This window comes from Neolamprologus multifasciatus, chromosome 10 (assembly GCF_963576455.1).
Source record: "Neolamprologus multifasciatus chromosome 10, fNeoMul1.2, whole genome shotgun sequence".
Lineage (NCBI taxonomy): Eukaryota > Metazoa > Chordata > Actinopteri > Cichliformes > Cichlidae > Neolamprologus > Neolamprologus multifasciatus.
The window spans coordinates 17,253,347-17,486,099 of NC_140448.1; the positions used below are offsets into that span (position 1 = coordinate 17,253,347).

A 232,753-nucleotide genomic window follows, 5' to 3' on the forward strand; every position below is an offset into this window, starting at 1 on the left:
GCAGAGGATCATTGACATGCAGGGGATGTTACTGCATGCCCTACTTTCCTGATAAAACCACTGACATGTTAAATGAGGTAGAAGTTAAAGTAGTGTTTCTGTGTTGTCACAAGGATAACAGACAGGGGAGCTGAGGGAAGCAGCAGTCTGTGTTCAAACACCTTCGCTGCCCTCTGCGAGAGTCCCCATCTAACATGGCTAAGTAGGTAAATGTGATGGAGTATTGATCTGAGCATCGGAGTTTTAGTTCCCATCCATTAGTTGAAAGGACTCAAGGAGAGAAGAGTGAAAAAGTCCTCAGGGATGCCCCCCCCTCCGATGCTGTGATGACTCTTCATTAACTCAGTTATCTAAAAATACTTTCCATGGCATACTTTCCAGATTCATTCAGACTCCTCAGGGGCAACAGCACCCCTCAGTGGACATGAGGATATATAACACCTGATATTCTTGAATTTACTGAATAATTTACACAAATCAGAGACAGAAAAACTGAAGACGACATTTCATTTTTGTTGACATTTGATATTTTTATTCTCATGTTCAGTAACCACGGTTCTGTTTTCTGTCACTTTATCAGAAATAGTCAAGCATAAATCAACCAGGCCTACCCAGCTAGGTTTGGAGCCTCATCACACACGGCTGAGGGTTCACGTCAAAGACTCTCACTCATTGTCTGTCTTATTATCGCTCACATACACACATCTAGACACACACGCGCGTCACACTGTTCCCCAGCGAAAGGCATCCGCGCGGGATTATGCCAGCACTGTAAAAATATTATAGCCTATCATAGTAACACCGTAGCAGCGCCGCCTACAGCTGAAACAACAAGAGCCACAAAGCTTTAGTCTGCTATTGCTTTAGTAGGATAATATATGGAAGGTTCACATTTCAGCATATATCAATATGATAGGAAGACCCTGAAAAACTATGGTGTTTGATCTGCTGGCACAGAAAGCATTGCAGATATTTACAGTACAGCCTGTACATATATTCAGAATGCAGATACACAGGCATCACCGTGCACACTCGCAAACATTTCAAACATGCTTCCCAGAAGCAGAGCAATGGTCACATGTCTTAGACATTGTATAATATGAGAGCAAAAAAAAACAACAAAACAAGCAACAGTGACACAATATACAGAAAGATAATAACAACAATAACTTTAAAATGGCATTTCATTTAGATAACACTGTAAATAGTGACAATAGAGAACAAAATAAACAGTAATCTCCACAAAATGTATGCTGAGCACGTTCACGGACCCGATGAGTGTTTTCCCTTTATGTGATTCAGATCCTTTTGAAAGTCATTTCACCTGAAACTAGTGCAGCTTTCACAACACAGTGCTGACACGTAACTATGTGCTGGTCCTGGTATTTTTAGAGGACAGATGTTTTCTTTGCATTTTTACAGTATGTGTAGTTTTTCATTTAATAACTACATGTGTATTAATTAATAAAGGAGCAAACCTGCATGTCATGGAGGTTTGCACGAGTGTATTATTAGTTTAGATAATAAGATCATCACATACTACCAATGCTGTGTGATTGTTTTTTTTATATAAATACTCTACAATGGAATCAGAACAGAAGTAACATTATCTATTTTCTATTAATAGAAAACATTGTGAAATGTTTTGATCAAATTTGTCATGTATATTCGTCAGGCAGGTAATGTAAAATTAGTTAAGATAATTAATATCTGTTGTATTTATATTCATATAATTTATATTATATGTTCTAATATAACTTATATTTAACTTCGGTGTACAATTCTGTTAGGTACTCTATTACAGTAACCATGAAAGTGATCAGGTGAAGGTTTGCATATTAAACACTAACCCAACCACTGCAGCAGCATCGTCATGATCATACTTGCTGGTGCTGGCTTCCTTACCTCGTCACTGGAAGATTTGGAAGATTAAATCAGAGAAATATAATAATATAATAATGTAGTTCCAATAATCTACATGGATACATGAGACCTGGTGTCAAATCACTAAATTACTTTACTGGAAACAAACACTGAATCTGTGTTTTTTAAAGGCTTGGAAAATAATGATTTATGATAAAAAAAAAAATAAGTAGTGATATGTTGTTTAAAGACACCTGATAAAATGACACAAATACTCTTTCCTTCAGTGTGTGTGTCTGTGTGTGGTACAGTAAAGCTTCCTATGCCTCAGCACCGTGAAAAGGCTGAAGTCCACTGCCTGGGTGATTATCCTCCTGGGTCACTGGTTCTCAGGCTCAGCTGCTTTGGCAGTGTGACCCAAGACAAAGCTTAATTTCTGGGGTTCAGAGCTTGGCCTCTGGGCTTGTCTGGTCAAAGGGGAGAAAAGAAGAGCGGATCCTCTGGGCTTCGTTAACACATAGGTGACCAAATGCCTTGTTGTACCATTCTGGAGATCTTCCCCTGTAACAAGAAACACACTCATTAACGACTGCAGACGCGGTTGAAACATAAGACTTTAAAAACCCTGGAGGTGCATCCACACCTGAGGTCCACTCTGGAGATATGGGTGAGTCTGGTCCTCCCCGTCCCACAGGGCTCTAAGAGGTACTGTGACTCCAGCACAACCCCCCTCACTGATCCTATCGGTGGGCTGTCTTCATGATCGACAGACACACTAACAAGCGCAGAGGAGCCTTTACAGATGTCTGTACGCCATGATCTAAAGGACACAAGCAAGGAGTCAATTTGAGGTATTCTTTCTTATTAGGGCTTCAACTATCAGTGGTTTATTTTCAGGAACAATTTCATATACTTTATTGATCAATTGTCGGGCGATTACATTTTTGAAACAGGCAATCAAAACGTTCATATTATTAAATAATAAATGTCTTGTCTTGCCAAGAATAAAAGCTGCAAACTGTCACATATGAAAAACCTGCCCCATTACATTTGTAGGAGTTGGAGAACATATCAATTTTCTTTCCAACAACTAATCAGCCGCTTGTCACAGCTCTACTTTTTACCCAGTGTGGTATTTTAAAAAGGCTCCTGTATGTAAAGCCCTGTTTAAACAGACATACTGTTGCTATTTCTGCTTAATCTTTTCATTCAACACGTCAGTCTTTATGTGAGTGAAAAGACTGAAATTTAGTTTCCCTGACCTTAGTACCACATATTCACAGGTGGGTTGAGGTGGCATGTTGCAGCAGGAGTACAGGTACACGTCCGTCTGTTTGTCCAGCGTCTCCAGAATCTTCTCCTGCTGTAATTCAGTCTCCCACAGCGGGCGTTCTCTCAGCAGCCGATGCAGCACCTCAGCGGGAGCTGCCGACACCTCGACACACACTCTCCACCTCCTTAGAGGGTTACCGTCTCCTACCTTAGAGAGAAACACATTGGAAGAGTGAAATATTATGTAAAGGTGTATCTCAAGGGCAATACTAGAAACGTTATAGATTTGATTTTCCTAGACCAGACTAAGTGGTTAGATGGAGATGTAGTCAGTATATGTTTCTGATAATCTGCTTGCGCAGACATGAATAAGAACAATATTTTTTTGATTTCCACTTCAAGCCTAAGTCACAGAGGTCAAGAGACTAGTCAAAAGCCCCCGGGCAACGTTCTGTTGCTAAAGAAAAATATGCATTTTCTAATTAGTTGGCAAGTGGCTGCTGGCTGTAGCTAGGTTTAAATCACATGCAAATAAAGAGATGGTCAAAAAAAACCAAAAACCTTTTGTTACTAGCAAACTACAGTGATCAGTATTTGTATGGAAGATGCTGACTCTGCAAACAGTTTACCATCTCTTCAAGTTGTAGTAAAACTGAAAAAGTGCATCTTAAACTGGAAATGGCCTTCAAAGTAAAACTAGAGCCTTTCTGATACAACCAACACATTCCAAAAGATTCAGATAATCATCATCGAGCAAGTAGTTTGCAAGTGTTTGCAGAAATTTCACTGTTGCAATTGCCAGGATCCTCTCAGTCACAACCACTAGCCAACTGGTTGTGCAACATACACTTTCCCCCAGCAATCGAGTGTTACTGGGCGTTACTGACAGCTTCTATGCCTGTATGACTGTGGTCCTTGCTCTGCATCCAGTTTCTTCCAAACCCTCCCAATATCCATCCATTATTCTAGAGATTCAGTAGCCACACATACCTTTTTAAATGACAGTTCTGTATGGTCAGTAGTTGAGCGAGACACCCAGCCTTTGCTCTTATCTTTGGCCTCTTTCAGCAGGTTCTGGATCAGCCTTTCTAGGTGTGCATGATAGGATCCTTCCTCATCTTCTTCTTCCTCGTCCACATCCACTTCCTCCTCGTGAGCTTTGCAAAGCTCGTCCAGCGGGGGCACCATCAGCTCAGCTTCCATGTAGGAGTTGTGGGACTGGGTCACCATTTCCTCTGGGATCTGTGGAACAGCCAGAGAAAGTGAATCAGATCACACAGCACCACTTCAGCTAAATACAAACACTTTTACAGGAAAATGAACTGTAGTTATAAGTTTAATAGTGTATTAGAGCAGCTCCTGTCAGTGCCAACACTTCAGTCAGTACATTTTGATAAAACGTTTTAATTATCTTCTAAACATAACCTCACTGGTCATTTCCCTGTGTTGGAGGAATTCTGCAGTCCTCTGTGGGTTAAGAAGAGCTAATCATTCAGTCCTGTATGAAAACCCTTCAAACCGCATGCATAGTAATCAAATCTGTTTGTCTTTCTCCCTGAAAGCAGCAGTATACTGTACACGCTGACAGCCTCAAAGTAATGATGAGCTACAGTTTTGAAAATGAGCTCATTAAATGCAATTATAACGTGGCCTTGACTACTAACCACGCAGCAGGGCAAACATCAGTCAGCTTCATGTTTGTTTGTCAGTGTCTTACATAAAGATAAGAGTCATGTATTATTTCTTTGTGAACAGAAACAAATAGTGGCGTATTTGATCCTGACCTGAAACAGACGTTGGCACTCGGTGATCATGTGTGCCAGGCCCTGAGTGGCAGCCAGGTTCTCGCTGAGGTCTTTCTGATCGGGTTGGCCTGTAGTGTACTTCCTCTGAATTGACCTTGAGGAACACAAATTATTATTGAATATACAGAACTGTACAACAGGTGATATATACGGAGTCATTAATGGACGGAATTATGTGCAGATCCCTAACATACAAATGATCTTCATGCAAATTATAGCAAACATTACAACAAGGACGGAGAATCAGAGTGGTAGCACTACAAACAGTCTTTATAGGGGTGGTTACACCATTTGATCAGCAGAACCTTGCTGCTACTTACCCCATTATTTTCTATGGAGGAAGAAATAAATGTGTACTTCTCATTTCACAGCGTGTCTGCGCTTTTGCTTTGATTTTAATAAATAAATAATGACACATCTGAGGTTTTAAACATCTAATTTTAACACCTGGTAAGGACCAAGTACTATTGAATTTTATCCTCAAACATAAAACCTAAAACTGAAATGGGATGTATCTTCTTTTTTACCATGATTGTTGATTTTCTAAATGTACTGACACATAATTACAATCTTTGTTTATACTGACATTTTTACACTGCTCAGAATAATCCATAACTGTGAACAAAACTGTGAACCAACTAAATCCTTCTTTTGTTAACTAAGTAATAGTCAAATGTTTAGTAGTATTTAGATTTGCTCAATTAACAAAGCATAAACTCAGTTGCCAATATCAGTAAAAATCAGTTTTCCAGTATCCAAAAGTTGTTAAAAAGAGAAATTTGAGAGATATTTTTATATGCAAAGAAATATTTGTAAAGACTAGTGTTGTGTGGCATCAGATTTTAGCAAAAGGAGTAAATTTGTGGAATTAATGGAGAACTAAAAACAATTAAAACAGTGTAATCAAATGTTTAAGGCAAATACGAGTTTTGAGTCTTATTAATTTCACTTTCATCAGCTTCTATGTTTTTTATGCAAGAATCAGCATGTTCATCATCCCATACGCGCACCTTGGTGATAAGGCTTCGCTCTTCAGTATGCTGAGGTGGAAGAGTGACGGCCCCAGACAAACAGCCAGGTTCATGGGTGTCATCTGGTTCTCCTCCACCATTGATGTAACGTCACGCAGGAAGTAGAGCAGCGTCTGCAGAACCTCCCTGTTTTCGTCTGGCATTAACAAGATGGCCGCTCGGACGGCCTGCAGTCTCTGCTCCTTTGGGACATCTGAAGAAAAATATGGACGTGAGGAGGAGTGAGGAGTCAAATAAACAATGTGGTTAAGGTTTTAAACAATAGAAATTCTTCATTATATAGCAAATACTGTTTTTAATATTTGACTGAAACGTTTGCCACATTTTATGATTTTGGATACAATTAACAATGTTGTTTTATAGAATATTGTTGATTAAAGATTGAAGCTGTTTTTTACTGGTTCAGAAAATAAAATGTGATGATCTGATCAGAAGAACAAACAGATCACATATACTGTGTTTGCCTGTTTACTAAGGCGAACTAAACCATTAAAGCTATTTACAGTCACATGCAAATGACTGCAGGTGTGCCTCTTAGGTGGCTTACACTGGTAAATATGCAGGAAGGTTTCTCCTAGCTTGCTTGTGAGGAGAGGTTCAGGCAGGTCTCTGAAGAACTGTTTGACCATGTCGGCAACATCGTAAGCTGATTGGTCTTCATAGTTCACGCAGTCAGGAGACAACTCGCACTGCTGCCTCAACGCCTGAATACGAGACTTCACGCCGGACTTCCTGAACAATCCAACCTAAGAGAAGAAGACCAGAAGGGAAGGGAAAGTCACGGGAAAGAGACAGGCAGGGCATTAACTGTTTATCGGCTTATTCACGCCTTCAGTAGCGCTTTGAGAAGGACAAAGTTTTATTGATTCTAACCTGGTCCAGACAATGTGTTCTGAGGTGGCTGAGGGCTTGCTGTAAACAAAGGGGGAGTGGAAAACCACAGCGCTGGACATGGACAATGAGGGGAACCCCGAACACACTCTTCTCTTTGTAGTCTGGCACCTTCATGCGCTTCATAAACTTTGGCACAGACCTGAAAGCAATAGAGAGAATTAGGTGTGTGGCAGAAAAAGTGGCACATACTTTGATTATCTTCTCTTTATTTAAATGCCGGTTGACAGGAGTAAACAAAGGTCACCGTAAACAAGTCAAAGCTTGCGTTTGGAGAGCATAATCAACTGATGAAGGTGTGTGGGGGTGACAACCTAAAGCCAGTTTGTTCAAACACTGTGGCATGCATGAGCCCAACTGCATGCATGTTTTGAAACCAAATGAAGTTGATGGTTGGCCATATGGTCCTGCTGTTTCAGTTCTTCTGCAGAGTTAATGGAAGCAGTAAAAATAACCACTGCAAAAAGTGTCACACATATAGAACATACTGTACCTTGCTAACCTGGACCACATAAGGAAAAACCAAAAAGATTGTTTATATTTTTGATATTTGAAGAAAAAAAGACGGGGAGATGAAGAAAGAGGTTTGATAAAGAAATGTATAAAATAGTTTGAGATACTTTGCGTGTAGGTTTGACAGGTTGTGAATTTCTAGTTTTATAATAAATGAATGACTAAAAGACAAACATAGACTTGAATTTGTGCAGTGATTGTAATGCACGCCCACCACGTCCAGCCGTGTTTGTTGGACATCGAGTATTTCTCCATGATGGCGGTGAGGCGGAGCAGGGAAAACTTTTGCAGCAGGCTGAGCTGGCCCGCTGATTGGCTGCTGATCTGCAGAGAAGATGCCGGCTGGTTGAGATGATCTGAAGTTCTGAAACTGGGCCATCGTAGACTGGGATGGGAAGAAAATACCAGCAAACAATCAGATACTGTGATTCAGTCACTGTAAATATGAGTCTAGTTTATTATGAGTCTTGTTATTATAGTTTTGTGGAACTAGCATTTAGGGAAGAATATAATTGTACTGATTTAAAACAAAACTTCAGGTTAGACAGATTTGATTTGCTGAAGGCAGCCAGTAGAAACATTACCCAACCTGTGCAATGTTAAAGAGGGGGTCCTTGATTAAAAATCAACCATTCAACCATCAGGGGCTCTTATGATTCTCCAGCAGATAGTAGGAGAAGCATATATTACTTTTCTTAATGAACTTAGTAAGAACTGTTCAAAGGTGAAGGACAAAGTGCTGATGTGGAGTGAGAAGACTTCAGCTTTGAAAGGCACCCACTTGATTCATCGAGCACAGGCTGCTGGAGCCCGATTTTAACTTCAGAGGAACCATGCATAATATATTTGGACTCCCAACATTTATAGTACATGTCCAGAGAGGCATATATGGACAACACAAAGGGCATCACATCAATTTTCCAGTACTGGATACTTGACAGAGGTGTTGCTAGGCAGCAGTTAAGCCTGATGTTTATCTATTAGCTATTTACTCTTACGCAGGCAAGAGAAAATGAAACATACAAGCAGTAACTGGTTATTTTTATGGTTTATCATTTAGAATCTATACCACCAATGAAAGTGAACAACGAGCTGTAAATATAAACACAATTTAACCCAGGATCACCACCCCTTTTACACTGCTTCATTAACACTTTGGTTGTGCTCTTTTGTTTTTTCCACAAAAATAAACTGTTGCTTATATACATCATGAGTACTTTGGCGTGCTTCAAGATCTCAGCCATGATTGTAGTGATTATCACTAGAATTACTGAGCCTTTTTTTCCCTGGTGCAGTCCCTACTACTAGATTTACTAGCCTGCGCAAATTTGCGTAAATTCCCCCCGACCCTAACACCTCTTGGCACCCCGCTGAGATTTTCACAGGTCTTCAGCTCCATTGTTCTCCTGCTTTTGTTGTGCAAAGACACCCTCCCCCAACCCCCAACCATGAGAGATTCAGGTCTTTCCTTCCCTGCAAGGCTACTTTCCTTCCTTACCTGCAGCGTACAATACACCATGTTAGTTCTTGTCAATCCTTGTCACTACATTGTATGCCTGCCCATAAACACATATACATAGAGTTGTACATATACTTATATAGCCACACCTTACATTATATGCATAAAGTCTAATTATACACACACACACACATCTATATCTATATATGTGTGTGTGTGTATATATATATATATATACATATATATATATGACCAGCAATCCACAATGGCACCAACAGGACACATGATTGCTCTTACAAACAGGATTGAAATGAATGCCATCAGTTCATGAACTGACAAATTCCAGTCCGGCTCTGTTCTGCGGGCTTGATGTACCGTGCACTCTCTGATGGTCTGCAGCATTCCCAGGTCTAACAGGCAAAGGAAGCTTTGGAGCACACTTGTAATCTTACGTTGTCAGAAGATAAACAAATAGAGAATGGTAAATTTACATGAACCTCACTCTAAATGGGTTTATATAAATATCATATGTAATATGGCAATGAGGTGTGAATGTGTGTCTTTTATATTTGCAGGTCAGTCAATGTGTGGGATATTTTGTATAGATACGGCAGGCATTTCTGAAAGTTTGGCCTGACTTGGATCTGAGCAACTCTGAGTAAACAAATGCAAATATGCCAGGCCTCAAGGATAATGGGTGGTTTGCACAACAAAAGCTGGAGGAGAAACGAGCTGACGACCTGTGAAAATCTCAGCAGGGGTGATTAACACCTCGGGACTTGCACCAGAAAATAAAAAAGCCAGTAATTCTAGGGGGGTTTGGGTTTAGGGAAGTTACGCAAATTTGCGCAGGTTAGTAAACCTAGTGTTATACTGTTAATATAATCAATAGAATTTAGGTCCAAAACTATAAAAACACAACTCAAGTAGTAATAAAACCATAATTATCCTTTAAAAAGCTGAAGGCCTGCTCACCGTGGTCTTGTGAGGGAGGCCCCAACTCCAGAGTCTCTCCTCTCCCGGCCGGTCCCTGTTGAATCTGTGTCATTTAAGGAGACCCCGTCTCTCTCACCTTCGCTGGGAGTGGTCCGGCCCTCCCCTTCCTCCTCCCCCGTCTCCCCTTCGGGCAGCACGCTACGGCTCCAGTGGTTCACAATTTGCTGCAGACCACTGACATGCTGGATAATGTCATCCAGGTGAGGGAACAGATTGTCCTCTTTCTCCAAGTCCAGCAGGTCTCCTGTGCTGGCATATAAATGGGAGCCTGGCACGTTGTCATAAACACTCACTCTGCTGCCCCGTGGAGCTCCAGGACAGGGTTTAGACAAAGGTTTACCAGACCAGGGTTTACCCAGGCCATTGTCACGGGGAGACGTTTGGGCATGCACGTGAGGGTCATTGTTTCTGTCACCAGGGGAAGGCGCCAGGCTTTCTATGGAGAGGGCTTTTGGAAAGGTGCCTGGTTTATGGTCTTTGGGGATGTGAATGAGAAGGTTTTCATATGAGTGAAACTGGTTTCTGCCAAACTGGCTCTGACCTTCGGTCCTTTTACCCTGAGAAGGCAACACCATATCCTCCAGATACATGCTGCTTCTCTTGCTGGCAGTACGGGGCTTTATGCACACAGGCTCCTTCACAGGGAGCTCCACAGTCTCGTTGCTGGGGCTCACACTCACTGTGACCTGGTCTTTACAATCCTTGCTAAGAGAGTCAGGGGAAATGTCACCATCAGTTTGGTGGTTGTGTTTAGGGCTCTGCTCTAATTGGCTGATAGGCGTACACTGGAGCATCTGCAGCGCCTGAGGTTCCTCCCCCTGTAACACCGGCCCGCTGATGACCAGCGGCGGCCTGCGGTTTGAGCCCTTGCGCCTCGTCGATGGCCCCCAAGTACGCATTATTTCCATTCGCCGCAAAAACTCTTTGGCTTTATTCCGCCTCCCTTGCCCATGGCGGCCACTTTTGATCGGCAGGGAGTTGTAGTGTGGGAGCTCCCGTGGCGGTTGATAGGAAGCAGAGAGGGAGGCCATCGATATGGAGTCGGGCATGGCAGAGGCGGAGTCCTCGCTGTGTAGCGAGGAGATTTCCGTGATCTCCTGCTCACTCAGGTCTGTCAGCACGCTCTCGCTGCTCACTGTGCTGTGCAGACCCTCCCCCTGACCTGTCGGGCTGCTTTCATTGGTGCTGTCAGACAGGAAGTCTTGTAGGCGAGACCAGCGTCGGCTGCTCCACTCGAACGTCCACCTTTTACTGATAGCCAATGGATCATCTTCATCGGAGTCATCACCCTGTGGAAGGAAAAAGGAAGTATGAGCTTCTAAGTTTAGGATACTAGAAAATAAAAATAGCTTAAATTTATTGAAAGATTCGGGATCCATTGTTGAACAAGCAAACAATTTTACAGTATGAATCAAAATGCATTTCATCACGGTGACTGACAGTACACCACATCATAATTTTCAGGCAAGCAAGTACTGTAGCTGTGTATAGTAATTGAGGAACAACAATCAAGCTGCAAAAAGCTCTGTTCTTGTAATTCATTGGCAAAATGTTTGACTTACTTTCTTCTTGGGTTGACTGACATCCAGTTTCATGGAGGCGCACTTGTTCAGAGTATTCAGACGCCTGCAACAGACAAGCGCACAGTCAAATGCTGCATCTAAAGCTGCTGCTCTGGATGCGATTTGTCTGTTGTGTGTCTCTATCCATCTGCACTCTGACGCCGCTCCCTTTCAGTCTCTTTTCTCGCTTTTCACTACCACCTTCTCACATCCCTGCTGGGTCTATTAGTCACTTTCAGATATGCTTCTTCACTGCCTGCTTTAAACTTCTTCTCAGACACTATCTTCATTGTAGTCTGTCTACACACATGTTCCACGCTGATTTTGTCCTTCTCTTCTTCTACTTTTCTCTGCTGGCATCACTCCCCTGAAATTGATACTCAGTCCCGAACACGGCCAGCTCCTCCCCTTCACTTTTCTCCCTTCACCCTGAGGAAAGCTTCCACTGTCTCCACCTTCATTTAGGATGTGATGAGTGGCTCTTTAGCGGGGTGGTGTCTGTGTCCGTGCCTTTAAGACGGGATTGTTAAAAACACGTTTCAGGGCTCATGACCTCTGTCATTTGAAAGGATTTCAGCCCTCTAACAACACAGTAGGAAATCCTCCTTCGTTCACTGTGAACCTCTCTGTCCTCTCATACAAATGGCCAGACAAGAATTGCTCTGCACAACTTGTGTCATAGCGAAAATGACTATATAATTTAACATTTAAACAAGACATTATGAGCATGTTTTATAGCTCTTGAGACACTTTCAGGGGATTTGATGTGTGTTCTCTCACGGTATAGCTGTCAGGAGTCACTAACGTTATAATTACCACACCCTCCTCTCCCATAGACACTGGGGAGATGGGGGGTAAGCAGGAGAGAGAAAAGAAGCAGATAAGGAGCAGGATAAGCTGTTGCAACCATGTAAAGCTTTAATAAAATGAAAACAGAAGATCTGAAGAAGAAAGTTCAAATACATGTGGAAAGAAACACCATAAAGTTGGGAAGTGTTGGGAAGTACCAGCATCCCCTCACTCTTTCCCCACTACTCTCACCCATTCCTCGCCCCCTGCGTTTCCCCCCGAGGGTCTCTCCTCTTTGAATGGGAGATCAGAGTTTGACAGAGGGGAGGGGAGGTGACCAGATCAAAGCTTCAAAGTATATGGGTGGGAGACGAGGAAGGGGAGTTCATTAAGGAGAGGGGGGTCAGACATCTAATGAGTAGCAGTTAGCATGAGGCCGCAGGACAAGCCAGAGAAACTGAGCAGGAAAAGGAAGCTAGAATTTTTCTGGTCTTAAGTGTGCACGGGTGGGGGCATAAGTGTAAACACTGATATGCGTCGACGTGTCGGCGTCCTTACCGACAAAGAGGCTCCACCAGATCCCGGTCCAAAAAGTCGTGGTCCCTTTTAACAGACGAAATGTCAAGCGGAAACTGGGAATCTGGATGAAAGAGACAGAGAAAATGAGTTTTTTAGTTAATGACTAACAGATAACATGAGTCTGCATATTCCTCTTTGAGTTAACTGTTAAAGAAGTCTGCTGCCACCACTGTTAACACTCCTCATCTGCATCTCAAGTTTTCTGAATGCACACACACACGCACACGCTTTCAAATCCCAAAATAGCTCAAAGCCCACAGAGCACCAATGCTAAAATGACTCAAGCTTTTTTTTATTTTGGTGATACTCAGTGTGTGGTTGCAGACTGCAGGCTTCATGTGTGCCTGGGGAGCAGCCACAGAGTCCCAGAGCCCGGCATCCACAACCCAACATTACTGAAGCTCTCAAGATTTCTCAGAGAAGCTGTGTGTGTGTGTATGTGTGTGTGTGTGTGTGTGTGTGTGTGTGTGTGTGTGTGTGTGTGCATATGTGTGCGTGTGTGTGTGTGTGTGTGTGTGTGTGTGTGTGTGCTGCTAAAGATGGACTGTTGTGCTTTAAGAGCAACTTCTTAGATTAGGCCATTTCCTGTTTATGCTTGAAACATATAAAAGATCCAATGATCATCACATGAATAATTGCTATTGGGAAGAGAGGAAGGGGAAAGAAAGAAAGAAAGAAAGAAAGAAAGAAAGAAAGAAAGAAAGAAAGAAAGAAAGAAAGAAAGAAAGAATTCCTTTGATGGGTAGATGACTGTAAGAAAAGTGGTGGGTGAGGAAGGGCACAAGGAGAAAGGTGGGAGAAAGAAGACAGAAGTAGAAGCTATGAGAGTCCCAGCAGTGATAACAAGGCCTTTCCCATGACCCCTCCCTCCAGACAGGAACTGAAGCCTGGAAATAGAACGCAGTGGCCCAGAAGACGAGGATACAAGGATGGAGAAATGGCAAAAAGAGAGAGAAGCACAGATGGTGGAAAAATAAAACAGAGAAAGAACACAGAACGCAGAGAATAAACAAAAGGAGAGATTTGAAAGAGGAGGTCCTTGTGTGAAACACGTCAGTTGGGTAAAAGCTGGACTTTGGCTCCTCTGTGTGCGTGATACCTTCATACAGCTGAGCGTACTGTGGAAATCCCGCTGCTCGAAGCCAGTCACAAGCCTCCTTAGCCTCAATCTCTGAAAAGCAAAGAAAGCAGTAGAGGCCTGTTGAGAGCAAACATCAACATATGTATGTTTTTTATCATGTAGGATCTCTACTGTTCAACTATATTTTTAGTACGATGTATTTTTACAAATTTACAGCTTCTAGTTTGCATTATATATCACCACAACCAAATTTTATGAAGGAAAGTCCCTAAATGATTTCCCTTCTGAGAATTGCAGCCGAACAAGGTCAACATTTTGAAAGTCTTAATTAATAAATTGAACAACAATTAAAACATGATAAATCAAATTAAAGACAGACTCGCAGTGACTCATTTTCCATGATCCATCTCTGAGCGTGTTACGGAAACAGAGGAGGAACATCTCAGAAAATGAGACTTCCCTCTGGGAATTAAGAGGAATGATGAGACTGGAAAAGCTGGAAATTTGCCAGAGAAGGATGCACATTATCTTGAGTGGATAAAGGAAGCAGCGTACATTGTCTAACGTTACATCTGTACTACAGAGATAGATACACCAGCCTTCAGAATTGAAAGTATAAATGTATAAAGAATAAAACAGGTCAGCACGGTGCCGCCAACACCTTGAGACATTTTACAGGCATTTGTTTTACTACTTTTTTCCACAAGCCTATGTACTGCACACACCTCTAAACTGGCAGCCCTGAAATGCACAAGTGTGTGGGTATGTGTGTGTACAGTACGCTCACTTTATGAGTAGACACTTATTAAACCGCTCTGCAGCGCCTCTTTGTGCTGACAAAGACATCTTAATAATCTGGTGACAGCAATCATGTGTTTTAAGTGCAATATGACTTAAAATACACACTGAGACAAGCTAGAAAAATACAAAAATCATAAATAATAAGGAAGTGAAAGAATGGGAAGGCATTTGCATGTGAAAAAAATGAAAGGTTAAATGATAAGTATTAAAGGTCAAATAAGAGCAACTGTAACTTCATCATTTTACTTTCATGGCTCTTATCTGATCTCTCTGTCAAAGCCACACTCATTCACTCTCACGTGTCTCATTCACACTCACAGAGGTGCTGGCACTGCCTGAGAAAGTCACCGCAGAAACACAGAGGACAAAGTTCAGCAGGGAAATAAAACAAATCTCAGACTTCACCCTCAGAGATGAGAACGGCCAGAGGAAATGATCCCATTACCACAATCCAGCAATTACAACCCTCTTCCAACATTCTCAGCATAACTCCTCTCTCTAAGTCACATATGAAGCAGCGCTCGGGGTAAAAATATTTCCAGTTCTCTGAAAATAGACTGCAGAGACTGAGAGATCCCAGAGAGAAGCATTTCACGGGCGAGAGGCTTTCAGGAGAAACGTGAAAACTTACTGGAAGCTCTCATGGTGTAGGTGATGACATGCTTCTATGCCTTTGTCCTTTGCTCAGACTGACGTTTCCTCTCCATCCTGTGGCATGTCCATTTCGCTGCTATGCAGCTTTCCGTCAAGTGGCATTGATTCTGCGCTTTCTTCCCCGTTGCCTTTCCAGCCCGTGTGTTTAGAACTCTGCCTCCCTCTTCCAGCCTGCCCCATGCAGGTTTTCTCTTCCCTCTAATTTTCTCCTCAACCTCCTCTCTCGCACTTTCATATTATTTAGGATCTACATACAACATCTCTCTACTTTTACAGACTTTCTGCTTCAGGCTGAATTGAACTCTGCTCTTCTTGTCATGCTTTAATTTCTTACTAATTCCTCAGATTTTTATGTGCTCATTTAAACTTATTTACTTACTTTTGCCCTCACTGCACTCTTTCTACATCCTTCTTCTTATCAACCTTTCCTACCATATCCTCCTCTGAATCCTTCTCTCAACAAAAACACCTCCCCCGCATGCTTTCCATTATCCAGCCGCCCCATTTGCTTCTTCCATTAAATTTACTCATCCTTGTTCCTGTCAATTGCACATCTTCGCGTCACACCATGATTGTCATTACCAGCAGTGATGTTGCCCTATAAATTCCATGAAGAAATAATTTCAGTTGACGTTTGCATCAGCCAGACCCCGAGGTCGCAGCCTGACAAGTGGTGGATGCCAACTTCACATGTCAGCTGGACCTACTGGCTGGCTAGCAAGGACGCTCGAACCTTCCGTCTCTGGGTTTATAGCACAAGCCTACGCATCCGAGCAACAAATGTGTACGAACACACATGCATTAGACACACTTGACATTTAGAAGAGTCCAGATGTTGCCTCCAGTGAGTCAGAGAATGCAACAAGGGTGAGACAGACAGCTGGGGTGGGGAGTGGCAGATGAGATGGACGGACCCTGTGGGAACACCACAAGGAGGAAGCCATACCACACCAGCTGTCTGCTTAGTGTATGTTGAGATTTTAAACACTAAAATGCGTGCATGCACAGGTTAAAAAATATGCACCACAAAGAGATTGCACCAGTTTTTGAATGTGAGGATGGTGATCTAGCTTGACGATCTTCTTTAAGTATGGTTTCTTGACAGCCACCCTTCCACTGAGATGATTTCTGATGAGGTTTCAGTAACAGTAGATGGATCAAATGAAGGGTCAGATGCATCTCACAGGTCCTGTATCCGGTCTTTGCTTTAACTAAAGAAGTGAGAACAACTTTTCTGACAGGATGCTAGTAACAAGGTGCTTAAGCATAACATTTAAAATGGGTTCTTTGCTAAGCTTTCTGTTATGTTTAGACACAACGCTGGCTTGTTCCTTGAGTTAGGTGTGTTTTTATGCTTGAATGATTCACAAGTTATTAAAAAAAATGTACCTCTGAAAATGGTCAAGTACAAGCACTGGACTGAAAATGAGTGAGAAAGCAGCCAATGTCAAAAGAAAAAAGTTGAAAGGCCTAAAATACAAACACACACACAATGGCATACTTCATTGCTATGTTTGTGCATGTATAATTGGCAACAGCAAAGCTGCTCTCAGCACAGGAACAAAGCACTGCCATTCATCTGTGCAGAATTTAATCAAGAGATTAATTAGTACACAAACATATTATTAGCAGGCCACAAAACACCCCAGTGCACGCAGTCAGACGGAGCTAATCCGAGCTGCCCGCCATGCTGTCTTTCAGCATATCTCAGTGCACTGGTGCTGAGGAGAATATACGACAACAGGCAGAAAGCCAACAACAGCCAGACAGATGGTATGTGTACGAGTGCGCTCGACTGTGGGTTGGTCTGTGAGTTATGGCGTTCATGTGTGGGACAAAGAGGCTGTAATTTAATTTCTTACATAACAAGGGTGCCAGCAATCTGACGTAACGCATATGATTCAAACACCCGAATCTCCTCACAGCTTTTTTTAATGAAACTTTGTCTTTCTTTTCTCTACCTTTCATTTCCTGCTTTTCATCCCACACCAGTAACCCTGACTTTTCTGGCAGCCTTTTATCTGTGTTATGTCTGCCTCGTACTGGGTCCCAAGGACCCCAAAGTCCCCTGGATTACATCATTTCCTGTTCTAAATTTCCCATGTGTTCAAAGTGGCATGTGAGCTAAGAACAGCAGCAGGAAGTTCCTTTTTTTTTTTTTTTTTAGTTTAATTGAATAGATTTTTTTTTTTATAAGATCTGTCCCTTTAGTCTAAATAACACTGAGCAGTCACAGACTACATGCACACACACACACACACAGGATGCCTGGAAAGCTGCCATATTCCTACATACGCTAAAGCACTTAGTCCTTTACTCTTAAAGGGTTTTTTTAAGGCAGTGAAGAAAATGAAGAAAGAAGCAAAGGACATTAAAGAGGAATATGTCTGTTCTATCTCATGAAGTGCATCTGTGACAAATACCGAGCTTTAGAAATATACTGTGACACAGAATTAGTGGAAGCATGCACACATGAAGGACTGCAGAGTTTACACAGCCCTGCATATATGCAATATGGCACAAATGTGAGGACTGCTGTAATTAAGCAGTTGACCATAATTAATAAAGGCACAGGGCAATACTGAGTGTTACCAGATTAGATTAATAGGATGAGTGAAGAAAAGTGAAGGTCAAGCTCTATGTTTGGTTATGTCATTTTTTTCTCCAACAGAGGGTGCTAAAGCATTTTGTTAGAGAAATCAAACATAAACCATTATGGTGTTGGGCTCTGTGTCACATATTAGCCCCTTTGCCATTTAGTGATTAGGCTGTTAATTTAAACAGGAAGGATAACATCAGAGCAGAAATGCAGGAGTTGCACTGATTTTATGAATAAAAAATCATGTTAGCATTACATACATGCGTCTCACAATTACCATATTTCAAGCCTTAAACTAAAGAGATGGACTCAATCAACAGTTGGGAGCAATGACTCAAATAGTTAAGTGGCTGTCGATGAAATCAGATTCAGATTCACAGATTTAGGTAATAATGTCATGTGAACGCTGTGTAGCATTTGAATCAATTCAATGAAATTCAGTTTTAATTATATAGTGCCAAATCACAACAACAGGAGCTTTTTATTGTAAAGTATAATACAGAGAAAACCCAGTGATCAAAGGACCACTTTTGAACAAGCACTTAGCAAAAGTGAGAAGGAAAAGCCTACTTTTAACAGGAAGAAACCACCAGCAGAACCAGGCTCAGAGAGGGGCAATCTGCCGTAAGACAGTGATTAGATCCACTATGAAAGCCTTTAACACATCTGTATGTCACCCTTACACATTTATAAATCAGTGCAGCAGTTTGCACATTTGTCTACTGCATGAAAAGCCAATGGTTTGAGAACAGGAGGAGACACAAATCCCTTTGAGGTTGTGTCAGGAAGGGCATCCAATATATAAGTAATCAAATATAGGGGGTTACCTGCTGTGGTAACAACTTGTGAGCAAGGAAGAAGCTCAAAGTAGCTTTATTGTACCTGGAGACATGAATTAAGCACTACTGCTGTTAAAAAGCCTCTGATTTTGGTGACCAGCTGTTTAGGTCACCGAGTTGTGTTGTTTTAAAGGCTGCCTCACACTCGACCAGTTGCTGAGGAGTGGAATGCAACAGAAGTGGGTGAAGGAGACAGTGTGTTTGTGTGGGGGCTGAGAAGGGCGAAGTGCATGTAAGAGTGCAAAAATAGGAGGGAGTGAAAGTGAAAAAGTCATACCATCACCCAGCACAGGCATAAACTTGCTTCCCCATCTACATTCCTGTTCATCTCTCTGCTCCGGCATATCACTGTTTCTTTTAGTTACTTCATACATCATCTGGATTATTTGAGACCCATTCATCATCAAGCAGGGATAACACGTAGCACAAGACTTAACACGCTTCTGCTCCTAATTATGTGGCATGGCATTTTGAGGGAGAAAAAAAATTGACCACTAACTGCCTGATGTGTTTCAAGAGCACCAACAATGCAGCCTTACAGAGAAAGAGCATGCTGTCGTTTTCAATGAACACAGCCGGCCTTTGCGGTGACAGTGTTGTTCTGTTAAATTTACTCCTTGGGAAGCTTGAGTCACGTGACAGGAAGTGCAGGAAGTAACCAGTTGGGTAGGGGGAAGAGACAAAAACAAGAACACTACAGCCCTCAAGCATTTGTTATGGCTTCTTTCAGATTTATGAAAGACATCTTTGGAGTGGACGTGGCTCCACATGTCTGACTAGATGATGTTTCTTGGAATTTAGAAGTGGAAGAACTACTTCAAGTGGTTACTCTTTCATAGATTTCCCACTGAAGCATAATTAAGGCATCAGGTGGGAACCACTGTGGAATAGGCCCAATTCCAAACAGGGGAGACGCAATCTAACATTAAAGCCCTGCAATCAGAATCTTCCTTCCCCTGTTTAACAGCTGGAACACTTATCAAAGCACTTTGTGTAAATGTGCACCCAGCACTTCCCTCTCTCTTTCAATGGACAGAACAAGTGATGAGTGATATTTACACTTGGTAGGCTTCAAAGATCTAATGAGAGGTTTTTCAGTTTACTTATCAACCTATTGTCACCCCCTTTTTTAAGAAAAACACACATGTGAGAAAAACTAGACAAGTTGAAAACTGCATTGACATACTTTCTTATGTTTTACTGAGGCATGAGATTGAATTTAAATCAAAGGCATTAAAACATCTTCTCCATAGCTACCTTGTGCCAGCCTCCGCAGAAGCTGCTTGCGAGCAATGATGCGCGAGAGGCGCAGGGCAGAGCGCCGTTGAGGGGTGTCGCCCAGCCTCAGGTAGTAGTCCTGCCCATCGGGCGTCATGGCCTCCAGGCAGGTACTCTCACTGCTGCTCTCACAGTCACTCTCACTGTCATTACTGGCGCCCTTGGAACTGTGATCCCCGCAGTCTGTACTGTCACCGATTTCCATGTTCCTACTGTTTGTGACATCAGCACAGTCTGCACTGTCCTCTGTGCACATGCTGTCAGCGCTCTCATCCCTCGTATTGTCCACACTGTCAGCAGCGGTTAAACTCCTCGTGTCCTCATTCACATGTTTGGCAGTTTCTGTTACGTTTGCTGTCTCTTCATTCCTTGCAGAATCTGCTCTGTCTGCATCTTCACAGTGCACTAAGCCAGCCCCGTGGACTGTACTCACTGCAGCTTCCATGTCATCCATAAGGGCCATAGTGATGTCTCCAGTCTCCATAACATAACGTTTAATCTACACTCCAAGTCTCAGGGTGGTGGATTGTAGAGTGAGCACTCCTTGTAAATTCCTGCTTTTAACATGTCCTTACTGGAAGCCAGATCAGCTCCTCTCCCTCCTGCCTCCTCCTTCCGAATCACCACAGTCTAACAAACACACAGGTTTCATCACACCACCAGACTCAGATGGTAAACACAGGCTGACTGCTCAGCTGAGTTTGAGATGGGAGGAAGACCGACTTTCACAAGGTCCTTAGTTTGGTCACATGACCAGCAACCAATGCCCTGAGCGCTCAGGGAACGCTGCACCGCTTCCTGAGGATCTGCCAAAGAATCAATAAACAGAACAATAGAGCATGTGGATTTGTGAGACGGTGCAGAGGAATGTAAGTAGGAGTAAGATGTTTGCTGCGTATGCTGAGTAGGACTGCAATGCCATTGAAGAATAAACCCACACCATCACATTTAGACCACATGACAGATATACATCACCCACTTTCCCTGCTATCCCTCCTTTCACATACCAATACATCTAAATAAATCTACCATGCCGCAGATATAGTAAGCTGAAGTCTTTAATATGTGACTGAAAGTTGCCACAGAGTAACGAAACTAGGGAATAAATGTGTGGAAAGAAGTGAGTGGAAGTAGAGAAGCCATAGTTTGACCCAGATTTGCAGAATAATGGTTTACCAAGACCTGAGGACCCAAGCTGTCACCTGAATTTATTTTAGGGAGGTAATAATAGGCAGGTGAGGTAAGAGAGGGTGTGAAAAAAGCACCACAGCAAAGTCACTTACAGGTCAGCAGTTACAGGACAGCTTTTTTTTAGCCTGCAGGCCATAGACTGTGAGAAAGCTGGAAGCTACGAGTCCAAAATCCCAGAAATGCCAAATTACTCCCAGTCAAACAAGTGAAACTGTGAAACATAAAATCTGTGATTGGGTTTGATTACACCGCCCTCTTGAGGAAATCAAAATCATGATCTGCACAATTTCTCTGCAAAAGTGGAAGTTTGGACTATCTCTGTTTTTACTCGAGATAAACGGACAAAAGAAAATAAATCTGAAACACTAAGCAGGGCACTGAGTAAACGTCCCATGTGATCTTTGGCACAGATGGCTGGCATAATAATGTAATGGAGAGCTAAGTAATGGAGATGTGTGCAACCAAAGCGGCAAAGGGCAGGGCTGTAGTAAGCAGTGAGTAATATAATATTCATCGCTTTCAGTTACAGCAGGCCATGACAAGACAGAAGCTACATCAACTAGAGATGAGCCTGAAAAATCAGCTACAGCTAAAGTTTAATTAAATACGCAGCTGGAGGACACAAGAAGACATAAAAGGACAGTACGAGAAATGTGAAGAACCTGCTTGTTGTGAGACCTGGAATTATTGTTGAAATTATGTCAGCATGACAGCTGATTTATGCATTATTTAAAACCTGTCCTTCTCATTTACAATATAAAGCATTATTGATATAAGAGATCCTACTATGTCTAACCTCTGAAAATGTTGTTTCGGTCTGTTAGTTTCATTGATTTTGAGCAAGCTGTGTTTATGACATTACTTCCATTTCTTTGTTAAGTCATCTGATGTCTCATTATCCCATTTACAGTCACACATGGGCAAATCCTAGAGGATGTATTTAGGTCTTAAAGCAAATGAGATATTGATCAAAAAGTAGTAGCAGCACTTATTACAGTTGACATTATGAAGCCTTTAAGTGCAAAATATCTTTGTGACAAAATAAATGGGATCACCAGATGCTCATAAATCATCTATGTGTGTGAGCATTAAGAAAGAAAAATAGTTAATATTAGGAAATAAAGCTGGAGTTCTTATTTTTGACCTTTGATAAGGTTTTAAAGTCATTTTTAAGGACAGTACTAAAGTAAACACTCTGACCTTCACAGCCAGGGCAGACTTCACGATTCTGAACATCAAAGCAAGGTCACCTTTAACCTACAGACCAAAAACTAAGGAGCTTCATGCCCAAATATTCAAGGCTCTATTAGCTCTTTGAGATGATCTAAAAAGCAGTCAGGACCATTACAGAGAAATGGACTTTAAACAGCAGGAAGCCCTGAGCCATCCAGCGGCAGATAAAATGCAGCTGGGTTTTACTTAAAGCTGGCTGAGTATTTTCAGCGCAGAAGTCAAAGGTCATCCTGAGTACGAGGCAAAGTGAGCGCCACGTCCAGTTTACAGAGCAGTGAAAATAAATCCTAGTAGGAAAGAGATGATTCAAGGTAATTTCACACCGAGCCGTGCAGAAGTTTTGAGCTACTCCTCATTTTATTGTATTTTCCAAGGAAAATGGCAAATGGGTGCAAACGTGTGCAAATGGACATACCGTATATACGTTTTTTTAATGAAATGTGGAAATACAAACACAGCAGCGTGAACGCCTGCCATCTCATATACTCACAGCAGTGAGCGTTTTCATTTAGTTCACTTAATTGTTGCCAAGTTGCCAAATTTGCTGCATGATTAAGCAATAGTATTCTCAAAAAATACTTTCTAGGGAAATACAGTATTGTGCAAAGTGTCTCATGCCACTGCGTATTTCTTTCTATTTTCCTGGGAAAATAAGAAATAGGCACAGTGATTTATGCGCAAACATAAATGCAAATACAGTATATAAGACAAAAACAGAGTCTTTACAGCTCTGATGAGTGATTTGGCACGACCGCCTTTGTTCTTCAACATAGTCTGAACTCTGTTAGACAAGCTTTCTTGTAATATCTTTAAGTAGATTTTTTTTTAAAGATCCCACACTGCTTCAGTTGGGATCATTTTCATGATGAAAGTGAAGCTGTTGCTGACCAGCTACATCTTAGATGGTATTGCATGGTGAATCGAACTCTGATGGTGGTTTTCTGTATTTGTAATTCCATCAGTTTTGACCATATCTCCAAAACACCGCTCCAAATCACAACAGAGCCTCAACTGTACTTTACATATCACTGTAGATACTCCTCCTGACATCCAGAAACAGTTCAAACTTATGGAAATTTAGATTCCATATGACCTGTTGCCACCGATTTTCAGTCCAGTTCTTGTGTAATTTGGCATACCTCACCCTTTATTCTGTTTGCCTCCTTTAAAATGGCTTCTTGACAACCACCCCTCCAATGAGATCATATCTGATGAGGCTTGAACAGTAGATGGATCAACTGACAGGTCAGGCCCATCTCTGAGGTCATGTGTCAGGATTTTTTTTTCAGATACTGGTCATCTCCTGTAATCTTTAGGATTACAGCAAATGAACCAAAAAGATCTTCACGAAGATGTTTGGGATCATTTAGAATCACACTGGTTGAAAGTATAACTACTATCAAACTATGTTATGTTTGGTATTTTTCATAGATTAACTAAAGAAATGGGAACAAATTATGTATTTTTCCAACAGGCAGCTAGTATGACAGTGAATCAGTTCTTTGCTAAATTGTTATCTATGGACACAAACACAAGTAATGTGCCTTTTTTATGTTTAATAGTCAGGTACAAGGATTGGACTGAAAATTAGTGAAAAAGCAACCAATGTCCAAAGAAAACCTATGAAAGACCTTCAGAAAATCTGGAGAACTATCACTCGACCACTTTAAAATGACAACAACATTTGGCACCTGGAAACAAAATATGAAAAAATGCAGGATGGTTCAAGACTTTTGCACGTTCCTGTGTGTTTGTGTAAATTCTTTCTTCTGCATCGGTGTTTTCTAACAAACCGACACGCACACGAATACACAAACTCCCACACCAAAGAAACTCAGGCTCGCAAAAGCCACATTCAAAGGGAGACCCACAGTTACTACTAACTCAAAAATCTGTGGAATTACAACTAAATCCAGGTGTTATGCTGTACTCTCAGTTCTCTCTCACACACACAAAGATACACACACTCTCTGCTTTTTTGCATCTGCCTCTTGACTTTTGCTTAATATGCACAATCTTTGAATTACATCTGGTAACATTGTAGGGTTTCTTTCTTTTTTTTTTTAAAGATGCTCACATTATTTGCCATGACTACATGTCAGTGAATTTAATCCTGTGCTGTTTATCATCATCAAAATAAAATCAGCCTCATCTGGAAAATTACTTACAGTTTTTCTTTTCTGTTGTGAAACAACAACCCCCCCCCAAACAAAAATACAAAACAGGTTGAAATTTATAACATTTGACTAGCATGGATTCTCCAGATATTCCACTGTCCTGACTAATTCATAGGGTGGAAAATGCACTGCTGAATGCCAGCATAACTGTAAGGCCAGATATGCACATTTTTAAGGATTCCCCATCCCCGTATCGGATCCAGACAGATGTGAACTGTGTGCCTTTGAGCTGATGCGTTAAGCAGTAGGATGAAGGAGGGGTGCTGGATGAGGGGCTGTGGGTTTAGGGCTCTGAAAGGAGGATGGAAGGGCTAGAAATAAGGAAAAAGAGGATTACACAGCCAGCAGGTGTTCTCTGATGCTTCCTTAGGCAGATACTCTCTTACTAATTGTGCACAAAGATTCACTAAAGCAACAAACACTGTAGTAGCTGTCCTTCATGCAATGCTGAAAACAATCTTTAGCAGGGCCCCAGCATCATTTTGCTGGCCGTGCATGCAATCTATCACTGCTAAGCACTGTAATACACCATGAATAGGCACACTGACTTTGACCGACATCCTGGTCTGTGGTGGTTTGTGTTGTCGTGAATGTGGGAATGTTCATCGTTTAATTTGCTTAAGAGGCGCACATCTCGGTAATTACATTAAACTGAGGGGACAGCTGCAGCTCTCTGACGCACAGTTTAGAGAGGGGGAGAGAGAGATGGTAAACTCTGCGCATCCAGGCCAAATACAGAGCAAACCCAGCGACCCTTCCAAAAAAAAAAAAAAAAAAGGGGGGGGGGGGGGTACCTGCTGCATTGTGAGAATATTTCACTCCTTCTCCGGACGACATAATCCGAAATATTAAACAGCGAGAATAAAATAAGTGAAAGTAAACCAGAGTCCGGATTAGAACAACAGATAGTGAATGATTGGCATCTGGACCCCCCCCCCCCCCCCCTTCTTTGGACTCCTGTCCACAGCACATGCCTGGGTGCTGTTTTGAGGACTAAATTTGACAATGACCTTCCCAAAATACCAGGGTGCGCGCTGCTGTGACGCTACAGGCAAGCAGCTCTATATGCAGCACATAGGCTGAAGATAAACTTCTGTCTTCTAATAATATTATAAGGTCTAAAGGAATACATACGATGGTGCGTAAAATCATACAACCAAAGAGTGAGGGGAAAATAACGCAAATGTTCAACCACTTAGAAAGAAATCAGAAAAAAAATCTTAATTTTCAGACCAGGATTTAAGAAAAAAAAAAGAAAAGTAAGTGGTGGTTTAATGTAGCCTAGCACGTCATTATTCTTACTGTGGTTACAGTTAGGCTGTTTCATCTGTGAGGACATGCTGCATCCCGCATATTTGTATTTGGCTCTGACCTGCTAACCGTCTCTCCCGGACATTTCTCCACAGTAGATCCCAAGCCTTGGACGTTGAGTCCCGCAGCTGCTCGCTGATCGACCGCCGCAGCTGTAGCTTGGCAGACTTTCGCTGGGTTGTCATTGCTGTGCAGCCGGACTCATATTCCCCCGACTATTAAAAAAACGAAACCACTGCTCTTGTCAACCGCACGCTTATTCCTCAGCTCCTTTATTCCGCTATGCGAACAGCCCGGGATGAGGCAGTGCGCCCCGGCTTCTGCGTCTGGCTGCCGCAATAGTCGTCACTGCTACACCTGGTATACAGCTCCTCTAGCGCTGCGTCACCTTCCTGTACAAGCGGAGGCGGATGAGGTACTACCGGCAGGATCCTGACCCCCTCTAAAAAATGATGTACTGATTTAACAAATTCTGCATTTCTGCCCTACTCGGCCACGTCTGTAGGGCGAAGATGCAGAAATGTTACAACATAACTTCTGCATGTGAGGCGAGAACTCTGACAAGGCGAGCCAGATGTGAGAGGCGGCCCCCCGCCACAAGGGTTGGACTTGCTCTCTCTCAAACACACACAAACACACACACAAGAACCAAACCTAGGCTACACGTTCTCCACGCCACAAACCCACCCACTCACCCAAACAAGGATCTCTTTCAATCCCAGTAGGCTACTGGTAACACAGCCAGGACTGACGAGCCTAAAATAAAAACACACCGGCATGCTGTGCTGAATCTAAGAGTTTAAAATGATTTAACTAGTGTAAAAGTGCAGGATGTGATTTGGAGCTGTGTGTCGACCAATCTTGTCTATGTTTTGGGAATCTTAAATTGCATGAATAATTATTGAAATTGCTTGATCAATTCAGTAAGAATCTCAAACTCAGTGGAAAGACTTGTGCAAATAGCAGCAAGCAGCAACCACAGATTATCTCCAGGTAAAAAGCAGCTTTTCCTTCGTGTTAACCATTAACTTGTGAGTGGAATTTAACGAGGTAGAGAATATGCATAATTAAATATGTCTTTCTGTTGCTGGCTACAGCGTGCCCCTTGATATTTTGGGACTAAATCTGCGCTTTGGTCACAGGTCTGACCTCAGAGAGCAGCTGAGAGGCCTTTGGTACTTGGGAACTTATTTTTTTGTCCTCCGTTTCTGTTTCTTTTAAATTCTGTCAGAAAATATGACAACTAGCTAAGACAATCTTTAAAACTCGAGGTGATGTTTCCAAGACGTTTGCAATTACCAGCGTCAGGAAATAGAAAGCTTCAGCAAATTCTCAAATTTAAAATGCTGAATCATGGTGTGGCTGCTTTAAAAATGTCTGTCTGTGATCTTAACACCATACAAGCTGCCAGTTTTGTACAGGACAAAGAAAAATTGCAATAAAGCACTCACAGATGTGTTTTGTGCTTCAGGGAGTTTCTAACTTTACCTGTAACAGCACTAACTGGTGATTGAGTAACTGACTTTTTCTTGACTGAGATAAAGTCGTGTACTGCTGCTGCCAGCAGCCTAAAGTGAAAGTGCTCGGGCATGTGAGCTGCCTCTCTTTCAGAGCCACATTCACCCCTCTGACAGGTTAAGAGGTGGGAATTTCAGAGATTCCCATGTCATTCCAGGAATGCCAGACCGAGCGATCAGACCGACCAGGACGCTCCTCGGTTGCCGTCTGCCTGACACCATCGGATGTCCTGTTTGTGGTGTTAAATTGCAGGTCAGCAGGGATCCAGTGAGTAGAGACAGTTCATCTTGTCGAAACACACTAGACACCCTGAGCGGTCAGCAGAATCCTGAGGTTATCTGGCTGCCAAATGCTGCTTTACTGGCACAGCTCACCATCTTAGTCGAAGCACTGAGCAAATATTTGGTGACATAATTCCACCCAGAATGTGACTTGTGCAGCTGAAATTGCTCCACATCAAAGATGGTGAAGGTGATGGAGGCTGGTCTAACTTTCCCTGCATTGCCCTGCATGACACAGAGTAAGTTGACAGTTTAGCTGCAGAGTGTCCCATTGATTCATATTCTTTCACTTCTGAGACTGGAGTATGAACCTGTAGTCGAACAGCAGGAAGGATAAAAGAGGGGAAACGTGTGCATGGGAGGAAAAAAAGAAAAGGGGCAGAACTACTTAAAGATGAGAGAATGCAAAGATAACATTAAATCATTTGCTTTATAATTCCCATTTTCATTACTTTAATCAAACAAGCAAGTAATATTTTTGCAAAAAGAGGATAAGACAAATGCCGATCTGTCATTTACATTCAAACATACTCAAAACAGAAAAAGAAAAATGAAAGAGGAGAAGGGGGGAGGATGCCAGGCAGCCCCCATAGAAATGTAGGTGTGTACCAATGATGCCTCAGAATGCTGGGAGGCTATGCGGAGGCAGTGCACCTGTGTGTCATCTGAGGAATTGTGAATTAAATAAAATATATGATGATAATGATGACAGCATGCAAGAAGAATAAGGCTGTGCAGAAGTTAAGCATGTATGTGCTTTTAAAACAAGTAACACATGTCTTGAGGGGAGCCATGAAAAGCACAAACAAGGTTCTTATTTCCAGCTGCAGGCATCTGGAGTAAAGTAAAGCCAGATTCCACAGCACTCTTTGGTTCACAAAAACATAAACATTAACTCTTTCCATTCACACAAAACAAAAAAGTCTAGTGTACATGTTGCAACAAAGCACAGCTGACAAACTAAAGAGAAGCTGGGTGACGCGGAAAAACAGCAAGCGTGTGCCGTGGGTCACTTTACAGAGGGCTGCAGGTAAAACCAAACCTTTGCTGTCATTAGAGCTCACTGGTTGAATATGTAAATAGACGACACTAAACAAACACTAAACGAGGGAATATATTTTGGAAAAGAAAAATTTAATAAGTCTTACACTTTGTTGCTATTGAAGGCAGTCACAGTGTGCAGCGTGTCCTTAAAAATTATGAATAAACTGGACAAGAGAGGACAAAAGATGTGGTGGGCTAAAATAATTTCCAGCAGATGAACAGTGTCTGAAAATGTCCTTAAGAAACAGTAAATAATCCACCAAAGAGCTGCCACGGGACCTGAGAGACGTATCTGGATGCTCTGCTGATCCTGCTGTTCACTGAGGTCATTCTTAAGGAAGGGAAACAGGGAGTAAAAGGTGACGTATGCAAAATTGCAGAAGAACTGGACTAAAAATCACTGGCAACAGGTCTTCATGAAGTGATGAATCCAAATTTGAACCTTTTATCTAAAATAACTGAGATTATATATGTATAATACTATCAAGATCAGGAGGGAGGGACAACAGTGAGTGTCTACACGCATGAATAAAACACGGTGGAGGCTCTGTCATGGCTTGGGGAACTAATAAATTAAATTTAAAACCTTTACCTTCTAGTTTTAGAGTGGCCCACTGTGTTTACAAACGTATGTACATCTATTAATGCATAGCTGAAACTGGGTAACTAATGAATTATTATTTTTTACAAAACAATTAATAAAGAAGAATACTAATAATAATTAACCAAGAAACATGAAATAATTACATACTGTGTTTACAAAAATCCCACATAATAACGCACTTATGAGGTTCTTCTGTGTTGTTTGTATATATCAGTACAATGAGAGTGAAAAACTGGACTCTGACTGCACTACTCTGAAAACTGCATCCCGGGAGTTGGATCCACAGTCCGTCAGTTTTGGGTTTCACCCCTGTGATGTCGAAGGCTGTGATATGTGGATGCTAAGCTGGTCCGTGAGGTCAACCTCTGCTTTGGGCAGAGAGAACGAGCACCACAGGATCACCGTCTCTCACAGCAGCAGGCAATCAAAACACCAAACCCAACACATTCCAGCTCTCAAACAGCCAATCAAAGCAGCACAACTGATATTTTCTGGACAGACCCTGTATCTGAATTTCTGAACAAATACACAGCAGAGCATGGGCGTCTCCACCAGGGGAGCAATCAGATCTTGCAGTGGCTACAGAAAAAAAAAATGTACAGGGATGGTTTGGGAAAGGCTGCTGTCTTCCAGGGGCAGAGGAGGAGGAGGAAGAACAGGAAGAGAAATCAAGTTTCTCCTGCTTTTTTCCTATCAGGTCATTTAAGGTTGCAAAGATCGTGCAGCCAGTGCCCGTGCATGTACTGATCACAAAGACCATTACACGCGCTGTCTTTTTTTCCCCATGCATATGCTTATGTACATAGTCAACTTCTAAGGCCTGCACATTCTTTCCCAGAAAAATTTAACCCTGTCGAAGGCTTCGCTCATTCACCGCAATAAAATTACTGTAAAAAGTCAATAGCTGCACACAGAGACTGGGTTAGCGAGTTCAGTCTAATCAATGATTTAACAGATCACGTGACCAAAGACCGTGACAAAACCATCTCACCAAACTACTCTCTCAACGTTTCTTTAAATGCTCCATGTCCTCTCAGCTAACATGTACCCTCTATCCATTTCTCCTCCTCTTGCTCATTTTTCTTTTCCTCATCCCTGCTACTCTCTCCCTGCTCCCTGTCTTCTATTTTCAGCAACACTCAGTCATTCAGGCCAAGCAGCAAAGCTCGCTGGACCCAACAGTTTGAGCTTGAAGAGCATGCATATAACCTCCTTTTCTTCCCCCAGTGTCACTTACAAAGGCTTACCTCATCTGTGTGTGGCAAAAATACTCATTTCAGTCAGTAAATTTAATTGTCATCGTGTCACCTGCAGTGAGTACCAGCAGCCCACTTGAGTGGAAAACCTTCAGATTAAATGAAACCATTGAACAGATGGCACTGTGTGACCTCGACCTAAATTCCTACCTCATACTATGTGTTTTAGTTATCCATGAGAGCACACACACACACTTACACGCCCACACACAGACACACACACACGTAATCATCTTACACTGAATCACAGTTATTCCATATGCTCACATCCTCAGAAAGTATTATGAAGGCTAACTCTTTAGGATTCAGATCACATCTGTTAATGTGCTCAATCTTGGTTATGTACTTTACCTTTAGCAGCCTAACATGAAATAAAAATACTGCCCTTTACAAGTAACCCAGCCACAGAAAAAGGCGGGTCACAAGCCAGGGCACTCTTAGTACTGGTCACAATGCTGAAAAAATAAGAAGGGTTGCATCAGGAAGGGCATCTTTGATCAAGAATGAGATTCATTCCCAATGGAAACTATGTGACTGCTGGAGGAAGACAAAGAAAGGAGAGACGGAAAGGGAAGAGTGTCAGGGTGAGAGTAGAGACATTAAATTCAGGGACTAAATGTAGGGAGAGGGCTAGCTGATGTGATGGAGAGAAGGAAGCTGGATATACCTGTGCATGCAGGAAACAAGAGGAATGAAAGTCAGTATAAGCAAGACAGAACACATGTGTGTGAATGAGCAAGAGGTGTAGTTAGTAAAGGTGGATGAGTTTAAATACCTGGAGTTAACCACCCACAACAGACACTGCAAGAGAGAGGTGAAGAAAAGAGTGCAGGCTTACAGAATGATAGCAGCAATAGTGAAAGGGCAGGTTTAGATGGTAGTGAGCCCTGATAGGATGTATGGTTTGGAGACGGTGGCACTGATGAAAAGGTGGCAGAGTTTAAGGATGAGATTAGAATTTTTTTTAGATGGTTTAGACATGTGCAGGGAAGAAATAGCTGAAATAGTAGGCAAAGGATGTTGAAGATAGATCTGCCAGGCAGGAGGAAAAGAGGAAGAGCACAGCAAGCATTTTTGGATGTAGTGAAGGAGGACATGCAGAGGGCTGGTGTGACAGAAGAAGAAACTAGGGATAGAGGCAGATGAGCTGCTGTGGAGACTCCTACGGGGAACAGCCAAAAGAATAAGACAACACTACCATGTACACGTCACTGTTGCTTCTATTTAAGGATACAAGTTTCCACAGAGGTAAATATAAAAAAAACATGAAACATCCTCAAAGAAAAGTAGGCCTTTCTCTTGGTGCTAGCTTTTATGACTGACAAAAGCTGCAGTGTTTAGTATTCAGAACTGATATTGCTGTTTTGACCTTTGACTTTGAAACATTAGAGCGATGCTGTGATTGGCAGGTGCTTCCAGCAACAGCAGACAGTGAACCCTCAGCATGAGTGGAAATAAGTAGTGGGGACAGGCAGACAATGGTGGCACTCAGACGAGAACAGAGTTAAACCCAAATGAGACAAAAAAGTCTTTTCTGTTTACCAAAAATCTTGAAGATATTACATTTTCAAGAGAAAAAAAAAAGCCTCAGTGAAAATGATTCTTTGATGTTTCTGCATCAGTCATTGAGGAATGCTGTACTCTTCCCTCAGAAAAAAGAGCCGGAGGAGGGGAAAGTGGGTCAGGAGCTCATTCAGAGTGTCTATCCGCACACTCTCCAGTAACAACAACAACAACTTCCCTTGTCCAGCCTGTGAAGATAAGTCTATTGATACTGTCCACCTCCTATTCTGGGGACTGGATCACCTACAGGATATGGCTATTACTGTGGCCCACCCGAGGCGTGAGACACAAAGTGATGGTCTTGGCATGTGGACCAAAGGGGAGAGATTATGCAGATGGGAAAAAGAGGAAAGCAGGCTCGAAGGAGACAGAGGAGGAGAGAGACGAGGGGGTTTGCAAGCTAAATGGAGAAGACCATGGGGTGCAGACTGTGGCATGGAAGAAGAAGGACCTGGGGCATGACCGGGAGGGGGGTCTATAGGGAAACTCTACAGGTCATTGAAGTGCAGATCATATGCTGATAAGACCTCCTTATTGCCGTCTGTCTCGTTTTAAAGACACTAGCTGTTAAAATAAGCATTTTTTTACCTGGAAAATCCTCAAGGACTAATTTCCTTCCTGGAGCCCTCAATGTTGGGATAGGGTTTCAAGACCACACACAGTAAACACATAAGTTTGCATAAGATAAACATAAAAATATACCACTAACTCACACCAAAATATACACAGAAATACACAAGTAGTACAGTTGAATGTTTGAAGCGTTTGTTACAATTAACTACAAGTTTATGATTACGGTGAAACATTTAGACTAATCAGACTGAAACTCGAGTCGCCGTGTCTTCTTCACGTTCGCTATATTTAGTCAGTCTGTTTGTCTAAGACTGGCTGAATGTTTACATAACAGCAGCTGTTACTAATATTTTCAAATTATTAATAAATCAAATGGTGTTTTGTGTGTTAAAGGATCTGACAAGCTCACAGAGTTATCATCCATCTCAGTTCTGCTCCGCTCTGAGCACTTGTGGAGCATTTTATGCCTTGACCTGCTCGTTGTTTTTTGGTGATTGATTATGACCTGTGGCACAGCTCTGAGGCCTGTGCTATGAAGCAAGTTCAACATACAGAGGGTGTCTGTCAGGATCCTGGGTCTCCTGACCCAGCGTTTTTAGTTCTTTGTGATTCTTGTATTCTGTACTTGGTACGTGGTTTATTCTATGGTTTCTCGTTTTGATCCCTTGCCCTTCATGTTTCTCTGTGCCCCCTCTGTTCTGTGTACGTTTGTGTCTTTGCATGTTTGAGTTTCTTGTTTTCTGTCACTCTGTATTGTGAATTATGTTCTCATGGTTGGTCTTTTGTTACTCCCTCGAGTCTAGTTTCTTGTGTTCCAAGCTTAGTATTTCCCTCTGTGTATTTTGGTTCTTAGAGTCCTCTGCCTTATGGTTTATGTCTGTGTTTCTTAGTTGCTGTCTCCACCATGTCAAGTTCACGTCTCTGTGTTGTACTTCCTGTTTTATTTTGAAGGTCCGTGTCTTATGTGAATGTGTCCTGCTTTGCTGCCTTGTCTCTCAGTTCTGATTTCTCCCAGCTGTGCCCTCCTTCTGTGTCTCATTCCCCTCGTTACTTCCCAGTGTATTTAAACCCTGTGTTTCTCTGAGCCAGTGTTGCGTTGTCCCTCATGCTGTGTGGATCTCCCTGTATGTTTAGTTTGTTATTTCCCAGTTTAAGTTAGTTTGCTTTGTATACTTGTTTTCCTGTGCCAGCAATTAAAGCTGTGGTTTTGAGTTCATCCCTTGTGTCTGAGTCCTGCCTTTTGAGTCCTCATCTCCTGCCTGCCACACAGCGCTTCCTGACAATGTCATTCCGTTATCTCGATTCACGTACCCTAAGTAAACCCAGGCTTTCCCTCTGTGTGTTCACATGAGCAGAGAGTCGTTGGCAGCATCTGACCAATCACAATTACCTAAGTGTAATGTGTAAGAGTAAGTGTACTGGCAACCGAGTGGCTGACTTTCCAAAGGAGGATGAAATGATATGATGGGCCAATGTGAAGAGGTTAATCACACAGAAAGAAAAACACAGAGTATTTGAGAGGAGAATCATTGTAATGTAAAAGTGTGCACTTTATCTTCTTTGGTCATCACATTGGGATAGAGATGATATATTAATAAAGTTTAGCCTATTTGAAGCCAGGAAAGAAAGTTGGTAAAAATGCCTAATGCCAAAAACTGATCACATATCACACATATCACAGCTCTGTTAGTAAGACAGAATAATCTGAGAATCTGAGAGAATTCCTGGGGAATTTTGGTTTTATATCTATACCCTGGGGTATATTATGCTGCTGGTTCTTGTGCCTGAGTTTCAGTTTTGTACTTTCAGTAATTATTCCTGTTTGGGGTCTTGGTTTCTGTCTTTTAATTCGCAGGCCTTAGCTTGATCATAGCTATCTGGATTCTGCTCAGGTTTAGAGTTTTCAGTTTATTTTACATTCCCTGTGTTTCCCGAATCCTAATGTGAAGTATGTGTGGTGGGTGTTTTTAGGTCTTATTTCCTGTTTTATTTTGATAGTTTCTTCTTTCGTTTGTTACATTTTCTGTTGTCATTTCTGGACACATTTTAATTAAATAAGTAAAACTAACTGCAAGACTCTAAAGTCAGTACTGACGTTAATTGTGGAAACAAAAGAATTTATGTCATTATTTTTGTAGCATAGGTAACCATCTTTGTAGCACTGAAAACCCAGGGCTAACCGTGAACTTACCTGGATAAGACAAAATCTTGCTTTGTAGTGCAGAGGTCTGTATTATAAAGAGAGAAAATAAGAGTATGATAGTATTAGAAGAGCACGTCAATTTTAACTTTATTTTATATTTTAATTTTGTGTAATATGGGAATATTTATATATTAGAGCTACTATGCAATATTTGGGAATATATTGTATTATTTAATATTAGTCCTTTAACTTGATTGCTGCTGTTCTTACTGTATTGGGCCAACTGTGATTTCTTCTGGGATTGATAAAGTATTCTGATGCTTAAACAGCAAGAATACCTGTTCACTGAATCAAATTAATTTCTGTCCATGTCTTCTTGATTAATCTGTAGGAAAGCTTTAATGTGGATACACTTGGATACACTATATGGACACTTTAAAATTTTGGCTGTGACCTTAGAAATAAACAGAAGAACTGAGAGCGCAATTAGTGATAAAATAATTAATTGGAATTAAAATCTTTATTTTACCAATCTCTGTGCTTAATTACCAGGTTAACGATTTTCTTCAGCATTCCTCTCTGGTTCTTTTGGCAACAGTAGGAAGCACTCATAGGGATCATTTCATGTACACGGAGAGTCATATGACACGTGTAATACCCTTTTTAGATTGATCAGATGCTGCCAAGACCACCCTTTCATGTGAACGTGCAGAGTAAACCCTGGGTTAACTTAACAAGTTGATAACCAGCTTTGTGTGACTGCTTATCCTGATCACCAATGTTAGGAATTCAGGAATGCGACTGAATCCAGATAATGGAAAGATACCCTGGGTATGTGGAACTCACTTCATAGTACAGGGTTCAGGCCTTTGATCATTAGTAGGCATCTTTCTGAACTTTGCTACTCTAACTGTACACTAACTACTGTGCAGCAAAGAGCCATCAGCAACCAACTACCTGGTGAACATAGCATTGCTGCCAAGTAGCGGCTGTGGACAAAGTGGCAACATGGAAATGCCAAAAACTAAAGTGGCCACTTGAGCGTGGCTCCGAAGGGTGGATTCAATCGCCTTCAAGACAACAGGGAGTATATTTTTATATAAAGGCTGAAAGTCGTGCATTATACGGTTTAAACACAAGTGTCATTAACTGGAAGCTGTCTGCTACGCTTCACCTCAGCTAATTCAAGTCCCTGAACTGGACCTCTCAATGACGGGCGTGGTAGTGGTGCCTTTGGGAGTGTTTTAATGCAATTACCTGGTAAATAATATGGCTTGCTGTGTGGTTAATTGAACTACATCCTGCCCAAGTCTCCAAGTCTGAGCTTTTAGGGTGAGGGAGAGTCTTTTATTTTACATTGGAAAAATTAAAACAAAAAAAGAAATTCACAGTGGGAGTTTAGAAATTCATCAGAGACAGCAGAGGGCAGAAGGACAGCAGAAAAATGAAAAGGGAGGTGAAGGAGGGAACAGCAGGAGAGCGCTGGACTACAGCCAAATCCACTTCCAGACTTGTTAAAGCACTGCTGCATATTGCAGCAATATTTACACACACACAAACACACACTGTAGCACACATGCCAAGCAAAAGCTTTATAAGGGACCTCCTACATCAGACTACAAACCTTTAATGTTTGTTGTCGGGTGGGTCTGCACATCACATTAAGTTATAAAGGTTTATTGCAACTTAATTGCTGAGCAAACTTCTACTCATCCAAAACACACAGCAGCAGAATTTTACAGTCAAACTGAAACATGTTTTATGTTAAATAGGATGATTTTTGTCACTTTAACAATAACTACAATTATGTTTTTTTAAACATTTGGGCTAAATATCAGCAGAAAATGTGAACCAGAAGCCAGCAGGAGCTGCAGGTTAGCCAGGCCTTTTTAAACATATCACAGACTGACAAAAGACACACTTAAAGGGCAGCGGGCCATAGGCTACTCACATCCTCCCTAAGCACCTTTCAATCATGAAAAAATACTGATGGATTATATGTTATGTATAATCCTGGGCTGCAGTGGAAATGGGGAGAATGTGTGTCAGTGTGCATTTTTTAAACCAAGGTCATCTGTAGCTTATCGGCTGCTCTAAAATAGCAGCGCTCTACTTAAATACCTTTGCCAGAGAAGTGACAGTGTGTGGCCTGTCTGAAAAAATGCAAAACCCAAAAAGGGTAATTTCATGAAGTGGACTTTCAACACATAAGAGTTACTGTTATTAATACTAGGTAGAATGAGGTCACTGCTTTGCTTAATAAAGTCCCAGGTCTGCACCTTTCTATCTGTTTTAAGGAGATTAGCTGCTGCAACATTACTTTGTTTGGAATCCATCATCCATTCTCTTCCATTTATCCAATTTACAGTCGTGGGGGAGCCTATCCCAGCTGTCATAGTGCGAGAGGCAGGGTATACCCTGGAGAGGTCACTACTCTGTCGCAGGACTAACGCAGAGAGAAACCATTCACACCTACAATTTAGAATCACCAGTTAATCTAACCTAACCTAATTAGAACATTTTAATAAGGATAACGCGGTAGATTGACAGATTACTCTGGGAAAAGACACTTCGGTTAAACAAAATTATCACAGTTGTCCTCATTTTAAGTTTCTAAGTGGGTTAAGGTGCAGAAAAGTGAGCACTGTGCAACATTCAGCGAGGCTGATGTAAGACGCCACAGGCACTACGAAGGGAACCTTCACATGCAAATTAATTTAAGATCAAAAGTGCTTAAATGCCTGTTACTGCATATTCATGTTAAAAGCATAACCTTTGCAGGGATTAAGGTGTTTTTCTCTACAGGCTTGAAAAACGCATGAGTTGCAAGTGCATACCATTCACTATGATACGCGGCCACAGATATTCAATAAACCTGTCACAATGAATAAATACACACTGAGGAAAATTACAATAATCTGCAAACAAACAAGGAGAGATCCCTCACAGAACGCAGTATGGCTGCCATTAGTTGTGTTTAAAACAAATGCAAAAAATTCCCTGTTTATCTGTCAGAGAGCACAGGGTGAATGTCAGCAATGGGAGCAGAGATATGACTGTAACACGCGTATACTGCCGCTGGCAAATCTAATCTGGACTCCTCCCTCGGCGCGCCACGTCTGTCTAAAATTTTTCTTACTTATAAATACACAAACATCCCCGTCACACGCCACTCACAGCATCGCCTCTGACTGCGTTACCTCTGACCTCCCTGCGGCCTCCAAGGATTCATTGCGCACACCAGACGTCTGACTGGATGTAACACATCTGAGACACTCCGAGCGTTACACACACGTACATACAGGCACACACACACGCAGACAAAACACACAAAAGCAAACAATTCCACAGTGCAGCGAATGTGACCCTGTCACCAAGACATCTCCCTAGGTTGCACTTAACTATAGTAGCTGTGACGCCTGTGCATGTCAATCAAAGGACACACACTGTGAGGATAAGAGATACGGACGGGGGCAGAGCTGTGCTCATTAATCATCTACCCAGACCTTTGTATCACAGTTTGTGGGAATGCGATGACCAGAGAGAAACAAAAGAAAAGATATTTTTGATTAAAGACCTTTTTTTGTGTGTTTTGTTGACTGAGATGTTAAACCTCTGTTTGTTATCACATAAAAAATTCCACCAAACCACAGCTTCAAAGCAGAGATGGCTTGTGTGTTTTACTATCTATGGCTTTGCACCTAAATATACATGTGTATGCGTGCGTGTGTGTGTGTGTGCATTTTCAGCAGAAACAGTATATCTGACTATATAATATAGTCAGATATATATATGATATGATATGATATGATATATGATATATAGTATAATATATCATTACGTCTGAGTGGCTGACCTACTGGCTGGAAATCCTGAGGGAGATATTCCCAGAAGCCAGCTTTATCCCAAAGTGGGAATGCAAACAATCCAACAGAAAGGACAGTGAAAGTACACAGCCGCCAACTCACACACACAAGCATACACACTCTTGTTGTAAAAGGTATCGTACCTGCCGAGTCGCTGGTCATCTTTGCAGTAGCCTGGCGTGGAAAAAGAGAAGAGGAAAAAATAGAAGTTAAGTACAAATGCCGTGTAAAGCAGTGCAGAGTAATCTCATTGTTTCCCTCATACACGCTTTTCGTACAGCAGCAGTAGCTACACTGGAAATATGACTCAAATTCCAAATCTGTCTCAAATAAGAGAAACATATTTCATGCCATACGATCTCATGAAAACCCACAAAGCCCAGACAGCTTATTTACTAGTATTACCAATGATTTATTGGGAATTAAAAGGAAAAAGTGTCACATGTGAAGGATATGTGGTACACTCGCTGACATGCTTTTGGTGATTGAGGCAGAGGGCTGTCCGAGAAAAAGCTACTTAAATCATCGTAAATCATTCCATTAAACTTGAGTACAGTGGATAGATTTTAGTCCCTGTGTGATTTTCTGACGGCACAAGTCAGAACAAAAGGTTAGACTCGGATGAGGAGATGAGCATTACACATGCAGTTAGCATCCTTGTTCACAAAAATTGATAAACTGAAAGATTTGGGATCCCAAGAGTCAAATTTCCTCTGTGTGGGAAACTTCACCCTGACACAGACAGTATGCAACGAATGGAAAACCCCACATCCATGCAAAAAAGCTGAGATTCACTGAACTTTAGTGTGATCATCCTGGGTTTTCCTGAGGTCAACTATACTGTGTATTACTCAAATCGTTATCGCTACTGTCAGTTCACCATTAAAAAGGACACATGCATAGTAAAAGTGAAGTTTCACATGAAAGCAGTTATTTATATTGTCTATTTAAATTGTCAGTTATGCATTCAAAAGAAAAGCACTTCAATGCTCATTTTAACAAAACAGTCTTGTTTGCTGACAATCATATTATAGATGATTGTCAGCAATGTCTGCTATATATGTAATAATGTAAAAAACATTCTAATTGATCCACAAAGTCAGAATGTGAGAGTAGCAGTAGATTTTTGTTTAATGTTTCATGCTCGGTGCTGAAACAGAAGTGTATAGCAGCCCCTCAATCAGCTCCTACAAGCTTTTTATTTGAATGTTAATGTTCACAGCTGAAAAGTGAACAAAGGAAGGGTGGGTCAGCTTATTTTCAGAAAAGCTTTTACAAATAGCTTTGATGCAAATGTGCCTTTGATCTGATCTTGATCTCTCTCGTGCTTGTATGTGTGTGCGTGTGTGTGTGTGTGTGTGTGTGTCTATGTGAGAAAGAAATAGAGAAAGTTTAGACAGCTGTGCTTTATCAGTCATGGTTAGAAGAAAATAAATCCACGCCTCTGCATCAGTCTGATCCCATGGTCCCTAGAGCTCCCTCTAACTCCATCCAAGCACACATACAAACTTTAACCCTAACCATCAAAAGTGAATGCCTAAACGTAACCATAACCTAACTGTAACCCACTAAAACACTAAACACTAAAACCACATTTTGAGCCTCAAAAATGGCTTCGAACTCGTGGGGACGGGCATTTTGTCCCCATAAGGGACTGTTGGTCCCCACAAACATATGTGCAGACAAACATATACACAACTAAAAACTGACCTGCATACAGACCAAAGAGTTGTATCAGGGCTGGATGCATCTCTTAAGTCCTGCATCAGGTATTTGCTAGATTTTTTTCTGTCCAGTTTCACAGTTATATTAAAAATCACATTGCACTCCATGCTAAGATACAGTAGGTTTTCAGCTAATGTCTGTTTGGGATTCACCTTGTTGATAACAAAATACTATTTTACGTCTGTCAGACTGTGCAATCCTTGGTATTTTTTTGTACAGCCAACTAAAGAAACTGGAACAAAAAACGTGTTTTTGCAACAGTCTGCTAGTAACAAAGCACCTAAACATATAATTTCAAATAGATTGTTTGCTGAGTTGTAAGGAGACACAACACTGGCTCATCTCTTGAGTTAGAAGCCTTATTTATATGAACGGTTCATATCATTCCTCTGAACATGCTCAGGCAGAAGGACTGGACTGAAAATGAGTGAAAAACATCCAAAGAAAATCCAAAGTGTCTCCTTGGAAGCAAAATATAAAGAAACATGGAGAGCCTCGAGACTTTTTAAAAGGACTGCAGACATCATTCTTTAAAAAAAACTATATTTCAATAACAAAAATGTATGGGGAGCTTGTGGACTATAACTCCCCCTTTCCTTATTTCTGGCCTCCACTCATTGGTGGATGAGCAGCGGTGTATTTGTGATAGTTTGTGTTGCTGCTGCAGTGCTGACAGAGAAAACAGTGACCTTGCATACTGCCGGATGGAGCGGAGCTGTCTCCTAATTTGACTTTCGCCTTATTTACACAACAGCAGGGGTAATGCAGACTAGACAGAGGCCCAGAAAAAGGCAGGGGATAAATCCTGACTAGTAGTCAAAACACTAAACAAGCAGACGCATTCCTTAAAAGCTCTGCCTAGAAATTCCCAATATTAGACATAAAATACAACAGGAAGTGCAAAGATTGTTCACAATTACACATCGCAGCCTAAAGGTTTTACTCAGTTGGTGTTACAAATTGAAAACATTTCCCAAAATAACTGACCTCAGCTGAATCAGAGAGACTATACATGTGCAGAGTCGGTCTACAGGATCATCTTTTGTGTGTTTATCAAAAAAGTAACTCCGAAAGATTCTAGGTTTGCATTAATTTAATCAAAGTGAGACATCTTATCACCTTGTGTCTGAGGATGTAATGTATTAATCTGTAATCAAACGGAGCAAAATGGGCTTTTTCATGTTGAAGACTGCAGCTTTTTGACTGCAGCTCATATCCTTCCAAACACCTTCCTGTTACCTCGTCTACAGTATTAATGATTATCAGGAACACTGCGCTCATTTTAATCCACTGACTTCACAGCAAAGACTCATTCAGTTAGACAAGCAGATGTGTCACTCTCACCTCACAAACTCACACACATAGAAACACAGCCTAACTCACCCTAGCCCGGCGGGCCTGCAGGTGTATAGGGGATGAGAGGGACGAGCGCGTCAGTGGTCTGCTGCGGGTCAAAGGTCGTAAGCGGCCCCTGGACAGTGGCTCAGATTTGTCTGGAAATCTGGAGGTTCCCTGATCCTGATGTACTCGGCTTACCATCCCGTCTACAGCCACAGAACCCTGGGAGGACCAAAGGGAAGAAAAACAGTGAGATGGAGCAGCATGAGACTTAAAGCCAGCTGAAGGCTCAGTGTCACTTTTAAAAGCAGCAGCTGAAGAAAAATCCAACCACAAATTCAGCTCACTCGTCATCAGAACACAAAATGTTTTCAAAGCTTTTAAAGGACACACATGATTTTATTTAGCATTATATTTAGATTTTATTTTGACAATAAGAGATTAAAAAAATAATAAATGTTGACAATCAAGAATTAAAATTATAAGGAAGAACAGAAGAAATTAAGTCAAAATGTGTTTCATAACCAATGGTAATCCCTGATTTCTGAAATTTTTTTATGGCATGGTGAACAACGAAATCTTAATTCCTCATGACAAATGCCAGTTTAAATAACATAACTCTAATTTTCTTTATAGAAAGTTTCCATGTAGTTGTGTCCCCTTCAATTTCTTACCCCAGTCCCTGTCCTCATGTCACCTGTCTCTTCAGCAGCTCTCTGGTTTCTGTGGAGTATTTCGTGGAGCTGGTGTTGGTGGTGTGTGATGAAAGACATAAGACACTGGTAATGATATATCTGCCCTTCTCTTATTCTGAAAAATCCCCCTTTATGCCATAAGTATCTCCGCTCAGTGACAACACTGGAAAGTCCAGCTTGACCTGATTGCTCAACTACTGTACCCAGCAGCGGGAAGAGCCGCCGTCATGCTTCCCGCTCTTCCCTCCTGTCCATCGCTGAGCTGATAACAGGGATGTGTGTGCAAATGTGAGCGTGTGTAACTGAAGCAGGGATGGCATTCACATCTGTAAACGGCATGCTGTTTTCCCCACCAAGATTTCCATCTACAAGTGCATGGATAGAGAGCCACATTTTCTCTTTATTACAGCACACAAGGCTTGTCTGTGCAGAAAATTCCCCCTCTGACCTTCCAGAGCATTGCCATCATAGAGATGGCATGATGCTGTTGCTAGTTTTATATAACTGTGTGGTCAAAGTTACATAAAAACATCAGGGACACCGTGTCCCCAAAACTAATCTTTAATTTTAATTGTGTTACTCTTACGTAAAAAGGTTTGTTTGATTTGCATATTTTGGTTCTTTCTATGAACTAGCCGGGCACTGAGGATATTACCACAGTGCACACCTCTTCATTACACAAAAGCAGCTCTAGCAGCTCTGTACAGTGCAGCATGAAGCATGAAAATTAGTTCACTGGAAGGTTTCTGTCACAATTCCTCCTGAGGTTCACTTAAATGTGCCCTGAGATTCACTGTAATTCATTCATTTCACTAAAAGGCATAAATATGAACCTCATGGCTGCATTAGATGAAAGTCACTCAGTCATGTTGACTATGTGGGAACCCAACAACATCCCTAACCGCCCTATCAAAATGTCACAGTGATCAATTTAATAGTTGAGATATTGCAGTCGGGATCCAAATGCTTGACTGGGACCATCACCCATATGAGCTGTGATTCTATGACTATCATGACAACAGAAAGGAAGGACACAAATAACAGCTTTTTACACCGACATGGCTAACGCAATTCTGGAAAGTGTAATGAGCATGTAGGGTACTTCATGATTGCAGGATAGTGTTTGAGGAAAGAATGAAAGAGAATATTGTTTGGAGCTACTCACTAGTTTTTCTATATTAAGCACATGTCCTTAAACTTTGGGCCAACTCAAAGGCAAGACTGATGAAGAGTGTTGTTTAGAGGAATAACGTGGCAGTATATACGAGGAACCTTTGATATTTAGCTGGATATTGCATATTTTTAACTCATATAAATACCTCTGTTGTGCTCCAAAACAAGGATGACCTTTTTGCTATAAAAAAAAGAAGAAGAAAGAAATAGATTGCAAGTCATTGGGTTTAGTGACTCTATAAATGAGATTCTGTGCTTCTTCCACCATAAGACGGGTGGCTAAATTCACCACTTGTATTCAAAATGCTGCTGTCACTGAAAATAAAAGTGTGTTTAAGTGCTCCACAGAGAATGTGGCACATAAAGCTAAAAACGGAGAGATACTGTAAACGCGCTTTATTGCTGTTTCCAGACAGTTTGGATGAGATTAGCGCGATTAAATACCACCATTTTATTACATTCCTGAAGTTCTGTGCTGCTGGTTAAAGAGCTTTTGAGGTTACCAGATTTACACTTGGTAAGCGTAATGAGGCAGCTGGAATGCTGTGTGAGAGCAGAGCAGCACAGCGCAGGAGCCATCCGCAGACCGTGTTCCTCTTCCAAGAACTATGTTAAATACACCTGTAAAATAACAGCAAGCCGAAATGACGAGCTCAGCTCCTGTAATCTGCTTTCTGGAGACACGGCGCTTTATCCAGGTGGATGCCAAATGAGTCAAGATCTGTTTGATTTGTGAAATGCCTTAATGATGGAAAAACAACAGGCTTGGAGAACATCCAAACTAATATTCTTAGCTATGCTGCCTTGTTAAATGAAAGGTGGGTAGCTTAACAGGGGGGAGGAGATAGAAAACTGAGGCCTGTCTAACATGTGTGAATGGTACATTCTGTGTTGATGATGAATATACGCAGTCGGTAAAATGTTGCTAAAGCTTTGTTTAAAAAAGCAATCATTTTTGCTATAACCAAAGCAGTGGCCCACACAATACTCCAATTTAATATTTCACTTAGAATTCAAACTTTGTGCAGCAAATCAACCAGTGAAAAAAAATCAGCTTTTCTGATACAATAAATTTGTCTTGAGTGGTCATTACTGAGTTTTATCATTGATTTACCCGCTGACTTTGAGTGAGAGGCAGTTTCCAATCTGGATGATATTGGCAGTCCAACAAAGGGCTGAGAGAGAGATATAACCATTCATGGCCTTCACACTCATCCATTTATAATTAAAAATCAATGGTAAACACATACATGTGTTCAGTCTGTGAGGAGGAAACCAAAACAAGACAAGATGCCTCCGTCACCACGCTGCACAAACTGTGCTACAAACACTAACAACTCATGCCTGTGGTGTTAAAACTTGTCTTTCCTCTTGACTTGGTGACTGCACTGAATACCACAGTATTGTGCAAAAAAGTCTTTAACCACATGTCATTTCTTTATATTTTTCCCTGCAGGACATCTTTATCATCATATCATTTGTCTTGAGCAAAAGTGCTCCAGGTTTTCTGAAGGTCTAGCGTTTCCTTTTTTTTTGCTCATTTTCAGTTCAGTTCTTATACTTGAATGTTTGTTAAGCCACTTAACAATGACCTGTGACTGATTCGAGTGTAAAAAAAACAAACAAAAAACACCAAACTCAGTTGTAATTTTATCTTCTGGCACTCTATTACTAGCAGCCTGTTGCAAAAACACAATATTATGTTATGGTCATATGTAGTGATAAACCCAAATGTGGAATTTTTGACTCAAATTGTTGACTTCATGCATGTTTAATATGTGTTATGTCCAGTATGTATGTATAATGCATATGAAGGTCAGGAGAGATGTACAACAGTGAGTGTCTACAGACATCTGAGGCTCAGGCTGCAATTCAGTCAGTAGTGTTGGAGATAAAAATTGATGGAATTAGGCTCACAGGAACATTCAGACTTTAATGGCTCACCATTAAATACCACAGAAAAAAAGGCAGCCAATATCCAGAAAAAAGCTTTGAATGCCCTTCAGGAATCTTGGAGAACTATTTGTGAAGACACAAGCAATAAATTACAGGAAAGCTGCCTGAGAGACGTCTTCCTATACTGAGGAATAATGGTTCATACAAACACTGACTCTCAAACTTGTTAGAATTGTACAGTTATCCTTATATTTCTGTTTTTCTATGCACACTTTTTAATATATCACCTGTTTCCCATTTTCAAAGCAAAACATATAGAAATGAGGGGTGACTCGTGACTTTTGCATATGCTGTAGTTTTAATATTGATAAATTCCCTCATTTAATACCTCCTGAACAGAGAATCTCTCCAGGTTTAATGTCTTCTCTTCATCAGCAGAATGCATTCAGTTGCAATCTCAACGTGAATGCGTGCATAAAAAAACCTGCGTAAATCAGTGAACTTCTACATTTTACAAGCCTCACTGTCTAAGTTTCTCTAAGTGATGCACAGCATACTTGCTACATGTGAATGTGCATTAAGAACTGTCTCACGTCACCTTTATGTTCCTTCAGCTTTAAGTCTGTGAGTTTCTTTTTAATCACCACGTATAATCTTCATTCATTCAAAGCATTCTGAGATGTTACTTTTTAAAGCCTGGTGTGAGTAAACATAACATTACTTGTACTTGACTCACTGTGGTGCTCTGCTGCTCCTCATCAGCACTGGCCTCATTTGAGTAGGAGGAAATTGCGCCTTGGACTTCTTGGATGCCCTCATTGAGGTGGTCCAACTTTTTCATCAGCAGGGTCATGGAGTCACACGCAGAAGACTGAACATACAGTTAAAAAAAACAAAAAAAACAAATGCAGGAAAAGATTTCTCAAGGGCAAGCTCTGGGGATAATCTTACACTACGCCTTTCGTGTATGCTGAACCTAAAACCATATACTCCTCTTCCTCATTCTTCTACTCCACCTTTCCCTATAGGGCTCCTTAGAGATGAACATTGGGCTTTTTCAGCCTAACTAAGGGTAGACTTTGCAGTCTAATCATGTCTCAGTGTGATTTTTGTAGAGCAGATACATTTTTGTCACGTCAATGTCAAAGACTGTCGCCTGTAAGGAGTAACCTTTGCTTCATATCACAGCAGCACTGCATGTTATGTAAATGTGTAGTATCTCTCCAGGCCAATAGTCATGCACTACACCCTCAATTTCCCTCGCTTTCCTTCTACACCCATTGGTCACGGGCTCTGACTGAGACACTTGTTCACTCGCCTTCCAGATAATGAACAAACTGCTTTGTTTCGGGGCTCTGCTGCCGACCCCAGAGTCCCAGGGGCTGATAGTACCACATAGAGCCCCTTTGAGGAGCTTGAAATCCAAAAACAGCCCCCTCACTCACACACACACATGCATAGCTATACACAAGCATGCGCTCACCCACCCATTTACGGACACAAACACACCCTTCTGTCCACTCCCTTTCCCAAAGCCATCGTGTTGACCAGTTTGAAAAATATCAGCAATAAGGGCTTTGGCAGCAAAGTCATTTCCTGCACGTTACGGCCCCCACATCTCCAGATTCCTACACACGGGAACACAGAAGGGTTTCTATCACCGGAGTGCTATTTTTACCCTCACTGTGGGTGACAGAGTGACGGGAGAACACATCTAGTGCAGGCTTTTCAATGGCATGAGTGACTGCAGACACAAGCATGTGAATGTAAATGTGCCAACACGAACACAAATGCACACCGTAGCATACACAAGCACAGACACAGACAGAGTGATCTCAAAGCTCATGAAATGTTAATATATTTCTATCTGAGGGATCAGAGAAGCTAGAGCTTTTAATGCATCCTGACATATTTGCTAAAAGACCTTTTCATTATATGGAGAGGCTAAGATGCCTGTTATTTTGATATAGTTTTTTTCCTGCAGCTTTATCACTTATAAAGCTGCATAAATACTTTCATATACAGTCTGTTTGCCTGTTGTACTTACATGTTTTAGATCATCAAACAAATTTTTATATCAGACAAAGTAACCCAAGGAAATACAAAATGATGATTTAATTTATCAAGGATTATCACACCCTTGCGCCCTCTTGTCAAATCATAATTTAACTCTAATTAACCACATTTTTTTTTGGCAAGCTGAGTTCAATTTCAGTAGACGCACCCAAGCCCGATTACTTCCAGACCTGCTGAATCAAGGAATCACTTAAATAGACCCCGTCTGACAATGTGAGGTAGACTAACAAATAAAGAAAAATCAACACATCATGTCACAATCTAAAGAAACAGCTGAGAAACAAAGTCGACATCTGTCAGTTTGATAAGGGTTACAAAGACACTTCAAAGGCTTTGGGTATCCACTCAACCACAGTGAGCCATTATCCACAAATGGAGGAAACTTGGAACACCTTCCCAGGAGTGGCCGACCTGCCAAAATTACTCCAACAGGGCACTGACGACTCATCCAGGAAGTCGTGTGAGAACCCAGAAGAAGATTTAAAGAACTGCAGGCCTCACTTGCCTCAGTTAAAGTCAGAGTTCACGATTCAACAATAATGTTGAATGTCAAAGTAGACACAAGTCAAAAGACTGGGACTGGTTAGAAGACTCATTTCACATTTGCCAAAAAACATCTCAATGATCCCCAAGACTTTTGAGAAAATATTCTGTGGACTGATGAGACAAACCTCAAACCTTTGGAGGGTTTGTGTCCTGTGACATCTGCATAAACTAACACAGCATCACACCAGCAGTCAAACATGGTAATGTAGTGTGATGGTCTGGGGCTGCTTTGGACATGGAAGACTTCCTGTAATTGTTGGATCCATGAATTCTCCTCTCTAACATTAGTAGAGAGCATTAGTTTGTGCCTTCAAGCTGAAGCACACTCCAGTTCTGAAGCAGGACAATAATCCAAAACACACCAGCAAGTCCACATCTGAATGGCTCCAAAAAAAATCTAAAATGAATGTTTATGGGGTGGCCTCATACAGGTCTGGAGTCATATTAGTTGAGGTGCTTTGCTATGAGCTTAAACTTGTCACTCACGCTGGAAAACCCTCTAATGTGGATGAAATAAAACAATTCTGCAAAGAAGAGTGGGTCAAAATTCCCCTACAGTGATGTGAAAGACTCATTTCCACTTATGACAAACAGTTTTAACATTTCAGCTCTTGATGCCAAAGATGACACAAACAGTAACTACTTTTTCACAAAATGGCCAGATAGATTTTTTCCCCTTAATAAATGAAATCAAATAGCAAATGCATTTTTTCTCTTTTTACTTCACGCAGCTGAATATTATCTTGTAAGTGAACCTGATAAAAACATGGCTTAAGTCTTGTCCAATACTCTTTAAAGGGTATCTAGACTTGGTCTAAATGTCAGCCCAAACCAAGGGTAAAGTACTAGCTGGCCTAACTGTAATTCCCTTATAGTACTTCATCTTCTTTCATTATCTCAAACACAATTAACCAGACTGTAACTTGAATTAGAGATGGGAAGTCTCCAATAATGCTTTTGCTTTCTTAAGTATTAGGTGTACTTTGACATTTGTAAGCATTGGTAGTAGAGGTGCAAACTAATTCTACAATATTCATCCAAATTCAGAAAACTACAGATATTAAAGGTTATCTCAGGTGAAATAATACTCACACAGACACAAATCTTCAAGAAAGTGAAGTCATATCGTTATCTGTAAAAACACAGATTTATTTTTCTCAAGTGTCGGGGCATGACAGCAGGCTGCCAGAGACTAACGACAAATCTGTGGCAACGATTAATACACCTTCACATCTGAGCTATTAATAAGGCAGAATAATTATCACCAAGCCTGCAAGACACATTTTATTCCAAGCAAAGTTTAATTACTTGCTTTAAAACATTTAATTTGGCAAAAATGTTGTCCACATTCGGGGGATGTGTCCAAACTGCTCAGGCCAAAATATTCCAGGAATGTGTGAAAGAGCAGTGGGGTTCCCTTCAATTAAACAGGTATTCAAATGAGCCCCGGCCTCAGTCTGTCAATAAGTAACTTGAAAAGCTACGTGGTCATAATCCTTTTATTTCAGGCCAAGGCGGGAAAGCTGCGTACAGCAAACCAGAGGACTGTTGTGGAAACGTGCCAGCAGCTGAGGGCTGCTCTGACAGGTGTGAGAACACAGTCAGGGGCACTGTCACACTACGGGAAGCCTGCTGGTGTGTTGCAGGCTGGGAGGATTGGAGATGCTGGGCCAGACCAGGCCAGGCCAGGCCAAGGGAAATATGGGAGGAATTTCTAACAGGGAACCTGCTGAAAGAGTCCTATTTACTTAGACTCTCTTTTTTTAAATTGAATTGAAAAAAATAATGCAAAGATTTAGTAGCACACAAAAATGGAAGCTTTTTTTTTTTTTTTTTTTTAAGTTTTATGCATTTAATAAAAAGAAAGAACAAAACAGGCTACTTTAAAAAATTCAAATACATTGTGCAGACCCCCTGCTGCCCTGCATCTATAGCCTAAATACAGCACTGGATCAGCACATGACAACTTGCTGTGCACGCAGGACACGAATGCAATGAATATTTTCCTCAAAGATGATATGAAAGTATTTAGGAAATTCACTCCTGGCCCTCAAATGAAATCAAGTTCAAAATGTTTTGACGTTGCTGCCCTCTGGTGGCACCTGTAGGGATCACAGTTGCAAAAAAAAGATTTTAGCTGAAGGCATTCTGGCAGGTCTCTTTAGGAAACTAGACGCGGGACATAATAAGATTAATTGTGGCTAAAATTGACGTAGTCCAGGCTGCCTTGGCTCACTTGAATACTTGAATGCAGCAGTTGTTAATTTCATGAGTAAAACTTGTGCTTTTCCTGCTATGACCGGATCCCTCTCTGCTGTGGAAAAAGGATCAGGCTTTCCGCAGTGCAATTTAACACAGGATAAAGGCTTTTCAAGTGCTTTCTCTGGCTGTTCTACTAAGTGAACAAGACTTCTTTGTTTTTTATTATTGCCCAAGCCCCCCTCTTATTTTCCTTACCTGTTTTCCATTCTTCTCCCATGTGTCCTCCTCCTCCTGGCTACCTGTGAACCCAGGCTTGCCCTTGTTGTTGAGTTTTTGCCAGTCAGATGGTGTGCTGTTAGGCTGGGCATCCTGTCTCCTCCTTAAGCACTTCCTGTTCCTGCTCAAGTTTCTACGACGACGGCTGACCAGGAATTCCTTATATTGTAACGTTGCAGGAAAGTCATCATCATCACCGTCCTCGCCCTCCGCCTCTTTAGAAGTGGATGACGAGGACTCTCCGCCATCAGAGCTCTCGTTGATGACCTGATTGTCAGTCCCACAGTCGTAATCACAGAACACAATGGCGCTCGGGTGATGTTTTACTACTCTTAGCACGTCCTCTGGTGTATTCATAGATGCAGGCAGATGTTTATGACAACATTTGTCCAGGACTGTTGGGGTGTCTGCAGGGCTCTCGTCTTTCTGCTGAGGTATTTTAGCTCCACAGTCTTTTACATTCTCTGCCTCCATCTGAGAATCACTGTGAACAGCTGCTCTGCGATCCAGGGATGACACCTCCATGTCCTGACCTGCTCCAGGAGACATGTCTGAACTCTGTCTGCATTCACAATGTCCATTCTGCCTGAAATCAGACACAGGAGCATCATGCAGGGAGCTCTTGTCCATTTTCAGCTCGTTCCATTTTGTGGTATGACTGGTTACACGATCCAGAGCACAAAGCAGCAAAGGAACAGACTCAGACATGCTTCTTAGATGGCCGATGGAGGCTTGAGGCAGGAAAGTAGCTCAACCTTGAAGGTCACCCAACAGAAGATTGACAACCTGGTGGTAAGTATGCCTGTTTGACTATTCCAGCACAGGCAATGCAGCTGATGGACCTTCATACATCTCTACTGAACCATCTGTAAGGAGCTGAACTGGACCAGCTGCAGCTGATAAACTGAAAGTACGCATGGATGATATTTACAGTTTGGACCAAATTTAAATGGCCCAAAGTTCTTTGATGCCTGAGTTACAGAGAAGAGGAAAGAAAAACAGAAATCGGTTAATCAAGAATACATTTAAAAATCCATCCATTCAATAACCCCTTAATACATAAATTGCAAAACATGCAGGATGTAGCACATAATATACAAATTCATACTCATATATGCAAATTAATCAATATTTTTTAACTGTCAGACGGTTCAATAAGCACTCAGTTGTCAAAACATTTGAATTTTCTGCCAATTATTTCATGAGCCAGCAGGGTCAAACCAGGAGCCCTCTTGGTTTAAGGCAACAGTACTAACCACCGCATCGCCATGTGCTCTTTTAAAATAAAACAGATAGATTTTTTTTTTTAAAAAAGCATTAAAAAACACATGATTTGAGTATAAATCATTCTCCTACAAAGATAAAGCTCCTCCAGTGTTCCTCAGGTGAAACAGAGTGTGCATATTTGGGTAAACTGATCGATGTTCACATGTACGCGGGATGAAAAATATATATGAATGTGTAACAGAGAGCTATTTGTTTTGTAAATGGATGTAGAGGACCTTAGGTGAAGCGCTCATGAAACTGCTGCTCGGACAGTTTTCAGAGGCCCATTCGGTGAATTCGTTCGTTTTGTTTTAATGAATAACTCTCGGGGTAACGAGCACAGGTTAGTGCTCCATTAAAATCTGCTGTCGATTCAACACTGCACACAGGACACTTAAAATGAATTAAAATAGCTCAGCGGCAGTGTGCTTTTACAAGATTACTTTAATATGTAGAAAAATATTTTTCCATTTTTAGTGAAATTATGTGACTCATATCAGTCACATCATGAATGTGATTGTTGGCTGATTCCTCTGTAACTCTGACATTTTCATTATTTTTCTTTTCTCGCATTTTTCTCAAACGCATTGTTTTTTCCTGCAACATAGCTATTTTTGTCTGGAGCCAACACACCCTTTCCTACCCTGGTCCTCAATGTTTTCGTTGCCTTTCAGACACACTCATGTTTAACCCTCAAATTACATAGAAATACTTAATACTCTTTCACTGTAGAGCACAGAGAGTATTTACATGCAAAAATCCTTTCCAACATAGAGGATTAATACAGCAATCTCGCAAATGTGACTATTTCCCACATGTTAGCTGAGATGTGAAACATCATCAACATCATTTCAATCCTCTCTAACTGACAAAATATGAGAGAATTTGGGATTTTGACCTACTTCTTAAAAAACACACACACATAAATGAAAGCACACTGCATTGTAAACAAACACAGACTCATATTTGCAACATACCAGACATTTTAGCACAAAGGTTGTGTCACCCAGGAAGTCTTCCCTCAGAGCAGCCTGAAGATCAGGGGGTAGCAGATCTAACAAAGTGACCTGTGCGTTTATACAGCGTGAAACCGACTGAGTTTATGTGGGGAAAGACGTGAAATGCTGAGAGGGGAGGAGAGTGAAAGAAGGGCTGAGGAATGCTTTTCCCTCCTACATTACCTCACCGAGAACACATAGAGAGCTCCACGGGCAGGTGTTTAGATTATTTGTGTAAGCGTACCTGTCTGAAGTGCGGCTGTTATTTATTATTTTTCATGTGAATGAAAGTTTGTGCAAGGCAAAGAAAAAAAGAAAAAAAGAAAAAGGGTAAATGATTCACTCCAGGCAAAGTAAATCAAATCTTTTTGTTGGTCGATCGAGCAGATTAAATATCTGCACGAAGACAAACCAGACTCCCTCCCTCCCCTGTTCACTCATTGCTATACAATATGGCCCAGAGCAAAAGATTTTTCACCTCAGAAGCAGATTCCTCAACAGCACATGAGGTAATGCTTCAAACTCTTCTTATCTTCTGTAAATATCTCGCCTTCCAGACTATTTCTAGCAGCCTGTGCGCTTTCATCAACAACTGAAAGACCTGGGATATTTACAAAGAAGTGGATGGACTGAAAGGTTTTCAGGATTGTTTGAAAACACTGATTTTCCCATTTTGGAGGGAAGCTCCGTGGTCTGGGGTGAAGCTCTGCTATTTGTAGGTTAACCTTGAAAATGATCCCGCCTGTTGAGGCCCGTTTTTTGGGAGAAGAGGTCTGGACAAGGGGGGAGACTGTAGAAGTCTCTTTGCTTACTGTGACATCAACTTCTCAGGGTATTACTTAATTACTTAAGCCGTTACATTAGGCATCAGCAATGTAATAAAATCCTAATCAGAATAACTTCAGAGTTTCACATCCAAATCTTTGGTTCATCAGGAACATCGTGACATATTTAAATGTTGAGATTAACATTTACTTTAAATTGTGATGATCGCGATTAATGTTTTACTGTTTTGAAGAACTTCACATTCATGAGAGCGATCCCGTTTGAAGGATCTTGATAAACCTTCCCCAGATGTTTCACAACTCCACTGTGCTGTGATGATTTATCTCCAGTCTATTAATAAAACATGCACGTATTTCAATACAAGCTACGCTAACCTGCTGAGACACGCTTCGTGTAGCATTCCTGTGAAAAAAAAAGGTATAGTCGCCTGGATCAGGTTGAGCAGAGTAAAAAGAAAAGAATAAAAACATAATGGAGAAAAACAGACATCAAGGTCATGTTTGATGGGTAAAGTTTGAATGTTTAGAGGAAAAAAAAACATGTTTCTGGTATTTTAAGTGTACAAATCAATTCCACAGAGGGGTCACACAAAACATTTATGAGGAGTAGCTGCAGAAATAAATAACTGCTTTATCTTGACAGTGTTGAATGTATATACTGTTTGAAATGCAAGAGAGAATAAGTCCTCATTTTGACAGCAAACATTCAGTCAGATCAGAGAAGAAAAACGACCTTTTGAACTCTGTTGTTGCAGAAAACAAGGTATTAAAATTCTGAACCTGTTCTTCTGATAAAGGAGGGAAATATAATGACTCATAGAGAAACACGCTTCTGTTCTGTGGATGTGAGCCTGAGCGTACACTCAAAGCATGCATTTATTGTTCATTTAAATCGGCCAGTCACATGGTAGCAGCTCACTGAGTAGACATGGTCCAGACGACCTGCTGGAGTTCAAACTGAGCATCAGAATGGGGAAGAGAGGTGATTTTGACAGACAGGCTGCTCTGAGTATTTAAGAAAATGCTGATCTACGGGGATTTTCCCAAACAACCATCTCTAGCATTCATAAAAAGAAATGCCCTGAAAAAGAGAAAACATCTGGTGAGCAGCAGTTCTCAGGGTGAAAATGTCTATAAATATCGAGAGATCAGAAAAGGCTAGACTGCATTGAACTGATAGGAGGGTAACAGTACTCGATAAAATCATTAGAATCAAGTTGTGTGGAGTAGCATTTCTGAATACATAACAAGACAAACCCTGAAGCTACAGCAGCAGCTAAGAACATGAAACTGAGGTTAATTTTAACACAGGTTCATCAAAATTGGACAAAAGTTTGGAAAACCGTCACCTGGTGTCTCATAAGTTTTGATTTTTGCTAGTAGGGTCAGATTTTGGTGTAAATAACATAAAACCATGGATCCACCCTGCCTTGTATAAGCAGCTCAGGCTGCTGTTGGTGGTGTAATGGTGTAAAGGGTATTTTCTTGGCACACTTTAGGTCCCTTAGTACCAGCTGAGCATGGTTTAAATGCTACAGACTACTGATCATGTCCATCCCTTTATGATCATTGCGTATGTATCTTCTGATGGCTGCTTCCAGCTGGATAACACACCATGTCACAAAGCTCAAATCATCTCAAACTGGTTTCTTGAGCATTAAAAAGACTGTATGTACTCAAATGACCTCCAGAGGCATCTCTGATATGTTACCAGTGTTAACATATGGACCCTAACCACAAAGAACAAAGACAGAGACAGTTCTAAAAGCAAAAGGGATCCAAACCCAGTACTGGCAATGCTTGCCTAATAAAGTATATATAGTGTATATTTTCTTCTGCTTGTCTTTCTTTTCTTTTTTTTACTTTTTCATTTTTATAAATGAGGCAAAACCAGAGTCGTGGATTAAAGAAAAAGGTGCTTTGACCAGATAATGATCACAAAGATAGAAAACGCAAATAATTGTACAGTAAGGCCAGCTCCTCCAAAAAAAATCCCCAAAACTAAAAACTACGCACTCATACCTTTTCATTGTGAAATGACAGCTTTGTTTTTGCAGCATGGGATTAACTGTCTCACATTCCTCTGTGATATTAGTCTGTTTTCCATGAACAAATCCTTCATATCGTTTCCTCTCTTTGGCTTTCACCCAGTAAGGCATGTCTCCTCATCTGCTGTATAGACGATGACATGAATGTCTGTTTGCACCTGGACACGAGAGATGTCACGCATGAGTGGCACAAGCAAAAGTCATTTGGTATCGCCTGTTTAGAGGAATTATACACAGTTTTAAAAACAAATGTGCTGACTGCGAATGTGTGGCTCCACAGACCTCTCAACAGTAAGCTAAATAAATCACAGATAAAGTGTATTTTAGAATGTGGGGGAATAAAAAAATCACATTTTAGAGCATTCACAGATTATTGAATTACTGAGGTACGTTATTTTACTGAGTCCTATATAAAAAAAAAAATATATGTTTTGTTTTTGTTTTATTTTTTTGCGCAATGAAAATTCCGGTTTACCTACGCGCCTGTAGCAGATTTGTCCTCTCCGTCTCTCCGTAGCCGAGCAGGAACCAGTCGCGCGGGTTGCTGTGTGAAAAATATTTCGCGGGAGATTAGCAAGCGGAGAGTGTGTCTGCTGTCAACACGGACGACTGTAACGTTTTACTGAATCCATAGCAGAATGAGTTTGTGGGTGGACAAATATCGTCCGTCGTCCCTCGGGAAACTGGACTTTCATAAAGAGCAGGCGGCTCAGCTCAAAAACCTGGTAAGAGAAATAAGCTCCTCCATGATGGCTGTTTATTCAGATTGGCGGTAGCGTCGTAAATAATGCTGCATATGAGCTGGCATGGTCGACAAGTTTAGCTTTGCAAGACAAGAGTGGGGGATTTACTGAGCTGGTTAAGAGGCTTTTTGTGTACAGCTTGTAAAACAACCCCGTTCATGCTATCGTGGACGTTACTAGCTATGTGCAACTTGTTCCACTTTGACACTATAATGGAGCCAGAACCTCACAGTATTGACCAAGAGGGTAAATAGATCTGATGGCATTTTAATAAGGCTTCACATCCACTTAAAGATGATCTCATCCTCTCACACTTTCTGTATACACATCACGCACCATTCTTTCCTAGACAGAGTATTGTGCACGCACAACTTGTGTTTTTGAAGTGCTTGTTCACATATGTTCATCGTTTAGGAGGTAATATTCATACTTTTTGTGTTTCTTATTCCATTTATGTGAATGCTTGAAAATGGTGTTTTTAAACATACAGTTTTGGTGAGAAAATTTAATCCACTGACGTCTTGGTCATGAGTGCAATGGTCATATTGAGCTTTTAATCATTCCATCCATCCAAACTATTGTTCTTCCAAGTTGGAATGATTGCATGGTGCATATCTTTTATGACTTTAAAAATAATTGGTTGCACAAGTTTGAATTTATTTTAGATTTTCTCTCATCTCTGAAGAGTTCATTTAAATTGGTTGATTCCTAGCATGGACCCGGCTTTTAAGCATAGTCCACAAAAGGGTTGAGTTTAGCCAGGAGCTTTTAGTAGTTTAGCCTGCTTTTCCAAACCAGCTTTGGTTTATTTTTAGGATGATTGTCCTGTTACAGCACCCAATGTTGTCCAAGTTTCAACCATCTAGATTTTGGATGTAGTCCCCCTTCTCCATTATTCCATCCACTCTGTGCAGTGTACTGCTACCACTGGCAGATCTTCAATTACTGACTTCTTTGGCGTTTTACATTGTTCTGAGTACTGGTCGTTCCAATGAGTGCTGTCAAACAAATCCTTTCTATGCTGGCAAAGAGAAACTACCATTTGTAGTCGACCGTGATAACTAATGAGAAGTTAATAGGCATGAAGTTAACCTTCAGCACCATCAATAAAATAAATTTAAACTTGTTCACCCAATTCTTGTTTTTTGGGTTGTTGTCTTGTGTTGTGGTCATTTAAGATGTATACTGCACAACTTTTTTACGCTGGAGAAACAAAATCCCAAAATAACCATGACATTCATGACCTTGATAATTCATGAGTTGACGTAAGTGTTGCTCTCATTGGCAACATAACGCAATGTTGGTAATATTTAAAAGCAAAGATATAATGGCTGATTCTTAAAAAAAAAAAAAAAAACTTCAAACACAAGGAAAAAAGAAAGAAAAACTACAAATTTTGTGTTAATGTTTCAGGTTCAGTGTGGTGACTTCCCACACTTGTTGGTGTACGGTCCATCAGGTGCAGGCAAGAAGACCCGCATCATGTGTCTGCTGAGGGAGCTCTACGGTCCTGGGGTGGAAAAGCTTCGCATTGAGCACCAGACCATTGTGGTAAGAGGGAAAATAATTAAACAATCACTCTCCCCAAGCGAATAACTTCCGTAAAATACACCTTTCACATGCTGTATTTAGAGTCACATTTCTGATCAATCTTCAACTTTTTAGACTTACAACTTAAAGATTTAGTTGATTTCCCAGTTTGTGGTTTTTGTCTGCAGGCTCCCTCAAAGAAGAAAATTGAGATTAACACCATAGCCAGCAACTATCACTTGGAAGTAAATCCAAGGTGAGGAGATTTTCTTACTTGATAGTTGCACTCCTGTATCTCAGGGAACTGCTTTACTTTTTCCCTCCAGTACATGTGACAACTATAGTTGCTATAAAAGGCCTTTTTGCTTCAGCTATAATGTTTGTTTATTGTATTTCTGTTCTGTGCTGTACAGTGATGCAGGGAACCAGGACCGCGTGGTGATTCAAGAGCTGATCAAAACTGTGGCACAGTCTCAGCAAATCCAGTCGAGCACTCAGAGAGACTTCAAAGGTAGAAGTGTGCTAATTTAGCCTGTAGTCAAATGTATGAAGACTTAACCGTTAAGACTAAAAATGTAGACTTGCGGGATTATGTTTTATCTGTGAACTCATTTCACCTATTTACCATTTAGCTCTGTGAACTCACAGCATCTACCTGTCACTTATTTAGCAATTGGCACCTTTATTTTTTTCTTTTTCTCAGTGGTGTTGCTAACAGAGGTGGACAGACTGACGAAGGATGCCCAGCACGCTTTGCGTCGGACGATGGAAAAGTACATGGCCACCTGCAGACTCATCCTCTGCTCCACCTCTACTTCCAAAGTCATCGGGCCAATTAGGAGCCGTTGTCTGGCGATTAGAGTTCCTCTGCCGAGCACAGAAGAGGTGAGACGAATTTGGTGTCTTTTGGCGTGCTCTTACTAATTGACATTATTTGGAACTTGTGTTTTTGTTCATTAAGGTAACTTTTTCCCTTTTTCTCTGCTGTCTTCTTGTTTTTTAAGGTTTGTAGTGTTCTTACGTCCGTCTGTAAAAAGGAGGGTCTCGTCCTCCCACCTGAGCTGGCCAAGCAAATCAGCGAAAAATCTGGTCGCAACCTCCGTAAAGCGCTTTTGATGTGCGAGGCCTGCCGAGTGCAGCAGTAAGTTGTGGCAAAACTTACCATTTTCTTTCTTACGTTGGAATTAAAGCTAAACACATACTTATTTAGCATATCTTATTATTCACAGGTATCCATTCTCAGTGGACCAAGACGTCCCGGAGACAGACTGGGAGGTTTATCTTAGAGAAACGGCTAATGCCATCGTCAGCCAGCAGAGTCCTCAAAGGTACGTGTGACAGAGATTTGGTTCTGTTAGAGATCAAACTTGTGGAGATACTTTGATGAAAATTCCCACCCATGTTTGTTCCAGGTTGTTGGAGGTCCGAGCCAGACTGTATGAGCTCCTGACCCACTGCATCCCTCCTGAGATTATCATGAAGGTATCGTTTACTTCACGTTATCTCCTGTGAAAGTGCAGTTTGTGGTTGTCTTTAATGAAGAGGCTGTAAAAATGTCCTTGTTCATTCCTCTAACAGTGTCTCGTGAAAGAGTTGCTTAATAACTGTGATGGGCAGCTGAAGACGGAGGTGGCTCACATTGCAGCCTTCTATGAGCACAGACTACAGCTGGGGAGCAAAGCCATCTACCACCTGGAGGCGTTCACTGCCAAGTTCATGGCCATCTACAAGAAGTTCATGGAAGATGGTCTGGATGCGATGATGTTTTGACTTTAAATGGACTTTAAATAGACCAATATTTTTCTGGTCAGGAGTTTAACAGCTGCGTTTTTTTTTGTTTTTTCAACAATACTTTTCTTTGTTGCCTCCACAACTTTCACTGGACTTGAGACAGGCTTCTGTTCTTTTTAGGCATTGTGGTGACGCTGACACAGTTTACTCCACAATAAGTCTTACAGTTTCTGGCTTTATGTGTAGTTGCCCAAAACCCTCAGTGCTAAACGCTGTTAGTAAACTTTGATCTCTCTGTGTAGTCGTGTAAACTACTAATAGTGGTGGTGTGATGACCACCCCGGGAGGGGGAAAAAAATCACATTGTACTGAACAAAACAATAAATTGCTTTGATTACAGATATTCTGATCTGTATGCTGTATGGATGTGACCAAATCTATAATGATAATCATAAACACTGAGCCTTTTTTTTTAAACCTGAAATCAAGATATTGATGCATGGTACGTATGGGCAAAGGGGAATGTAACGCATCATATTTCAGGATGAGCCAGCCTGTAGTAAATGGATAACAAGATTGCCCAAACTAGGGTGAATAAAATTACAGATGAGTGATACATTCATTCGTGTATGCACAGCTCGCTGAAAGTCCCTCCACACCATTTCCATCCACTGTGGACTTTGGGTCATTGGAGCACCTTTTTTTCTTTTTTCAGCCTCTCTGTTGTAAATTTGTTGTTTTGTTTGGGATCGTTGTCCTATTGCTTGTCCTAATTTCACCAGAATACTTTGGCATACAGAGGAGTTTGTGGCCACTTCACGGTCCTGTGGCTGCAAAACAAGCTCAGATCATCAGCCCTCCACTAGTTGGTATGAGGTGTTTGTGCTGATATGCTAATTGGCTTTTGTTAAAAGTAATGCCGTGCAGTATGACCAACATCTGCATTTTGGTTTTTCCTGTCGAAAGAAAATTGTTCCACAAGTCTTGTGGTTTGTTCAGATGCATCTTTGGAAACATTTCTCCTGGCAATCCTTCCAAAGACGCTGCATGTGTTCAGCCTTTTTTTAATTGTACTGTCATGAACTCTAACATTTAACATGCTAACTGAGGCCTATAGAGTCTGAGCTGTAGGCCACTCTTTGGAAAACTGTATACATGTAAACGCACAGCTGAGTGCTCCAGAGCAGCAAACTCAAAATTTCTGCTTTTATAGAGGAGTTACTCTTGCAACCTACTTTATTCCTGTGGAAGTGTACTTAGAGTGTACTTGGTTTTTCACAGGACTGCATAGACTCCTGTGAAAATTTTTTTCACAGCTGTACGTACTGTATGTAAAGGCAGCTGGAACATGGGCCAACAAGGACGTAATGCAACATGTTTCCAGGGTGAGCCAAACCACGTGTGCTGCAGGTATGTAATTATATAACTGTGGGCTCTAACCACATTACTTCAGGACACACAAACAGAGATTCACTTTCACTAACAAAAATGGCCAAATTAATGCAAATAATACAAAAAAAGCTGAATTATAGAGCTTAATTTACACTTTTTGTTAAGTGTCCAAATAAATAATTACATGTCTTTTAAAAGCTGACTGTCCTGTAATCTTTCTTGTTAAACTCAAAGTAACTTAGAGGTGGAATGAATGTGGTTTGCGTCCTGCAAATCAAAATGAATTTTGTGACTGTCAGACCTTTCATCCCAAATCTGACATGTCTGCGCAGTTTAATTTGTGATTCTCTTTCAGCCACTTCTTAGTTCTTGTAGCATTTGCTTAATTTTGTTTATTTACTACTCGTCTTGGAGAAAGAATGTGTCACCTTGGACAGACGTTTAATTATGGACTTGTTAATCCTCTGCACTCTCTCCATACAATGAAAACAAATAGACGTATTGGAGACGTAAGATTATCTAAAAAAGAGATGTTTTATTAACACCAGCATTACTTAGTGACATATAAAGCCTAAAATGTGAGGCTGATTGCAGCATGTCTTATATCAGACCTCCTTTAGCATCAAATCCAAACTATTACAGACTGCACTGCTGAACAGCGAGCACACTTTGGGTCGAAGCAGCTCCTGCCATCAGTAACATTCCTTGTGTCTCTTGGCTGTATAGTAAATAATGAGGCCCAGGGTGATCAGCACCCCTGAACCTACCAGAATCAAGAAGCCCATTACAGGACTCTTGCCCAGGACGTGGCAGCTACGGCAGGGCGGTGCCAAACTGGGACACAGCTGTGGCTCTGCTCCTTGAATTGGGAAGCCGTTATGCTTGATGATGTTGCGATAGTTGGAAAGAGAGGCTTTGACAACGACTTCCTCGTGGACTTGGCCATACAAGCCGAACCCCGGGTCTCTCTGATCGTTCAGGGCATAGGCAAAGTAACCCTTCAGGTTTACACCATCCAGAGTGTATGCTGTGGAGGACGGAGGAGGAAAGGCAGCGTGTTAGATATTGAGTCTTCTTTTGGTTGCTTCCTTTAGGGGTCACCACAACAGATCATCTGATTCTATCTCAATCTCTTACAAGCCTCCATAAATCTTCTCTGAGGTCTTTGTCTTTTCCTCTTGAGTGACAGGAGAAAAGAATAAACTTAGTTTTTACATCTTATAGAAGCCAAAGATTTTAGCCAGTTCTGCTCCAGTCTTAAGGGTAAAGATAATTAAATACACCATTTTAGTATAGAATTCTTCGAGGTCATAGGTCAAATCAGGGTCACAAAAATTAGGAAAAACCCTTAGTTTCCATGGTCAACTCCAAACTTTAAACCAACATATTAGTGATTGGAGGACATAAGCACTGTTTGAGCTCTTTAAGACATTATTTTTCAGTACAACATTATATGACACATAACTTAATATACTATATTTTCATATTACCAATGCTGACATCAGCATAAAACAAAGTTTAAGTATAGCTCTTTCTCTTCGGGTGGAGCTGCGCTGTCTGAGTGCTCTTGTTATTTCCTGTTCTTTGGCAAAAGTCAAAGTGCATGTGAAAATATCTCTCCCATCGCTTTTCTTAAAAAATTTACTAATAATAAACTTAACGTGGCTCCAGCAACACTACAAGATATCATCCTTTGGTGTAACACAGTAAGCTTTACAAGGGCAGGGACCTGACTCAAAACTTCAGCGTGGACTGTGCGTGCATCTCTGTTGATATTTGTGTTTGCAGTTACGTGGGTCCAAGTCAGCTGACTGACCTGGGATCAGTGACCTAAATAGCTGTCTAATAATTAAACTGCATTGAGGCCACAGAGGGGAGAAGACTTTATCTCTACAGGATTGTACACAAGTTGCATGACATTAATCCACAAAAAAGTCTCACCTTTAAGTGCCTCGTTGATATAGTTGTACAGGTAGTAAACTCTCAGGCTGTCCTTGAAGCGGGCTGGATCTTCCTGGACCCCGTTAGCCATCACATAGACGGGCACGTCGCTGTAGTGCTCTTTCACCTTACAGAGCAAAAAAAAAAAAAAAAAACAGAGCCTCTTATGCTGCTATTACACTGAAACAACATATGACCTGAAAGTTTTAATCCACTCAGTATAAAAACACATAACTGCAAAGGGAAACAGATGGTTGCACACCACAACCATCACAAAAGTCTTACCCAGTTGAGGGCTTTCCTCAGTCCCCAGGGCACGACAGGTCTTGGGGACATGATCCACGTGGTGTCAATCATGTGTTGGACCTCAAGCATTGCTGTGTAGGTGTATCTGCAGATGTAGAAAATAAGAGTGACTAAACAACTTCCTATTAGTTAATAAATAAGTTCTGATGAGCCTGGATGAGTCATATTAACCCTCTCAAGGCAGGCGTTGCCGATTTGCAACAGTTAAAAACTAACAACCTGATTACCCCACATACATATTTTATGAGGTTTTTTTACTCAGAAGTACCACTGCTGGACTTGGTTGTGCATTAGCAACAAAAAGTTTAATTTGAGCCTGAGAGGGTTAAAACAGAGTGGAGTGTCCAGAGAAGTGAGGTCGTACGAGTCTTCCTTGGCGTGAGTCACAAGCTTGGTACTGAAGTGGCTGATGGCAAAGAAGTCATACGTCCCTTTAACCAGCTGTCTGTCGTCCTTCTTGAAAACTGGCAGTCTGTGGAAGCACATAAAATATAACTAAAATTTAACTGTGTACACTACACACAAGGCTTTAAAACTGTACCACACTGTGAATGAAGGATTTGTACTCGAGTGAGTTCAGCTGCCGCAGCCAGCTCCTCATCCCCACAGGATAGTCCCCACTGCCAAAGATTGGCTCTGCGAACCAGCCAATGCAGAAGTCTAAAACCCTTTTAGCCGGCTCCACGTCTTTTCGGCTGAATGAAAATGCCGGCTCCACCCAGTCCATATGCAAAGCCAGAGACACCTGATATTACACAAAGCATGCCAAGTTCAGGTGAGCATCTGAGACTATTTCTTTCTCCTGGTGTCCACACCAGGGGCGGATCTAGAAGGATGGCATGGGGTGGCAAGTGCCACCCTAAAATGACCCCTTGCCACCCCAGTTTTACATATGACATTGTTGTTTATGAAAATAAGATAGCATTAACAGTTCGAGCGTAGTTACAGTCAACAGTGAATATAAATGCTAAAACTGAATATATTGGATAGTGTTCCCCCCTGCACCATTAACAAATGGTTCAGTCCATAGCAGGACAGACTTTTTTCTTGTTTTCAGTAGCAAGCCATGCTTATAATTGTGCCATAGCATATTTTGAACAACACCACGGGAATTTCGGATTTTACACAGGTGGTTGGATGTTACACTCAGGAAATGGAAGGAAGGTGAGTGTTATTAACCCGCTGCACCTCCAAATCACATGACTATTTTAAGCTGACATGGCAACAAGCTGCAGCCACGCTGAGTCTCTATTTCAACCCACATTGAAAGTTCGGACTTCAAAGTTTTTAAATTTTAATTACAGGCCAGTAAATCCAGAGTTATGATAATATATATAAGCCACGCTTTTTTTCTAAATACCGTCTTCACGTTTGTGTGTGTGTGTTTTCTAAGGACAGCACGAAAACAGTAAAGAAAGGGGAAAAAAACACTTCTTTCCTATCAGTGGAAAAATGCACCATGTCAACAAATTAAAAAAAAAAAAGTCAAAATGTGGGATTTGGTTGTTTAGGAAGAGGGAAAAGTTTTGGGAATGACGGTAATGGCAGTGAGTGAGAGACAGAGAGAGTGAGTGAGAGAGAGACAGAGAGAGTTTTTAGATGTGGGAGATTTGTGACGTTTAGTGTGGAGTGTATACTTAGTGTGTTGTGTTGTCTTGTGTAGTTGTTCTGTTGTGTAGTCGTTTCGTTTTGTGTGTCAGTGAGGGCACTAATGAATGTCACTAAGGCACATTTGCAATGTAAACACTGTCACTAAGTAACTAAGTAGAAAACCAGCGGAGTGATACACCTCCGGTTGTCAGGCCTGCAGGTTTATCCCTGTGAAGTTCTTTTCTGTCTTTTGGTGGACAAACCTTTTTTTTTTACTGACACACGTCATTTGCGGGGCATCTTATTGCAACACCTGATTGTTCTCTTACTTTAGTTTTAGTAATATTTTTAAATGGTTGTAGAAAATCAAAAAAAAGACCGGCAGGTGTATTGGCTGCATTTTTAGATAAATAGCTGTATATGTTTACAAAATGTACAATTTATATTTGCAATTCAAGTTATAAAAATTTACTCAACATGTCTGTGGGGGGTTTTTTTTACAGTAAAAAATACTACTAGGATTTTAAGTTCTTTGTGTGATTTCAGATCAGTAATAGTACTATTAATAGTAATAGTAGTACTAATGCGGTAAGTCAGTGAAAAACAACTAAATTCAGTTGAGCTGAAAAGATACCAAACAAGGCAAGGGGGAAAAAATAAAATGAAACAATCTGAGGGTGAAATACAAACGGTTGTATTTCAGACCTCAGTGGGTTAATCCAACAAATTATGAAAAATTAGGTTAATTTTTGTTCATGACAGTGCAGATTTCTGACATTTTGTGTAATTTAAGCTGTAACAATGTGATTGTTTTCTAACAAAAAACAGTGTGAAACTTAGACTTGTTTTTGTAAATGAACCGCCCAATGTTGTGTAGCTTTCTGGATTTTATACTTATTGGGCTACATATTTATTTATTATACAGGCTATACAGTACATAACATTAGAAAATCACATGTTTTATGTAACTAAAGTGTGTAATTATGTGGGCTACAGACAATAATTAAGATATAGACTATATTTATATGAAAAACATGTATGCTTACTGCATTTGAATCATTCTAACCATATGTAACCACCTGCATATGTGTTTGGGGGGGGAAGGCATTGATTTTGCCACCCCATTTGATTTCTTTGCCACCCTCATGACACCCTAAGAAAATTTCTCTAGATCTGCCCCTGGTCCACACAGAACCAGCACTTCACTGACCTTTCCTCCCTGTGCATATCTGAACTCGCGGTCGTAAGCATGCCAGGCCAGCGCGTGAGCCCGCAGCATCTCATGGCCCTCCGGGTAGCTCACCATCTCATCGTTTGGTTCGTTCAGGGTGATCCATATCTTCACATAGGCCCCTAGCTCTCTGTAGCAAAGCCTGGCATAGTCTGCAAAGGCCTCTGGAGTCTTACTGTTACAAGGGAAAACAATATCTACATTAAGAAACTGAAATGGAAGTAATCTTGCTGCTCTGATATATCTAATAAAATAAGTATATACACAGTATAAGTATATACTGTGGCTCAAGACTTTTGCACAGTGACAACATTCAGGCACTTACATGTGATTTCAAAAAATAATAATGGTGGATATCTTTCTACTTTAAAAACAACGTCAGATGTCACTAATGGAGTTAAAAATGCCAGCACATCAGACTTTCAAATATTGGGATTGCTGGTTTTAGTATCTCTTTATTACAGGAAGAGAAAACACAGAGCAGTCAGCGATCACGCAGGTGAAAACATGGACACACTGTTCCTGGAAACATCGCCGCATGTTTGCTTTTATATCACACCACTCTGCCCATTACTGTAAGCTGTAATAAACCATGACTCATAGAAATTAACGTGTATTTGTTCTGTATTTGGAACAAATTTTCAAGCTCAAACGGTGTTTATATAAGCGCTCTATCTGACCTGTTCAGCCACCTGTTGGCAGTATCCAGCGGGGCCGGCAGGCTGCTGCGCTGGCGGGTGTGGTGCCAAAGAGTGACCACAGGTGTGACATTAGCCTGGAGCAGCTGACGTGAGAAACAGCGATAGTACCCCAGCAGGGTGGTGTTAGGATGAGCCACATCCCCTGTAGGCACCAGGGCTGACCAGTTGAGGGAGAAGTGGAAGTGGTTTACGCCAATCTGCCTGATTTCTTCCACCTAGGGAGGAGAATGAGGAGGGATACACACTAAAACTAAGAAACCTCCCTCAAACCTTTACAAGCTGTAACCCAAAAAAGAGCCAAAACAGGTGGCAGGTGGGTAAAATGGCCAACCTGCTGGCGGATGGTGGCGTAATCGGCACAGTGTGGGGTTCGATGTAGAGGCGGCGCGTTGAAGCCCTCCAGCTTCAGCAGCTCTCCGTTGTTGGAGACGTTCCAGAGGTAAATGTTTGGGTCTGCAAACTGGGTGGGCGTGGTCTCCACCTGTGCGAATAACGATGCAAAACGATCAAAGCAGTTTTGCATGATGACTCTGTGGGTTTATGTGGTTTATTATTAAGAGAGGGTTAATTACTGTCCCTGTTGCAAGTTGGACTTTCACCATAAAAAGCGCAGGCTGGAAGTAATGTAATCCACATGATGCAAGTTCGATCAGGGCAAGAGAAATACTTTCAAATAAGATATTATAATCACTGCATAAATCTTCAAAATATCCAACAGAGCCGTCATGTTAAATATGTTAGACATCAGCCCCACAGATGGTAGAATGATAAACAGGTCCTATTCTGAGTCCCTGAATCAAAGCTGAGACAGTTAAGTTAATATTTTCTTGAGTTGACATCTCCAAGGAAGCATGTAACATGGAAGACTAATGTACCTGTATTAATTCAGCTCCATATTATTGTGTGAAGTTGCACTGGGTTGGGAGTGGTTGTGTGTGTGTCACATTTTTGGTGAGCCATTGGCTGTAATGGGGTTGGACTAATTAGAGGCAGGTGTACTTGATTGCACTGATACACTGGTCTACTTATAGCCCACACTACAAACACTGCTGTGTCATTTTGTCTCTCTCTGCGGGTGTGTAATGTAATCAAATCTGACATGTTTGGGATGGATGGGTTTTGCACTGTGAGTTATATAGTGAGCATTTCATTTTGTCTCTCTGTGCAGGCCAGGGCCTATTATATGCCACAACCTAAAGGCAGCGGAGTTGCAGAGGCTGTAGTGACCACTGGCTATCTACTTGCAGGGTGGTGGGTCTCAGAGGACAACTGCTAACCCTGTTGAAGTCAACACGTGGAGTGCAACAGGCATTGTGGCATAGCTGGCTCTGGCCTTGGGACTGTGTGTTTTTACTTGATTTGCAAATGGGACACTGGACTGTTTTATCTTTTGATTATCGTGTCAGTAAATTATCTTTTAGAATTTTATTGACTGTCATCTTTTTGCCCACGGCTGAGACGGTTGGTCAGACCTGGAATCTTTTTTGGGTGTGTTACAAGCATTCTAATCGCCTTTCATTCATTATCCGACCTCTGTCCTTTGGCCCGCCATGACTTCCGCATCCATCTGCAAAACCCCCTGCAGTGCCTACACACTATCTCCTCCCGGGCTCAGTTTACATGCACAAACACCCACACGCACCTGGATTGAGTTGGCTGACACACCCCAGGCGAAATCACAGGGGAAGGCTCCTTGTACTGGTCTGTTCTCAGGAAGTTCTGGGAAACCGTTGCTCTGGATGACGTTTCTGTAGGAATGATGACAGCGGCACAAACTCTCTTCCTTTATTGTGTCTCTTTACTGTGTTTGTAAGACATAATTGTGATTTTTATCAAAAGAGAAGGGTCCTTAACTGAACCAAGATGAAACAGTTACTGTAGATATTTTGTGCTGTCTAACCTTCTCTACATCTTCTCCATCAATGATCTCAAATTAAACATCCCATTTCTTGGTACTGGTGCTTACTGATCATTAAGTCTCTTCTTAATCCAGCTTCAACAATTCTTTTCCACTAAATGAAGGTAGTGGAAAAGAGTTGTTGGTGTGGCTCATCAGCTTTATTGCTCTGCTGTGCTGCTGTACAGCATTTTATTAGCAACTTATTCTGCTGTTGGAGGAATTCAGCAGATACCTGCACAAATTGTGCACCCTAAAATGATAAGAACTGAACACATGCCTGTAAAAGGTGGCAGATGTCTTTGGCTCCCTCTTCATGTCAGGAGTGTTGAAGTCCACATAGTAAAGCCCCCGTCGTATCCCGTATTCCCTGTGCCACTCAAAGCCGTCTATCAGAGACCAGGCAGTGTATCCAATCACGTTCACTCCGTCTATGACGATTGCTGGATTACAAACACAACAGTGCAGATGACCCATATTTAGCTTCAGTGTGAAGTTATCGGGTCGCCATTGTTTTTATGACCACTTATGCTGATATGAGAAATGTTATGATATGAGAATGTCAATACACGACACTGGACTCACACTTAAGCGCCTCGGCGATGAACCTCTTGAGGTAGTACATGTGTTTTGGGTCTTTTGTCTTGGTGTTGCCGAGGACGTACCTGCATGGAAACCAAGACGTTCAACAGAGACATGAGGTGGCATCAAAGAGGTGCTGTGCAATCAGCAGAGCGTCTACACCTACCAACCACTCTGCACCACAAAGATGGGGGGGTTGTCATACTCCGTGTTGACCCAGTAGAGCAGCATCCTCAGGTCCAGATCCTCCTGCTGCCCAAACTTGAGGCTGTCGTTGATCAGATGGAAGCTCAGCGCCGCACCATGAGAGAGGGCAAAAAAGTCAGCTGTTCCTTTCACCTGTTCACTTTCTTCCGGCGTGAAGGAGGGCAGACGTGAGCCCAGCCTTGACTTCATGCAGGGGGGGTAGTCTCCATCTATGAACAGTGGCCGGGCGAACCAACCCAGGACGTGGTCCAGGGAGCACTGACATTCTCTCAGGCTTTCCAGGCGAGTGCGGCTGGGCTTGATCCAGTGAGAGGCCAGAGCCATGGACAGTTTGCCATGGTGTCGTGGACGGTAGTGGCGGTCGTAGAGATGCCAAGCAGCTGCGTGAGCCTGGAGGAGGGAGAAGGACAGAAAAAGAGGGGAGATGGGTGGATGGGATGTAGGCATAAATGCTGGGAAGGATGACACAAAACAAATATAACATTAATAATATTAAATATTATAAGGCCTTGAGATTTATTATTTTCACAGCAGCCCAGAAACAAATACATTATTACTCATGAGAGCAGCTCGATCAAATATTCGTTCCTACACAATCAGGTTATCCACGATGATGGAGTTTATAGATTAACAGTTTAAAAGAAAAAAACTTGTCATTGCTCCACCAGCTTCATCTTCGTGTAAGTCATACATTTCAAGCATCTTGAAACGTTCTACGCTCCAGTAAAAAAGACCATAAAAAAAAGATATACATAATTTTTAAGAAAGTCTAAATCCAAATAAGCATGGCGAGCCAAAGCCACGAGCTTCACTGTCAGCAGGTCGGTAAAGATCCTCAGGCAAAAAATGATAAGGAGTTACTCATGGTGCTGAGAAAAATTAAGAAAACAATCAACATAGTAAGATGTTTGTTTCTGTGAGGTTATTGTCTGCGATAGCTTTGCTTGTTTGTGAACTAACGTGTAGTCAGCAGGATTTACAAAGACGTTATATATAAAATAATGACATGTTTTGCAAGTATCTTTATGACTCTGTGTGATTGTACCTGCAATATAATAAATCAAGTCCTTTTTGACCATTTAAATTTCTTTATAGTACTGTGATGTTATATTGTTGTTGCAATTTCTTGGCTAGATCTTGCTTTAAAAAGACTTTTGTAACCCTTTAAAGACTAAACTGGGAAATAATTGCATACATGAGTTTTAATTTGTATCAAATTTGCTACATCTAGCTTTTTTTCTTTTTTTCTTTAAAATGCATTTCCCATTAACAGAAGTGTTCTTTATGCCCCAAACTGACAGGTTGGGTGGAAACAAGTCATTTACAATAAATACTACAGGCAATCTTAGTTTAAGTGTTATAAATTTTTAGATTTGTTGGCCTGTAAAAAATATCTCCCCTGAATGATATCAAGTGAATTTGAGAAAGAACATCCCCGTCACAAGGCATAAGCGCCAGTCAGTTTTTGGTAAAGTGACTGTTATATCACTTTATATCATCCTAAAATGTCTCATTGACATTAAAAATGTCCTTTTTATGGGAGAGCTGGCCCAGAGAGCAGAAAATGTAACAAATGTAACATCAAAGTTCCATAAAGATACTTTAAGTATTGGATTGGCTACAGAGTCAAAAGGATACTTACAAAACAGGTAATTTCCTTATTTTAGAAATAACCCCTTCAAATCCTCTTCACTAAAGTTGTTTTAATAATGTAAGCACATATTTTAGATATTTTAAAAAACACACATACACACAGGAACAACATAGAATCACCTTCAGCAGGTTGTGTCCAACCCGGAATGGAAGATCAGGGTCGTTCTTTATCCCGGGAGCCACCACTCCGGTGCCATATCCGTGTCTCGCCACCACAAAGGGGTTATCGATGGTGATCCAGTACTTTACGTCATCCCCGAAAGCCTGGAAACAGAAATCGGCGTAGTCTTTGAAAATTCCCACGAGCTCCGGGTTGCTCCATCCGCCGAGGGTCTGCTGCAGGTGGTCTGGCAGGTCCCAGTGGTAGAGCGTGACCACCGGCTCCACGCGGATCTCCTTCAGCTTCTTAATGAGCGTCCGGTAGTAGTTGGTGCCGATTTCGTTGTAACTGCCACGGGTACCGTTGGGAAAAATCCTGGACCAGGACAGAGAAAATCTGTAGTGGCTGACCCCGAGCTGTTTAATGGCTCGGATGTCAGCGTTGATGTTGTGGTAGCTGTCGCTGCCCACGTCTCCGGTGATCATTCGGGTGCCGCCGCGCGTAAAAGTGTCCCAAATGGAGAGCCCCTTCCCGTCCTTTTCGAACGCGCCCTCCACCTGGTACGCGGCCGTGCCCACCGCCCATATGAAGTCCTTGGGGAAGGTGTCATAGAGGAAAGCCTTGTCTGCCGGATAGGGCAGCTTATTGAAGCGACCCCAGGTTTTCAAGCCGGCGTTAGGCTTTGCAGTCACGGGGGTGAAGAAGCCAAGAAATGTCACGAAGGTGAGCAAAGCCTTCATGGTAGCCGTCAATACTGGCTTTGGATGTCCAGTTTTGTCCCTTAAAGGGGCTCTTATTTAATCATGCTTGGAGCTTTTCAGTCACTAAACACGGGACTGTGGAGCGCAGTCAGCCAGCTGTGAACCCACCACACGCCGCCTCTCCAAATCTATCAATTATTAGCCAAAGCACCTGACGCAACGAGCTCTCCAGGCACAACATGATGTTAAGAGCCCCAAATGGCCAATCCGTTGCTTAACCACATTAGTTTTTAACAACAACTGATGGGACATGGATACATTAAATATGCTTGTTTGTCTGTTCAAGCAAGGCCACAGTTTGGCTTTTTTCCCCCTTCTTTTGGTCTAGATGTGATAAAGTATTCACAGCACAGGAAAGGAGAGTGACCCAGGTGCCCCTAATATAATCCCAGTAACGGTCCTATTATTATGCATCCTCAGCTGGCACATAATTTCATAACTGTATTCCGGTGTCACACATCAAGCGCAATAAAAGCTCATCGACATTTCTCACCGGATCCGGTTCACTCAGGACCCCACACAGAAAGAGGACGGTGGAGAGGGGGGTGAAGAGGAGATGTATGCAAACAGAAGACTGAGTGTACCCTGCAGCACATCACTTCCTTATCTTCCTGCTCTCAGCTGGGTTGCTTGGAAACTCAGGCCTCTCTTGCTGTCGGCTATTTTGGTCCATATAGCTGCTGCATAAATATGTGAAGAGACACGAGTCTGTTGGTGCTGCTGGCAGCTTCCAGCCTGACACTCCAAATCTAACCTGACCTCGTTAACCTACACTAGTCTCTGTATACAGTACTAATGCCACAATCACATTTCAATGCAGATAGTTTAAATAATATAAAGACAGCAAACAAATATGTCCAAAAGCATTTCTAATCATACTTGTTTTCTTTAGAAAGCATGTATTATATATTATTCCTGTTTGCACACAATAAGAGCTTTATTTCGTTTTATTGAGCCATGGCACAAACCACCACTGTGCAATGATGTGCTTTATCTTATGTAATCTATGCTATGTAATGAGCTTTTTCCTTCTTTGCTTCCTTCCAACCCTCAATTGTTCATCCAGCTAAGGTCATGTGGAGACTGGGCCAATGAGGTCTTTACAGAATAAAGCAACCATTATCCTCATTACTGGTTAATCTAATGGGAGGTAAGAAATGCGTGCACACCTTTAACAAACTGTTTTCCTCATTCAGCTACGTGCATTTGAACAGGGACGTTGGAGATGAGCGTGTAGTCGCTGCTCGGGGGACAGAAGTGCATGCTCTTGTCATTTATTGAATTTGCCTTGAAAGGCAGGTGGTTTATCTAATGCAGGGAAACAGACTCATCCGACAGTCGAACAGTATGTGATTAAGGCCTGGGACGGACCATAACCCGAAGGTAGATTGTGGTGTGTGGGTGTTTTTCCACTGAGCTGGGCTACGCTGCAAAAGTTCAAAACTCAAGTACATGTGCATAAGCAACGAGGAGCACAGCTTGCCTCATAAACAACACAGGAAAAGGAGCAACACTGGACACTTAGCAGCCTCAGAGTGCACAAACACTGGACTGGACAGCGTGAGTGTGCTTTGACTCTCTGCAAATAAATAATTTAAATACACAGACGATCCACATCTGATGCTGCTTGATGTCCACTCTGACAGCAGATTAAAGTGCAATCTTCATGTTGGGTTACAATTTAGTTAAGAAGGACACTGACTTATCTGTTTGCATCACCATAAAAACCTGAAATCTGCTGACGTCAGTCCATGGATCCTGAAACCAGCCGTGTTACAAATCCTTAGCAGACCCTACCTGCACATGTCTGAGTGTGCAAGGTGTTAATACATAAACTACACAGTTTTTTTTTTAAAGCATCACCTCACAAGGTGTTTACTGTAAGATGCATTAGATTACTGTGCTCAAAGAAATTAAGAGAAGATTTAATACAAACATCAGATCTCAATAAACAAAATCATCAACCCTTTGAGGGCTGGATTCATAATCTACAAAAATCAGAATTACTAACTGAAATTACGGGCTTATCCAGCTTGCATTATACTGTGGCTCAGTTGTGTATGTGGCTGCATTGCAAACCCAATAAGGATTCTGATGAGACAGCAGATGGTGTCCCGGGGGACCCCCCCTCCCCCCCAGACCTGGATCACAGCACCAGTGACTCTTATTTGGTGACGTCAGTCACTGATTCATAACATTCATAAACTCTGGCAACATGGGCTGGACAGTGTCTTTCACCAACAGAAGGTCTGACGCTGGGTCTGAGGGCCTATGAACAGTCACAGCAGTCTGTGTGACCCTCCCAGGAAATCCCTCCCCCTCCCCAGTGCAGACATCCTGGATAATGTTTCAGGGGGTGAAACATTTCATGTGCTCAGTGTGAGCCTGCTCTCCTCTGTGAAGGGGACGGGTCCAGTTCTGGTGTCTTCGAGCGAATGCTAGCTGAGCTTTGAGGAGAGGTCCGACTAAAACATGTGAGGCCCTCTGACTGAGTGTGTTTGTGACAGCATGCTCAGATATATGCACGACTAACCAACTGGAGCTCATGATATAGAGTTTATGAGACTTTCTCCGGCTCTGTCCAGTTCTCCTTGTGTAAGCGCTCATCTTCTAGTATCTCCTCCACACTGTGCTGGGAGGCATAACATATGGATGTGTGATCCTGAAGGATCTGGACTACCTGTGCACCCTGAATGTGCAGCAGGTACTCATAACAAGGACACTAACAAAAAAGCAAGACTGGAGAAAAATCAGTCAGGAAGGATCCAGAGAAAGCAGTGATCTGTGGAACCACCTGTAAAAACCATTTTCTTTTGAGGGTTTTCACCTGCTGTCAATTTCATTTGTAGACTTATGCTCCCTGACTGGACTGATTAAAATCCCTGAAGTTTAACTGACTACTTGTTATACTGTGATAATCGAATGTTCCCTTTTAATTTTTTTTGAGCAGTGGAGTTTTAAGCAGAGAAGTCAAGAATTCCAGTTTATAAAATCAGATTTGCTCACAGCTGCTGATTCACGCTGGAAGACTCATCCGTGACACATATTATTGGCTGAGGTAGGAGGTTGTTGGTGATCTTTGCGTCAGACTCCACATTTCTCCCCCACAGCACTTTCTCCCAAGCCTTCTCTAAACTGTTTAGATGTTCACTGACAAACTTGAGTTGGACCTGTACATACGCCCTCTTAAACAGGGGGACTTTGCAACATTTCAATCCATTACAGCGTAACATGTTACCAGTGGTGTGGTGGTTGTGGTCTCAACTGCCTTCAGATCATTAAGCTTGTAGTTTGGGCTGACCCACCACATTTCCTATAAACATCCTCACGAGGAAAGGCCTTGCATTTGGACCCCCAGACTGAGGGCGGCTGATAGCCATTTCATACTTCTTTCATTTCCAAAGAATCACACCAACAGTCACCAAGCTTTGTGATGATGGTCTTCTAGTCTATCCCAGTCTTGTCCCTGAAGTCCTTTGACAGCTACTTATCCTTCCTCATGATGTAGGAGAGGTTGGAAGATATTGATGCTGTGAACAGGTGTGATTTATACACATACGCTGAGATCAGGAGTATCTGTGGACTGATTGGGACACAGACATATGTGGGAGCCAGAATTTGGGCTCGGTTGCAGAGGATCAAATAGTTATTTCACTATTCTAAATCTAATTATTTCATCGAGTTATTTCACTTGATTTAGAATTTTTGTGTTTTTTCTCAATTTACGGTTGATATGCTGTCGCCCGAACAACTAGAGACTGTTCATTTCTTTGAGCAAACTGACAAATATATCATTTCCCTCACTCTATGCACAACTGGCATTTAGAACACGACGTCCATGAGCACAGGGAACAGCTGGTAAATTTGTCAATACTTCCTAAATTTTAGGATTTTAAAACCCTTCTACAACCACCTGGCTAACACTGAGGATCCCCCCCCCTCCCCTCACTTTGCCATAAAAGCTCCACCCAGTACCTTTGGGGCTGTCTTGTGGTGTCATGCAGTCATTCTTCACCAACGGTTTTAAAGTTATGGTTAAACAGTGCAGTTGTTTGTGAAGTCTACTGACGTTAAATGTGTTTACATAACTGTTTTGATTACAACTGGATATTATACAAGCCCTTTAAAAAAAACGGCTCGACCTTTTCAAACATCCTTAATAGCTAAAATATCTCTATTCACAACACCATCTGGCATCAGAGCTAATCATACCGATAAAGCACAAACCACTTCAAAGTAAAAGAAAGAGAAAATGAACATGTCAGGATTTTATAGAGAATTATATTGATACAATGGAGGGTCTGACTGGGTGGATGTGAAGCCAAGTTAATCAGCAGTGACAAAAAACCCAAAACAAAACCAAGAAACTAGCAACACAGCTGCTCATGACTTCCTTCTATCAGCAAGTACAAACCTAAAAATGAGACGCACACTACAATCGTTTCCAGAAGCAACTCTACAGTCGGACAGGGTTCTGACACTTTCTTTTTCAATATATGGTTTTAAAAAAAGTTTTTAATATACAGAGCTGTAAACAAAAGAACATGTTTTATTTCTTTGTTTAAAGTAAATTCACACAATTAACATTACATAAAAAAAAGGTAATGGTTAATCTCTTTCAGTTTTTAAAAGTTGACACGGAGGGAGGTTTGATAAGCAACGCCGCTTTTTGGGAGCACTTTTAATAACGTGAGTGGGCAAAGGCTTTACAGCATCCTCCCAGTCAGCGTCAAACACAACAACAGAACATGAAACAGACATAAGAGACTATTTACAAGAGTGATCTATTTTTTTCCTTTGTTTTTCCTCAGTAAAATCATTTCTACTTAATGTGGCTTAACGTCATCACAATGCAGCACGAAGCAACAACCCACAGCTGACGATGCGGATGTATTGATGTAGTGTGCACGTGGAATATGCAAGTGTGTAAAGTCGGTGTAACAGTAGGAGCGTCGGCTTATGAAAAGTTTTAAAAAGTTCAATGTCCATTTATTTTGTTTCGTTCTTGCGTCATTCCTCCGTGACTCTCGAGGAGACGTGCCGTCTTCTTTTGTCCTCTGTTTTTGTTTTAAAGTTTTTTTTAGCTCATCTTCTTCGCCCAGCTGCCTTCTTGCGACCCTGAAATGGAACAGGATGAAAACTGAATTAATAACTAAGTATATAAACTCCTTTAAAATACTTGAGTTGTTTTAAAAGACACTAAAATGGATGTGACAACACTTGACCCAGTACCCTCGGTGTTGGCTCATCCTCCTCTTCCTCCACTTCTTCCTCCTCCTCCTCTTCATCTTCTTCCTCAGACTCATCCTTAGTGGCAGCTGCCTTCCATCGGCCACCGCGCCTGTATCCGCAGACAGAACAGGAACAGCAAAATATTACATTTTGTGCCCTTGGAGGAGCAGTCGTAGTCGCTGATGTGCATTTTTGCAAAAGTGAATCTTACGTTGGCTTCTTGGCCGCCGGCTGAGCCGATTTAGGCGGACGTCCTCTCCTTTTCTGCGGCGTGGACTCTGCCGAGTCAGATCTGTTAAAGGAAGACAAAAACAAAACAACTTCCATCAAAAAGAAGCTCGCTGACAGAACTTTGAAGCACATCTCGCGTTTCTGCGTGCGCCGGCTGTTTTCGTACCCCTGTGATCGTCGTGGCGCCCTGGCTTGCCTTCCTCCCCTGGTCTTCACCTCCATGTTTTCACTGCTCCTGTCGTCGTCCTCGTCTTCATCCTCTACTTCCTCCTCACCCCTCTCCTCGTCCTCATCCTCTTCCTCCTCATCCTCCTCGGGTGGAGGAGCTGCCTTCTTCCGCCCCCTCCTCCCTTTGGCAGGTGTGTCCTGACTGGGCGCAGCAGACTTCGGAGGCCGGCCCCTGCGGCCTTTCTTGGGCGGACTGTTCTGTTCGTCCTCCGGCCGGTTGTCTTCGTCCCACGGGTCCTCAGAGTCAGCTGCTGCGGTGGTGTTGGCAGTTGCCTTCTTACGTCCACGCTTCGGCTTGCTCTCCTGGTCATCGCCGGAGGTTACGCCCCGTTTGCGACCCCGGGGCTTTTCGATATCCTGCACACAAACTCATTGTTCACCATTTCTTTGTTTCACAGTAAAAAACAGACTGAAACTCAGTTTTTACAGCAGCACAAAGAAAAGGAAGAAGAAAAATGGTGATGAGAGATAGAGATTCATATTTTTCATATTTTTGCATAAAAAGATACCATTACTTTTTTCTGTTGTTTGTTTTGAAAGGTAGGATTTCTGAGTCAGATGAAATCATGTATGCAAAGCAATAATGATGGTTTACACAATTTGTACACGTTAATCTAGTCTCGACTTCAATCCAGCTGGTGTTTGCACAGTTGTATCATAAAGCAGAGACACGGGGATTTACGACAGGCAGCACTCTGCCGAATCACGGCAACGCTGCCTTCACTAGTTTCCATCAGCTTCAGTGTAATCTTTTATCACGGTTTTGCTTATTTGCTTTTGTTTTACTTAAAAAAACAACAACAAAAGAAACCAACAAAAACCACTTCACACTAGAAAGAATAACTTACAATAGAGTAAGTCTGCACAGCCTCTTTGCGTTTAGATTACAGTCGTTTCAATTTCAATCAAGGTTGTAACAATAACTACTCCAATAGACTTTTTCAACACATATTTTTAAACAATACATCCTGTTAAGATCTCATCAGAAATAAAGACCTGATCGCCACATCGACGTTTATCTTCTAAATAATCAATCTCGCAGCGCCTAAAGGAGATTTACCTTGTCGACACTGTCTGCTCTCTTTAGGCTGATGTCCTCGTTTTCACTGTGATCCATCTCTGTGCTGTCATGCCTGAAAAATAACATCAATCATTACTTGTTACTATTTTAGTTACAAAAAAACAGTGTGCAACAAGTGACACAGTCTCCTGAATTTTCAACATTTGAAAATGATCCATAGACCCGACAATATTAGAATGAAACCCCAACAGTTAGACAAACCCCTATGAGCAAGTGCTTGGCAACAGTGGGAAGGAAAAACTCTTAACAGGAAAAAGCCTACGGCAGAGCGGCTACGTATGGAAACACATCCTACGTGCAAACACGGAGTGCCTGGAGCTAATCTGAGTCTTTTATCAGACCAAAATATTGCTGATACGTTAAGTTTTCTGAGTGTGGGAGTCTTGCTGTTATATCTCCTACCTGCTTTTGCTGCGCTGTGGAGAGCCCGGGTTGGATGAGGAGTCGTTACTGGTGGTCTCCATACGAGAAGCTTTACTCTGGAGTTGTTTGCCCGCTGATGACAAGGGCTTGTTTACCGCCCCCAAAACGTTAGCAGACTTTGGCTTAAATAGGAAGGAGAGGTGGTCAGAGTGGAGCAGTGAGCCGGATGTGTGATCAACAAAACTAGTGAGCCCACATTATCGTTTAAAAAGCTCGAGCTTACCTTTCCTGGTGTGAAGAATGCCTTCATCTCTGCTGGGAGATAATTTTTTGTGTTGCTGAAGTTCTGAAAGAGAGAAGCAGAGAGAACAGCAGCAATTAAAACAAAGCAGAAACACAAGCAGATGATCTCATTAGACAAAACATACCTGCTTTTTTTGTTTTTGATAATTTCTCTTCAAACAAGGACACGTTTATACAAAACTTAAGGCAGCTACTTTCTCATAACTCTTCGGAAGGATCTGCTAACACTAGCAATGCTGTCGTTTACTCATTTTAACAAAGTGAAAAATGTTTTGGATGCTTTAAACTCTTTAGAGTGCAGAGACCGACCTTGTCGGGTTTGGTAAAGAAGCGTGATGGCAGCACGGGGTCCTTTGGAGACTCCAGGCTGTAGGTGGTGCTCTTCGACATGATAATGTGCATGGCAACGTCACACACTGTGTAGAGTTTCTGCACAAGGAAGAAACAACAAACGCACGTCAGGGCAGCACTGATGACGGCGGCTGAAACACTGGCTGGATATCTACTGTCCATATTAGCTACACGTTAAATGAGCACCTCATTCGTTTTGGGATCGGTGGCGGCCTGGGCGTCTTTCGTCTGCTTGATGTTTTCCACCATTTTTCTTATGAAGGCGTGGCTGTTGTTCTCATTCTTGGCCATTATAATCTCAAGGACAAACCACAGAGCCCTATCCAGGACAGCAAGTTTGACATTAAAAGGTACAAGTCATGATTAACCATCATAAAAACAGACTAAAACGTGACTGAAACCACAAACGCCAGGTTGGAATATTAAAAACCCATTTAAGAGATTATACACCGCTTACTCTTTAATTTCCTTTAGCTGCTCGATGTCTTGTACTTTGACATAGTCTGGGTCGTGTGCCAGAAGGTGGATGGTGTAGGGCACCACATACTCCGGCAGCAGAGAGAACAGCTTGTCTGTGGGTACACACACAGTGAATATGACACCACCCTCAAATGTCATCCGAAATCATCAGATATCGTTTGGTTTCTTTACCGCTGAGGGCAGCGTGCTGTTTGAGGTACTCGCGGCGTATGTTGACGTTTTTCACCAGGCACTGGCGAGCGTGAGCCCGCCTCTCCTTAACGGGGTCCTTGGCGCACAGAGCGAACACTGCCATGTATTCCAGCGGTAGCCGCAGACGGCACAGGCCCCGGTGAAGCTTCTGGGCAAAACACTGTCGCACCTGGTAGCACTCATCCTATAGCGCAAAGAAGAGGACACAGAGAACAGGAGACGCGATGATGAGGAGGATGAAATGCGACAAAATATCAGGGAGAAGAGGCAGAGGTGGAATAAAGATGAGCTGCACAGAAAAGGACTTGAACTGAAAATGCAGAGCCGGCAAATTAAATATGGCAGTTCTTACATTAATGACGAGTGCGCACAACTGATATTGCTCCAACGTGATTATTTCGTGATAGCAGGGCTCCTGTGCCAGCTTCAGCAGGGCGCACGCCGCCGCCAGCCGCAGCCTCGACATGTCCGGTTTGCTAGAGAGAAACAAGAGGAAACAGATTTATTCATTTATCTACAAACGTTCTTACCATCAAAACCCCCAAAGGTCCAGAGCACCCATTAAAAGTGAGCGCTTCACTGAAAATTACATGATCTTAATCTGAGGACAAAGCTTTCTTTGAGTTGCTCAAGGACCTGACACACACAGGACCATAGGTTTGTCTGAGAAGCAGAGTTTATTTATTTTAATTACCCCATCTTGCCCTGTTCTGTTAGGTCTCCATCGCTGTGTAAGATAGCAGTCAGCATCCTCAGGGTGGAGTTGCCCGATTTGCTCTGGTTGTTCTTCACGCCTAGTAACCACCTCACCATCAGCTTGATGCCCTGGATCTGAATGAGGAAGATGAAAGAGTGAAAGATTAAGTGTTTTGCATTAATACATCAAGAGTGTGACAAAGTAATTAGGAGAATTCTGGCTCAGAGTAATCTTCAGATTAAACTACTTAAAAAACAAAAACAGCAGCCAGACGGAGCTTTTGAAGAGACACACAAACGTTCACTGCTGACCTTGGCCATGGTCTCTGGGGACACTTCATCATCGGGAACCCAAAGTTTGGTTGTTTTCTTTCCTGGGATCTACAAATAACACAAACAATTGGAATAATTCACATAAACTGAGACTTTAGGTCAACACAGCTGAGAAGATTTATACAGCACATTTAAGCCAAAGTGCAATCAGAACACCCCCCCCCCCCCCCAATAATAATTAAATAAGTAAAATAAGACTAATTACATCAAAATGAAAAGTAATAAAAAAGTTACAAGTAATAATAGTAAAGGAGAAGCACTAATCTTAGGCTCAAAAGGCTAAAGAGAAGAGGCGTGCTTAAACACTGCAGAACAGTAAGAGGTATATGTGGATGTGTGTGTATGCTCATGCGAGCGTATACCCGGTCGTTCATGAGCAGATCCTTCACAATAAAGTTGGCGACTAGAGATTTGAGAGGTGCGGCAAACTGTTCTGGGGCTAGCTGGGCCAGGTGACCCAGGGTGGTCAAAGGAGTGATGAGCTGCTCCAGGTTAGCAGTGTCCAGACTTTTATGAAGAGGCTGAAGAAACACAACACGTCACTGACACAGTTTTAGGAGCACATAAAAAAAATAAAATAAAAAATAATTGTGGTTTCAATCTCGGGATGGATTTGATGTAAAGTTAATGCAGACGTCACATTGGGGTAAATATTCTGAGCACATTCATGAATGCAGACGGATTCTCTTTATAACACAAAAAACAGGAAAATCGGCTGAAATAACACAATTAAAGGGTAAAGCACTGCAAACCACATTGGTTTCCCCTCTTAGATTCAGTTGCTTTGAAAGTTCCAGATAATCAGCAGTCACCCAATACTGGCCCAGAGTTCACTCACCGTCTAAAACAACGTGTTTTATGTCTTTTCCCCTTCCTTTTAAATCGAATTTCATTTTGATTGGCTGCCGCTCACAAACAAGATTTAAGCTAGGGATAGGGATATCCTCTCTCATTGACCACACAGATAAAAACCTGGCACCAAAGTGACTGACCTCAAAGATTTGGGCAAAGTGTGTGTCTCTGTTGCTGAACATGGCGTTGATGCAGTGGATGGCATATTTAGCCTGGCGGGGAGGGCCTCTCTTGGCTTTGGCCTGTAGTACCGGCAGTAGAACACTTGGGGGAGCAGACGGGAGAACACCATGAACAACAAAAATACAGCAGAAAGTTGGGTCACAAGTCATGCACAGAGCAGCGTATCCTTAGTAAGTGTATAAATAATGCATCCCTGCATTCCAGGAGTGTCACTGCACAATACACAGCACTGCAAGGCAAACAAATCAGCCAAATTTGGCTTGTGAAACTCACGATTTGATGTGAGGAAAACTCTCCTCCATCTTGCTGCCTGTATTCTTGAAGATCTGCAGCGCTGCCTCTGCCACCTTCTCGTCATCCATTTTCAAACAGCCCAGCAGAGACTCAAACGTCTCTGCAGAGTGGAATGACACTGGATGTGTGAATGACAGCACCTGCGAGTGATGAAAGACGAGTCAAACAGCTGCACCGAGTACAATCAACACCTTTTCCACCTTACTGACATTTAAAACAAGGAGAAAGAAAAGAAACAAGCGTGATTGATATTTTAAGCACACCGTAAAGGGTCGAAAAGATGTGTGTGTGTTTTACTCATCATTAATTATCTGTTGTGTTTGTGTCACTATAAAAAGGCAGGACTGCAGGAGACATCATCCATTACCGAGTGCTTCTTTTTTTCCTGTCACTCCACAATTTCAACCACAACCAATTTATTTATCACTGATTGCTAGACTGCAGGTAGCAATTGACACGACAGCAGCAGAAGTTACTGAGCGACTGCAGAGCCTATAATTTAGATTCATTCCTGCAGGTATTCTATTTCTGTTAAATGGTGCACTCACACACGATAATGAAACATAGTATCATTATCGTGATAGTATCCATCGTGTCAATCTGCAGATAAACACCACAGGCGTTTGTGTTTATTACCGATCTTTACCTTTAGCAGTTCCAGCCCTGCTCTGATGGCCTCTTCAGTGGGAACACCTTCCTCTTCGTCATCAGCTGTTCCATCTATAGATTTGTTTACCTGTTTTATCAGAGCACTGATAGATGATGGTAGAGGTTAAATTTCTGCACGCTAGACTCAGATATGGCTGTTATTTGCATTCTTTTTATTGATTGGATGAGCTAAAATTTGCATCCGGACGCACAGTACCTGATGGACTCTGTGTCAATGTGCACAGGAGCAATCCTCTCCAACAGGAACTTCACCATTTCCAGGAACGGATTGCTGGGTTGTTTGGGGCTGCCAAGTTTTTTAGTGATGTCTCTCTGAAAGGACGACAATTAAGAACTTCAATTTATTTATGCAGCACCGAACCACAACAATACGAAGACCCTAACAGAGAGAAAACTCCACCAATCAGACGACCCCCTATGAGCAGGCACTTTGTGGCAACACTTACAGCACCAGCTCAGGGTTTTATGACCGTAATATTCTCTGTGCCTTTTCAGTATTGCCAAACCAAAGCCACCTGGAGTGATATTTCACAGCTGGACTAAATCTAATGCTGCTTCCCCCCCCCCCCCCCCCCCCCCCCTTTTTTTTTTTAAAATGTGGAAATACAAACACAGCAGCATGAACGCCCAACATCTCATATACTCACAGCAGTGAGCATCATCATTTAGTTCACTTAATTGTTGCCAACTTAGCAAATCTGCCGCAGGATTAAGCAACAAGAAAAAAATACCAAAAATACTTTCTAGTGAAATACTCTATTGTGCAAGTGTCTCATGCCTCCCCTCATTTCTTTAAATTTTCCAAGAAAAATGGGAAAGAAGCACAGTGATTTATGTGCAAACAAACGTAAATACAGTATATAAAGCAAAAACAGAGTCTGTGCAGTTCTAACAGGCTTGAAAGTCAATATTTGGTATGACCACCTTTATTCATCATTACAGACTGAACTCTCTTAGCTGATTTTTCCTGTAATTTCTTTAAGTAATCTTCAGGAATACTTCTCCAGACGTCTTGAAGGACATGGCTGCCTTTCGTTCTGTTCTCGGTCAACATGAAAGCACACTGCTTCAATGCTATTGAGGTGCGGGCTCTTGGAAGGCCAATCCTTGACAGATAGTGTTTCATTGTGTGCTTTTCTATCCAGGTATGCTTTTACTGAACTGGCAGTGTGTTTGTGATCATTGTCATCCTGAAGCTGCTGCCAATCAGATGCTCTCCAGAAGGTACTGCATGCTGGATCAAAATCTGATGGTACTTTTCTGCATTTGTGCTATTGATTTTCAGTCCAGGTCCTGTATAACTTGGCATACCTGAGCCTTTTCTGTTTCCTTTAAGAATGGCTCTTCCACTGAGGCCATTTCTGATGAGGCTTCAGTGAGTAGCAGATGGATCAACTGATGGTCTCTAGGCATTTCTGAGGTCCTCTGTCAGGGCTTTGATATATTTTCCTCCCCTAATTCTTAAGATGGATCTTTAGGTCTGCCACTTTTTTTGGACTCGACTTGTCTAGTTTCCTCAAATTTTAAAGGACACGCTGCACATCATGCTGAGATACGACGAGTTTTTGGCCAGTAGCTCTTTTCGAATGACCGTTATGTTGCAAAAATACCACGTTGCCAAGGCTGTTACCTTTGGCAACGTTCACAGATTCAACTCACGAAACAGGAAAACGTTTGTTTATGCATCAGGCTGCTACTAACAAAGTGTCTGAGGACGCAACGTAAAATTGTGTCTTTGCTAAGTTGTTTGCGCAGACACAATGCTGGCGCACAGGTGCCTTTTTGTGCTTGAGTGATTCATAGGTCAATGTTTTACAAACAAAAAGAAATCCTCTGTATATGATTAGGTACCATAAATGGATTAAAAAATGAGTGAAATAGCAGCCGATGTCCAAAGAAAAACTTTGAAGGATCTTCAGAAAGCCCGGAGAATTACTGCTCAAGACCGCTACAGTCACACGTCTCAGTCCGTCTTCTGTGTTCGGCGAGACATCAGACAGAGAGACAGAAATTATGGCGGGCAGCCCTAATAAAATCCTCCTTACAGCGGAGCAGGGGTGGATTGTTTCAATACATTTCCCCACCGTGACAACGATCGGTCACTAAAACTGTCATGAAACCAAGCTTAAACATTTTAAAACCACCTTTGAAATGTACTAAAGTCGAGTTCATTTAAAGGTTATTACAGATTATATATAATAAAGACAAGGATACTTTGGACTCAAAATACTGACATATGTGTATAAAAGTGTCGTCTTATGCACAAAAATTGGAAGATGTGAACTCTATGAACAAATAAGTACATTTACAACTACAGTACCTATATGAAGGATCGGGTCAAATAACACAAAGCCAGTGGAGGGATGAAAGTATTTCGCTTAAAGGGAACCACATCTTTATCTCAAAGGAACTCAACACTCACCACACAGACTTCAGCTTGCTTGCAAGAGCACGCGGGGCTGACCAAGGTTTCTAACTGATCTCTGATTCGCTCATCATCATCCAGGACCTGAGCCAGCTTCTTCACAAAGTCCTGAGCCTTGCCAGGGTCTGGCAGGTTCCCTGTTCACAGAGAAATTTCAGCATGTCACAGTGAAATAGATGTGAAATAAGGGTGAGAAGGGCACCCTGCGATCACTTTTGTTCATTTTTCCTGTTTGAAAGGACGTGCTGAATTCAGAGAGATGCCTTACTTGTGATCACCATAACTTTGGCAAACACAGCCTTGTTGGATGCTTCAGACTGAAAACAAACAAACATACAGTTACAGAAAAACCTTTTAGAGACAAGTATAGTGCAGTTATTAAAGTCTGTGGTGTGTGGTAATTACCTTGGGTTTTTTGATCAGGTCCAGCAGGTCTTTGACATGGTGTCTCAACAGATTCTGGCACTTCCACATCTCATTCAAAGCTCTGCAGTGAAAGAAGCAAGCGAACATAATGATGTGCCAGGCCTCCTTTAATACACATGTTGTTGCATAACAATTAAAAACTGACGTACTTAACAGCATTTGTGTCCAGGGTGGCATATAGGTAGTACAGACACTTCATTCTTTCCGTGGTTTCCAGGTTGTGAGGAACCATGTACTGGGCAAAAACCCGCTCCACCAGCAACCTGTACGTACAGAGGGCAAATTTTATGGTGAAAATTTAATTAATAATAATAAAATAATAAAAATGTTTGGGTGCGAGTGGTTAGTAATAGTTAATAGATCCTAGCCGGTACAGAAAGCAGCAGCTGAACCTTTAACTAAAACCAGAAGAGAGATATGACATCACTGAGCATCTCTACACAGGTTACTGATTTGATTTAGTACTCTGACTAATGGCTCCTGGGAGCTTTACTTTACTGCAGACATTACTTCATTACTTATTTAAATTAGCCCATTAGCCTGTGGGCAGCCAGAAACCCTCAACAAACCCCTGCTGGCAGCTCCTGGGTCTAAATTCAAGTCTAGACAGGACTGCGCCTTTAACGTCAGGGCACCTCGGCTCTCGAAGGGCCTGCATTCAGAGCTCAGACTCAAACTGCCATCAGCACATCGACTGATCCTGTAAATATTCTCTTTCACTCTTGCTTCTATCCTTCTGTAACAAATCACCTCTGAATCGCCACCCACTCCACCCTGCCTGGACTAGGGATGGGTATCGAAAACCGGTTCTTGTTGAGAACCGGTTCCGACTGTTTCAATTCCTTGGAATTGTTTGCCATTTTTGCAAACTATTCCCTTATCGATTCCAGTCGCCCCGAATGACGTCACCACGTTGCGGAGCGTCATTTACCTGGCAGGAAACACGGCGCCTAAGCGGCTCAAACGCTCAAAAGTTTGGTTATACTTTACGAGAACGATGACAACAGGGCAACTTGCAATACTTGAAAAGTAGATATTTCATTTAAGGGAGGAAACACTACGAATATACAAAAGCATTTGCTCACAAAACACACAATGACCTTAAATGAATGTCATGTTTTTAATTCTGCTCCGGACTCGTGAATCTCAACGCAGCAGCAGCGGTAACGTTTGCGCGTCCTCTCCCGTTAATGCGGCAGGTAAATGATCAACTAACAGTGCATATTATGTTAGCGCGATCTGCCTTATTACAAAACCTGCTATTACTGTGCATTTAGTAGACCATGATGAGAGAGACAGACAGAGTCTGGCTCAGATGCTGGCAGTTCTCGCTGCAGTCTACCGGTAGCGCCTCCTTTCAGGCCAGGATAGACGAATGTCACCGAGCAGTGACTACGTTTGTGGTAAAAGGCTTGCATCTATTTGCCACAGCAGATGCCCCCGATTTTTGGTAATTGAATGTGTTTAAATTGTAAGCAGGGACATTACTGGATATTCTTGTGTAATTGCTACAGAATAATTTATGTTATACTTTGTTATTGCTACAGAAGAATATTTATTTGATTATTTTACATTTACAATTTTTTCCCCCGGGGACCCTGTGACATCCCATTGAAGAGCCGTAGGCTGTGGATCTCTTAAGATCTCACTGTTGGGTTTGTAAGGCCATGTTACTCCTAAATTTCTATCTCGTTCAAAGAGAAGATACAAAACAAAGTTCTAAGCTAATCGACCTTAGTGTTCTCCTTTTTTTTAAAAAAAAAAAAAAAAAGAATCGATAAAGAATCGAATCGTTAAACAGAATCGAAAATGGAATCGGAATCATGAAAATCTTATCAATACCCATCTCTAGCCTGGACTGTCTTCTTCACCTCTCTCGTGCGCCACCTGCTGCTTTGGATGGCTGACCGCACATATTTAAACTAACTCGCTTAAACACACTTCCTGCCTCCCTCTCATTCACACACGAGTATTCTGACTTCCTTCTATTGACTTTCATTCCTCTTTACTCCACATCATACCTCCACCTCTCCAGGGTGTCTTCCACCTACTCCCACTTAAGATCAGTCATCTGTCACACGTCTTCACTGTCTCTCGGCCCTCATGGTGCTGCACCACCATCACACACCTCACTGATATGTAAATTAATTAATTCAAACATAAGTTCAAATGTCAACACTTGTCACAACAACAACAACAAAAAACCCTTTTCAGCCGTTATGCGCTGAAGTTTTAGAGCTTTTCAAGGGGAAACTGCTGAACCAACACAAGTAAAGCTACCCTGCTGTTCACACAACACACATGCATACACTCCGACAACATCGGGCACTTTCCTGCCAGCAGCTGAGTGACTCCACAGCACCAGAGATCACCTACACCCACAGAAAGTCCACTGAGATTCGAGTCCGACGCCTCGTTCTCTTCCTCTCCCTTTTCTTTTACTCAATTTAGGCTTTAAAAACCCATCTCAGTTTGCCTCGTATCAGCTAATCTACTTCTAATTCAGCTGGTGACATTTTGCAGAATGATGCTGTCCATGTTGAGTAAGTGTAGGTGGAGAGAGGGAGAAACAATCACACACCATCAAAGGAATGCTGCTCAAAGAATAATAAAAAGTCCCACGCACACAACTCGCTTACAAAAATATTTGGGGCTGCTCTACATTATGAGCCTCGGCAGGGTGACAGAACCAGTCTCTCTTCCTCCATACAGCTATGACACCGCACTGATAAATACAGTGCAGAGAAAGGTGGATATTAAAGGCAGATTTTAATGTTTCTGCTGGGAAATAAACTTATTAGAGCTCATTTTCTACATTCAGTTAGTTATGCACAGAGCAGGAATTGTTCGTCACAGTAAATTAAGACTCTGAAATGCACCGCTACCAGCTTTTTCCTCGGCAATCACACAAAAAGTTAAAAAGTTAAACTCCCAGGTACTAAATGAATACATTTTGAACTTGTCATGAATTTACTGTAGCCGACAGAAGAACATGCACACAAACCTGTCATCAATGCTGTTCTGGTAGTAGATGTGCAGCAGCTTGTCTTTGATCCAGGAAATCTGTTTTGAGGCCTCCCTCCCGCCTTCTCCCTGCAGCGAGTACTTCCTGTAGATCGATGCAAGGCCCATCATGGCCTCCTTACGCACGCGCCACTGACGGCAAATTAAAAAGAAAACGTTTCAATGAAACTACTAGTTAGAAAATAAAATATTCAACGGGCAGGTGCAGTGGCTGATGTGACTGTTTACTGCCATTTAAGCCAAACATGTACCAACAAAAATATTAATAATCAAATTAGAAATCTCACTATTAGATCAATAAACCCAAAACAAACAACAACAGTGTAACTATATCTGAAACAATCTGATACATCAATAATAAAATAATACTAATAATAACAACATCATCATCATCATTATTGACCAAGATTTAAAAAACATGACTTACTCTCTTGTCCAAAGTCCTCTCCTTTACATAATTGAGCAGCGCATCGTTGACTAGAGACAAATCCTTCTTGGCAGCCGTTACTATAGAGACAATGACATCATGGCGAATAGCCTCCTCTGGGTCATGTGATCTGACCCTCAAGTATTCTGGGGAAGGAAACAGGAACAAATGAGTGGGACGTGAGAGGACTGGATACCTCGAATGCAAAGAAAGCACCAGGCAGCTGCTTCTCATTTCACGTCGAGCACACACTCGAGCGGCCTTCACGCAGATGCAGTTCTCAGCACACAAAAGCATGAAAGTGTCCGTGTGTTTTTACCTGTGAGGTCTTTGGCCAGGTCTGGGTGGTTCATGAGACAGTGACTGGCGAATTTGACACACTCCAATCTGATAGGCACGTGGATGTCATTAAACCTTTTTTGATAAAAGAAACGGACGTTAATGTCGGCGACTTTAAAAGGTGGCTCGTACATGAACGCAGATCTAAGAAGACGGCGTCTCATGCGGGTACACAACATACATCAACAAGCTCACTTTATATTACACTCTGTCACATGACTTCCGCCAAACCCTCCCACATATTTTGGACAGGCAGTAAAATTCAGGTATATTGGGGCCGAATAAGTCTAACTCTAAGCCAGATAAACTAGCTAAGCTGCACTTGACAGAGTCGAACCCTGTAAAACTAATGAGATACAAATTACAGCCCAGACTCTCTTTGTGGATTAACAGCAGCATGTAATCTGTTTAACAGTCTACAGACAGGCTTCACCAGACTCTCCCAATGGGTTTAAGAGATATATTAAGGTGAAAAAACTCACACTTCTGGTGTGTGACGTGGTCAGTGTCACACACACTGTGATATAAGAGAACCCAGTAGATTCAATTTTATTTCTCATGGTAAGAGCAGGAAACTGTAGATATGCTGCATGTAAGCAGTCTACTGTTAACGTTTGTTTCCATCCTGTGCTCTCATCTACTCTACTTTAATACATAGTATTATCTATGAGCCATTAAAAGGGCCAGTTCACCCACAATTCCACACCTGAAAACTGCTTGATCAGCTGCAGGAAGTATTCTCAACTCGTACGACTGTTCAATGCAACACCATGACACGCGTACATTAATGCGTACATTAATGACAAGCACAGTTCTATTTTTCCTCATTTATTTTAATTATCTACAGCCTCGTGTTCACACCCGATTCTCCATCTGTCTTTGTTTTGATCCTCTCTCCGGCCTATGGCAAACAGTTCGCTGTGTTTTATCACACAGGATTTGTCTGGCATTTATGTAGTAATAATCAGAAAGTGAAGAATCCAGTGTAACCACAAAAAAAGAAAATATATTTAGTTTTAATATGGTTTAAAATATAGTATTAATCCAAAAGCGAACCAACCAATTGATACTAAATGCAAGCTAAAAAAGAAAAGATGATTCTTTTGTCTCTTTGAAAGCAAAGTTATCAATCAAAATGATCCATCGCGATTATAGAGACATTTATCAGATCCACAACACTGAATCCCACCTGCCCAGGTAACACTGCCAGAGTGGTTTGTTCTGCGCAGCCAACTCAGAGTCCTTGGCTCCAAACATCTTAGCCAGCAGCTTCACCACCTGCAGCCTCTCATCATTATCATTACTCTGCAGAGACGAGCGGAGAAAGAGAAAGAGACGGGGAGAGAAATGATGCACCAAAATCGGCTGCGTCGATTGGAACGAGGTGCCAAGTCATTTACATTAACTACACGGGAAACATTACCGTTTTCATAACAGACAATGGCAGTACTTTCTTTGGTATCAATCTTGTTTGCAAATCAGCAGCAAGACAAAGGGAGACGAGGAAGGAAGAGAGAAGGGGTGAGCATGAAAGAAGAAGAGGAAAGAGGAAAGAAAGAGTGAGAGATAAAAAGATGAAACGAGCGCGAGTAAGAGAAAGGCAAAGGGAGAGCAAGCATCAGAAAGAGAGAGAGGGGGGGGTTCTAGTCTAAAGCAGAGAAATTTTATCACAGCTATTATTTTGAGGAGACAGCAGTGATCCTCACTCCCCATGAACAGTTAATGAGCGTTATCCATCAGCGGGATGCCTTTATGAGACACTGCAGAGGCAACATTATGCTGACTGGCTGACTGCTTTATCCCTCTAATATGAATCAACAAACCTGCAGAGAAAGTGAAAATGTGCAGTTCTGTGTGTAATGGCTCCAAGACTTAAGACTTTTGCAGTTTGACTGTAGTTATAATATCAATACTTATTGAAGTATTGCTGCTTAATCTAAAACTACTGCTAACATCACAATGCAACTGCTTTAAAAATACTAATTCTTACTAATTCTTGTAAATATCATAATATTACGCAAACAACTACACAGACAAAGATTAAATAAATAAATAAATGTGGATTTTTTTCCCTATACCTTGAGCTTGAACTCCAGCTGCGGCAGCACTGAGAGCAGCAGGTGGCTGTCTATGTTGTAAAGCTCCAAGATGAGGTCAAAAACGTGCTCAGACAGATCGCTGACTGAGGTCTTTCCCAGCATCAGCACCTGGTTGAAAAACTGATGCAGACGACAGAGCAGGAGGAGTAAAGATTACTGATGAAACTCCTACATGATCGCACGACTCAAACTCGGACTGCGTTAGCGGAGAGAGGAGTAACGTGTGTGCAAGACCATAAATCATCTTACGTCTTACGATTCGGTATTTTAACCAAGGACGTGTAAACCACGTGGATTAGGAGGCATTAGAAGTTTGCCGTAATGTTCACCATATCTCTTAGCTTCATTAGCACAGATATGAAACTCCTACAGCACAGAAACATTTCAAGCATGGCAGGCTGTGCTTTAAGTAGAGTTAATATCACATTCTTCATATCACACTACACGCCACCGACTTCAGAGCCACAGTTACACCTCTGAAAGTATCACTTTTGAGAGTTATGACTGTTAACAGGTTTAAATATGTCTCCTGTGTAAAATGAAGTAAAGGATTAAAACAGCACTATAAATAAGAGTGTCAAAGATTTAATCTTACATTGGTGATGTAGGGTTCAATAGCCTGGGCAGTCCTCTTCAGCAGAGCTTTGGCCAGGTCATATGCTTGTTTATTCAAATTCTGGATAACAACAACAAAAACAAATTGGTGAATAAAACAGCAAATTACAGCAATGTTCAGAGATGTGACTGTGAAAAACGAGGGTGTAGTCCATCATCTCTTGTCTGAATGCCATTTGGATAGTTCGGGAGCAGATGTCCACACATTCTTGTGGACCAGTGCTTAAGCTGCTTTACCTCTTCCCACCTGCAGGGGTCTCACTGAATTAGAGAGGATGGAAAATCATACTGGCCTCAGTCTAGTGAACATTTCAATTTATTTTTTTAAGGCTTTCCTTTACTGAGCCGGATCATCTACTTGGATCATCTTTTGTGGCGGTACTACGAGCGCGTTAGTGAGACAGTTAAACGGATGCGCATCTGCACTTCACCCGACGTACCTTGTGCGCTGGCACTAGATTGACCAACACGGTGTCCAGCAGCTCCTGTGATACCGTGTCTCCCTCACAGATGATGGAGCTCATCAGATCCACCATATGCATGTGCACTTTCTGGTTGTGCCCGTTGCTAGGGAAACAATGCACAAAAGATCAAAGATTAAGGAAGGACTCTTTGTATAACTGATGTGACTTGTTGTTTTTCTGGCAGGACCTCTCATTTCAAAAAGTAACCTTCCTCACAAACAAAACACTATGTGTCTTTGAAAATGCACCGCTCACACAAAGGGTGGGCAAACCTGCTCATAATGATCTGCACTACAGCAGGGCAGCAAAGCTTATTAGCTAAATTTAAATCTGATTGACTGTCTTCCTTAACAGTACCAAGCATTACCAGTCTCATTATGTCGCACTCTCTGGAAACACCACTTCTACATATATTAACACCATCTCACCAACACCTGCTGGATCACTAAGAATATTTTAAATGGAAAGCAGGCTTCTTTAGATTCTTTCAATGCAGTAAAAAGAAAATAAAAAGAATTAAACACCGTGTTGGCACAACCTTGACACAGACAACCACAATCTTTCCAGTGGCAAAGAGCCAGATTCTGTACTGCAGAATTTAGCCCTGGAGGTTGTGTTCAGCACAGTAAAATTGAGAGGTGGGGGTTTAGAAGAAAAAAGAAGAGAGGCGAGAGGGCAGTCACTTAGAAACAACTGTACCGCTACTGTGCATTTTTACGATGCAGCAGCAAAGACAATTTTCAGATGTTTGAATCACAGCAGCTTAGCGCTGTCAGGACTGCAGGAAGGCAAAAAAAAAAAAAAACATAAAGGAAGGAATTAGAAAAAATAAAAATCTGGGCACAGACACACATGCAATACACCATGAAAACCGAGGTGGTTGGTTGTGACTTATAAATAGGGACTCACTTGATGACCTGGAAGAGAGTTCTGTAGAGCTGGGTGAAAATCTCATTGCTGTCTTCAAGCTCAAAGCAAATGTTGTAGGATTTCACCCATGCGATGTTCTGGGGGGGAAAAAAAAGAAAAAGAGGCGACAAGATATATATGAAAATATTCATGCAGCACAGCTGTGTTTTCTTGTCAAGTGGTTAAAACACTTATAGCCTTCAAAGTTGATATGGTGACAAAATTCAGCTCTTATAAACGAGCATCAGCTCAGTGAAGTGTGCATGCGGTCTTCTCAAAATGCTTTAAATTGTATCACAGAGATAAAGCCCAACAATCAAAGAGCACCCTTTGAGCAAGCACTTGGCAGTGGGAAGGGGGAAAAAATCCTGAGAGAACCAGGCTCAAGGAGGAGCAGCAATCTGCTGTAACTGGTTTACCTTCATTTCTGGTCTCTACCAACCTCTGAAGCCCTTTAACAGTTTAACGCTCCAATAAGTGTCTCCCATTAAGTTCACTGCCCATTTTCTGACTGGGTTGAGCTGGAGGTTGGTGCCAAGTGGGTGCTAGGGTTGGGTACTAAAATATTATGCAAGTTCCAAAACCTAATAGGCTGTACAAACAAAAAATATTGTGCCACTTATCATTAATCCATAAATATACACTGTATGGACAAAAGTACTGGGCCACCTGTATATAACATCTACAGGAGCTGCATAGATTAACACTGTAGGGCCCAATCCACCTGTCCTTATCATGTAGCTGGTAGAATCTTCCTCTATGGAAGGCTACTGCTACTGTCAATCCAACACATTTGCAGTTGTTTACTTACAGTCTGTGCTCTCCATCATTGCAGACTTTTCAAAACTCAGATTGCTTTACAACATTTAATGGAAATGCATCTTGATGCAATACATGCAAAATTGTAGTTTAACATAAGCAGGCAAACACCAACAAGTACGAGAGACTTACAAATAAAGCAATCTTGAAACAATAAGTTGCAGCAAGTCTGACTGCTTTAAAAGTGCCTACTGTACCGGGTACAGTAATGCATGCAATCTTATGCTAACTGGACTTGCTAAACAAGAGGGAAAAAAACAACAAACAAAAAAACCAAAAGCTATAAATGTAATCATTTCCAGGTAACATTCACTCTTGTTTTTTAAAATAAGCCTGAGGGTATTCAGCTGTGACACCGTGACCAGCCACCAGCAGCCTCTTAAGAGGACTGAAATTGGACACTAAAATAAAACTCGCACTCAGTCCCAACAGATAAGGAGAAATGACACCAGAGGAAACAGTATTTCAGGCCAGTGACCAAGTTTAATGATAAAGCATATCAATACTGGCCAGTGCAAGGGCTTCAGTGCATTAGGGCTGCATGGCTCTGCATCTGGCTTGCTCTGATACACACAGCAGAAAGTACTGAGATAGCACGACAGTGGAGAAAGCAAATGTTGAGAAAGAGTGAGAAATTGTTCTTCCAAAGCCAACAACTACTCTGTGTGCTGTTAGCACAATTAAAACCTTTGCAGTTGAAAAAGCAATTCAAGTCCTTCATTAAGCCACCCACTTAACATGCTTAAAAGTGACCTTTTCCACTACTCCCACTCTCCACTGATATGTTTTACATATCCACCGCATGCTTTGTAAGGATAACATATATTCTTTAAAGCTAGTTAGTATGAACTTGGCCTGCTTTGAAGTTAGTGTGAGCTGACTCTACTGCAGGAAGACTACTTCTTCATCAGAACTGCTTAATATAAGGCTGAGATGAGCTCACAGTGATCTTGACCATCAAATTTTAATTAGTTCAAAAATTAGGCCTGTGCCATATCAAACCATCCGTTATAGTAAGGTACAGATATTTGAAGTGATATAAAAATGTCAAATCATTGCCATGTGTTTATGTTTCCTAGTGCATTTTACAACACAATAAGCCCAGGCATGTCTGAAAGCGAGAGTTGTGTGTCAGCCTCTGATCCAGTACCTAAAAAGAAAGCTCAACAATGCACAATACTTTGTAAAATATGCAAGAACACTGTTCCCTCTGAAGGTGGAACATTGAAGTTGTTTCACTGCTTGAGGCTAAAACACACCGCCGAGTACCGGCAGTCTACAGAGGAGGAGATGCTAACAGCTGGTGACATGTGACCCAAAGGTAAACAGACAACTCCACTGAGCTTCACTGAAGCACTCGCTAGCTGCGCTCCATATGACAGTAAGAGCAAACAGTGGATGGAGATTACTGATGCAGCTACATGGTGGCAAAGCAGGGCTTTAAACATTTGGTTAAAAAGACTGAGCCAAGTCACAACATCTCAGGAAGATAATATTTTCAGATTTTATCACATGGCAGTATTTATGCAGGTTGTTGAAGTGCTTCAAGGCTAAATTACTTTAATTATTGTTAAACTGAAGTGTTAAGGATAAATTTCCAGCGAAAACATTACCTAGGTAAAAAATATCTCTCACGACCATCATGAACACTTGTGCTTAGTTTAAGCATGTACAACCCTTGCCCCTCCCCCAAAATACAATAGGTGTAGTTCCAGAGTTCTATTAAAACTCTGTATTACACACTCCCACAACAGATCATTTGGACTTCACTGTTGCTGTGTTAACAATAATCATTAAAAAAAAAGAAGAAAAAATTGGCAAGATTTCCCTCATCTTCAAATGGCCCATTTTTGCCACAGTTAGAACTGCAGCTTTAATTACAATCCTAATAATCATTACGTTGCAGACAAAAGACAATGACTTGCAATTAAAAGCAGTTTGTCTCTTTCATTTTGTGGGGAAATTGCTTCTTGGCACAAACTCATAATTTAATGAAAACACACACACACACCGCATTGAACCACACAAGCAGGAAGACCGAAAAACAAAACAAACCATTAACGAGGGCAAAATCAAATCAAATCAGAACGAGATTCTTCAAAGAGCTTCCAAAAATGCTAAAGGCTAATTTAGTTTAAATAAATAATTTTCTGAAGGCGGAGTACATTTCTCCTTTAAACGGAGTTCAGATACAGTTAGCTGCAGTCATTTATTATGCAACCAGGAGTGCACACATGCATTAGGCCTCAGTCACACAAAGTTGGAAGGAAAAGATGTACTCGCCGACCAAACAGAGAGTGGTTGCTAGGAGTTGTTGAGTGAAATCTATTGCAAAGAGGAAGCAATCCTTTCTCAGTGCACGGCTGACCTTTTACCTGCACAATGCAACGCATGCTGAATGCAAGACTTTACGGTGGCACTTTAACATGCCTTTCAGAGACATCAGAAATACTACTTTATTGTAAAAAAGCATCTCTGCTGCCATTTAGAGATAGCATCCACACACAGAGCAAAGCCTTCAGCAAAAGAAGTAACCAATATCCAAGTGGCTGTTCCTGACAGTTCTGTGATGCACAAGCCTCCATTGTAGCAACCAGGTGTACACCTCTTGGTATTTAATGTCACAACAAAGAACTCCACAAACTCCACTGTTGCAATTAAAGAGCCAGGACAGCACAACCACACCGCACATTTTGTAAAAGCTCAAATTAAACTCCTCGCTGTATTTTGATCAAAATACTTGGGATCAAATTCAATTTACTGCGACCAAAGCCCCAGTGCTACACGTTAGCCACAAAAGCTCAGTCACGCACCTCCAGCAGGTAGAAGTATCTGTTGAACTGCGCGCTTTTAGTGTCCTCCAGGCCTTTCAGTTGTCTGGTGATGAACATGAAAATGTCCTAGACAAAACAAAAACACGCATACAGTGAATCCTTCATGTGAGCAGCTCTAAGCAAAATTCAGGCATGATCAAAGAATTACACTAAAGTACATATAAATACATTGAAAATGTTCAAACTGTTAACAAAGGACACACACAGAGGTTTCCATATAACACACACTGAACTTTAAAGAAGTCACATCTCCAGCTGAATGAATTTCAAGTACAACTGTTGACTGAATATATCAATTTGTCCAATTAGCATTAAATTATTCCTCTAGAGCAGGGGTGTCAAACTCAAATACACAGTGGGCCAAAATTCAAAACTGGAACAAAGTCGCGGGCTAACGTTAAGATTTATTGAAATATATTTATTCCTCCAGATATAAGAATGAATCTTTTCTTATGGACTCAAACACGTTTTGCTGAAAAACTGAATATGGAACAAGCAAAGCTTAATACTAAACAATATATATATTAGCTGTATAATACCAGTAGGCCAGCTCTAATAGTAATTTGGTATGGGCCAGAGTTTGACACCTATGCTCTAGAGAAGCAGAAGCAGGGTTGTCTAATTACAACAGTAACTCTAACAAGACAGAGTGAAGAAATGTCGAGAAAATATGAATCACCCTCCTACCTTTAGTTTGTCTGGGGAAGTGTAAGGGGCCTCTGGGGCATAAATCCTGAATATGTCTGCCAGACAGCAGGCCACCAACAGACGCACATCTTTATCTGGGTGTTTGAGAAAGAAGTCTGAGGCCAGGTGGAGGGCCAGGTTCAGGTAGAGCTCCTTCTCTTCCTCAGAGTCCTGGTCCATGTCCATGAAGGTCTTGACAACCATCTAGAAAAGAGATGGGGCATTTTAAATGGGGGAAGGCAAGTCCCCGAGGTTAATGGCCGAGCAAGGGGTAAAACAATCATCACTCCAAGACAATGAGGTTTAAAATAGGTTTATTCAGGTACACCAAGCAAAGTTTTTTTTAAAGATGATTATTCTTTCACTGATATATCAGCAATATTCCTCAATAGAAGACGACTCCAAAAACTACTACTGAAGCAGTAATGACCAATCTGACACTGACCTTGAGCCTTCGAACCATTTCCTCTTTGGAGATTTTGTCAGAGATCTCCTTGACCCCCGGGGGGTAGGTCACCTTCCCGTCTGTGGCTCGAGCTTTAGAGTGAGCCATCCTCTTTAGCTCTTCACTGCCTGCAGAGAGACACAAGAGCATTAATTACAAACACAAGAGCAGCAATACTATTTTGACAGAGAGCAAAGGAAGAGAGTCAAACCCCAGAACCTTGAAAACTTGCTGAATCTTGATTTGAGGTGGGGAAAAAGCATGAAAAGGCACAATGTTAACTTCTTGAGACCCACAGGAAATCTTTTTAATACTTTAAAGCTTCTAAAGCAGCCTGAAAGAGAGCAACCTCTGAAATATTCAGCGAGATATTCACAGCACAGCAATAGCTTCCTACAAGCTGTGTCCAGGATGAAATTGCTGCATTCAGAGAGCATGGCTGATTTTTTTTCCCTTCCTTGTGAGCTTCTGCTACCATTGTGCTCCACATTTCATTACCGCAGCCACAAGCATTTCACAGATTTACACCCAGTTTGCGTTTTAGGGCATTCACATGATACAAAATGTGCTTTGACGTCCAATTTAGCTGCTCTTAACCAGATAATACATGCTGCACCTTTCAAACAACTAAATAAACCATTCCCACTGTGGATTTTTTTCCCCATTAATGACATTAAAAGCAACAGAAATGTGTGCACCCAGTAAGAAGAATTTACTCTTCACCTAAAGCCTGAATTGTCAGACCGTAAAGCCCGGCTTACGGTTTATGACTATACCAAGAGCTTGAATGAGCTGAGGGGTGCACTATAAAATCATTTTGACATAGCTAGGCTTTCTTTGTGTTAGCTGGCTTAACAAAATCCCAGTCAGAGATAACAGGTATCACAGAAGAGGTTATCGGCTTTCTTTGTTAACCCAGGATTTCTGCTTCAGGCTCCATGTGCTCTCGGACAAAAAGAGGCATAATTTAACTCTTCTTCTGCACAAAATGGATTAACTGGGTGCAGCCTACTTCAGTCAGAGACGTTATCAGAGGAACATGTGATAGAGATCTACAAAAAAAATGTTACTGCAGAAGTTAACAGTGGCAAACATGGAAAAAGAGCAAAGCTGCAGAAAACAGTTAATCTTTTAAGCAGATATCTGTATTCCCCCCCCCAACTTGGTGCACTCTGGGTGCTCTCAGGCTTTAAAATGAAAGCATTTAAACATCAGTGCATTCAGTTCTGACACGGTACCACAGTCTAATGACAGAGAAGGTTGAAATCAAATTAGTTTTTAGTCAGATCAAAGTAAAATTAATTTTACAGATTGAATATTCTTGGTGATTCAAATGAACTGATTTGTTTTCTCATTTGTGGGCATTAGAGCAGTTTAAAAACAGACTTGACAGCTCTTTAGGATCACGAGCAATCAACTGAATGCATGGACACCGCTGTGAATAAGAGCTGCATTTTGATCACTTGTGACTTAACCTCTGCAGCATTAGTGCGACATGACCCAACAGTTTGCATATATAAAATGTTGATGGCCCTCGCTGCCCCTTTTCTGCCTCCATCTAATAAAGTCAGAAGCCTGTGACACAATTAATTAAAAATGGTACTCCAGACTATTTCAACTCTTAATGTAACCTGCTTCGGGCCAGGTTTTTCTAGCTAGGCAAAAAGCGAGTCATCTGTAATGTTAAGAACTCAAACTTTAAGCTCGACATACCTCGCTGACTCATTCATTTAGCTTTGCAGTGCTCCCCTGTGGGCACTTCATGACACTCAGTTCTTGTTGTTCTACCCTCCACGACAACACTAATAGCTATAGTGAAAAAAGCGTACATGTGAGAGTACATTGGCATGATTTAGCCAACCCTAATTAGTGGTAATAAGGGTACTAAGTCATAACATCTGCCTTGTTCTTTATGATCTTTGCAGGCTGTTTTTTTAAAAACATGTTGTGGCTTAAAGGGAACAGCAGGCTGACATTAACTAACAAAATGTCTGCAGCTCTTGTAGCTTTTGCACAATGTTTAGACCCAGTGAGCTGCTTGGTTTAAATATATCAAAACCCTGATATTAGAAACTAGAATCCAAGACATGGCAGCTTTCCTCGGTTACAGCTCAGAAATGCTGCTATTAACCAAAACAGTAATTTTCTCCAGACTCACGTCTTGGTCTATTTTCATGTCAGTTTTCTAGCCGTTAACATAAACTCACAAAAACAGCTAACAACGCAGACATGTAAAAATATTTAATAGATGAAGCAGATTAATGTGAATGTAGGTACTTAGCCGAAGATCGTGAGTGCACAGACTCATTTTGCAGTCGTTTACTTTTCCCAATTCAATTCAATTTCCAGAGAACCATCAGAAAATAAAGTCCCCTAAGGATAGCAAGATGGTAAATTGTTGCATCACATGTAATAGGAAGCAATTTATAATTTGCTTTGCTGTCCAAACAAACATTGACTAAAGGACCCAGCATTCAAAGAGTCATATAATGGGTTTCTCAACAACAAACCAAGCAATCTGAAGAAGCTTCCTTTGACTGTAACTCTGGTGGGCCATCTTTTATATACAATTAGAATTAACATACATCTAATTATTTCCTTATAATTTTAGTTATTTAAAATAAAATGAATCAAAATCAAACTTGCACATAGTCAGTCATACATCAGTAATGAAATCAGATCAGATGGCGCTTTAAATAATGCAATCAAGTTTCAGAGCGAGTGATAATGATTACCTTTGTGAGTCATACACAAAAACCACACCGCAAAAGCATCAGTGTTAACACACACAGGTTAGATGTTCTAGCTTGATATTTCTCTGCAACTTTAGTGGCGGCTATGATAATCAGCAGAGGTGTTAGCTGCTCGCTGTTGTGCGTCTCTGTGGAGGAGTTTGTTTGTTAATTTTCTCAGACTCTCCCACATCTCATAATGAAATTTAGCTCCCTACTTGGGGATGTGATTACTTTGTGTCGTGCCCAAGTATCCGCCCCTTTCCGACTCGCCCGCTGGCATGCACTCACACTGTGCTTAATGATCTGGGTATGCTTCAGTTTGTCTCGCACCTAAACTCCTCACACAAAGTCACTGCCGCTTTCGGTCCTAGACAATGACATTCGTGATTTTCTGCATTTTCAGGTTTAATGGGGCCCTTTTGAATGTGATGACAGACCGTCCAATCACGTGGTTTATAGATATGTCAACATGGCAAGGTAGCTGTCCCTGAGGAAGCTTTGGAGTTCCATACTTTAGAGCAGTTAGGGCATCACACCGCACTACTATGCCGATGTACAACCTCTTTAAGCAGCCCCCCCCCCCCCAAAAAAAAATAAAATAAAAATAAAAACGTCACATGGCCATGGAGCAAGCAGCCCTCATGCATATCATGGGGCTTTCAGTTTTTGCAACCTTGCATCTGTGGCATCACCACACACTGTAGGAATGAGTGTATGATAGTCAGTTCTTAAGAACAATGTTAATGATTCATCAGAGCAAAAGATTTCCAGATTATACAAAGGGAGACGTTGGAAAGACAAAAAAACCCCCAAAAGACTTTTGTACTCCAGTAGTAACACTGATGTGGAGGTTTTGTATGAGTGGTGACACCTGTACCGCTTAGGAGAATACTGGAGCCAGCCCAGTGTGCCCTCACTGGTGATATAAATGATGACGTCACTACTTGTGTGCACAATGACCACTGCAGTGATCATAATGAGCCCTTAAGCGGTCACACAAAGGTGGCCATTATCTCAATAAGTCAACCAACAGGTAAGCAGGTTAGATCTCCAGAATAACTTACCATTGCAATGCACCCCACTAAGAATTAGACTCTTAATCACCTGATCACACTGAAAACAGGGTAAAAGCTTGACGGTGCTTGGATCGATCCAAATCTTTCTTCATAGCAAAGGCCTCTGGTGTATTCAGGATATGTTAACGTAGCAAAAAAAAAAAAACATGTGCACTTAGTAGTTGTGAAAATGTTACCTGATTTAATGACACACCAATGATCTCGGCCTTCATTTTGCTCACTGTCACATCCACACTATCATCATCATCATCAACTTTATTTATAAAGCACTTTAAAAACAACCACAGCTGACACAAAGTGCTGTACATTGGAACTGTAAAATAAACTTACATAAGATATAAGTAAAAACCAAATAAAATAAGAGTGAAATCACTAAATAACTACTTCAATTAAAAGAGAAACTAAGTCTCGCTGAGGTTAAAAGCCAAGGAATAAAAGTGGGTTTTAAGACGTGATTTAAAAGTGGACAGTGAAGGGGCCTCTCTAACGTGCACGGGCAAATTATTCCATAATTTTGGAGCCACAATAGAGAAGGCCCTGTCCCCTCTGAGCTTCCTCCTGGATCTCGGTACCTCCAGGAGCAGCTGGTCAGCTGACCTGAGAGACCGACAGGGTATGTGGGGATGAAGAAGCTCAGAGAGGTAAGGCGGGGCAAGACTGTGAAGGCATTTAAAAACAAACATAAGAAGTTTAAAATTAACTCTAAAAGACACAGGCAGCCAGTGCAGAGAGGCTAGCACGGGGGTTATATGCTCTCTTTTTCGAGTTCCTGTTAGGAGTCGTGCAGCCGCATTTTGAACCAGCTGCAGACGTGAGAGCAATGACTGACTGACCCCCACATAAAGTGAGTTACAGTAGTCCAGGCGGGAAGAAATAAAAGCATGGATCACCGTTTCAAGATGCTGCCTCGAAAGAAAAGATTTTACTCTTGCCAGTCGCCCTAAATGATAAAAACTGGACTTCACCACTGCTCTGCCACAGCACCACTATGATGCTATCCTATTGACAAAATCTGACCATAGACAGACAGATATGGACACCAGCTAAAGACACATGAGGCACACTTCAAACCCATTGTGAGTTCACCTTAGGGCAGCAAATTACTGTGCTTTCAATTCAGGATATGCAGTCACATGCTGATAACTTGACTGGCAATTTGGACGTGTAATGTCAGGTCACACAAGCCTAGAGACCAGTCTGCAATCACCTGGCAACCACTGGTCATGAAGGAAAGATAAATGCAGTATCGACAACTGGTGAAAACCACCTCGCTGCTTTGGTTCCTAGCTGATTGCTGCTGTCACTCGTAGTATGCACAGAACACGCCAGCTTGTCTGCAAACACTCGCCAGCTTGTCTGCAAACACTCGCCAGCTTGTCTGCAAACACTCGCCAGCTTGTCTGCAAACACTCGCCAGCTTGTCTGCAAACACTCGCCAGCTTGTCTGCAAACACTCGCCAGCTTGTCTGCAAACACTCGCCAGCTTGTCTGCAAACACTCGCCAGCTTGTCTGCAAACACTCGCCAGCTACTCAGTAGTGATGTGACTACTCAGTGATAATGTGAAAACTGCCAAAGCTGAGTCAGTTTGCCTTCAAAGTAAAAACCAGGCCTTTGCAAAACTTGCTGACTGTCGTGCTGAAACAAGTTTTACTCTGAAGGCATATGCAGTTTTCTTCACACTTTTTCCAAGTTTACTACTGCTCGGCTAGCACGTTTGCAGAGATTTTTGGTGCAGCAAAAATCTCTTCTTTGTAACCAATTTCACCCAATAACCACCAGCAACATCCAGGAATTACTCACCAAGCACCAATATGACAGACAGCTGTCAAGCTATGTGCATGACATGGTGTGGCAAACTGCTATATGACTGCAGAAACCCAGACTACGGTTGGGTATTCTGGAAAAAGGGATCATATCCCAATCTTAGTTTCTGCAATCCTGTGGTTATGTGTGCATATAGAGCTCTATTCAATTCAATTTTATTTATATAGCAACAAATTACAACAACAGGTACTTTATATTGTAAAGTAAAGATCCTACAATAATATCTATTGATACCTCTACAATATCTCTCTGTAAAAAGGCATCACGTCTGCTCAAAAGTAAAAACTCAATTCACAAACCCCAGTATCCTACTTGAAGCTTTCAAAATATAAGCTTTCAATATAATTGGAAGGTTGGTGATTCGATCCCTGGCTGCTCCAGCCTGCATACCAAAGTATCCTTGAGCAAGCTACTGAACCACAAGTTGCTCTCTCATGAGTTCATTGGAGTGTGAATGTGTGAAAGTGTTAGACAGAAAGCATTTAAGCTTAGTAAAAAAAAAAAAAAAAAGCTTATATAAATGAGTGTGAATGGGTGAATGAGGAAAGTTGTACAAAGTACTTTGAGTGCTCAAGTAGAAAAGAAAAGCACTATACAAGAACCAGTCCATTTACCATAACAGATAAGTACCTTTTAGTGGGGAAATCTGTACGATTCCTTTGGAAAGTGCACAAAATGCCAAACCGAGATCATCCTCATCCAACTGCTCACTTCAACTTCCCTGACAGGCATATGTTAGGCTGCCCGATCAACAGTTCAGACCAGGCAGCATGAAATTTAGCCAAATGTTTTTTGTTTTACTTGGCTGTAATATTATCTCCTTTTGCTCGTTAAGAAAAAAAAATGATGTAGTTGTTTTATTCAATACAACTACATAACAAATACAATTAAAAAAACAAAACACCGCACATATGCAGCTATAAGAAGCCCTGAAAAATGAACAAATGATTTTCTTCTCTCACAACTGATCTGTTTGTTCCTTCAATTTCAGCAACTTTTAATCCCGAAAGAAAAACTGATTTATGAAGCGGCCCCGGTCAGTGGGTCTGCCGTCTGACCAAAGCGCTTGATTTAGAGACCAGACTCCAAAACCTAGTTATGAATCACAACCAAACAGTTTTCTGTAGCTGTAGTTGGGCTTTTACAAAAACACGCACAGGACATTGGCAAGCTGCCAAATTGCTTGATTCTGACCTTCTTTTCCACCCACAGCTGCTGCCAAATTTGAGTCCATCCCTCTCTCATTCTGCCACACTGATACACAGTTGAGCTCTGGCAGCCAATCACAGCAGATTATTTCTCAACCTAGGGAGGCTGCGTGGGTACCATCCACCAGGGAACCAGCACTAAATAATCACAAAGGAGCAAGCTGTCCCATACACAACCTCCTGAACATGAGCTACTTTCAGCTTATTACTGGTTTATCACAGTAAAAACACATTTATCCCCCCACCGAAAGCCTTTCCTCCCCCCCATTAGTTGCTTATGCTCTTCCCACTTTTGCCTTTTAAAGGCAGCTGCCAGCAGAAATGTGAGAACTTTCCATTCTTCGAACCTAATTCAAACTCTGACAGAGACATCCTTGATTTTAACCCCCCTCCCATTTGGGTGATCACAGGGATGAGGGTGAATGTCAGCAAACAGAGAGGGAACCGGACACCGGCCAGCTTTAAGGGCGAACTCGTCAACCTCCGCGCGGGCACTCTCACAAAAACAAAGCGATGGAAACTGGCTGAAGAAGGGAAACGCTTTCAAAGAGTTGAGCTTTTCCTCAGATTAAATGAAATGGACAAGTGAAGGCTGAATCACATCTCTACGGGCATTAGGCAGCACACACATCATTACTCCTCGGTATCCATTCACCACAAGGCAACCATCAAAGAGAAACAAACTGAAAATCTTGGTTTTGAAGAGGAAGAGCTTGACTAAACATAATTCAGCTCAGTTTACAATTCAGTTAATGCTTAAAGGAGCACAGACTGCATTTGATTTTTTAAATAGGGCCAAATTATCTCTTGAAGAAGTGCAAAGTGGCTCCTGATAAATGAGTTCTGCCTGTAGCATTATTTTATTTGCAATTCGCACCAAGAATGAATACATTAAAATCCTATTTGGGATTTTAAATTGTGTTATTTTTAAAATTTATTTATTTAGTTTCTGTTTGTGTGTGTGTGTGTGTGTGTACATGGAGAGAAATCCAAATGAAACAAATATCTAACCCAGCGTTACATGGCTATGTAATCAGATATTTTAGACTGCTTACAATCTTTAATCCGCTCATCAAAACGCAATGCTGATGATGAAGCGATTTAAAAACAATAGCAATAATAAAATTAAAAACATATAGAGATATTATATTTTTCATATACATATATAGACTGATAGCTGTCACATCAGATGCCCTACAGCTCTCTGGAAGCGACTTAGCTGCAAAAATAAATATGTCCTATTTGATCACACCTACTTTTTCACCTCCAAAGCTTCTATTTGTGTTCATATTTTCATTGTTGCGCAAACTCGTTAAGTAAAAGTCTTTAAAATCTCGAGAAGCCTTAAATACACAATTACCGCTAGAGGATCAGGTCTCTGCAATTTAAAGAAAGAAAAAAAAAAGTAATGCGCCTTGCACTAAAAGGCGCATAATGAGCGTCACAACGAAAATACTACGAGATCACTACCAGAGTTAGGCTAATAATTTATTCTCAAGGCCGATTTCACGTGGGTGAGTTTATTACACAGTCGGGAAGCTGTCCGTGAATAGAGGGTATTGTTATTGGTACAGCAGCGTGTTCAGGCCAGGCTGCCTTATTGCTGTTATGTTGACTGTGGCTAATCCATCTAGCTGCTGTTAGCTCGCTAGTATCCACGCTAAAAACTAGCGTGCCGAGCTAGCGTTAGCAGCAGAGCAATCTCAGTGACAGAGGGCGGACTGAGAGTAACGCTGCACCGAACAAAACACACCGGCTAACTACCGTTATATCCATATCAATATCCCGAGCCCGCTCACACAACCAAGCCGACCCCCACTGTCTGTTCGTGCTGCGGGGAGCCCAGTCAGCAGACTACTATTTTACTAGCTAACCATTTTATTGTTCCGCCGCAGGACCAGGTCAACCAGCGCTGTGAATCGGACAAGGCTGCCGAGAACACAGGCGAGCGAGGCGGGCTCTGCTCCGCCTTTTTTAGCGCTGGAAACCCGGGAGCTCCGCGGATACATCCCGGATCACATCGACTCTGTGGCAACGATGTCCGAAAATATCGCTGCTTTTCAATCAAAACGATTCGCTTCTTTGTGCATTTTCTTACCTGTTACGGTGAATTGTGATAAATCGTGTCCTCCTCTGCAGCTCTCTTCCCCCTCCTAGCTCCAAAATGGCGCCAATATGTATAGATTCAGTGCCCGTGGGTAAAAACCATCGATGGGTGCGTAGCGCCACCTATAGGGCGAGTTTGGGTACTTCTTCTGAGCCCTTCACGTGACGCGTGGAGCGTCTATTTCAGATTTTGTTTGTAAAAATTTCCAAAAAGATTTCGAGTATTCAAACACATATAAAAGAAAGTTCCTGTAATATATCTAACAGTCTTCGTGAAGCGCACTTTAAAGATAAAAGCAGGTAATTTGCATTAAAAAAAAACCCACACTAAATTAATTTAGAGTGTATTTTTTAGCACAGGCCTATAAAATACACGAACCCTGCCAAATAATTCGTTAGTCTTCTTAAACAGAGTTTACATTTAATCCCACAGTTTAAAAAAATAGAGTTTTAAACATCCAAACGATAATGTTTTGACACTATTCTTTAAGGCATTGTTGTCTATTTTGCATATCAAACGGAAAACCCAGGATTCCGACAGAGCCTGAACTCACCACCAACCCATGATTCAACTAAAGGGGTTTGTGCGTGAAAATGATCGCATAAATATGACAGTAACGGTGCATTTACGTTAATTCTGTGTAAAGTGGAATTAGAAATATAAATAGTTGCTGCTGAATGGCGCTTCTGGCGTTTTAAGTGCGCCCCTACTGTTAGAATATATACCATATAAAGTCATTTATTCACACAGACATTTTAAAAATAAAAATCACATTTATGGGACAATGCCCATGGGTATTTATTTCTCAATTTCCTTTGTCTGCTAACCTACTCATTCACATTTTTAATACTTCTAACACATTTTTGGCTTTCAAATTATATATTTTCTGACTTCAGTGGCTTTACTAAAAAAAGCAATATTACTGAAGTTATACAACCTTCTTGCCAAGCTGGTCCACATAACATCCAACTAAAAATAAATAAATAAATAAAGATGTAACTGCATGCCTCATAAATCTCCTGCTTGCTTTGTCTTTCTCCGATGGGTCTCTGGCCAACATGAGCCAGCCCATAGGGGGAGCTCCAATATAACATTTCGGATTTGGATCGTTCAAATAAAGCAGCGCGCTTGCTGCAGAAGTGAATTGTGCACAGTCTTGTTTCAGTAGAGATTTTCTGCAGTTTTTTGATAAAAACAATTTCAATTTAACTTAAATTTTAAAGATGGCCCCTAAAAATGTACCATTACACTTTCAAATGCATAGCCAGCCATTCTTGCTGTAATCAACAGAGCCTTATTATTAATAAATAATAGAGGGCACCGTATCTCTACCTATATATTCGAGCCTGCACACCGCTGTTCTCAATTAACCAATCAGTGCGTAGATAAGGTAAGCGTAGGCTATAAATCTCACGAGGACGAAGTTGGACTGGTTTCATGGCTCCAGGATGGAGGGGTTCCTGTCCACGTTTCCACCATACAATGTATATGGTAACCCTGTCTGCGCTTCCCCGGCTCAGGTCGGCAACTGGGGCAAGAGAGATGGTCGCTTCATGAACCCCCAGAGCCTCAACTACCTGGACCTCTACAAGACCCTCCTGTCCCAGGTCAACCCCAGTTTACCCCCTCAGCTCAAGAAGGCGAACACCAAAGAGTGCGGCGTGCAAGTGAACGCCAGGGTGGATAAAATTGTCCAGTGCTCTCTGGGCCCCAAAACGCTGTTTTGCGATGAATTTCCCACTCCCTGTAAGCTCCCCATGAGCCCCGATGCGTCCACACCGGAGGGGAAGGCGCAGTGCCACACGCCGCCAATGAGCAACCTGCGCTTCCTGAGGCCCGTGTCCATCTATTCGCCGGTGTTCGACCGCAGGCTCTTCCTAAAGAAACTCGAAGACTGCGTTGGTGAAGGAGAAGGTGAAGCCGCCGCCGAGCAGGCCACGTCCGAGGCCGATGGGGATCAAAGTGGCGAGGAAGCCCCAGAAGACTCCAAGACAGCTTTCCACCGATCTCCAAAGGGATCCAACTTTCAGGTGGATGCGTGTGGGGAAATGACAATGAGCACTGTCTTTAGCTTTCCAATCCACGATGTAACTCAGAAAAGTCCCCCAGTCATCTGTGGTTCAAGCCTTCAAACTATAGCCTAATTAGTATGACTGTCATTTAAAACCTATTATCCATCCGGAAATATAGATTCCTTTAGTTAATTAGCAAATGTCACCGTAGGCTCATTTAAATTTGTTCTGATTTTAACTCAGTACTTTTTTTACACTAAAAAAAATCTAACGAAACTCTATTTAAGAAGTGTAAAAGATCATAACGTGTTCAAAAACACAAAGAAATAAAAGGCAGTATAAGATACTAATTGTCTTAAAATTAGTTAAACAAAAAGCACTTAAATCAGGGATGTCAGACTCCTTGTGGGCCACATAAAGCCCAATTTGATCTTAATGGGTTGGACCAATGAAACTCCCTCTTCTGTCAGTGTAAAGAAGTTTAAACTTCAAGGCAGTTTAAATCCAGTTTCTCACACTGTCTCACTTTCTCTACATGACAGATGTATAAAATGAGACATTACTGATAACTCATTGCCCAGACTGTTCTGTATTTATAAAAGATAAACAAATGTTTTTACATTGAAAAACTATCTTGTTTATTAACTACTTTGTAGTATGAATGGTAACGGGGTAGAGCCATTATTAATGGGAAACTCAAAACGTATCACAATAGTTAAGTTTAAAATCTATGCAGTCACTCACATTCTCCATAAAAGTATCACCAGAATGTTTACAGTCAGTGCAGCCCACAGGGGAAAACCCCAGCTGTGGTAAAAAAGATTTTGTACACATTTTATTTATCTTTGTTTTTTGCAGTTCCTGGAGCAGAGGTATGGGTTTTTCCACTGCAAAAAGTGCAACATCCGGTGGGAGAGTGCTTATGTATGGTGCATCTCTGGAACGAGTAAGGTTAGTGGTAACGAGGATTGCACAAACAAATAAATACCTGCATTCTTGCTGAGATAAAATAGAGTGACTGCTTTGGCAGGTGTACTACAAGCAGCTCTGCCGGAAGTGCCAAGTGGGGTTTAACCCCTACAGAGTGGAATCTATCCTGTGCAAGGTACGTGAACTTGTTTTTGAGGAACTTTCGCAAGATGATTTGTTCACTTGGACTTAAAGTGGAGTCGCAGGGTCAGTCAGATTCTGTGTGGGCCATTTAAATAAACTGGATCACATTTCTAAGGCACTATCAGTCTCAGTAAGGCATTCCTTCTGTAGGGATGAGAAAAGCCTGTGCTGTTTCTTATGCTGATGGTGTTCTTTTACCCCCCCCCCCCCTGTCAGGGTTGCTCTCAGACTTGCTGCATCTGTGAGAAGAAGCAGAGGCACATCAACATGAAGAAGCCTCACCGTCAGGACCTGTGCTGTCGCTGCAAGGGAATGAAGCTGTCCTGTGACGCCACTTACAGCTTCAAATACATCGTCTAAGTTGCCCGCCGTGAAAGCCTGAGGTCACACCAATAAGGCTGATGTGTAAAGTCATGCCACAAAGAGAAGCTGCCACCGCCCCTAGTAGCAAACTTGAAGAGTCACTCCAATCACTGCCCTGGTTTGAGCCAACTTTAAAAATTCATTCCCCTTCACTGATCCTGGTACCTAACATGAAAACTATTTTTGTATGAAGAAATAAACACTGCACCTTAAAAGTTGAGATTCCTGAATGTATACGTACACTATGAAATCAAAAATGGAAATGATGGGGTGCTTGCCTATTATATACAGTAGACTGAGTATGTTACTCTACTGCAGTGATACAATGTTCTCCCATACAAACTGATGGCACAATTTCTAAATTACTCCAAGCTTCTTTTTTTTAACAATACTAGCATGTCTAGGTAATAAGTTGCACTCTAATATGTAGAACAAAGTCCACATATCTTAGCACAAGCTTGTGGTTCTGAAACTGATATACAGATTAGGTGAAAAGTGAAACCATGGTTAAAAAAAAAGAATTCTTTAAAAAAATTGGCTGAAAAACCTTTAAAATTCAATGTTGTCGGTCGTAGCACAAATCCATGGGAAAAAGTTGCTGATCAAAAGCAGCAGTAGTAGGGCTTCATGCTGAGAGCATGATAAATGTGATGTTTGCTTTGAGTGTTGATGCTCACGAGCAGTTGAACTTTGTAGATCTAGAGCAAGCATGTGATGGATCACCAAGAGAAACCGTGCTGCTGCATGAGGAAGTCAGAAGTATGTGAGGGACATGCAGGGTAACTGGAGTGACAAAGGGGTTCATCAGGGATCAGAGTCCCTTTTCATTTGCAGCGGTGATGGTAAAGTTGACAGAGGTTGGGCACGAGTATCTGTGGACTGATGTTTGCAGATGACACTGATCTGTAGTGGAGAGGTGGAGGTATCCTCTGGGGAGAAAAGGAATGAAAATCAGAAGCAAGATGGAATACATGTGAGTGAATGAGAGGAAGACAGGTTTAAATACTTGGGGTCAGGCAAGATGAGTGTCAGGTTATTAGTGACACAAAGATGGCATGAGTAAAATGAAATGTTTAAGGACAGTAGTGAGACTTGCTATGACGCATGGTTTGAAGGCTGGCAGAGCTAAAGATGTTCAGATTTCGAGCTGTTAAGATCAGGAGAGAGGATTAGAAATGAATATACCTGAAGGACCATTCAGGTTGAGCATTTTGGAGACACAGAGAAGCAAAGCTGAGAGGGTTTGGACATTTGTAGAGGAGGGACAGTAGACATGCTGGACGAAGGATGTTAAAGATGGAGCTGCCAGGAAGGAGGAAGACTGCAGAGAACATTGATAGATGTAGGAAGAGGGCAGAGCCCCCTTGAATACAATTAGTTTTTCAGTCATTTATAAAGCACCAAAAGACAACATAAGTTATAGGTCTTTACTTTAACAACTTTTACAGAGCTTCAACTCAAAACAACTTCACAAAGGCTGTGAAAATATTTACAAGGTGAAAAAACAACTACTGTCTTCATCTAAAAAGCTTTAAAAATGTGCAACTTCTTGTTTGGCATGCAAACACATTCTCCCACACACAGGAAAAAGAAAAACATACCCGCGTGAGCTTGTGGCTCCCTTTTGTACCTCATACAAACGTATCTTTCAGATAAAATTATCTTGTTAATAAATATTTCAAACACTCCATACAGTAAACAGAAAAATGCATGCATGGCAGTTTGATTTGAGAGAACAAACATCATTATAAAACCTAAGTCAAATAAGTGTCGTTTCATATCTGATCAGATATAAATAGGAAAAGAAGACATTTGTACAGCAAAATGATTGCTAGATCCGAACCAAGGGAGAGTCTCACACACACACACAAAAAAAGGCTGACGACGACGAGTTCAGATTCAGTAGTGTGTAGCGTGGGTTTCGTTTCGCACATCTACAATGAGTGCAGAATGTCAGCATTTCCCTTACGTGTAAGGTAACTACAAACCACACAAACATATCTTACTATGGTTGTGTGACAGTAACGATTAGCAGTATACAGACGGGCAAATACTTGACTGTGTACATGCGCCATCTTCTCTGCATGTGAACACCAAGTCGACAGAAATATAGTGTTTACACTCACTAAAGATGCTACAGCTAGCCACGGAGGGGTGCACGCCACGCACGGATAATGGCATGATTACTCTACCAATGTTTAGAACAGTAGTCAGGGGACAAGTTGATTCACTGATACAGAATATCAATAATATAAACAGGCCAAAGAGCAGCGTAAAGAAATGCGCTTGAATATTCTGCATCTGCTCTGTCAGCAAGTCTTTCAATCAGTCTGAGGTCAAACGTCTGGGCCAGGCGAAAAGGACAGGACGGGAGCGTACAGTAGAAAGCATTCAGCTGGGTCATGCATTGCACAGTTTCCTCCAGAGGAGGCCTCAGAACAGTAGAGACAAAATCACTCCAGCATTTGGCTTTTCCTTCTTAATAAAAGTGACAGCCTTTTTCTCTCACAGTAACAAAAACATACATGATCTCCTTTCTACAACATTTAGAAAAAACGTATAACAAAACTCCACAGAGGAAACTTCTTCCAGTGATGCTACGTAGTGTCACGGCTCATTTCCTCACTGTCTCTTTCATCCTTCCTGAAGGAGGCAGCAAGTGTCAAGCATGTCTAAAAGTTCCTCTGGGAAGCCAGTTTAAGTCCAAGCTAAAAGCCTTCACAGGTCCTCGGAGTGCAGCACAGATTAGATGCTGAATTATGACCGTCAAGCGGGACTTAAACAAGGAGGTACATTATTTTTCACGACATCTAGCTTTAGAAGCAAAGCCTGCGCTTGTATATAATCACATCAGGTCATTCTTATCAGCAGGCAGCAATCTGTAGTATCCAGAGATAAATCCCATTATACATGGGATATGATTCCCTGTCCTTAAACATTTAAAGTGTCCAGTTATTTCTGGCATGTCATTGTCTACTTTTCAGATGCAAAGATCTGATGTTGGATCGTTAGGTCCTCTGGCGTGGTAACTTTAAAGTCTCAGGTTTGGACGTCTGACGGTTCAGTATTCAGGAGCCCCCCTACTGTCAGTAAGGGCAGGGCAGCTTGTCCCACCTTCCCCAGGTAGCGAGTCAAAGGCGTAGCAGCACTGCCGAAGGAGCAACAACAACCCCATGCTGCAGCCTCTCCTGGGCCGGTGGGACAGGGAGGGGGTGGTGGGGGAGGGGGAAGAGATGAACTCGATGAAGGGCTGTGAGTTAAGACCGTGTCACGGCCCGGGTGCAGAATCGAGGACGGGCTTGAGTGTTTGTACGGAGAGCATGGGAAATGGGGAAGATGAGAGCCCCGGGAAGAAATGGGCGATGGGTTCGTGTAAGAGTGTGTGAGCAAGGTGGGCGCTGAGGCCACAGTTGGGAGAGAGCTGGATGTGAGAGATGATATCGGGTGTTTGCTGCAGTGGAAATGTGATTGCGGCAAACTGCATGATGGATGTACTCTGATGGGATAATAAAGGCTTGCGTTCTCATCTAGATAACGTCTCTTTGGCTCTTGTGTGAGCGGCAGTGTAAAATGCGATTGGCCTGGCGTGTTGGAGCTATGAGCAGAGAACAGGTCGGGGGGGTTGGGAAAATTAAGTAAAGAGGTCTCAGAGTTTGCAGTGGATGAGGATGAAGAGTGGAATGAAAGGTTTAATTCAGGTTCTAGTGCTGGGCAGGGTGGTAAGTGGGCATCTGCCTGGAGCTGTGAATCTGGGGCAGCAGACACATAGGAGGCGGCAAGGGCCAGGTATGTGGGTGCTGGGCCCCCTCTGTAAGAGCAGGCTGAGAGGATTGCAGAGGTTGTCTTGGAAGGGTCAATGGCTGCAGTGATGGAGGGGGTAAAGGTGGAGAAGGAGGGGGTGGGGGGCTCCTGAAGTCCTGTCAGAGACTGGTCGCGGAGGCACTTGAATCGGGGAGGTAAGTTGTGACGACCCGGTAACCCTGGGCGTGGCGGATCATGTCGCGGATTTCCCCGTTGAGCTCCAGCAGCTTGGAGCAGATCAGACTGAGGTCCTGCCGGGAACCGACCAGGGCGATTGTGCCCGTCTGGCCCAACGTTTGGTGACGGAAGTAGACGTTGAGCAGCGTCTGAACCTCACTCTCTGAGCTGCCACCAAACACTCCATTGGGCCACTGCCTCCTGAAATGGACACAAAAAGTATTATAATTATTACAGGTAGATATAAAGAGACATACTTTCTATATTCAATATTCAATGTATCTTGATTCATTAGATCAAGCTACAAAGTATACATACACAATTAATATATTCAACTTGATAAAATTTGTCCATAAGTACAGGAATGCCACTAGACCCACATCTTTACCTTGCCAAATAACACCATATAGAATAAACTACGCAAGTAATTTTTCAGTTCGAACTCTTGCCTAAATATTCTGTAATTTATACAGATGCTATTGTTAAACATATCAGGTCTATCAATTTTGCCTCAGGTTGGGATATTCTCATCTTAACAGCTGCTTTTATATAGCGGTCATTCACCACTCCGGTATATCCCCATAAATAAGAAAATCCCGTATAATCAAATATTTGTTTTAACTTCCCTAACCGTAACTTCAAAACACCTTTTATTTAGTTTATTTACAGTTTATTCCTATTTCCATTCGATAATCTAAACCTAAAACCAATCATCCTACATTTAACTTTATCTTTATCAACTTAAATCTCCCCACTTCTTGATCTCAATAAGTCAAATGATAGGGTTAGGCAAGGTCTAACAATGGTTTCACCCGAAGCTTATGCTGATAATGAACCACACCCTTTTTTCACACCTTGGATCATGTGATGAGCCACATGAGCAATAGTGGGTCAACGACCCTCTTGCGGGGCTTAAAATCTGGAAGTCTTCATCATTTGGTCTTAGAACTGAAGAAGCTTCTTGGATGAGAGGTGAAACATCTTCAAGACATTTAAAGAAGTTCAGTCGCTTTTCATTCCAAGCTCCTTAGATCCTCCTCTACTTGTTTTACAGGATTTCCAAATTTAAAGCCACAGAACTGTCCTACTTTACCTCATGCAAACATTACAATTTTACTTTCATTAGGATTGACACTTTCCTGTCTACACAACATCTTTCTACTCCATCTGAAGCTCTGATTCTGTCAATATGACAATATCATCTGTGTACAGACGCACAAGAGAGATAGATAGACCTCAACATCTCCCAAGCTTAAGTTTCTCAGCCAGGAATGACAGCCCTTTGTAATGTCTACTTATTATATACTTCAAAATCATTTGTAAAGATTGGAGAAAGTGATGGGGACACAGTGTGTTCACATGGTCATTTTTTGGATCATTTGTTCTTTTACGTTGAGACAAAATAATAAAATCACTAAATCCCAGGATACACTCATGTATGCTGATGACTTCATGCTGCTCACCTGCATTCCTGGATGTAGCGCACGGCTTTGGTGAACTCATGGTTCCTAAGGCACTCCAGTATGGCCTGCACCGCTGCCTCTGAGGTGGGGAAGCTGGGCACAACCATGGCTGCCACCTGGGTGGCGTGTGAGTGAGTGTGGGCCAAGTGTTTGTGTTCCAAGTCGCTGGCTACGGCTGCCTCTGCTGCCTGCAGGCTGCTCTTCAGATCAGTAAGCTCTCGAGACATGTTCAGCAGCTAAGAGGTGGAGGGACAACAGATGGTGGTGGGTGAGTGTGTATGTGAAAATTATGTCTATATTAAAAGATTAAATGCTCAAGATTAAGTCTGCAGTGTAGCAGGGTTTTTCTAAGGGTCAACATCATTTTAATTTAACTAGTAAACCATACATATACTTATAAAAGCATATGTCTATTTAAATAAAAATAATGTGGCTCTATATATCATAGACATATTTATTAGAATGTTCCTTATCATACAGCTGGATGATACAAGGAAAGACCAAGTCACAAGGGGAAATTGCCCTAGTTGATATCAATCACACTGACCTAGAAAACCTCAAATTTGATGGACATTTAATGTTTAACTAGTAAATTTAGAACAACAACAGTCATGCAGATCTTGGTATTTAATGTGTTTGATTGTGAATTACTTGGACTCTGAATCCTCTCACATAGACATAAGGGAACCAGCATGTTCCTCTGTTAGCCTGCAAGTCACACTTAATGAAGAATGATTTGACTCACCTCAGGCACGGAGCTTATTGCATGAACTTGACCAATGAGCGAGCAGTAGGACTGGAACAGAAGGAGGAGCTGAAAGTGAAGCTTGTAAAGCCTCTGACAAAGCTCCAGTTGCTGGAAGACACAAGTGACAAAAAAAGCTTCGATTTTTCAGAAGCAGAGATCACAAACAATCACAATCACAAATTGTTGCAAGCACATGCAAAGGAATACAAACACGTGACAACACTGACTGATTCAGTTGTGCAAAGTTAATTAAGCAGTTTAAGAGGAATCTAGAGTGAAGTGAAGAGAACTTACTGCAAGAGACTCCATTTGCTAGACAGCGAGAGAGCATGTTAGGGCATCAAGAGTGAAGTGAGAGGAAGACAAAGTATCAATCAAACACATGCACAGTAAGTTAAAAATCCTGACTGTTTACGGCCAGGCTGCCAAGAATTAATCAACACTGTAGAGAAAAAACAGCAACTTTAAACTTAACGACTCCGGCACGGAAAAGAAATTTCAGGAGGATATAACGTTATAGAGACAGAGCCAGTGTGCAAAGAGGGCAAACATTTCAATCCACAGAGAAAGAAAGCCATTAATACAACACAAAGATTAAGCTACATAGACTGAATCAATTTGTGCTTTTATTGGTACAGTAAATAATAAATAAAGTTGTTTGTACCTTCTCCTCTGAATCTCCAGGTTGGCAGGTAACCACACTGTCACCAGGACATCTGGGAAATGTGTCCTTACAGTTCCTGAGCCACTGAAAGACAAAAAAAAGAAAACTTCATTGGAAAGAGGAGTGGACAGAAGAAACGGTGGTAAATATTTTATCTGGCACACATTTGAAGGAGGAGATAAGTAAACGTGCACTTACCAATACAGCAGCCTCCTCTTTGGTGTTGTAAGTATCCAGGTACTCTTGCAGCTCCAGTGCACTGAACTTCATCTTTTCGAGGAGGCCATAGGACATGATCTATACAGACCAACAAGAAGAACAAGAGCTCAGTATTAGACTTGTCTTTGGATTTTTTAAACTCCCATAGACTGAAGCAGCTACAATACTGTGATCAGCAAGAAGCCTGCCAACTGTACTCACCGTGTCAGCATCAATGTAAATGGTAGGACAATCTGAGCATGTGGTGAGCATCTGTGAGGATCTGAGAAACTTTGATCCAATGCCTCTTAATCCCTCGCCAAGATAAGTGGCAACATCTTTTGTTAAGGTGCAGAATTTTCCCTGGATGTTCTGGAAAAAGAAACTGTACTGTAATTCATGCTAATGGAAGAGATATAATTTCTAATTATCAAAAAATGGGGGTACAAAAAACAAGAAATCAAAACATAAAAAAACAAACAAACCCCCCCCCCCCCCCCCCCCTAAAGGTAATCCTTCATGAGATGTACCTTAAAGAGTGATGAGAAGACCTGAAATGTGTAGACAGCACATGACCCATCTGAGTCTGTTACAAGCTGGTTGATGTGGCAGCGCCATGCCTCCTCGGCATCGTCACACACCGTGGGTTGGAACGCTGCCAAGATGGCGGAAAAAAATGGAGAGGGGGGAGGAGGAAACCCAAGGTCCTCCAAATCATCAACATCATCACGCAAGCTGTAACAACAGAGATGAGAAAGAAGTGAGTCTGTGCTGTTTGCACCCAGTACGATAAGTATTTGAAAAATGTATCTAACAGGGTTTAATAATATCTCAAAAATGTTAAAAATAGGACAAAATAGGCAAAACATCCATGAAAGATCTCCCATTAGGTTTTTCCTGGCTTAGTAGTTATGCTTTGGGAGTCATTTTCTGTTGCACTATTAAACAAAATCTACATTTTCTGCCATTTTTGGTCATTATCACAGTTTCTATTGTTGATCAAACGCAACAAAACTGGTGATTTTCCTTTGGCTTGAGCTAAAACTTCTTTCAGTGTCCCACTAAAAGTTTTTACGGTAGGAAAAACCCTGACAGAGACTCTGGCAACAATCCAGCAGTGTATTCAGCATGCAGGGATTAATATTCAAACTTACCTGGGCAGACAGTTTGGGTCTAGAAAATCCAGTGGAGGCTGGCAGTAGTCTGGGTTAAGACCACGGTCCAGATTTGGCAGCTGATTTTGAGGTTGCCCCGGCAAATCCAGAGTGAAGCTCTCTCCACAGTCGGAGCCGGGGGGGAGCTCGTTGACACTCAGCGACAGTTCATCATCCTGGGCCTGAGTGTCCTCGTCCTCACCACACACCCTCACCTGAGAAAACAAAAGCATTACATTTTTGATGTTTCAAAATGTATCTAGGCAAACAATACATCCATGTCCAAGTCTATTATTTCTCACATGTAGACCAATGTGATCGTCATGGAGAACTCCCTGGCTCGGGGTGGTGGCGTTGAGGGACTGGGGGTCAGCAGATGTGTCGTATGAAGTAGACAGAGAATCGGTGTGATTGGTTTCCTCTGATGGAGACGGGTTGGTCTGGAACAGGGAGGCAAATCATGAATGTTGACTCAGGAAAAATAATAAGCCTTTTAAGGCTTCAGAGGATTTTTAATGTGTTGATTCAGCAGCTAAGGCTACACACAAGCTGAGAATGGGAGAGGCTCTGGCTAGTTGAAGACTCCTCTTCCTCTGATGACTCGTCTGAATCGTGAGGGTCTTCGTGACCCAGACTGGGGGTACTGCCTGAGTGCTGGCTCTCCTCCAGCAGGTCGCCCAGCTCTGTGCTGTCCAGAGATCGCCGGCGCACACCCCAGTTAAAGTTATCGACAGTCTCACCCTAGATTTAAAAAAACAAAACAACAACAAACACACACATACATGTTGGAAGACATGGACACAATGAACGGTAGAAATAAAATCCCTGCGATGAAGGGAACATTTTTACTCTCAAAACACAAAATAATTGCTTTAGTTACAAGCACAAGATGCAAGATGGACTGTTATTCATGGCATGAATATATGCTTATATGCTGGAAAGGTTGTTTTCAGCCTGTAAAATTATCTTTTCTAATAACTATAATATATTTATCTCTATTTAAAAAATAGCAGTGCTGTCATAAATGTCGTTCTGCAATCAAGCCGTGAGAGCAAAATGAAGCACAAAGATGATTTTGTTTTTACGTTCCAGAGCAAAACAAAAGAGGCAGGAACACCAAAGAGCTGATGAAGGCTAATGTTAAGTACTCAGTGTGAGGGACTTACCTGGAGCTCCTAGGCAGCGAGGGGAAGAAAGAGAGAGACAGAGTTAGAAAGAAAGAGATGAGGTGGGAGGACAGAGAAATACTTTTCAAATATGTTGAAGAAAGACAGGTGGATAAGTTGAAAGACACAGTAAAGGCAAAATGAAAGAAAGGACCACTGTGTCAGCATAAATCAAATGACCACAGGTGAAATACGGTATTATTGTGACTCTCACCTCTCCATCCTCCAGCTCCACATCCAGGAAGTCAAAGTCTCTGAAAACCCGAAACTGCTGCTCACTGGCGGTGTCATCTAATGTGTCCTCTCTGGTACCACCGTCCTCAGATGACACGCCGCTCTCCCGCACCTCCATCATGTCCAAGTCACCACAGGATGAGAAGATCACCTGACAAGAAGACAGAAACAGGTTTTTAGACTTGTCAGAGGCAATTAGTGAAGCCATCTTAATAACAGAAACAGCCCCAGAAAACATTAGAGGTTTTACTCCCTCTACAAAATAGAAAAAAAACCAAACAGAAATACAAGCTTGAATTTTGTTGACTGTGTACATAAAGAACAAGTACAACAACAAAGTTAGCTTACAGATGGGTTCTTGGTAAGTCCAACTTCTTGTCCACATAGAGACAAAACGCTCACCAGCTTCTCTCTGGTTCTTTTCTGCATGTAGGAGAAAAACTCATCAGTAAAGTGATGGATTTTCTTCTTGCTTCACATGCCTCATGCTTTGATGATCAAGGGATAATTTCTAAGCTATAAACAGAAAGTTTTAAATCTGTTTTTCTTGGGCTATTTGAGGTCAGTATGCTAAAGAAGAATGACTTGATCAACACATTTTAATATAATATACAAGTCTTACAAAACCAAGCGGCACTGATGTGAAACCTTAGTTTTGGGCATTGATGCTACCTGAGATAACTGTGGTCGCCTCCAGCTGACAGGCACCAGAATGGTGTTGGAATTGGATCCAGAAGAAGTGGAGGAAGTACTGCGGGTCACAGCCATGGCTCTGGCTTTCCCCTCTCTACCCCCTGATCCTTGGAGCTCATCAAAACGGCGCCCGATCACCGGTGTCTGGGAAGATAACAAACAGAAAGACATGCAAATTTTTTGATGCTTTGCATATTGCATGCATTGAGGAAATCCTTTTCTATTTATGACCTAGCAAAACATGGGGGTGTACTGTAACTGCAAGTCAATGACGGGCATTTACAAAAAGAAGCTCAGTAGCAGCAGCTTTCTTACCTCAGAGATGTCAAATGTGAAATCCAGAGTTTTCCCAGGGAGAGCTTTAGCAGAGCCGTCCCACACTCTGCTGACCTCTAGGTTGGAAAGATCACCCTGTGTGTGGCCGTACACTGGATGAACAAGGCTGGCAGAGCGTGATACCACCAGCTTCAAGATGTTTAAGGCATCCTTCCAGTGTACTGTCTATAAAGTCACATGTCAAACAGTATAAGAGAAAGACAGAGTAAGAGAAACAGCAGTGCATTTCTCTAATATGAAGACCGAGTACTGTGCGACACTCACCTGGACAAACTTCTCAATGGTCTTCAGGACATCAGCGTTGAACTGTTTGACCTGCACAGCAGTCAGGTCCATGTGGCTAAGCAGACAGTAGATGATTTGGAGGAGAGACTGTTGCATACTGGGAAGTCCCTTATCCAGCAGCTGGGAGAGAGAAAGTGACATTCAGTAAGCACGCAGACACAAACCCAATCTTGCTTAAGGGCAAAGTCAATATGTGTATAACCAACTTGACTGTAAATTATTGGATTGTCCTTTAACAACTGGCTAAACAGTGAACAGGACAGGCTTCCAACAAATAATCAGCACAAACCACTCACTCAACATTCTTGCACCAGCTTCCATAGAAACATCCAATAAATGTACAATCCTAAAAATAGAGAAAGATAAGACATATTTTCATATATAGAAGCACTTACCTCAGCCATATAGGTGACCATGTTGAGCGTTATGTCAGAGAAAGCCTCGTGAAGGTAGCGGCAAACCACGCTGACCCAGGAGAAAGGGTCCCTCGTGTAGGAACGTGTCTTATAGAGCGTCATCACGTGTGCCAGATGGGACAGCTTTGTGTTCTTTTCCACCAAACATACCTGAGTAAGTAAACAAAAAAAGCAGACAGACACATTATGTGAGAAATATTGCCTTTTTTGATCTTTTAGTTGTTCTTCTGTGTTTTGAAATGTCAAGGTTTTCCAATTTACTCTGGCTTTTCATCTTTCTCCAAATGTACATCTTTACTGTTTGTCTAACAAACCTAAAAAAAAGTCAAAGGAAGTAAAGCAAAAGCAAACTAACGCCTAGACTCAGCCCACTTGAAGAATCCATAGTATTGCAGTACCTGTGCAATCCTCTCAGCACTTTCCTTACAAAACTGATTTGGGTGGCTAAAGTGCTGGACCAGATGAGGAAGCAGACACAGCACATTCAGAGGAAAGCCTACACAGGGAGAAGAGTTTGAACTTCAGATACAGCCAGTATAAATAAAAATAAACACGTTGCCGTACGACTACTAAACGATACAATATAAAATCCTCAGTACCTACCTATAGACTGTGAGCTGTCGACAACAGGCACGCGGGAGACTGGAGTGAGCTGGCAGAATAGCTGTAAGGTCAGGTCAGATGTAGCCTGGGAGGTAAATCCCTTCAACAAAAGCTGTTGAATCCCAGAGAACCCGCTCCACCTCAGCTGAGCCTGCAGCTTCTCCAGGCGCTCACGGTTCTCTGCTCTGTCTAAGGGCACCTGGGAAATGAGAGATTTTGGCTTAAGTGAAGCTGAAAGTTGCTTGTGGTACTTATTGTCTTCCACCTGCAAACTGAATATCTGAGATGCTAAAACAATGAATGAATCAATAGCAAGTTGCTAGGTCTGTAGTGTCCTTGAGTTAATAGGTTCCAAAGCTTGCTTTCATTTTAAAATAGCAGCAGTGAGCGTCTTAGGATGACGTAGTCTTCATGGCATTAAGGGAAAACACAGGTTACAGGGAATGTTTGCTTTCTTCTGCTTAATCTTGGCTTTAAGTTAACTGTTGTTTTTACAGATACATACATTTTCCTCTGTAATCAGCTATTTTTTATCTCATCTACCTTTGACAGCAGCTTGTGAACGAGGCGAAGTGACATCTGGTATTCAAACTCGAAGTCTGACTCCATGAGCGACACCGCCACCCAGAAGACTGTGGCCAGTATCGACGAAGGATGAGACACGTGCGCGGGATCCGACAGAACGCTGGGATCAATGCGGTTGGTCGATGATGTGCAGGAGCCTGAACTTCTTCCTGTTCGTGCAAGGCCGTGACTGTTGCAAGCCTGCAGACCGAAAGCGAGTACAAAATTAGCATTAAGGATTTAGCATTAAGGTGTCAGATTACACAGCAATTTTCCTTTCTTGCCTGTATGCGATCCAGAGTTGCACTGCGAGGGGGATCACTCGACTGGTTGCAACACTCGCCGAACTTCTTGGGGACAGAATAGGAGCGCTGGTGGCGCTGCGATGACAGGCCGACAAATCCTGGGCCAGGGAAGTTCAGCTGACCCGTGCTCTTTCTGTTCATCAGTTTGTCACTTGTCGCAAAGTCTGGTGAGGATGTCCTACAAATCAAACACAATGAAAGCAAAATGTTGAATCTGTTGGAGTATCAAGTAGGTCTGAAACACCAGAAGAAGGCTGTTTAAATCCTTACATATGTTGTAATCTTCAAATTATCTGCATTACTTCCAAAGATTTAACATTCAAAGCAGACTAACCTGGTAAGAGCTGCCATAAGGTCACTGTTTTTCAGACACTCTGCTAGATTCACCACTACTGACTCCAGAGTTAACAGCACCTCCATCACATAGCCCTGAAACAGGTACAGGTATGAACATCAGCAATAATGCGAATCTTCACCAAATACATCAAGTTGAAAGCACTACATCTCTATTATATGTCTCTTCTCTCACCTGCACCTCGTCTCCATGTTCTCCCACCACCTCAACGAGGCGTGAGACCAGATCAGAGACAGCATGGTTGTTGATCGGCTGTTTGAGAGCTCTAAAGATCTGGAAAGATCTGCCGGCATAGTGACGCGAGGAGCTGCACAGAGCCGTCTGTAAGGCCACGTCACTAAGCTGCTGCTCCAGGTGGAAGTCTGTGAAGATGGACATATTTCACCCCTTGTGCAGGTCTAAAATGAATCGATTATTGCTTCATTTGTGAAGATTGGGTGAGGTCTGCTGTAGCTGTTATTCAGTGGTTTCTCACCTGACTTGGACTCCTTGAAGACAGAGACAACGTGGCGCAGGAAGTTGCTGAGCTGCTCTGTGCTTTTTGAGTTGGGGTTCTTTGGTGTGATGTCCTCATGCACCCACAGTGGCCCAAATGATCTGTGCAAGAACAACACAGTACTCCAAGCACTGTATACCCACCACCAGTAGCACCACATAAAAGTTACATGAGCAGCTCACACAGTGTGGACTACAGTGAAATTTAAGCGCACGTCACACCCACACGCAGTGTCCACCTCGAGAACAGCACAAAAGATGACCAGAGTTGTGTTTACCTGGTGGAGAGAAACTCAATGAGTTTGTTCGTCTTCTCATCCGTCTCATTGGGCGCATCTTCAAGATCCTCCAGGTCATCGGGTGTTACAAGGGGCAGATTTCCAACACTGCCGGCTGTGCTGCCACCACCCAGGCTAGCAGAGGATGAGTTGGAGGTGGAGCTGAGACCAGAGTCCACCACGGGAGATGCCTGCCACTCCCGCAAAAAGTCTGGTGCGTCTATGGGAATATTATGACATGCTATAGAGAAGTGTACTGCTACAGTAATATAATTTCTGGAGTCTTTAATCAGATTTTTGTGAACTACACTGTTTAGTTTCTTAGTTTTCCAATGAAAAGTGGTCCATCAGGTCATATCTTACTAGTAAATGTCAGAGGACTGTTAAATGCTTGTATACACACTCAATATTTTCTACTTACGTGACTGCTGGTACTCTGTGTGGTAGCTGGACTTGATTGTGAGGGTCTTGTTGTCACTGATCTCTCTCGTTAGCATCAGTACTGAGGCTATTACCTGGACCCCCAAAAAGAAGTGTTGCTCAGTGAATATGTAAAGCTTTGCAGAACTCGGTAAAGTAAGTTTCAGTCCTACTTCATGTAATAAACTGGCCTAATAATAACAAACATTAAAATGGAAATCTGACCTGAAAGTTGTTGTTGCAGGAGAGCGCAATGAGGAGGTGAAGAAGGAGACGTTTGCTGTGTTCATAGACCTCTGACCTGTAGTGGTCCAGACCTAGAAAATGAAGTACACACCGAGTAAGACAACAACAGGTTTTGTAGTATTACAAAGGCTTGTTGTGCCTCAATTTGTGCAACAATGAATGAAAAAAGCTAAAAAACAAAACCCTAAACAATCAAACATGGATTCCTGGATAACTTCATGCAAAAACACCAGATGATGCTGAATCTCATGAACTTGAATATTAGTATGTAGAATATGCTGAGCACATAATTAATACAGCTGGCATCTGGGTGGGGGTAGGTATGTGTCTACATGCTAGATTGAAAGTGTTTCATTGTGATACTTGAGAACGGCCTGTCCACGTCCACGTCTCTGTGAGATGGCGATAAAACACATCGTCACGCTATGAGCTCAGTGGACGTCACAGAAAATACCTTTAACATCTCAAGGCTATTTTTGTGTGTTTGTTTCGCTGGCAAACACCCTGACTGAAAGGAGAATGAATTGCACTTTTTGATTTTATCTTGTTTTGGTTCAATTTCTTTTCGATCTACCTCGTGTTTCATTCTCTTTATCCGCGTGAGACTGAGGAATTTCTTATATAACCCATCAAGCATTTCCACATTCTCCAAAATGCATGTAGTACATTCTATGCAGGTTATTTTGGCTTATTTTTCTTCTTCCCCCATTTCCCCCAAAATTAATCCATACAGGGTTTAACCGATTCAAGCGTGACATGAGTTGAGTTATGCTTACCTAAGAAGAGGGCATGTAGTAGTAGGGGCAGGTGTAAAGCCCAGTCTTCTCTCACACTGTGGTCCACTACCATCTCGGTCATAAAGATCACTGCAATGTTACACCTGAGGAACACACAAATTTTAGGTGAGTACAATAAAATCTTGGCATGTTTGATGGAAACATTTGATGTTTCCTGTAATCTGTGCTAGTGCATGAACTACACATGGATCATAGATTTCAAAGCTCTCTACAACAGTCTTAATTTTATTTACTTAGAGTATTGATCTCTGAAGTGTCAGGACAGGCAGAGAAGATTAAGTGGAAAAGCTCTTTTAATATGAACTATTTTCCTAGTAGACCCTGAGCAAGCTGGCTTGGCGTCATTCTGTGCTTGAGTTTATGCACAAATCTGAAAGTAGGCGTAACATGTCTCTGAAACGCTGTCTGGCCCTGCTGATTGTAACATCACTCTTCTAACTAAGATCCTGTTTTTTCAGAAGTTTACTAAAGGTCATCTGTGTTTGTTTGTGTGCACCTGTGCAGTGGTCCTCTAGGTGTGATAGTTTCTGGAAGGTAGTCAACCAGAGGTGCCCAGCAGCCTCCATTAACAGGCATGGGTAACGGCTGAGGACGGTTGGTCTCGAGAATACTCAGCAGCCATCCAGCGTAAGGTGGAAGTGGGTCATCTATGAGCACAGAAAGATTTGGTTAGTAAAATCTGAAACATATATCCCACCAAAGCCATCACTCTGAATTAAAAGTAGTGCACAATTAACCATTTCACTTAAAAAGCATAAGGACTGATCCTTTAATCCTCAAAGCACAGGCCGAGGAGGGGGAGTGGCAGCAATCTTCCACTCCAGCTTATTAGTTAACCACAGACCTGGAGTTTTAATTCAATTGAAAGCTTAACCTTTTGCATTGTCCACCATAACTGGAAAACTCAATAAAAAGTGGTATTTGTTTTATTGTAGGTACCTTTACCTTTCCTTAATACTGCAGTTGTGATTCAATTTTGTTGCAACTTCATTTTATTGTGTTTGAAAAATACTACCAATTGTAGCGCAAACGAGGTTGTCATTTTTACACTGTTTTTTTTGCATAAATGAAACAAAGAGTAAGCTTGAACGATGGCGTTTGGGGTCAGTGTTCGGTCTGTAGCTGTATAGTAGATGGTTGATGAATTGGCCTGTGTGACTGGGGCCTTAGCTAGTTGTTTAAATTATAGGAATCATCTAACCTACTTTGACAAGAATGACAACACATTTAAAACATTTGCTTTTAGTCTCTATATCTGGCCAGAAGAAAAAATATGTGGGATGAGAAGTTATAGCACAAGAACTCTCAGTAACAATTACCGTTAAAGTCTAAAGTTAAAATGGTGAAGATTTATCACTGAAAAGTCCACATCCTCAGAGTCTCTCCAAATAACAGCTGTAAGCTGTGAAAACCCCTGGGCTCTGTGCGTGTCAAAGATTGTACTTTATTCCTCATGAGAACCAAGTCAGGGCTTACTTTTTTCATCCTCATAGGAGCCTCCGGAGCTGTTGCTGTAACGAGACTCCAGTCTGTTGTGAGCCCTCGCCCGGCTGTGAAAAATCCACCACATTTAAAGTCAAACTCAGCATTTCCAGATTTGATTGACAATATCCTCATGGTATTATCATCGCTACATACAGTATCTGATACGATGCTGACATTTTTTAGCTATCTTTATGACAGCCTCTTGAGAGACTGTCTCACCCAATAAAACACTGTATCACCATGACAACCCATGCTGCAGCTATAAGTATATAAGGTATAAAAAATGACTTACCGTTCTTCACTCTCTCTGACCATCTTGGTCTCATCTGTCTCTGGCAAGTTTTCCTGACCAGCCACTACGGTGTTACTACTGGAGGTGGTGCCTACACATTTAACAGAAACACAGCAGAGTCATCCATCTGTCACATGAAAAAAAGCTGTCAAGTTCAAACCAGGGGTAAGTGTTGAGATGAAAATCTAATTTGACTCCACAGACTGTGACAGGAACACATCCCCTCACCTGTCTGGGATGTGGAGGCTTTGTTGCTGGCAGCAAAGCGATAAAATGGAGGATTATCACAGTGCAAAACCACAGGGTTGACAGGGTCGGTCTGCTGCAGCTCAAACAGGAGCTCCTCCATAGTCTGGATGGTGTTATTGCGACACATGTAAATCACCACCTTCTTAATCTACAACAGATGAGCAAGCATTAGTTAGAAATTCTGGATTATTTGCATTACTTCTGCATATTTGTTATGAAATCTTTGTGAGGATTACTGGATTTAACTTTTTGTTGTTTTTAACTAAAAAAATGCTCTTACATAAGGCAGTAATGTGGTGTCACTGCTAACACCACACAGGCTGATGAGGAACTGCAGGGTGACTCGCAAGTTGTTGCTCCACCTCTCATTCGACACTAGAGCGTTCCAGGCATTCTCAATCTCTGGTCCAGGAACCTCATCTCCATACTGTAAAGGGAAAAAAAATCTAATTAGAAAGCTAGAGGTGCGTTTAAGAGTTTTCACAAGTAAGAACTAACTCGGCTTCCCACCTTAGCAGTCATGAACATGAGGTTGTTGAGCACCAATGATGTCGCCTGCAAGGAGCCCCAGCCGCTGCCTCTCAGGCTGGGGGATGCACTCAGGCCCCGAGCCTGACCCCGAGGTTCTTCCTCTGGTGTGCAGGGACTTGAAGCAGGAGGTAAGAGACCTGTGTCCACTAGCTCAATGTTACTAAGCCAGGGTAGCAGGTAGGATAGCATGATCTGTCTGCCATTAGGATGGGTGGTTGGGAAACGTTGGCTCACCTCTGCAAATACCAGGAGAATTCACTTATTCATTTTTTTTTTAAACTTATGCTGCTTCCTTATAAACTTCTCTGCCACATTAAAGTGTAAGGGGATACCTTTTTCTAAAAATGCATATAGATATATTAGTTAGTTAATATTTAACTGTTCTTTTTTTGTTGCATTTGTACCATTTGGAAGAATTCCACAGAAGAACAGATGAGAAGAATTTACCTGAGAAAAGAGGCAGCGTGAGTTCTGGGTACATGCTGGCAAGCTGGATGGAGAGCTGCGCAAGGCTGACACTGTACAGAGGAGGGAGGGGGCCGTGCGTCCCATACAAAATATTACCAGGCTTCTGCTCCACCATCCGCTTGGAGTATGCACACAACTTAGATTCCAGCACCTGCAGGAAACATTTATTTTTAAATCTTTGCCAGGTTTCGGCTTTATGACTTTGTTTAATATGTGCCATGAAAGTGAGCATACCTGCATCAGCTGCATGGAGATTTCATATATTTCCCTGCTGGTGTCTGAGGCTTTGAACAGCACGAGGTTGAGCAAAGTCACAAGGTCACATGGATAATTCCTGGCATAATAAATAGAAAGAGCTATTGGTTACTGTAAGAACTCAACCAATGAGTATTAACAAGCAAATGGGCATCGTGGTAAATAAAGTAAGCTTTATAACTACATCTGTTCCCTGATGGTAAAAACATCAGGAGTTCAGATTAGAACCAGGGTGTGACTCCCGACCTGTTACCGCACACTGTGGCGATGGCCTTGAAGCAGCCAGATGCAAGCTGGTAAGACCCGGTGAAGCAGCGGTCCACGGCCCAGTTGAACAGGTTGATCTGATCTGGATTCAGTTCTAAAAGCAGAATGACCACCTCACACCCCAGACGGTGCACCTAAAGGACAACATGTTATTGTGTTGAGGCAATATTGGGTGCATGTATTAAAAACTGATTTGTAACTTCTTGGATTAAACTAAAATGCCGAAAATCAAATACATGTCATAGAGAGCTAACTGTACAAGTTAAACCAAGAAATCCTTGAGTCCACCTACCCGTAAGTCATGACAGGCCAAGATGTTGTCAAGCCATTTGTAGAGATAACCATCAGTAGAGAGACCCACGTTGTCAAAAACTGGACCACAGCACAGAACTGCTGACATGGCCTGGGAGACAAAAGCAAAGCTGACTACAGTGCGTATATTTCTGTAAAATATCCTGAATTACTGCAAAAAGAAGTTTGGTGATTTGGGACCTGCTTACCTTGAGAGCACTATACTGGTAGCGAGTGATCTGGTGGTTGCGGTCACTGTACCGGTCAAGAGGCGTAAACATAACACTGAAGGGCCCGGCCCACTGGCTGAAGAGAATGAAGAGATGGTGCCTCAGAGACTGCTGAGGGAAGAGGAAGCGCCTGTGGTGGACTGCACAGACGTGAGAGAAAGAAAGAGAGACACTGAGGGTGAGAACAAGAGACAAAATGACTCCGAAAAGGCCAGTACGTTGCCTGCTACTGAAAAATCGACGTGTAGTAGTCAAACTAGGAAATTACTATAAAATTAAGCTATAAAATTAAAAGGGTAAGAAGTAAAATAATAATCTTACCAGGCACACACTGGATGAGATTGGCTACCATCCCACTGAAATGAGCTCGTATGTCTTTGAGCACGTCCAGTTCTTTCTCATTCTCAGCCTCTAGAAGCATCCGGGTTAAGTCCACGTACTCGAGGAATAAAGCACCCAAGGCCAGGGAATCACGCTCCAGAGCTCCATTAGTGCTACAGGAAAACCAGGAGGAAAATATGACCTTGGTAAACTAAACGAGACTAGAGTTACAGACAGGAGGAGATGAGAGATGAGTATAGTCTAACTTTTTGTGTGCATAAGGATCAAAGCCCAGTAAACAAAACGAGATGACTCAGTGCATGATACATGTATGTGCTACCTGTCACTGATGACTCCTGCGTTAGCCAGTAGTTCAAATATCCTCAGCAGCTGCAGCCTGAGAAGATCCCTCCTCTCTCTACGCTTCTTGTTCTGGAAGCACAGACAGGTTGTTAGTTTTCTGCCACAAAGCAGATCCAGGATGTCAAAGTCATTTTACTTCCTGGGCCACATTCAACCAACTCTGACCTTAAGTAGGTCAGACCAGTGAATCTCCCCTTTTTGTCAGTGTAAAAAACTTGAACTACACACTGAATCCCTCAGATATCTTCAGCTAAGAAAAAAGAAGTGCAGTATTTCTGTTTTTCTACAGGATAATGGAATACTGCTGTAGTAAATGGAAGAAATTAGCAATTAACTCTTTCATTCTTGGACTCATTATAAAAAAAATAACATTTCTATTGTAGATTTTGGACAAAATCGAACTTTTCTGTCATTTAAATGTTCATCTATTACTTCTTTACTTTGGTGTAGTATATATGGCCATGGTCATTTGTCAGTAGGAAAAGCTGAAAAATGTTAAGGAAAAAAAATTACAGTGAAAGTCCAAAATCGTGATTAACCTCCTAGGACCCGGGGTCCACATATGTGGACATCACGTTTGGGGTTATTTAGACCAAAATACTCAGTTTTGCTTTACAAGGGCCTGATATCCACTTACAAGGACATAATACTGCTACTGTTCTATCGAAATTTTAAATGAATATCCTTATATGTGGCTCTCATTTGTCTTAGAAACAAAAATTAGGTAAAACAAAATCTGGTAATTCTTTGTTTTTACATTCATCATGTCCCAATCAGCCCAAATATCAAAGAGGAATAAAAAAAATGCATGCCGTGGAAGAGTTTGGGTCTTAGGAGGTTAACACACAGTTGCCCCAGGTACCAGTATAACATGCAGTACTTCTGATTATAGTGGACTGTGGACAAAACCTATATTCCATTTTCATAAACAAAACATTATTAATCTATGGAAAACATCAGCTACAACCCCGATTTTATAGTAATCTAGTTTTATACTTAATCTAGAAAATATTCTCAATTTTGCACAGTCAGTTTTCTCTCACAGCCTCAGTGTGTGTTTTACCTCAGGCCTACGTTCCAGTGCTTCTTTCATCAACGGATGGAGTTCTTCGACGAGCTCCCTGTTTGATCAAAGACAGAAAGAAAAGCAATCAATCAATCAATGACCTGATTGCCAAAATGCTAAATGAGATATCCTCCCTTGTATATAAATAGTTATTATTCATGGGAACAATGAAGATGTGGGACATAAATCTATGCAGTGCAACCCAAATGTCATGTTCCCTAAAACCACTAATCCTCAGACGCCGTAATGACGGAACAAATTTGTCTGGGCAGACCTTAATCTTTTTAATAACAATGAGAGCCTTTTCAGAAAATACTCTAGGTTAAAAATAGCTGATCTCCTTTAGAATGAAAATGCCATCCTGTCACAATGGAACCTCTGTGCTTTGAAAAAATGTGATATGTCTCTGCCCCGCCAAGAATTTCTCTTCTACATCACTGACTCATTTTCTTCTCTCAGTGTCAGGTATGCAGCTCATAAACAGACAGGTGAGAGTAGGTAAGATAAAAACCACTGAAGAATCGTGTCTTTCTCACGGAAGAGATTCAGATCAAATCTGGCATATCATCTACTTAGAACTGTATTTGTTCTGTCTATTCAGTCTTTTTGAGTTCATTCTCTGCCAAAGGCGAGAATAACATTAGCACTGAAACCAAGGCTAACATCATCAAAGCAGGATTTGTGTTTTATTACTGTTGTGTAGGTTATTGTTCCAGTACCTGAAGACCAGAGCATTTGTGCATCCAAATCCCAGCACTAGGGACTCTGTGATTTCCAGACTCTCAGCTCTCATCAGTGGGACGAGCTGCTTTAAAAGCCAGGCCACAGAGGGCGTGCCTATAACCTATGAAATGTAAATAAATAAGTAAAACACACGCACACAGAGATCAATCTTTACATTTTAAAATATCACACTTTAAGTCCATTTTCCTTTTTGTTTCCAGATCCAATCATTTAAGCTTTTCATTAGTTGGAAATCAATAAATAATAGTGCACATTTCTAAACTCTACGTCTCTGATATCAACTGAAGGACAAATGCGCACCTTGTTATCGTAGGTGACGCTGCCATCAGGTGTGGTGGCAGTGATCTCAGGTGTAGACGCTCTGAGATGGCCAGGTGACATGATGCTTGGCTTAGCCACTCCGAGACAGAGGATTAGGTAATTGCGCCAAAGTGAGATGTAACTGTCGCTGGCGCCTGCCGTGCTCGTCTTCTTAGCGTTCACTGGGCTGCTGCATGAAGACAGGTGAAAATGCATTAGTTTAATCTTTCATACACAAGTTGCTATCATTGCATGTCATTTTATTTAGAGTGAAATCCTTAAAGTGTAATGTAATAAATGTGAGTTCATGTACTTGGGATCAACCAGAGGCAGCAGCAGCTGTAGCCGTGTGAAAACGTAGGGCCAGGCGTATCCTAGAGCAATGGGGCAGTGCTTAGGCAGATGCTCTTGCCGCAAAAAGATGTGCAAACAGAGCACCCATGGGTCCTTCACACACTGGGCAAAAATCCAGACATGGCTGGGGCTCTTCACGTCGTACGAACTGCTCACCAGTCGAGCCGTCCACTCCACTAGCCACTGGAGGTCAACGTGGTGGCTGAGAGGCAAGGTGGACTGAGAGAGGCAACAGGAGCAAATAAGTCATTTGTAAAATCACTTATCACATCGATACAGTTTTGTTACTGATCACTCTCACATTCTAAGCACAAATATACATACTGAGTCAGAAACAGCCACGTGAACAAAGCTGTCCATTACAGCAGGGCTCAGCTGGTCCATGACCTCTATCATGGGTTTGTCATCGTCCTTTAGGGAAAGACATTTATAGAATCAGCTATTTTTATAACAGCGTCACACAATGCATGTCTAATCACAGCAAGTCAGATGGCTCTCCTTCCATCCTATTTCCATACCCTTTCTCCCTCTTTAATCACAGTTTGTCACAAGATTGCTGTTGCATTTGTTACCGAACTGTTTTTGTATTTTTCTTCACTGCTTTGTTACCGTCTATAAAGTGAGACAAGCTGGTGAGCTGGTAGGAGAAGATGTGAGTTTTCTGTGCTTTACCTCAGCATGTCCCAGTGCCGTGAAGAGACAGCGTATTTCTCTTAACACGCCGACTGCCAGCTTCCTTGTGCTGATCTGACACGAACAGAGGAGCAGCAGAGCAAGGCCCTCCACCGCATGGAGTACTGAACAATGAGGGCTTCGCTCTGGCAGTCTAGGGCTGGCCTGATGGAAAGTTAGGAGGGTTAGTAAAAAGTAATTAAGCATGCATTTACAGACCGACAAACCCAGAAGACCTCAACAACCTTTCAAGCTCAGTGGCTTCTCTAAATGTTTTTAATATAATTTTAAATACACTGAACATCATGTCTCCTAAAGGAAAGGAAATAGTTGGCTTAAGTGTGACTGTCATACTGATGAAGTACTCTATACAAACCTCAACTCCCCCTCGCATCTTCCCCTGGAGCTGCAGAGCTAACCTCCACTGTGTGAGCAGCTGGAGAAGAAGCTTGACGGATGCATCCTGCAGACACTGATGGGTGTCTTGGACCTGGAAGCATTTAGCAAACGACACTCCTGTTGTGAAGTGAACCCCCTTCGGTCATAACTGGCAACAATGTTTTATGGCTAACACTTTGAAATTATGAATAAGCATATAATAAAGAGGTCCTATTGTAAGAAACTACTATGATGGTTCTAAATGTTCACCTTTCAGTTTAAGGACCACATCACTCTGTGAGAATCTAAATTAGTTCTGGGGAAATGTTTCTAATATGTCACTATGTAGGTAGTATGATTTTAACACTTTAGAAGAGCAGCATGAAAACATCTGAAGGTTGTGCTATACCTCACGTAAAAGGAAATGCGTGTAACCAAAAAGGACGTCTTCCCTCCAGTCTGAGAAATCAAGTAACAGGCTCTGCAGGGAATTCTGGGAAATAAGACGAAGCTCATCGTCCATGTGCACTGTGAGTCTGAGGGACAGACAGACAAAAAATAAGCAAGATTTGTGTTACAAAGCTTGTATTTCACCAAAATTAAACTAAAATTGCAACTGAGTGAAAAGAAATTTGAATCAAAAAAAGGATAAAACAATAATAAAAATATAAGGAAGCAGGAAATCTGGTTAGTTTTTGTGTATTGTTTGCATTGAATGCCTGTTCTGAAATTCCTACATGTTTCCCCTGAAAATATGCAACCACATTAAAACAAAAAAGCCTTAAAGTAACACAGAAACTAATAAAAACTAAACTGAAACCAAGGACTTGTACTGATATAGTTTGACTTATAATTTAATGTATTCTATTCTTTTAATGATTCAGTTTTTTTATTGTATTTGTGAGGAACTTGAGCTAGACCTGAAACTTACCTTGATAGCAAGTCTATGAGCTCAGGCTTGGACATGCCATCAGGAAGGATACGAGGAATGGCAGCCACACATGTCCTGAACAAGTCGATTTTAGGCTTCCTTTCACCACTAAAGATGGAAAAAGGTGGAGTACATTGGACACTTATTTTTCGATCACATTTGCAAAATTTCAAACGGAATGAAACTCCACTTTGCAGTTACATACGTGATCATATCCTCTGGCTCTTTGTTGAGCATCTGGACGCTTGTGAGCATCATGCAACGACCCACCTCCTTGTCCAAGTGCCTCAGGATGTTGTCCAGAGCTTTTCGCACCTGGGAGTAGTACAAGGACATGCCTGTGGGGGACCAGCCAGAAACAGAGACGATGAAGGGGGAGACATTCAAATTACAGCAGCCTCCAGACACCCACACACACAAACACACACACAGACCTATTAGCTTGGCTTCCTCTTCAGTGAGTGTCTTGCTGAGATATGTTTTCTTCTTCTTCAGAGAGTTTCCAGAGGGCAGAGTGGCTCCTGTGTTGGGCATAGGAGGCTCTCCATCCTTCTGTTGGAGAGCATCTGCTATCACCAGGAACGCCCGCAGACCAATGTTCATACGCTGGAAGACAGATACAGCGCCAGTTTTTATGCCAGTTTTTCAAGAGCAATGGAAGATATAAAGCAGAATTCATGTAAATGTAGATCAACATTATTGCATTGTTTCCCAGTAAGACACAGATCCTGCAGTGAATGTAGCTGAGCGGGATCTATTTATGCTGATATACTGTCAAAAAGCCTCACTGTGACTGTAAACATCCTTAAACTGTGCAAAGCATACTGCACTGTCAGATTACACCAATCGATAGTTTAGCACATAATGTCCAACACAGGATACGCTCACTGCCAAGTCCATCTCTCCTAACTATTATTAGGTAGAGTGAATATCCTCCATTTCAGGCTAATTACGTTGAAGCTTCCAGCAGACCACATACTGTTCTTTACATTCCTTTGATAGAAATCAAAAGTGGAATGCTTAGATCTATAAAATGTCCCGGGGAGATCCACTGTTGATCTTTGTGCAACTGAATGCCTGTGTCTGCTCCTTTTTACCTCTGGGTTGAGACTGAAGGCTTTGGCAGGCTTCCCAACACTCAGCAGGTCAAATATGATCTCCTTCATAGCAAAATCGAGTCTCTCCTGAAGAAAGGACAAACATGCTGGAGTTACAGGATTTTAGAGGCAACATGGTGTGAGGCAGCAGATGTATCTGCTGTCAGCAGTGGGACATTTTTAATAAAAACTATTTATAAAAAAAAAAAAATCAAAGAAAAAAACAAACAAAACAGGACACTGAAGGTCTTATTTATACTTCTTATTTTGTCGGAGTCACAAAAACTCATGTCATGTAGCAACTGGGGTTTCACACGGTTGCTACATGACAGCAGCAAATGCAAGAGCAAAGAGTGCGCTGCACTTAAACAGCATTAGAGCAGGTTTCAAAACCCTCTGCCGCTAATTCAGACATCAAATATAATGTAATCAATTTTGATAATGGATTCTAGTGAAATGTAGAAAAAACATCTCATGTCCTACATTGTTGGTCAGCCTCTACTTTTCATTACTGTTTAGCTTTTGAGTAGTTACTGGAACCGTGCCAGCTCAGAATTTTGGATTAATCATTGCATTGGTCTGTTTTTCAGTAGCAGTACAGAAAAAAACACTATGCTATGCACACAAATGTGACTTTATTTCTCTGACCAAGAACAACACTTTATGTGGTTTGGTCACTCATACCATTTATCAAGGTATTCATTTTTTACAGATAATGAAGGTTATAATCTTGGTTGTTTCTGTGTTTTATTTTTTTAATCTTTGACTGTATTTAACTGGTGTATGGATTTTTATGTGTGTGTGCTATTAATTTATGTAATTTATGAGCGTACCACTTTTCTTCTTGTCCCTGGACACTCTTGAAAAAGAGATTTTTAATCTTAAGAGTTTATTTTTTTCATGGTTAAATAATAATACTAAAAATACCTGGGCAATAAACTGGATAATCTTGACAAAAATATTCAGAGGCATGTCTCTGGGCACGACGCTACGACTCCCTTTGGGGAAGAGAGTGGTGGTGATGGACGTCAGGCGACTGAGGGACAAAGAGATGTAAATAATCTTAGTATAGTAATTCCTGATGCATTTGACTATATTTACAACTGTACCATGTTTAAGGGAAATTCCACTAAATAACTTAATCATACAAGTTACGGCACAATTAAAAAAAAGAAGAAGAAGATTATTTCTGGAAAGATAACTAATGATGTAGCATTACCTTTGTGTAGCAGTGTTGCTTTCACACTTTATCCGGATCATGTACACCCACAGCAGGCGGTAGAGTGATTCCAGAGCCACTCGTGCCATCTTGGGGTCTTTATTCTGCATTCACACGCATGCAGACAAAAAACAATTAGACTTAAAACAGGTAGAGTTTGTTACACATTGGTAACAGAAATGTTTTCTCTCAAAACAAACCCTAAGGGGCATTTCTTTCTGTTATTGTACAGGCACAGTATAAATTGTTGCTGTGTAAACTTCTGTCATAAACTTTACGAGGCTTTATGAGCCCCGGTCAGTCAGTTTCTAAGCTGCAGTGCTTCACTTGAAGCAATAAACACTGACGGGTGATTTTAAAGCTGAAGGGCTAGCGGGTATAGCAAATATTTTGAAGTGTTTTGTGCATGTACAGTTCACTTTTCACACATAATTTATTTTTATGAGTATACTGTTTTGGGAAACAAACAGCCCTTTCTACAGTAATTTGTGCATTTGCATCGTACAGACGAAGCAGCTGACCTTGAGGTTCGAGAGGCAGTTGTTGAGAAAAATGTGCCAGCGGCTGAGGAAGAACTGCTTCTGACTGACACACAGCAGGCAGGTCACCAGAGGATACAGGGCCTGGTGCAGAGAGGGAAGACAGATGGGAGAAAATTAAATGAGGCGCATGACAAATTTGGGAGGGATGAACCGACCTATCAGCCAAACATTGATGTTGATAAACAGCACTTCTCTGATTTGTTACAATTTTACTCTGGATGAAAGCTCAAAGGTAGTGCGATGATGGCACATCAATGCAAATTTCATTACTCGCTCTTTCTCCCCAACTAGTGAAACAGAGACAGTCTGACTATCTGCAAACTTTAACCCAGGTACTGAAATCGATCTTTGTCCTTTTAAAACAAAAATGTATATACATGAAATCGCATGAAGAAAATCAAACCATCAACAGTGTGAGTTTTTAGAAGTGACTCATATTTACGGATTTTTAACAGAAATTTCATGTCCAGCAGGCTCAGACCTGACGTCTCCTCTGTACAGTCATTCTTAAAGGTTATGTAAGTCAGAATGTAGATCATTCTTTAAAACAAATTCTTTGCTAATGATCAGCACGGGTCGAGAGAGGCGTCGCGACTGGTTTTGGAAACTCTAACCTTGACAAGCGCACCTGTCACTCCTTATCAAAGTGAGCACTCTTTATCTGATTCCATTTCTTTCTTTCACTCAGACACCCAGAATGCAAATGAATAACAATTATGGAAAAGCACCGCATTGCTATCATTCCTGTCAGGTTTGTCAATTATGATCTCCCTGACATGGCAGATAACTGCTTGTTAGTGTGCGTGCCTCTGTGTTATTCACTTGGAAAAAGTGACCCCCCCCCAAAACAAGAACTTTTGTTTGGAGAGAGGTGTGTCAGGTCTTGGCTGCATATGGGTGGCTTGGAGTATGCAGAGAATCTGCAAAAATAATGCAGCACAGCGGCCTGATGGCATGTCTTGTTATCAAATGTGCCCGTCAAATAACCGCAGGACACATCCCAAAGGTGGGGCTACATCTTAGAGAATGTACCACCTCAGCGAGCGTTGTCGTGCATCTAAGAAATTTCTGAGAAGTTGTGTCTATATTATAAGGAAGTTATAGCACTGAAAATCACATACAGTTCAGTAACCTTGTAATCAAATCCTAGCTTTAGTGCACTGTTTTAATGAGTCAGATGAACTGCTGATTTCCCTGCCTACCTCCATGCTGTAAGCAAAAAACTGCCCATCTGGCGCAGCTTCAAAAAATAGCCACTGCGCTGTACACTACACTCTTATCTCATTCCCACGAAGAGATAAAAGCCCACATGTTGGGAGAGTTACAGTAAGTGCTTTCACCAACTGCTAGTAATGGAGAGGAAATGAAGAGAGATTACCAGTGGTGAAACCGAATACGGGGAAAAAGTTACCAGAGAGTGTTTCTTCCTAGAGGACAGGTCCAGTGTGGTGTCATACAAACTTTCGACAAAATTTCGTAGACACGGCACGTTCACCTCATTCTTCACGGTCTGGAGGAGGAGAGATGATGCAGAAGTTATGTCGATATACATTGGATTTCATTCCCCCCCCCCCAGAACAATTTCTATTAACCTGATCGAGACAAACGGAGCATTATACTGATGATCCTAAGACATCAGACTTATCATATAAATGGAGAGCAGTAATTTCAATCTGGGCCTGTCCTAATGTCTACTCTTTTTTGTTCTGAGGAGTAAGATTAAATGCACTTACAGCAGCTACAGGTACGAGTATTTCCACAAAGAGTCCAGCTAATGAGTGCTTAATGTCTTTATCTTTCACTTCCAGGAAATACTGTGCACACTCCTGCAGACAGAGAGAAGGAAAGAAAGAGAGTCAGAGAAAATGATAAAAAAAAAAAAAAAATCTCTGTATATGTCCATTGCTTTGTTTTGCAATGGATCATGGGAATTCTTGCAACTACGGCTCACATCAGAGGCGTGAAAAACAAGGCAATTAACCCAGATTACTTTGTAGAACCTGGTTAGAAAGCCATATGATGACACTTAAGAGCTTCCAGGTACAAATATTCCAACCAAAAAAACAAAAAATCTACATCATTCCTTTACGCTTCCTAAATACAGCCCCACTTTGGCAAGGAAGCTATTACAGTAGTAGCTCAGTCTACCTGCATGAACTGGAAGGAAGCTTCAAAGTCTTCCACTGGGTACATTTTGATGCGGAAAAACTTGAGTCCCATGATGAGGCTGATGGTGGACTGGATGACGTACGGGCTCTGCTCTTTCTGCCTCAGCTCCTTGAGCTCGGAGATGAACTTCTTCCTCACTGCTGGGAACCTGCCGAGGAAATGGTGACCAGATGTGAGCAATTCTCGTGAGTTTTAGTAAATACCATTATATCTATGTCTAAGTGGGGGGGTTACATTTGAAGAATAACTAAAACAAAGCATCAAGAGTCTTCTAATCTCTGTTTATTTGCATAGATTGAGCACATTTAGTCTGCCCCCCCCCCTTTTAAAAACACATGCACATGGGTATATGCTTTTTTGCGTATGTACCAACCAGCCAGATAGCTTCTACCAACAGTACAACAGTGCTCTACAAGCCTATATTTAGAAAGGCGCTGGAGGGGCAATGTGCAGGGAATATGTATGTGTGTGTAATTTTTGCACATGGTCTAGCATGTTACTGCAGCAGTTTAGTAAGTGAAATAGTTATTAGCCTTGTTCTACGTGCAGAGAGTTTAAATAAAGCACATATAAACACTGTTATCATTAACTAAACTGAAAAAATATGCAAATAATGGCAAGAATAATAAAGCATAACCTCAGGTTGTTTATGAGTGTGTACCCAAATTTGTCATAGTCCTGTGTGTGCAGAATGCAGTGCAAATAAATAACATAGAAAGGTGTTGTGCTACTTGATTAGTGTAAAAAGACAATACAGTTTTTCTCCCTTTGCTCAATTAGATCTCATACTTGGTCGATAACTTTGTTCCATTAAGTATGTGGATTTTTGGGGTTATTATATTTGTGCGTGTGTGTGTATGTGTGTGTGTGTTTGTGTTTGACAGTTTGTGAGCTGCCATGTGTAACTGCATTACATAGTAATAACTCAGTAAAATTAGATTTTTTATTTCTTTTTTTATCCTTCATCGCACATGACATTACGTGACACAGTTGGAGGACCCTTATCATTACCCTTATGCACACAAACACACATTCAGACTTGAGGAACACAGCTTTTACAACACTATGTTCTTCACTTGTGCTGAAGTCGGAGAGACGGCATTTGTAATCTCTGATTTCACTGAAAATTGGGTCAAAAAGAGGGCAGATAGCAACTGTTGCCACATATTAAATTTTGTAACCCAGACAAACAGGCCCACAGCTGTAACACGACCTGGATTCTACTTCAAATTAAAGACAAAAAATACTTTTTTTTTTTCTCTCTGTTGTATTTCTACTCTATGACCACACATCCTTAGTCAGCAGTTTTTAAAGACTGATGAGACAAGCTGGACTTTCTTTTTATTGTGAGTTCCACAACCCCACTCACTGTAGACATCTGGGAAAACAATAACACTGTGAAATATTAAGATTTCTCGTACCCACTTCAACTGTTACATTTTGAAAACACTGGCCTCAATATCAAGTACTCGCTTTCAGTTTTCATTGAGCTTTGGCTCTGTACACGTTGGGTCTACAGGGAGATTTATTTCTGAATAAAAAAGTACTGGCAACAGGTACAATTACATGAGAGACACAAACATTTATTGCGTGCAGCTACACAAATATGCATACAGTGTAAGCAATAATTAATCAACAATACCTCGACTGAGCAACGACTCCCACTACTTCAGCATAGAGGTCAGCTACTATGTGCATGTTGCCTGTGTTAGGCCCCAGATACCTAAAAATTAAACATTAACATGAATATTATCAATCAAGTGCACTAGTTAGTTTTTACAAATTTGAAAACTAAAATGCATTTAATGCATTCTATTGTATCAATATAATTTTTATAGGTCGTCTGTCTTACCCTTCCTTGTATTTGAAGTGCTTGAAGGCCAGGTTAACGACTTCTTGGATGAGTCCATCCAAAAGAGGATGGAGGGGGATCTGCAGTAAAATGTAATTTTATTACATTTACTTTGTCACTTAAACACATACGAGCTATTCTGGAAGGACAATAATAATATGCATTATTATCAGTGCTTCTCATTTAAACATTTAAAAGACATTATGCCAAACAGATCAGACTGCAAAATGTGCCCCACCTGCTTTAAAACTTCAATAAGCACCAGTGAAAAGATGAAATCTATCGCCAGATCCCTCCGCTCCAATAAGTAGTCCTTCTGTTGCTCATCACTGAGAAAGACAGACATAAGACAATATTAGTACACTTACAATAACAGTGTCTGTTCTGTTAGGCCCAGGTGCACAGAGCTGTGAAGGTCACTTTTGACTGTGCTATGTAATGCATTAATGTTGCCGGGTCTTCAAAGTTGTCATATTTTGGTTTCTACCTCAAATTCTATGTCTATGTTATATTAATGAGTAAGCGCAACATTCACACCTATGTTTGGACAATGACTGACCATCACTCTAATCATCCTCATCTAAATTTCAGGCTGGTTTGGGAATATTTGAGTCTACATTGCTTGAAATAAATCATTTTAACGGAAGGTATTTCATGATCCAGTTCGTGTGTTCATGTGCACAAACAGCTCCAATATTTTAATCTTCTCTCACTTTTTTGACTTGGTGTTGGCCCGGGGTCGATATTCATGGGATTCGTCCTCCAGGCCATTTTGCCTCTTGTACCAGTCGAACAGAGTCTTCAGGATGGATGGCAGGCAGTACTCAGCAAGAGAACTCATAGAGTTAATCAGCTGGACAGATGACAGGAAGAAGAGACGGAGCCAAGAGACAAAGAGAAAGGATGGCAAAAAGGTTAGTCCTGTTCAAAATATGTGACAGTGTATATAGTACGTGTCCACATGAGACACACACACACCTGGTCAAACTGTGGGTCTTCTCCTCTCTGCAGAGATTTGTTTAGTGGCTTCTCCTGCCAGATAAGAATAGACAGAGGTGGAAAACACTCATGTTAGTCTACTAGCATTAGTAAATATTTTGCTTTGAAATTCAAGGAAAAGAAATTCAGTTCAGTTTCCTGGCAGAACAAAATGGTCATTGTGTCCAAAAAGAGAGCGAGTGAGACTCACAAATCACTAGGTCAGAAGGTCAAAGCTAATAGTCGCATTTATTGAATGTAACAAAAAGTGAAGAAGTTTACTTTGTCAAACAGACAAAAAAGTGAGATGAGAGGTTCAATATTCTGGCTCAGACATATTAGGGTTACTTTGTTGTTCAAAAAACTGGAAACACAGTGTGTCTCATTGTGAACCATAAACTGAAAATTGTCATATAGAGACAACCAAAGGTGTAAACATGCACAGTTCAAGTACACTAACAGGTACATCTAAGCCTGTACTATTTAGGACTGCCTGTTTTTTTTTCGATTGATAACAGTACAGAGGAATAAAACCTTGGGTTAAATGTGTATTTGATCGCTGAGTCTGGAGTCTGGAGTTTCCAAGGTAAAATACAATCCACTAAACACAGCGGATAAAGAGAAGGCATTCCCCGATTTACTGCTTTGTCCATTTATTGCTTGGCTGGATTATTTATTTATTTATTTTTTTGCCTGTCCCATTTGTTTTTTTAGCCGTCAGAATTGATGTCTGAACGGCAACAAAGATACCCAACGGATTTACTTTGCCAAATGGATCGTCACGGCTTTGCCGTTTTGTTCCATTTGATCGACCTTTGTTGTTATTATTTATTTTATTTTATTTTCAGTTGTTACAGACAGGACAGACATGGCTGGGGGATAGGAAAGGGAGAAAGAAAGATGAAGGAACAGAAAAACAGAGGGGAAGAGGGACAGTAAGAGAGGACACTTAAAAAGAAAAGAAATCTCCCAATCACCTGTTGAGAGAAAAAAAAGAAAAAAGAACAAGCAAAAAACGAGAGCAACATAATAAACACAGCACCATCGCATTAATCTAACAGTGAATAACAATAAATACTAAATATTGAATGTTGTTGTGCAGCACGCAGAACCGACAGCGCACAATGTGCTTTAAGGTAGCAGCCAAGAAAGGTATCGTTTGTGTCTGTGAACACCCCTGTGTACACCTGTGTGGACCACTGCGCTTGAATTCAAAAGGATTTTCTGGATAGTTAAAAAAGGTTGGAAACTGTGGATTGCATAAAAATGTCGAGCCAATATACACTGTCATCCAAAGTTATGATGACTAACATAATGAAGTAAGATGGCCAAAATGCGTGTTTATGATGCTGTAACACAGACAGAAGTGGACTAAGTGTCATGGAGAGAAAAAAAAGAACGAATCGAAGCTCGGTCACTCACCAGTGGTTCAGCCATGATGATACGGATCTTGCGTTCAGAGAGCAAGGTGAAGTTGGCAAATAAGCTTTTTAGGACAAACTCGCCCGGCTTGCTCTCTGGGTCCACGTTGACAGGCGCCATGACGACAGGGCCCTTCCTCTCACCCAAGGGACCGCTGGCTGGTGGGATGGATGGCTTCAGCCCCACTGGAGAAGCTGATGACATATAAGACAGGCCAGTTAGTCTGAAGTACTCTGACTCTGTGGGTCACCCCTGAGTTACAGCAAATACTTCTGTGCCCCCAGCGTGCACACATTTTTATCAGCGTTACTGCTAACTAGAGCATATTTAATGCTAAAGGTTTTTGAACTACAGATCTCATCATTTTTGGGCCTTCAGCCTGTTTTTGCTTTCTGAACCATGACAAACAGCGCTGAATATGCATTGGAAGTTCATATTTGCAATGCTCTCATGGTTGATGATTCTCACTTGTAGAGTCACGAGGAATGGGGTAGTGTAAAAGATCATCTTCTTGAGCATAAATTGTATTCAAACTAATAAAAACCACTTGAATCTGTGTGTTCAAATTTCGACTGAGTTATGGCTTGGCGATGGACACCGATTCTGGCAATCCTTACACGATCCTCCCTGCTTTGCATTCACGCAGCTGAGTGCTATCTCCTGTGGTAATAAATCTCATACTCGGATAAATAAACAGAATGAAACATTTGCAGGTTTGATTCCCAGAATATGCCGGAGGAGAAAAACGTGTTAAGTACTTCCCCAACCCCCCAAACAAAACAAAGCAATAATTACCACAACATTTCCCAGATGTGTCTAGTGTGCTTGCATTAAGAACGATGCCAGATCAAACTGACCTTTCATGACCATGTGACCTGACCTCACTGTAGAGGTGAGATGTAAATACTAACTCATGGACATGACAGGCCCCTTGGCCTGCAAAGCAGTCTATCCGAGTTAAACCTGAGCACTCAGGCTTTGCAAACAGGTGTTCATATGAATGCGCAAGCCTTTACGCTTACCAAGGCCCTTGATGAAGCTGATCACACTAGCCCTGCTCCATTTCGTTGGCACCTCCATGGTGCAGACAGCCTTACAAGGACACAGTGGGTGAAATGGGGAAAAGAATGGTGTGATTTTACAGGCTGTGAAATACAGCAGCCATGATTAAAAACAAAAGCAATTCCTTGCAAGAGGTTAAAGTCACAGAGGACGTTTGTCTACTCCACCATTGTCAAAAATGCTACAGAAGTCCCTTTGATGTAAAGCTTTGGCACCAGGTCGTTTTAACCAAAGCTAAAAGTGTAAATCTCCATCCTTACGAAAATGAACGCCAGAAAAAGCGAAACACACGAGCCTGAGGTCAAAAAGAAAACTGTCATGACAGCAGCACTACAGCTCTATCCCACATTCAGTCCAAATCCAACAGGGTGATGAGCTGCAGCCACACACTGGAGGAGCCATAGCCAGAGCAAATCCGCCCAAGTGAAGATGCCTCGATGCTTCAGAGCCAGGAGAGCTCCAGTTGAAAGTTGAAGAGCAGGTGCAGAAGTGTCTTCTTAAAATAAAAGTAGAGACAACCAACAACCATTTATTCTGTCATAAGGGCAATCTACCAACAGGGATCAAAAAACCTTTCCAGTGTCCTGCTCCAGGAGAGGTATGAGTAGATTAGAGGCTGCGCAGGGCCTCGTGCTCGAGAGCTATATGAGCCTACAGGCCAGCTATCAGTTTCTACTTTTGCTTCTGCTCCGCCTCCGACCTGCCAACACTGCTCTGCACAACAATTCCTGTGACCTTGAATTCTTTGAAGCCCTTTGGAAAGAAGTATTGAAATGAAGTGCTTCTTTGAAAATGGTTAAGGGCTGTCCTTAAGTAGCCAATAGCAGTTAAGCAAAGTCTGCTCTTTGTGGAGATCTGACCAGAAGAGTTAGGCTGGAATTTCAACACTGCTCCGAGAGCGAGCCGAGGGGCGGAGGGAGGTGCTATATATAGACTGCTGGCGGTCACTCTCTTACATACCCACCACTCCCACTGACCCCTACTCATACACAATTGCAGACACATGAGCACAAAGACATAATACACAGAAACACACACACTCATACACAATAGAAGGTGGTCTCAAACTGAGATAATCTATTACAACTGCTCAGTGAAACACAGTGGTGTACAAGCTTGTGTTTGAGAGTCAAAAGTCGTGGCGGCCCAGGAAAGCTGCGGTGGAGCACTTCCTGTGATCATCTGTAGACCATTTGTATGACTCAGCAATGAAGGGAGTAATTCAGCAGAAATCTACCATGTCCAGTCAATACAAGTCTGCCTTGGTTTAATTACATTTACAATAAATTCCAAATTTTAATTGAGAAAAATGTGCGAGCAAGAACGAGACAAAGGAAGAAAGGGACTGAAATGGCAAAGAGACGAAGAGGAAGAGGAATAAAAGGCAGAATTGACAATAACAACACTGTTTTTCCTTGAGCCAAAATTCCACTGAAGGAAATTTCACTGCCGTTTTGATGCTGGATAGAGACAGCAACACATTTTAAAACCCTGACTTGGACTGTGGGTATCAAGTCTTAAAAATAATCAGCAGATTATCTGATAAAAATAGACCAAGTGGAGAGAATTTACATCTGGTGTTTACCTCCAACCATCATGTCATACTAGCAGACATGCACCCTGGCGGGATGAGTCATGAATAACACGCATTATGAGACAGGGTGACTGCATACACATCTTGATGTATCAACAATGCAGCCGTCACACAGAAATCCTAATATGGATGTTTAAATTAAGGTTAGCATTTAATACCTTTAAGTTTTTCTGGGCTTGTGAAAAGACATATCAGGTGTGCACATGCTTGCACAGTCTGAGGGCAGTTTAATATGGACTGTGATGAATCACTTGTAAAAGCTCAGACAATAACACAAACACACACTGACTCTCCTCACCAAGACCAAGAAGAGCTAAACCTGTATGCTGGTAGAGAAGCTACCTGTGAGATAAAGGTATTCTGGAGTTTTTATTGTGTTATTCTTCGTCATTTTTGAACTAACCCTTAGTTGTGTAGTTATGAGAGGTTTAAGTTTGAATGAATGTCAACAGCAGTGCAAATCTTAGCCACTGTAATCCAAAATACTGCCGTGCTGTGAACATTACAGGTGTAAGGATTTAGAAATGTTTTTAAGGATGTAATTTAAAAAAAGGATTAAAACTAAAGCCGAAGTAGTTGACATTACGCGCATGAATATTTCAAAGCGATGGCAGGAGATGATGAGGTCAGCTATTTGTCTAGTGATTTCACTCCACAGCAACTTAAAAGTTAAAACACCAACCTAAGTTGGAGCTAAAAGCCTGATTCTTGGCTTTTAAGTCTTCTGATTGTTATCGATATCATGACCTTGAGCCAAACAAAACCAACATGTCTGCGTCTGGTCTACAGCTGTGACAAGTGAGGAAACACGTCTGTTTCTGCAGTGATTTCATTTCTTATTACATCACCAATAGCTCAAGGGGAACCATCGACACGGCCCATGAAATTCCTCCTTAACCACTGCACCGACGTAACCCCTGCTGTCAGTAACCTTCAAAGCACACCTGACACATGAGCTGTGCGAAAGGCAAGAAATTCTCATGGAATCTAGAGACTTCTCAAAGAGGCACACATAAACAAACTGAAGACTACCACAAGAAGTGATCAGCCAGTACAGGAAAATCACTGCAGCACAACAACAACAACAACAAAGCCTTATTGCTTATCTTTGCATTCTCTACAAGGTAAACTACAGGCTGCACATCGATGAGTCCAAATGGGGCGATAATACAGCGATGTGTTCTGACTACTGTAATGTCTCAGATTCATAAAGTACAGTATGTCCCAGTGAAAACAGTCGAGAGAGATCCTGCCGGTGACGGACTGCCTCACAGCGACCTACAGTGGCTTTACCTTCTGTTTTGTAAACAGATATTTTAAGTCTTCTGGACCGCACATAATAATATCACATGTAAACAGACAGCTTTGTTTTGTTTTTATTTATTGACAAATTCTGATTGACTTTAGAATTTCTGTACCAGGCTCAAAGTCAAATAGTGACACTTTTTTTTTCTGTTAAGTAATGTTTTATATAGAAAACTGCTGAGAGGCCAGATTTACCCTCATTCTCTGGAGCTCTTGCTCAACTACTTGTCTTCCATTATTACGTTACGTAATATTGCCAAATGTTGACAGTGTCGATCACATTGTGTGCCACCCGTTTGTCCCTGAACTCCAAACGTAAACACAAATAAGCATAGTCTGCACACTGCAGGATCCATTAATGATGAGTTGAGGGCAGACTGTATCACACATTTGTTGGGCACAGCAGCAAGCAACAACAACAGTGATCTGTTAGCTGTACTCACTGCCTCCAAAGGACTTCAGCAGAGACTTGAGGCTGATGTCAAAAAAGCCCGAATCCTGCTGGCTGGTCGCCATGGCTGCAGAGGCTATGTCGCCACGGTGACAGACAGCAGAGGGGGGACAGGACGGCAGGATGAGGCGTTGCAGACGGAGCAAGTAAGAGAAAGAGGAGAGCGCTCCGACAGGAATAAGGCTCGGAGAAAGGGGGAGAAGGATGCGGGTGGGCAGCGAGCGATGCGGATGTTGCGGCTGTCTACTGCTGAGTGTGTGTGTTTGTTTGCGTGTGTGCACGAGGAAGAGTGTGTGTATGCCAGAGAGAAAGAGAAATAGTGTCTCTCAGGCTTGCCTGAGCTCTGTGTTGCTATCTTGCTGGCTAACACCCCCCATCCCCTCTCTGTTTTGCTCTCTCAGGACAGTGATACACAGATGTTGGTAGACGCAAGCAGCCAATCCTCTTAGAGGGAAGACAGAGAAAGAGTGCGGGGGGGGGGGGGGCACGCACACACACCACACACACACACACACACCAGCTAGTGCTACATAGAGGGTATGCTGAAAATAGAGGGTGATAAACTGGGAAGGTGAAAACTAGTGAGTAAGTGACAATGAAAAGGCAGTTTTCATACCGCTGTAGCTATAATGGAGCACTAATGTTTCTATTGTTTTCCTGCTCTGTTTCATATTGTGCTGAGTGAGCATGCCGTCAGCCTGCACTGACCAATAAGAGCCAAGAGTGGCAGTGACAGACAGGCTGAACCAGCAAATTGCCAGAAACAACTGGTCAGTGCAGCACCACCTCAGGTATCACATACAGATTTTAACTGGCTTCTGACTTTGTGTGGTGTGGAGTATGCTAGATTTTATATAAATATGGATGGAGATCAGCTGGGGATGAACAAAATCTCCTTCAGCAACTATTAAGTAGCCAGAAGGGACCAGACAGTCAATATATTAATTCAGCGTTCCTACAGAAAAGACTGTAAATCATTCCCAACACCAAAAGTCAATAAAAATATTTTAGTAGCTGATTTCTGTACTTAACCCCCCCCCCCCCCCAGAACATTTATTATAGCTCTATTATGTAGAAAAAAAACCCAATCTTTTTTTCAATCTTTTCACTCAAATATTAAGTTAATTTTGAAAAGGGTTTTAAAAAAAATATTCCCATTCTAAAATGTCATGTCACAATCTCATTGGCTTATGGAGTGATGATGTCGCAAGGAATCTTAAGTCCTTTGATGATTGATTATCCATAAATACAAGTGAAAAGCAGCAATTTTTAGTCAGTTTGTTCGCAGTCTTCAAATGTTCGACCAGATACATTTGGAAATATTTGGAAACCTTTTCAGAGTAACTATGCACAGATTCCAACATGTATCCAAGAAAATACCAACAAAGAAAAAAGGATTACGCCGCCTCTCCTTCCTGGTGTGGCCAGCCAATTTCCCCAGATGGCGCCTTATTCATTTAAAGGGCACTAGAGGAAAGAAGGAAAGGAAAGGAGAACTACAACCTACCAAACAAAATTAAACACCTTGAAGAAGAGAAGCTTCAACTCCAGGAGAAGTGCACACAAATAGAAGCACAAAATAGACACCTTGAAGAAAGACAACAACGCCAGCCTGGCATAAACATTATTAATGAGGGCTGGGGAATAATGTTTGGTCAAGCACGAGAGCAGATTGCGTTCCTGATTAAAGAGAACAAGAAAAAGAATGCCGAAGTAAAAGAGATGTCTGCCCAGCTTCAAGACAGGAATGCTACTATTGAGGTGATGCAGTGGGATCTCCAAGACATGGGCCAAAAAAATCAGGAGCGCCAAGCAAAACCTGATGAAGCGCTGGAAAAATTTAAAGAAATCCTCCAAGAAAAGGAGGAAGAAGACATAAAGCAGAGAGAAATGCAGTGCAAACTCAAAGGCATGGAGGAACAATACCAAATGCTCAAGGTAAAGCTTGATGAAACGGAATTCAAATTCAAAAATAAAATGCTTCTTCAAGAAGAAGAGGAACAGAAAGAACAACAGAAACAAGAAAAATTTATTCTCCAGGATCTTGAGAGGAAAAATGTACAACTGCAAGAATTTTGTAATGAAATGAAGGAAAAATCAACTGAACTGGAAGGAGAAAATGAAAAAGTGGAAAAGCTATGCTCGGAGATGCAGCGTAGTATCAGTGGAATTGCAAGAAATAACTCAGAGCTCATTAATGGGATCTTGTTGAACTTCAACAACTTGAACACTGAAATGCAGGCGGAAAAGCAACAACAAGAGAAAACACATGAAGACCTGCAGCGTACGCTTAAAGAAATCCAGAGAAGAAATGAGCACTTAGAACACCTGCACAACAACGCACAAGAGAGAAATAGAGACATGCTTAAGGCAAATCTAACACAGGAGGCATCAGCTAAAGAACTGAGAGAAAAGCTTGGAGAAGCACAAGCAACATTAGAAGAAGTGAAGCAAAGATGCCAGAAACTGGAGAAGCAAAATGCAGAAACAACTGATGAATTGACAGCCCTCATCCTGGAGAAAAAGGCCCTCATGGAACAGCACCTGAAAAAGAAGAAAAAGTGCTTCCGCTTGTTCTGGTGGAGGGACATTGCTGCTTCCTCACCTGATGTAGCCTCATCTTCCTCCACCACTGTTCCATCTTAATTTTTCACCTCTCCTCTCCCCTCTCTCCCTTTCTCTCCTAACACCTCTCCCCTCCCTTCTTCACCCCCAACCAGTCCCAGCAGTTGACTGCCCCCTCCTGAGTCTGGTTCTGCTGGAGGTTTCTGCTTGTTTAAAGGCGTTTTTTCCTTCCCACTGTCGCCCTAGTGCTTGCTCAGAGGGGATTGTTGGGGTTTTCTCTGCCCTGTCTCTTTCCTTCTTTCTATCTATCCCTTCTTTTTCCCTCTTCCCCCCTTCTACCTTTTTCCTTTAACCTCTTCTGTGTTTTTGTGTATAGTATGGATACTTTACTTGTTGTATCCAAATCCCAGAAGGAAGAAGAAGACAAAAAAGAAACTAAAATAAAACTAAAATATATTTCTCTTTCTTTAATGGATATTTTTAACACCAATCAATACACGTGCAAGTTACATCGGGTGCAGACATTCAAGTTCCCACCATAATCCATCATCATCTTTGTCACTAGTTTGCCTGCAGTGATTTTTTATTCATTAAATCAAGCAAAAAAAGTTATTTTTTAACCTTTTTGTTACACCCTTCAGATGAATAGAGATTTTTTTTTTAATTAAATGTGTTGTTGTTGTCAGCCAGCCTAGACACTGACACTAATAATGAAGTCTGACTTATTCCTGACTTATCAGCTGGTACAACTGCTTCACACCTCTGGCAGAATTGAAATGATTCATGTGGCACATGGGAAATTAACCTGTCAATAATTTAGATGCAATGTTCATGCTTTACAAATTTGATCACGTAATTAACAGCGAGACATTTCAGCGAATGTTTTGTGATCATTTCAGGTGCCTTGGTGCTGCTGGATATCATTTCCAGACGATAAATATTTAATGTGGCGAATGTGAGCTTGATTCTTTGATTTTTTTTTTTTTTTGCAAATGAGGTATCTCTGCTGTTTCGAGTGTGTAGTGAGAAGATACAGAGTCATGGTGTGAAAAGTCAAATCGAAGCAAAGAGTTGGCTCCCTTTGCTTATCACAGCTTAAGAGATTTTAATCTGCTTTGCTTGATGAAGCATCCCTTACCTCAGCAGTGCAGCTGATATTTAATTTTGTCTTCCTTTAAGTAGATACACAGGCCAATACCAACACACTGTATGTCAGGACTCTGCTAGCATCTCATAATAACCTGCCACATCTCATAGCTTTAGTTCAACTTCTGAGTCTTTAGTGTACCTAAGTACAAACTAAATTCTTTCTACCTTAAAAAGCCTTTGAAAATGTCTGCCTAAGCATAAAGTTATGGCAGTGATGTTACGGTTGGCTGAAAAAGCTTGGAAGTACAAGTGGATAATTAGGGTCATTGTGCAATTCCCTGGATGAACAGCGGAAGTGCCACAGGACATGTGAGTGGCCGAGGGAGGGAGAGCAAAAAAATGAGAGTGAGAGGAAGAGTAAAGAGTGTATAGGATACAGTATTATGCAAAGCTTGGCAGCTCACAGGAGAGCTGCCAAGCATGGATGGCCTGGTTCATATTAACAGACAATTACAGTTTAATCTCAAAGGAGGAGAAATATATCAAAGAAGCACTGAAAGCCTATTCCTGTCTGCAACATCTGTTGTCCCATCACGGTGCTGGGCCTGACAGAATAAGCAAATCACAATTTTGGCTGTTAACCTGCATACAAGCCAATCAAGCCCAACTGACAATCATTAGATATGAAACAATTTTCAAAACGTTCTCCTGAAACTGTCAAAACATCCTGTGTATAACAACCACTTGACTGCTGGTGCACCAAGTGCTGTACTGATGAGATGACAGCTAAATCATATTTAAAAGTCTGCACTCTTATCTTACTCATCCAGTCTTGCTTGTGAGACTGCATGAAAATGTTTGCATGTTTGTTTGTTGACCCACATTAGGTTAAACAGTTGCATGTGCCGGCTGGTGGTGGTGGTGGGGCTATATATGGGAAAATTGAATTGTTATGTACTGCCGTTTGACTCTTTCTGCTCTGACTGATGTAAATGAAGCCTACATAGTGTTCGCCGCACAATAGGAAAATCAATAAAATTTCAGGACTTACAACAGGGAAAGGGGGCATATTTCCCATTGGGTTACAATGACACATTTATGGAGCCTATAAGAAAGAGAGAGAGAAAAAATCATGGACATAGAGATGAACACACCCCTATGGAGCGGCTGAGATTCCTCACATTCTGAGCAGGGGCCCGGGCATGCCAGCTGTTGGAATGTGACTCCTTTACTCACACAGGCAAACACACATGAACACACACATATATAGAGGGTACTTATACATGTTAAGCGTAAATTAAGATTTCATTTATACTTGGTCTACAAGTATAATGGGTCACTAATTCATTTTTATTGTATTTATACGTCTGTTTATACGTCTAACATAATAACCTGACCTTTTGTGGTGCAATGAATGAGTGATACAATCAATAAGCATGAGGCTGCTCAGCATCAGATAATGCAAACCTGTTGTTCTGAAAATGTGGCAGTTATAAGATGGTTATAAAACAATACATTAGCGAGGAGGTGTGAGGACGTTATCCGCATCAAGGTATGCTACCTTTGAGCCTCAGAAACATCGAGCCACTGCACACTTCTACAAAGCTTAGCCCAAAAGACTCCACTGCTAATGATGGTTGCTAACTAAGGGGCCACTCCATCTAAACAATCAAAGATGGAGCTTAAATCATGTGCAGTGTGTAAACCAGCAACGCTAAACAGACTATCTGCAAGATAAGTAGCTGAGTCATCTCCATTAATGGTACTCATTCTAAATCAAAACCGTTTACAGGCTTCAGATTGAACTAATGCTATCAACAGAATGTGAAGAAACAACACCACCCTTTCAGCTTTTGAAAGTACAAAGGGGCCTTTTGTGAAAAAAAATTCTGTATCATGAGATGGTGGAGCATGTCAATGTATCCCCAACCCTGCTCTGAGTAGAGGAGAAGAAGAAAATCATGTGTGGAGTTACATATATTCTAGTCAGACAGCAAACAGTGGCTAATGAGAGACAGAAGCTAAGCTCAGAATAAGAGAAGGGAAGCAAACAAGAGTAAACTCCAGAACAGCTTTCACTGCTGGGGCTTTTATTTTTTATTTTTTTATTGTTTTGCTTTTAAAGTAAAGGAATAAATGATGATGATGATGAGCTGACGTCATCTCTTCTAGACTGGAAAGATCAGAGCTGTTTATGCCAATATTTGTCATGTGTCAACTATCTAATATACTGACAGTGAAAATGTTTCAACCAGAAAAGTTGTTAACTGAGTGGCTGTCACAGGGAGGGTGGAGACAGTCTTACACTACATGAATATAACACTTCCCACTTGCTGTGTGGCACAGAATGGGTACAGAGGTGTAAATAGCTGCCCTCCACATCAGCACAAACACAGAGAGTGATGCAGAAAGAGGCGATTTCTCACTTTCAGCATGAGGAGAAAGTTTATAACAGGCACAGAGTCACAGTCATAGTTAACCATGTGATCGTCACTGTACCTGGCCTCAACCACAAAAACTGAATCACTTTTTAAAAAACTTTTTTAGTATCACACTAATTTGCCAACTTTTGAGATAAATCAAGTATTTATTTTTTCTCTTAAATTAAAATTAACAGTTGTGATTTTAACAATTTCCAATAACAATAGAAGGAGCGAATGGTATGTCCTTTAAACAACATCTTTGAATCAAAGACACACACTTGAAATGTAATCCCAGTGAGATTACACAATTTCATCAGTCAAACAGAGACTGTTTGATACATTGTGTCTAGCACAGACAGACATTGTTTCACTGGAGCATTATCATTCACGACCTAATGATGGAGATGTTGGAGCTGTGGATGTTTAATATTACATTTCAATCAAGGAATGAACTTCTAGCATAAATGTCTATTCATCTGTGATTGTATTGCTCATTTTAGCTTCATAAATCAAATTGACACAATCACAAAAACCATAGTAAACAAGTCAACATGTGTCAGACATCTGTTAATGTGATGTTTTTTTGTCATGATAACCGAACCAGCATAACACAGCACATGAGCACATGAGCACACGTAAACACAGATTGCAAATAAATTGCTTCAAACGACCATAGAGAGGCTGTTTGAGGCTCGGGGCTCACACAGTAGTGCGTCCTTGACACAGCTGGGTCAGATAACTCTAGTGAAAACACATTTGTGTACCATCAAAGACTAACACATGTACATTATCTCAGCAGCAGAGGCTTCTATAATCTTACATTTCACCGCATTTCTTTGACATTTGCACTCTACAAGCTCATTTATTGAGAGGTCTCAATAAAGGCATGTTTGTGCAGGTGCTGCTTTGTTGCACAGATACTACCTCACACCAAAATTTCCCCTTTTCACTCTTCAACATGCACCTATGTTTCCATCTTTTTTCAAGTTCAATCAGAGACACAAAATAAGCATTCTGCTTTTCTTATCCTAAAGTGCCTTCAATTGGAGCTTCCTTCAAACGCCATTCAGTATTACTTGACTTAATAAATCTAAAAACTGATACATTATTACTAAATTTAACAATACTCTGATCCCAAGTATACCTGTAAAGACTCCCTAAAATGTTGGAAGTGTTTAGACATAAAATTCACAGAGTTTTAGGTAAGCTGAGAGAGAACAAGTGGTTTGAGGAAAACAGCAATCCTGAGGCCAGAAATGCAATAGCATGCCTCTTTCTGGATTCATGATCAGTGGAGTAACCTTGTGGTATTTTCTAAAGACACAGAGGGTATCAGTTTTCACAGGGTCTTCAAAACCCACAACAAATACACCTGTCGAGTCTAGTTTCCAAGTGACAACAAAGACGAGCTTTGCAGTGGTGTACATAAAGAGGCAGACGGGGTCTAAACAGGTAGCAGAAGATCTGAGTTATTTAAAATCTCAAAGCGGCTAAAAGCCGCACACACCCACATTCCAGCTGGCGAGCGGAGGATCATTTTTTCAGCTGGATGTTCGACCTGTCTTTCTGCCATTTCCACCCTTAAACTTAACTCCTCAGGTCATGACAAATAAGCAATCGCATTCAAACTTCCTGGGAATATTACAAAACATGTATCTCATTGCTCTTCTCATTCCTCTCTGTGTTGACTCATCTTGTGTTCATTCACATTTGTGCTCTTCAGAAGAAGAAAACAAAAAAACCCCAAAACACACAAAATTTGTAGAGCCAGTCTCCACACATACCTCTATTAATGATCCCTCTCCTCTTTTTGGACCTCAACTGGATCTTTGAAAACCTCCCTGTGAAGTCACTGGGATCAAACTTATCCACTGACAGAGAGGCAATACGGTCCAGAACGATCCCATCCTGGCCTTCACTCTGCTTCACCCCGTGATCCTGATGTTGGTTCAGACAGTGGCCATTGCAATGATCTGAAGCACTGCTTTCAGCCCCAAGGCTGGTGGTGCTTTTGACATCTTCTAGAGACATGTCTCCCCTATTTGCTCATTAGCCAGTCTCCACAGGAGCTCACCGACACCTCGTAGAATATTGTCAAAATGTGGCCCTCCTCAGAGGAAGAAAGACAACCTTACATTGTTCCACAGAAGACTTAAAATAAAAAAAATCATGGTCCCAGAGGAAGGAAAAATACTTAAAAAGGCCATTCAGTCCATTTTCACTCTTCACCTTTTTCCCCACATTTTGGTATCCAGTTTCCTTTCAGGGTTTATTCTCTTTATGTTGTGTTCATTCAATCCCGAGACAGTGAGCTCATCGCTTTGTTGTTACACAGTTCTCCTGAGAGTTCAGGTCTTCCTCTTGAGGCTTTCTCACAGTTGTTTAAGATTTTGAAAACATTTTTTTTAAAAATTCTTATTTTATTTGAAAGCAGATTTTCTGTAAAACCTTTCTTCTCTTTGCGTGCCCCACTTCAACTCTCACCTGCTCTCAGAGCGTTTCTCCTTCTGTCTTTTTCAGCCCTCTGAGGCACAGCTGTGTTTCTTCACTCTCAGGTGGTGAAAAAAGGGGAGGGAGCCAATTCCAAGAACACAGCTTGATTGGGTGGTTTGTTAAATCTGGGTGGTTCTTTTACCCCCTCCACTCCCTGGCATTTTCTTCCTCTCTTTTTCCTCTCTCCTACTCACCTTCCCTCACAGAGGCATTTTTGGCAATGAGAAAAATGATTTCTTTCTTGCGTCCTCTCTCACACACCTGCTTCCTGACTCTTGTTTCATCCTTTTTCCCTCTCGCGTAGCAGTAGAGCATTAAACAAAGGCATCTGTTTACTGCTTTGGATAGCCGGAACACTGCGTGTTGGTGTGTCAGATACCCTGCGCTCACTGGTCGAAGCTGTTTAGCCAGTTATAGTAACCTCAATTGTTAATGGTGTAGGATTCCTGAGGACAGACACACCCATTAACAAAGCTTGGAGGGGTGGGGGGTAGGGTGTTTGGGTGGGTGTAAACACAAACAGGAAGCACAGTAGCCTAAAATAATTTTTGTAACAATCAGCTGCTGATTGGTACACACATTTCAGAGACAACTGTGGGGTGCGATTGTCATGTGGTTTTAAATCTGTCAAATAAAGCCTGGCAAATGCATATTTATGTACACACATGAAAAAAAAAAGAAAACAATGACAGCTATACACGGAAATGTTACAACATTATGATATAAGTAGGCTACTGTTACTGTTGAAGGTAAAACTTCCTTGATCTAATTCTGGAAAGGGACCAGGAATTATGTCAAATGTCAAAACGCAAATGACATCCCAGCCCCTTATCCAAAAACAAATCTTACAGGGAATACACTGCACTGTTTTAGTTTAACCCTAATTATGTGGTTCTTTAATGTTGCAATCCAGCAATCCTAACTCACATTACTAAAAGTCTTCTTCAATATGTAAATGGAAATTTTTAAAGTCAAAGCCTCACAAATAATGTGCAGGGTTTTTTTCAAAACCCTTACACTACATGAATTATTCAAGTAAATGTTTTTTATTAAAAAAGTGGAATCTTTCTTTACTCCTCACTGAATTTTCTCTCTGCAGGTAAGGTGGTAAACATCTCTTGGGAGCTCCATATCCCCCGGTGACTTCCTGCTGTGTACGCCATCGTCATGACATCAGCTTCACTTGGTGAATCATCCCGAGATTTTGCGCATGTAGGTGTGAAAACAATACTTTCACGTCCTCCATGTAAAGACTGCAACACAGGTTTAATTAGGATGATTAAAACTGTCTCTTATGGGAAAACACTAAACCCACTTTACACATTAAACACTGTATGCAGGTCCAGTGGAGTAGGAAAACGCATTGTGAAAAATGCTGGATAAAGCGAGATGGTGTTGTGCAGAGGGTGATGCTTTTTATACACAGGAAGTGATGTCTTTGTTGAAAATGAAAAAATATATACGTAAGGCATGTGGCTTTAGAAAGAAGTGACGTTACCACAACTCTGTAGCCCTCTTCTCATCCCTGCTTCAGGCCGTCTGCTTGAAGCTACACCGGCCACAGGCTGCTAACAGGAAATGAGAATTTTCCTTCCATGAATTTTGTAATCTGTCTTTCTTGAATTTCCACAATCACCACAAACAAAGGAGACTTCAAATGCCATCAAGGTCAAAGGTCAAATAAATACATCACACAAGCTAGTGTCTGGAGACAAAACAAAGAGTAAGGAAATAGTTAACGGCTGGCAAACAGGCACAGTGAGGCTCGGTGCCAAAGTCAGTTACAGAGGCGTGCCGTCCCCTAAGGCAGTACAACAGCCAACTATTAAAAACAGACTCATTCACTCTTCCTCACATGAACACACACATGCACAAACAGAGGACTTTTATTCTGTATTTAATCTTTAATTCTGACCAACCAATCAAAGAAAACCCACAAATAAAAGTATCTGTCCTTTCCGCATTTTCATTTTATCTGCATTAAGATATGTATTAGAAACAACCTGACCTGACTATTAGTATAATATTAGTTTTCAAAGTCACAATTTCTGAGTTACTTAACAGTCTGCACATAAATCAGCCTGAATATGAATTATGAGATAAGCACCAGCTTCTGCCCGCAGTACAGACATGCTTTGGTGTTATGGGACAACCAAATAGAGCCAAAGAGACACACACACAAACCACAGGGTCATAGGCTAAAATAAACAGCTGCCATTCCTTAACTGTGATTCCTCCCCTGAGCGTCCCTCTGTTTTTGTTCAGTTTTATGTAGACTGTGCAGCTTTTCAACTTTAGTTATCAGCCACAACACTGCCAACAAAGAAAGAAATGTGTCCCTGCAAGTCAGAGGTGAAAGTTGAGCTGAGAAGACAAAGCGGAGCCATCCAGTCTCCCATTCAACATTCAGTCTGAAATGTAGAAACTACTTCCTCACACACAGTCTAAGTCAAAAAAGACTGTGCCACAATCAAGTTTTTTTGTGGGATCTTTTATTTTAAAAATCAAAAATTGCATTTTTGCTGCTTTTTCCATCTGTTCACGTCCCACATTAACAATATTCATAGAATTAATTATTAATCTGAGAATGATGGTCATTTTAAACCCTATTTTTTTCCACCTTTTTCTGCTTTGTACCTCTTAGTTTAACCTCAGCAACCCAAAGCAACCCCTTGTATTTCTTCTCTGATCATCCCTCCACTTACTATTTAAATTGCACCATCTGGGACCTCTGTGACAGGGGACTTTTATCTCTCTTGTCAGTCAAATACGTTGTCTTGTTAACAGTTTCCCAGACTCCTCCGTATACTCAGCAAGCCGGTCGAACAAGAGAAGATAAACAAGTTTACTTCTGGTCTTAAGCAACAAATCAAGACTAATTCAGTTCACAGTTAATGACACCCGCGCCTCACCACAAGCATTAGTCCAGATCACAGGGGACATTTGCTCCTGCAAGAGCGTATGACTGAGTGCATATTTTGAGTTAACACTTATAATAAAGGAGAGAGATTTTACTTTGTGGTTAAATCAAGCACCAAATACCTTTCAGTCTTGCTAAATCGTTATCATCATTGATGCGTGTGACAATAAAAAAAATTCCATCTAACTGAAGGTTAGCAAATTGTTTTTGTTTAAGTAAAAGTCACATATAAGAATCCTACATTCAAATTTTCCTTGTGAACAGTACAAAGGAATTAGCATTGAATTAAAAGTAAGGGAATCCTTCATGATGTCACTAAATGTTAGAATTGGCTGGTTGGTGTGTGCTGAACAAAGCTGATTAAGTACAACACCTACTTTATCCATGCATGCCTTCATAAAACTGGTTTAAACAGGCAAAGTAACTGACATGTTTATATTTACTGCATGTTTCTGCAGGGTTTAAGCTGAGAGTGACTTCTCAGAGTGAAAATGAAACTTTCACTTTTAGCGGCTGCATTTTCCGCATGCTTTCAAAACTATTTCGATTTTTGTTTTATAATGTAAAGTATGAACACTACATTGTACACTGCGTACAAAGTTGTACGCAAAGGAATTGCATTCCATAAAGGTGTGTAATTATTTTTAGCCAGTGCTGGGGAAGAATAGAAGGCTTGATTATCAGACTAATAATTCATTTTTGTTGACTTAAACTAAAACATCAAACAGATTCAATTGATTAAAACAGCCTATACAAGTGAAAAGATGTGTCACGAGTTTAAAATTGATCACGTTTAAACGTTTGCAATGCACCACTGCAATTACTGTACTGTCTGCCAAACCCCCACGACCGCCACCACCCTATTGTGATATTTTGCCTCAGGCTCTCTGTAGGTCTTTTAAAATGCCTTTTTTAATCACTTTCAGTCTGGTCCTTGTCTCTGACCATTTTCAGAGGATTGTCTTTCAATTGTTAAGCAACTTAACACTAATCTAAGAACCATTCAACCATAACATAAGACAGCCTGTCACAAAAAACAAAAAATAAAACAAAACATAATATGACCCCATTTCTTTAGTTGAATATATGAAAATTACCGACATGAAGGCAGATGTGAAGGAGCTATTATCTCAAAATGTGTCATATCTTACAAAAAGAAGTGGCGGTATATAAAAATGTATTAATAGCAGATGAACAGTATCTGAAAGTCATGTCTTTAAGGAATAGAAAACAAGCCAGATCCAGACAGGATCCGAGAGATGCATCTGGCCTTTCAGTTGACCCATCTACTGTTTGCTGTGGTCTCATCAGAAATTATCTGAGTGGAAGGGAAACAAGGTATGTCAAACTGCACAAGAACTTGACTAACTAAAAATCAAAAACAGATCTTAACTACTTGGTTTGAATCATCGTTAATATGTAAAGAAGAGATCAGGAGAGCGGTACAACAGTCTACAGCTATCAGTAAAACATATTGGAGTCTTCTTTTTTTAGCATGACAATGATTTCAAACACATTTCTAATGCAGTAAAGGCATACCTGGAGAGAAAAACACACAAAGCAACACTATCAGCCATGGATTCGTCTCTCTACAGAGTCCAGACCTCAACATTACTGAAGCAGTGTGGGATCTTGGCAGAGAGCAGAATAAAAGGCAGCAACATCCAAAGAAGAGCTTTGAATGTCCTTCAAGAAGCCCCAAGAACTATTCCTGAAGACTACTTACAGATATAACAAGACAGCTTGTCAAAGAGATTTCAGGCTGTGTTGAATAATAAAGGTGGTCACACCAAATATTGACTTTCAAGCTTGTTAGAAGTGTAAAAACTCTGTTTTTGCATTATATAATGTATTTGCATTATTTTTGCATGCTTCAACAAATCACTGCACCTATTTTTCATTTTCCCGATAAAATATAAATAAATGAGGGGTGACTCAGCACTTTTTCTCAGTATTGTAGCTGTATTGTCCACAGCGGTAGTTTAACAGCTGATTATCTTCCATCTTTATTTTTCTCCTGCCATTATCATGCCCAAACACCGGCTCTACAATGGTGCCCTCTTGAGCCCATTACAGAAACAAAAGCTCTGCTTACAAATAGCGTTTCTTTCTGAGGAGGTCAGGTTTGTTAGTTTGTACGTTGACAAGATTGTTTTAGACACAATTAGCTTTGCCTGCAGCTCAGAAAAGATAAAAACAAGGACTGATGGCTTGATTTTAAAAACAAAATGAAACATCAAAACATCAATTACAAAAAAATGCATCACGGCATTACACATGTAAACAGACACACACACCCATACACACAGCAATATGTCTTTCCATATAGAGCTGTGTTATATAACAGTATCTCTGGAGTCTCCAATGTGCGGGCTAATGCACAATCAAACAGCCTCAGAGCTCCATTAAATCTACAGGCGTGAAACAACGCTCCCTCAACAATTTTCTAAAATCTTAAAACAAACGCACACACACACAAAACAAACAAAACACACACAAGCAAAGCAATAAATTCTCTGTTAAATCAATACATTGACACGCCGCTCAAACAGGCTTAACAGGCCATGTAAGACAAAAACTATTTAGCTGCTCTCTGAATAATATTTGGAGAACAGCACACCCATAAAATTAGCACCTGGGGCAAAACAAACAGGGAGCGTGATGGTAAGGACTGTGTGATGATGTCTTCTGTGTATGAGTCAACTGGTGTGTCTCTGGCAGAAGAACCACGTTATGTAAGGCAGTGGGAGTGAGGTGTCTAGTGGTATCTATGGGAACAAAGAGGGTGAGGAAAGACAGAGAGCTCAGCTGACTGAGGTTCACCAGTCCAGAGTGTGAGGTCGCACTTTCTGTTGTTCACACATACGCGCGTGTGTGTGTGGAGATGGCTGAGCAGTTACTTTCTGGCAGATTTACTTAAACAAATGAAGGGTGGCCATGCTCATCCACACCGTACAACCTTAATTAAGCTTCCAAAAATATATATTTTGGAAACTTACAGTAGCATTATACCAGATTAGTCTCTGTCACTCATGTTAAAAGTTGTCTGGAAAAAAAAAAAAAAAAACGTTGTCTGATCCACTCGTCTTGAGCGCCTTAGATCTGATCTCTGTGACCTGTGAGCTGGATTGAAGGGCCTGTCGACAAATAGACGGTAAAGCTTAAAAGAGCTCAGCCATTTACACTAACGTGCCAAAAAACAGAGTCTCAAGTATCATATAAGGGGTGAAAGAAGGCTTCTCTACAAAACTCGAGAAACCCGATAATAGAGGGCCAAAATTTTTTAAATGATACTCTCACATGGATAGTGGCTGATATCAAACTCTTTGTTTGAATAGCCAATATTCTCTACAACTAAATGCACAGAAACAAATGTCAATTCTAATTTTAAATAATTAAGTTTCTCTCAAAATGAATTTTTAATGTGGTTTGATGATGCTAAAAGGTAATAAATGCAGGGCTTTTTGCTCCACTACAGTGGTGCTGATGCATAAATCAGTCATGCTACAAAGGCAATTGAAGCCCCCAGTGGGGCAGCGCATTATAAAGCACCTCCACATATTAAACAGCAAGTACAAGAAAATTTAAATCTTAAAAAAAGTTTCAGATTCAAACAATTAAAGAAGGACTTCCTTAAATAAGCTTTGAATCTGTAATAATAATCCCTATCTGTGCAAATGCATTATGCTTATTTAAAAATGAAATCAAACTAGACTGGTGTAGAGGAAACTTATTCCAAAAACACCAGTCTGGATTTCAGGAACTGTATTTCTTGAAATTCAGATTGGGAACAAACTTAAAGGGATCGAAGGAACCTCGGTGAAGCACAATACTCTGACACACATGTCAAACTGTCTGTGTGTGTGTGTGTGTGTGTGTGTGTGTGTTACTTGTGGCGTAAATCCATACCCAGAACAATAGAGTTAACTGGGTCACTCCTACTGCTGCTGCTGACTGGCTGTGCCAAAAAAGCTGGAGTGATGAAGAGGAGTATGATTCATGAGAAAGAAAGGGAGTAAGCCTGAGATGTGTGAACAGCGTGAACAGCACACTTCACCACAGCACAGTACAACACAACAGAAGAGCACAAACCCTCTATTAAATATCAATCAGATTTCAAAACATTTAAAACAGTCAGCAGAGTACTGCTGCCTGCTATGATACATCCTCAAACACTGGCTTCCTCTCACAAAACATCCAAGCTGACTGCTTCTGGACATCTCAGCAATGGGGTAATAACAACGGGACACCACCCGACTTAGACTACACATTGATCCACAGCCCACAACTCTACACGTCTTCTCAATGACGAAAAACACCTCATCGGTGAGGGGTCCAAAAGGCCCAGACAGGGCATCAGACGGGCACCGGAACTGAGAGACGTGCGTGTTTTCTCTTCCAGACGTGACACACTTTTTTTTAATGCTCCCAGATTGTAATCACTGGCAAGTAGCACTGCTGGTATTTACATTAGCTCCCTCGCTGATAGCTAAAGTGTAGCGTAGCCATCATAAAGTGTGATTTACTATGATAGTCGCTGTTTTAGATAAACACTGTTGCTTTAGCTAACCTGCCTCACAAAGCCGCTCGGCATTGTTCGCTGTGTTGGTGGCACCGAGGCAACTAAAGAAGCGAGTTTAGGTTAAGTCACATTCTCCTTTTCTTTCTTTTAATGGCCGACCACTGTAACGGGCTAAGCCTATGGCTAACTCAGCTGCTAAAGAGCTAGTAGAAGCCCCCCGTGGTAGTAAGAGCTATCGATGTTGTATTAAGAAATTGCTCGGTTGCCTTTGTGGTTGACACAGAGCCGTTAAACAGCACCGGGCATAGCACTGGCGAATCATTTAGATTAACTGTACCTTTTCTGCGTCGACCTCGGCCACTACAGGATCATTTCCTAGCACCAGTTCTTTGTTTATGTGATTCGGTGGCTTGTTTTCATCAATCCTCCTCGTCTCTCTCCTCCAGGAGTCGTGCCGCCTCAGCTGACAGCGCTACTGCTCGGGATGTGAGTGCCCCGCCCTTAGCAACCAATCGAACGCCAAGAAGCCGGTAACTGAGGCAAGACAAGCTTCCTATTGGTTAGCAGCTGTGTCCATAAAGGTGTCGCTAGGGGCGCACCTTGGACCAAGGGCAGGACACCTGCTATGAAAGGATGCTGAGAACCGCAGGTGAGGCCAAATCAAGAGAAGAAAAAGCCGTGGAAAACAAGTCCAAAGACACGTTGTAGCAGGATAACAGGCACGTATATGATACGTAGCTGCACAAACTAATATGCAGGTGAAACAGCTTCATTTTTGTATTGTGATTATCATTACCTTTTTTTCACCATTTCACCATTTTTTTCACCACTCGTCTCGTTTACAAAAGTCTCATTTACAAAAGAAACCTGGATAAACTAGAGACCATACAACAAAATGTGCAAAACCCTACACATAATAATATGAATATAAAATATGAGTGCTATTGTTATGGCTAAAAATAGTCATAACATAGAAGATTAAAACATTAAATGACTTCTCAAAAGAAACACCCACAAGTGTCCTTCACTACATTACTTATTATGCTTTTAAATTGAATATATAAATATTACTTAATTCTTCATTTAAATTGATTAGAAATGTTATTTTTGTATTAAAAATGTATAATTCTTTATTAATATCTTTTAATACAAAAAATCAGCAAGGAGGACAATTTGTATTACCGATAGCAAGTACCAATTCAGTTATAAGAAGTATTTTATATGGTGCTATTAAGGAATAGAATTTGGTGCCACTGCAGATAGAGAGAAACACTTAACTGTTAACATGAGCCTGGATCTGTAAAAGTTATATCAGGTATAATTTGTGCTGTGAGAAGCTGTTTTTTGTTGTTTGTTGTTTGTGTGTGTCTGTTTAACAGCAAACTATTAAAATGTAAGGATTTGTTACCCCAGGAAGAAAGGTGCTGCACTGCTTCAGCTAATAGGAATCTTGATAAAATAAACTGAAGATAGAAGGATGTTTAAATCTTTTTTGTAAATTATCCCATGTCCAAGGTGACTAAAAAGAAAGTACAAAGTAACTATTTAGAGAAGTGTAGCTGGTAGCTATTGGTATGTGGACAGAGAGGGATACAGAGCTAAACTGGAAGTTTAGCTAGAATGGTTTTATAGAGGAAAACAATGCCAGTGCTGTTTTTTGGTAATCAAGGTTTTCAGTCATGTTCATTTTATAATAGGGAAATATTCGTCTCTAAAGTACACCACTGCTTATTTTTGTTTGCACTGTCTTCCTTTCAGGTTACTACTGCTCATACAAAAAAAAAAAAAATATATATATATATGAATGTGCTTCATGTTCGTTCGTGTCTTTTTATTGTTATTTAATTTAAGAAAAACCAATATAGAGCCTGACACCAACAAACACCATCAAAAAACACACAACTCACACCAAGAGGATCCGTACCGAATTTTATACACTAAACATAAACATATGCACATCAATACAGCATAACAGGAAATAAGGGCCTTGTTAGGATTCCATTGCTTGGCATATTAATGAGAAATGTATGCAAGCATTAAACAGCTATTTTTATTTATCTGTCCAGCTTTCCTTTTCATGTCATCAGTGTCTAAACTCCTCCACGTTTAATGATTGTCACTAAGTTAAAGGAGCTTTTAAAGGTACATTGGTGCACTGATAAAAAAAAAAAGTCAGAGTCATCAGAAATCTGGAAAAGTCCAGCTCCAAAGTCTCATGTGCAGATGTTGAGAGTGTCGCAATTCAGTCTCCTCATTTGTCAGTTCGTTAATTACATGTAATATGACATACGTGTACAAAATGCTTTCATCCAGTTGTCAGTCAAATGAAGAGTTCAGAGCAGTTCTCTTAAACAGCATGACTATGGCACAAAGGGCCGGCAGCATATTGGTTCAGTTTCAACATTAGCTCAGTCAAAGCAGATACAGTACATGTAAATGGAAGAATATGACACGAAAGCAAGAATTATGAGGATAGTTAAGCTGATAAACACCCAAAAAGTGATGGGCATGGAGGAATTAAAGGACAAGAAAAAAAAGAAACCAGTAGGTAAGGAGAGATTAACTGGATAGCTCTGTATATAAAATATGTTCTTCATTAATATTATGCCACTGGTATTTGTCAGTCTCTCTGTGTTTGTCCCACAGCTTCTAAACTTCATAAAAAGTTCACCACAGTGACTGTTTAGGATCTATGTGTGTATTTTACAAGAGTCATCCAAACACTTTTCTTGATAGACTTAAGGAATTTTAAGGCAGGGATGTCAAACTCATTTTACATATAATAATAATAATGGATGGATAATGGATGAGCCACATATAGCTCATTTTCATCTTAACTGAAATGCGCTTTTCTATTGTTTTAAAGAAGTTAACTGCACAGTTAATCCCTCATTTTAACAGATTAATAAAAAGTGCAATTTAAATTGGGCATCTCCCTTTACGTGATAAAGAAATGCTGCTTTAAGTAAATAAAAAGAAATCTGTCAGAATGACCTTTTGGGCTTTGACAGTAAGAAATAAATGTGTAAAATTACATAAAAAGTTTTGGTAGCTCATTGCCCAGACTGTCCTATCATTAAAAAAGAATTTCCAGGAGAAGTTCTGTTTTCACTGGGAGGAAGTGGGGAGCGTGGTCTTTATCAGTAGAAAAAAGCTGTAAAACTTATGAAAGTACGGTAAAAAGTCCAAGATTTATGATCTCCTTCAATTTCCCCAAAGCAGTCCAAAGGGACTAGAGTTTTTGCCTGGCCAGTTCTAGCCCTATGTTTGACACCCATTTTATGGTCTGTGCCAACCTCAGGATGGCTTGACATTAACAGTATATGTTCTAAATTATGACTGGACCAGTTGTAAGATCTTGAATTTTTATATTATGTTCGTTATATTTTATTAATTCAAGTGGTAAAATGCAACAGTGGTTAGGTCTTTTGCCTCGAAGCAAAAAGGTCTGGCCTGCATGGGCTCTCTTTGGGTACTATTTGTATTTGGGTCCAAATATGTTCATGTTAGGATATTTGGTGATTCTATCCTGGATGTGGGTGTGAATGTGAACATTGGTGGATGTCTGCCTCTACATGACTCTCCAGGATGTACCTGTATCACCTTATGAAGAAGGAAGGAAGAAAGTGAGTGAATAAATGGAAATGGTTTCATTTCAAATTTCATTGCAAATATAAAGTCAACAAGGAGCTTGAATGGCATGATCAGACAGTCATCTGTTGAGGGTGGTTGGCGTGTGTTTCTGGGGTTGTCATCACAGTTTATAAATGTCAGAGCGTGATGAGACGGTACAGTGACTGCTAATTATTTCCAAGCAAAAGTTTGTTGAAGTCTTGTTGAAGCACACTTAGTTCTTAAAGATGGACTAAAACAATAAAAAAGGACTAGTAGCTTACAAAATGCTGTATCTTTACAAATACATCATCAGGCATAGCGAGGATCTGTGCTTGTAAGTGACACCTGCTGGAGGTAAACGGGTGGCTGGTAGCACAGACCCTGTGACGTCTCCATAAAGATTGTGGACGACGTAAGGCTTTTGCGGTCTTTCTTCAGACATAATACTCCTCCTGGCAGAGGAGTATTATGTCTCCTCTGCCAGTGACAGAGTAAAACTTCCACCTGCTCTCTGAAGAAGCTGGTGGTCAAGGTGTACAGGATGGGGTTCAAGGCACTGTTGATGGGAAGGATGAAGATGACAACCCAGCTGGAGATAGTGCCTAAGGAAGGAAACATTTCACAAGTGATTGAAATCTAGAGAAATATAATTGTGATGATGCTTGTTAGCAAACTATTCAATAAAGTAACACAGTGACCTATACATATATATATATATATATATATATATATATATATATATATATATATATATATATATATATATATACAGTTAAACCTCTAAGATACTATAAGTACTATAAGGCAGCTGTTTCACTTCTTACCAGGGATCTCCACCTCCAGCAGCGAGAGGACTTTCACCAAAAATATAGGAATCCAGCAGAGGGCATCAGAGAACACGATGAAGAAAAACCTGTTGGCCACAGCCACATCTCTGTGCAGTCTGCTCCTCAGGTCGGTGGCATTGATGCCGGTTTTATAGATGGAGCAGAACATACTGGAGTAGGAGAATACAATCACCAGGAAAGCCACCAGGTTTAGACCTAAAGAGATACAAATGCTTTTCATGCTGGCTGGGACTATATCAAACACTGTTATGCAGTTCATACAGTATTAAATACAGTATTTAAGTGGTTTTGAACTCAGGAAAAGTGTGCAAGCCGACAGTTCTGCTTCACAGATTTGTACTGCGTAGTTTTTTTACTTTACTTTACTTTGTATATTCTGTGATAATGAACAATTTTGCATTTCTTTGGGTGTTTAAAGTTTAAATGGAAGATTGTCTTTCTTTTCTGGAAAAGACAATTTTAAAAAAAGATTTTACTGAACTCCAATTCAATTCAATTTCATTTATACATCACCAAATCACAGCAACAGTTGCCTCAAGGCGTTTTATGTTGTAAGGTAAAGACCCTACAATAATACAAAGAATTAATCCCACTTCTGAGTGCTGTCTCTTACTTATGTAAGTATAAAATATGGAATGAAAATTCATGAAAAACAAAATCTTCTATTCACCCAGAAAAATCCCTGTGGAATATCCTTTGGCAGTAGGTTTTTCTTGCCTGTTAGAGTGCAGGGGAAAGCAGACCCCATTACGTCCGTAGTAGTTCCCAAAGACGTCCTCATTCATTAGGGGCACGGCTGCAATAATAAACCCCAGCAGCCAGATCGAAGCCAGGACCACCTTAAAGCAGGACAACATACATGCTGTCAGGACTTCACACAAAGTGCTCTTCAAATTCCCCAAATAAGAAAAGTTATGACTGCCTGGGTTTCCAAACTCTAGTTGACATTTATTTAATCAGATTTCAAACATTTGGTTCAGTCAAGTTGCCTCCTGCTGACTGACGGGTCACTTCATGTTCTGCCCCTGTGTGGACAATCTGGGAGAACAAGCAGTAGGTCTTTTAATTCTTTACTGGTGGATGTGAGGTGGGTGGAGGCATATTTACAGTAAATGGCTGACTCTTAGACTTGGTTCAAAGCAGTAAAATTAATATTAGACTGTAGTAAATCTGGAAATGGTCAATATTTTGGGGACTTCTGGTGATGTTCAGGGGTTACTTTATACTTCATACCATACCAGTAGAACAAAGGATATCTCTCTTTTGTTCTCCACACAAACTGTTTTCCTTTACAGCTCAGATTACTAGTGGACTAAAATGAGCTACCTGCACTTTACACCTACTGAAGGCATGAAGCTCCCAGCAAACAGTTTTTGTGCTGATGTTAATGCCAGAGGAGGTTTGGAGCTCTGCAGTTACTGAGTCAGTGAGCGTTGAGGACTTTTGTGCAGTGTGTTCTTCAGCAGTTTTTCTTCAAAATAAGAGTGACGATTACTTTGTAGACAAAGACAACAGTTGGATGACATTCATCAGGCACATTGTTCCCCATTTTGAAAAGTGCAACTTACCCCTGTCTGAAATTTGCCTGGGCGCAAATTGCTAAAAGGGAAAACAATGACAAGGAACTTCTCCAGAGTCAGGTAGGTCAGGAGGAGAACAGACACCTGAGGAGAAACATGCACCGCAAATAAAAACAACATGTTTTTAACTTATAAACTGAAACACTGCTTTGAATATTGGCTGCACTGTTATTAGTAGAACCTCTATTATGACAGAGGAATCAACATGCAGAGGATGGAAATTGGGTTCACATCATTTATAAAGTCAGTTTTCTGAATTGCCGCTAATGCAGTCTAATGATGATTTATCCTGGAAAGTGCATAAAGTTCTGAGATGGGTTGTTAAACTCCAGCTGAGGCTTGTTATGTCTCCATCTACAACAGCTAAATGCAATGAGTGAGAGTGAATTATAAACACGTTTTTAAAGTAAAAGAGAGCATAATTGGAGTACTTTACTCTGCAAACATGATATTTATATAATGCAGAGCCGAAACAAGCTGTTACGGCCAGTGAGCGGAACAAAAGATGATTTTAATCTTGAAGCTACTTTAGCTGAAAACAGCAGGGCAAAAGTACAAGCAAAAAGCAAAGGATGTGTAAATGCAACTCTTTGTGTCCATTTTACAGTACAGATCAGTTTGTCTCAATCTGCATGCATATTTGCGTGTGTTGAAGTGCGATATATACATGGGCAGTACCTCTGAGGAGAGCATGGCCAGGAATCCAATGGTCCGACACTCCGCACTTTCCATCCACAGCAGGGCGTTACGGTTGTACTGACCGCGAAATTTTACATCAGATACGCCAACAAAAAATAGGTACACGCCCATGAGGCAGTCAGCACCTGGATGATAAAGATGCCATCTATGAGTATATTTACTGGCAGATGTGCCCTGTGTGACTATAAGCCCATCTGTCAGCTACATCCTTCCCAAAAACAGTATCATAATATTTTTTAAGTCACCACAACAGGCAAGATTAATGGAGCCATAAGCATGGATGGATCTTGCTATATGCAGATAGGTGGGTTGGAAAGAAATTAGGTAAGTGTTGGGTTTAAACTAAAACTGTGTGTAAAATCTCACCACTAGATCTAGATACACTTGATTGCAGTCAACTGTTTTCTTACCCCTCCCAATTCAAGTGCATAATCTTAGGTATGGTGGCCACTCTAGGACAAACAGCTCTGGTGTCTGTTCATCTGTAGGGAGTGTAGGCTGTCAGTCTGCTGTCAGTCTGAGATTTCTGTGTGTAAAATCTCACCACTAGATCTAGATACACTTGATTGCAGTCAACTGTTTTCTTACCCCTCCCAATTCAAGTGCATAATCTTAGGTATGGTGGCCACTCTAGGACAAACAGCTCTGGTGTCTGTTCATCTGTAGGGAGTGTAGGCTGTCAGTCTGCTGTTTACCTCAGACGTTAGTTTGTTTGGTGTCTATTAGGAGGCTGTAAAACTTTGTGAAAGGAGTCTGATATGAGTCGATGAGCCAGTGAAGCTCACATCTGATGACAGCGATACTGAAGTGATTGTTGTTTGAGATATGCTAAACTTTTCTGTTGGGAAATGCTGTTGTTAGCTGCTGTTAGTCATTAACATTAACATTAGTGAAACTTCCTTTATAGTGGCTCTAAAAGACACCTCATGAAAAAACTCAACCCTATGGTGCAAGAATATAAACAAACTGTTTATGAGAAGGATACATGATGTTAGCTTATAACCAGCTGTTGTTGTTGGTGGCTTCCACAAACTGATGCCTGCTCCTTTATATTTTTAATGGATAAAATCAGAGTTTTTGAGAACAGATCAATTTGTTGGAAGATGGAAGATGTAATCACACACTAATCAAAGTATATTTATGCGTACCACATGATGTACCGTGGTACAATCAGTGTTTCTGATTATCCTAAAACTCACTGTTGTAATACCTTTAATCCTTTTATAAGCTGCACTTATAAATAGTGCAACATTTCAGCTTACCAAAAATATTAGAAATTAAACGTAAAGTATATTTTCAGTCGTTGTGGTTAACATCTAAATTTTAAGAAGACTATGGCAATCTAAATTTATACTTACTAATAGCTGCACAATAATGTCTTCTTCACTAAGTTATTACCGCTGTAAAAACATGATTCCCTGTAACCAAAGACACCCCTGGATTAAAAATGCAATTTTAGTGAGATGTTAAATGCATTATAGCTGCTAAAGTTTCACAACTAGCTACAAATTTTGATATATTTATTGTTAAACCTCTCAGCCCGAGGTTTGGGGGGTGGGGGTCTGCTCAAACAATCTCTGAGCGACTGTGAATTTCTTTAATGATCTGACAGGACCGCAACTTTTAAGAGGCATTTCTCACAGATTCAAAATTTACCTCCGTTTATTAATTAAGGATCTGAACTCAAGCCCACTTGCTTCTCACCGTCTAATCTATTATATCACATTTTCAATGTTCCTAGAAAGCCCGTCCTTGAATTGGATGATTATGTTTCTTTACTTATTCATTAATGACAGAGTAAATAAACAAAAAAACAGAAACAAAAGAACAATCTGCTCCTCACATTAAAGAAGCAACTATCTGCAATCTCCAAAGAAAAGGTGCTCCGTAAATAATGTACAAATAAGACAAAGTAAACAATTTAAGAAGTACAGCAGAACAAAAAACAAAAAACCTGCGTGGTTTGCAGCAAACATCTTCATTTCCTTTTTCCTCCATCTCAGAGTCTTAGTGAGTTAGTCTCTTGTTTTTGTTTTCTCTAACACAATGCTGTTAGCTTTCTGACATTAAATTAAAAAAAAAAAATTAAACATGTTTTTACTTCTGGAAACAAACCAAGTGGAAACAACTTTGCCTCCAGACAGTTTTGTTCATATTGTCACAGTCTAATACAGCCACTATCCCATGGTTTGATTGGACAATCCCATATGAGCGAGCCATAGACAACAGAGTGGTGAAAGAACTCCCTCTAAAGAGGAAGCAACCTCAAGTAGAAACAGACTCAGGGAGGGAAGCTTTTTACCATGAGGGGAGACGCAAACTACAATCCTAAATCCAGAAAAAGTTGGGATCCTGTGTAAACACAAATACCAATCTCATAAACCTATAGTCACGTGCTATTCACAACAGAACACAGAAAACAAGAGTAAGTGATACTAAAAAGAAACAGCTGCAGAGACTTTTTGCAACTCATTGGGATCACTGGCAACAAATCAGAAACATGAGTTGGTATAAAAAGAGAATCTCTGAGAGGCAGAGTTTCTAAGAAGTAAAGATGAGCAGAGGTTCACAAATCTGTAAAAAAAAAAATACACAAATTGAAGAATTTAAGAACAGTTTTCCTCACTGCAAATTTATGAAGACTTTGGAGACCTCACCAGTTACAGTACATAATATCATCAAAAGATGCATTGCATCTGGAGAAAAATATCAGTACTGGATGCCCATGATCTTCAGGTCCTTAGACTTCACTGCATTAAAAACAGACTTGATTTTGTCATGGAAATCCCTGCATGGGCTCAGTAACACTTCCAGATTTCACTGTCTGTGAACACAGTTCATTGTGCCATCCAAGAAGGTTTAAAGCTCTATGATGCAAAGAACAAGCCATATGTGAACATGATCCAGAAATGCTACCATCTTCTCTGGGCCAAAGGTCATTTAAAATGGACTGAGGCACAGCGGAAAACTATTGTGTGGTCAGACAAATTTAAATTTAAAATTAATTTTGGAAAACATGGATGCCTGGCTCTCTAATGGTATGAGGGTACATTAGACCCAGGATTGCCGAGCAGCTAGAGTCCTCTGTCAGACAAGAATGGGAAAAGGCTACACTTCTAAAGGTCAGCTGCTGGTTTCCTCAGGTCCCAGACTTTTATGGACTGATGTTAAATGAGGCTGGATGCTATACACTGGTAAATTTGGCTTGCTATCATCAATTTCAAAATGAGCTGATAGTTTATCTGGAACTTTTTCCTCATCTGTAAAACTTTATGAGATTTCTACATTTCTGCATTCTGTTTTTATTTCCACTTTACAAAACGTCCCAGTTTTTGCATTTTTGGAGTAGGCTTTGCAACAGTGGCATAGAAAGGCACAGGGAATGTGAAAGAGGAGAATGAAGGAGAAGTGTGTAGATTGGGAAGTCTCCAAGCAGTTTGATCCCATCCCAGCATAACAAACTTTTATTTGCCTCCCAGCATGATCAGACATTACATTTTCTGCATCCCGTTTCATTGGATAGAAGCAAGGCTAAGCTGACTTATTCACTTTCCAAAAGAACAGCTTGACATTTAGATTTATTGCTGCTTTTACAAGTACTTTTATTTTGCGAGACTGTCTCACCCGGTGCTACGTTGTTACTCACAGCAGAGAACTTTGATGCAAGCAGCATGCAGGTTGTTCTCAGCACGAATCAGCGACCTCATGCCGATGACAAACAGATTACCGAAGCAGGTGATGAGGGCCATGACCCAGACAGACACCCGCAGCACCGTGTTAGCCAGGAGGTCCTCAAAAGAAGAGATGCCATCTGTGTTGGGTTTACAGGACCTCACATGAGGTGCATAGGAACAGTACTGAAACTTCTTGAAATAGCTTGTAGAGAAAAGAGAAAAATTGTAAAAACAAACAAACAAACAAACAAAAAAAACAAAAAAAACAACCGACAAAGAAGAGATGACAAAACATGCTGGTTCTTCTGAAGTGACGGCTGTGTGTTACACATACATGTGGGAGAGGTTCTTCATGGGAAGAAACACCTTAGTCTGAATATCTGCGATCTCAATTCCCTCCAGCGCTCTGTAGGAAATAACAGATTTGACCACCGCACTAGACTACAGCAAACTCTGAAGACCAATTTCAGCATTAAGACATCAAAGTGAAGAAGCCATTAATGCATTAGAAAAATATTCTGGAGAGTCCCAGATGACTTCAAAGAAGTGTTTGAAGATTTAAACTAGTATTCATGATTGAGGTTAGAATAACGTTTAGAGGAAAGTTATTAAAATTAAGCATGTTTGAGGCTCAGGGCAATAAAGGTCCTCACATGTATAAAAACAGGCAAACCTGTGTATGTCAGAGTACTTACAGAGACTGAAGATGTGTCAGGTGGTGGAAATGGCTTGGATGAATGCGGAGGAGAGGATTATGGGAGATATTTCTGAAACAAGAAACAGATGATAAACACAACAAAGCCTGTCAACATGAAATATAACAAATGGCCAAATGACAGTACATTCCTGACATCCTTGATTGTTTAAAACAAGTAAAAAACAGGTCTGTGTCCAATTACACCTGACATTAGATACAGAATGCTTTCTGCACTTTTCCCCCTGCTCAGATTACATAGTTTAGAGTAGATTTAAAGTCTTCTTTAGAGGGCCTGAATGTTGCCACAAATGTTGCAATGAACAATGGCAGGATAGATCTGTGCAATAGCATATTTTGATACTTTGACATAATACATTTTTTCCTGCTTTGTAAGTCACTTCACGATGGACAGCTTTTGAAGTGACAGCAGTGATCTGTGAGATCCATGGATAGCTTGTGCTGTGGAAAATAGCCTAATCTCATTGTTCCAGTTAAGTCTTAGTCATGGAAATAATTTTTTCAAAAGAATCTCATGACAGAAACGGGATTGCTCCTCTCCTAGTCAGTAAAAGGTCTGTGTTTTTTATATCTTCCTGCATGTCTGTGCCCACCTGTGTTTTAATGTGAGGGAAGAGGGATCACCATCATTTCTGCTGGAACACTAAATTCTGACGTGAACTATATGGCCTCTCTTTGGAGGAGAGTTATTATGGACACAGTATGTCCTCTTGAGTAATATGTTTGGTGTTGAAAAGAGCATGAGTGCTAATGAAGAAGCTGTCTTTGTTTTGTAATGAGTTGAAGGATTTCTTGTTTGGTTTTAAATGTGTGGGGTTGGCCAAGTGGGGGAGACGGTGGGTGGATGAGGCAGAGTAGATCCTTTAGGTGTTGGAGTAGTTACAAAGTATTAATAAAACAGCTCAACTCATGATGAGAGTGGCCAAGAAAAATAACTGACTATTCAATCTAAGACTCCGTTTTCAAAACACTGCAGTTTAAGTCAGTTTAAGTCTGCACTGAACCCGTGAGTTCAGTGCAGACTTATGAGGTTGATGAGGCTACGTTAATATCAGATTTTATTGGCGGGAAGTTATAGACTAGGCTGAGACAGAGAGCGGCACAGTTGTGAATAATGGGCAGCATCCAAACGGCAACCGCAGCCTCATTTCATGACTCACTCTTCGGCCTAACACCCGCACAAACATGACAACTGCATGAGAAACCTTCGGTCTAGCTAGTTCGGACTTCAAGCCAAACTTATGCCAATTTTGATTTAAGTTCTGGGGACTGTCCCGTTTTAATGACAAACTAGTTTAACGCCATGTCCCTAGTGATCTTTACCGAGTTACACACACACACACACACACACACACACACACACGGAGCCAGCGAACCAACTGGAGCGCAACAGTTTTATGAAAGCAATTATTCATACGCTGTTACTCTGACTGACAGCATCTCCAGTCTTGGCCCCTCCTTTCCCAAAAAAAGTCTTCAGCTGCTGCTCATAAGCAGGTTTGTCTCAAGGTTCATTCATTTTGGTAATTTTTTCCCCTTCAGCACTAAGAGGCAAAAGTACAGAAATGTTGTTTTTACGTAATAAGTGGAAGATTTGAGTATGCATAGAAAAGGCTGAGGCATTTTATACATGCGATTAACACTACAAAATCAAAACAGTCCATATGCCTTAATGCACGACACAATGCATACGAGGAGTAGCTCTAAAACTGTGAGTTACACGGACGATCAGCGTTAACCTTGTAACGCTGAGCGTATCATATTTGATTTGATGAGCTTTTGAAACTGCTACATCAGAGAAGTCATTGTGGGTCACATACAGCTGACTTTGATCTTAAGTGGCCCAGACCAGGGAAACTGCCCTTTCTGTCAGTGAAAAGAAGTTTAACTACGCATTTACTGAGATGTCTTAATAGAAGAAGAAGGTGTGCAATTTCAACAGTATTTCTTAATTTTTCTTTGTTTGTTTTTAGTAAACAAAGGAAATGAGTCAGCACGACTCCTTGGGCCAAAACCTTAAGAAGTAAATGTGTAAAATTACAGAAAAAGTTCTGATGGTTCAGTGTCCAGACTGTCCGCTAATTATAAACCTGAATGTTTCTGTTAATTCACAGAAAATGTCCTATTTTTTCCCCCCCTTTGGTGTAGTTTGAATGGCCATGGCAGAGAGCTTCATCAGCAAGAAAAGTTGTAAAATGTATTAAAAGACATTTAAAAGCACAACATTTATGCCATTCTTAACTTTTTGCAAAGCCATGAAGTGGGCCAGGCTTTAATATAGATCTATCTATCTATCTATATTATTTATATATACAGTGGGGCAAAAAAGTATTTAGTCAGCCACCGATTGTGCAAGTTCCCCCACTTAAAATGATGACAGAGGTCAGTAATTTGCACCAGAGGTACACTTCAACTGTGAGAGACAGAATGTGAAAAAAAAATCCATGAATTCACATGGTAGGATTTGTAAAGAATTTATTTGTAAATCAGGGTGGAAAATAAGTATTTGGTCACCTCAAACAAGGAAAATCCCTGGCTCTCACAGACCTGTAACGTCTTCTGTAAGAAGCTTTTCTGTCCCCCACTCGTTACCTGTATGAATGGCACCTGTTTGACCTCATCATCTGTATAAAAGACACCTGTCCACAGCCTCAACCAGTCAGACTCCAAACTCCGCCATGGCCAAGACCAAAGAGCTTTCGAAGGACACCAGGAAAAGAATTGTAGACCTGCACCAGACTGGGAAGAGTGAATCTACAATAGGCAAGCAGCTTGGTGTGAAAAAATCAACTGTGGGAGCAATCATCAGAAAATGGAAGACATACAAGACCACTGATAATCTCCCTCGATCTGGGGCTCCACGCAAGATCTCATCCCGTGGGGTCAAAATGATCATGAGAACGGTGAGCAAAGATCCCAGAACCACACGGGGGGACCTGGTGAATGACCTGCAGAGAGCTGGGACCAAAGTAACAAAGGTCACCATCAGTAACACACTACAACGGCAGGGAATCAAATCCCGCAGTGCCAGACGTGTTCCGCTGCTGAAGCCAGTGCATGTCCAGGCCCGTCTGAAGTTTGCCAGAGAGCACATGGATGATACAGCAGAGGATTGGGAGAATGTCATGTGGTCAGATGAAACCAAAGTAGAACTTTTTGGTATAAACTCAACTCGTCGTGTTTGGAGGAAGAAGAATACTGAGTTGCATCCCAAGAACACCATACCTACTGTGAAACATGGGGGTGGAAACATCATGCTATGGGGCTGTTTTTCTGCCAAGGGGACAGGACGACTGATCCGTGTTAAGGACAGAATGAATGGGGCCAAGTATCGTGAGATTTTGAGCCAAAACCTCCTTCCATCAGTGAGAACTTTGAAGAGGAAACGAGGCTGGGTCTTCCAACATGACAATGATCCAAAACACACCGCCCGGGCAACAAAGGAGTGGCTCCGTAAGAAGCATTTGAAAGTCCTGGAGTGGCCTAGCCAGTCTCCAGACCTCAACCCCATAGAAAATCTGTGGCGGGAGTTGAAAGTCCGTGTTGCTCGGCGACAGCCCCAAAACATCACTGCTCTTGAGAAGATCTGCATGGAGGAATGGGCCAAAATACCAGCTACTGTGTGTGCAAACCTGGTAAAGACCTATAGTAAACGTTTGACCTCTGTTATTGCCAACAAAGGTTATGTTACAAAGTATTGAGTTGTATTTTTGTTATTGACCAAATACTTATTTTCCACCCTGATTTACGAATAAATTCTTTACAAATCCTACCATGTGAATTCATGGATTTGTTTTTCACATTCTGTCTCTCACAGTTGAAGTGTACCTCTGGTGCAAATTACTGACCTCTGTCATCATTTTAAGTGGGGGAACTTGCACAATCGGTGGCTGACTAAATACTTTTTTGCCCCACTGTGTGTGTGTATATATATATATATATATATATATATATATATATATATATATATATATATATATATATATATATATATATGAAAATTGATATTTTATTTCCTTTTTAAAAAATTGTCAGAAAGTTTTTTTTTTTAATTCTTGTAATTCACTGTTCTGGCTTTACTCAGTTAAGAGGAAAAGTTAATAGTTAAGCTTACTAACTGCCAGTTATTCCATTAAAAGTAACACTCCACCTACAGCAGTTTCTGAATGGTCTTTCGTCATTGAATCATTTTCTAGGTTGTTTATCATTTTAGGGAGATTTTAGGCCAAAGCCCCCTGCAATCATAGTGTTTGCGTTATCATACACACAGCAATTATTAACTTCAATATGTCAGGATTTATTAATAAATTTATAAAATTAGATTTATACATTTCCATTCTTTGAATATTCCTCTATATCATGTTCATTTCATCATGCCTCTGCAAATGCAATGTTATGTTCTCTGTTTGTTTCGTGTGTCACCAAAACTTGTATCCACGACAAAATTTTGCTCGACTCACCTCTAAATACAGAGTGAAGAATTTGAATAAGTGCTGCAGGCTTAATAATAATTTATTTATCCTTTATTTGGAAATTAATTTTGTTATTATTGAATTAATAATAAAAGTTTAGAAGTTTAAATATCAAATACGAAAAAAACCCGACTACATATTGCAGTTTGATGCAGGATTTTACTGCCTGTCTTCAGTTTGTAAATATTTCTTATATTACATTACTATATATCACTTTCCTCTCACATAGTGGAAAAGAAGCTCAAAATACCACTAAATGAAAATGAAGCAAGAGGATTAATGGAGGATTATATAGAATTGGCACATAAATAAACTCAGTTTATCTAAAAATATGATGCTTGCATTATTTTAACCCAATGCAACAGTTTCATGATTGATTTTTCTTTTACATTAATTATATAAGTTCTTTCTTTCAAAGCTTCCAACAAAAATAGTTTTATTCTGCATCTGATTACAGCCACCATGTATCCCACTAAGAATAAGTCACATTCTCAGAAACCTTCACAAAGTTATTTTTTCTTAATCCTACTTTAGACCTTGTCCTAATTCACTCCTGTTACAAAACCCACATAATGACGAATGATTTTCCACACTATCATTTACTCACAGTTTAAGGAGGGATTTGGAGAGACTCTTGAAGGTGTTTTTCGGCAGCTCCCTAATCCTGTTCCTAGACAGATCCCTAAAGAGGATGAAAGAGAAACAAGGGAAAAATTAAACCTGACTCATTTTATAGCACATTTACATTTTTCTCATTCAATTCCAAACATGGACAGTGTAAACGTGCATAGAAAACAGCAAAGGATTTAAATAAATGCGCAGATACATAATGTTTGCATGAAATTCTACACAGGTCTCTTTTCTTACTCATCCCTGACACTTCATATCTCATCAGAACAAAACCTCTCTGACTAACACCAGCCTTACCAGAATCTCTTTGAGTGAACTTGAAGACAGTGGTGTATATTTATTTATTTATTTTTTTGACATGGTTTTACTGACTTTCTGTGAATATGCTCTTACTCACAGTTCGGCCAGCTTCCACAGAGACTGGAAGGTGTTTTCGGGAATTGTCCTAATCCTGTTGTCTATCAGTAACCTGAAGAAGGCAGAGCTGCTGTCAGAAACCATGCAGAGAGCTGCAAAGTGCTGTTGGAAAACTGGTATAAATGGATACATCTCATTTACTTTAGTCAGTCTTAACCATGTCCTCAAAGTTTGCATGACCCTGCTTAGGCCTCCGTACTCACTGAACTTCGTGTGAATCCTTTCCTCTAGTTCAGCTCATTTCACTGCCAAACCTCATGGCTCATCTCCTCTCAGCCCTATGTTGTCTTTTTATTTGTGGAGCTTAAAAATGCCGCACATGCATTCATTTGAAACAAGCCTTGATTGCACTTCTGTCTAGATCTCAGTTTAACCTCCTCTGAGGCACATGAGCTGCTCTGGTAGGTCCAAAAAACAACAGGCTTTACTGTTGGGCTTTGCAAGGCCATTTGTGAAACAGAAAGTCGGCAGCCTTGGTGAGGTCAGGGATGCAGCATCCACCAAGGAGATTGAGACTTGGCTCACCGAAGTGGAAGAGCTTAAATTTAAGTGTATGGCATTTTTCTGGCTTCTGTTGGTGTATGAGGTGTATCCTGTTGACAGTGGGAAGCAAAAGATCCATATACACAATCCACTGACCCTATACTTGAATCAACAGACATGGTGTTCTGGCAGATGTGGTGACAAGTGAATGAATAGGTGCCATCCCACAAGCTCACTATCACATGGTAGTGACGGACCTGGCAGACTAAAACCCAGAGCATTAATTTCTGTTTATGTCCTATTTAACCCAGTGACCCTCCACATCTGGGATAAAAATAAATGAAGAGCACAATGTGCCCAGGAAAAGCTTTACTTAAGCATATCCTCCAGAGCTGCTGGCTCTAGTGACATGATTGCATGCCGAGGCCAACTCCAAGTAGGTCTGCAGAAAAAGAGCTGGTGAGAAGCCTAATTAAGCCAAGATCAGCAGGCCTGCTTACCACAGTGTAATTTTTGGCCTGAGTCAAGTTTCTAAGCAAGTTTAGGCCAGGCCTGATAGTCACATTTAGTTGCGACAATTTCTATTTCTATGCTTGTTTGACCAATTTCTTAGAGATCTGATTGCACAGCAGAATTTGTTCTTGTTAATTAATAAAATAAATAAAAAGAGAACAAGTGTGTCTGAGGTTGGGTGCGCCAAGGGGAGAGAATATGAGATAAACTTAGGTAGACAGATAAAATAAAACGAATAAAACACAATTAAAGGATTAAAATGGGAGATTTTCTAAAAACTTAAGGCACTTACGTCCCTTAAGGATGATTAACTAACTGCAGTGATATATGAAAAGTCCATAATTTCTAATGTATTTCCTGTAAACACAACATTAAATGCGTTTAGGCACAACTGAGACCCCAGAGATATATTAAACATGCACAAACACATCATCATTAGTACACTTAACTAACACTTGCTGTAGACTAACAATGCAACAGCTGTAATAGTGTATCTATATCACATTCTGTTATAGTTCTGACACGAGCAACCTTTCAACAAGTGATTCTTTTTACTGTGGACACTTTGTGAAATGCAAACACCCCCCCACCCCCATATTTCTATAGTAGAAAGATGAAAGGCAAACTTTTTATTTAATTGTTTATCTACTAGTTTGAATGGCTGTGGGGGGGTCTTGTCTTATGCATAGTTTTGTCTTTGTTGGGCCATTGTGTTTGAAACACCTGCTCTACTGGGTTGAGATGTTGAGAGGCCATGTCCAAGAAACCAGTTCGAAGTGATCTGAGCCACGAGAAGATGGGTGAACTGTGGTCATGGTCAGCAACAATACGCAGGTAGGCTGTTGTGTTTAAACAATGCTCCACTGGTCTGAAGGGACACAACGTGTTCCAAGAAAATATCCCCAACACTATTCCACCACTAACCCGAGCTTTGACACAAGGCAGGATGGATCCATGCTTTCTTGTTGTTAACGCCAAATGCTAACATCCAGATGTTGCAACAGAAATCATGACTCATGAGACCAGACAACATTTTTACAGTCTTCTTTGGACATCCCAAAAACTTGATTATGTTCATCTGGGCGTAGCGTTTTCAGTGGGAGAAACGTTTTGTCACGAAGCTGACTTCTTCAGCTTTGTGACATTCAAAGTCACTTAAATCAATCTTCTTTCTCATGTAGATACCTAGTTTGAACTTCAGCAGGTCGTCTTGACCATGTTTTCATGCCTACATGCACAGAGTTGCGGCTATTTGTTTGGCCAATTAGATATTTGTGTTATTGAGTAGTTCAACAAGTGTACCTAACAAAGTAGCTGCTGAGTATATATGCAGCATCTGAAGATCAAAAAACACCTCTCGTTACCTTATCTTTTGGGAAACTTTCTGTGTGGTGTGCAGATTTAAACCCTGAGCTTTCAGCATTCTTATTGAACTTTTAATAAAGCAGGATACTCACAAAACTTCAAGCTTGCTGCATGTCTTTAAGATAGAGTAGTTAAGAGTTTGAATCTGGTTTCCCTCAAGATCCCTGAGAGTAGTGAAAACAGGAGGAGAGGGAAAATAAAAATGTACATTTACTAAACATACAAATATAAGGGTGTAATAGTTTTTTGGTAAAAGTTGTGAAAGAAAAAATAAATGGAATATTTTTCTTGCACTTAATCTGCTCAGAAAAAAAAAATAAAGCAAATCTGAGCAGCCCCAGAGATATCGGCTGACTCAAACTGTCATGCAACTCAGTATCACCTCTATAATACCAGTTGAATTTGTTATTTATATATGCAAACAAGGACAAACACACATCAGCATAACTGCTACACTTTTTAGTGCACTAACATCACATGCATTACACACCTGCATGCACACAAGTACACTCTCACTCACAGCCAGTCCAAGGCAGGCATGTGTTGACAGAAGCTTGGATGAGGAAGCTGCTGCAGTGAAGTGTTCACCATGGACCTGAAGGGGGGAGGAAGACATTTAATCGCAAAACTAAATAGGACCGAACAGAGTTGTAGAGTGACTACTAAACAGATGTAAGGCTTAGACTGTGACTTTTAAGAGCCAAATTACTCCTGGACTTCTTGTCATCCATATATAAATGTCAGAGTGTAGGATCGGTGGTCGGTCAAGCAAAAGTGAGTCAAAAGTCAGACAGACAACAGGAAGCAGCAACATGTTTGCATGGAAAAATGTTCACATGTCATATACTTGACTCATATGACTTTATTATCTTTGTTTATGTACAGGCTGTTATTTCACCAGCAAGCCAGGCTGTAAATTCTAAAAAGAAAAGTTAGTGTATACACGACATTATCACACAATTTATATGCCACTGCCATTCTCGTCCATAATCTTGTTATCTCTCGAATTGATTACTGTAACTCACTATTATTTGGCCTTACACAAAAATCCATTAACAAGCTCCAACGTGTCCAGAATTCTGCTGCCCGTATTATTACTAGGACTTCCTCTACCCACCACATCTCCCCAATCCTGAAGCAGCTTCACTGGCTCCCGGTTAAAATTCGCATCCATTTTAAAATAATCCTTTATACATTTAAGGCTATTCATTCTCTCTCTCCACCATACCTCTCCGATTTAGTACAGATGAACTTCCCATCCCGGTGCCTCAGATCTTCATCTTCTCTTTCTCTCTCTGTTCCTTCCGCTCGTCTGATTACAATGGCGGGCAGGGCTTTTAGTTGCTCTGCCCCTCGACTTTGGAATTCCTTACCCCCTGACCTCAGAAATATTAGTTCATTCCCTCTTTTTAAGTCCACCCTCAAAACTCATCTGTTTAAAATTGCTTATGTTTAAACCTCTGTATGCTCTTAACTTTTATCTGTTATTCTTATTATTATGTATATTTCCAGTTTTTGTGTTTTTATCTGTTGTACAGTGTCCTTGGGTGCTTTGAAAGGCGTTATTTTTAAATAAAATGTATTATTATTATTATTATTATTATTATGACTTTAGGATTTTATGTGATGTTATTAAATTATGTCCCAGGAACCTTTAAATACATTTTGAAAGGTAAGTATATTTGCATGTACAAAAGAATGTCCACCCACGAACCTTTCAAAATAAAGTTACAGGTACATTTTTGCTGAGAAAATCAGAAATTCTGAGTATTTTTTTTCTCTCCATGAAGTTGAAGCTTGATTGTTTTGCACGGACCTGCTTTATCCAAAAGCTTACAGTTCCTTGAGTTGTATCTTTTGTTCATATCACACAGGTCAGATCACACTAAATGATCTTGCAGCCATTGTTCACCTGCTATAAAAACAAGGGGCTGAAACTGGAGCATTTTCATCCAAAGCATGGCCGGAGAGACCAAAATGCTATGACCTCAAAGAAGATACACATCAAGCTTCTCATTAGTGATAGAAAAAGGTCTCTTCTAAATCACTTCTCGGGAAAGGAACACATGTCCAGATGCTTTGGGTGGGCTTAGACATATCCGCATTTCACAGCAGATGACTGGAAAACTCTATTTTCTGATGAAACCAAGTTTGTGGTTTCTGCCAGTAATATAAGTCTGAGATGTACAAGACAGAGAATGACATGGCAGCGCATCAAGCCCACACTGAAATGAGGTGGTAGGAATATTCAAGTGTAGGGATGTTTTGCCAGTTCTGGACTTGGATAGTTGTGTCAAACTCACTTCCCTCTAACCAATGAGAAGCGCGCTTCATTCCTCAAGAAATATGCTAGATACATAAGTTCTTCCAAGGCAGGAATGACATATGCTCATAACTGCACTACCAAACAATAACAGAATGGATGTACCAAACTGTTCACTGTAATTTTCTTTCTTCAAATCTCTGCTGATGCTGAGATGAACAAAAGAAAAAAATTCGGACATTGAGCCAACTATATAAATGGTAGCTGATGGGGGTTTTAACTATGTGGAGTAAAGAAATCCCTATTTGCTTAAGAATTATGGCACAGGCAGACCTCAACTCTGAAACAGTTTCCATATCAAAACAATGTTTAATATTTTGGGTGGCAACACTTCAGCGGGCAGTAAGGGCAAGGGACTCTGATTCCAAAGCTGAATGGGGAATCAAATGAGAGACATATGGTCATCCCCGTCTAACAGTCCCTCCGTGGAAGTACAAACACTCTTTGAGGAGGCAGGCGGAGTGAGAACACATTTTATGTCTGAAACGTAAACATTAAAAGGGTTATTTCGTGAGACGGATACCTGTTGTGGATGGATTTAAGAAAACATGTAGAGAATGAGCCATGCAGACACAGCTCAGGCTGACGGGTCTGAAGTTGATTTCCAAGAAATCAACAAAATCACGTTCTCATGTCGTGGAAAGAGCAGCAGCTAGGGTTGATCTAGGCCAGGTCTATGAGTCAGAGTGGACAGAGTAGAAGGAATTAATCTCAAGGGAACGATGGGCGGAAAATAGGTAAACAGAGATGGAGCATTGCCTAGTGTAAATTAATTCAGGGCTTTAGGACCTGACCTCCTGAGACCCTGTGTCGTATGGGTACATTACGTTTTGGCTTTTCTGCACCTTATACGTCATCCTGCTCAGTAAAGTGTTTAATACTTTGTTGATATTAAGCCATTGTCCCCATAAGATGACTTAATATCTGTTAAAAGATGATGATTTTTTTTACATTATCTGATCCAACTAATCCCAAACAGCTGGGAGAAATTAAATATCCTTCCCAAACGACAGCTCGGGTTTCAGGTCTGGGTTAAATGGCTGGTTTAACCCAGACCTGGCCTCAATGTGGATTAGTTAGCCTACTATCAGCTGCCCTAAATTCAGCTTAGTTAATCAGAAGTGTGTCATGGCCATGGATATTGGATTCTTTGGAAGTTTGCCTTTTGTTTGATGATTTGATCTCCCAAGTCTGCATTTAGGTCCTTGAACCAGCATTATGTGACATTCATAAAAACCCAAAATAAAAGATGAAACATCATCATTGGTACAAGTCTTGAGAGAAACCAGTGGCAGAGGCAAACACTCAAAAATATTTTAGTGAGCATGAAAAAATTAAAGGATAACAAAACAAATTCTGTTAATCCATGAAATTGTTGTTGATAATCAAAAACATGTAACTGCTACTGAGTAAAATAAAAAGAGAGGCTGAATCCACTTTGCTGTGACTTCAGTGGAAATGTAACTACAAGAACAATAGTTATCTCATATTTCTTATATTCATATATTCATAACATCAATTATTTTGAAAGTTCTCTACTCTTAGAGACAAACCTTGTTCTGCATCACTTAAAGCCAGGCCGGTTTTTGACTAATGAATAAAACGAGTGGGCGTAGAACCAAGCATATGGGATATATTACACAACTATCAAAGTGAAAGATTCCAGATGACGAAAACCTCAAAGTGATCTGAAGTGCACTGGAATTAGCGGCTTCATTTTTGTCCTGACAGGCCTCCGTACTGCATGCTAGCTCTCTCATAAGCATCAGTAATATGAAGTTAAACATGCATTAAACTTAATTCTTAACATTAATCGTAGATTTACTCTCACCTTTCCTCTTGCAATTAGCCTGCATTGTAGCATATTTAAAGATACGTAAAGTTCAGTGCAATATTACTTTTGTAAGATGATAAACACTTTTTTTTTTTACATGTGCTGCAAAGTAAGGTTTATTTTCCTACTGAGTGCTTTCAGGTTTGCAAGAGTTTAAGACTTTTGATTTTGTAAGTGAAGACCTCAGAGTAGACCTAGACTAGAAACAAATCCAAGTCAAAATTATTACATAATATTAAAAGAAAAATGCAACTCACAAATACATGAGAGACTGGAGCCCAGTGAAGGTGTCCTGGGACAAGCTGCTTAGCGGGTTATGGTCCAACATCCTGACACACAAAACAAGATTACCTAGTTTGACTGCTTAATCGCATTAAATAAATCATTGGTGATTACGATTTCTTTAGATAAATGTTACAAATTTGACCCAATATGATTTTTAAACAAATGTGATTTTCAGTATTTCACAATAGCAGCATACAACATTAGCTCTTGTGTTTTACAGAAGAATTTAGAAAAAAGGAAAAAAACTACTTGAGTCAAGTAAGATTTCATGGGTAGAAAAAAGCTCAATCCACACATCTGTGCACCGTTTAAACTTGTTATTTTTGCACCATTTCCACTTCTCCAGTCTGCTGCTTAAATAAATAATTTTATATCCAGCTAGTGGATTTGTTTCCAACCTATGGATCAAATGGACAACTTTTGCATCTCAACCTTTAAAATTAAAAGCAAAATTAACAGAACGTTACAGTCTTTGGATAACTTTTTAACACAGTCTCCTTGCTACCACGTATTCATATATTTGTGACTATTGAACGTGCACATCTGTATGCTTTTGAGTTACTTACAGCCACTCCAATTGATTTAGATCCCCGAACACACCGGGACTGAGGAAGGAGATTAAGTTCTCACTGAGAAACCTGAGAGAAAGCATAGAAAGCACAAAAAGTTTGGTCATAAAAAAGACAACTATAATGACTACATTTGAAAGTAACAAAATACAGCAAAGGTATAATCATAGGACATACCCATAGTTTTGGGTATGATTTTTGGTCAGACAAAAATTGAAGTCATCTTTAGACAGTTTAAATAAATGATGGCATTTTTTCCACAGTTTTATTTGTTGACATTTCATAAACTAAACACAGAAACAGAAATTTTGGCTTGCAAAAAAAAGCCACCTTGATCCTTTCTCTCTCTCTCTCTCTCTTTTTTTTAATGCACAGTTTTGCTCATTCCCGCAGACTCCACAGAAAAGCCTGGAGTCAAAACACAAATTACAACTGCTTTTCTCCGTGTAAGAAATGAGCACCACTCAGGTTAAAAAAATTAATTGAAGTTGACCTGTAACACAAAAGATAACTGAAGGAAAACAAAATTAATACACTTGCTTCAGGGGAAACGAGGCAGGGTACTTACAACCTCTTTAGATTGTGCAGACCGCTGAATGCATGCTTAGATATGAAGTGGAGGCTGTTGTTCTGCAGAAACCTGAAAACAGAACAGAATAAAAATAACAAATGCTCTTTTATTTCAAACTATGTTTGAGACCATAGGAAAAACAGAAAACTTTCATATGCTCTTAAAATCCTATTTTCACCTGTTAGAGAAATATTATTGTTACACTTTATTACATGATTATTAAGAAATAACACAGAAAATGTATCTTCTTGTCAACAGACAAGTAGATGGAGCAGTCATCTACTGGAAAAACTGGATGCTCAGGTCCAGTATGTCACATTATAAGGCCGCTCTACCAAACTACTAAATGAAAACGTGTATGAAAAGTGTAGAAATCAATACACTCCTTGAGCCGTTGTCATTTCTGAGCTACTATTACAACAGATTCTACAGGAAGGATAAAATCAAATAAAAGTGGTTTGACATTTGCAGTTACTAAAAACTAAATTGCCCAGAAACAGAACAAAACACATAAAAACGGCATAAAAATACTCACAGTCTCTCCAGGGCAGAGTATTCTGAGAAAACAAAATCGGACAACACTCGGATCTCATTGCTCCTCAGGGACCTGTAACACAACCCATCAAATGTGGCTGTAAGAAAAACACAAACGTACGTTTTGCACAAAGAGGAAAAAACGGAGAGAAAGCAATGAAATGTCTGACACATTATGTGCAATAAACCATCACACAAACTACAACCATGCAGAAATAGCTCTCTGAGTATTTTGCACTTTAATAGCTACAGTAATAATACTAAAAACTAAAATCATCTGTTTAAATGCATCTGAAAAGGTTGCAATAAGGACAACACAAGGTTACAAAGATAAGATTTAAACAAACACATGCACGACTGCTACCACGCTCTCAAGAGGGAGTAAAGTCTGCGCAGCTGAGCCCAAAACTGTAATTTTAAACTCAAACTTATTATTTAAGCTTTGATAAAATTTTGTTAGGTTTTGTACTTTAAAGTGGACATGAGGCTAAATTACACTATCACAGCAGGTTCCATCGCTAGTAGAGCAAAAGGGAAAAAAAATAGCACACACTCATTCAGCTAAAATGCTCAATAAAGGACATGAAAGGCAGCAGTGACATTCTTTAGAAATTACAATGATACTTAATATTTAGAAACAAAATATTAAGAGAAAACATCAGCTGCCGCTCTTTAATATGATCATAACAGGCTCAGATTCATGTGGGAATTTCTCAAGTAACACTTACAAAGACTAAATAAACAGAGAAAAGGAGCCCATTAAAAAGAATTCCAAGAAACACAACCGACCTATAAAATGCCACGTGAGTTCCTAATAACAGCTGGAGTTCGATAGCTGTACTCTCGACTGTGTTTGCTCAAGGTTTTATTTTGTCAGCTTCATGAAGAGACTGAAAGTAGAGTCCTGTCAAAAGCTGAGGTTCAAAGCTTGAGTTCCTGAGGAGGTATTCACAGAAAGTCTTTAGCTCAGAAACAGTTCTGACATTTATTCAGTTTTTCTGAATATTACAAAAATGAATTGCCGGTCACTTTTCTGTGTGTACATATTCAAATTTTAACATCTGACAAAGATAACCTGAATAAATAACAAAAATTTAGTTGTTTAAATAATTTCTTGATGAGGAGGAAAGTTATTCAAACCTTTTGTTATCTCATATTTCTTATATTCATATATTCATATGAATATTGGTCGTGGCTCAAGAGTTGGGAGTTCGCCTTGTAATCGGAAGGTTGCCGGTTTGAGCCCCGGCTTGGACAGTCTCGGTCATTGTGTCCTTGGGCAAGACACTTCACCCGTTGCCTACTGGTGGTGGTCAGGGGGCCCGGTGGCGCCAGTGTCCGGCAGCCTCGCCTCTGTCAGTGCGCCCCAGGGTGGCTGTGGCTACAATGTAGGTTGCCATCGCCAGTGTGTGAATGTGTGCATAAATGGGTGGATGACTGGATGTGTAAAGCGCTTTGGGGTGCTTAGGGACTAGTAAAGCGAATACAAATACAAATACAGGCCATTTTACCATTTACCCGACCCTGTGTGAAAAAGAAATCGATCTCTTGTTAAATCATGACTGTGATTAGCACATTTTTGGAACCCTGTGTTCAGCTTTACTAGGCACATCCTAGGCCTGATTACAGGCCTGTTGACTGAAGAAATCACTTGAATAAAACCTGTCTGACAAAGTGAAGTAGGATAAAACACCTCAACACATTATGCCACAATATAAGAAACAGCTGAGAGAGCCAAAGACACTTCAAACTCTTTGAGACTCCAGTGAACCACGGCGAGAGCTGTTATCCACCAGCAGAGAAAACTAGAAACCCCGGTGAATGTTCCCAGGAGTGAGTGACCTACTAAAACAAATAACTCATCCAGGAGGTCACAAAAGAACCCAGAACAGCATCTTTAAGAACTGCAGGCCTAACCTGACTCAGTTAAAATGAGTTTGATGATGTGAAACATGTAATTGTGAAAAATATGCAAAAATAAGAGACAAAGCAGGAAGAAATTACTTTCATCTAATTTCAAACAACCCACCCACACATTAGACTTAATTAGCAAGGCAGATGTGAAAGCCAAACGCTGTGAAGCTCAGCCGAAGGTAACCCTGACAGCACCTGAATTTCATACTTTAGTAGTCATAAGACTACTAATCTTATTTTGATGTGTAAAACCTCTAAACAGGATTTAAATTTCTCATGAAAAACATCAGCTGAACTGCAAATTATGTGCAGACCCAACTTTTAAAAAAGGTTTTTTTCTTATTATGCTTTATTTGATTATGCCTGTGACTGTAAAGCGGGGAACTACAGGAGCAGGAAATCCAGGGACTCAAAAAATGAATTACAAGGGGAATTTCACGCATTTTTTTAAAGAGACACCTCAATTAAATTTAATTTGGCACTGACTAATAAAAATAAGTGAATGCGATTTTTGAAAGAACTGTAGCTGCAATTTACACAAGGCTCAGTATACCTTTTGTAACTAGTCTGCTGACAATCATAACCTATTTTTCCACCAGGATATTAAACTGTGCTTCAATATTTTAATATAGATCTAAAATATAAAGAAAAATCTTTTCAACTTTTCAATCTCAATTTTTTCAACTTTTATCTTCAGTATTCAAATCAATGGATCAATGAATTATTACAGTAACAAGCAATTGAGCTGATGGAATGAGAAAAGCAAGACTAACAAAATTTTATATATATATATATATATATATATATATATATATATATATATATATATATATATATATATATATATATATATATTCTTTTTTTTTCTTTAGAGACATGCAGAGAGGTTTTTTTCCATTTAGTCAGTATCCATGGGCTCTCCAAACCTGTAAACCTTTGTGGCTGTACCATGTATGGTTGTGGGACTGTGAAAGACAGAGAAACACCTTTGAGTACTCAAAACTACCTCTTTTGTTGTTCTTGGCGTATAGCTGTCTTCAAGGCCATATTTTGCCATGGTGACACACCCACACAGACATGGGCTGTTGTTACCTGCCAAGCCGTTACAGCTTGTAATAACCTAACCTACAAAATAACAAACCACTTGAAGAGGACTCTGACAGAGTGCTTGGAGTCAAAAGACACTTACAGCCAGGTAACATTTGGCGAGAGCAATGGAACATCCTGCAGGCTGACCTCCACACACTCAACATCTGTCTGTATGCAGTCACAGCTCTCTGGAAACTCCTGCAATACTACACACAGACACACACACATTGTTTTTTATTTAGAGGCTCATTGAAAATTATTTGTCAAATGAAAACATGGCATTTGTTTTTCTCCAGAGCCCAACACAGTTCTCCCTCAGCGTCAACATAACAGTCAATTCTGTGAGTCGTGTGCTGTCGTATCCAGCTGTCAGAATTTGCTAATTGCTGTCCATTAATCTTTGGTGGGGCAACTTGTTCTTTTCTAAGTCACATCATCTGTATTATTTGCTAGCTGATGTCAAAAACCGATGATAATTTCCCTCTTTGGTCATTTGTATCATGTCTCTCTGTGGTCTACATGTATTAATGTATCTGTCAAGGTTCTCAGTCATCCAGGTCATTGTAGTCTAAGGAGATTGGAAAGAAAAGTGTCTGGACTTCTTTAGGTTGCTTGAAGACGTTTCACCTCTCATCCGAGAAGCTTTTTCAGTTCTAGGGTCAAATGGTGGAGAGTCCCATATTTCTACCCCGTGGTGTATTAATGTGCACACACACACTTACGACACTCATTGAGGAAGTACTGGTCCACAGGGTTAGTCTTCTGTAGTGTGCGGGCAAATAAATCTGCCCATCCGATGTTGTCCCCTGCCAAAGCAAAGAACAAAGAGTTAAACTTACTTGACTTGATAGTAATGATAGTTTATCAAGGTTTTTCTGCACTGGCATCACCAGCACATGAGCATTATGGGTACTTTCAGCTGCTCCCTTCTTTTCAAACGAATCACCACAGTACATGGATCCACATGTTAGATTTGGCGCAGATTTTAACCGGATGCCATTTCCGATGCAACTCTCCCATTTTTCCTGGCTTGGGAACGGCGCTAGGAGTACATTAGCTCGTGACCGCCTGACGCTGAGTTTGTCTACTCCCAGTCCCAAATCAGGAATCTGTTGCATGTTAGGCGTATGTGTTGACCCACCTCACCATGAAGTCACCACCAGAGTATAAGCATTATACTGTGTCAAATGACCTGACAGATCCTTGGACCATTTTAAGCATTTTAAACGCATCCCTGATGCTATACTGGGAGCTGTAAGTGCACACAAATCAGAAACAGCTTTGACAAATCACTGATGAGGAACAGCAATGATGGAGCAATATTTTCTGTTTTATGGGACCGAGCTACTTTTTGGAACTATTTTATCCCAGTTTTTTCACAAAATGAACTCTAAAGCCTCATCTACCATAGCTACATCTTTCTAAAGCTACTAACAAAAAACCCTAATCTGTTATCAAGCTTTTCTTTAAGAAACATACAAAATATGCCAATCATCATCACAGTGCTGTGTAAAAATGTTCCAAGGAGACAGATTTCTTGTATTTTTTTTAAATTTTCTAACGGTCTTTCAAAGTTTCTTTGGACATTGTCTGCTTTTTCAATCGTTTTCAGTCCACTCCTTGTATATGACCATTTTCAGAGAAATATTTGTTTGTTAAGCCACCTATAAATCATTCAATCATATAAAAAGCACCTGACTCAAGGGATGAACCACTGCTGTGTCTACAGGTAACATACAACTTAGCACAAAAAAACTGAATTAGATCTTCAGGTAATTTCTTACTAGAAGGTGGTCACAATGTGCATGAAAGTGATTTGAGCCTAGTGTAAATAATGGGGAACAAAAACACAGAAATCTTATAGGTGCAATCATTACCAGGGATTATCGCATAAAAAGGAAATGAAAAAGAGCTTCATAGTACTTTTGTCAGGGGGAAGAACGATCTGGAAGCAGAGCGAACAAAAAAAGGGATAAACGTTTTTTAACTGGCAGGTAATTTTTTAAAGTGTTCTGAAACTATCTGCAAAACAAACAGAGTGCAGGATAAACTGGTTAGATTTATGATGTCCTTCAACAAAGTACTTAGTTTCCTAAAGTAAAGAAGTAAAAGCACTTCAGTTCACTTCAGTACTTTTTAACTTCTACTTAAATAAAGCATACCTATACTGTTGTGCAAATTACACAAGAGCTGGACTGAAAATTAGTGGGAACAGGTCTTATGGAGTGATGAATATGAATTTGATATCTTTAATTGGTCTTGTGTATGGAGGAGGTCAGGAGAGAGGTACAACTCCTGTCAAAATTGATGGAATTCACGTATCATCAGTACCATCAGATTCTGATCCAGCCTGAATACCAACTGGTCTGTGTCAAGTGTCTGACTGGCAGTAGCTTCACTTTTGAGCATGATAATGGTAAAAACGCACCATGGAGCACGATTCCTGAAGAAATTACAATAGAGCTTGTCTAAGAGAGTTCAGGCTGTATTGAAGAACAAAGGTGTTCATACCAAATATTCACTTTCAAGTTTGTTAACATTGTACAGACTCCATTTTTGGCTTATATACTGTACTTTTGCTGTTCCAATTTTCCTAAGAAAATTTTAAAAAAAGGAAGATTGATAAAGTGCACAAAGTGAACTTTACTGCTGTGCTTGTCATCGTTATGGCAGTGTTGCATAGTGTGGTGGTGAGGCAGATGACAAGAATGGAGAAGTAATATAACACAGAGTGGATTTCTGATAACTAGCATGCCCTCGCAGACAGACTGAAACTAATTTGCGCTCCTTCTTGACCTGGGTGATGAGAAAACTATGCTCTGCAGAAATGAAAACGTTTCATAAAAAGGGCTTAAATGATTAACGCTGGGCTTTAAAAAAAAACAAATACTAACGCATGTTTACCGTGGGACTAATGCTATAACGAGCATCCTAGGGAGTGTTTACGAAATAGTTACAAACACATTGGCATTTTAATTGACAATGATGAATATTTGCATGGCGTAACGAGTCTCGACTGTTAATTAAAAGAAATAGATTATTCTCGGATGTCATGGTAACATTTATAGTATTCTTTTACACAATAAAGGTAATATCCAACAGATGATGAGCCTGGTCTTGAATGGTAATTTGAAACAGATTACTTCTCTAAAACTGGCAAAAACAGGATGTTTCTTTTGGAAAATTACACTTGGCTCTTGTGTACTTCAGTCTTTTTCTGATGCTTTGGAGATTGTCAGGGTTACTGTCTTCGTGCCCATGCTCAGCCGGTTGATTCGCAGTTGCAGAAAGACTGTCATGAGAAGTTTGATCCAGTGGCTAATACTCCCAGGCCCAAGAGAGGTTGTAGGAAAGCGAGGCTCAATTTGGTCTGGAGTCCCACCGAAGAAAAGAAGGGTTCTTTTGTTTAAGGCGCATGTCACTCCTAATTATCGATGTATAACGAACAGAAGTTCCTTCACTCCTTCACTATTTATGACACTCAATGGCAGGGGGTAAGTGAAGGTCTGAGGAAGTATATCTCTAGTGAATGAGAACTGAAATGCATGATGCTGGGCTGCGACAACAGGCCAGAATAAAGGAGGTCAGGACCTGTTGCCATCCTCATGGACTCTGTTTCTGACAGTTTAGTCAGAAATATGCACATGAGTATCCCATCTGAGGTCATTTTATGTGACTCTGGCATTGGTAGTCCTGGTCCTCCTCCCACAAAGGAGTACACACCAGACCTGTTGCTTGGTCGACGCCCTTCTACAGCTCTTCTTGTGTAACAGCTTTTCTCCTGTTTCAAGTAGTCTTGCTGCAAGACTACCATGCTGTCTGTACCTCAGAATTTTAAATGAAAACTAAGGTATTCAAGATCAGCTTTATTGATTGTAAACTGACCAAAAGCTTATAACCTAGAAACTACGATTCTTACAAGTGTGGAGTGAATTCTCAACAATAATATTGTATGAAGTTTTAAAATATTTCATATTTGATCACTGACTCTCCTTTTAGGGGCAATAGATTGATCTGAAGGTCAAAGTGTTAAGAAGAAGCACAAGAGTGCAAACCCCAACTATATAAGGGTTTGCACTCTTTTAGTGCTTCTTAACACTTTAAGAAGAAGCAGTATTTACCTTAAAGGGAATCGGCCTGTTAAATATGACATCATTAGCCATTTCCAGGTCCAAAAGCCCCTTCAGTTCTCAAACAAACGCTACGGCATGACTGAGAGTTAAAAGCCGTCAAAATTCTTTCATCTTTAATAAAATGATCAGCATGTCTGCCTAACCAGGTGTAACTATCAAGTTTAACATCCAGGCATCCATGAAAAACAGGATTATGAAGTTTAACAGAGTTAGAAGTTAGTGGGGAGTTATCTTGCTAGTTTTTAATTTAAGATGATATACCATGTTCTGACTGAGAAAAATTAAAACATATAGCTCTGCTTTCACTTCGGATATAAATGAAGAAGGAAAACTAAATAGCAGTGACATTTTTAGGGTTACTGATGGTGGGCTAGCTAGCATATGGTGGTGTGCTACGTGGTTGCTAGTGTTGGGATTAAATAATTTGCAGTACCTCAATAATTCTATGCTTCTTATTAATAATAACTGTTATAAAGTTATATAGTGTAGTACTAAGTGGACACAGCCCTGAAAAATAAAGGCATGAGACCATGTGTCCTTGGGGAGTAGAAAGCTGTAGCCTCTCACTCACGCTTCCCTGGGAAAATGTAGATAAGAGGGGACCATCTCTAGTGGAAAGTTACTGAGACACTGTTGTTTAGACTAATGAGAGAGCTTCTGTAATAAAACTGTTAGGGGCACACCACCATTTTGAGATCCGCGGCAGTGTGTCATGCAGGACGCATCTCCCTTCTAGAAGTAATAAAGTGTTAAACGAAGAAATCAAAAGAAGAATCAAAAGAACTCGGTGAAGTGTTGATATTTAGAATTGGGGGCTCGTCCGGGATTTGAACCCGGGATCTCTCTACACAGCTATGGTTAGGATAATATAAAGACATTAGCACAGCGACACTGGAGTATAACTGCTAACTTTTTCCCATAGAATTTATTTCCAATAAAAGTTAACGTGAGAGTTCCCGATAGGTGGAAACAAATGCAATCGCACGTCAGGAAGAAGATGTTGAAAACAGACCAAGCTTCAGTCAGGTCAACATCTGAGATACATCGACAGCACAGGGTTAGCCATTAATATACTGCTGCACATTTTAGATTACTCGCTATGAAAAAGTCCTGATCCTCACATTCATGTACTCACTCAAATCTTTGTTAGCCTCAAAGTGATTCTTTTCTGACCCATTCAAATATTTGGTGTCAGGCAAACCGCGAGCAGCTGTAGTTACATCGTTAGGAGCTTTAAAATGTGCTGCAGATGAATAGGGGTAATAAAAGCCCAGAGAAGCCCATGGTGATCACTGACTATTTTTAGACAGTTGTTTATTAAATAGAACAAGATTCAACACAATAAAACACAAAACAGAAGACAAGATCCTTAATGAATGCAGTGTAGTTTCGACCAGGAAGCAGGGATTGTACATGATCACTAAACAACCTGCTAGTCGTTAATGCTACTATTGAATGCTGTTTATATAATTTTTTTCCTTTGTTTTGAAATGTGCAAAAAAAATAAGTAGGAGTAGGTAATGGACAACAGGCACTGATTTATAAATAACTAAACATGAATACCTTAAGCTTATTGTATAATATTATACTACAGGATATTTCTGACTAGGCTTGTCGTTCTCTTTCTCTTGCTAAAACTTTTAGTGTCACCTTGAAAGAAAGACAGTTATGAAGTGAAATCACAGGTTAAAATGTGAATTTTCGACTCATGTAAGGTCAAATAAGGCCAAATCTTAATTTCATTAGTTCAGCGTTTCATAAAATGCGAGCTACAAACATCTAAAGTTTATTTAAAAATTCTAACTTATATTAAAAAATAAGAAAATATAATAAAGTCAATATAAACAACATACTATTCCCTTAAAAGTAAATACTGCCTTTGGTCATTTATAACCACTGTTACACTGGCTCACACTTACCACACTGTCTCTCATCAGCTCCATTGGGACAGTCTTTGTGTCCATTACACTGCAAAACTTGAGGGAGGCACTCACTCGTGTTTCCACATGGGAATTGGCCAAGAGGGCATCTAACCCCTCCTTCCACCCAGCTGGTCTCCAGAGCTGAGAAAGGGAGAGGAAAATATAAGAAGAAGGTGCAAATTTATCCAGATAAGAATTAAAATACACAACAAAAATGAAAATAATGCAAAAACATATTTAAAAGAAATGAAAATGGGCTGATAATATTACACTGATACCTGTGAGTTAGGAGAGATCAACTCGTGCAGCTCTAGGCAACAAAAACGTCAGGTGCAGACCAAATCTACTCATGAAATTCATAAAGAATTGATCAATCTGAGGGTTTTCTGTGTATTTTTAAAAACACCCCTAATGAATCCATCAAAGGTATCAGTAAATCTGTGACTAGACTGCTATTTTTCTTTTGCATCTGTGTCCCACACATAACGACTTGTAAACCATCGTGTCTGATCAGAGAATTCATTCATTTTAAGGTCTTTCACAGTGAGTCAGACACATGACTCTTTAGTTAGCATGACGTACTTTAAAACAAACCAGAAGAAAATTCCTCATTATTTTTATTTATTTATTGCCAGTTGTAAAGAAACATGAATTACTGAATGCAGACCTTTTCCTCACATAAAAACATCACAAAATGTTCCGTCTTTTACGTGTTTTTTTCCCCCGTCCAATAGTTTTACCAGTAATCAAACCTAAATATACATTGGCTTTTTAGTGCTTTTTTCCATCTTCTGTCTTGAAGTATTTTTTTCAGACGGGGTTATTAGCTGCAGATTTTTGGCTGCACATTCTTGATGCTCTGTTGAGCTGAGATCTGGGGGGCTGTGGAGGTCATTTGGGTACAGTGAACTCATCACCATGTTCAAGAAACCCGTTTGAGATGATTTGACATGGTGCGTTATCCTGCTGCCATCAGCTGATACACATGAAGGGACAGCAACAATACTCAGGAGCTGTTGAGTTTAAACAACGTTCAGTTGGCACTGATGGGGCCAAAGTGTGCCAAGAAAATAACCATCAAACCATTATACCATCAGCAGCAGCCTGGAGCATGAATTCTGACCGTACATTTGAATGTTTCAGCAGAAATTGAGCCCTATCAGCCTATAATAATAATAATAATGGATTGGATTTATATAGCGCTTTTCAAGGCACCCAAAGCGCTTTACAATGCCACTATTCATTCACTCTCACATTCACACACTGGTGGAGGCAAGCTACAGTTGTAGCCACAGCTGCCCTGGGGCAGACTGACAGAAGCGATCAGCCCCTCTGGCCAACACCAGTAGGCAGTAGGGTAAAGTGTCTTGCCCAAGGACAGAATGACCAGGACAGAGAGCCCAGGGATCGAACCGGCGACCCTGGTCGCCCCGTGGCTCAGGGGGTTGGGATTTTTGAGTCTCGGTGAGCCTGTGCAAATTAGAGCCTAATTTTCTGTTCTTAGCTGTGTAGTCCCTTTTTTCTTTTTTCAAAAAAATCTTGGTAGTAACCACTCTGTATTACATTTGCTTTCAGCTCACAGCAGTCTAGCCATTCTCCTCTGACCTCTGACATTTACAAGACCCCAGAGCACTGCCGCTCACAGGATTTTTTTATCCCTCTTTTTTTGGAACATCCTCTGTAAACCCTAAAGATGGTTGTGTGGGAAAATTCCAGCAGTTCAGCCGTTTCTGAAATTCTCCGACCAACACGAACAACTGTGCCACATTCAAAGTCCCTTAAATCACCTTTATTCCCACATTCTGCTGCTCAGTTTGAGCTTCAGCAGTTTGCAGCATTAATTTTTTTTTCATACCAAAGAGGTATACTGGAAACCAAGAGTGACAAACCCACAGGCTTTCTTAGGCTTTATCTCTTCTTTTACACAAAATAGATCAAGTGTTACCTGCTTTCATTAAGAGGAACAGGGATGGGTAAAATAAAGCAAAACAGCACTGCTGGGGCTTAATTTACCATTTATCATTACTTATCATCTGTTATTACCATTATTTAATCATGGCAGCTGCTCACTAGAGCCTCATTCTGTTTGCTTGATCATGATACTGAAGAAAAATATTTAGGTCGGAAACTCACACTGTTAAAATGCTTAACAATATTAACAGCAGGGCAGAAATGAATCAATCAGCAGAAACATGTAAAATAGTTTTTATCTAATGAACAATGAACCTGATGTTCTGTGGGCTTGAAACAATTACTGGGATTATTCAAACAGGCCAAAGTCTCATCTTGTTCATGCTGATGATAAACAGGAATCAGAGTGCGGAGATAAACCGTTAAAGTCCCAAAACCCAGAGTGTTCTTGTCTCCTAATGTAATTTCCTAATGTAACATTATTACCTCATAAAACATGTGAAGCATTTCAAACTTAAAATACATGATTTTATTGGCTTTTCTGGACGTAAAACACAGTCCTGAGAAACACATTTGGCTCCTTAAGCTGTTCAATGCTCCAGTATGTACACACATTACACTAAAATGCTAAAGGAATATCAGTGATAGCTGTTTAGCAGAACTCTATGTAAAAACAGACATGTGAATATTTCAAAATACTTTTTTTGTTAATCAAAGCAGTTCTCAACGTTTCAGCAAGAAAACAGGCACATTTGTGACCCATCTTTCTTTCCTCAGAAACTCCCTATCAATTACCTAAAATTTTATTTTGTTCTTGTCATATTCACTTCTCTACAGATGAACACAGTGGGAGTAAATAATAACCATCTACACTGTCATGGCACAGTGATCACAGATGTGAAGCAGTCCGTGCCATGCATGAAAATGAACACGCTGAGTCATCGAGAGAGGGAAGCAGTGAGTTAGTCGGTAAAAGTGTTTCTGTCATCTGAAACATGAAAGGCAACCAAATAAAAGAAAACAAAAAGCAAACGACTGTATCATTTGCTGCTGTTTGAAGTGGACAGGTGATTATGTTTGAGATAACTTGGTATTCGTTCTGAATACAGATCACAAACGATGGGGATCTGCACTAATCCATTTGTAATCTTACGAGCAAAGATGGGTAACCTGTTACTGTAATCCGATTACTTTGTTCAAGTAACAAGTAAAGTAAGGGATTACTATTGCAAAAAAGGTAATTAGATTACTGTTACTTTCCTGTAAGCACGCTGCGTTACTGTGTTACTAAAACCGTGATTTTTTTGTGAGAGTGTCTCATGACAATGACATAAGCGAGTGCCACGTTTGTGACAACAGCTGTGTGCAGATCAAGAATGGATAATATATCAGTGCGGGAGACAGAATGAGCGTGCAGCATTTAAAGTGTGGAAGTACTGACCTTACTTTGAGTTTGATTCCATAAAAAGTGACAAAAGCATTAGCGTCTGTTGTGCGTGGGAAGAAAACTTCTTTTTACAGCGAAAAAAACCCTAAACTTCCAAGCAAACACCGAGTGCGCTACCACGTGATGGGAAATTCACAGAGAAACTCGCGGATTCTTCCACTGACAGCTGTGGCACACCTGCACCTGCCCCACTCCTGCTATACAGGTGAAAATAGAGCAACAGGACCGCTAGTCTTTGATTTTATTTATTTTCTGCTGTGTTTTACTTGCATCTATTTGAAAGATATTTTTAAAAATATTTTATTTTATGCGCTGGAATGTGCAGAAAATAGGTTTAAATGTTAAACAAATTTCTTCCAGTCAGAGAATGTTGCATATAATTTCATTTCATTTTTGCTTGATGCATAAAGTAAAAAGATTAAAACTAATAAAACAAGTTTTAAAAATAGACTTTTTCATTTAATTACATTTTGTATGATGGATTATGCAGAAAAAGTAGAATTGGGCTGAAAGATCTATCTCTTTATCACCTACTCGGGTTTAAATCATGTTTTTAAAAAGTAACTAAGTAACTAAGTAATTAATTACTTTTGAAAATAAGCAATCAGTAAAGTAACGGGATTACTTTTGGGGGGGAGTAATCAGTATTAGTTACTGATTACTTTTTTCAAGTAACTTGACCAACACTGCTTACGAGTTATGAAATTATTCTTGAAAACTGACAAGATATTTTTATTTTATTTTTTTTGCTGATCCCTTATTTCTCCAGGGGTCTCCACAGCACATGTATCTGCATGTTTGAATTGGCACTGAGTTTACACCGGATGCCCCTCCTGAAGCAACTCTCCCATTTTTCTAGGCTTGAGCCCAGCACTAGGAGTTCTCTAAGTCATGACCCCTGAGGTTGGGTTTGTCTCTGCTCACAGTCTCAAACTGTGAATGTTTTGTATGTATAGTAAATCTGTTAACCAGCTACAGATTAGCACTCACAGTGTGTCATGGTTCTGGAGCCAGCATTTATGTGTTTGGGCTCTTGATTTAATATTCTGAGGCTTTGCTTCTTACTATAGTTGTAATTCCTCTGTTTAATATTTGTGTTCTCGGGCCTTCTTATTTGTTTTGTAGTCTTTGTGTATCCGTTATCATGCCTCCCCTGTGTTCCACGTACCATGTTTAGTCAGTGGTGAATCCATGTTTATTTTCCCTTTTGTGAAGTTTGTGTGCCTCAGTTTCAGTTTCTGTCAGTTGTCCTGTGTTCATCGTGTTCTGTTTTGTGACATTAAGTGTATTTAGTTTAGCTGTGTGCCCATGTGTCTCCTCTTCCCCTAATCACCTCTATATTTATTGTCTGAGTCTCTCTTTGTCCCTTGACAGAGTATTGGTCACCATCCCCTCCTAGTGTTTCTAGTTTTCCAGAGTTTGTTGCCTTTTATTAGAGATGGCACAATACCACTTTTTTACGTCCGATACCGATATTATAAATTTGGATATCTGCTGATACAGATATGAATCCGATATAGTGTATTTTATAATCAATACAACTGTTTTTTTAAATAACTTGCTGCATTTTGTATACGTTCATACTCAAGTTTTGAAAAATAAAACATTAAAGCTATTCTGTTATACCTGTATGCAAAAAATACACTACACCCAAAATATTTCATAGTTCAGCAATGCTGATCAATCTAATAAACCTACTCCATCCTCCCTATTCTGGTATTTTAAAGAGTACTTAGCAGAAATATGTGTTTGTAAAGCATTCCCACGTCAAGCTTAACAACCGATATATAGAGCGACTGCCTCTTCTTCTCTCCCTCTCCAGTTGCTACTTGAAATCATGAAACTGATCAATGATCAGTTGATCGGCTTTTCTGTCGCGAGTCCGTCCGTCTCTCTTGTTTGTTCATCGCCCACTTTGCGCCAGAAAGAGGAAACCAGCGGCTGAACAACAGCAGCACATTTAAGCTTGATAAGCTGTTGTTAGAATTTATTTAATATTACTTTCTACACCAGGATCTTTTTCTACGTCGCTGACAGCTGGTAACTGTGCAGGGGCGGGTCTAGCGAAGTTTTGCCGGGGGGGCAGGTAGGGCATTAACAGGGGAAAGGGGGCACAAAGACATACTTTTTTTTCTTATTCTCATTTAAAATGTCGAGCTTTTAATAAATAATTATCTGAATCTTACAACCAAAGTTTTCACGTGATGTAAAATATAAATAAGTCCATTACTGTATATAGTAACTGTTAAGTCTAATAGTTAGCAGGATATGTACTCTTTTTTGCTTTGGGAAGGTACCATCTGTGCAGTCTGAAATTCTGTTGGAGAAAAATGTTGAATCTATTTAATTATTGTAGAAAAATAATTGATTTCTGTACATTTGTTTTACACTTGCATTAAATTAAAGTTGATTACGATGAGGCAGAGGGTGGTGGGTAGTTCCCTATGTTTTTTTGCTGGAAGTTGATTTGTTAGGTTGTTTAATATTTCCCCCAAGTACTCTTTAAAATACCAGAATAGGGAGGATGGTGTAGGCTTATTAGATTGATCAGTATTGCTGAACTTTGGGTGCAGTGTATTTTTTTGCATACTGGTATAACAGAATAGCTTTAGTGTTTTGTTTTTTAAAACTTGAGTATGAACTTATACAAAATGCAGCAAGATATTTAAAAAAAGGTGTATTGATTATAAAATACAAATGCTCAACCAGACCGCCTGTGAATGTCTCACACGCCACAGCTGCTCTATCACGTGACGCATACCGCTCCGACGTGCTAAGCTCACGAGTTGGGATACGCCATGTCGCAAGTTTTGTGAGATATTTTTGTGATATTTAATGGATTGGATTACATTTTTTATTTCTCTCCAATCCAATAATTTAGGTCAGTATCGGACTGATACGTAATATCAGGTTGATCAATCCCTACCTTTTATATTTTGTTGTATTTTTGTATTTACTTGTGAGTCTGCATTTTGGGTCCAAACTCGTCTCTTCACATCATGACACAGTGAGGTAAAAATGCTGACATTCACATTGAATGTCCTCGCTCTCATCAGAATACAGATGTAAACAACGAGTCAAGGTTTTACTTCAAACCCACTGTGCCAGAGAACAGGGCCAGTGCACACATGGTTTATTAATCAGCTAGATCCACCAGCTTTTATTGTTGTTTTTTTTGCACATTAAGCATAAAAAACGAAAACATATTCAATGGAAGGCATAAATCCTAAGTGAATGTGACTGACCAGGGAATAAAGAAAAGACTTCACAGTTTTTAAAGCCCTCTGCCAATCAGATCCACAATATGTTATGGATATTTTAATTCCCTAATTTCCTTTCAGTTCATTGAGGTCATCCTCCCAAAAACTTCTCTCAGTGGTCTCTTCTCTCCTAAAAAACGTGGCGAGGCGAGCTTTCTCTGTTGTTGCTTCTGGGTTCTGGAATAATCTGTCTTCCCACATAAGAACCGGTCCAGTGGTTCGCAATTTTAAATCAAACGCAAAGACAAGTCAAGCCTGAGATGCTTCATGGTTTTGTCAAACCATGTTTCTATTACATTAGATTTAATTTGTGATTTGATTTTTTATTTAAGCCCTTTTATAAATTTAACCCAGGGCGTTTATACAATTTTATTTTGTTATCTCATTTAAATGGTTACCGTCATTTTTCAAAAAATCTTTGTTTATGCGATCTTGTTGCTATGTACACTTACCGTGCAAGTAAAGTTACCTGACTTAATGAGTGAGCTCTCCAAATAGGGAATTTTCCTTAGGGCTCATAGTGTTGGTATGTTAAACCGAATCCCTGTTTTCTTTGTGTCATGTCAGAAAATGTGGGCCCTGATCAACAGAGTTTTAATTATAGTGATTAACAGCACTGTAAAAAATTTTGTTATAGAAAACATGCAATTTAAACAATGCAACAATTTACTTTCAAAATAAATATTAAGAAAAACAATGCACTTAAAGTTCTTTGCATGCTTTATGTAATATGTAGAACAGGGATGCTGAACTCATCTTAAATTGAGGGCCACATACAGCTCACATTGATCCAATTTTCCAAATGGGCCAGATTTGAGTCTTTGAGGGTCAATTCCGGCCCCTGAACCTTATGATTGACACCACTCATGTAGAAACAACAAAGATTCCCTGACCACTTTTATGTGGTTTTTCGGGTTCCTAGCATTTGCTGTGAAATCAATTTCTAAAGCCCCGGTCATAGAGACCCGTCAGTAACTCCCTCTTTGACGCCAGTCGAGGAATACTCACTTTTCCCTAGTGACCGAAGGTCCTGCAGACTGCCAGGACTGTGAGACTGAAGCTAAAAGCAGCAACTAATAAAAGAGAAAGTGAAATGTGACCTGTGAATGCCTCGTTCAGTACTTCGAAACCAGAGGTGTCAGTCGTTTTATATCACAGGCCACATACAGCCTGCTTTAAACATAAGTGGGCAAACTGGTGAAACTCTACTTCCTGTGTGAAGAAGTCACATATTTAACTGTTTTTCTACATGTTAAAGAAAAAGCTGCTGTTACAAAAAAATAAATCTGTCAGCGTGACTCTTTGGACTTAAACTAACTAAGTAAGAAATAAATGTGCAAAATTACAGAATAAGTTCTGGCAGCTGATTGCTTAGACTGTCCAGTTTTCTATTTTTATTTTTGTTTATTTTTTTAACAATAGTCCTAAAACAGGCTTGGAGAAGTTTGAAACCTTTTGTCCTCCACAATGGAAAATAGCTGAAAATAAAAACAGGTATCACTGTAGCCAGCTCCTAATTCTATCAATTCTACACTCAGCTTTGCATTCAAATGAAGCCAGACACTGCTCAGTTTGCATTTTGCTTCACTTTTTCCCGACACGCTTGCATTTGATTCCGGTGTTGTGCCAAAAATTTATTGTCCGCCAAAAATCAATTGTCCATATTTAAAAAGCTATAAATCACTCGTTGGACCATAATATGTGAAATTATGGTCCCTCGTGAACAGTATAATTCATCTTGAGCTACAAACAACATTCCTGTCAGAATGTAGTTTTTGGCACTTTTCATATATCCTTTATTTATCCAGTTAAAGCGTCTCGCCAAGTGGGCGGCAGAAATTGCAACAATATAGCAATAGTTCTACAAAGATATTTTAATTTGTTATAATGTAGGTAAAATGATGAGGTCCTTAAGATACTTGCAAACATTATATTTCATATATAACCCCTTTGTCCTGTCCACTAGTCTACTTACCAATACGAGTAAGGACATTACAGATAAAAAAAAAGTTTTTGGCAGTTCTGCCATCTCTCTGTGTACTTGACCTGCACCACTACACTTGCTGTCTTGGAACGTCTGCCCCGTTCCTTCCTTCACACAATGGCCGATTGACTGGCTGAATGGTGGGCCAGTCCCATCCCTGCCAGCAAGGATTTTCAGCACGGCTTAAAATTAGTCTCCCACTTACTAACGGGCCAATAATAACTGACACATAAAATTATCTCGTGGGGTGGATATAATTGTATCGGACACCGCATCCTGACCACGGGCTGTACGTTTGACACCCCTGGTATAAACTGTTGCTGCTGTTATGTCTATGACTGTGAACAAAAACTCTCTCATGGGCACAAAATATGGCTCAAGGGTCAGAACAACCCCGTGAACCGTCTCAATCTCGCCTGAAGTCCTTAAAGGGGAAAACATACAACCTGAAAACACAATTGTATTTCACTTCATTTTAGCACATTTTAAAAAATAAACTACAACACCTCTTTGCATTTGTCCCTTCTCTTTCTTATTTTTTGCATATTTCTCCCAATTACATGTTTCAAATTATCAAAAATGTTAATATTAGACAAACTAATCCATGTAGGTATAAAGTGCAGGTTTTATTAAATTATTATTTCATTTAATAAGGGAAATGAATTGATTCAAACTTAACTGACCCTGTGTGAAAAAGAAATTTCTCCCTTAAGCTGGAGAACTGGTTGTGCCATTCTTGGCAGCAAGAACTGCAAATGGGCACGTGGATAACTGGCAATGAGTCTTTCACGTCACTGTAGAGGAATTTTGGGCCACTCCTTTTGGGGAATTGTTTTAGTTTGGACACAGTAGTTGGTATTTGAACATAAACGACCTGTTTAAGGTCATGCCAAAGGATCTGATTTGATTTAAGTCCAGACTTTGATTAGCCCACTACAAATCCTTCATTTTATCCTTTTTGTTTTTGTGTTTTTGTTTCTTTTGGGGGCATTCGGAAGTGAATTTGCTGTTTAGGCTCATTCACCGGCTGAAAACCCCCCAAAAAAACAAGTGCTCTCGAGCTTCTGGACACTCTTGTTCAGGGTTTTCTGCTGGAGAGACGAATTTGTGGTTCCATCAATTACAACAAGTCGTCCAGCAACAAAGCAACCCCAGACCATCACACTACCACCACCATGTTTGAATGTTGGTATAATATTCTTTTTATGTAATGCCTTGTAATGACTTTTTCACACACGGTCAGGTCAACTTTTTTTCCTTAATAAATAAAATCAGCATTTAAACATTGCATTTCGTATTTGCACTGCATGTTTTTGTCCAATATTAAAATTTGTTTGATAATCTGAAAAACCTAAGTGCAAGAAATATATATATAAAAAAAAGATGAAATCAGGATGATGGAAATGTTATTTTCACAGCACGATTCTTTTAAGTTTGTGATCTCATTCTTTGATTTTAAAGCCAGAACTTACTCGTGCAAAATTTGTGTAGTTTAGTATAATCCCGCACTGCATGCATCATGTTTTAATTCATGTTCAAATTGTTGGTGACTGAGTTGTTTGTTGGATGAATTACAGACCACTTCCATCAAAGGGTCAACACTCTGTTCTGTTTTTGTGTATGATGAACATAGACAGAGAGATACAGCCTGCTTTACTTGAAATATGACCACATTTGAGAGAACCGTCTGTCAAATTTTCCACCTCCACTCAGGCAGTCATGGAAGAAAACAGTATACCGGTGTCTCGAGAGTCTTCCAGTAACCATAAAGATAGACTTAATTTCACACCTTTGTCTGAGGCAGAGGGGACATTCACAGATAAAGAGAGCAGTGGAGAAAGAACACAAAGTGACATCATGTCTGCCTCTGTGCTGCCTGTTCACCTCGAGTGTTTCTATTCAGTCACCAACGGGTCAAATATCAGGTGATCAACGCCAATACATACTCAAATGATGATTTTATGCATATCTGTAAATATATTAAAGATATTAATAAAATCAAAACTTCTTCAATTTGCAGATTTTTTTCTCCAAATTTTAAAAATAAGCATGATTTTGGGATAAGCTGAGGAGCCTCTGATTCACATCACTGTAACTTCAAAACCTAAATTAGCCCAAAGCACTGAATTGTAAAAACTGTAATGGGTTTCACTACTGGCTGAATTATTGCTCTTGCTTCACTGTATTTTCTGCAGTTGAACATCCCTGGCTGCACAACTGGAAACATCTGTAGTGCAGGTGAGCTGAACACAGAAATTATGCCTGACCAGAAAGAGGGAAGGACTGGCAACCTGTGCTGTCAGCTGCTTGTTGATCCATGACTCATACAGATTAAATCAGTAAACTCAAGAGCGTCCTGGACACTGAATTAAAATGTAAAAAATGGGGTCCGTTCTGTAAATATGTATTAAATAAACTCTAGTAAGTGAAATACTGAGATGCAGCTGATACTTTCCTGAAGTGTGAATGTTGTGTGGTCTCTTGTTTGCCGCTTACTGACTCACACATGCCTCCGTCATGATGTTAGCACTGCTCATTATTAATGTCCCCCTTTTGTTTTAAAAAACAAAGCCTACAGTATTAAACACATATAATTTATTGATCTTCATATTAGTAAGTGGTGATTTTCTTAACAGTTAATTAGGCGCTTAGGCTTGCACTTGTTATCTAAAAGTATATAGATAACATCTTACAGTCAAACTTTTCTAATGCTGTGGGAGATGAGATGAGTCTCAGGGTGGCAAGTTGTGGAGGAAATGTTCATTCATGTTCATTCATGTTCATTCATGTTGCAGTGAATGAAAAAAAAAATCTGAAAAACGTAAAATAATATCATTCATACTTTAATTCGTCGTAATGGTTGATACAGTTTCGTCCCGTCGAGCAATTTAGCGCTTACACAAGTTCTCGGTAATGCAAATTCAAGCCTATCACAGCGTCCGTATCGCATCCTGAATCTTAGGGTCTGTGTTTGTTTTGTTTCTCTCAGATCATTCTGCTCACACTGAAATAAGCACTGGCAGTCTGTTTGAGACTTTTCCACCCTCTGCGGCAGGAATAACACCTCAGTCCGTCTCAGATCACTGCAGGACAGACGAGACTCTTTGAAAGGGGAGCGCATGGTTTCAATCCTGCAGTTAACAGTGTAAATAATGATAATAAATAATGATTTTTTTGCCCCTTCGTGTTTCTCGATATTCGTGTCCATCAAACATGCTGGCACATGAACAAAAAATAAAAAGTTTGAATCTGTTTAGAGTACGAAGAATAATTGAAATAACCTATTGAATACATTAAAGGGTCTTTACCTTTCAAGTGAATGTGGGTCAAGTGGATGAGCAACATGACGGCAGGTACATTCATCCTGAGGCTGTGAGGCTGTCCTGCTCCCGCTGCGCTCCGGCGGCGATGCTCAGACCAAATAAAATAACCTGCAGGTCGCCAAATAAAATAGGCCTACAGGAGTGAAGTCCGACATGTGGAATTTAGAAAAAAAAACAAACTCAAAATGTAGGATTACTATCGAGTTAAGCATGTACCGTGCAAAGTTAAACCCAGATGGTGCTTAAATGCATCCCGATACCACTGTGGACTTCCAGGAGCTCAGTGGATCTCTCTCTCTCTCTCTCAGTGGGTTGGCTTTATTGGAATTAAGAGCCTCCCCAGAAAATAACATATTCATCCACCTCTTGCCACCTTTGCCTTGTTTACGGCTGCAAATTAACCCCACCGCATCATGCAGCTTTCTCCCACTTAGTTTTAACTCGATACCTCGATACTTGTTCTAATGCCTCTCGTGTTAAATATATAAAATTTATAAAATATATAAAAACGTATATAAAATGTATTACAGAACTGAATTTGATAAATGAATGCTCCCCACTGCTAAATTCACAGAGGAGGTGCATTACTGCTTTAGCCTCACCTGCTGACCAGGTTATAAGACAAGATGAAATAAGATGCAACATCTGAAGGTGCATTAATACTGAAAAAAACACAATGAAACACAGACATGTAACAGAAAAGTCATGAAAGCAGAAATCAAAAAGTAACAAACACAAGTAAACAGGCATGTTGCTTAAATCACACACAAAATTATTGGATCCGAGAGTTATACTGTCCAAATCCAAATCCAATTTATTTATATAGCACATTTAAAAACAGAAAGTTTGCCCAAAGTGCTGTACAGAAACAAAGGGGTAAAACAAAAGATAAAAACACTGACATTCACATAAACACATAATAATACACATAATAAACATATCAACTCACACCAGTCTATAGAAAAAAGGTGTGTTTTCAAAAGTGACTTAAAAACAGGAAGAAAGATGCCTGTCTAATATTTAAAGGCAGCGTATTCCAAAGTTTGGGAGCCATAATTGAAAAGGCTCGTTCTCCTCTATGTTTTAGCCTAGATTTCGGGACAACCAAAAGCAGCTGGTCAGCTGATCTAAGGGCCTGCGAAGGAATGTAAGGCTGAAGTATCTTGGAAAGGTATGGAGGACCAAGACCATTTATAAACAGTGTTGGGAAGGTTACTTTTAAAATGTATTCCATTACAGAATACATGCCCCAAAATGTATTCTGTAACGTATTCCGTTACATTACTCAATGAGAGTAACGTATTCTGAATACTTTGGATTACTTAATATATTATCATGCTGTTTACAACTACATGAATGTACAATTGCTGTGATTTATTACTGTTACTGAAGGTCCGCTGCGCCAAACCGTAGTAAAGGGACATCTGGCTAATATGGTGTCACGGCTGGCGGGGTGAGCCGTGTGGTGTGGAGGAAACGGAGGACCCAAAATGCAGACAGCCGATAAGATGATGAGTGTGAGGGTTTATTTACAGTATACAAATAACAGAACTGAAAGCAGGACAGAACATAACCTAAACTGGGTGAGCTAAATAACAAACCGGATCATACAAATGGGGTGGGAGGCAGAGAGACACAGACGAGGAACAGACACCATGAAACACAGACGAGCCGACAACGAACACAGACCGACACCCACTATAAATACACACACCAGGTAATCAGGAAATGGCACACAGGAGGGGACACAGCTGGAACTAATGGACATAACGAGACACAACCCTACAAAGTAAAACAGGAAACACACAGACTGTTTTACATAACAACACGAGGACATGAACAGAGCACCGAGGGAGACGCAGGTAGGGAAGATAAACACAACCAAACCCCAACCACCAATACAAAACAGAATAAACTAGAAAATACTAATAACAAAACTCAAAGCGCTGGGTCACCGACCCAGGACCATGACAGTACCCCCCCCTCAAGGGCTGGCTCCAGACAGCCCAACAGAAACACAAAACCCCCCCCCAAAAACCAAAAACGACCCGACCAGGGCGGGTGGCGGGGGTCCAGGACGGAGGGACAGAGTCCAAAAAGGCCCAGACGGACAAGTTCAGGGGGCCGACCCGGAGGCCGACAGCGCCGGAGGCCAAAACAGTGCAGTTCCGGGGGCCGACCGTGCGGAAGGCGGCAACGACGGGGAAACAGTTCAGGCGGCCGACCGTGCACGCGGCAGCGGCGGCGAAGCGGAAACAGTTCAGGAGGCCGACCGTGCACGCGGCAGCGGCGGCGAAGTGGAAACAGTTCAGGGGGCCGACCGTGCGGACGGCGACGGCGGGACTGCAAGTCCGGGGGCCGGCCACGGTGACAAAGATGCCGATCATGCGGCCTGGCAGATGACCGACGATGTTGAGGCGGCGGTTGGGAACCTGAAGGCTGCGTGGCCTTCGCTGGACCAGACGAGGCGGGAGCTGAGGCTGGACCAGACGAGGCGGGCGATGGCGAAGCTGGACCAGGCGAAGCGGAGGCAGGAGCCGGACCAGGCGAAGCGGAGGCAGGAGCCGGACCAGGCGAAGCGGAGGCAGGAGCCGGACCAGGCGAAGCGGAGGCAGGAGCCGGACCAGGCGAAGCGGAGGCAGGAGCCGGACCAGGCGACGGCGTGGGTGGAGCCGGACCAGGCGACGGCGTGGGTGGAGCCGGACCAGGCGACGGCGTGGGTGGAGCCGGACCAGGCGACGGCGAGGATGAAGCCACGGCTGCTGCAGCTGGCGAGGATGAAGCCACGGAGGCTGCAGCTGGCGAGGATGAAGCCACGGAGGCTGCAGCTGGCGAGGATGAAGCCACGGAGGCTGCAGCTGGCGAGGATGAAGCCACGGAGGCTGCAGCTGGCGAGGATGAAGCCACGGAGGCTGCAGCTGGCGAGGATGAAGCCACGGAGGCTGCAGCTGGCGAGGATGAAGCCACGGAGGCTGCAGCTGGCGGCTGGACGGGCTCCTCGGGCCCTCCAGCTGACGAGGATGATGATGAGGCTGCAGCTGGCGGCTGGACGGGCTCCTCGGGCCCTCCAGCTGACGAGGCAGAAGACTGGACGGGCTCCTTGGGCCCTCCAGCTGACGAGGATGATGATGAGGCTGCAGCTGGCGGCTGGACGGGCTCCTCGGGCCCTCCAGCTGACGAGGCAGGAGGCTGGACGGGCTCCTCGGGCCCTCCAGCTGACGAGGCAGGAGGCTGGACGGGCTCCTCGGGCCCTCCAGCTGACGAGGCAGGAGGCTGGACGGGCTCCTCGGGCCCTCCAGCTGACGAGGCAGGAAGCTGGCTGGGTTCTCCTGAACCTCCAGCTGACGAGTCTTGGGGCTGGACGGGCTCCTCGGGCCCTCCAGCGGACGAGTCTTGGGGCTGGACGGGCTCCTCGGGCCCTCCAGCGGACGAGACTTGAGGCTGGACGGGCTCCTCGGGCCCTCCAGCGGACGGAACAGGCGGCTGGACGGGCTCCTCGGGCCCTCCAGCGGACGAGACAGGTGGCTGGACGGGCTCCTCGGGCCCTCCAGCTGACGGGACAGGAGGCTGGACGGGCTCCTCGGGCCCTCCAGCGAGAATAGTCACAGGACCAGCGGGCACAGGGGCCCCTGGCGGGCGCAGAACAGAACCAGCAGGCGCGGAGACCTCTGGCAGGCGCAGAACAGAACCAGCAGGCGCACGGGCCTCTGGCAGGAACGGATCAGAACCAGCAGGCGCACGGGCCTCTGGCAGGAACGGATCAGAACCAGCAGGCGCACGGGCCTCTGGCAGGAACGGATCAGAACCAGCAGGCGCACGGGCCTCTGGCAGGGACAAATCAGAACCAGCAGGCGCACGGGCCTCTGGCAGGAACAGATCAGAACCAGCAGGCGCACGGGCCTCTGGCAGGAACAGATCAGAACCAGCAGGCGCACGGGCCTCTGGCAAACACAAAGCTGACTGCAGCTGCACCGAGCATTGACTCAGCTCAGGCAGCGACAGCCGGGTGCAGTCCTCAGCTGGCTTCTTTACCTCCAGGGGTCCAGAGTCTGCTGGGGGCTGAAACCCAGCCTCTGGGGAGGCCCTGGAGTGCATCTCAGCACTGGCCAGCTCTTGAGGAGTCTTTTCAGGATTGTGTGGTTTGTCTCTCTGCAAAAAATACATAGAAAAAGAGTCCAAAACGGGAGGCAGAGACGCAGCCTGCTGTACAGAGGGAGTCGGTGAAGATGGCATAGATGACTGGGCTAGTGGGGATACCGGGGGCCGAGCTGAATGCTGCTGTGCAGCTAAACGAGCTTGCGGCTGTGCAGCTAAACGAGCTTGCGGCTGTGCAGCTAAACGAGCTTGCGGCTGTGCAGCTAAACGAGCTTGCGGCTGTGCAGCTAAACGAGCTTGCGGCTGTGCAGCTAAACGAGCTTGCGGCTGTGCAGCTAAACGAGCTTGCGGCTGTGCAGCTAAACGAGCTTGCGGCTGTGCAGCTAAACGAGCTTGCGGCTGTGCAGCTAAACGAGCTTGCGGCTGTGCAGCTAAACGAGCTTGCGGCTGTGCAGCTAAACGAGCTTGCGGCTGTGCAGCAGGCTCAAAAAACACAGCCCCGGTATAAACCGTCACAAGTTCTGGTGAAACCAAAAGAGTGTCTTGTCCACTCACCACAGCCGGCCGCTCAGAAATCCCCAGGTCCGACTGTGGCGAGGTGGGTGGTAGCAGCCGGGGGGTGAAGACGGAGCTCGTTCAGAATGAAGTTCTGTGCGAGTGGGTGAAGTGAGTCCAATAGCCAGGAGTGAGCAAGGATTAGCTGCTGTAGCCTGGCTTCTAAGGCGCGGTGAAATGCCTCCCCCTCATGCTCAAGCCACAGGTTAACTAACCTTGAAACAGAGTCAACCAATTCCTCCCGAAACTCCTGGGAGGGTGCGGATGCTGCTGGGTCCATGTTTGGTCGGCTCGTACTGTCACGGCTGGCGGGGTGAGCCGTGTGGTGTGGAGGAAACGGAGGACCCAAAATGCAGACAGCCGATAAGATGATGAGAGTGAGGGTTTATTTACAGTATACAAATAACAGAACTGAAAGCAGGACAGAACATAACCTAAACTGGGTGAGCTAAATAACAAACCGGATCATACAAATGGGGTGGGAGGGTGGGATGCAGAGAGACACAGACGAGGAACAGACACCATGAAACACAGACGAGCCGACAACGAACACAGACCGACACCCACTATAAATACACACACCAGGTAATCAGGAAATGGCACACAGGAGGGGACACAGCTGGAACTAATGGACATAACGAGACACAACCCTACAAAGTAAAACAGGAAACACACAGACTGTTTTACATAACAACACGAGGACATGAACAGAGCACCGAGGGAGACGCAGGTAGGGAAGATAAACACAACCAAACCCCAACCACCAATACAAAACAGAATAAACTAGAAAATACTAATAACAAAACTCAAAGCGCTGGGTCACCGACCCAGGACCATGACATATGGTGGGTTCTGTGTCGGGCTTGTAGCCGAAAACTAGCTTTACTTTGTTGTCTGGGTCAACTTTGCTAGCGAGAGACAGAGAGAGGCGTTGAAAGGCTGCTCCAACAGAACTTATTGTTTTTGGAGGAAAACACGAACACGGTGTACAGTCGAGTCTTAATAGCTTACTTACAACTGGGCTGTCAGGCACTATTCTGGGCTACAGTGGTTATTATTATATTTACATGCTTCCAGCTCCCGTTTTTGCTCGATGACAGCTGGTACTTTTCCTTTTTCTCCCTCCCTCGCTCACAGACACATAACGTGTATGGCAGTCCATTCTCCCTGCAGCACGGACTACACTGCCTATGATGCTACATTCTTCAGAGCTATACTGGTAGCATTCTGCTTATTAGCTTAGCACAACAACAACAAAAAGGCCTCTCTCACCCAGGAAACACGAGAGAGAGCGGCACCCTGTAACCATGGCAACCGTAACGCTGCCACCTGGAACAACAGAACGTAGCTGTCAAACAAAACCCAAACAGGCCTGACCCGCCACAATATGAAACAGGGAAGTACTGCCGTGTAATCCATTTATTTCAACAAAGTAACTGTATTCTTAATACCACCTTTTTAAACGGTAACTGTAACGGAATACAGTTACTCATATTTTGTATTTTAAATACGTAACGGCGGTACATGTATTCCGTTACTCCCCAACACTGTTTATAAACCAGCGTTAGGACTTTGAAATAGATTCTGTCATGAACAGGAAACCATTGAAGAGAGTACAGGACAGGTGTTATATGTTTGTGCCTGCGGGTATCAGTCAAGAGGCGGGCAGCAGCATTTTGAATGAGCTGAAGATGTGCAAGAGATCCTTGGGCTGACTCCAGCATAAAGTAAGACTGTGTGTTATCAGTGTTAGGAGTGTGTATTTAGTGTCCTTACCGCCCATGTGAAGAAGCTATTTCTTAATCTACTTGTTCTACTTTTGATGCTTCTGCACTTCCTTCTTGAGGGCGGTATGGCTGAACGAGTGGTGGCCAGGATGAGGCGGTCTCAGATTCTTTTTGCTCTGGCGGGACACTGAGAGCTAGCAGTCCCATACAGTGAGGTTAAAGGACATCCTATAGTCCTTTTTTAAAGCTGACCTTAACACCATTTGCAGTCTTTGCTTGTCGGCCACACTACAGCCGACGTACCACACAGTGATCTCAAATGACTACACACTCCCAATCATACAGTGGCAGAAGCTCACCAGTAGCCTCTCCTCCAGTTAACTAATCTGTCGAACCCTTAAGAGCTTTCTCCATCACAGATGTTCTGTTAGCTGACCATAAAAGCTCCTCAGAGATATGAGTTCCCAGGAATTTAAAGGTGGGGATGGGGACATATGCACATTTCATTATTGCATTGGTGGGGTGGGTGGGAGTACAGCCACGTGCGTATATGGCAAAAGGGAGAAGCGACCCAGCTTATTCACTACAATGTCAGAGAGGATTGTATTAAAAGTCGAGGTATAGTTGACAAAGAGCATTCTTACAGCAAATCTAAGGCATTCCAGGTGACTAAGAGCAATATGGAGGGCAGTGGAGATGGCATCACTGGTAGATCTGCTTGCTTTACCGCCAGACTGATGGGGGTTAGTCTTTGATCTGTTGAAGCACCAGCCTTTAAAGCATTTTGTTCCCACAGGTGTAAGAGTGATGGGTCTGAAGTCACTGAGGCTGCGGGACAGCAGCGAGGGTGACAGGGTGAGATCGATCTTTTCATGTCTGCCCTTTTCACTTTGTTCACAGTGAGTCTCTCCTTGATTTTTGAGTTTATTTTTAAATTCTGTCTCAAACTAGAGAGACATTGTGCTTATTTATCTCTTTTCAGGTCCAAATAACCAGTTTTTGCCTTTAGTTTTATCTTTTCATTGGCTGTGCTTTGTTTTTCCTTTTGTGTGATGAGGATGAGGCAGTTGGTCTCATCATCCAGTGGCATACGTTGTATTTTTCTGGCCTCAACTCTGGTGTTTGGAGGGCATCACAGTTGCTGTGGTCCCATCAAGATGTTTAAATGTTGATTGATAGTTCAATGATGTCAAGATCAAAGAGCTTATTGCGATTAAGAGACAACAGTCTGTGACACAAAGATGGTTTCTTGCTGAATAATAGCAACTAGGTGGTGAAATCTGTTTTGTGTATGTCCGTGTGCTGTGCATCTATACTCACAAGGAGCCACTGGAGTTTCAGACTTTGAGGAAAAATTTTGGAAGTGAAGATATTTTATGTGCTGTGCTGAGTGTTCCCTTTATGACGCTGAGGGACAGGAATACTCAATAAAGCTGAAATGAGTTGGCACAGCGCAACTTTTCTCTGGATGTTCCTCGTGAGATGACAGGGTTGAACAACAGCTGTTCTTATTCTCATGCTTTTCTCTCGGTCTCATTGAAGAGCCTGGGGATGCACTCGGTAACATCTTTGTTTTCTCGCTGATTTCTCAGAAAACACAATTTGATATAGTTCAGACGGTACATGTTCATTTATCATCAAATTCACAACACGGAGCTGTTATTTCACCCTCGCAGAAGTAACATGAGCTGGAACAACAGTCACGTGCAGCTCATGGCACAATACTCAGTGAAAGCACTGTAGATCATTTAGAAAGAAAGGAGTAGTGCAGGTCATGTTATGCTGCTGGCTGTTAACGCTCACCACAAATTACTGGTAATTCCATTGTTTTTGCTGTTATTTATACATTTTCAGTTTTCCCCATTAGTTCAATATATCAAGTCATGAAATCACTTTCAGCATTTGGCACAAAACTGGGAGAAATTCTTAAACAACCTCCCAATAAAACACTTTTTTTCCTCACACAGTCAAACGCTGAGAGGCACTAAGGAGGATGGAGGATAATAAAAGACCCCTGCCATTGATTTGGAATCAGCAAACAGAGAAAGAAAATCTACCAAACTAACTTTCAGGAGAACTCAGTCCTCACCACCATCTGCAGTGGATTTTGTTTGGAATGACAAATACACACCCGCTGAAGCGGTTCATCGCACAAAAAGGGGAAAGGGCTTATGTTGTCGCCTTATATTTATTCAGCAGGAGATTGTAAACAGCTGCAACGGGAGAGCGTTTTCTGCTTTCTGTTGCGAGAAGCGCTGCGTTAATCAACATCTATGAACACGAGAGATCAGAAAACGGAGCGTTCTTCCTCGTCCTTTATCGCTACAACCCACTCGTTCATTCAGTCACAAAGAGTATTCAGTAAGTTTGTTTCAGGAAATCAATTTTGAAATTTAAGTTATTTAAGATTTTAATAGACAATTTTTTTGTATCCCATTTTGTATTTAATTAATTTTGACTGTGTGACCTGCACACACTACAAATTGTTGCAGACCTCTGTTAAATTATTGGAAAAGCTATTAACAACATAATCACAGTAACTTGCTTGTTTAAGAATATGAAACAAATCATTTTTTTTACTGGAGTAACATCAATCATGAGGTTTTGCTATTAATTAAGCCACTACATACGATGCACATTGATTGGAAACATTTTTTGCTCTATTCATGTGAAAACACGTTTCTCTGAAGTTATGCAAAAATAGGTTTTATTACTTGTTTTTTTAAACAAAGCATTTGTACATTTGTTTAATTATAATTATAATTATTATAATAACAATACTACTACTACTACTACTACTACTACTACTACTACTACTAATAATAATAATAATAATAATATTACAGCACAAGTAAATCAGTAAAGCAAACACATGAACCCAGTTCATTCATTTCTACCTGCATTTACTATGGCAAAAACAAAATATTTTTTTATTTTTTTATTTTTTTAAATATTTTTTTTATATTTTTCTTCGCTCAGAAATGTAATTAATTTGATTTAATTACTTCTTGCTCATTTTTGGATAAGTTATAATGTTCGTCTTGTCGCCCGGTAGTCTGTTCGTGTCTGTCTGCACTGAAAATTACACGTTTAATGGAAAAATTAAGTTAGTTTTTATGACATTAATATTTCTGATGAATACAAGCAATGAATACAGTATTTGTGTGTTATAGGAGATGGTGTTTGTTCTGTACTTTTACTAGAGAGAAATGTATTTGTGCAACATTTACACAATCAGTCAGTTGTAGACACAGCACATATCGTAACTGGACTACATATACTTTACATTTTGCATTTTTTTCTCCATATTTTCACTTTAGAAATATCACCTCCCTTCTTAACCACTAATTTGGTGCCATCTTTCATCTAAGACCATTTAATAAGATTATAACCAAGAGCTTGATGTTCTCGCATGACGCAAACTTTTTTTTTTTGTTTTTCTCTCTCTCTCTATGCTGGCATCTCTCTGTGCCGTTCTACTGTCTATACATCACAGAAATACATCACAGGAGTCACACAATCTTAAACGTGGGCTTGGATAATAACTAATTCTCTCTGTGTGTTTTGTTTGTTTAGAGGGGAGGCTCCTTCTGGCATTGCCACCATTCAACTTGTGACAAGATCTGCTGATTAATTCACTGGTAATGTCTCACACTCCTGGTAGCGTGCACAAACCCAACCCTTACATCTGCCCCTCACACCTCTGCTCCATCTCCTCCATCCGCTCTACTGGAGCCTTCTAAGAGAGCACTGTACTCACCTGAACCAGTTCGCCCATGAGTTGTAAAAAGCCACTGATTTGACTAAATGGGGATGGGTGGTCATTAATCCAAATGATGTGGCGTCATATGCTGAATTCGTTAACAATTTTAAAAGTGTGTTTATTAAAGGAACTAATTCAGATGTGATACTGGCTAAAAGACCGAGTGGGAGGAAAAAGCACCTCATGGTGCTTTCCTTCATGACCTGATAAAGCTGACGAAATGTGAGTTGGTTGCAAAAGACTTGCCAGTCACCTTTGACCAACTTGTCTCTATAACTTTAGTCACCATCCTGTCAAAGTTAGATCTCCAGAACGTACGTGATGTGGACACTGAACTCCCACCAAGAAAAGTGGTCATTACTCTTTGCACGATTCAGTTCTCTCTCCTACCAGTTTGCAGTCTCAGATCCCCCCACAGGAGATGAATCAATCCTCCCAGCGTTTTATCGCTGGGCCTCAGCCAGAGCCAGACTCCGGCATCTGTCAGATCTCAGGTATTGCATTGGGTAAACAAAGTTAAATTCACCTGTCACCCTGGAGTTCAAAGAACAGTAAGCTTTCATCAAAGACTGTGCATCAGTTGCTATTTTGAATTTTAACCTGTGTTTCTGTGCAAATCCAGCAACAATTCCCTGTGTGTGTGCTCACTGACCGCCAGAATGATCTACACCACCTTCCACAGAGCAACCTTCTCTGTTTCTAACAATCTGTAAATAAACCTCCTGCACTTTTCACAGCGTTCTGCATGCGGGTTTATCATTCTCTTGGTTTCATGACAAGAACACTAACTATGCGCTCTTCTGTGATTAATTTAAAAACCATTTAAATTACCAAAAGGGTTTTCTACGGTGGCCCTGAGAGGATAATGGGCAGGAACTTAAAAAAAAACAAAAAAAACAACAACAACAGAAACAGGAAAAAACAAAGCAGAAATAGGAAAAAACTGATTTTCAAAAGCACAAGGGAAGTGTTTCTGGAGAGACAATAACCCGACAAAATAAAATTAGTACATGTACCGAAAAAAAGAGGATTTATTCATAACACGTGAAAAGACCCAGGAAAACCGAGTTAACGAAAAAAGAAAAAAAAAAAAAACCCGCTAAAAACCGATGAAAAACCCTGAAAACCATACATTTCACACCCGAGTCTCAACTCTCACGGCCCGGTACCAAATGACTCATGGGGCCCGCTGATCTAAATGATCGATGACCAGAACTACAACCTGCTTACTCAATAAAGTCCATTTCTCATGACATACAGCTGCATGTTTAATCTTTAAACTCCCTCTGGAACCCCAGAAGCAAGATGTCCTTCCTCCTCCTCCTGCCAGCAAACCACCTCGTAGCTCTGTTTACTAATTCAAAACAGCTAATAAGCCTCGAGACAAATGTTAAAAACATGTTGCAGTGATGTTCATTCTAACATTTGCACTTCCTGTCATTCACTCTCGCATTGCTTAACATCTGTCACGGCTGGGGCGGCAGTCGTGTGGAGGTGAGGAAGGAGGATCCAAAAGCAGACAGTGGCGGAAGTGCAAGTGGGTTTTATTTACAGTGCACAAATAACCAAGGTGTGGGCAGAACTGAACATAAACCTAAACTGGAAAAGCTAATACAAAAGGAGGACATGGAGCGAGGGGCAGAGAGACGCGGAGCAGAGACACAAATGAACACAGACGACGCGACGAGAAGCACAGGCAGACACCAACTATAAATACACACACCAGGTAATCAGGAAATGGCACACAGGAGGGCAACACAGCTGGGAGGAATCAGGGCTGACGGGACAGGGGAAATGTAAACTGAACATACTCACATCAGACAGAGACCTTCACAATAAAACAGGAAACTCAGACACGAGGAACCAAACAAGACACAGAACTAAACAGACAGCTTCACAAACAGGCGGGGTGACACGATAGACAGACAGAGACACAGACGCAGACTCAAAGGCAGACCGAATATAACACATAGAACTCAAACAATAATAATCAACATCATCATAATAAACTAGAAAATGATAATAAACTGGAAGCGCTGGGTCACCGACCCAGGACCATGACAACATCACTCTTCCCTAGTGAAAATATTTAATGGTTTCCGTGGTGGTTATGCTGAAGCACGTGGTCTCTGTTTTCAATCAAAGGTGGTAGCAGTGGCTTTTTTCTTTTAGGGTTTTGGCATTTTAATAATGTCAGAATCGATGAAGATGCAATCCAGAGACAATGTACATTTCCTCTAAACCATATCTGGCAAACCAAAATGCCAGAGTACTTAACATTATAGTTATGCAACAAGGCAGCCTCTGTTAACAGCAAATGGGACACAAACAATTAAAGGCAAGCAAAATTAAACCTATTAACTGTTTTTTGTAAACTTCAGTTGTACATATTTGGTTTTAATTTACAGCTTCTGTTTCCTGGGTTATAGTTGAAACCTTCAAAACTGGAGCTTGTTTTCTGGAGCACGGAGGTCTGTGTGTCATTTTCTCGTTCGACAGCGGGGGATGAGAGACGCAAATGTAAAAGTTTCAATATGTATATAGCAGGAGGAAGGTTTTGGAGAGTTAAGAAAGTAAGGCACATCTTATAAATATTGAATTCATGCAGTTATTTGTTAATTACAGGTAAGAGAATAACCAGGTGATTGTTAATCCAGACTTTTAATGTTTGTCCGAATAGTCATAAAGCACTAAGCAGGGGTTTGGAATGGTGAATAAATAGTTTCAAAACATCTGCTAATATTCAGCCTGCTGAAGAGCCTTCAGGCATTTTTAGAAACCATTCATTTCATGTGGTCCTCTGCACTAAATTAGCCTTTGCTCCAGGGTGTGGACAACACAATTTAAAAAAAACAGAAGCAGGGCCAGCTCATCCTAGCTGAAACAATTAAAACATAAATAAATAAATAAAAATCACCAAAAACAAACAAACAAACAGATGAAACCGTCATGGTCCTGCAGGCCTGATCGCTCTGCCTCCTCTCTCCCTTCTCTTACTTTTTCTCCTGGTATCTCTTTGCTCTCAGGTGAAGCAGGGGCATCCTTTGGTTCCTGGCTTGTTCTCTGGGAACGGGGTGTTCCTGGCTTCGGTCCAGCCAGCACGCCCACCTATTAGTTCACTAGGCCCTGTGGCTAAAGTTGTGTTTGTTGTGTTCTCCTCTGGTGCGTGCCTTGGCTGGACTTGAGGCGCCTGCAAAGGAAGGATTTATTACAAACCTAAGCTGCTCTTCTCTGATTCACACTCTCCTGCCCGCCCACTCACCAACAGACAATGCTTTATGGAACGAAAAACACTATGAATCGCCTATAGATTATAAAGGAAACACCAGTAAGGATTCAGTTCAAGTTTGATAACAACTCTGCTGAAATACTCAGCTGTAGCAGTACTTACTTGTCTTCTCCTTTCTGGTGGTTCCCTGCTGACTTCCCCCCTTTGTCCCTGTGCTGAAAGACAACTTAGCTGAGTTAAATTAACCTGTTTCTTTGGAACGAAATGAGATCCTGTCAAGACAAATGTGCATTGGTCTTTGGGGTTCTCATTTCATGTGCATTGATTCCTGTAATAATGGCAGAAATGCAAGTGCAGAGACCCACCTGAGCAGCACCAATTAGATCATGATGAGGCAGAAATGAGCGTGAACCAAATATTAACACTATCATGGTTTCGCCCATCCAAGGTTTTGGCTGCTAGGATGTGAAGGGTGTGGGTCTGTGTTTCACATGCTTATTCCTTGTGCCACTGACTGTGGTCCATGTAGATGCCAGAGGTGTGTTTTTTGTTACATTGCACAGCATTTTATTTTATCATTACAATTTTTTATGACCTAATGATGTCACTACATTAGTGCTTTTTAAAAATACAAGTGTTTTGGGGTCGCAGTCAAAATCTGCAAATTTGCCTTTACATTTTCAAACATGTGAACTTTTTGTTCACTTAATATTTGCCAATCAGCCTAATTGAAAGTCTCATACAGTTTCAAAAGGGGGTAAGGGTATGCAAGACATTGTTATATCTACCTGAGACTGATACATGCTGTGGTCATGCAACACATGAAAAGGAAAACTGATGGTGCTACACAGCGCTAATCCGAACAACAATGAGTGACGGAAAATTTCACCTGCTGATGTGGCTGTTCAAGGCTCGGCTAGAAAATGAATTTGAAAAAGGTCCTGGAAGGCAGACAGGAAGGAAACGGCAGCTACTTGTTTCTCCGGTATGATGCCAGCTTGTCCTGAGCAAAGCATGAGGGAAACTACGTGCTATAACCGCATGGTGTGTGCGTGTATGTGTGTGTGTTGTTTCCAGTCCATGTGCAGCCATAGTAAGAGCCTGTTTCCCATTGCCAGGAATAAGTTGCACTCATTCCTGGTTCAATTCAATTCAATTCAATTTTATTTATATAGCGCCAAATCACAACAAATGTCGCCTCAAGGCGCTTCATAGATACAGAGAAAAGCCCAACAATCATATGACCCCCTATGAGCAAGCACTTTGGCGACAGTGGGAAGGAAAAACTCCCTTTTAACAGGAAGAAACCTCCGGCAGAACCAGGCTCAGGGAGGGGCGGCCATCTGCTGCGACCGGTTGGGGTGAGAGAAGGAAGACAGGATAAAGACATGCTGTGGAAGAGAGACAGAGATTAATAACAGATACGATTCAATACAGAGAGGTCTGTTAATACATAGTGAGTGAGAAAGGTGACTGGAAAGGAAAAACTCAATGCATCATGGGAATCCCCCGGCAGCCTACATCTATTGCAGCATAACTAAGGGAGGATTCAGGGTCACCTGGTCCAGCCCTAACTATATGCTTTAGCAAAAGGAAGGTTTTAAGCCTAATCTTAAAAGTAGAGATAGTGTCTGTCTCCTGAATCCAAACTGGAAGCTGGTTCCACAGAAGAGGGGCCTGAAAACTGAAGGCTCTCCCTCCCATTCTACTTTTAAATACTCTAGGAACAACAAGTAGGCCTGCAGAGCGGGAGCGAAGTGCTCTAATAGGGTGATATGGTACTACAAGGTCATTAAGATAAGATGGGGCCTGATTATTTAAGACCTTGTATGTGAGGAGCAGGATTTTGAATTCAATTCTGGATTTAACAGGAAGCCAATGAAGGGAAGCCAAAACAGGAGAAATATGCTCTCTCCTTCTAGTCCCTGTCAGTACTCTTGCTGCAGCATTTTGGATTAACTGAAGGCTTTTCAGTGAGTTTTTTGGACATCCTGATAATAATGAATTGCAGTAGTCTAGCCTGGAAGTAATAAATGCATGAACTAGTTTTTCAGCGTCACTCTGAGACAGGATATTTCTAATTTTAGAGATGTTGCGCAAATGGAAGAACGCAGTCTTACATATTTGTTTAATATGTGCGTTGAAGGACATATCCTGGTCAAAAATGACTCCAAGGTTCCTCACAGTGTTACTGGAGGCCAAGGTAATGCCATCCAGAGTAAGAATCTGGTTAGATACCATATTTCTAAGCTTTTCAGCGCCGAGTACAATAACCTCAGTTTTATCTGAGTTAAGAAGCAGAAAGTTAGTGGCCATCCAAGTCTTTATGTCTTTAAGACATTCCTGCAGTTTAACTAATTGGTGTGTGTTATCTGGCTTCATGGACAGATAGAGCTGGGTGTCATCTGCATAGCAGTGAAAATGTATGCTATGTCTTCTAATGATGCTGCCTAGGGGAAGCATGTATAATGTAAACAGAATTGGTCCTAGCACCGAACCCTGTGGAACTCCATAATTAACCTCAGTGTGTGAAGAGGACTCTCCATTTACATGCACAAATTGGAGTCTATTAGATAGATATGATACAAACCACTGCAGTGCAATACCTGTAATACCTACAGCATGTTCTAATCGCTCTAATAGAATATTATGGTCAACAGTATCGAATGCTGCACTAAGGTCAAGAAGGACAAGCACAGAGATGAGTCCACTGTCAGAGGCCATAAGAAGATCATTTGTAACCTTCAATAAAGCTGTTTCTGTGCTGTGATGAACTCTGAAACCTGACTGAAACTCTTCAAATAAACCATTCCTCTGCAGATGATCTGTTAGCTGTTTGACAACTACTCTTTCAAGGATTTTTGATATGAAAGGAAGGTTGGAGATTGGCCTATAATTAGCTAAGACTGCTGGGTCTAGAGATGGCTTTTTGAGTAAAGGTTTAACTGCAGCCACCTTGAAGGCCTGTGGTACATAGCCGATTATTAGAGATAGGTTGATCATATATAAGATCGAAGAATTAATCAATGGCAGGACTTCTTTGAGCAGTTTTGTAGGAATGGGGTCTAAAAGACACGTTGATGGTTTGGAGGAAGTAATTATTGAAGTTAACTCAGAAAGATCGATTGGAAAAAAAGAGTCTAACTTAACATCAATGGAACTAAGAGTAGCTGTAGATAATATTACATCTGTGGGATGATTATTGGTAATTTTTTCTCTAATGATAAAAATTTTATTTGTGAAGAAGTTCATGAAGTCATCACTAGTTAACGTTAAAGGGATGGTTGGCTCAACAGAGCTCTGACTTTTTGTCAGCCTGGCTACAGTGCTGAAGAGAAACCTGGGGTTGTTCTTATTTTCTTCAATCAGTGATGAGTAGTAAGCTGTTCTGGCTTTGCGGAGGGCTTTCTTATAAAGCAACAAACTATTTCTCCAGGCTAAATGATGATCCTCTAAATTTGTGACACGCCATTTCCTCTCCAGATTACGAGTCATCTGCTTTAGGGTACGTGTTTGAGAATTATACCACGGGGTCAGGTACTTCTGATTAGAGACCTTAGTTTTCACTGGAGCTACAGTATCCAGAGTCGTACGTAGTGAGGAGGTGAAATTATTAACAAGATAATCGACCTCTGTTGGGGTAGCGTTCAGATAGCTGCTCTGCTCTGTGTTGGTACAGGGCATTGACGATGATAACAGTGGCTGGATTATATTCTTAAACTTAGTTACAGCGCTTTCAGAAAGACATCTACTTTGATAAAGTCCACTCTCCACTGCTGCGTAATCAATTATTGTAAATGTAAATGTAATCAAGAAATGATCAGACAGGAGAGGGTTTTCAGGAAACACTGTTAAATGTTCAGTTTCTATGCCATATGTTAAAACAAGATCTAGAGTGTGATTAAAGTGGTGGGTGGGTTCTTTTACATTTTGAGAGAAACCAATTGAGTCTAACAACAGATTAAATGCCATGTTGAGGCTGTCATTTTTAGCATCTACATGGATGTTAAAATCACCCACAATAATTATTTTATCTGAGCTCAGAACTAAATTAGATATAAAGTCTGAGAAATCAGACAGAAACTCTGTGTAAGGCCCAGGTGGACGATAGATGATAACAAGTAAGACTGGTTTCTGAGTTTCACAGCTGGGGTGGACAATGCTAAGCATCAGGCTTTCAAATGAATTAAAAGTCTGTCTTGGTCTTTCATTAATTAATAGACTGGTGTGAAAAATTGCTGCCACACCACCCCCTCGACCTGTGCTTCGAGATTTCTGGTAGTTAGAATGACTCGGGGGTGTTGATTCATTTAAACTAACATAATCATCCTGCTGCAACCAGGTTTCTGTAAGGCAGAGTAAATCAATTTGTTGATCAATTATTAAGTCATGTACTAACAGAGACTTGGAGGAGAGAGGCCTAATATTTAATAATCCACATTTCACTGTTTTACTCTTGGTTCAGATGTGGATACTGTATTGTTCTTTCTTTGTGATTGTTTAAGTTGTTTGTTGCTGGTTTTTAGTTTGTTTTTTGTCTTTTTGGAAGCAGACACAGTCTCTATGGAGATGGGTTTTTGGGGGGGTAGCTGGTGGATGCTGAGCTCCACCAGCACTGCTCTTTGTCACTGATTTTGTTCACAATACTTTTTGACAGAATTTGGCAGCACAGCCAAAGGCTGGAGGGAAGAGGGTGTTGGGTTTGGTGATCTCAGAATCTCACCTCTGCTTTTTGAAGATGATGTGATTATTTTAGCTTCATCAGTCAGTGATGTCCCAATTGCACTGTGGAAGTTTGCAGCTGAATGTGAAGTGATTGACACTCCAAGTCTGCAGCTATCGTTCTCAGCCAGAAAGGAGTACAATGCCCACTCTGGGGTGTGAAGGATTGCTGCCCCAAAAAGAGGTGTATAGATATATATCTCTGGATTTGTTCACAAGGGACGGGAGAGTGCAACAGGAGACTTACAGATGGATTGGTGCAGTGATGTGGACAATGTACCAGTTTGTTGTGGTGAAGAGAGAGCTGAGCATGTAAGAGAGGCCCCAGGGCAGACCCAGGACACGCTGGGTGGTTGGTTGTGTGTTAATTTCAGCTCTTTTATACTGGGGTTAAACTGAATTGTTTTCATCATGTAACTATAACACAAATAATGTTTACTTGAAATTACTGCACGCTAAGTTATAACTGAATCAAAAGTATACTTTAGATAAAAGTTGAATGCTAAATTGTAATGTGGTGGTGATGGAGGCGACAGATAGAAAAATAGACAGGTGACATGACAATATATAGATGATTACCACATGCAGAGCCTATAACAAATATTATAGATGAACATCTGTTATACTTGAATTTTGTTCTTCTTGACTGACAGTACAAACCACCATCATCCCTCCTGCTCAGGAGTTGTAGCGTGGAATTCATTTGGGCCTGGTGTTCATGATAGATAGATAGCCAGAGGGGGTGTTTGCCCAGGGCGCCAAACAGGCTAGGACCGCCACTGCACACGAACACGGGCAGCCCCGCGGCACTCTTAACATTAAAGCAGAAACATACTGAGTAAAACTACAAACATACTGTATACCAAGCTTCTTACAAACATGTACAGTATCCACTCATAACAGCTCCCTGTGAAATTGCAGTGATTAGTCTTCAAAAAGCTTTTTTTTGATCCTTTTATTGACTCCAAATAGCATCACAATTGCAAAAGAATTTGATGCTTTGTATCTTTGGACGTAAATGACACCTAAGTTTGCAGAAGCCAAGTAAGCAGGACACCATCTGAGGGATAAAAGCTCTCCAGTGTCTCCTGGGTCTTCCTTGTCAGATGTCCCAACCACCTCAACTGGCTCCTTTCGATATAGAGGAGTAGCGGTTCTACCCTGAGCTCCTTCCAGATGGCCTAACTCCTCACCCTATCTCTGAGGGAGAGGCCAGCCACCCTTCGGTGAATGCTCATGTCCACCGCTTGTATTAGCAATTTTTTTCCCTGGTCACTACCCACAGCTTGTGACCATACGTGAGGGTAGGGAAGTAAATCAACTGGCAAATTTACAGCTTGTTGTAAATTTGCCAGTTGAGATTGAGATTTTCTAGATTTTTCTGGTATTTCCCAGTGATGCTTCTGAATGTCTTGAGAGTATTGGTGAAACTGTAGCCCTCCTACTATCCATGCCCAGAGATCTTCCAGGAATGGTGACTCTATTTTCCGGTGAATTGAATAGTCAGTAGATAGTTATTCCATACCTGCTGAACCATACCAACATGGAAGGACAACATAAAGACTCAAAGACACAAAACAGAGAATAACAAAGATGAAGAGGTGAAAAAGACAAATAAAAAAAACTCAGATGGGAAGAGCAGATATCACCTCCGATATCCCCAGCACTCAACACACAGACCAGCTGTATTTGCGCACACATATCTTAAAAAACGGGGGGAAAAACCCCCACTCATAACTCTGAAGCTACAAAAATACAAGACAGAGGGAGAAACAGAGCAAAGCTAAAACAACTAAAGCTGCTGCTTTTAATAAAACTTGACACAAACCACAAGACATGATTACAAAAGTGAAACTCAGCACTAGAATAACAATAAAGCAGAAACAGGAATCAAATACTCAGTGCTAAAATTACCAGAGATAAAACTGACACGCTACTAAAATAATAAAACCCAAACCCGAAAATATTCACTGAGAATCCTGGTGTCCTTATTCTCACCTCTTCAGGCAGTATCTATCAGAAATCACTAACCTGTATTTGTACAAATCTTTGACATAACTTGACAAAGTCAGTGTGTGTCAGGGTTCTGGGTCTGAGCAACCCAGGATCCCTGAGCAGTTATGGACTGGTTATATTATATGTATATTTGGTGTTGCTGTCTCTCTTCTTCCTGTTTGCGGATGTGTATGTGTTTCTGCGAGCGCCGGTCTGCGGGCGCCTTCAGGCCGGGTGGGTGTGGCCCTGCTGGTGGACTGGCCACACCCGAAGCCACACACCTGCTCCTGATCAGGCCTCGTCGGGGGAGCTACTTAAGAGAGTCTTGGAGCTCCCACCGACGCGGGATCATTTCGTGAGACTTCCCGTCAGTTCTCCAGTTGGTCTGTGAGTGTGAGCTTACCAAGTGAACTGAGGGTACTAACTACTGCCTCTATTTTCCCAGGAAGGATTGCTGGATGAGAGGGCAGCAGACACAGAGTGCACTGGCACGAGGGAGCGGACACACGAGCACAAACACTGGGAGAAGACACGGAGTGGAAGTCGGGAGCACACGGGGATGTATTGTTGTGTGTACAGTTTTCACTGTAAATAAACGCACTGCGTTTATTTACAGGACCCTGGTTTATTTACAGGACCACCGACACAGGATCAGTG

The 232,753-nt window shown here is 41.2% G+C and overlaps 7 protein-coding genes across 17 annotated transcripts; 2 read left to right on the top strand and 5 right to left on the bottom strand.

Annotated features, from left to right (window-relative positions):
• Positions 1 to 490: 490 nt before the first annotated feature.
• stard13a (StAR related lipid transfer domain containing 13a) lies at positions 491 to 53,368 on the bottom strand. 3 transcript variants are annotated; one of them, XM_085173802.1, is made up of 18 exons: positions 52,943 to 53,368; positions 50,679 to 51,670; positions 46,336 to 46,470; positions 41,881 to 42,057; positions 38,916 to 38,946; positions 13,860 to 13,931; positions 12,740 to 12,821; positions 11,393 to 11,456; positions 9,810 to 11,119; positions 7,590 to 7,760; positions 6,845 to 7,004; positions 6,519 to 6,717; positions 5,951 to 6,164; positions 4,920 to 5,034; positions 4,126 to 4,377; positions 3,126 to 3,343; positions 2,507 to 2,683; positions 491 to 2,424 (listed from the first exon to the last, which is right to left on the bottom strand). In XM_085173802.1, exons 2-18 carry the CDS (start codon positions 51,405 to 51,407, stop codon positions 2,307 to 2,309), a joined length of 4,224 nt encoding a protein of 1,407 aa, XP_085029928.1. In that variant the 5' UTR covers positions 51,408 to 51,670; positions 52,943 to 53,368; the 3' UTR covers positions 491 to 2,306. The 3 variants fall into 3 exon arrangements, with proteins under 3 accessions (XP_085029928.1, XP_085029930.1, XP_085029929.1); XM_085173804.1 differs by lacking the exons at positions 46,336 to 46,470; positions 50,679 to 51,670; positions 52,943 to 53,368 and adding an exon at positions 42,510 to 46,292; XM_085173803.1 differs by lacking the exons at positions 38,916 to 38,946; positions 41,881 to 42,057; positions 46,336 to 46,470; positions 50,679 to 51,670; positions 52,943 to 53,368 and adding an exon at positions 19,992 to 26,104.
• Positions 53,369 to 56,354: 2,986 nt separating this feature from the next.
• Positions 56,355 to 72,767, bottom strand: kl (klotho). Its single transcript, XM_085173809.1, has 13 exons — positions 71,421 to 72,767; positions 69,607 to 70,037; positions 69,444 to 69,523; positions 69,139 to 69,301; positions 68,604 to 68,709; positions 67,293 to 67,442; positions 66,941 to 67,176; positions 66,240 to 66,435; positions 64,006 to 64,184; positions 63,804 to 63,911; positions 63,419 to 63,524; positions 63,134 to 63,260; positions 56,355 to 62,219 (listed from the first exon to the last, which is right to left on the bottom strand). Exons 1-13 carry the CDS (start codon positions 72,138 to 72,140, stop codon positions 61,885 to 61,887), a joined length of 2,937 nt encoding a protein of 978 aa, XP_085029935.1. The 5' UTR covers positions 72,141 to 72,767; the 3' UTR covers positions 56,355 to 61,884.
• Positions 56,383 to 59,839, top strand: rfc3 (replication factor C (activator 1) 3). The gene is made up of 9 exons (XM_085173815.1): positions 56,383 to 56,521; positions 57,953 to 58,090; positions 58,258 to 58,325; positions 58,483 to 58,580; positions 58,773 to 58,954; positions 59,074 to 59,210; positions 59,299 to 59,397; positions 59,482 to 59,551; positions 59,648 to 59,839. Exons 1-9 carry the CDS (start codon positions 56,435 to 56,437, stop codon positions 59,837 to 59,839), a joined length of 1,071 nt encoding a protein of 356 aa, XP_085029941.1. The 5' UTR covers positions 56,383 to 56,434.
• A 3,649-nt stretch (positions 72,768 to 76,416) lies between the features above and the next one.
• On the bottom strand, positions 76,417 to 108,237 carry pds5b (PDS5 cohesin associated factor B). Its single transcript, XM_085174417.1, has 35 exons — positions 108,106 to 108,237; positions 99,163 to 99,290; positions 98,718 to 98,921; positions 98,010 to 98,096; positions 94,378 to 94,475; positions 93,445 to 93,571; positions 92,985 to 93,065; positions 92,369 to 92,509; positions 91,480 to 91,595; positions 90,271 to 90,365; positions 89,952 to 90,097; positions 89,505 to 89,656; positions 86,650 to 86,763; positions 86,480 to 86,561; positions 86,343 to 86,391; positions 86,072 to 86,211; positions 83,846 to 83,961; positions 83,627 to 83,732; positions 82,960 to 83,120; positions 82,644 to 82,767; positions 82,014 to 82,172; positions 81,631 to 81,699; positions 81,317 to 81,453; positions 80,975 to 81,098; positions 80,602 to 80,806; positions 80,408 to 80,522; positions 80,137 to 80,269; positions 79,909 to 80,028; positions 79,580 to 79,642; positions 79,336 to 79,478; positions 78,913 to 78,985; positions 77,791 to 78,209; positions 77,605 to 77,685; positions 77,394 to 77,502; positions 76,417 to 77,279 (listed from the first exon to the last, which is right to left on the bottom strand). Exons 2-35 carry the CDS (start codon positions 99,268 to 99,270, stop codon positions 77,247 to 77,249), a joined length of 4,230 nt encoding a protein of 1,409 aa, XP_085030543.1. The 5' UTR covers positions 99,271 to 99,290; positions 108,106 to 108,237; the 3' UTR covers positions 76,417 to 77,246.
• Positions 108,238 to 109,518: 1,281 nt separating this feature from the next.
• zar1l (zygote arrest 1-like) lies at positions 109,519 to 112,888 on the top strand. Its single transcript, XM_085174418.1, has 4 exons — positions 109,519 to 110,144; positions 110,985 to 111,077; positions 111,157 to 111,231; positions 111,456 to 112,888. Exons 1-4 carry the CDS (start codon positions 109,563 to 109,565, stop codon positions 111,597 to 111,599), a joined length of 894 nt encoding a protein of 297 aa, XP_085030544.1. The 5' UTR covers positions 109,519 to 109,562; the 3' UTR covers positions 111,600 to 112,888.
• A 127-nt stretch (positions 112,889 to 113,015) lies between these two features.
• fryb (furry homolog b (Drosophila)) lies at positions 113,016 to 166,396 on the bottom strand. 9 transcript variants are annotated; one of them, XM_085174413.1, is made up of 67 exons: positions 166,238 to 166,396; positions 145,477 to 145,670; positions 144,055 to 144,108; positions 143,790 to 143,929; positions 143,315 to 143,405; positions 143,077 to 143,156; positions 142,867 to 142,947; positions 141,204 to 141,372; positions 140,789 to 140,881; positions 140,467 to 140,565; positions 139,035 to 139,136; positions 138,514 to 138,617; positions 138,222 to 138,330; positions 137,295 to 137,381; positions 136,632 to 136,803; positions 136,403 to 136,535; positions 136,198 to 136,305; positions 135,676 to 135,802; positions 135,265 to 135,378; positions 134,889 to 135,053; positions 134,541 to 134,627; positions 134,176 to 134,435; positions 133,863 to 134,052; positions 133,538 to 133,662; positions 132,816 to 132,873; positions 131,730 to 131,821; positions 131,390 to 131,562; positions 131,048 to 131,208; positions 130,840 to 130,950; positions 130,527 to 130,681; positions 130,260 to 130,359; positions 130,005 to 130,176; positions 129,537 to 129,793; positions 129,307 to 129,453; positions 129,006 to 129,174; positions 128,778 to 128,868; positions 128,477 to 128,550; positions 127,497 to 127,647; positions 126,980 to 127,083; positions 126,183 to 126,274; positions 125,959 to 126,052; positions 125,538 to 125,757; positions 125,240 to 125,391; positions 124,939 to 125,126; positions 124,744 to 124,838; positions 124,389 to 124,587; positions 124,084 to 124,305; positions 123,541 to 123,739; positions 123,336 to 123,433; positions 122,917 to 123,087; positions 122,501 to 122,641; positions 122,216 to 122,401; positions 121,880 to 122,044; positions 121,556 to 121,630; positions 121,188 to 121,358; positions 120,974 to 120,982; positions 120,354 to 120,548; positions 120,110 to 120,247; positions 119,808 to 120,022; positions 119,184 to 119,388; positions 118,876 to 119,025; positions 118,654 to 118,752; positions 118,456 to 118,539; positions 118,086 to 118,103; positions 117,789 to 117,899; positions 117,044 to 117,279; positions 113,016 to 115,781 (listed from the first exon to the last, which is right to left on the bottom strand). In XM_085174413.1, exons 2-67 carry the CDS (start codon positions 145,594 to 145,596, stop codon positions 115,523 to 115,525), a joined length of 9,012 nt encoding a protein of 3,003 aa, XP_085030539.1. In that variant the 5' UTR covers positions 145,597 to 145,670; positions 166,238 to 166,396; the 3' UTR covers positions 113,016 to 115,522. The 9 variants fall into 9 exon arrangements, with proteins under 9 accessions (XP_085030539.1, XP_085030536.1, XP_085030534.1 ...); XM_085174410.1 differs by lacking the exon at positions 166,238 to 166,396 and adding an exon at positions 157,750 to 159,711 and having other exon boundaries at positions 125,240 to 125,361; XM_085174408.1 differs by lacking the exon at positions 166,238 to 166,396 and adding an exon at positions 157,750 to 159,711.
• A 2,977-nt stretch (positions 166,397 to 169,373) lies between these two features.
• rxfp2a (relaxin family peptide receptor 2a) lies at positions 169,374 to 212,162 on the bottom strand. Its single transcript, XM_085173810.1, has 20 exons — positions 211,996 to 212,162; positions 200,083 to 200,226; positions 194,753 to 194,836; positions 194,131 to 194,236; positions 191,029 to 191,100; positions 190,491 to 190,562; positions 189,920 to 189,991; positions 189,326 to 189,397; positions 185,432 to 185,506; positions 185,004 to 185,075; positions 182,531 to 182,602; positions 182,111 to 182,185; positions 177,012 to 177,083; positions 176,651 to 176,722; positions 176,289 to 176,518; positions 172,622 to 172,767; positions 171,932 to 172,027; positions 171,034 to 171,202; positions 170,340 to 170,558; positions 169,374 to 170,117 (listed from the first exon to the last, which is right to left on the bottom strand). Exons 1-20 carry the CDS (start codon positions 212,048 to 212,050, stop codon positions 169,825 to 169,827), a joined length of 2,268 nt encoding a protein of 755 aa, XP_085029936.1. The 5' UTR covers positions 212,051 to 212,162; the 3' UTR covers positions 169,374 to 169,824.
• Between the last annotated feature and the right edge of the window lie 20,591 nt (positions 212,163 to 232,753).

Coding starts and splice junctions, on each gene's coding strand:
- stard13a (XM_085173802.1), bottom strand. CDS start 51,407: ATGTCTGAGTCTGTTCCTTTGCTGCTTTGTGCTCTGGATCGTGTAACC. Junction 13,932..38,915: donor GATGACCAGCGACTCGGCAG/GTACGATACCTT, acceptor TTTGCTTTTCAG/AGATTGAGGCTAAGGAGGCT. Junction 11,120..11,392: donor TCAGTCAACCCAAGAAGAAA/GTAAGTCAAACA, acceptor TTCCTTCCACAG/GGTGATGACTCCGATGAAGA.
- rfc3 (XM_085173815.1), top strand. CDS start 56,435: ATGAGTTTGTGGGTGGACAAATATCGTCCGTCGTCCCTCGGGAAACTG. Junction 58,326..58,482: donor CACTTGGAAGTAAATCCAAG/GTGAGGAGATTT, acceptor TGTGCTGTACAG/TGATGCAGGGAACCAGGACC. Junction 59,211..59,298: donor GAGGCCTGCCGAGTGCAGCA/GTAAGTTGTGGC, acceptor TATTATTCACAG/GTATCCATTCTCAGTGGACC.
- kl (XM_085173809.1), bottom strand. CDS start 72,140: ATGAAGGCTTTGCTCACCTTCGTGACATTTCTTGGCTTCTTCACCCCC. Junction 67,177..67,292: donor ACGCCACCATCCGCCAGCAG/GTTGGCCATTTT, acceptor TCTCCTCCCTAG/GTGGAAGAAATCAGGCAGAT. Junction 63,912..64,005: donor CGGCAGCTGAACTCACTCGA/GTACAAATCCTT, acceptor GTGCTTCCACAG/ACTGCCAGTTTTCAAGAAGG.
- pds5b (XM_085174417.1), bottom strand. CDS start 99,270: ATGGCTCACTCTAAAGCTCGAGCCACAGACGGGAAGGTGACCTACCCC. Junction 81,700..82,013: donor ATCTGCTCATGAACGACCGG/GTATACGCTCGC, acceptor TGTTATTTGTAG/ATCCCAGGAAAGAAAACAAC. Junction 77,503..77,604: donor CCGGCGGCCAAGAAGCCAAC/GTAAGATTCACT, acceptor CTGCGGATACAG/GCGCGGTGGCCGATGGAAGG.
- zar1l (XM_085174418.1), top strand. CDS start 109,563: ATGGAGGGGTTCCTGTCCACGTTTCCACCATACAATGTATATGGTAAC. Junction 110,145..110,984: donor CAAAGGGATCCAACTTTCAG/GTGGATGCGTGT, acceptor TGTTTTTTGCAG/TTCCTGGAGCAGAGGTATGG. Junction 111,232..111,455: donor TGGAATCTATCCTGTGCAAG/GTACGTGAACTT, acceptor CCCCCCTGTCAG/GGTTGCTCTCAGACTTGCTG.
- fryb (XM_085174408.1), bottom strand. CDS start 157,996: ATGTCTCTAGAAGATGTCAAAAGCACCACCAGCCTTGGGGCTGAAAGC. Junction 132,874..133,537: donor ACAAATGCTCTGGTCTTCAG/GTACTGGAACAA, acceptor TTGATCAAACAG/GGAGCTCGTCGAAGAACTCC. Junction 126,053..126,182: donor CCTGCAACAACAACTTTCAG/GTCAGATTTCCA, acceptor TTGGGGGTCCAG/GTAATAGCCTCAGTACTGAT.
- rxfp2a (XM_085173810.1), bottom strand. CDS start 212,050: ATGAATGTACCTGCCGTCATGTTGCTCATCCACTTGACCCACATTCAC. Junction 194,237..194,752: donor GTACTTCCTCAATGAGTGTC/GTAAGTGTGTGT, acceptor GTCTGTGTGTAG/TATTGCAGGAGTTTCCAGAG. Junction 182,603..185,003: donor TGCAGCAAGCTTGAAGTTTT/GTGAGTATCCTG, acceptor TGCCTTCTTCAG/GTTACTGATAGACAACAGGA.